Source organism: Equus caballus, chromosome 14 (assembly GCF_041296265.1).
Source record: "Equus caballus isolate H_3958 breed thoroughbred chromosome 14, TB-T2T, whole genome shotgun sequence".
NCBI classification, from domain to species: domain Eukaryota; kingdom Metazoa; phylum Chordata; class Mammalia; order Perissodactyla; family Equidae; genus Equus; species Equus caballus.
In genome coordinates, this window is record NC_091697.1 from 57066058 (window position 1) to 57349614 (window position 283557).

At 42.6% G+C, this 283557-nt stretch overlaps 6 protein-coding genes and 4 long non-coding RNA genes across 61 annotated transcripts; 5 read left to right on the forward strand and 5 right to left on the reverse strand.

Annotated features, from left to right (window-relative positions):
• Positions 1 to 11509: 11509 nt before the first annotated feature.
• LOC106781649 (uncharacterized) lies at positions 11510 to 47081 on the reverse strand. 4 transcript variants are annotated; one of them, XR_011425585.1, is made up of 6 exons: positions 46945 to 47081; positions 43240 to 43352; positions 40740 to 40785; positions 30872 to 31026; positions 28558 to 28839; positions 11510 to 12013 (listed from the first exon to the last, which is right to left on the reverse strand). It is a non-coding gene; the product is annotated as an uncharacterized lncRNA (long non-coding RNA). The 4 variants fall into 4 exon arrangements; XR_011425586.1 differs by lacking the exon at positions 11510 to 12013 and adding an exon at positions 24896 to 27160; XR_011425584.1 differs by lacking the exons at positions 11510 to 12013; positions 28558 to 28839 and adding an exon at positions 29938 to 30750.
• CDKN2AIPNL (CDKN2A interacting protein N-terminal like) lies at positions 46660 to 56696 on the forward strand. The gene is made up of 3 exons (XM_005599422.4): positions 46660 to 47427; positions 48974 to 49073; positions 56324 to 56696. Exons 1-3 carry the CDS (start codon positions 47189 to 47191, stop codon positions 56333 to 56335), a joined length of 351 nt encoding a protein of 116 aa, XP_005599479.1. The 5' UTR covers positions 46660 to 47188; the 3' UTR covers positions 56336 to 56696.
• On the reverse strand, positions 49903 to 55458 carry LOC111767811 (uncharacterized). The gene is made up of 3 exons (XR_002799647.2): positions 54348 to 55458; positions 52207 to 52358; positions 49903 to 51734 (listed from the first exon to the last, which is right to left on the reverse strand). It is a non-coding gene; the product is annotated as an uncharacterized lncRNA (long non-coding RNA).
• A 4577-nt stretch (positions 56697 to 61273) lies between the features above and the next one.
• UBE2B (ubiquitin conjugating enzyme E2 B) lies at positions 61274 to 78536 on the reverse strand. The gene is made up of 7 exons (XM_001504396.5): positions 78325 to 78536; positions 75184 to 75252; positions 73001 to 73081; positions 71684 to 71709; positions 67834 to 67923; positions 63932 to 64020; positions 61274 to 62597 (listed from the first exon to the last, which is right to left on the reverse strand). The coding sequence occupies exons 1-7, from the start codon at positions 78480 to 78482 to the stop codon at positions 62469 to 62471; spliced, it is 642 nt and encodes a 213-aa protein (XP_001504446.2). The 5' UTR covers positions 78483 to 78536; the 3' UTR covers positions 61274 to 62468.
• On the forward strand, positions 75387 to 177429 carry CDKL3 (cyclin dependent kinase like 3). 36 transcript variants are annotated; one of them, XM_070232761.1, is made up of 13 exons: positions 75387 to 75807; positions 79132 to 79314; positions 82918 to 83112; positions 91877 to 92055; positions 106578 to 106690; positions 108057 to 108196; positions 113308 to 113396; positions 115308 to 115461; positions 115569 to 115897; positions 117030 to 117123; positions 118409 to 118571; positions 119354 to 119451; positions 177132 to 177263. In XM_070232761.1, exons 2-13 carry the CDS (start codon positions 79150 to 79152, stop codon positions 177162 to 177164), a joined length of 1752 nt encoding a protein of 583 aa, XP_070088862.1. In that variant the 5' UTR covers positions 75387 to 75807; positions 79132 to 79149; the 3' UTR covers positions 177165 to 177263.
• A 105-nt stretch (positions 177430 to 177534) lies between these two features.
• LOC111767810 (uncharacterized) lies at positions 177535 to 183880 on the reverse strand. Its single transcript, XR_011425588.1, has 5 exons — positions 183750 to 183880; positions 181631 to 181676; positions 180562 to 180616; positions 179701 to 179816; positions 177535 to 179587 (listed from the first exon to the last, which is right to left on the reverse strand). It is a non-coding gene; the product is annotated as an uncharacterized lncRNA (long non-coding RNA).
• A 663-nt stretch (positions 183881 to 184543) lies between these two features.
• Positions 184544 to 207222, forward strand: PPP2CA (protein phosphatase 2 catalytic subunit alpha). Its single transcript, NM_001433581.1, is given in 7 exon segments — positions 184544 to 184851; positions 198657 to 198866; positions 201771 to 201944; positions 202722 to 202811; positions 203341 to 203502; positions 205385 to 205503; positions 206091 to 207222. Coding segments are annotated over 7 exon segments (930 nt in total). The 5' UTR covers positions 184544 to 184749; the 3' UTR covers positions 206164 to 207222.
• Positions 207223 to 211896: 4674 nt separating this feature from the next.
• On the forward strand, positions 211897 to 218510 carry LOC138917486 (uncharacterized). Its single transcript, XR_011425589.1, has 2 exons — positions 211897 to 217990; positions 218108 to 218510. It is a non-coding gene; the product is annotated as an uncharacterized lncRNA (long non-coding RNA).
• A 4030-nt stretch (positions 218511 to 222540) lies between these two features.
• Positions 222541 to 239318, forward strand: SKP1 (S-phase kinase associated protein 1). 2 transcript variants are annotated; one of them, XM_001504404.5, is made up of 6 exons: positions 222541 to 222849; positions 225884 to 225980; positions 231478 to 231551; positions 235667 to 235810; positions 237600 to 237740; positions 238432 to 239318. In XM_001504404.5, the coding sequence occupies exons 2-6, from the start codon at positions 225884 to 225886 to the stop codon at positions 238465 to 238467; spliced, it is 492 nt and encodes a 163-aa protein (XP_001504454.1). In that variant the 5' UTR covers positions 222541 to 222849; the 3' UTR covers positions 238468 to 239318. The 2 variants fall into 2 exon arrangements, with proteins under 2 accessions (XP_001504454.1, XP_023473456.1); XM_023617688.2 differs by having other exon boundaries at positions 222713 to 222900.
• Positions 239319 to 245726: 6408 nt separating this feature from the next.
• Positions 245727 to 279852, reverse strand: TCF7 (transcription factor 7). Of its 13 annotated transcripts, XM_023617691.2 has the most exons (12): positions 279369 to 279843; positions 279158 to 279224; positions 278526 to 278650; positions 256189 to 256300; positions 255256 to 255346; positions 253678 to 253770; positions 252309 to 252428; positions 251678 to 251840; positions 251459 to 251566; positions 250877 to 250925; positions 249611 to 249683; positions 248208 to 248345 (listed from the first exon to the last, which is right to left on the reverse strand). In XM_023617691.2, the coding sequence occupies exons 1-12, from the start codon at positions 279816 to 279818 to the stop codon at positions 248342 to 248344; spliced, it is 1455 nt and encodes a 484-aa protein (XP_023473459.2). In that variant the 5' UTR covers positions 279819 to 279843; the 3' UTR covers positions 248208 to 248341. The 13 variants fall into 13 exon arrangements, with proteins under 13 accessions (XP_023473460.2, XP_023473458.2, XP_070090425.1 ...); XM_023617692.2 differs by lacking the exon at positions 249611 to 249683 and having other exon boundaries at positions 245727 to 248345; positions 279369 to 279839; XM_023617690.2 differs by lacking the exon at positions 249611 to 249683 and having other exon boundaries at positions 245727 to 248322; positions 279369 to 279838.
• Positions 279853 to 283557: the final 3705 nt, after the last annotated feature.

Sequence of the window (283557 nt, forward strand, 5' to 3'; positions counted from 1 at the left end):
TGGAACAGTCCAGAAAGGTCTCATGCAGGGTTTGAAATCTTTTTCCTCTTCTGGTCACCTTCTGCCTCCCAGAGAGGATGCAGATCTTGCTGGTGTTGGTTACACTCTGTCAGAGGGGTCCCTGAGCTGCACAGCTTGGATGCCCCTGCATTACCAAAGCAGTGAGAAAGCCCATGTTTTAAGGACCAGTTTTGCTACTGTACTTTCTCTGGAGTCAGACATGAGGCCATATGACGCTCAGCTCAGGAGATGTCCTAGTGGAGAAACCGCACTGAACGCAGCCACAAGCTGCGATCCCTGCCACAGTCTATAACCTCCAATCAGTATGTTCTCTACATAGACCACGGGATTCCTTAACCGTGACCAGGTATCCCAGATTCACTGATGCTGAGCTGGGGACCCGGTTTGGAAAGTAGGAGATTGCCTGGACCTTGGGACCCAGAACCTTGAGTCTGCCAAGTTCATTCATAAAGCATTCTCTTATGACCGTGGCCCCCTGCCTGGACTTTTACAGGCTGGCCTCTAAGGAGATGGTTGTTGAATCTGGGTTTCTAGGAACGCCATGTTTTTCTTGGTGCCTACATGTGCCCACCCATTCCATCTGGGCCAGAGCCAGCAAGTAAGACATACTTATTAATTTTTGGGCTCCGATGTTTTCAGATGAGCACATTTCTCATGAGGCTGGGCTTAAGGTGAGAGCGGGCCTTCTGCATATACTGTCCCCCTCTTGGAGAACAAAGATGTTCATTAATTAGCATATGAAATAAAGGCTTTGACAAAGTCTGCAGTAAATGATGCTTAGCTTTTTTGCATATGTTTCCCAGACATATTTGTCTGTGGGACTCTTTTTTTGTCCACCCCACCCACTATCTTCCAGGAGCACACTGCCCCAACAATAAAATCCAGTACTGGTGACTGGCACTTGGGGTCCAGCCTCTAAGTCTCATTGGCCAACCTCTCTCCTCTCCTGCCACTAGGACTCCTCTCCATATTTTACATGTTCTCCTCCTCCAAGGCATAGCCCACAGCTGTCTCCACCTGCTAGGGTGGCAGTATCTCTGAGCCATCTGTTCCTTTAAACATCCATAGACCCCTTTCCCCACCTCAGAGCCATAGCTTGCTACTGCTTCAGACAAGGAGTATCCTTTAGTATCCCTGTTCTCTCCCATCCTCCCTTCCAGGTCATACCATGCTGCTCCTTGAGTTGCCCTTGTGAGGTCATGGGCATGGAATACCACTCTTGGCAACACGCCAAGGGGGCAGGACTGGGCTTTGAAGGTTCTCAGACCCTGAGCCCTGACTCTTGGCTTCCCTACCCAACCGGGATCTGCCTCAGGCATCAGAACAGCAGGGAATGGGATCGATCCGGGGTGGAGATGGAGTTGTGGGGATAGCCCAGTACCAGCTTCTGCCATGGGCAGGGACCAGAGGCTGTTCCCATGCCTGAGCCTGGCACTTGGTGAATGAACGATCAGTGACGGTTCTTAGAAGCCCCCACCCCCACTCCCCCTAGTCCTGGACACATTCCCCAGGAGGGAATTGGCTACTTCCCAAAACTCAAGACACATCCTGGCTGGAGCCGGCTGTGGGCCGGGCACCCCCGGGGCAGCCGGGCAGGGCGGGGTGTCCTGGAGAGCCACGGATGGGCCTCACACCCAGGCTGGGCCAGGACACCCAGTCCTTGGCTGAAGCCCAAACCAGCTCTGTTTACAGAATCTGTCAGCTCGGTTCCCCCCTCCCCCACCCACCACTTCCCCTAGAGTCCGGGGGGCTGGGAGAGGGGCAGGCGGGGCCTGAGGGAGCGAGGAGGCAGCCAAATCCCAGGCCGGCCCCTCAGACCCCCTCCCCTTCTTGGCTCCTGGAGTCCCTCCGCCCCATTCTCCAGTCTTCTGGTTTCCCCTTCAAAGGTTGGGTGGGAATGCGCATTTTAAAAGAGAAATCTGCAGAAGACAATGCTTACTCCCAGGGAAAGTTTAGTTAATGGTGGAAAGATAGGCGCCGTGCCAGGAGGCGCTGGGAGATTTTTCTAGGCAAGGGGCTTACTGAATACCTCCAGACAGCCCGGAAAGAGGCTCCCTCCTTCCTCGGGACCCCAAATCCATGGGCCCCTGGGAATTTTTCCAGAACTGCAGAAGGGATTTGGCGCAAATTAGATGTAGCCCTGCGGCCAGGCCGGGGGCTTTACGGGGTGGCGACTTCTTGAGATAAGGCCAACGGCTGGCCGAGCCGCAGTGACTCAGCGGCCGCCCGGGCAGGAAAGCTCCGCGGGCCCCCCAGGAGCAGGGCCGGGAGGCGGGGCCCGACGTGGGGCGCCCCGCCCCGCCCCGCCCCCTGGCTCCGGGAAGGCCAGCCCACCACCCCCAGCTTCCCAGAGGCGCCCGGATTTCCCACGGGTTTCCCCATCTGCTACAAATAGTAACAAAGGCTGGCGCTTTCGGAGCGCTCACTCTGTGCTAGGCACTTCTCAGGCATCGTGTCTTTTGTAACCTCCAACAAGGCTCTGAAGCAGGTGCCACTATTACTTCCATTCAGAGACAAGGAAACTGAAGCTCAGAGAGGCCAAGCCACTCGCTCAAGGTCACACAGCTACTGAGTGGTAGGGGCCACAGTTTCCAAACCCCTAGGCTCCTTTTGCCCCTTCCCAGCTCCCATGTCTTGCCCTTCCAGGTGTTAGTGGGTTCCCTGGTGGTACCTTCCTAGGCAAAACCAGGAACCTGGACATCCCCTGGCCTGGGGGCTAACTCGATACAAATATTTATCATTTTGAGGCAAATCTAGTGGTATTGATTACGTGTCTGCTGAACTCCCAGCCTGGTTTCAGGTGGTGGCAAATTCCCCAGCCCTGAGTTTCCTTCCCTTTGAGCTCTACTCAGGGAAACTCCTGGGCAAAGTGCTGGGCCCCCAGGGAACACTGCCCCGCCACACACAGCCCTGCCCTCTGGAGAGATGCAGTCTCCAGAAAGCCCCTGCTCACAGATGAGCCCCCAACACCTGGGACTTGCCAGGTGAGAAGCAGCAGGCATGCACCACCTCACTGCTGCTGGCTGGCCCCTGCCCATGTCCGGTCAGGGCCAGGACACTGCCACAGAAAGCTAAGTCTGAGGCTCAGAAGGGGTGGAGGAGCACAGAGCAACCTGCACCCTGGGGCTGCCCTGGGAGGTAGTGAACTCCCTGTTATCTGGGGTGGGCAACACCTGTGGAAGGAATGATTCAAAAAGAGGGTGGGATGAGATGACCTTTAAAAGCCCAAATTCCTCTATTCTATGAGTCAGGCAGTGTCCAAGTGAATGGCTGTTTCTGACAGCTGCTTAAATGGAAACTTTCCCAGACTCTCCCACTTCCTTCCCCTCTGACCTCTTTCTGCTGGGCCCGGTGATCTCCCTCCTGGAGACTCAGAGAATATTGGGAAGATCACTGCCACATGTCCCCGCCTCAGCTTGCCATTCTGTCTCAGGAGCTATTGTGTGGGCTCTGGGAGGCTCTGATTCATGGGAAGGAAAGAAGGAAGGAGGAAGGGAGGGAGAAATCTTGAGACGGGAGACTGCGTCTGTAGTAGAGTTGGTTTGACCTGGGCCCCAGTCCCAGCTCCAACATCTTCCTCCAGATATGTGACCTTGAGCAATGTCCCTTTACCTCCCAGGGGCCTCTGCAAAATGAGAGAACTCTAATGTCAACCGCCCTTCCTGTGAGGGTTGGTGACTACTATGGGTAAAGTCTTTCCAAACACAATCGTGTGACGGTGCCCAGTGGGCAACCCAGCTCTACAGGCAGACATCATTCTTCCTGGTTCTGTCTGAGGAGGTGAGTCCTGAAGCACAGGCAAGTGAGGGTGGGAGAAGAGGGAAAGAGAAACGGGCCCAAGTAGGGGCTGCACGGGATGGGTTTTCTGCAGTGGGAAGGGTTATGGTCTGGGGTCAGAGGGCCTGTGTCCTAAAGATACTACTAAGTACCCCCTCTGTGTACCAGGGCTGGTGCTAGTGCTTCACATACAGTGTCACTTTTAGTTCTATCTATAAGGCAGGTAGCATTATTGCCCCCATTTTACAGATAGCAAAATCAGGGCTTAGGTTATATGACTTGCCAGTGGAGGAGCCAGGATTCACAGCCAGGCAGGCTGACTCTGGAGCCCTGTCCTGCCCAAACCCTGACTCAGGTCCCTTGCTCCTGCCCCCACAGTTGTCTTGGAGGCTGGTAGCCAGTGGCCAGGCAGACTGTGCACAGTCCTCCAGATCCTCACCCTTGTCTGGCACCCTCCCTCTGCCAGCTGCCCTGTCCAGCCAGAGCAGCTTTGGCCAACCAGAGACAGTCTAGCATCATGGCTGTGTTGGACCTTGTGCAGAGAGACTGGGGTTGACAGGGGCTAGGATCAAAACCCCAAATTATACAAGCTAGATAGGCTGCGGAGGAGGGGTCTCGGCTGGTGCTGAATCTTGCACAGCAAAGAAAGAAAGGAAGACTGGGACGAAGGCAGCTCCCCCTCTCCCCCGCCCCCCTTGCACCTGGAACTAAGAAGTGACCGTAGGCATTTTGTTACGGAGAACTGCTCTGGTTCCATGAGGGTTGAGGAAGGTTTTAGACAGGTCTTCAGGGAAGCTGTGAGACTGAGGCAGCCCTAATTATGGGGGGATACTGGAGGACCCCAAGGCCTTTCCCAGTGCTCCCCCCATTCTCCTGTCAGAATCGTGGTCCGGCCTCAGGCATCCCCTGGTCAAAGCCCTGCACTGCAGTCCTCCTGGCCATCGTGGAGAACCTCTGTCCAGTGGCACTTTGTGCCCCCCCCCCCCCCCCCCCGCCTTTAGCTAGAAGAGCTCCCTCCTTGCCCTCTCACCTCCACTCCCAGTTGACTCTTCATCTTGCCTTGGAAACAAATTGCTCCCAACTTCAGAGCATCATAATTCCCCCCAAAGAGCAATCTCGAGAATGTCAAGGGGAAATTATTGAATTATCCTGGTTGGCAGAAAAATCTAATTTATAGCAAAGCATTTCTCCTGAAGTTTTAATAGATCTTTTTCCTCCGATGGATTTTAATGCACAATTGTTTCCCGGGCTTGGAAATTTAGTTTGAAGCTCTGACATCGCTTTTCAGTTCTTGATTTATTGCCAGCTCCCTGCCTTTGAGCCTGATAGCAAACCCAACATCCTATTTTCCCTTAAGCATGAGAGGGCTGTGCTCTCTGGTCAGCCTGCTGGACCAAACATCTGATGGCACTGCCATCTCATTAAGGGTGTGAGGAGGCCTGGAGCCCTGGCTGAACCCTCCCTGCCCTTCTCACCTGGCTCCCAGGGGCAAGTCCCCTCCTTGAGGATGTTGCTAGAGTGGAACCTCAATGCTACATCTGTGAGGATGCCACTTAGTCTGTGGGGACCAATGGGGACAGTGGCATGGCTGACCTTCCTCTCTGCCCACTCCCTGCCTCCAAGCCTATCAAGGTGCCTGGCACAAAAGAAGGCTCAGCCAACAGGTGTTGGTTGAAATAGAGGGTAGCGTGGCTGAGCGTCAGTCGTGCTTGGGCCATGACAGCTTAGGCTCCCATTACCAAAGGAATGTTGTGGTGACCTCTTTGCCCAGGTTCCAGTCCATCAGATTGGAATCATCTGGGCATTGCACAGGGAGCAGCAGGCAAGAATGCTGCCTATCGGTCTCAATTTTGGGCGTGTGGCCAGCTCTGGGGAAAGGGGCTGGAGGGCATAATGCTGTCAGAATAATGCATTCCCCCCGAAAGCTGGGAGGCTCATTGTGCCCCCAGCCACCTTTCAAGAGTATCTGACTAGGGCGATGCTTTACCAGAACTTGCTAAGGAGAGTGGGCTTTTGTAATGAATGACAGGCAGAGAAGGGGGATATTTGGGAATAAAATAGACTTCTTTTGAGCCCTTGGAATGATGACACCCATTTTACAGATGCAGAAACTGAGGCTCAGAGAGGGACAGAAGCTCATGAAGCTTTGGCAAGTGCCCAAAGTGACACTGAGACCCAGATGTTTGACTCCCTGAAGGTTCTTCTAACAGCAGTGTGGGAGGCTGTACCAGGCCCTTGCTAGCCCAACTCTGCAGGACCCAGCAAAGATCAGGCTTCTTTTGGAGGGTGGGGGTCCCTCAGGCCCCAAAGGGAGCTGCCCACTGTCCAGTTTTAGGGCAGGCTGACAGGCCCATGGGGTCTCCTTCCTAGGTCACAGCTGTTCTCTGGGGGCTTCTTATAGCAATCCTGCCTTCCCTGACTCCATCTGCCCAAATATCCAGAGCCCCTGGAGATTTCAGCCTCTTTCTCCCCAGAGATCCCTGCTGTGGTGCCAAGTGGGAGGATCACCTGGCCCAACACGGGTGGTGAACAAGGGGCACGGGGGAAGGATCTGTGCCCTTCCACTCACTCCTTCTCTCTGTAATGCGTCCTTCCCCATCTCTCCCTGGCTGCCTGACCCTCCATCCTCAGAGAATTTGGGTTTCCTATCACACGGCAGTACCGGGGACAGAGAGAGAAATGGCTGGTCCCTGGGAAGCCCTGAGGGACTCCCTGGGGGTGGAGGGCTCACCCTGGCCAGAGTCCCTGTCTGGACATGGAAGTAGGGGAGCACTACACCCCCAGGAGAGCCACAGGACACGATCTCCTGGGCAGGAGGGGCCTGGCAATGTGGGCTGCATTGTTTACCACACAGAGTAGGATGGCAAGCAGGGATGTGCACCTCTGCCCCATGCCCAGAACATGGGGCAGAAGGATGACAGGAAGGGAAGGGGCAGTCCTGACTTTGCTAGCTCACCTGCTGGCTCACCCTTGAGAGTCTACTGCTCTTGGCAATGGCTGAGAACAGAGATGAAGGTGACTGTGGGATTCGAGGGAGCCCTTGGAGAACTCCCTGTGGCTAGAAGGGAGGTGGCTGTTGGGGGAGCACACTGTGGCTGAATCTCCCCCAGATGGCCTAACCTGGTAAGCCATAACCCCCTCTCTCAGCACACTCGCTAGTCCCTGGGAAGCCTTACCCCCACAACCTGCCTTGACAAGCCTCAGCTTTCTGCACATGGCCAGGCCCAGTCCCTGCCTGAAGTGAACCCTGGACACCGTGAGGCCCCTCCCACCCCATCTAGCCCTCTGGAGCAAATCCAGGAGTCCAGCCAGGAGGGGTGGTTTGGGAGAGCTCACAGGGTTGTGGGGAGGGGAATCAGGAGCAGGTGTTGCTGTGTGACTTCAGGGCAGAACCAGGCCTTGGGCTGAAGGTCCTGGAGACTCGGCTCTGATAAGGAAGGTGTCCTGACCGCTCAAGCTGCAAAAGCACAGGACAGGAGGCACTGAAGCCGTTCCCCTCGGGGCCCGCCTCTCCAGGCCACACCAGACAAGTTTCTGCTCAGGAAAGAGGGGGAGCTACCACTCTGGTGAATCCACCCAGCCCCTCCAAAAATGCCACCTCTGCTGGGACAACTCCCTGGCTCTTCCCCAGCCAGCTGGAACTAGTCACCTGACTCCCTTCCCAGTGCTCGTCCGTTTACCCTCTGGCAGGCCTGTGACTGCACCACACATGGATGTGAGCAGGCCCAGGAGAGCTGAGCGGCGGGTGGGGGGACAGGAGAAGGAAACCTGAGCTGCCTGGTCATCTGATCCCAGCTCCTGGGGATGGGAAGCTCATGAGAGGCCAAGATTAGGACACTTTCCTGTGGGTGTCAGGGAGCAGGTGTCCAGTATGGGGGCCACTATGACATTGATTAACACTTTCCAGAGGGCAAGATGGGGATCAGGGATGAGGAAGCCGCTGATGGGACCCCAAATACATGACAAGTCAGTCTTGGGTGGGTCTGGGGGCTTTGAGGGTCCCAACTGGTCAGCTAGAGGAGCAGGCCCAAGGTGGGCTCAGCCCATGGTTCCCCAGTCCCCACCTGCAGTTTGGTAAGATGAGGTGTAGGGCAGCCCAGCACTGGAAGGAGCTGTCTGGGCAGGTCCCTGGCCCCACTCTTGAAAGCTCCCCAATGCCACAGTCCCTCCTGACCAGCCTTTCTGATCAGACCACAGGGCAAGGGGTTTCTGAAGCTTTGCCCCCTGCTGAGTAATTTCTGGGAGTTTGTGTCTGGCATCAAGATCAGAGGTTTTGCTCTCCACCTCCTACCTCTGAAGGAATCATGAAGAAGAGCCATTCTCGAGGGCCCTGGGGGATGCTTCTGATCTGAGAGAGGGCTCCAGAGGCAGGATAAGGGGCATGTGTGGACCTGAAGCACTTGGAGCAGGAGGCTCCTGTACTAGGTCCTCCAGCCCACACAGCCTGGCACAGGCTCACTGGGTCTGAGTCTGACGGGCAGCAGAGGTTGGCACGCTTGATAGTGATCATGCAAGAGGCATGCCTGCCATCCAAGCCCTTGGCCCCCAGCCCATACCTCAGTCCCACTGCCTCTCAACACTGAGCAGACTCACACCAAGGGCAGTGTGGGATGGCTGGAGCTCAAACTGCAGCTGGAAGGTCAGTGTTAGACTCAAGGAACTCTCTCAGTATAAGAGCTGGGATATGTAACCAGCAAAGGTAGGAGAAGGTGAACTGATCCCTCAACTCTCAACAATCAAGAACCAGCATTGTCCCTTCAACCTGTTCTCCCATTGGTCAGATCTCAGGAAATGGTATTACCATCTACCTATCCACCCAAGCCCCCTGGGCAGTGAGCCCCTCAGCCCCATGGCCAATTCAGCCACAGGCCTTGGCATCTCTTCCTCCAAAACACCTCCAGAATCTGTCCATAGCCCTCTACCTCCACTGCCGCCACCCAAGCCAAGCCACCACCACATCTCTCTGGATGCTTGCAGCAGCTTCTTACTGTCTGCCTGCTCCTACCCATGCCCCCTGCTGTCCATTCTCCACCCAACAGCCAGAGTGAGCTGCTCAAAATGTAAGTCAAAAGAGTCTCTCTCCTGCTGCAAACCCTTCTGGGGGCTATGATCCCCTTGGGTGAAGGTCCTGCCCAATCTGGCTCCAGCCCCATCTCTTGCTCCCTTGACCACAGCACTCAGCCACAGCGATCTCATTCTGTGTGCCCCTAGCTTCACTATGACTCTCCTCCCATCTCCTGGGCCTCTCATCTCTCACTTAGTCATCTTGTAAGACTAGCAAGACTTACCAATTTGCCAACCCCCTCTGAAGTTCTGAGAATCCCCAGTGAACCTGAATCCATCTCCCCAACATCTATTATCTCTTACTGTCACATTTCTTTATTCTTTTTTTTTTTTTTTTGACGATTAGCTCTGAGCTAACATCTGCTGCCAATCATCCTCTTTTTGTTTTGCTGAGGAAGACTGGCACTGAGCTAACATCCATGCCCCTGTTCCTCTACTTTATGTGTGGGACGCCTGCCACAGCATGGCTTGACTAGCAGTGCCTAGGTCTGCACCCAGGATCTGAACCGGTGAACCCCAGACTGCTGAAGTAGAACGTGGGAACTTAACTGCTGTGCCACTGGGCTGGCCCCACATTTCTTTATTCTTAAGTCTACCTACTTAAAAGTGACAGTCACCATCAAGACAACACACAGAGAACAGACATGTGAAATGATCGCAACCCATCATCACTGTCATCATTGTCATCACTGCTAACTCCTACTGAGCACATTTTATGTGCCTGGCACCATTCTAAGCATTTTACATGGATTAAGTCATTTAGTATTCATGACAATCCTGTGAGGTCAGATTTTTATTAAATTCCAAGATGCCCCATAGGGTGTCACTGAGCTTGAAGTGGACAAAAAGGCTTTGTGGTGGAAGTAAGAGTAGAGCTGGGGCTCAAGGGATGAGGAACAACTGGTAGATGGGCCCAGGGGAAGTATTCGAGGCCAGTATGAAGAATAATCAAAACAGTAATAACAAAAATATTTTGAGCACTTACCATGTACCCTTCACTGTGCTTAAGAGCTTTATATGTATTATCTTGTTGGATGCTCACAACAACCTTGAAAGGTAGATATCAGGAGCCCCGTTTTGCAGACAAGGACACTGAGCAACTACTGTGGGCCTCCCCCAGCCTGACGGGGGGAGAAGCAGACCCAGCCCTAGAGAGGCTCCAGCCCCTGAGGGAACAGCCTAGGACAAGGAGAGCAGGACTATTGGAGGAGGAGGGTGTGGACACTCAGTACGTACTCTGAGGGGGAGCAGTGAGGCCTGGAGGTCCCATCCCAGAGAAAGTAGGAGAGGACCAGAGCTGGGCTTTGTAGGATGGGCAGGAGTTAGAGAGGTAGACATAAGGGGAGGTTGGTGGTCAGCCCCTCTCCTCTGCCTCCCACCCCTCCCACTCTCTCCCAGGGCCCTGAGTAAGTTCCCAGAGGAAGACACTTATAGATTTAAGCGCCTCACTCCCATGCAACTTTTTCTTTTTTTATTGTGGTAAAATATACATAACATAAAATTTACCACTTTAACTATTTTTAATTGTACAGTTTAGTGGCATTAAGTACATACAAATTGTTGTTAAACCATCATCACCATTCATCTCCAGAACTTTTTCACCATCCCAAACTGAGACTCTGTACCCATTAAACAATAACTCCCCTTACCCTCTCCCCTCAGCCCACAATCACCATTCTACTTTGTCTCTATGAATTTGACTATTCTAGGTGCCTCATGCAAGTGGAATCATACAGTATTTGTCCTTTTATGTCTGGCTTATTTCATCTAGCATAATGTCTTCAAGGTTCATCCATGTTGTAGCATGTGTCAGAATTTCCTTCCTTTTTTTTTTTTAAAGATTGGCACCTGAGCTAACATCTGTTGCCAATCTTTTTCTTTTTCTTTTTCTTCTTCTCCCCAAAGTGCCCTAGTACATAGTTGTATATTCTAGTCGCAGGTCCTTCTAGTTGAGTCCTTCCTTTTTAAGGGCTGAATAATATTCCATTATACGCATATAGCTCATTTGCTTATCCATTCATCCACTGATCGACATTTAAGTTGTTACCACCTTTTGGCTACTGTGAATAACACTGAACATGAGTGTACCAACATCTGTTTAAGTCTGTGCTTTCAACTCTTTTAGGTGTATACCTGGAAATGGAATTGCTGGATCATAGGGTAATTCTATGTTTAATTTTTTGAGGAACTGCCATACTGTTGTCTACAGCAGCTGCACCATTTTAAATTCTCACTGGAAATGTGCAAGGGTTCCAGTTTTTCCACATCCTTGCCAATACATGTTGTTTCCTGTTTAGTTTTGGGTTTTTTTTCAATAATAGTCATCTAAATGGATGTGAAGCAGTATCTCATAGTGATTTTAATTTTCCTAATAATTTGTGATATTGAGCACTTTTTCCTGTGTTTATTGGTCATCTGTATACCTTCTTTAGAGAAATATCTGTTCAAGTCCTTTGCCCATTTTTAATTCCGGCTGTTTGTTTTTTTGTTGTTGAATTGTAGTTCTTTATATATTCCGGATATTAACCCTTTATCAGATATATGATTTGCAAATATTTCTCCCATTCCATGGGTTTCCTTTTCACACTGTTGGTATTGCCCTTTGATGCACAAAAATTTTTAATTTTGATAAAGCCCAATTTATGTATTTTTTCTTTTGTTGCCTGTGCTTTTGCTGTCATATCCAATAAATCATTGCCAAATTCACTGTCATGAAGCTTTTTACTTATGTTTTCTTCTAAGAGTTTTATAGATTAGCTGTTACATTTAGATTTTTGATCCATGTTGAGTTAACATTTGTATGTGGCATAAGGTAAGGATCCAACTTCATTCTTTTGCATGTAGATATTCAGTTTCCCCAGTACTATTTGTTGAAAAGACTGTCCTTTCCTCATTGAATTGTCTTGGGATCCTTGTCAAAAAGCATTTGACCATATATGTGAGGACTTATTTCTGGGCTCTTTGTTCTATTTCATTTGTCTATATGTCTGTCTTTATGCCAGTACCACACTGTTTTGATTACTATAGCTTTGAAGTAAGTTTTGAAATCAGGAGTCAAGAGACCTTCAACTTTATTCTCTTTCAAGATTGTTTTGGCTCTTTGGGATCCCTTGAGATTCCATATGAATTTTAGGATGGATTTTTTGTATATCTGAAAAAAAAACATTGTTGGGATTTTGGCAGTGATTGTATTGATCCTATGACTTTAAGGAGGGCCTGGGCCAGCTAGGGTACCCCAAGGTGATCAGGAACAAGCAGTACAGTAAGGATGAATGGTGGTCTGAGCAGAAGGGGAAGGCACAGACTTCACGCATCAGAGTGGGGGCAAGGGGCTAACCTTCTTTAGAATACTGAAAGCTTTGGCTCTTCCCAGGCCTCCGTCAGGGGCAGGTCCCCATGGGCAGGAGTTTACCCATCTGTATAATGGGCATTGCATTCCGAAGCCACTGAAAAGGCTCCTCCAGAATAAAATGGCTTCTCCTTTCCCTCATTTAGGTTTTTCAGCTCTTCCATGTCCCTTGTGGATTTATTAGGACCTGGTACTCCCGATCCTGGCTCTTAGGAGCATTAGCACTATTTTTGACATGGCTGGGGCTCTGTCTCACTGCAGCCAGCTATCCCTTCCACAAGAAGCATGCTTCCCAAGACTGGGGCGAGTGGGAACCAACAGTTCTGGGTCATCAGGGAGAGGGTGGCTGGGCAGAATCCCTTGGTGAAGATTATAGAGATGGTCTCCTCATCCTGGTGCATCTTAAAGCACCACCGTTAAGCATCATCTTAAAACACTACCTGCAGCAGCAAAAGCAAAGGTGGGCACAGGCAGCCTTCTTGTGGAGCCCAGACTCGGGAGATGACTCATTGGGCCCTAAGCCAGACCTCTAGCTCTGCCTCAGAAAAACTCCTGCACTCAGTCCATTGCTGAAGACAGACGATGGGCAGATGAGCAGAGTGCTCTGGGACCCTCATGGGGCATGATTCCAGTTCTGAGCTGTGACACTTACCTCCCCTCCCTGGCCGTGGGGGCACAGAATAACGTTTATTGCCCTATCTCTAGGAGGCACGGCTGGGGCTTCTGGAAATTCATCCTGCCCAGAAGTTGTCGTGTAACTCCAGCTCTGACAGAGGGGCCTGGATTTCTATCTTGAGGTTCACATATATGTGACCAGGTGTCAGAAAATAAAGTCCTTCAGCCAAATCAGAGTCTTTATCCAAGTTGTTTTTAAAGCCTCCCAAACTTTATCAGGCTGACTGGAGTCATTTTAGATACAGAAATAAAGCAGCAAGCAGGGAACATTCTTCTTATTTCAGAGATGAAAAGATAGAGGCCTAGAAGATTATATCAATGCTAGAAAGGCTCTCATCCAATTGAGCCTTTTGTTTTACCAAGTGAAATCTAGCCATCTGTCCATCTGTTCATTCATTCATTCGTTCATTCATTCATTCACTCAGTGTCTACTCCTAGACAGGTCCTGCCAGGGGCTGAGGATGCAGCAGTGAGTAAGACAGACAGAACCTCCCTCTCATGGAAGGCACAGTCTGCTGGGGGAGGCAGATGGCAGCAAACCACAAAAACCCCTAATGAAGGGAAAGAAGTAATGGAACATGGTCCATGGGAATATTTAACTAAGGAATCTGACCTGGACCAAGAGGTCAGTTAGTTCTTCCCTGAGAAAGCAGAGACCTGAAGGATGAGCCAAACAGACAAAGAAGAAGGGGAAGAGTATTCCAGTCAGATGGAACAGCATGTGCAAAACCTGGGGGCTGGAAGAGGGACAGGCCCAGAGACGAAAGGTCGCCAGGGAGCTGGAGACCAGACCGAGGCTTCGGGATTCCTACCTATATTCTTCCACCATACCCCACAGCCCAATGTCCCCAAGCTCATGGCCTCAGACAACATGTCCAGCTCCTGTTGGGCCATTCACTGCACCCCCAGGTGCTCAGGAGAGCTCAAAGACAAACCAGAGAGTGCAAAATATCAGAATTGTGCAAAGAACATATAGGGTGTGTCCCACTTTGTTGAAGCCCTTTCAGACTTCTGTGGCTGGTGGGAGCCTCTGGCTTGAGTTAAGACTAGAGACCAAAGATTGAGTGCTGAGCAGAAAAGATTTACTGCCAAACAGAGACATTCTTCCAGCAGAGAGTCTAGGCTCAGGGTGGGGAAAGGGGGAAAAATGGGGGTGGTCAGGCACTATCTCTATTCTGTATTCAAAAAGCAAAGTTTCAGAGTGTTGCTGATTGACGGAGGGTATCAGGCTTGTGGGTCAGGTGAGCGCCGGGTTGGCTGGAGGTGGTCAGCTGTGTACCTGGGGTGTCTGCTTCAGGATTATGGTATCCAGCAGCCTCTGTGTGTCTATGACATGCCTGAAGCAAGATTTGAGAGCCCAATCAGGTCTGTACTGATGTCAGCAGGCTAGATGGTCAGATTTGGGCTTATCACTTGCCACTGGCCTTCAATTCTTTATGTATGAAAGGGTCTAGAGAGCTGGAGGAGCTGGGGGTCCCCACACTCTGAGTCCAAACCAGTTAACAATTGTTTTCTAAATTCACCTATCGATCTGGAATCTATATCCTCAACACCTAAGCCAGGATCCCCTTCCTCTCTCTGACCCCTGCATGGTCTGTTGAAGTCTACCTATTCTCATGTTCCACTGTGTCTGCCCTAGTCCAGGCCACCATTATTGCTCACCCAAAGACATTCACTTCCTCCAAACTTATCACTTCCGGCTCATGGTCTATGTGGCCACCAGAGTCATCTGTCTGAAATGTTACTCCTCTTCTTAAAATCCTTCCTTGACTCCTCTTGGCCACTGGGACAAAGCCCAGGGGTTTGCACCCCCAGGCAGTCGACCTCTCCGACCACACCCCTGCACACCCCCTTCACACACTGGGCTCAGGCACAGAGAATTTTCAGTTTCTCCAAAGTCATCCTCCCTCTCACTTTCAGGCCTTTGCCCATGGGTTCCCTCGGCAAGGAATGTTGTTCTCACCTTCACTGGCCACCTCCTGCTTACTTTTCAAGTGTCAGTTTAGATGCCAATACCTTGGAGCCTTCCCTGTCATCCCTAAATTGGGATTAGATAGTCCCAAGTTGGTGTCCCCCAGTCCCTTCTCCCTGCTTAAATATGTATTTGAATTGGTGTGTGTTGGTGAGATGTGGTCCCTCAGGTGATTTGGGAAAGACATCTACCCCTGCCCTTCAAACTTCCTGGAAACATGGGCTGGAAGCCCTGGAGAAGGAAAAGCCAGTACAGCCCTAGCTCTTCCCCGAGCTCCTATTCCAGGAGGATGGGCCCATTTAGTCCTTAGGGTGGGTTCTGCTCTTGAGCCATGCTGTAAGGAGAGTCACTGCTTTGCTGGCAGGGTACACGGTGGGTAGAGGGGTTCCAGGCTGACCAGCCAGGACATTGAGCCCACAGGGGCCAGCCAATGGCCCAAACTGGAGAAGGCCAGGCTTCAAACTCTGCGTTTCTCCATCTGACTGAGTGACCACGCCATTAAGACTGCAAGACTTCCAGTTCCAAGACTCAGCCTGGGCTGTAGTGGCGGTTGTGCTAGGCCAAAAAGACTCTCCAGATGCCTGGCTGCCTTTTGAACTTGAGTTTCTGGCTCGTAGGTGAATAGAATGAATATTCCTAAACGAGCTAGAAATGCCTCCCTTTGAAAGAAATCAAGGAGTCCCACAGACTGACCTTGAAGATTTTCTTTCAAAGTCAACCATTCTCTGACATCTTCCACCAACTCTGCTGGTCCCCATGCCCACCTTGCCACCACCCTGTCAAGTGATTATGGCAGGTCCCCAAGGGCCTCTCTCCTGCTGAGTAAAATGGGTACCAATGTGCCTGCCTGACTGTTAACTGGGGTGAGTTCTAGGGAAAGGAGAGTGGGGATGACATACTCATTTTACTGTGTGCGCTTCTGTAATGTGGGAAGGTTTTTACAAGCATCTATCACTCCTCTAATTAAAGATGCAAATCTAGTAAAAAGCTCCATTCCTTTGGCCATAGGTTCAGTGGGCAGGGGGGTGACAAGGAAGACTTGATAGGTGAGACAGCACTGGACCTGGGCCTAGTCAGGAGGGCAGCAGTGATATGGGGGCATTTGGACCAGGTAAAGGCAAGATCTAGGGCCCAAAGATGGGAGAGCTTTACAGGCAGAGGATAAAAAGGATGAGCACACACTTGGCTGGAGGAGGAGTGTACGGAAGACCACCTGTCTTACCTGTGGTGAGAGGTGAGTTAGTACTGTAGCGGGTAGGGCCTCAAATGCCAGACTGAGGAGTTTGTAATTAAGAGGTTTCTGAGCCAGAGGGATGTGACCTGAGCTAGGCCTTGCAGTTGGAGCTGGCAAAGATGAGAGAGGCCAGGACTTCCAGGATGTGCTATTTGCACATCCCAGTGAGAAGAGGAACAATCGACGGAAAGGGGCTCCTGGGTGAATGAACTGGGCTGGTCAGCACCTCAACACCAAGGCAGGGCCCACCCTCCTCCTACATTGCAAATCCTCCCATGGCCTCGCTGGGCACTGGCAGCTCTATGCCTGAGGCTCCTGGTCCACCTGTAGCTGGAGACAGGGTGATATCCCTGCATGGCTCTGGTTCATTCTCACTTGCCCACCTTGACTCAGAGAGGAGAGGGTGCCCACTGGACATTTTGAGGCCTCCAGTTCCTTCTGCTTTCATAGAACAACTTCAGAGCAGTTGTTTGGTTTGGGGTCACCTGGTGGTTCATTTGCATATCACATTTTCCTGGGTCCTGGAGGAAAAGCAAGCTTGTATACCATAAAAAAAGTGACTAGGATGTGCAAGCATGATCCAGATTGTAGGGCCACCTGCAAGAGGCAGGATGGGTGCTTTGGCAATGCTGGGTGTTCCCAAGGTTTCAGAGAGACCCAGACACCTCAAGGGACTGGGTCTGACAGCAAGGAGGGCAGGCTAGAGTGCCCCAACAAGTGCACCTCCCAGCCCTGCCTCCTGCTCCATCAGAGGCAGTCATGCCTAAGGAGCCATCCAAGGTCACTTGAGGACCTACATAGAAAAGGAGTGGGCCTTGGGCAGGTTTTCCGAGATCAGAGAACCCCTCTTCCCTTCCTAATTATGGTACCTCCACTATCATGACCAGGTACCGAGGACTCAAAGATGAAAGAAAACCCAACGAACCCTGCAGAGAGAAAACATTTTCTCCCCTCTCTGACTCCTCTGAGTTGCTTAGTGGAAAAAGACAAGCCCACACTGTGCCCTGAAAGGGCTCAGAAACTTCAGAGTATAGTAAACACATCAAGAAGGAAATTCTCTTCCTCCACTGCAGGCAGCCTCACAGCTCAGAGCTCTGGGGCCTGCTGTTCCCACTGCCTGGATGCCCTTCCTCACCTGGCCCCACTGCCAGCTGAGGAAGTCCTGTCCTTTCTTGCAGGTATCACCTCTTCTGTGACGTTTTCCTTTACAGCTCTACTAGCATACTCCCCTCCTCCACTGTTTCTGTATCTCGTACTTAACCCATCACTGCATATTACACTCTCTGCTGGTTTACTTTATTTCTGTGTCTGGGGTGATGTCATATGAGCCTTCCTCTGCTCTGTGTCCCCAGGGGGTATCTTAGTGTCTGTCCCATTGACATGTGCTCACTAAGCATTGGTGCAACAGAGACATGAAGTACAGTCCCAGATTCCAGGCCACTTTGGGATGCTTAACTGCTCCTCACCACCCCCTTAACTGCTCCTTACCAGCCCACCCTTAGCCTCCAGAGACCTCCCCCTCTGCCCAAGGTTGAAGCCCAATTTCAGCCACACATGGAGGTGTGTCTCTTGAAAAGGTCTGCAAAATAGGAATCTGTAGAGGTCCCCCAAGTTTTTGGTGAAATTGAGACAGGCCAAGGCAGAGTGGAGAAGGCTGGGAGCTTTGGCGATCCCCGCACTGCTCTGGAAATTGACCCTTGTGCAGCAGCAACGTGGTGACAATTGACAACTCACATGCAATAAGGAGCACGGGCTGTGGCCCAAGTGAGTGAACATGCTGCCAGTCTAGGGTGTCCTGACAACCCCATCTTGAGATGGCCAGGTGGGAACTCAGGACCCAGGACATCATCCAGCTTGAGCCAGGGGCAGGGCATGTGAGACTAGCCAGACAGGTAGAGATCCCCAGCACGCCCATGAAGCAAGTACCCCTGAGTCCTTAGTCCACCTCTTCCACCCTCAAGATAAAGATCTGCCGTGCAGGCAGGCTGCGGCAGTGAGGAGAAAGCCAGCCCTTGCCACAAGGGCCTTGGCAGTACCAGCTGTCCCCTTGGGTGCCCTAGCCCCAGGAGCTTGCTCCAGACTTTGCATTCCTCTAGGCTGACAGCGCCACTTGACAGTGGCAACCCTGTCACTGGCCAGTGGGCCAAGCCAGAGCTTTGCCCTCTTTTTGCCAGGGCAGGTTTTCTGTGGACTTCTCAAGTCTTAGAATTGACTAGCTGGCTGATGGCCCATCTTCTGCTCAGTCAGGCTTCAATGCCAGACACTACCCTCACTACCCCTCACCGCCAGCTTGAGTCAGCACCCAGCTGGCTGCTCAAGCCCTGGCTCTGGTCTCTAAGAGGTCTTTGGGCAAATCTGCAGCTCAGCTCTAAACACTTCTGCATTTGGTCTCTTCGGTTCATTGATCAGGAATCATATGATCTTTTAAAAACACAGCTGGTAGAGTTGCCCATCTGTGCTTCTGCATTTGGATCAGTAAATCAGGCTGCCTAGAATTTATTTAAACCTGCAGGTCTGGGTACAGAATGAGGCTGCCCTCACGATATCTCCTGTGATGATTTTCTCACTTTCTTAATCATCTTAATTCTTGGGACCACGCTTGGCAGGGCTTCTAGGACTAGGTCTGTTTTTAATGCTCATTTGTGTCCTGAGCTCTTCTAAGGACTATTTTCTCTTTACACTGAGATTCACTAATTACAGGGTGAAGCACTAATCTGCACTCCTCCTCCGTCCCTGCAACACACACACATACACACACACAATTATTTCCCACATGAGATGGGTAATAAGTCCGTAGCCAAGTCAGTAACCCAAGGTAATGATATTCTCTATGGTCCCCTCCCCCACCCTCATTCTTTGAAATATACATGGGAACATTGCTGATGTGGCAAAGACTGTCAACTGCCTCCCAACATCTGGTCTAGGTGTGTGCATGGCCATCCTTTGGCCATAAATACTAAATTTCCCAGCATCCTTTCCAGCTATGTGACTAAATTTTGATCAATGAGATGTAAGTAGGATGATGTATCCAATTTTTGGAAAGTATCCTTAAAGGGAAAAGGCATGCCCGTCTTCCTTTCTTGCTTCTTCATGCTAGCTAGAAAGCACCTGTGATGTAATAGCTGGAGTTAGAGCAGTCATCTTGGAACATGAGGATGAAGCCACACTTTAAGGATGGCAGATGTGGCAGCCAACTTCTGAGATGGCCTCCAGTGATTCTCAACTTGTGGGATTCATGTCCTTGTTTAGTTCTCTGCCATATCAAATAGGGCTGACCTGTGTAATCGATGGGATATTGAAGAAATGATAGTGTGACTTCTGAGGCTACATCACCAGAGACATTGCAGCTTCTGCCTTACTCTCTTTTGGATCGCTTGCTCTAGGCTGGTGGAAGCCAGCTGCCATGTTATAAGCACAATTGAGCAACTCGACGGAGGATTCTAGGTGGTGAGGAACTGAGGCTTCCTGCCGACAGCCAGAACCAACTTGGCAGCGGCGTTGCAGTTCCAGTCAAGCCTTCAAGTGGCCATAGCTCTGTGTGACACCCTGACTGCAAGCTTATGAGAGAGCTCAAGCCAGAACCACCCAGCTAAGTTACTCCCAAATTCCTGACACACAGAAAGTGTGAGCTAATAAATGATTATTGTTGTTTTAAGCCACTAAGTTTTGAAGTAATTTTTTTTTAAAGATTGGCACCTGAGCTAACAACTGTTACCAACCTATTTTTTTCTGCTTTTTCTCCCCAAGTCCCCCCAGGGGTGCCATGTCCGCGCCCAGGATCCGAACCAGCGAAACCCTGGGCCACTGAAGCGGAGCACGCGAACGTAACCACTCCGCCACGGGGCTGGCCCCTAAGCCACTAAGTTTTGAAGTAATTTCTTATACAATCGAGGAGAGCGACAAAATAGAAGGAGCCTTGGCCCTCTGAAATTGTGAAGCAACCTTTGACATCTACCTCAGATTATTTTTTTAAAGAGAAATAAACTTCTCTTATTTTCACAACTATTATTTTGAGTTTTCTGTCACACCTAGACCTATTTCTGTTTTGGCACCATTCATTCAGAAACTCTTCTAAGAATCACTAGCTCGAAGTCCCCTCGGAGGCCATCTCAGTCATTCCTGCTGCCAACAGCATCTTATGGCCTAAATCTTCCCAAGATGATGGGCAGTTAATGTCTAAGAATGTCTGTAAAAGGAATTTTATAATGAGAACCACAGGCCAAGGATCAGGAGACCCTGGCTCCACCCCCTCCTGAGGGATCTCACTTAACACTTTGGTGACCTTACCTGGCACAGAGAGACACCATCTTCAGGTGGGTCCCCTTGGGACGTCCACAAGACTCAAGCAGATCTGTAAATAAGCGCTTTGGAGCGTGCCAAGTTGCTCTACCAACTGAAGATAGCACCCTTGCTGTGGGTCTGGCTGTTTCTGGATGGAGTTAGCCTACCTTGGCATTTACAGGTATTCCTTTCATGGACTTTCTGGTGTGCATCTCATGTGGCCAACTGAGCAAATCCTTAGCAGTAATGAGATGCCCTGCAGATCCACTCCACCAAGGCAGCTGACAGGACTGAATGATGGCAGTCCTGTTATTAGTCTATTCTTTTTACTAAAGCTCTCCTCCCGGTGCCCTGGCTGCCAAACAATGGCCAGCCCTCTGAGGCTTCCTCTCCACCCCATGTCCTGCTTCATCACAGACCACAACATCTGAGTGGACTAACCAGCCAACACAACTCCTGACCCCCAGGATCACAATTCCTGAACCTGCTTAATGTTCCCACTTGGCTCCTGCCAGACTGCGGGATAGCTTGTCTCTGAAATCTTACTCTCCTGAATTCTACCAGAAGCCTTGACCTCCTGCTTTCTAGATTTTTCCAGGCCTCTCTCCAATCCAGCTCTTGGACTTTAACAAAGACCTTCTGTCCCTAGAGGCCTCAACTGTTTCCCCAGCCTGGCCCCATCAGAATCATCTGAACAACAAACAATTTTCTTAAACCCTATATTAGGGTAATGCTAGATGCCATAATAAACAAATCCCAAAATGTATATTGGCTCAGACAATGTAGTTGATTTGCTCACAAAAAGCCCAGATGGGTGCTCCTGATCAGTGGTGTCTCTCCTCCAAGTGACGATTCAGGGTGCAGGATCCTTCTACCTTGTGGCTCCACCATCTCAAGCATGTGGTTTCCAAGGGGGCCTTGGACTGGAAGAAGGAGAAAGGAAGGGTGGAGAAGGGACATCTGCTTCTTAACTATCTTGGGCTGGAAATGACACGTCATCCCTGATCAACATTCCATTGTCATGAATAGTCACTGACACCTCTCACACGTAACAGATGTGAGGGGAGCAGTGTGTCCTGGGAAATGTAGTCTCTGCTGGGAAGCCCCTTCCTAGCCTCAGCTCTAGTCTATGGAAGGGCAGGGGATGACAATTTTTTTTGTGTGAACAGTTAGCTCTCTCTGCTACATACCCTTCACTTCCTTCTGCCACAACCTCCTAGCAAGACCAGGCACTATAGGCCAACCTGCCTTCCTGGCTTCTATGTCCTGGAGAAGACCTCGAGGGGACAGATCAGTGCCAATGCAGATTAATGGCCCCTAAAGCCAGCAGGGCCCCTGTATTGCTAGGCCTGGATCAGATTCTCTCTTATTTCCCATAACAAGGGTTCCAAACATCCTTTCCTTGCCCTTAGCCCCTCCACTCCCCCTCATTCTCAGCAAATGAGAATTTTAGGGCCAAAGGGCCTGATGCCCCTCCACTTCTTCCCCTGCTCTCTTCTCCCCAGCCATATTCATACAAACTTGTCCGTGTCCACATTCACTCTGGCTTCACAGCCCAAACCGCTCCCTAGGTTTCAGACTTGTGTATCCACCTACCTCCCCACCCCATGCTGCCACCTGAATGTGCATAGGTCTTCCATACTCACCAGGTCGGAAACTGACCTCATCACTGTCCAAACCAGCCCCCTCCCCCAAACCTGCATCTCCTCCTGTGGTTTCTTTCTCCTATGATGGCGACATCCTAACCACACTGAAAACCTCACTGAAAATCTGAGGGTCACTGCTCTCTCGTTTCTCAGGTTAAATCCTGGCCAAAACATTTCTTGAATCAGTTGCCTCCACTCCTGTCCTCAGTTCAGGTCATCACTTCTTGCTTGGATGCCTGTAGCCACTTCCTAATGGGTCTTTATGCCTCTAGTCTGTTCCCCTCCAACCTGTTCTCCAAGGGCAGCTGGTGTGACTGTTTTACAGTACAAATTTGACCACAGCACTCACTATCTTAGGTGAAGTATGGACTTCCCTCTGAGGTCCTCAAGACCCCACGTGTCTGGCTCCACTGCCCCCTTCAGCCAGCCCCTCACCTTCTCTGACACTCCAGCAACACCAGACTTTCCTCTGTACATGCCCTGAGGATCCTTGATGCCACACTGGGGTCATGAGTGGGTGCCCCTCCTTGGTGCTGCTAGCATACTCTTTGTTTCCCTCTGTCTGTGCTTATCATACTCCTTGGTAAAGCTCTTTTTGTATGTCTGCCTCCCAACACCACAAGGGTAGGAGCTAACTCTCTTTATCTCAGTATCTCAGTGTCTGGGACAGTGCTTATCACACACTAGGTGCTCAAGACATGCTCAGTGAATGAATGAAGACAGTGAGTAGGTATCTGTTGAAGGTATGGAAAATCTTGATTTAGATACACTTGCCTTTCACTGAATGAATATTTCCTTCTCAGGAGAGCTGAAGTATATGTATATGTTTATCTGTGAAATCTGATCCTTTGCCTGAGAGCCTCCCTATCAATTAATCATGACTGGCCGTTTGCACAAAACCTCTCCTCCCAAAGCACTTTGCACAGAGGGGCCGAGGCTCTCCTGCCCTGCCCGAGCTGTGGGCTCAGTTCCCACCACATGACTGACTGGGCTTGGCAGTAAACTCATGCCCATGCCTCTCACTGGACCCCCACAGTGACCGTAGGAGCCTCAGAAAGGAGCATTGTCCCCCATTTTTAAGATAAGAAAACCTGTTCATAGGAGATGTGGTGATTGTCAAAGGGTGTAGAGCAAGTCAGGCATTTGTTCTTCTCCACTGTGTCACAGATCACTCTGCCCTCTGCTCTCCGGGGCTGACACACGCCTTATGGTGCCAACACAGACCCTGGGCTCTGTGGGAAACTGCCTCAGATCAGAGGGCTGAGACTCTACCCCAGCCTTTTAGGTCATAATACATCTTGCATATCAGCTATTCTCTTAGGTAGGGAATTATTGGGACAGACACCCAGCCAAGGTGACATGAGCATAAAGGAGGACTCTCACAGAGTCCAAATGCATGAAGTCATCCCAGGAACTGGAAGCTCATTAGACAGACACTTTTTTTTTGTGCTGGACCACAAGTCTTTTCTCTCTGCATTTCTAATCTGTTCCCCTTTTTACAAATCCTTGACCATCTTTTACAAGGCCCAACATGACTGCCAGCCCTGAGTTGGCCTGACTCACAACTCCAGGGCCCACCCCATAGAAGCAGAGTGTCAGACCCTTGGGATCACCTGGCTGGCTCAGTCTGGGTGATGGTTTGTTCTCCCAGGTTAGGCTTCTAGCCGTAGCCCATCACCTGGAACACGGGCCAAGGGGTTGTGTCAGCTGGTACAAACAGGGCAGCAGGAGGTGGAGAAGGGGAAACCCCAGGAGGGATGTAGGTAGGGAGCCAATTATAAGTGCAGGGAAAAATTGTGAAAGATGTTGAACTTCCATCTTTAGAGTTGAGAAATGTCTAGTCAAAGACAACAAAAGGCAGAGATAACCTAGGTAAGTTATTCAGGACACCCACTAAATTTCAACATCTTTCACAGTTTTTCCCCGCACTTATAGATGGAAGGTGGAGTCGGCCCGGTGGTGCGGCGGTTAAGTGTGCACGTTCCGTTTCGGCGGCCCGGGGTTCACTGGTTCAGATCCCGGGTGCAGACATGGCACCTCTTGGCATGCCATGCTGTGGTAGGCGTCCCACATATAAAATAGAGGAAGATGGGCATGGAAGTTAGCTCAGGGCCAGTCTTCCTCAGCAAAAAGAGGAGGATTGGCAGCAGATGTTAGCTCAGGGCTAATCTTCCTCAAAAATAAATAAATAAAGATGGAAGTTAAGTTGTAAAAACTTTATAGCAATGAAAATAATTCCTGTTCACAGAAATGCAAATTGTGTCTGGTGGAATACAACTGACTATTGCCTTGTGGATATTGACCAGTTTTGCATCCATTTCTGAAATCAGCAGCCTTATCTAACTATCATGTGTGATACTTTGAGTTCTCCTTTGAATTGGTTGTAATACTTTAGTGGTTCTCTCATTAAGTAATTAGTTAAATTAAATCTTTGACACATTAATTTTATATCTTAGGAGAAGCATGATTACATCGTCTTTTAAAGTTTATCGTTAAATACAGACAAAGCTTGTATGATCACATACTCATTTAAAGAACATCATTGATGCAGAGAAAAAAATTTAGAAGGATACACAAGAAACTGTTAGTGGTTACTTGTGAGGAAAAGGGGAAGGAAGAGGCACTTACTTTTCATTTTATATCTTTTTGTACTATTTAAATTTTTTAACTGTGTTAAAAGAATTTCTTTCAGTGAAAGTTGTCCAGGTAAAGGTATAAGGGTCGTTTGTTTTCTTTTTTTATACTTTTCTATATAAAAAGAAATTGACTCACTTTATAGTTATTTGTTAAGCTGTACATGTGGTTGTTTGGAGTTTCCTGACTGTATATCATATTTTACAATAAAAATTTTAAGAAAGCAAAACTGGATACATGTTATAGTTAAATTTTGTAAATTTTAAAGGAAAAAGCAAACCAAATAAGTAAAACTACATACATCTTAGTCTATTGCTTCAAACCAGCCATGGGCAGCCAGGAGGTGGTTAAGACACGCTGCTGCCCTCAGGGAAGAGGATAAGGTTCAGGCCCCACTCAAAGGCCAAAGGGTTGCAGGCATTCACCACACCCACCTTGTGTCAGGAGCTGCCCAGGTGAGAGGCTTTCCTCACTGTTCAACGCCCCCGGCCTCTCCTCTCTCCCGCCCCCTGGCAGGCCAACTCAGGGAATGCTGATGGAAGATCTCGCCAGAATGGGATCATCCTTTCCTCCTGCCCCTCCTCCCCTGACAACCCGAGAGGCATCCTGCCCTCGCTGGCTTGCAGCTGAAAAGCGAGAATCACCACCAAACCACTGGTTGTACAATGAACTTCTGAGAAGGGCACACAAAGTTTTCGTCAGCTGAATCCTGCCTTTCTCCTGACTTACACGATGGTCCATATATGCTCTGGCTTCCGTGTTCATGGCTGGCTCACCCACTGGTAATGGTTCCCAACACTTTATATTCTCCGGTTTTCCTTAACCAACCTCTAAACTAGTATTTATTTAAGTACCTGAGGATAGAAGCCTCCTTCTAGGAATTCCTCCATCAACCAAGCCTGGATGTTTATCTCTACTGTTTTCTTAGTGTGTGTATATGTTGGAGGGAGACAACACCAACAGGAGTGGGGACATCTCTCAGCTCCAGGAGCTTCCCCCGACCTTTGGCATGAGTGCATGCCGCTCCTTGCATTTGGCACCTCTGCATGCAGGTGCTTCATTAATGAATTTTGGCCCAGGAGGATGGGGGAAGAAGGCAGGCATGAGCCTGGTGCCTCTTCTCATTCACTGCACACTCCCAGCTGGGCTGACTAGGGCCGGCCCCTTGCACACTTACACACTAAGCACAGAGTCATGGCCACCCCGAATTCTGGGGCTGGTGCTCCAGGTGTCGCAACCAATTTCTCCCAGGAACTCAAGGATGGATTTGGAAGCATTTAACTGTTTTCCCAAATTGTTCCTTTTCCTTTCGTTAAGGAGATGCAACCACCAACCTCCCCGATCCAGACCAAGTCTCACCTCGAGAGCTAGGACTATGACCTTTGCCTTATTTTTAATGCTAAGATCTCTCCAGGAGGAGCTTAGCCCTTATTACCGTGACCTGCATTGTATGTGGAAGCATGTTTTCCAACGGAGACTGCGCAAGAGAACACCCACCTCTCCCTTTTGAATATTCATTCCCTATCTGAAATAAACGTCCCTGCTTCCCTTTGTTCGGGGACGCCGTGACTTCGGAAATGATTCTGCTTGGTCTCCTATTTGCTGCAAATACACTTTACTTTGTGAGACAACTATTTCTGGTGGAGAGTCTGATTTAACTCACTAAGAGGGAACCCACTTTGGTTTCGGTAACACAGGTGCTCCAGAACACCTTCTCAAGCAGCACACTACTTCTCACTGACTGCTGCAGGGAGAGAGAGCCTTACCTTGAGTGCTGCTACTTGGGGATGTTTGAGCCCAGACCCCAAGGTTGTCCGATCATATCACTCTCTCGACTAGTACAATGGATCCCATTGTCTCCAGGATAAAGTCCAAGCTCCAAGGCATGGCCTTCAAGTCCCTCGCTTCCCAATCTGGCCACAGCTATATCTCTGGCACCATCTCCCTACACTGTGTACCCCTCTGTCTAACCACTCATTCACTCCATGCATGCTGGAGTTCAAGTAGTGCATAGGTCTAAAGGCTGTTTTCTAAGCCCTCACAGCTGCCCCAAATGATGTATTTCAACGGCAGCTTCTCTCTTATTAACTGATGTCATCAGAAGCGCATCACGATAAATGCAGACACAAGCATGCCAGTGCCTATTCTAACGCAGGGCCTTACCCTGGTGCTCACAGCACCCCGACAGTTGCACCTGGATGAACATCACAAAGACCACTTTCCAGATTGGCTGTCTCCTGGGAGCAGCTGCAAGATTCCTCCTGTCTCCCAAAAGCTCGCTGCCGTGGAGCAGAGGCAGTTGTATCAGGATACATCACAGCATATCGCTGCCAAAGTGACAGCTACAGTTATGTTTTGGCTGACAGCTGGAGATGAGAGAATGTACAAACAGCCAAGGCCTCATGAGCTTCCATGAATCAGTAGTTTGTGCTGCGTGTCCAGCTGGTAGGTGAGGTGCGCCCATCCTGCCAGTTGTCCAGGCCCTTCCTTGGTGGGCAGCCTGTTGGCTACAGACCTCAAGTTAGCACTGGGGACCCTCAGGTGAAGTCCTCCACCGGACAGTGATAGTGAATGCCCCCAAGGGCCATCCCAGGTCCCCAAGGAACAGAAGAGTAGGGTGGTAAAGCCCAGGCAAGGCCCAGTGCCCAGGGACAGGCACTTGATTCTTAGGCAAGGGCCGGGACAGGTAAAGCAAAGGGCCAAGATGCCCAGGGTGAAGTCCATTGTGCTGGTCAACCTGACACGGAGTGTGCCCGTGACAGGTAGAGCATCTCTATGGAAGCCCCAGGGCACCATCTCCATGAGGAGCCTCAGTACCACAAGCTGTGGGCAGAGGAGTGGGGTCAGTGTAGGAGCCAAGACACCATCGCAAAAACAACCACAGCAGCAGCACCTTCCATTTACTGAGCCCTTCCTTGGGCCAGGGACTGTGCTGACCACTTTCCATACCTTTCTTCTTTTCATCTTCACCACAAACCAGTGAGGTAGGTTCTGTTATTGTCCCCATTTTACCAGTGAGGAAACTGAGACTCAGAGAGGAATTTGAGGCAGACTGCACAGCTGGCAAGTGTGGAGATGGAATGTGAGCCCAGGCAATCTGGCTTCAGAGCTTGGTTGGCTTATACCTCATTATCCTGGTTTGGCCCTTTCAATCCAGTCTTGGATTACGAGACACTAAGAGATGACCCCAGCACATTCCTCACATAGGGGGAGTTGAGTTGGGACCTCCGAGTAGATGTTGGCCTGGAAGCCAAGATGTTACCAAGAAAAATAAACAATAGCTATTTCAGGTGACAGGTGCTAGGCTATGGAATTGCGGGAAAAAAACAAAAAAGCTACCAAGATTTCCTCATTGTACAGTTTTGCATGTTCAGCATAAGAAGTGTCATCAGGAAGCTGCTCCATGGCCAGCGTGGCCCCTGGAGACAGAGGGCAGAAGCAGGAACTGTCCTTTCTCTCTGACTCACAGGCCCTCTGAGGCCCCAGCACCCAAGATGGCCTACCCAAGCCTGGGGCTTGCCTCTTACTCAGCCCTGACCTGGGTTCTGACCAAGGCCTCTGGGAGGGGTGGGCCCAGACTCCTGGGGTTCTCCAAGGAGTGCTGCTGCCCTTCTCAGGCCCCTTATTGGAGCAGAACCTGCCTATCCTGCCACCCTATTCAAAGGCATGCAGACGAGGAGGCAGCAGGCTAGCAACTCTGTTCAACACACTTCTAAAGTGGGCATCTGCAAGGCCGGTGAGGCTGGGGTGCGGGAGTGTTTGTATTTCAAGTGGCTGCTGCCCATGAATCACTGATTTCATTTTGTGCTCTCAGCTCGGCAAAGGCATCGTTTCCACCCAGCCTCACAGGGGCTGGCGGCCAGAGCCTCTTAGTGGAGCTATAAACAGCAGATCATCAACTCACCTCTTCCGAGCTCATCACAGGCTCCTTGGTTTTCCGTGTGTCTTCCTGCTGCCTGCACGTCACTGTCACTCAGATTTCCCAGGTAAGGCCTGGCTGAGAGGCCCAGGGCATGCTCTAGGGGGCTGCAGCGTTTGGGTTCCCAGAGCTGTTCAGGGTGACAGCGAGGGCAATGGCAGACTTTTGAAGAGCTCGACATTTAAGGCATCATAATTATAATCTCAGGTCTCTGAGCTCCTCTCCAATTAAACGCAGCAGCAAGGGACTGTCATTTCTCTAGGAGTCCTAGAAATAAAAGGCAAAGGACTCACCAAACACACACCCAGAGAAAGCCACCCAGAGTGAGTAACACAAATGAAAGATTTCATGCCTTTCTTTGGACTTGTCTGCTAACACTGAATGAAATACTTTATGGCTCCCTGGCTTCAGAAGTGAGATAAACTGAATGAAATACTTTATGGCTCCCTGGCTTCAGAAGTGAGATCACATTTTTCAGTATTAGTCATAGCTACCATACACAGAGTGCTGCCTGCGTGCCAGGCTCTGTGCCCAGCCTTTACACGCAGCATCTCCTCAAGTCATCACAACAGCCATATTGAGTGAACTGCTAGCATCATTGGTGCTCTATAGTTGAGGAGGCTGTGATTCCCAGAGTCACATGGACAGCGCTGCTGGATTCCAGAGCCCAATCTCTGAGCCACCACACTTTCTGCTCCTGCAGAAGAGGACTGTGTATGTGTCCATGTGCCTCCACGCATGTGTCCATGGGCATGTGCTACCGGAGGGATCTGAACTGCAGTCTCCCTTCCCCAGATGCACTCCATGACTCTAACTAGCAGCCAGATGCTCACCAATTCACTTTCCCCCAAGTCCCAGGCCCTCCTGGCACCCTGAGTGTCCCCTGCCACTATCTTCTCTCAAATCTGATCTTCTAGTTTCTCCTGCAGGGAGGGTACCAGCCTCCACTTGGTTCTCCAGGCCCCGCTCAACGGTTTTCCTCATGCCTCCTTCCTCTAGGTCTTGAAACAGGCAGAGATCAGGTGGGACTACCCCCTACCCCTGGCAGCGTCTCTCCAATCTGTTTCTTCCTCTAACCTCCCAGAATGACAGCCCCATCTTTGAGGTCTAGTTCCCTTTGTTGGCTTGTCACGATAGCCTCCTGGCTCAGTGCTGTACCTGGGGAATGTCTTAAGAACACATTCATGGTCCCCTCCCCAGACCACTTGAAACAAAATCTCACAGGATAGAGGCCAGGGTCTGGATTTTTAAAAACCTCCCCCAGTGATCTATGTAGCCAGAGTTAGGAACCACTTTACCTAACTGGCCTCCTAGACTCCAGCCTCTCCCTGCCCTGAACCCTCCCACCCAAGCTATCAGCTTAATTTTCTTTTTCTTTTCTTTTCTTTTCTTTTCTTTTTTTTTTTGGTGAGGAAGATTGGCCCTGAGCTAACATCTGTGCCAATCTACCTCTATTTTGTACGTGGGATGCCACCACAGCATGGCTTGATGAGTGGTGTGTAGGTCTGCGCCTGGGATCCAAATCCATGAACCTTGGGCTGTTGAAGTGGAGTCCACGAACTTAACCACCATGCCACTGGGCCAGCCCCAGATTAATTTTCTTAAAGCATAGTTTACCTCATGTCACTCTCCTGCTCAAGATCTTTGGGTGGCTCCCCACTGCCTGCAGGAAAGTGCAAAGTCCTTAGTGTGGCATTCAAGGCCCTCTCTATCCTGGTCCACTCACTCTCCGGCTAACCCCTTGCCCCACCCCACAGAGCTACCTTGCCCTGTGACAGCCTGCCGGCCTTGTGTGGACTTTAGATGTCAGCTGGGCACAGTGGAGCACACTGAAACAGCAGCCAGCCTTCCCTAAGACTTCGAGCCTTCGATAAGAGGAGTGAGGAACTATTGCTACAATGCCCCCTCTTAACTCAGGAGCCACATGTGCAGCTTTAAATGAAGAGGGTTTTGTGTGGCCTGTAGATGAAAGGAGATCCGCCAGCAGACAGAACACAATAGCAGCAATGTGTAAACACAGGGTAGCAGGAGAGGTGGGGCTCATGATTAATCCAAAGGCGATGGGATTTTAGCATTCTCCTGGCTTTTTTTCAAGCCCAGAAGACAGAGCAGGTCTGGGAAGAATTGGGGCCGGGGCCACATTTCAAAGCAACTTTCATGATTTTCTGTCCCCCGTTCCTAGACAAAAGCAGAGAAACACATTTGGATCTTGCTCCAAAGGTCAAAGACTGTTTTGCTAATATGATTAAACAATGTGTGTGTTTGGACTTTGGTCCATTTCTCATCAAGAAACACCTACCCCATAATAAAATAAAAAGTGACTGTTGGGGCCGGCTGGTGACGCAGTGGTTAAGTTCGCACGTTCCGCTTCTCGGCGGCCCCGGGTTCGAGGGTTCGGATCCCGCGTGTGCACATGGCACTGCTTGGCACACCATGCTGTGGTAGGCATCCCACCTATAAAGTAGAGGAAGATGGGCACGATGTTAGCTCAGGGCAAGGCTTCTTCAGCAAAAAGAGGACGATTGGCAGTAGTTAGCTCAGGGCTAATCTTCCTCAAAAAAAAAAAAAAGTGACTGTGTTGACTGACAGCAGGAGTTATTTCAGAATGGGGCCTGGAAATTGTTCCCCTCAAGTGTTTCAGAGTGAAAATGGACCCTAAAGAACTCCTAGTTAAATGTGGTAGAAGAGCCTCTCATGAGTCTCCATCTGCTTCCTCCCAAAACCCTACTAAAAACAACTACAAAAGAGTAAAAAGAATTACAAATCCACCAGGTCTATGAGGATAGGGGAGGAGATGGCAGCAGACGAAGGATGTCTGTACATTTTTGGAAGGTGGGAAGCAGAGGAAGGAACGGCGAGTCACACGGCAGTGCGGGGGAGGCTGAAGGCCTGATGCCTGCAGAGGGTGCCGGGGAGAGGCAGGTCAAGCTGCCGGGACAGGGAGGGCAGTGCTGCAACTGGGACAACTGGTGGAATCTGGGAGAGAGCACAGTCCCAGCTGGGCAGTGGGGTTGTCACACCTCTCCCACCCTGCAGGAGACGTGAAGTGGGAATTTGGATCAGCACATCAGGCACTGTGGGGGGTAAGTATGAAGTGCAGCACTGAAAGTATGGAGAATAAATGGAAATCTAGACATTAAAAGGTTAACTCCCAGCCCCTCTTCCTCACCCTGCTTCTAGACAACCTGGCAGCCAGGCACACCCCTTACCCCCAGGATGGAGACTAAACAACCCTTTTCTGTAGCAACTGAGCAGGTTCAAGGGAAAGACCTACTGATACAGACATTTGGGATCCCCACTGGGAGAATCAGCTCATGACCAACCTCCCCCTACAGGGAAGGCCACCCACCGTTAGACAAGCTCCACCCCAGCATGCTGACCATGCAATCATCTCTTCAGCACATAATTGTTAAATATGATCAGAGAGCCGAGATTCCCCAGACTTTTAAGGCAAGCCTCAGACATGAGAGACAGGTGTGGGGGAGAGAGGAGGAGTGACAAGGGAGGAAGAATGCATAAGCTCAGGGAGGAGAAGAAAAGAAAGCTTTAAAAATGCTATAAAATCCTCAGGAAGGGAAAATAAGATTTATATCTCAAGGTTCATTATCATGAAATGTCAGAACACCAGGGATAAAGAAAAGACCCTAAAAAGACCCAGAAAGCAAAAACAGGTCCATTGAAAGGATCAGGGATCAGAATGGCACCAGACTTCCCAACAGCAACACTGGAAGCTGGAAGATAAAGGAGTGAGGCCCTCAGTGAGAGTGATTTATAGCTTAGAAATCTAAACTCAAACCATTAGTTAAGAGAAATGGTAAAATAAAAGATTCTTTCAGACACAAGAGATCACCAATAATTTGCCTCTCATGCTCCCTTCCTCAGGAAGCTCTTCGCCTGAACAAGAAAATAATCCAAGAATGAGGACCACATGTCCAGGAAAGGGCAAAGGGATGCCCAGGATGCTGGCAAAGGAGACCTTGGCTGACAGTGGGGCAGTGGGCCTAGGTATGGAGCCCGCCTCTGAGTCAGAGAATAGAGGACTTCAAGACAGAGACAGGCCAGATGGGTTACCTGACAGAGTGACTAGGTGGAAAATTATGTTGAGGGGTTATTAGAAGGTTGTGAGAATTAGTAATAAGTTTATGAAAAACTTAGTAAACAAAAAATATGTGGCAATTGCTACCTACAAATCCCACAACACATAAACTGTAAAAGAAAACAGACGCAACACAAAAAAAACGTAAATAGCCATAATAATGTAAACACAGATTACTGATTTAACCAAAGACTGTAATGAACAGTGTTGGGAAGCTGGGAGAAAGGGAAGGAGGAGGCAGGTGGCGGTGGGTAAAAGAATCAAATCTTCATCTTCTCATCATTTGCAAGAAAGTGGGCAATGTCTAAAACTGACAAATCAACAAAACAACACTATAAACATACTATTTAGAAAAATGGGAGAGGAGGTTAAAACTGGGAGAAATAGCTGAAAGAGTCCCACTGGGTGCCTCTGGGTATCAGATTGGGGGTGGGGTTGGGTATAGGGGACTGCTATTTTTCACCATATGCCTTTTAATACTATTTGACTTTTTAATTTTTATGTGTGTATACATTATTTTCATAAAAATAAAAAATAATTTTTAAAAGTAAAATTAATAGAAAATATTTTAAATTAACAAAATTTAAAAAGCATTATATATTCACTAATTGCATCTCTGTGACCTGTTTCTGTCCTGTTGATCTTCCTCTCCATTCATTCATTCATTCATTCATTTTCTTTCAAAGTATTAAATATTGATCAGAAAATGTGGTAGGGTTGCCAGAGAAAACACATTTGGAATATGCTTACAGTAAAAAAAGTATTCCTTGTTTATCTGAAATTCAAATTTAACCAGGCACCCAGTATTTTTATTTGCAAAATCTGGCACCTTAAAACGTGGGCTCTCCTTTCACTAGCCCCCTATGCTAAGCCTGTGGCTAAAGTGAGAGTGGGACCAGAAAGTGCATCTGCAATTCCATTCACAGCGTGGGAAACATGTATGGAAACTGAGAACTTCCTGGTCAGATGCCGCACAGTGATTTGGGGTCTGCGGAGACGTGCATGGCGCGGTGCCCGCCAGTCCGCGGCCAGTCTCTGTGAGCCCAGAGCATTAACAGAGTGCACTCCTTTTCTGTGACTGGCAGCAGGGTCCCTCAGGGCTCAGGAGCTGGCCCAGGGCTCCTGCGGGTCATCACCGTCCCTTTGCTGCATTTTCTTTCCTGAGAGGGGGCAGGGCAGGATGAGACGTGACCTCAGTTTAGCTAAATTCAGAAGTGGGACCACACCTATGTCACCCCTTCTTGCTTTTTACTGAAAAACGATCTCTTTAAGCAAATTTCTTACGCAGACGCCTAATCTTGTCTACAGCTGCTTTCTTAAGAGTTTCACTCTCAAAAGAGGACTTTGTTCTTGGACTGTAGGGAGATCCTCTCCCACCACTGACTATCGCTGTCTCCCTTTTGTGCTGGGGACGCTGTTCTTTGGGGTTAACAGAATTAATACTAAGGACATGTGGGTCCTCCCGAAAGCTAAAATCATCTCTGGAATATATAAATATATAATTTGGAAATACACAAACATAAAAGTATATAGAGAAAGAGAAACAGCTGAAATCTGGATATTTAAAAAGGAGGAAGAACACAAATATAAAGCATTTTTGTTGTTTTACTATTAATTATTCCTTATGTGAGTAGATGTCAACAGCAGCCAGGCAGGCAACAGGATTCCGGAACCCAAGTGGGATGAAGATGATTAGCCCCAGGGTCCTATTCTACAAAACTAGTGGTCATAATAACAAAAGTGTTTGCTTTGCTTAAACAATTTCAAGGCTTTCTAAAAACAAATAGCTGTGGCCATATTTTTTTTAATTGTAAAATATTTATTTATGTATCTAGTGCAATCATGCATTCATTATAGATGTGAGATGACTGGGAGCTCAGTTCAACCGAAGGAAGTATTTTGTATTTTTCAGAAAGCTCTAATTGTTTAAAGTTCTTCTATTTAAAGATGAAATCTAACTTTCTGTAGCTCTCTCTTTGGCCTTATGCCTGCCTTGAAAAGCAACGACAAATGAGCCATCTTCTACCAAGCAGCCCTTCAATGATCTGAAGTCAGTTATAGGGCCTCTCCAACTGTGTCCTCTGCTCCCATGCAAACTGGTCTCCGGCTCCTCTCCTCCATCTGCTTCCTGGTGAGCACTTTAGTTCATCAATGCTGTGCTTAAAATAAGGCACTCAGACTGAACTCCTGGTATGGCCCGAGGTGTACAGGACAGCGAAGGACTATAACTTCCTGTCATCTGAACACTGAACATCCATGCAGTTAGGTAAAAGCCACTCGACTGCTGTTATAAGAACTTCAATTTTAAGGTTTCTGGCAGAGAGAAGACTTGTCCGATACAATAGAAAAAAACTTAAACTTTCATTTACAACAGGTTAAAATTCATGCATTTTGATACAGAAATGCCTTTTTATAGGAATATAAATAATGGATTAACAGACAAACTTTTGCAAGACAGAAGCTAACCTGATTTTAATCGTTACTACCTTTGCAGTAAGGAGCAAGATAACTTCCTGCAGTAGGAAGCCTTTGGGGAATGTAATTTCCACTGCCTTGTGATGTTAATTTGAGGCAATTATCATAAGCAGACTGAAAAAAGTTTTGCATATCAGTTGCCCCTGTGAGAGCTGTGTGCTGTTGGTGAGTCCCAATCTTGGAAAAGCCCTAGAAGAGGAATATTCAGAATTCAGATGCTTCTTTAATAGCTGTGGATCCCAAGGTTTCATAGCTTTTAACGTCTCCCAGCCTTTGGCTGGGAAAACTTTCCTCTGCAAATGCTAGAAAGCCAGCTGGAAGAGCTCTCTCCACTTGATACTTTTAATGCATCTGCATTTTCAGCTTTTCCAAGGCAGGATGGGCAAGAATAAAACCGCTTCTCCAGTCCATTTGGCTATTTTAGAACAGTTTTGTAGTGTATGAAGGGAAAATAGGTATTTTTTCCCCTTGGTACTTCCATGACCACTATGAATTTAGGTTACTTGCTGAGCTTGTTTGTGGTGGGAAGAAAAGAAACCCTACAGTCTACGTTCAGTGCTCTCACCTGACTGCCCACCAGGAGGCCTCCTTGAGCCATTTCCAGGGACGTGTTCACCTGTCAGATTGGCCCCCCTTTTCAAGATCAAAATCAGAACAGAAGAGCTGAAAGTGCTGGGGAGTGATAAGGACTAGCTGCTTTTCCAGCTTGATGTCTCTGTACCAGGCCCTCTGGGCCCGGAGCTTCTACAGAGCATCAGGCACAAAGTGGGAGGCTGCACAAAGAGAAGGAAGGTTTTGCTCAAGAGATTCCAGAAATTCAAGAATATGAGAGCAGTGATTGCAGTAACTATTCACTATCTTTAAGAGGAAGCCTGGGGGGCCAGCCTGGGCAGCTCACTGGTTAAGTTCACATGATCCTGTAGGGGACTGATCTTGGCCACGCCAAGATATGTCTCTGTGGCATGAGAATTACTGGGCTGGTTGCTTTTGATAAACTGGGACAGGGAAGGAGGCTCTGAGGAGTGGAACTTGCTTGCCCTTTGTTAGGAGACATTTACATTGTAAAGGAAATCTCCATCTGTAAAGTTATCTCCCTCTCTGTACCAGGAAGAATGGGGATGACTTTATCTCTAGAAACTCTTAATCAATACCAAAGGCAAGGACTTAAATCTGCATAATGATCTCATTCCTGTTTCTGGTAACCTCCTGTAACTGACTCCCCCACCCCCAACATCCTCCTTTGTCGTTAGCTGGATATGATATTTAAGGTGGTGGCTTCAGCCATTTTGGCGAGTTGCTTAGCTTGCCTGACCTCTCCCATGTATACGTGTTATAAAGCTTTGTTTAATTTTTTCCTGCTATTCTGTCTCATGTGAATTTAATTTGTTCTCTGGCCAGACGAACCCAGAGAGCGTAGAGGAAATGTCTTCCTTCCCTACAATCCACTTTGGCAGGCTGGGTTCATATGTTCAGATCCCAGGTGCAGACCTACACTACTCATCAAGCCATGCTGTGGTGGCAACCCACACACACAAAATAGAGGAAGATGGGCACAGATGTTAGCTCAGGGCCACTCTTCCTCACAAATAAATAAATAAAAAATAAAGAGGAAGCCTGCAGTTAGTAGGTATGGAAACTTAGGTACAAACTTTCCAGGGGGTACTTTGGCAAAACACAGTAAAAGCTTTAAAAGTGGCCATGCTCTTTTGAACCAGGAATTCTACTTCTAGGAGTTTATCAGAAGGGAAAAAAACCTGGATGTTCATGGAAGTTTAGTTGAAAGGATAAGTCATAGTGGCATTGATTAAAATTTTTTATTATAATTTAAAAGTAGGAGAATGTTCCTTTTCAGAAGGAACACATGGCAGCGGTTTAATTCTGAATTGTCTCACACTCAACAAAGACAACAACAAACCTGCCAACTGCATATTTGGTGAAACAGGAGAAAAACGTACCCTCCAAAGTGTTGTCAAGAGCTGCCAAAGGTGAAAGAGAGCAGGAAACCTGGTGAAAAACTTTGAGTGAGGTGGGAATAGATTCAGAAATCTCTAGCAAGTGTTCCCTTCCAGAGGGGATCCTACTCTGAAAGGCGACTATGAGAACAAAGCAAGATTGCTGAGGACAATGGAAAGTCTTGGAAAGCACTGAAAAAAAAAAAAAACTTCCAAAAGTGAGTACATTTTCTTAGTAAAAGGCTGTAAAGAGATCTGGGAAACAGAGATGGACAGAGAAGCTCTCCTCAAGCAAGCTCTGAAATCCAGAGAAGAGATGACTTCTCAGAAGGGTCATGTTTGAGGTCCGTCTCTGTGGCCACAGAGAACGCTCCCCTGGTTCCACCTCTCCACCGCTTCCCCAGGGCAGCAATCTCTACCCAAACAGGGGAGCAACACCTACAAGACACTCAAAGGAAGAAAAGTATGGGCCAAGAATTCCATCCAGCCAAACTAACTGTCAAGACCTATAGACCGTGAAAACTGACTTAAGTGGAGCCATTTTTTTCATCTTTTTTTCTTTTTTTTTGAGGAAGATTAGCCCTGAGCTAACTGCTGCCAATCCTCCAATTTTTGTTGAGGAAGACTGGCCCTGAGCTAACATCCATGCCCATCTTTCTCTACTTTATATGTGGGGCGCCTCCACAGCATGGCATGCCAAGTGGTGCCATGTCCGCACCTGGAATCCAAACCAGCGAACCCCGGGCCACTGAGAAGCAGAATGTGCGCACTTAACCACTGCACCACCGGGCCGGCCCCAAGGAACCATTTTAAAAGAGCTGGAGCAGCCATTCCAGGGGAACTGGCTTGCTTGTTTTGTGCCTTAAACCTTGGACTGGACCAAACCTTTGGACTGGGCCAAAATGGCAATTGTTTTACAAGCAATTGTTTGAGAAGTCAGCAGGAAAACAGACCTCCTCATCACAAAGACTGATGATTGTAGACTTTCTGAAGATAGAATCAATAGCTGATCAATGTATAACCAAGAGTAGCCTAGCCTGTTAACACCAATAGAAAAACTCTTTTTTCTTCCTCTTCCAACTCATGCAATTATCCCTTTCCTTTTCTTATAAAAACTCTTTGCTTTCACCCTGTAATCAGGACACTATTTGGGTTTCTACCTGAATCTGTACTTTCTCGAATTGCAACTCTTTGATCTCAGATAAACGCTTTGCCTCTTAAACTAGTCTCTGTTTTTTAAGGTTGACAAAACAAACATTTAAAAATCTGTAAGAAATCAAGGAATGTTATTGTCATGAACCCTTTCTGAGGAATTTATAAGAACCATGGAACAGTACCAACTGTCTCAGCACCACTGAGCAAACCTGAGGAAATCAGGGTAAAAGGGCCTTCCCTGAGCACTGAATGCATTTAACTGTAGAAATAAGAGTAAAACGAATATAGACATTAGAGTGACAGATTGGAATGCAGATGTTACATCCCTTATACTGTAGAATTTTCTCACTAGTAAAAAACTGAAGAAGAGAGAGAGAAGATAGAAATAAAAAAAGCTCACTGAGTGCCTCAAAGTAATTGAGTCAAAGGATAGTATTTAAAGTTTCCAAATCAAGTAGAAGCTTAGGCACATTTAACACAAACACTGAGATTGATATTCTTTTGACTGGATAATGGAGGAGGGGTGAGGGAGAGAGGATGAGATTACGAGATAATTTTATTGCTGCTCATAGTAGGAACCAAAAGACACAGTCCCCAAAGAGAATGGATCAAAGGTATTTTACAAAGGTAACTTATAGAGCGAAAATATAAACCTCCTAAATATCAAAAGTACATTAAGAAAAAGGACAAATACAAAAATACATATTGAAAACACAACACAAAAAATGAGAGAAAATTGTGACCAAATATATCTGTAATCTCAATAAATATAAATGGGTTTAACTCATTTATTTTTAAAATGGCTTTTAAAATAGATCACAAAGTCCAATCCAAACCTAGGCTGTATAGATCTAAAACAAAATGATTCAGAAAGGTTGACGAAAGGATGGGCAAAGAAACACATACCAGAAAATACAAACACTAAAAATCTGAATATCTGACAACACAGAAATCAGGACAAAAAGCTTTAAACAGATAAAGAGAAGTACTTTTTAATGCTAAAAGCTACAATTCACCATGAAAATTTAAGTTATGAATATCTATGAACCAAATAATACAGTAGGGATCTTCATATAATAGAAAATATAAAGATGTAAGGAGATTTAGACAAAGACAAATAATAGGAGACTTTGATTCTCCTTTCCCAATCCAAAACAGATCAAGTGGTCAAAATTAAAACAGTATCTAGAAGCTCAAACAACATAATCAAAAAGGTAGATGTTATTGATATGCATCAAATATTGTTCCCTGAGAATAGAGAATATACTTTCTTTGCAAGTGATCTGGAATATTTGTACACAAATGTGCATGTGCACACACACACACATAAGGTTATATGTCAGGCCACTAACCAAACCTCATTAAATTCCCACAGTAAAAATAAATAGATAGCATTGTACAATAACAACACAATTATCATTGACCTTTATAACATATTCAGAATACAGAAAAAGTGCCCTTCTATTTGGGTGTGTATTTGGGGTCTATATTAAATAACTCCATAATCAAAGCAAAAACACAAATTCAGAACTGCAGAATTTCTAGAAAACAATACTAATGAACATACTATATAGAAGGATCTCCAAGTACAGCTAAAGTAGTACTTAATGGAAAATTCATAGTCTTAAAAAATTATGGCCACATAAATGAAAGAAAAATAAATGAACTAAACAGCTGGCTCAAAAAGCGAGAAAGAGAATTTAAAAATAAACCAAAGGAAAGCAAAAGGAAAAATTAATAAAGATAAATACAGAAATTAACCAGTTAATAAAAATAGAGAACTTATAAATAAATCAGCTTGTTCTTAGAAAAAAATTCAATAAATTAGATAATCCACAAACAAAGTTAATCACAAAGGAGAAGAAATGTGCAAATACTGAAAATAAGAAATTACAAGTGGCAAATAGTCACACAAACATTAGAGGTAAAAAATATAACAAAGCAAAACAAAAAAACCATAAGAGAATATCTTATATAATTTTATGCAAATAAAATTGAAAACCCATATGAAATGTACAATTTTACCAAGAAACAAAAATAGATGAATTTGCATAAAACAATTTGTCAAAATAATTTTAATTAAATAATATTATACATAAATAGAATATATACAGATATGACATATAAATTATAACAAATAATATTTTTTAATACTTTTTATTTTTTTAATTTTTCCTTTTTTCTCCCCAAAGCCCCCCAGTACATAGTTGTGTATTTTTAGTTGTGGGTCCTTCTAGTCACGGCATGTGGGACACATGGCCTGACAAGTGGTGCCATGTCCGTGCCCAGGATCCGAACCAGTGAAACCCTGGGCCACCGAAGCAGAGCATGTGAACTTAACCACTTGACCACAGGACCGGCCCCATGAATAATAATTTTAATAAATAATTTTGTCAAAAAAATTTGTCAAATTCTTATCCCTTCCTCCCCCAAAAAACAAGAAACACCAGGCCCATTGTTTTACAGGGGACTTCTATAAATCTACTAACCTTTAAAGAACAGATGATTCCAGTGATTTTTAAAATGTTTCATAGCCTAGAAAAAGAAGAAAAACTTACAAATTCTTTTCATAAAGCAAATATCAGGACATTGATGCAAAAAAAAAAAATGACTGCAAGAATAAAGAAAAAAATAGGTCAATATCATGTATAACCATCTATGCAAAAATCCTAAATAAAATTTTAGCAAACAGAATCCAAAAGCACACTGAAAGAATAACATATTGTGACCAAATGGAGTTTATTCTAGGAGTAGAAATAAGGTTCAATATTAGAAAATCTGCTAATATAAATCATCATAATAATAGTTCTAAATAGAAAATCATATGATTATCTTTATAAATGTTGAAAATTCATTTGATAAAATTAAATACTTATTCTTGATGAAAAACAAGACATTGAGTAAAATGGGAATCAATGGATACTCCCCCAAAATGGAAAAATGATTTTTTTTCAGCAGAAAAGCAACAGTTTACTTAAAAGAGAAATACTAGAGACACTAATATTTAGGATATGTTAGACTTAGTAACCAATTCAACGTAGACATGAGAAATAAATTAGCGGTAAAAGAATTGAAAGGAAATATTCTAGATTCTAGAGTATCTTCTGGAATTTCTCTTAAGGTTTTCAGGCCCATGATCAAAAGAATTTGTGAGGAATGTTCTAGAAGATAATCTTAGGAGGAGGAGGAAGAGGAAAAAAGGAGAAGAAAAGGAAAAAAGAAGAGAAGAGAAAAGAAAAAAAAAAAGAAAAGAAAGTGTGGTGGTTTAAAATAACATTCACAAATTCTTTGACAGTCCATTCAAAAGGTGGAGCCTAATTCTCTTGCCCTTGAATGTGTACTGGTCTTAGAGACTTCTAACGAACAGAGTACGTCGGAAATGATGGCATGTGACTTATGAGTCAATATCATAAAAGACATTGTGGCTTCTGCCTTGCTCTTTCTTGGTTCACTTACTCTGAAGGAAGGCTGCTGTCATGTGAGGACACTGAAGCAGCCCCGTGGAGCGGTCCATGTGGTGAGAAACTGAGACCTGCGGCAGACAGCCACGCGAATGAGCCATCTTGGGGGCGGCTCCTCTAGCCCTACGCAGCCTTCACGTAATGAAGCACCAGCCAACAGAGGTGCCGATAGCTCATGAGAGACCCTGAGCCAGAACCACCCAGCCAAGTCATCCCTGAATTCCTAATTCACAGAAACTGTAAGATAATAAATGTTTATTGTTTAAGTCACCAAGTTTTGCAATAATTTTTTTACGCAGCCATGCAATGAATACGGAAGGCAAAATAAAGTCTTTTCAAAGTGACAAAAAGTGAGCTTGCCACCAGCAGACCAGTACCAAAGGAAACGCTAACAAATTTTTCAGGTAGAAGAAAAATAAAACAGATGGAAGGTAAGAAACAGAGAAGGAATGAAGAACAAATAAAGCGGTAAATACGTGTATCAATTGTTTCCCTGGATTTTAAAATATACCACAACAATAAGAACTAAACAAACGGAGAGATATACCATGTTTATGGATTGGAAGATTGGATATTGTTAACATATTAATTCTCTTCCAATTGATCTAAAGATTCAAAACAATCTCAATTAAAATCCAAGCAGCCTGTTTTTCTATAAATTGACACATTAATGCTAAAATTTGCATTGAAAAGCAATAGACTACAAGTAGCCAAAACAATTTTGTGAAAGAACAGTTGGAGGACTCAAATGATCTGATCTTAAGACTTACTCTAATGCTACAGCAGGGGCTGGTAAACTATGGCCCCAGGGGCAAATCAAGCCTGTAGCCTGTTTTTGTAAGGCCCACAAGCTAAAAATGCTTTTTACATTTTTAAAAGGTTGAGAAAAGAAACAAAGAAAAGGATGCGACAGGAATTATAGGTAGCCCACCCTTTACAGAAAAAGTTTGCTAACTCCTGAGCTACAGTGATCAAGACAGTAGAGCATTGGTAAAAAGATGACATAGATCAATGGAACAGAATAGAGAGTCCAGAAATAGACTCACACGAATATGGTCAATTGATTTTTGACAAAGGTATCAAGGTGACTCAATGGAAAAAGGATAGTCTTTTCAACAAATTGTACTGGACCAATTAGACAACCATATGCAAAAAGGAATCTCATCCTATGTTGGGAGACAGTTCTCCACTGGTCCCTCATGTATCTTACGAGTTCAACACTAACAGCCCTTTTGTTCCAGACTGTCTTTTCAAGGATGTTTGCCCAAGTAATAGCCTAGAGATCATGTCTACCTTCAGCGCAAAAGACAAATTTGTTTACTGTCCAGATAAAAAAGATAATGTATTGCTCTGGGGCAAAGGTTGGGCAGGTTTGCTTGCAGTCCTTTATAAAAGATTAATGTTCCCTAAGCTTGGGGCTCCTCAGCTGTGATACAAACCCACTGTGTGGACCTGTTTATGCTTCATCCTCCTGGGCCCTTTGGCATAGCTCCTGTGGGACTCAGGGACAAGGGAAACCAATGCAAACCTGAGGCTCCTGCTGCTTGCTGTGCTGTGAGTCATGAGGTTCTCTGTTTCGTCTCAGGAGTCTTCTGTCTTTTGCCAGCATGCATTGAAACTGTGGCAGGGTAACTTGTTAGCCTGCAAGTACAGTAAAATCTTATATCCTTTATCACTCTTGACAATCCATACTTTGCATCATATACAAAAATTAACTTGACATGAATCATAGACCTAAATGTAAAACCTAAAACTATAAAACTTCCAGAAGAAAACAGAAAATCTTTATGTCATTGGGTTAGACAAAGATTTCTAAGATAGGACCAAAAAGCATCACTCACAAAAGAAAAAATTAATTGGATTTCATCAAAATTACAAACTTTTGCTCTTCAAAACACACTATTATGATTTTTAGGGCAGTAAAACTATACTGTATGTTACTCTAATGGTGAGTATACGTCTTACATTTGTCAAAAATCCATAGACTGTGCAACACCAAGAGTGAACTATAAGGAAAACTATGAACTTTGGATGATAATGATGTGTCAGTGTAACAAATGTACCACTCTAGTGCGAGATATTGATAGTGCAGGAGGCTGTGTATGTGTGTGGGGGGTGGTAAATGGAAACTCTGTACTTTCTGCTCAATTTTGCTGTCAACCTAAAACTGCTCTAAAAAATGAAGCTTATTTTTTTTAAAAAGGGTAAAGAATCTGAATAGACATTTCTTCAAAGAAGATATACAAATGGCCACTAAGCACTTGAAAGATGCTCGGCATCATTAGGCCTTACGAAAATACAAAACAAAACCACAGTGAGATACAACTTTATGCCTACTAAGATGGCTATAATGAAGAAAAGGGAAAATAATAAGTGTTGGCAAGGATGTGGAGAAATTGGAACACTCATACATTGCTGATGGGAATGCAGAATGCAGACACTGTGGAAGATAATCGTCAGTTCTTCAAAAAGTTAAACATAGACCCAGCAATCCACTATATACCCAAGAAAACTGAAAATGTATGTCCACACAAAAACTTGTACGTGAATGTTCAGAGCAGCATTATTCATAATAGCCAAAAGGTAGAGACAACCCAAATATCCAGCAACTGATGAATGGGTAACAAAATGAGGTATATCCATACAATGGCATGCTATTCAAGGTAAAAAGGAGTGAAGTACTGACACATGCTACTATAGGGATGAACCCTGAAAACTTCATATAAGTGAGTTAGTCACAAAAGACCACATATTGTACAATTCCATTTATGTTAAATGTCCAAAAGAGGAAATTCATAGAGATAAAAAGTAGATTAGTTGTTGCTAGGGGTTGGAGGGGATGGGGAACAATTGCTAATGGGTACGGGGTTTCTTTTTCTGGCGACAAAAATGTTCTATATTTAATTTGTGTTGATGGTTGCACAAATCTGTGAATATACCAAAACCATTGAATTATATACTTTATGGGTTTTTTGTTGTGTATTTTTTTTTTTTGAGTAAGATTAGCCCTGAGCTAACATCTGCCACCAATCCTCCTCTTTTTGCTGAGGAAGACTGGCCCTGAGCTAACATCCATGCCCAGCTTCCTCTACTTTGCAAGTGGGATGCTACCACGCATAGCGTGCCAAGTGGTGCCAAGTCCATACCCAGGATCCGAACCGGCAAACCCTGGGCCGCCAAAGTGGGATGTGCGCACTTAACTGCTGCGCCACTGGGCCGGCCCCGAATTATATACTTTAAATGGGTGAATTTTATGGTATGTGAATTATATCTCAATAAAGATGTTTAAAAAAAAGATGAGGTAGGAGAAATGATCCTTGTCTATATAAGTAAGTACTCTACTCTAAGAAGACCTGAATTATAAAAACAAGTTAGAAACAATAAACTGGGCAGTAACTGGACTTACCTCAAGATCCTGTAAAATGTTAATACTAACATTTTTAGACTACTTCTGTACTTTTGAAAGTATAATGTTAGCAACATCATATTGTAAAACAGGAATACTTGTTTGTGCACTTTCAGGTTTTTATAACCTGCTTGTAAGTCTGAAGACCTTTGTATGTAGGTACATATATGCATATGTCCCATCATTATCAAAGATGACTAAATAGGCTAGTTGCTGCATGACCCTTAGCTTTTTCACACCCCAGTGGCAGAGTTAGCTGTGTAGCTGCAGCTGCTGGTCACAAAGTCCAGGTTCCTACTTCTGGGCCAGACTCTCCACCATATAATCAGGTGACCAAGAATTTGGTTCAGAGAACCTTCATCAATATTTTTCAATGTTTGGTCAGCCTCAGGTAGAATCAATTACCTGGAGCCCTGATTCTAAGCATCCACTGATGGGCCTGGGAATCTGCTCTGTTAACAAGCCCCTCAGGAGATATGATCTGCACTCAGTTTTGGGAGCCCCAGCTCTGGGCACCTAATCCTGATTGCTGTGGAGAAGCTGAATCTGTCTTTGGTCTCACAGCCCTGTTCACATTCTCCTTGCTCACCAGGGTGACAGAAGTATGCCTCCCTATTGTTAACCATAATTGGATGTCACTGAGCCTGGTGCTGGGTCTGCAGGCACAGTTTACTCAAAAGTCTGCCTGGTATTTCCATTCTGTATGGGGTTTCTGCCTGCTGGCAGCCCTGACCTTCCATCAGAAGCTGTAGAAGCAGCAGACAGCACATACTTGGCTCTCCCCATGGATCCCACTCACAGTACAGGACCTACACTGGAGCCCTGGATTTGGATTCTAGGCCCAGCTCTGTACTCCACCCCACATCTGATGGAGGACGAATGGGAAACCTATTGGGTCAGTAATCTCTCAAGGCTGATGGAAGCTCAAGTGACTTTCCAGTTACTGTACTTGAATGCTTCCAGGGATAGGAAATTCACCACTTATAGAGAAGCTCTTCTGCCTCTCAGTGGGTCTGCTACCCAACCCTAGAACAGACAGCAGAGTCATGCCAGCTCACCTGCTCAACTCCTCTGGACACATCTACTCTGGCTCCTTCCAGTATCTTTTGGAAACACAAGTGTCACTGCTCTGGTTACAATCCTTCAGTGGCTCCCCATTCCTCTTATGATCTAGACCACAATCCCTACCATGGCCTACTCTCCTTGCTGATCTTTGCAGCCTCATCTCCTCCACTGTCCTCCACTCTAGGACTCTTGTCACACACATCTTTCAGCTCTCTTTCCAAGCCAAGCTCTCTCCTGCCCATGGCCTACGCCTCTTTAGGTAGTTAACTCCTGTTCATCCCTCAGCTCTCCAGCGTCATTTTCCTGACCCCAAGTCTGGATCAGGTCTCTTGGTTATTCATGCTCCTAGCACTCCAGACCTCTCTTTATTAAAATTCGTCAACGCTGAAATTTTTCATTTGAGCAATTATTTCACTAACTTCTGTCTCCCCCAGTAGACGGTAAAGTTCATTAGAGCAGGGCTCTGAGTTTGCTCTCATTGCATCCCCAGCACCTAGCAAAGGGCCTGGCAAGTATTCAATTGGATAGATGACTCGCTCGAGGAGGGCGGGCCACAACCTGAGCCGGGTGTCGAGACCTCTGGGAATCAAAGATGCACTCGGAGCAGCTACACGTGTAAGGTGCTCAGAACTGAGGGCATCCGTTTGCAGGCTGGGGGTCCGGGGGGTCCGGGCAAGGACACAGCACAGCTCTGGCTGGCATCCAGCTGCCGAATGGAGAGGGACGCCCCGACTCGGTGCTTGCGGGCCTCAGTTTCCCTACCGGTTTCCCGCGGGGTCGACCGAGAACCGCCCCTGCGGCCCCTGGGTAGACCCAAGCCAGACGCCGTCCGCTGCGGAGGTTCGTGAAGGCGGGTTGGGCTGGGCCGCCGCTCCAGGCGAGGGCGCTCCAGGCCGGTCTTCCGGAGCAGTCGCGCGCCGCCCGCGCCCCTCTAGCCGCCGGGAGATGGCGCAGTGCGAGTCGGGAAGGCGGCGGGCAGGTGCGGCCCTCGGCGGCTGAGGGCGCTATGGTAGGTGGCGAGGCGGCCGCCGCGGTGGAGGAGCTGGTTTCGGGAGTGCGGCGGGCGACCGACTTTGCGGAGCAGTTCCGCTCCTACTCGGAGAGCGAGAAGCAATGGAAGGCCCGCATGGAATTCATTCTGCGCCACCTGCCTGACTACCGCGACCCGCCCGATGGCGGCGGCCGCCTGGACCAGCTGCTGTCCCTCTCCATGGTCTGGGCCAACCACCTCTTCCTGGGTTGCAGGTGCGGACCCCTGCCGGCTGGCTGACCCTGTCCCCTGCCTTACGATCCGCAGCTCCTGCCCAGGGCTGACCCCGCCCCCAACCGCGCTGGCCAGGCCCACGGCCGATTCCCGCCCTAGCCAGCCTCTTGGAAAGATATTTAATCTCTCAGAGCCTCAGTTTCCTCATTTGGAAAATGAGTTGTGATGACTACAGTATTAAAGGGTGAAAAGCACTTAGCACAGGCAGCCATGTAGCAAGAGCTCAGTACACCGTGGGCACTATAGTTGCCACTGTTATTTGTAGTATTATTATTAGCTCAGACCATCACCTTTCAGTCCGATAGCTCCTTTCGCCCACGTGGTAACAACGTGCAGAGACAGAAACTGAGATTCCCTAGTTTACACGTGAAGAACTGAGAGAGGGGAAGTGATTCATGTAGGGCCATGCAGCTTCTGGCAGGATTGGTAGATTTTACCATCTACCACAGGATGTAATCTGTGCCCTTGGCTTTTTCTTCCCACGCCCCAGTCTGTGGACCCTGAGCAAGAGCCAGCCTTTACTTCTCTGCCTTTCTTTTTATGAAATAAGGGATGCCTTCAAGGGACTGTATTTGAAGTGCTTGATAAGGCATCCCCATACGCCACCATGAAGAAGGTGGCAAATCTTGAGGCTTCCACATCCTTTTATTTTAGCATTTCCTGAAATTTTGTTAGGATAATAAGATGACTGAGCTTGAGTCCTGGTTTCTGTGCCCCTTATGGCTGTCTGACTTTGGTCATATGGCCCCTCCAGCCCTAAGGCACCTGGTTTTGCTTCCAGGTGTTGGGGGTTATTAGAACAGGATTTGGGGAAACAGTGCCAGAAGTATCCATCTCTTTTCTCTGCCTTCCAGGTGCCCCTGGCAAATCCTGGTTAACAGGATCCAAGATTAGGCAAATGTCAGAAAATTGGACAAGTGAACAAATAACGTTATTTTAATTAGACTAACATTCCATGTGTTTAAAAAATAAACTTTTTTTGGTGAGGAAGATTGTCCCTGAGCTGACATCTGTTGCCAATCTTCCTCTTTTTTTTTTTTTCCTCCTCAAAGCCCCTCAGTACATAGGTGTATATCCTAGTTGTAGATTCTTCTAGTTCTATGTGGGATGCCACCTCAGTATGGCCTGATGAGCGGTGCATAGGTCCACGCCTGGGATCCGAACCAGGGAACCCCAGGCCATCGAAGTGGAGCGTGTGAACTTAACCACTTGGCCCCATAAAAAAAGTAAAAATGTTTTGATCCATGAATATATACTGCCAGATGTACAGTGCCTCTATTTTTGTCAATGTATTTTTTTTGTTTTGTAAATCTTGAAACACCTGCTCTATTGGCATTCCTAGAACCACCTGTGCATCCACAAGCAGGAAGAACTGTTTCCTGACCTGCTAGTGCACATGGACCGGTTTCCCCTGTAGTATCAAATCAGTCCTCTGAGAGTTGAGTTTACAGTCTGGCTACGTGCAGTTTATTAGCCCGCAGTGACAATTCTTCCCAGGTTTTTATCTTACTACTTTTTGTTATGCAGTTACAACAAAGACCTTTTAGACAAGGTGATGGAAATGGCTGATGGAATTGAAGTGGAAGACCTGCCACAGTTTACTACCAGAAGTGAATTAATGAAAAAGGTAAATAAGATTTCCAAATGCATGTGAAATGTTATAGAGTTAATGGCCCATGCCTTTATGATGAGGTATTAGAGTACACGTATATTGTTTTCTGAATGCTCTTGTTTACTACCCCAAAGATCTAAGCCCTTTCACTTTTATTTCTGTAATTGGTATAAGCCTTTTCATGACTAGATAACAACTCAGTATGATAAATTATGCGTTGTTGGAGTAACACATAATTATACTCAACCTCTTCAGTTGCTCTAGGAACATTCTGTTTTGAGCCTTTTGCTTGATTTTTAAGAAAATGTTGGCTACAGTGCTACAGTTTCTCACTTATTAAAAAATCTTGTTGGTAACTTTAACTCATCCTTACCAGACTTGTTTGGCCCTTCCAACTTGTTGATGGAAATGTAGATGGAGTAATGTCCACATATCATAGCTGTTCTCTATTCTGCAGGGCTTAGTCTGATCTGAGGTGTGGACTTTTTACACAGTGAGCTATTGCCAGTAGAGTCTTGTATCTGGATCTTGGGGCTGGTGCCATGGAGAGTGTGGCAGAAAGAGACTCAGAAGGTGGGGCTGGGCATTCCAGCTGCTTTTCAGAATCGCCCAAGACATGCTTTTTCTCATTTGCCCGGGTCTCTTCAGGCAGTGCAATTAATTGCTCCCTTATCTCCCAAAGTTTATTTCTTCGGCACTTTACTCAGGCCTCTTTTAGAGCAGATTGTAAACTTCTTGAGGGAAGAGATGGTGCCTAAAGTTTTAGTCCCTCTAACTCAAAACCTAGTATAGGCATACCCCAGAGAAGCTGCTCGGAAAATACGTACAAAATTGACCAAAGCAATCTAGGCACACCTTGTTTTATTGCACTTCCCTTTATTGCGCTTGGCAGATAGTGTTTTCTACAAATTGAAGGTTTGTGGTAACCTGCATTGAGCAAATCTATTGGCGCCATTTTTCCAACAGCATTTGCTTACATCATCTCTGGGTGTCACATTTTGGTAATTCTCGCAACATTTCAAACTTTTTCATTATTATATTTGTTATGGTGGTCTGTGATCAGTGATCTTTGATGTTACTATTGTGATTGTTTTGGAGCGCCACAAACTGTACCTATATAGGATGGTGAACTTAAGTGATAAATGCTGTTTATGTTCTGACTGCTCCACTGACCAGCCGTTCCGCGTTTCTCTCCCTCTCCTGGAGCCTCCCTATTCCCTGAGACACAATCATATTGAAATTAGGCCAGTTAATAACCCTACAATGACCTCTAGGTGCTGAAGTGAAAGGAAGAGTTGCTCTTTAAATCAGAAGCTAGAAATGATTAAGCTTAGTGAGGAAGGCAGGTCAAAAGCTGAGACAGGCTGAAAGCTAGGTCTCTTACAAAAGCTAGCCAAGTTGTGAATGCAAAGGAAAAGTTCTGGAAGCAATTTAAAAGTGCTATTCCAGTGAACACACAAATGATGAGAAAGCAAAACAGCCTTATTGCTGGTGTGGAGAAAGTTTTAGTGGTCTGGACGGAAGATCAGACCACCTACAACATTCCCTTAGGCCAAAGCTTAATCCGGAGCAAGGCCCTCACTCTCTTCAATTCTGTGAAGGCTGAGAGAGGTGAGGAATCTGCAGAAGAAAAGTTTGAAGCTAGCAGAGGTTGGTTCATGAGGTTTAAGGAAAGCAGCCATCTCCATAACATAAAGGTGCAGTGGGAAGCAGCAAGTGCTCGTGTAGAAGCTGCAGCAAGTTATCCAGAAGATCTAGCTAAGATAATTCATGCAGGCAGCTACACTAAACAGCAGATTTTCAGTGTAGACAAACCAGCCTTTCATTGGAAGAAGATGCTTTCTAGGACTTTAATAGCTAAAGAAGAGAAGTCACTGCCTGGCTTCCAAGCTTCAAAAGACAGACTCTCTTGTTAGGGGCTAATGCAGCTGGTGACTTTAAGTTGAAGCCAGTGCTCATTTACCATTCTGAAATCCTAGAGCCCTTAAGAATTAGTTAAATCTACTCTGCCTGTGCTCTATATATGGAACAACAAAGCCTGGATGACAGCACATCTGTTTACAACATGGCTTACTGAATATTTTAAGCCCACTGTTGAGACCTACAGTTCAGAAAAAAAGATCCCTTTCAAAATATTACTGCTTATTGACAATGCACCTGGTAACCCGAGAGCTCTCATGGAGATGTACAACGAGATCAATGTTGTTTTCATGTCTGCTAACACAGCGTCCATTCAGCAGCCCATGGATTGAGAATTTTGACTTTCAAGTCTTATTATTTAAGAAATACATTTCATAAGGCTATAGCTGCCATAGATAGTGATTCCTCTGATGGATCTGGGCAAAGTCAATTGAAAACCTTCTGGAAAGGATTCACTATGCTAGATGCCATTAAGAACATTCATGATTCATGGAAAGAGGTAAAAAAAAATCAACATTAACAGGAGTTTGGAAGAAGTTGATTCCAGTCCTTATGGATGACTTTGAGAGGTTCAAGCCTTCAGTGGAGGAAGTAAATGCAGATGTGGTGGAAATAGAAAGAGAACTAGAAGCCTGGAGCCTGAAGGTGTGACTGAATTACTGCAATCTCATAAAACTTTAATGGATGAGGAGTTGCTTCTTAGGGATGAGCAAAGAAAGTGGTTTCTTGAGATGGCATCTGCTCCTGGTGAAGATGCTGTGAAGATTGTTGAAATGACAACAAAGAATTTAGAATATGACATAAACTTAGTTGATAAAGCAGCAGCAGGGTTTTGAGAGGACTGACTCCAATTATGAAAGAAGTTCTACTGTGGGTAAAATGAACTATTGCATGCTACAGAGAAATCATTTGTGAAAGGAAGAGTCAATTGACATGGCAAACTTCACTGTTGTCTTATTTTAAGAAGTTGCCGCAGCCACCCCAGCCTTTAGCAACCACCACGCTGATCAGTCAGCAGCCATCAACATTGAGGCAAGACCCTCCACCAGCAAAAAGATGACTCACTGAAGGCTCAGATGATGGTTAGCATTTTTAGCAATAAAGTATTTTTCAATTAAGGTGTGTACATTGCTATTTTAGAGATGCTGTTGCATGCTTAATAGACTTCAGTGTAGTGTAAACATAACTTTTATATGCACTGAGAAACCAAAACATGAGTGTGACTTGCCTCACTTTATTGCGATGCTTGCTTTCTTGTGATGGTCTGGAATGGAACCCGCAGTATCTCCGAGGTATGCCTGTAGAGTAGAAGGCTGCTGGCCTCTTTCATTTCTATCTTCAGACACATAGGTAAAGCCCGTGCCTTACCCCAGTTGGGTCCTGTTTTGGGAGGCATGGCATATAAATAGGTTCCCTTCTGTGTGGGTATCAAGGAACTAATCAAATGTTCAGCTGCCCAGAAAGTACTTCAGTCCTAAATAGCACATCCCACTTGGTTTAGTTAGTTTTCCTAAAAAAAAGTATTTTTGTTTTAAAGATTTTATTTTTCCTTTTTCTCCCAAAGCCCCTTAGTACAAAGTTGTGTTTTTTTTTTTTTTTTTTAAGTTGTGGGTCCTTCTAGTTGTGGCATGTGGGACGCCACCTCAGCATGGCTTGATGAGAGTGCCATGTCTGTGCCCAGGATTTGAACCGGTGAAGCCCTGGGCCGCTGAAGCAGAGCGTGTGAACTTAACCACTCGGCCACAGGGCCAAAAAAAGTATTCTTTATTTTTATAATCTGAACATTGAATCAGAAGCTTCAGGTTGGTGGTCAAGGGGCGATTTTGTTTTTAAAATCAGCTGTTAACGGGGCTATTGTTTTTAGCCAGGGAGCCGTGTGAATTGGGAGTTTGTGACTTTCTGGATCCCCTCATGTAATACTTAAAAAAAGATCTCTGGGCAGACCTTCAGTGTCCCAGAGTGGTGAGGTTCCTGGGGCCCAGGCAGGGATGGCTAGATAGTTGCCAGCTGCCTGACACCTCATGGGGCAGGGGCCAGGAAGGGAATAGGGTAAGCCTTTGCTTCCTCTTTCTGGCAGATTGTTTCCTTGCTTTTTGCTCCTGAGAGGTATTCTGTCCCCCCTAAGATCGGTTTTTCACATCAATTTTCTACTATACTTCTCTGTCACATATGTAGCTGTACTCTTTCCAGTCATGCTGAGCTATTAGAGATCAGAACACTTCATGATATTTGAGCTACAGACCCCAGGAGAGACTGAGGTTTTGTAATTGATAGACATCCCTAACATCATTCATAGACCAGTGTGAAGAAGTGTATGTGTGTGTGTTGAGGGAGAAGGGTCTCTCTGTTAAACATTGCAAAGGGATCTTGAACCTCGAAAATGTAGGGAGTCCCTGCCCTGGGGTGTTTATTTTTGACACACATTGCAGTGTCAGCCTCCAGAGAAGAGTCCTCAGGTACGACCCTGGCATCCCTGAAAACAGCCCCATCGTCAGACTAGTCATTAGCACCTGGCTACCTGGAAGAAGACTGCAGGGAGCCTTTCCTTCTGTAGCACTTTTTTTTTTTTTTTTTTAAGATTTTATTTTTTCCTTTTTCTCCGCAAAGCCCCCCGGTACATAGTTGTGTATTCTTCGTTGTGGGTTCCTCTAGTTGTGGCATGTGGGACGCTGCCTCAGCGTGGTCTGACGAGCAGTGCCATGTCCGCGCCCAGGATTCGAACTAACGAAACACTGGGCCGCCTGCAGCGGAGTGCGCGAACTTAACCACTCGGCCATGGGGCCAGCCCCCTTCTGTAGCACTTTTGTATTACCTATATTTCATCTTCCTTCAAATACAACATGTTTTCTTAGTAACCCAGTTTAATTTTAGACTCTTGATGCCACTGAAAATGAATCTCAGGTGATCCTGAAAAGTGAGATACTTAGAGTTTTGCCAGTTGTTAAGACTCTTCTAGATAAGCCCATCCTGAGAACAGGTCATCTGATCTGTGTGCCATGACAGACTTGTGTGGTGTTGCAGGCTGTCCCCTCTCCATTGGAAGCCACTCTGAGAGCCCACTGGAAAGAGAGCCATGGGGACTTCGCAGCAGTTCTTCTCTCTCGCCTGAGGTTTTCACATTACCAGAGGCAGGAAACTTTAAGCCATATTGCCAGCCCAGAGACAAAAAGAAACCTTGATGTTGAGCCATGCACCTGAAAACGTCTGTTGTAGTTCTGCCCAGAACTGACCATTAGCTCTAAAATTAGAGTCTAGTTGGCTTTTAAAGCAGTTAGCAAGTGGAAATGAATTGCCTGGCATTGTTTGGTATCTCGAGACTGGACAGTGAACATGACTTAGGAACGTACACTCGTAAGATTTTAAAAATACCTTACGGCTCTTCTGCAGTTTTGAGGCAAGTACATCTCTGCAGTCTGTCCAACTCATTTTTTTGGTCTGAGGAAAGAAATGAGCATTGGTCTCACAGGTGGTATTTGTCAAACAGTTGCAGTGTATAATTTTTCTTTTGAAAGAGGGGGATTCAAATACAAATATATTAGCAAACAATCTCAACTTTCTAAGTCATCTCTAGGCACCTACTGGCAGCCTTTGTGGTTGAGCAGCTTACCCATTAATGAACAATAATTAACAAGGAGCAGCAGCTCACTCAGGAAGGGCGTCATTACTGTGACTGTCGAAGTTAATATTTTCAAGGCACTGTCTTAAGGAGAAAGTGGAGTGATTGACCAGGAAGCTATCATTATTGGCTCAAAGAAAGAACTTGTCAACTTAATTACTTGGTCCTTTTTTCCCAAGAACATTTTTATCCACAAAGTATGGAGTGACTATATCTAAATTCTGACACAGAAGTTAGAAAAACAAGTGTGCCTGCATTTCAAGAGGTTCTTTTTTGTGCATCATGTCCAGTCTTGGCAAGCTCTAAGGTAATGAAGCAGCCACTCCCTTGCTGGAAGGAGATGTGATCCTAAGGTGGCAAGTATTTAAAACAAAACAAAAACCAACCTGTCAGATTAGTTAAATTAGGTTTTGTCTTGTAACCCAAGATAAATGCTCAGTGGAGCTAACTTTCTTTTCCCGTTTATCACTAGAAATGGAAGCGGCCAGAAAAGCTCTCTAACCCCACAGGCCAGTTTGTTGCCTGGTCCCCAGAATGTGTGAATTGCCTGCCAACACCTTGTGTCAAAGACCATAGTTGCAGCAGCCAAAGCCAGTGGCAGCCATTGTGCTGCTGTAGTCTTGGTTTATCCTATTGGAAATTTGAGAGATGGCTTAGAGGAGTCTCTTCCCCTTTGGACTAAAGATGGTTTCTTCAGGTGATACTGCACTCTTCTGAAAGGAGAAAGACTTTTTTTTAAGACTGGCACCCGAGGTGACAACTCTTGCCAGTCCCCCCCCCCTTTTTCTCCCCAAGTCCCCCCAGTACATACTTGTATATTTTAGTTGTGGGTCCTTCTAATTGTGGTATGTGAGACGCCATCTCATCATGGCCTAATGAGCAGTGCCATGTCCATGTCCAGGATCTGAACTGGCAAAACCCTGGGCCACCAAAGCGGAGCGTGCAAACTTACCCACTCAGCCACGGAGCCGGCCCCGAGAAAGACTTCTTATATTCTGCTTTTGCTTAGGAATTTTGCTTTTTCATTTCTCAAAAAGACTGGAGTGACAGGCTTAGCTAGAAAATAGGTCATACCTTGAAAACTCTGATTACTAAAAAGATTTCAGATTAATTCACTTCTACTGCTAAATGTTAAGGAAATCCATTCACGTATAAGGTGACAGCCAAAATGATCTCTTTACACCCTATTTAAAAATTGTCTAAAGCCAAATTTAAATTTACCAAAGGTGCTAGAGAGTACCCAGAAAGAATATATCTGCTTCAGTTTGCCACTATTTGAAGCCATGCATTTGCAGTTTCTAATACTGTGAAATCCAGAAATACATAACCTTCACATCTCCTAAATCTCCTGACTCAATGTGAAATGTTTTGAGTTACTACCTGGATTCAGCTGATTTTAATTTAGAACAGTAAGTGTGTGATTCTGCTTTTAGAACCCTTCATTGCACAGCATGCCAGGAAAAAGTTATATTTTAAGTATTTGTTATCACTTTAAATTGTGAACATTTATAGATCACAGGTGACAAGACAAAAAAATTAGGTTCTGGCTTCCAAATGGGTGGTATGGTTAGTGTTTTGCTGAATTTTCTGTATGTAGTAAAATATTAATAATTTCTGAGTCTACTTACCATCTGGGTGGTATATAAATATTGTATCACTGCTGTATTTTAATTTATGAATTTGATTCACTAGACTACGTGGCTACATAACCTTTTCTTTTTTTCCCCAGCATCAAAGCTAAAAGAGAAGATTCATCACATTTTCATCATCAGCTACAGGCTTAGAAAGGAGGCTGGGATGAATGTGACACTGACCACAGCAGCTCTCTTTAAGACTGCTGATATTAACGTGCAGGAAAAGAGGCAGTTGGAATCAAAAGGAATCTTGTCTAGATTGGCATTTTAAAAGGTCTCATTCTTCCAGTAGGTATCATTGTAAAAGTAAGCATGGATATTTATGTATTTATAAATCATGGCTTTTTAAAATTATTTTCAGTTTTTGAATGTCATTCAAACTTTCTGTTAAAAATGCCTATGCCTGTTTTTTTTATGTTGATGTAATAATGGCAGGTAATGAATTTTACAACTTGGATTTTTCAACAATGTACGCTTACGTGTAATTCTGTTTTATGGTCTTTCCCCCCCCCCTCCACTGAGGCAAACCAGACTTATTTCTTTATTCCTTCCTGAAGTTTATGCTATCCATACATACCTCACTGCCACACACACTCTTCTTTTTTTAAGAGATGAGTGAGAATCAAATCATAGGCAGCAGGTACCCTCCAGCTCATGGGAAGAGGCAGCCTTCCCCCAAAAAATCTGGCCTTATTTTAAAACTGACACCAGATACCACAGCTTGGTCCAGGCAGCCAGTTGATTTGTAGATTCTGTCTTCCAGGCTGCTAAGCGCACATTCTGTTTTTCTGGAGGGAGCATGAGGATTCGGTGTTCTAGACTTGAGGAACTGCCTTGCATATACCCCTCAAGAAATCTCATTAAATGATCAGGGATCCAGGTGAATCCCTGAACCACCTGGATCTATGAATCTCGGGTGTGCACAGGCCGTGGGTATGCTCCTTTCTCCATGAACATAGCCTTTGCACTAGCACTGGCTGTGTGGCAGAAGGCTTGCCCTGGAGTCTCACCCTGTAAGCTGACTAGATTCCTTATTACTCTGAGTGTGAATTGTGGGCCCCTGCTGACTGGGAACAGTAGGCTTTGGCCTATCACCTACAGTCCCCACTTCCCCTTAAACCAGCTGTTTTCAGCTTCTCAGGTGGTTAGACAATGACTCATGCTTTCTTCTACTTTTGTGTTTACCAAATTATGACTATGTTCTACTTTTATAACAGAAAAACAGAAAACTGCTAATTAAAAAGTGTCCCCAGAGGACTGAGAGCTGGGACCCTGGAGGTCCTCTGCTGTCCTACTGGCCTCCTGCCCAGGTCTGTGCGTGTACTGCCAGAGGCTGTCTAGAGAGCAGCTCCCAGTGTTTAAGTTCTAATCTTTGGTACTTATATTGTTGCTCTTAACAGCCTGATCCCTCAGACCTGGTCTTCAGCGGGTGCTATGCTGACTGTGGTCTGTTCTCAAGCTGCTCTGTGCAAAGGAATACCCAGCCCCGGCCAAGGAACCAACACTTAAGGGTTAACAAAAGCCAGGGAGGGGAGCTTTCTCCCTAACAGATGGGTTCATCAGCCTCACCAGCACCAGGCCCCAGTAGTGCCCTTGCTGATCTTTCTGGCTTGCAAAAGATCCCTTGTACCCACCCCTGTGACTGACACTGTCTTCACTCTAAGGGCAACCTTCCAGCTGATGTTCCAGGGTGTCATCATCTGAAACCACAGCCTCATGTGCTCATGCAGGTACAGTCCTATAAGCAAAGCTCACTACCACACAGCAAGATTACTAATCTGTTTCTTCCTTGGAGGTCATATTCCAGGCTTTTAGCTGTAGGTGATGACATGGACTGCAGTCTCTGGAATTTTTCCTGTTCTCTGCCCAGGATAGTTATCAGGCCAAGAAGCTTCCTGTCCCTTGTAGTCTTTGAACTAACACCAACCCCAAAACATCAGTCTCCCAACTCAGTTTTGTAAAAACGACTTTATCCAGAGGCCAGCCAAAGAACTGCAAGCCTCTCTGCATTGACACTTTCCTGTTCAGCAGTGCTACTAGACCAATTCAGCTGGTGGGCTGCAGTGTTCTTGGCAAAAAAGCCTTGTTTGGAAAGGGGGAAGGGAAGAGGGTAACTGTATCCTTTGGGCTTCAGAAAGGAAGCAGTATTAAGAGGTCTGCCTTAAGTGCTCTTACGCTTGCATTTTGGCTGCCTTCAAGTCACCACAGAACTTCTTCCACATTTCAGAAAGAATGACAACTAAATGGTTCAGGTTGATGGAGCCTCAGAAGATTCTTTCAGAGACAGGCTCTGGTCCCCTCTAGACAAGTTCCCAACCCACTGGCACGTTAAGTTCCAGGTAAGACTTTAGATCAGCTAACTTCCCCCCAAAAGACTACAGAAACATCATACTTGTAACCAAGACCATCACCAATGCAAGGACCTCTCTAACCAGCTAAAAGATTAGTTGCTTTCTCTCAGCAGAGTACATTCTCTATATATTATTCTTCCCAAACATATTCCAAAAGTCATTGATGAATAAAAGCACCATGTGACCAAGCTTTAGTGCTCAGTCAATGGCAGAGTTCCTGAAAGCCGGTCCACACAGGCTTCTCCCCCAAGTCTGAATCCTCCATATGCCAGAGAGGAAGCTTGGAGCACTTCCTTCCAAGGTTCTTTATTTCAACCAGCAAGGAGCGAAAACTGCTGAGCTGAGAGAGTCATGTACCCAACAAGGTTTGTAATGACACATCTTGTGCATCTTTTTGGCCCAACTGAAGAAAAGCCCTAGCCCATGCTATGAACAAGAAATTTACAAACCTCAAGACATTACTGACAAAACTGTAGTGATGTGGGGAGACATTACTGAAAGAAGAATGGCACACACATTTAACTATGTATTCTTTTTCAAAGGATAGAGAAAAAAATTTGTCATATGCTAGAATAACTGAAGATGATTAGTCTGATCTTTCCCCTTATCTGACAACAGCTCAGTTTTTTCCTAACTAGGTGGGAACTGAAGTGACAAGGAATACCATCTTGGCACAAGGCCCCTGTCCTGAGGACAATTTCATTGTCCTTTAATAGCTTTCCAAATATTGACTTTCTATTTACATATGTAATCCCCACACAACTGAGATTCCTTTGAGACTTTGCATTGCTGAATGCATTAGAAAGGTATTGTAATAAATACCAAGACCTAAAACTTTGATCCCTATCTTTTAAAACTTGAGAGAATTGACAGATCAAAATACCTTATACATAACTCCAAACTGTGCTATGAGCCCCATAGTTCTCTCTTGAGAGTACTAAATGAGTAAGTAGACAAGTACCTTATTTACTGAGCACAAAACAGACTGTTACTAAATAAGGCACTTTTTAATAGATTACTTTTCCACTACCTTCCACCTACATGAACAAGAATTTTTAGATCAGTTCCAGAAGTTATTCATATTCATGGAACTTTTAACTTTTTTCCTGGGGGTATGTGTACAGACTGAAAGTTATTTCCAGGAAAGGAAAAAAATGTGGTAAGTAATAATCCTTTATATCAGAGACCAGAAAGTATTCCTACATCCAGACTTTACTTATTTACATAAAAAAAAAAGGTGGAAAGTGGTGGTCAAGAAAACCTCTTCATTGGATAGATAAGTCTATATATAACTCTAAAGCAACTAAAGTATTTTCACAAATTGGATGAATACTTAAATTCAGTGGAATTTCTAAAACTGAACTCAATCCATTAATCTCTCTTAAGGGTTAGTAAAGTTACTGGCTGAAAGACCAGACTGCCTAGGTTCAAATCCCAGGTCTATCACTTACTAGCTGGTCAACCTTGAGCAAGTCACTTAATCTCTCTATACCTAGTTTCTTTATCCGTAATAGCATAGTACCTACCCTCATAGCATTACTGTGAGTTTGAAATGTGATAATATATGTTAAAGTGCTTAGAACAGTGCCTTGTACAGTGTTGCATGTTAGAAGTAGTGTTACAGAGGAATTGCATCACAAATGTATTTAAACTTTAACATGAATCCAAAATAAATAAATAATTAACTTAGTTCTATAGCCTCTTGCCATACCATACATTTATAAATTTACCCAGAGTTTGAAAGTAAACATTTTTTTGGTATGACATAACCTTGTAAATCGAGGGTTTACAGCTGCTACTCAAGCAAAAAATAGGAATCTGTTCCAAGGCTGAAAAAAAACTGTCCAGAGTGAGAGATGGAATGTTCCTAAGAATTTTCTCCAATGGGAATGTGGACTAGGTATGAGTTTTATACATGTGTTGAATTTAGGAGTTAGAACTCACTGACTCCCTGCCCTTATAACTATCTATCAATACTTGAAATGTTTCAGTTTTAAATAGGGAAAGGAAAAGAGATTAAGGATAAAAATAGATTTTGAAGCAGTATCTAAACAGCATTTAATGAAATATAAGAGGAGACTCTCATAGCTACTGTGTTTAAGAGTCAGTCACTGGAGTAAATAAACGTCTATAGAAACTAATTTGTTTTAGAGCTAAATATAAAAGCATCACACATTTAATATGACCAGAAAGTACCTTTAAATAAAGTATCTTTTTTGGGGGCCATAATTCCAGTGAGTGAACTCTTATTTGTCTCACGCCAAAATCTGCCAAGTAATTTTTTGTTTTTTGCTTTGAGGAAGATTAACCCTGGGCTAACATCTGTGCCAATCCTCCTCTATTTCATATGTGGGCTGCTGCCACAGCATGGCTGACGGGTAGTGTAGGTCTGCACTAGGGATCTGAACCCGTGAATCTGGGCCGCCCAAGTGGAGCATGCAAACTTAACCACCAGGCCACTGGGCCGGCCCCCAAGTAATAACTTTTAAAGGGAAATATCAGCACTTATCTTTCCAGTGTTAAACTTTGCTTATTAATAAATAGAAACTGTAGATATGGCTATCCTACAGTCTTCCAACAGAGAAGAAATCAGTCTTCCAATGGAGAAGCTTATTAAACTAGTATGAAAATGACAAGAAACTCCTAGAGTTACTGAAATAACTGTTTTAACTATTAGAAAGACTACACAGGTGGTTCAACAGAATTTACTTGTATATTTTCCATTTTCTATACTATTTGAAGGCATAGGATAGCTTTGTATTAGCTTTCTACAATACTGTATTTTAAATTTATCCAGTAAACTAAGATGCAATACAACTTTTATACAACTTAGGAGATAAAAAAAAATCTCCACAAGAGAAAGCAACTCAGCAGGCCCTAGTATTAAAACATTTTTCCAGAATAAACAGATAGGCAATTGCATTAAAAGGCAGTTTTCAAATATTTAAATTACACCAAGACCCCTTTCAAGTATCTGCCTTGCTCAAAACAATGCAATCATTTCTTATTCATTGTTAATAGTGGGGCATGGATTTTTGGTAAATGTTTATGGTTTTACTTTCTTCATTATAACGAAAGTCTTTTAAGGTGCTATCAAGCAGCAAAGTAAGTTGCATCAGCTCTCTGCTCAAGGTAGAGGTGCCAATTCCTCATGATAGAGGTGCAAATTGTGAATCGCAAAAGGTACAGTTTAACAGTAAGTAGTGCATGAAGAAACAGTAACAAGTAGCCTAAATACAGAGTTGGACAGACTCAAACCAGTTATGTCTATAATTGCTCAACTGTAACTGATAGAGGTACATTCAAATTAAAGTTTGAGATTATAACTGGTGTTTAGAATCAAATTTGAAGAATTTCTTGATAAAATATAAATCTGTTCTTTTGATATTGAAAATGAAGCTATCAATTGATGGAGAGCTAGAGACTTATTAACCCCTCCTACACAGATATGGAAATAAGTGACAAAGTCTCTTGCACTGAAGTTATGTATTTTAACAGCTTTACATGTAATATTCATATATAAAAAACTTTAAGTGCTTTTCTCCAATTTAAAAATCTAAAGAATTCAAAAATAAGGCATTCAATATTTGAAAAAAGTACAGATTTACAAAATGTGTATATTCTGTCATGAAAACTTCACACCAACATTATACACTTGGAAAAAAATACAAACAGGATATATTACAAATTTATGTAAGCAATAACTTAGTTCACACCATGCAATAAAAAGTACATTAATCAAGATACACAAGCTGTTGTAGGTTCTAAACTGAAGGACTTTTTTCTGCAGAATCCTTAAAACCTGTGGCACTTAAAATTTGTTAGCCTTTCTACTGAGAGGTAAATTATACACAACAATGATGAAAAAGATTAACAGACCAGTTGTCTATTATGAATCATTCCAGCTTTGTTCAACAATGGCTGAAACTCTTTTCTCATATTCTCGTTTGTTTTCCTGATAAAGCTGTGCTGCCTGGCTATTGGCTGGACTGTTTGGATTTGGTTCATCCAGCAGAGACTAGAAGGAAAGAGGGGAAAAAAACAGATTTGGAGTTATTTTTTTATATCAACATGGCTCAGATATGGAGCACAGAAATTATACAGAACAACAGAAATTATTCAATGAAGAAATGGCAGAAATTAGTATGTTACATATATTTTGATCTAAATATTTTCAGAAATGGCTTGATAAATACAGTAAGAAGTTTCCTGCTGCTAGAGAACTTAAGCTTCCAAAACAGCTCTCAATTACCTTAAGACTTCTTTGTTTTTCAAAGAAATTGGAAAAGAACAACATTCTTCAGCATACTGACACATTAACGAGGAAATAAACAGCTTGATTTAGTTAATAAACAATACCTATACATAGATTAGCAACTAACATTTTACGCTTTAAATTCTTTAAACCAAAATTAAACTCTTTATTACTGTGGTTACTTTGCAAATGTCTGACAGTAAGTTGGGTAGTAAATCTCGTTTCCTTTAATCAACAAAACATATACATCTGGCAGGAAGGGAATGGAATAGAAAGGTTGAAAACAATGTTTAAAAGATGACCTGAATAAAAGTGGAAGTGTAATGGAAGAAAGCTTTAAAAAGGTCACAAACCAAAATGTTTCTTCTGCTTCTCTCAAATCCACAAAACTAAAACATGCCTCATTCTACCCCTCCCCAAACTGTCATTCAAGGTCAATTCTGAAAATTCTGCCAGAGTGCTTTAGCACATAGTAACACTACTTTCATATGTACATAGTTGTGGGTCCTTCTAGTTGTGGCATGTGGGATGCTGCCTGAGCATGGCTTGATGAGCTGTGCTAGGTCCATGCCCAGGATCCAAACTGGCAAAACCCTGGGCTGCCAAAGCAGAGCGTGCAAACAAAGCAGAGCACCACTCAGCCACGGGGCTGGCCCCACCACATTCTTTTTTAAAACAGCATTTCCTGGATGGGGCAGCACACTCAATGCTTCTCCACACTCGGCAGTTTCTTGACGTCCCTATGGTTTTCTAAGCAATTATCTTTCTCTCCCCATAAGAAAATTTTTCATTCTTCTCTACAACCTCTGGCTATGCCTCATGGGCATGACTAATACTTGACCTTGTGAGAACACTTAACTTACACATGATCAGAAAAATGACTGTGGATTTGATCCAATGTGGTCAGTAACAAAAAGGCAAACTAGCTGTCTGAAAATCATGGGTTTTTTCAGACAAAGCTCTGTCTGAGCTCTGGCATTTGTTAACTGGGTGCTAGGAAGGTTAGTTTGCTGACTTGGTCCTTCAGATTGCTCCTAAAGGAGCTGACTATCCCACAGAATCTTGAAAAATTATGATGCATCCTAACACACACTTACCTGAATTGATGTTAAAATAGAAGATACATCATATGTTGGACTCCATCGATTCTGAAGGATATCTAAACATATGCTACCATCAGCATACACTGCAAAGACAACACTAAAATTGGTTACATATTAACTTTGTCATATCTAACAGTTACAAGAAATCTTTACCACAAAAAGAATGCTTGGCCCAGTCAGAAGTTTTGAACATTAGTCACTAAACCCTTCTATCCCACAGGAAAACCAGTCTTAAAAACTAAGGTCTCTTATTTTGCAACTTTTCATCAGGAAGCTGAGAGTTAAAGTTTTTCAACACATGCCATATGGCAAATCTATTTAAATTCCATATTTCTAAATATTTTTACATAAAACTTAAAAAAAAAAGCTTATTTTTAAAGTTTTTTTGCTGAGGAAGATTAGCCCTGAGCTAACATCTGTGCCAATCCTCCCCTGCCTTATATGTGAGTCGCTGCCACAGAATAGCTGACAAGTGGTGTAGGTCCACGCCCAGGATCCAAACCCATGAACCTGGGCCGCTGAAGCAGAGCATGCCAAACTTAACCACTAGACCACTGGGCCTGCCCAAAAAAGCTCATGTTTTGACATAGCAATTCCACACCCAGAAATTACTCTAAAAGAAATAATTATGGATATGCACTTTTATTTACAGGATGTTCACTATAGTACTATTTATAAGAGAGAAAAATTAGAAACTACCTTGTGGTCCATAAAGAGGGGACTGACTAAATAACGGTACATTCACGTAACCATGAGAAATGATATACATCTACCTTATGTTGATTAATGTAGCAAGACATCCACAATGTCTTGCCTTAATAAGTTTCAAACTATTTATATAGGATAATTCTATTTTTGTAAAGAATTACATATAAATATTTTCATTGAAAGTATATGCAGTCACAAAAACATCTGTAAGACTAAATGCCAAAATTTAAGTAGTGGATATCTGTAGGTAGTGGAATTATAAAGGATCTTATTTGCTTTATCTTTTCTTATACTTTATATTTGTTCTTGCAATAAGTATGCATTCTTTTCACAGTCAAAAATAAAAATCAAGTGATTAATATGTTTTACAAGTTTTTAACATTTGGGAGGCTTTTTTTCTCTTTTGAACTGATTATGTGAAAACATAAACAACGAACATAAATTTTTATCCACTTGCAAGACTATGTATCTGTACAATAAATTTCCAAAGGTAGAATTGCTGTGTTGACAAAGGGCAAACGCATTTAAATGTTACAGATACTGCCCAATTGTGGAAAGCTTCATGGATCAAGCCACATCACTCTACATAAAATCAGGAATAAGTGAGGCTTTTGGGGGGAGAACAAGCAAACCACACTTAAACGCCGTCATTCCTCAGGGTTCTATCCTTGGTCCTCTTCCTTCTTACTTTTTAGACACCCTCTGGGCAATGTTATTCACTCCCATGGCCTCAGTTACTATCCCTGTGCTAGGTACTTCCAATTGTTAGCTTTAGACCAGATTTAAGCCTCAGTTTTAAAGCAGCATGGTCAACCGCTTACCATCTATCCCACAGGAACATCAAACTTAGCAAGCCCAAAGCAAAAATCATCACCTCTATGAAACTCATAAAAGTATAAAATGATTTTAAAGCTGTGACCTAGTAACTATTATTGAGAAATAATTCAAAAGTAAAGTAGAAACTAAACATCCATCAACTGATAAATGGATAAACAAAATACAGTATATCCATACAATGGAATATCATTTAGCAATAAAAGGAAATGAGGTACAGATATGTATTAAAACATGGATGAACCCTGAAAACTATGCTAGTTGAAAGAAGTTAGTTACAGGGGCTGGCCCCTTGGCCAAGTGGTTAGAGTTCTAGCGTTCCGCTTCGGTGGGCCAGGGTTTGTGGGCTCGGATCGTGGGTGTGGACCTATTCCACTCATCAGCCATGCTGTGGAGGCATCCCACGTACAGAGTGGGGGAGGACTGGCACAGATGTTGGCTCAAGGCTAATCTTCCTCAAGCAAAAAAAAGGAGGAGGATTGGCAATGGATGTTAGCTCAGGGCAAATCTTCCTCACACACACAAAAAAAAGTTAGTTACAAAGGACCACATATATTATTGATTTCATTTATATGAAATGTCCAACAGGCAAATCTATAGAGACAGAAAATAAGTCAGTGGTTGTCTAGGTTGGGGGGTGGGAGGTGGGCTGGGAAAATGAGCAGAGCTGCTGATAGACATGGGACTTTTTGGGAACGGTGATAAAAGGTTCTAAAATTGGGGCTGGCCCCGTGGCCAAGTGGTTAAGTTCTTATACTCTGCTTCGGCGGCCCAGGGTTTCGTCGGTTCGGATGGCACTGCTCATCGCCATGCTGAGGTGGCATCCCACATGCCACAACTAGAAGGACCCACAACTAAAAATATACAACTATGTACCTGGAGGGCTTTGGGGAGAAAAAGGAAAAAATCTCCAAAACAAAAAAAAGGGTTCTAAAATTGACTATGGTGATGGCTGCACAACTCAGTGAATATACTAAAAGCCACTGAATTATACAATTTAAATGAGTGTATAGTATGGTATGTGAATTGTATTTCAATAAAGATGTTTTAAAAAAAGTAAACCAGAAAGTTCCCTATGAATTCATTAAAGTTGAAAATCCTACACCTGTACAACACATATATCCTCCTGCACATTCTACAGTCCTTCTCACCTTTACACCTTTACAGAGTCCCCTTAGTACAATCTGGGTTGATTCAATTCCAAGTCTAAGCCAGACAAAGCTACAGTGGAATAAATGGTAAGTGACTTGGAAATTTCCTCAAAACAGAAACAGAAAATAAGATTGAACCTGTCTTGGTTTAGAAAAAAAAAAAAAAAGGCAGCTAAAAGGAAAAAGCAACTTCACAACAATAAGGCACCACAGGTTAAATCTATTATTGGGAAGTCACCTTGATTCCACATACACAAACACACCTCCCCTCTGAGTAGGGAGCTCTATCTGCCTGTAGCCCACTTCTGTAGTCTGCAGTGCTAGTCAATAGGACCTCTGAAAACGCACCTCCTGAAAGTGAGTTAACTGACAGGGAAGACCACATTTAAATGAGCAAAGGTTACACAAAGGAGAGCGAGCTTAAATATTTCGGAAAATAAGTCCTTCATATAGTAATTTATATCCAGGCATGTAAATGTAGTAGAAGTAAAGAGCAAGAAGTCAGGGAAGAGCAAATTTAATTACAAAAGAGTCACTCAGCAATCATTTATGGAAAATAGTAATGAAAAACTTCTAAAAGTGAAAATAGGAACGAGAGAGGAAAAAACGGAAAAATGTATTAAAAAAAGCCTTCAAAATATACAAACCTTTGACCCAGATCCTACTTCTAAAAACTTATTCTAAAGAAATATTCATGAGTATTTGAGATCTATTTTCAAGAATCTTCAAAGTGCTGCTTAAAATTGTAAACAACTGAAAATCACTAACAATTGGACACTGATTAAATTAGGTTAAACTCAAACAACAGAACATTTTGCAGCCACTGAGAATGAGGCAAAAGAATATTAAATAAGGGAAAATGTTCATAGTAAATAAAAAAATTACTTTAGATACAACACCATCTCAATTTCGTATGAGCATTTATTTGTATTTTTTAAAAGCTAAATTTTAAGTGACAAATTCTTTTTGGTATCTTTCACATTTCTACAAATAGACATTAAAATCAGAACTTACTACAACAACTTTACCTCCAATTTGGAACCTTGATAAGATTTCAGACTACAAAAATGTGGCTAATACTGATGTGGAAGCAACAAGTAGAAGTGGGCCCTAATAGTTAGAAGTATAGAGCAAGACCTAAAAGGAAGGAAACAACTCTTTTCTCCCCCTATCATTTGCAAAGTCTAATAAATTGCTACTTACCATTTGGATGAAACATTTTGGATAAAAACCTAACAGTTGGTGGTTTATTTGGATATTCTTCAGAAAATTCTATTACTAGTTTAAAAGTACCTAGATAGAAAACAAACCAAAATAACTGTAAAGACAAGCGTAACTTTTAAATCTCTTCATCAATAAATTCCCAACCCCATACTGGTTTTTGTGTAACCACACAAAAACTAATGTCAATTTTGGTTTAGCACATAAAACATACTGAATATACTTCTATTTATGTTAGACTGACGACACACAGCATTGGCAAGCACTTAGGGAACAAACACTTTCATATGCTATTGGTGGGAATGTTGACTGTCATATTTTTGGAAGAGAATTTGGCCCTAGCTATCAAAATTTAAAATGCACATTTGGGGAACTACAGATAGTTTATTACCGCTTAGAAGGGGGTGCCAAAGGATTCTGAGAGAGAATGACTACCATATGACAAAGGACTCAGATTACTGCATGGGCACTGATGTGAAAGGTCTGTTCTGTGCCCATACCAATCCCTTCAATATGCCAAGAATCAGTGAATATTAGTGAAATTGCCTACTGTTGGTTATAGACCAACATAGTACATTTTGGTCAGTCTAAATCAGTATTTTATGGTCAACCGAGACACAGGCATTTTTAAAAATTATGCATTTGTACCAAAGTCAATCTGTTTATAGTGTACAAAGAAGTTAAGAACTCTCAACTCCCATTCCAAACCTATTACGCAGAAATAACCACTATTAATGGTTTTGTGTTTGTGTTTCTAGACAACTTCTGTGTTCACTCACTCTCCAGAGTCCTTTTATTTTGAGGAAACCCACCTAAAGGTTGGAGAGGTCCTCTAACTACAACCCCTTGGACATACTCAAAAAACTGAGACATTCCTAATCAAGTCAGTAGAAGTTTAAATCATTGCAGATGTCTCTACAAGGTTCTGTCCTTATTTCATCAAAGCAGTTAAAAACACAAAGCAAAATCCTTTCTCAGTCTAAATTCTAAGCTCCTGGCTTCAGTCTACCAAGATTAGAGGTATGTATCTAGTAAAATATTTTATCTTCACTAATCATACAATCTGGTACACAACCTCTACCTCTTTATATTTTTTTTGTTGTTTGGAAATTTGAGATTAGGGAGGCCAAGGATACAAGCAAAATCAAAGATGATATCTATTTCACATTTTTATATATTAACAGAGATACTACGAAAAGTACAATTAGTGAAGATAGCCTTATACCTAATTATGTATTTTTAAAGTCTACCTTTTAATGTTCTTTAATTACAAAAATATGCAAAGTAAAAATTTTTGCAAATGCAAATATGAACCAGCTATTTTTAAGGCTTTTTTTTTCCTATTATGGGGTCTCAGGACCCTTTTACACTCTTACTTCCAACGACAGCCAAGTTTCCAATTCTGAATGTGAAGCTGGGAAGAGATGCATGCAATAGCGTACCATTTTATGGTATTTCCACCAAAACTGAAAAAGAATTTCATTTTAAAATATTGGGTCTTTAATGACCAGCTTGCAAAAATTCCCCAAATTTTTAACAATCTGTTCTCATGAATCAGTACAAGCTGCCTCTAGCACACCATTGACTAGAACTATCGCTATCTGTTGTATTAGAAATTTTAACTCAGAAAACCTTAAAATATTTATTCATGAATAACTATATACTCATTACCTATTAACCTAAGTAACGTTTAATGAAAAATAACTATACTCCTCCCTAAAGTTAGTGACAAGTATAGCACTGTTTTACATTTTTACAAATCTCTTTAATGACTGGCTTAATAGAAGAGACAGTTGGATTCTCTTAGCTGCTTCTGCAATCAATCTGTTACAATATGCTGTTCTGACTGAGGTACATCAAGAAAACCAGGCCTCATGCAAATATGTAAATGAAAAAGGATGGATTATTTTCATAGCCTTTTCAGATAATCATAGATATTCTTTTTTGATATTACACCAAATGACAGGTTTTTAAAAGTTAGCTTCAATGTAGAATCTGAAACTATATAAATAAACTTTTTGCATCAGTTACATTAAAATCTGTTGCACACTGCATAAATTTTTTATCTATCCATAATTTTCTAATATTATACATTGGTCATTTGGAAAATATTGGTTCACTGAGCTGCGTAAATCTTCTAAATTTCCCATAGTTCATTATATACCACCAAAAAAAGAAATCACAATAGGAAATACCACCTACTGATCTCATCAGAGAAGTCTTACAGTAGTGGGAAGCCATCATTTTATCAGTACGTGATAAATATTGTCACTTTCCTTGACCTAATAGCTCACTTAGGTCACTTTTGAGAATATGGCTGCCAAATACTCAAATCTAAATAACCACAGTTTGTCTGTCAGTCATTCTTTCAAGTAAAAATGTCCCATGAAAAAAAGCAATAATTCAAGTTGCAACTCAAACAACTGCAGAAGTGCTTTTCCCTCCAGACAATCATCATACTTTAGTATGCAAGAGAAGTGCTTTATTCATATTTCCCAGTTCATCACATACAATATTAAAAAGACATATACTCAAAGGTCAGAATTTAATAATATTAATAATTTCTACCTTTTCATCAAGACATTTTTAAAGGAAACTGGCCTCTTTTAAAATGCAAATAATACGGTGAATATTAGTACAGTTTGGTGCCACTGTCTAGGCTTGTGCCAAGATGCTAAACTGTTTAGATCCAGCTTTAGCCACTAGTGCTTTTGTACCATCAGCGTAAATGTTAATACAGTCAAAAAGGCAAATAATGTCTTACTATTAGTATGAAGACAGTTTTGATCACCTGGAACCCTTGAAAGGGTCTCAGGGATCTTAAAGGGTTTAAGACCCCCTTAAAAACCCTCTCGTATATGGTGAAAAAGCTGAAGCCCTTAAGTACTCCTCCCTTCAATTCCTCACCCCCACCTAGATATGTGGTACATAACCCTTTAACACACAAATATACATACTTGCATGTATGTATTTAGTAAAAGTGAAATACTACAACATACATTATTCTGCAACTTTTTTGTATCCTCAGACATGTCCACAACTACCTTATTCTTTAACAGGTACATAATATTCCAGAGTCTAGATATATCATAATTTGCTCAACCATTTATTTCCCTTACTGGACATTCACGTTACCTCTTTAAAAATAGTGCTGCAATCAATATCTCTGTACAAATATCCTTGATGGGTTAATTCTGGAGCCATTTTGATAATTAAAACAAACTTATTTAATAATTTTTAAAAAATCCATGCCGTGGTTAGGGAAAATCTCGGTACCTGGTTAAAATCAACCTGAGAAGCTCAATTATAAATACATATTAGAACTAGTTTCCCATTTTCCTGGCTTTTGGTGAAAATACTTAATTTAAGATGCAAAAGATTATGCAGAATGCTGACTATTTATGGCTGTTAAATGCTAGCTGTATATGAAGCTACTGGCAGCTTAGTATGTTTAAGAACAATTTCAGCTCAATACTCTATCAATATAGATAAAGTTAAAAACGCATGATTACCATGCTAGTGTTTACCTCAGGGACATCTTTAGCATGCTACAAGGCCTTCTAAATTTAAACTATTCTCAACACAGACTCTAGCCTCTAGGCTTACAGTTCTACAGCCAAATATCAAAGTAACAGAGGGCACTGGCAAGGGAAGTGATTAAGCTGATGTGGGAAGAAAGTCCTCTGTAAACTACAAATTCTCAGTGGCATTATTTAGTTTTAATTTGACTTATTCACAATAGAAAACAGCTTTAAGTAGATACATTGGTGTTACAATTTCCTACTTAAAAGCAGTCTCTTAATACTGTAAAAACAAAATGAAAATCACTTACCATCTTCAAAGGGTGTCCCTTCTGGTCTGAAAACAAGAAGATTTCTGATTAAAAGAAGTTTTTCATTCTGCTTTTCCCTGATTTTCAAGAGTGGAAAGGATAAACTCAAACAGAGAAAGAGGGGCTCATTCTAATGATGTGTGGAGTTTTTAAGATATTGTTAGTTTAATATCATCTTAGCCCTGGATTTTATAGATGTAGGCAATAAAAGGAACTTTCATTTTCTAAGTTTTCCTTTTAGGGTGGTTTCACAAAAAAACCTGTCATAATTTTAGCACAAAAAGAATTCAATTCAGTTCATAATTACCAACCAGTCATTTTGTAAATATGTTTACTCTTAAAAACTCCTATTTTCAATTTATATCAATAAGATGGAAATCAATATCCTTTAGTTTAAGATAATCATGACATCAAACTGAAGTGTCCTGCTTTTCAACAGAGCAGTATCTCTTGCTCAAATTGGCTGGACATAACTAATGTCACCAAGAAAGCCAGTTTCTTTTGCGCGAATCTTTTCCTTGCCTCCATATTCCAATTTCATCTTTCCTAAGCAGCAGCTTGAAGTTTAATTACTTGCAAGGCACATTCAAGATCTCAAAGAAGCACTCTAACAGTTTGAATCTAACATGATTGCTTTACTTTTAGAAGGGTGAAAACAATGCTCGTTTTTCTGAGTCTTTAATATAGATGTTTATTAACCGATTCAGTGGCAACTCAAAATTCTATTAAGGAAAATATTCCTTTAAAGTTTTAGTGCAAAAACTAGTTTTAAAAGAGTGAAAGAAAAAAAGATCAAGTCCAGGGAAACCAAAGAAAAGACATAAGGAAATTTTGAATTAACAAGTATACATGCAATATATTTAACATGTAAAACACAGCTGCTTCTCAAAAGGCTTCATTCAGTTATTTCATGCTGGGCTGTGAAACATTTTTATTTAAATTCTTGCCACAGTGCAAGTTTTCAGTATTTCTGGTTCCTAGCCTTTTTACAGCTCCAACAGAATGCAAGCAAAAACATCTGCTTGGTACATTTTGTACAAAATAATCTATCGTTTCTCCTTTAGTTTCAAATGGTATTTTTATCAAGTAAAACCCAAAGTGATTATAAAATCATACACAATTACATCAAAACGCAAATAAATTAAAAAAAAATTTTTTTGTAACTGCCAAAACACTTACCAGAATGTTTTTTTCTAACTTATCCTTGAAGTTTCTGTAAGATCCCTAATTCCACCTCAGCCTCTTTTCCTAATTGTTATACATCCACTTTTCTTGAAGAATCACCACACCTATCACTTGTTTTATCTTTCAACTCACCCAAATATAACTGCATTCCACTGCATGATGTTGTTTTCAGACGGTGCGCCACTGACACCGACAGGTGGGTCCTCTTGCAATCTAGAAATCCAGAGTAGTAATTTTAAAAGTTGAACATTAAGGCCACAAAGGCAGCCAAAAAGAACACCTACGGACTCTATACTATCTACTTTGAGAGAGAAACTAAATCCACTTTCTTGTTCTTGTGCTGAGCTGGAACAAACCAAATGCCTTATTTAGAAAAAAAATCGACCAGGTATATACTTATTAAATACCTCTCCAAATTATCTAAAATTGCAACAGGCTTGAGAATCATCCCTCTTCAAATATGTCTTCAAGAACTGATGTATATAGACTGCCCTCAACAAAAAAAAACCCCTCAAGGTGCAAAAATATTTTTACAGAACAATCAACTGTACTGCTGTAATCAGCAAAGATTGTGAGAGTCCTGACCACAGCTACTTGTACAACATGGCCACCAGAAACAACACCCCAGAACAAAAAAACTCTCAGTTTAAATACTAAACGACTGAAAACACTTATATTCAATTTAATTAAGGAAACTAGTTTTAGGCAGGAGAGTGACTTTACCCCACCAGCCTCAATTAGCAATGGCTTTTCAAGTAATCAAAGCTTCAGTTAGGTTTTCCATTAGCCCCTATTGTAAAGGCTCTACACTAACACTAAATTTACCTTTGCGATCAGAAGACAATACAAAGCTACCTTCAGACATTTGCCACAGTCAAATTCTTGTAACCCGAAGACCCTTGGAAAACTACCAGAGGTGCCATGTGTCCAACTCAGAATTAAACAGAGAAACCAAGTAAGAAACCAGGGTAAAAACAGACACAAACTGGATGTTTTAGTAGTTGAATTTCACTCATGGAAGCTGATCTGAAGTCTACTGATTTTAAGCTTTAGAACACGAGGTTTGCACCAAAAACCCATCTCCTTTAAAAGACTGTCATCTCAGGGAAAAATAAACACTACATTCTACATAGGGATATACACGTAGTGACTATCATGAAATCAGTCCACATAAAAATTGTTCTTGTAGTCAACCTCAACCAGATTAGGCCACGACGAACAGAGCCTTAAAGGAATCATGCTGCCTGATGCCCACCAAAGGCAAACGGCTAAGAGAAGTTACAAATATATTTAACGATAAATCGGCCAAAGCCCAAAAGAGTGGCTTCCAAACGCCTCACCTTCGGCTTTATAATGGCGAAGTTGAGAGGTTACTTCCTGAGCGGCTGATAGTAAGTTTTTACACCAGACATTTTGTCTCAATCAGGGCAGATCTCCCCAGAAACACACTTAAAATGTGCAAAGGATAGCACTGCTAAGTTTTCTCACTTTCTTCCATACTTCCAAGTATTCAGTCAAGGGTAAACAACCTAAAAAAACTCACTTCCTCCTCACTAACCCCACCACCTCCTAACAAAACCCTGTTTTACAAAAGCAGGCCCAGGGAGTATCAGTTAGCGCCGGTCTCAAGGAAGGCATTTTTCCAGACCGTGGAGGCTATAGTTAGGGCTTTATACAGCAGGCCACCGAGCTAAATTCCAGAAGGTACTGGCAGCCGGGTTGCCAGCCTGAGGCCCAGGTCTCTAAGCCAGTTCTCAAGGTCCTTTCCGGCGGGCGGGGGAGAGTCGGGTTTCGGAGGATGGGTTAACCACCTCCGGACCTAGCACTGCAGACCCCACCCTCACTGCGGCGGGGGGCGGGGGGGTCGTCCCAATCCTGCCCCTCAGAAGAGACCGCAAAGCCATCGAACAAAGCTGACTGGTGCGGCAAGCGGGCAAAACGCTTCTGCAAGAACTCGCTCCTACGGGACCGGGAGGGGGCACCGCAGGCGCACAGGCGGGGGATGAGGTTTGCGCTCTAGGGCGAGACGTCGAGCAGCTGGTCCAAATGAGCAGCAGGGAATCCTAGGACAGCCCAAAACCACCTTTTTACTTTCGGGGGGGCGGGGGAAATGGGGTCTCGAAATTTTTTACGTCGAAAGAGTGACCAAGTAAGGATGAGGGAGTGCGGCCAGGGGCCAGGACTGGGCTTCCGTCCGTCCCGCTGGGCCCACAGCCGGCGCTCTTAGGGTCAGGGGACGGTGTCCCGGATCCCCGCCCTGCTGTCCCGCAGCTTTGGGGAGGAGCCGTCATCCAGGCGAAGAAGAGGGCCCTTACCGCTTGAAATCCCGCATGAGCCTCCTCCGGGCCGGGGTCGACATGCTCCGCAGCTGCCCCGCGGTCAATCTGAAAGAAAAGAGTCCCGCGCAGCCCCCCCACCCCCCGGCGCGGCGGCCGAATCACTGTGGGTCACCGCCGCCGCCGAGGTTGCACAAACAACCCTGCAATGACGTCTCCCTCCGCCGCCTCCAGATCCCTCCGCCCTCCGCCGGTACCACAGAGTGAGGGGTGGGGGAAGAGGGGGTGGGCCGTATGAGAGCTCGTTATGGGAGCCTTTCAGCAGGACCCTATTCATTTTGTCTTCCTGAACTAATCAACAAATTAGTGTTCTCCGTGATCAGACTGGAGATTGTGGATTAAGAGACAGCGAAACCGAAATACCACTCTGTCTCTCCCCCTTTCAGTAGTTTAGACTCGACCGGGTGGAGAGAGAGGGACACATCCGGGGCCAGAGATTTCAGCGAAAGGAGGTGGGATGACGTAAGATCACGTGACCGACGGCGACGTTGTCAACAATCCACCCCTGAGGGGGAGGGGACGAAGTATCTAGAACCACGTGTCCCTATGACGCCATTAGAACGGATCACGTGAGAGCGTCGCTTGGGTCTGAGTCTCAGCCAGGTCTATGAAATGGGTAGTTAATTTTACTGGGCTGAGGGTGGGGATAAATCTTTATTAGTTTTCCCTCCAGTTTGTCCCATGAACATGGACGGCAATTGAAGAGGTGTGGCGGAAGCAAAAGCTTGTTTTCCTTGTCTTTAAAAGGAGCCCCAAATAATTTGGATTTAAAATCCTCTGATTGGTTCAATGGCTTATCAACCCTGGTACGTGGGAAAGGTAGCAGGAAGGGACCTCAACTTTTTCTAAGTGCAGTATTGAATGCTGAGGCCCACACAAAGTAAAATCTGAAATTCTTCCTTAGAGCCACCAAATAACCTGTATGTGCATTACCCTGGGGTTTCCAGGGTTGGAAATTCTGGGCAAAGATAGAAGAACAGTGTACAAATTGTCCAAGGTTTGTTCACAATCCCTACTGATTCACGGAATTTTGTTTTTCCTTTATGGGTCTGCTCTCATTTGACGGTTTGTGGAACAGGTCATGAATTTGGCTAGGATGATGTATCGCTGTATTTATCAAGAAATGTCGGGATGAGATCTCAAGAGAGCATGTGGATGGGTGGGTGGTTGTCAAAGAAACCTAAAAATGCGATTCAAATCTGTGGGGGAGATCAGGCAGACGGGTAGAGTTTATTTATCTAGCCTGCATAACTCATTTCAGGATTTCTACACTAGTAAGTAAGGTGCAAATGGGCATGAAATGCTCCCCACCAGGGGTCTCAGAGGTATTGACCCCTGGGGATTCTGACATTTCCTTCCCTCTGTTGCCTCCAATTCCTGGCTTCAGGTCTTGGTTGGTCAGTAGGACTCTGAGCTCTTTCATATCCCTTTGGGTAATTCTTCAGCCCAAGGTCGAATAGGAGGATGAAATAAGGACCTTAGCATTGCCCCAAGTTGCCCATAGTCCCATGGAACCAGAAAGGGCTAACTTTCCTCACACCTCCATTTCTTCAAACCCTGAGTTCTGTCTCTTGCTTTTAGTAGCTGCCTTGGTGATCAAGTTAGGCCTAACTCTTGATAAGTCTTGCTCTGCATTCACAAATGTGATTCTCTAAGGCAAAAGCTGAATGTTATTTTTTTGCCTTCCCGCCGTAGAAATCCTAATCCTCCCCATAGCTAAGGATGAAGACACACCAGTAGGGGTTACATGCAGTGAAATCCTAAAGAGAAACTTTTTTTCTTTAAATCCCTGTTATGTCATTTGACTAGCAATTTATACTTGTTTTGGAAACCCACAGTTTATGGTTTTCCAAAATGAAGTAACACTTTCAACAAAATCAGTGAAGGTGTTTCATTAAAGTCTTAGAGCAGTGTATAAGCAGAAATCATTGACTGTCCAGGTTAGCAGCCCTGCCGTAACCTATTTGTAGAAAGAATAGTTTTAAAGCTATAATTTTATACTCTAGTGATGCTGTAGCTCTGGATTGTGAGCTCACTGATGGCAGAGGCTGATTCATGCTTTGTCTCTTGCAAACATTTAGCCCACAAAAAATAATTAGTATGCTTATAGCAAGTCTGGGCCCACTATAAGATTTACCACGACATTCTTATTCACAGAAAGTATTTTGTAAGATGGTTGAATAACTTTTCAAAAGAAATGGCAATTTGGAATATTTTAGTGGTGATAAAAACCATGACCACCTCTCCTTCCTCTCCCAGTTCTTTCTCAGTATAAACCTTAGCAGCATAGAAACACTTGGGAAGCTTTTAAAATACCAATTCCTTTACCCTACCTCATTTAAATTAGGATCTTTGAAGGTGGGGCCTTTTTAAAAGTTCTCCAGGTGTGATCTTAATGTGAATGGTGGGGTGTGACCAACTGGACTAGAATTTATTGGATAATAATGATGCTTTCTCTTATTTAGGGGAATGAGAGTGAGATTTGGCCTTTTACATTTAACTTATTTTATAGGAAAGAGAAATGAAACCCCTAAGAAAGAGCACTCTTGGGCACTGCTCCATTGATATCCTTGTTATTCATTAGAGGCTGTCAGCCAGCAGAACCCCATGTCTAGTTCTTATGCAATTAGGTAACGGCCTTTTTTCTTTTTTTGGCCTTCTATGCCCTTGTATGTCAATCCGTGTGGTAGAACCCTTTGAATTATTTGCTTTCCCAAAGAGGGAGTTTTAGAGTTTTGACAGGTAATAAGGGAGTTTTTAAAAAGAAGGATTACCATAAATTTGAAAAAATTTAAAAGGACATAGCACGTATTCAAGGAATGTTCTTGATTTAAGAACCATCTTCTCCCCGTTTTAAGGATGAATGTCGAAAGCTGAGGTCGAACTCTATGGTCTATGGAATATTAACATAACTAGGTAGCTTAGAAAACTATAATTACACAAGACTTCCTCGGAAATCTCTTTTTTACAACTCTGCTTAATGACACCAGCCGTCCTTTTGGGATTTCCCCCTCCCCCCTCCCCAAGCGGCAGGTGTTCTCTGGCCTGGAAGCGTCCGCGACGCAGCTGGGACAAGCCGCTGCTCGGTTCCCCTACCCTAGAGAATAAGCAGTCACTCACGTTGCCGTCAAAACGCGGATCCTCCCCTGTCTCGGCTCAAGGCCAACCTTGTGAGGAGGCCTTAAGTTGATCGACAGCGCCCCGTACTCCTCCACCCCCCCCCCCCATGCCAGTTTCCCCCTAGCGCCCGCCGGGAACTCATTGTCGCAGCTTCTCATTTTCCCTTCCGGGTCGCCCGGCCGCGTCCATGTTCCGGTCTTGCGCTCTAGGCCCCAAGCGCAAGGCCCGCGGCCCCGTTGCCATGGTAGCGGGCTGCCGGCCGCTAGCCGGGACCACGGGCTTAATAGGATCTGCGTCCTGTTACCGGACTGGGACTGCGCGGAGCCGGGCCGCAGTGACTACAGCATGGGCTGAGGCGGCGGCGTCTGCCTAGACGAGGCCGACTGCGGGGCAAGGGGCGCGCCACTGGTCCGGGACACTAAGACGTGTGGTTTGAGGACGGGGGGACCGAGGTTTTCTTTGGTCCTGGGGCGTGGTCTGTGGGCAACCGCAGCATTGCGGGAACAGCATATTTGATGGGGACGTGACGGGAAGTGTGGGGACCCCACCCGTGAAGGATTGGTGACATGTAGTGAGGGAATCGTAAATCTTAGTGGTGATGGAATGACCGAGACAGCAGGGGGCTCCCCAAGTTTTGGTGCGGGCTGGACTCCACAAGAATTCCCAAAGACAGTCAGGGTCTGTGAAAAGATTCCTATTTTTTCTATGTGTCTATATTTTAAAGAAGGAATTTATTGTGGAAATGCATTATCCAGCTTGAATAAATAAGAGTATAAAATTTAACATTTTTTCTTTATTTCTATGAAGAAGAAGCTGGGCTTGAAAATGGAGATGTATGAAAGCCTTGGAAAAGTGGGAGAGGGAAGTTATGGAACAGTTATGAAGTGTAAACATAAGGAAACTGGGCAGATAGTGGCCATTAAGATATTTTATGAGAAACCGGAAAAATCTGTCAACAAAATTGCAACAAGAGAAATAAAGTTTCTGAAGGTTTGCTTCTTTTGCCTTAATTGCTCTCTGTAAGTCAAAAGAGAAATTGTTATGGAATAAAAGAATTACATAGGGAATATTTCAGTTAACACATGTATTAAGGCATGTAATTGAAAAACAAATGTGATATTCTACCTTACTGTCTACGTTTTGTAATTTTATAGTGAATAGAAGATATATGTGCTTATGGATAATGTAACAAGAGCTATGCTAAATACTGCAAAATAATTATTCAGAAATATCCACCTACGTATAATACTTAATATAAATGTCTGCTTTCTGCAAGGCATTATGCCCAATGCTGAGACTGTAATGGGGTAAAACACAGTACTTGCTCTTCATGACATTTATTATTTAATCAGAAAGACAGGAGGGCATATAAAAATAATACTGAATGAAAAGTGGCTCATAATCAATGCCAAGTGATTAACACAAAGTCCTGTTGGGTAGGGAAGGTTTCTTGGAGGAAATGGGACATGAATTTGGCCTTAAAGGATGTGTAGAATTTAGATAAGAGGGAAAAACTGTTGTGTTCTAGGTTAGGGGAACAGCATAAGCTCAGAGAGGCTAAAGCAGGACAAAGGACAGAGCAGAGACATTTGCCTGTAGAGTTTCTTTTCTTTTCTTTTTTTTTTGAGGAAGATTAGCCCTGAGCTAACATCTGCCACCAACGTTCCTCTTTTTGCTGAGGAAGACTGGCCCTGAGCTAACATCTATGCCTATCTTCCTCTATTTTATGTGGGACGCCTGCCACAGCATGGCTTGACCAGTGGTGCGTAGGTCCACACCCAGGATCCAAACCAGTAAACCCCGGGCTGCCAAAGTGAAACGTGCAAACTTAACCGCTGCACCACTGGGCCAGCCCTGCCTGTAGAGTTTCCTATACAGAAATAGAAAGAAGTCTGATTAGAGGAGTAAATTGTAGCTACGTTTTAAAGTCTTGTCTTTTAGGCTAAGGAGTCAAAACTTGATTTTGTAAAGGGTGGAAGGTTTTGAATTCAGAGTGCAGAAACTCTATAAATATTAATCTGGCTCTATTTTTTAGAATAGATTGGAGGACTGAGAGAGTAAAAAGATGTCTGTTATGAGTTTAATTCAAGAATCCTGGTAAATGTCATGAGGGCCCTTGCTGGAATGCAGCAATTTGAATGGAAAATAAGGTTAGAACATAATGTATTGCAAAACAAGACATGAAAGAGTGTAGAAAGAAATAGAAAGGGAGGAGTCAAAGGGATCTTTGAGGTTCAGAGACTGCTCTCATTGATGGAAACATGAGAGACCCAAAAGAGACGTGGTTTGGGAACCAGTTCAGTTTTAGAAATGTTGAACTTGAGGTGACAGGAGTACAGTTAAGTAAAGATGACCAGTAGGCTTTTAGAGATGGGGAACAATATCAGGAGAGATAGAATTTTGAGAGGGTATGACAGGTCAACCCAGGGGAAAGAACTCACAAGTGTGAAGAAAAGAGTGTTAACATTCCTTGAGGATTGGGTACAAAACAAGTGATTTAAAAAATACTTAAGTACCTATATGTCTTTTATTGGAATTTATCTAGATGCTTTAAGGTTTATGACTTTGACAGGGTAGTCTAGATGTTTTATGTGGTGAAGAAAGATACTCTTCTTGTTCATTTTTATCTGATACAAAAGTAATATTCTTTCTTTATAAGTCTATATTAGACATGATGGATCAATCTGCTTTCTAAATAGAGGAAATAGTAGGCATCTGTGGATTGTTGGAAATACTCTGTATCTACACAAAAGGAAAGTTGAAGGCAGTAAAGATGTTATGATTTTGTGAGAGATAACAGTCCTTATTCTGATCACCTAAAACATAATAATACTGTAAGGCAACTGTTGTGCACCGTAAGTGAAAATCTGATTAGAAGGAGACCTTTTCCCAGGCACTATCTTTTGCGTTTTCTTCAACTATGTTGTGTTTAAGCTGATTATTTTTTTCTACATAATCGTTTTGTAAAAATAAGCAATATGTGGCAAGAACACAGAAATGAATTTGAAAATGTACTTTACTATTACAACTATTATGCAGACTATTTTGAGACACCTTAACTATTTATTCTCATTGATTTATTTCTTATAGAATTTTTAGTTTGATCTAATCTGATTTCACAAGAGGCATTTCTTGGATTAGTTGATTCTTAGTCTAAAAAGATTGCCATAATGACTTGACTTGAACTAAATTTTTATCTGCTAGAATTTCATTAAATAAATTACAGTTAGAGTAATTAGTGAGAATATCTGTATAAAAATTGTCTAGTAATGAAGGAAAACAAAAGTAAACAACTTGAAAAGGAGTAATGAAGCATTTCTAGGGATTTCATGGTTTATCTGAGGAAGTACCTGGTTCCTTGCCCCTGCGTGGATCTTCCCTAATGCTTAGTAACTAATATAACTCTTCTCTGCTTTTGCCTTTAAAATAAAGATTGAACAGGAAACCAGTAATTTTCCTTAGTTGAAGGATTAATCTTGTAGTTTCCAAAAGCAATCAGCTCTTTGTACTACTGCCAGCATGTTGTCACTGCAGCACTCTGGCATCTTGCCAACCAGGGAAATTGGGAGCAAAAATAGGAAAGGAATCTGGCATTGTATTTTGGCATGTTTTTCTATTAGTCGTGTTTTAAGGATTTTGGTCTATGTATTAGTACAGATAAGTAGAAAAATTGATATTGTACCGTTGGAATAAAGGCAAATGTTTTTTCATAAAAGTATAGTTTTCTAATGAATCCAACATTGAAAATATACTCCTTAATTTTTAGCCAAATGAATAAGTATTTTTGATAATTTGAAAAAGTTAAATATTTGAGACTCAGTTGTAATTAAGTCACTGTGTTCAAAAATAGAATAAACAGCATAAAATTTTCAACCTCATTTGTTTTCTAAGCTGATACATGCCATTTGTGACATTTTGAAAGTATTTTAACAATGATTGTTACCACTCTAAAAATGTGTTTTGCTGCTTAATACAATATTACAGACAATGAAGAAAAAAGTACCCACAAATAATTGTATATTTATGTAAAGTTCCTATAGCTATAAACTGATATTTCACATATCTGAAAAGTTTCTAGATATTTTTATACTCTTTTGTTACAATGTAATGAATTTATAATGTCTGCCTGGAACTTATGTTTTACTCTCTAGAGTTTAGGACCAAACTCAGAGAATAAGTAATTTCTATAAATTCAGATCACATACTCAGTGGCGTTGAAATCCAGGCTCATTTGAAAATATAAGGACCTTTCAAATTTAGCCACAAACCAAGTTAAAGGATAGGAAGATATCTCTTAGCGGCATACCAAATTGTGTCATAGTACATTAATTCTAAATTATTTTAATAAGCAAACACATGCCAATTTGAAGTAAAGTAGTACATCTCCCTTTGTTCTATAAATATTAATTATGAAAGAGTAACATTTTATTAAAATAGGAATGTAAGCAAATTAGTTGAGAAATTTCTTTTGAAATGTATGGAGGAAAAGAAGCTGAGAATATTTCTGCTTTTTAAAAAAAATTATGTAGGTGTTACATGTACAAATATTGTGCATGAAATAATTTGTTAAAAATCCATTTCTTTTGTCAATAGCAATTTCGTCATGAAAACCTGGTCAATCTGATTGAAGTTTTTAGACAGAAAAAGAAAATTCATTTGGTGTTTGAATTTATTGACCACACAGTATTAGATGAGTTACAACATTATTGTCATGGACTAGAGAGTAAACGACTTAGAAAATACCTCTTCCAGATCCTCCGAGCGATTGAATATCTTCACGATAATAATGTAAGTGCTTCAGAGTAAGCCAAACTATAGGATGTATGTGATTTGTAAGTGCTACTTAAACAGTATTCTAAAATTATTTTTCTGTACAGTATTAATTGACATCCTGAAAATAGTGTCACTACCTTACAATTTAGTTGCAGAACCAAAAAACATATTGAGCACACAATAATTATAACTATAGGGCAGACCAAGTATGGGATGCTAAAGAAGAGATCAGAGATGTCAGTAATTTGGTATGTAGGAATCAACAGTCAACTGGGGCAGCTTTTATTAGAGACAGTACATTAAAATATTGACAGTCAGGCTAGCTGAAACGAAAGGAGATTTGGAGGTAGGAACTGGAAACTAGGCCAGGGGAATGGCAAGTGAATGTGGATGCCTTTAGGGAAAGAAAGGAGAAATAAAATGGCTGAGAGGTGTAGCGTCTTGTCATTTAACTTATGAAAAATCAAGAAAAGAAAGAAGATCGACTGTTCTGACACTAAACACTAAAAAGTGTTGCCTTCAGCATTGCTTAGGAAGTGTTTAGCTCAGCAGGTTTTTATGGAGATATTTTGTTCCCAGCATGAGCTCTACTTTCTAGAAAGTTAGGTATATATTCAGGAAATAACAGTAAAAGCCTCGAAAATAGTTTTATTAGTAATTTATATAGACATAACGTCTATATATCCCAGGCTTTCTCAGATATCTTAATTTCTAATCTTCTGTCTTGCTAATGGTGCATCTTATTTTGCAGCTTTGAAAAATGTGGTTGTAATAGCAACTGGAATTCAGATTGTGATTTCCTTGCCAGCTGGACCCATGGGGAGGCAGCATAATGTAACAGTTGAGAGCACGCAGTCTTTGAAATCAGACTATCCTGGGTTTTCACCCACCAGCTTATTTATGTATAACCACACAATTTGTGTAGTTTATAACTTGCACAATGAGAGATGGTAGCCCCATTACTCTGTGGCCCCAGGAAAGTTATCTAACCTCTCTGAGCCTTGTTTTTCTCATCTGTAAAGTGATACTATAGTACCTCACAGGTATTTTGTAAAGATCAAATTAGGAGTAGGTATAAAATATTTAGCACTGTGTCACACACATTTTAAGTGCTCAATAAATAGTCCTGGTAGGGAGTCAGGAATAGTTGTGTTAACTGTATCCTTATTGTGCCTTGTCTATAGTAGACTTTAAAAATGTTTTTGGAATAAAGAGAGACACTAGTATGGGCTAGACTGAGAGTAGAAGACTTCAAAGAGGAGGTGAAACTAAAGTAAGTAGAATTTTGAACTGTAGCTGGGATTTCATGGGAAGAGGAAATACATCCAGATGGGGTACCACTGTGAGAATAGAGGGAGCCCTGAGTAGGGGAGTTGAGAGTGGTGATAGTCATTTTACAGAGACCAGGCAAAGGGAGATCAGACTGCACAGGTGCCCCTGGGGAGAGGTTTTCCAGAGCCTTGAAATTCATCCTGAGGAGGTTGGACTTTTTCCTGAGGACGCTGGGAAACCATGGGAGGTTTTTGAGCTTTGCTATAACAGGATAAAAACAAAACCTAAGCTTAATTTTGGCAAGAGTAGGGAACAAGTATGGATAGAGACAGAGACATCAGGTGAGAGGCTGCTGTGACAGTCCAGATATGAAGTGATAAGGGCTTGCACTAGGATAGTGGCAATGGTAAGGAGGGAAGGATGGCAAGGGGAGAGGATGGAAAGACTGCAAAAGAGAAATGACAGGATTTGAGAAACAAGTAGATATGTGATGGATGCAAACAAGGAGAAATCAAAGATAATTACAAGATTTTAAATTTGAGAGCAGGATAATTATGGTGTCAGCAGTAACTTGAGTTTAGAAGAGGGAATTGCTTTTAGATATATTGATATATTTTAAGGGACAGTGGAAATTTTTAAGTAAAAATAGTGGTTAACCAATTACCTAACATGGTCTTAGGCAGTTGTCAGAACTGGATATACGGATTTTGAAACCTTCCTGGTAGACCATGGTTGAAGAGGTAAGGATGGATCACTCTCCAGGGGACAGAGAGAAAAGTAAAAGGTAGTTTGCAGCACCAAGTCTGGAAGAATATCCGTGGGGCTGTCAGGGGCAGCAGAGAAAGAGGCCTAGACAGGAGCACCTGCATTCTTTTATTCTCTTGGTCTTATCTGGGACCTGGAGTAAAATTATCCCCGTCCCTCACCCCAAAGAGTGTTTTAAAGTTAGTTACCTTGGAGAATTAAAGCAACTGTGAATGAAGTGGCTCATTAGAATCTTATTATACTTATTATCTGGGTATCTGGGTTCTGGCCTTGATGATTTAAGGTTATCTTCATGTTGCCAAAAATCAAGAAAGGAGAACTTTATTTTCCTAATATCTCCAAATTTCAGATGACTGGGTTTTTATACAACTGAAATGTCTGCGATACGGTCTACCGTGATATCCCATGTTCCTTTTAATAAGAATTCATGAAGTCAAATACAGTTCAGTACCAGAAAAAGCTTTTTATCTCCAGAAGTATTTGTTTACCTTCTTTTGTTTAATAATGAAAATATATTTACTTTTTTATATTGGCTTCTAGGCAGCTCAGATAAAAATTTAATGTTCACTAGCAGTAAGTAATTATAGGAATCTAGTTTATCTTTTCTTTCTGTTTTTTTTTTTAATTTTAAAATTTTGATCTGGTTAATATTATAAGCCTCTTCAAAACCATTTTGGAAGCAGTCAGAGTCTAAATGCAAATATTTGGCCACTTATGGGGGAGAAATGGTTATTCCCTCATTCATTTATTCAACAAATGTTTATTGAGCATCCTCCAGTAGCAAATATTGATTCTAGTAGGTGCTGAGGGTGCAGCCTTGAATAAAAGACTTGGTTCCTACCGTTATGGAGCTTGTTAAATTTTATCCAGTTTTCGGTAAACTTTATGAATTCTGAGTAATTCTGATTAATACCTAAGGACTGTCAATCTTCCTAGGCCCCAACCCCACCTCCTACTCCACAAAGCCTTGCTTCCCTAAATTTAGGCCACTTCTGCCTATTTTTTGCATATTTTGCATAACTCTACTTTTGGCTTTTAAATTCATAGTTTTCCAAACAAGGAATTATTTGAAATTCCTTGAATAATATTATTGTTAACATTTTAATGTTACTTAATATATTGTTAATTTTTTGCTATATGTGCTTCATCTGTTTTGTTTTCTGAAGTATTTTAAAGTAAATTATAAACCTGACATTTTATCTCTAAATACTATGTATGTCTTTAAGAAAGCACATTTTCCTATTTAACTTCAGAATCATTTCTACATCTGCACGATTAACAATTCCTTAATAACATCCAATACCAAATTTATATTAAAATTTACCCAGTTGTTCCTAATGTGTCTTTTCCAGTGATTTATTAAAATCAGAAAACAGTCAAGGACTGCACTTTCCATTTGGCTTCTAGGGCATATAGGAAATTCCCAGTCTTGCAGTCTACCTCAGACATCCTTATTCAGTCTCCTTCTGGAAGCTTTTGGCTCATTTTTTATATGCATTAGCAATTAATTGTATAAAATTTGACTGGAAAATTAATTAATCTGAAGCTCTGGGTGATTTAGAACTAAGCTCCCTGAGGCTGTTATAGAGGGTATGGAAATCGAACTGTCTTAGATGGGTGTTTAAATTCAAGCAAATAGGGCTATATAGAGCAGAGGTATTGTAAATCAGATTGTAATATGGAGTTTTACGTAGTTCTGAAGCATTCCACTATAAAGTAAAGGAGAATCAAACTCATTGTTTGAATCCAAAGTCTGATAGTTTACACTATATATAAAAATTATCTCAAAATGGATCAAAGACCTATATGTAAGAGCGAAAACTGTAAAACTCTTAGAAAAAAGCATAGGTGAAAACCTGTGTGACCATGTATTATGCAATAGTTCTTTAGGTATGGCACTACAAGCAAAACCAATCAAAGAAAATATAGACAAATTGGACTTCATCAAAATTAAAAAACTTTTGTGCATCAAAGGACACTAAAAGTAAAAAGACAATTCACAGAATGGGAGAAAATATTTGCAAATCATATCTGATAAGCATCAAGTATCTGGGATCTATAAAATACAAGCCAACAATAAAAAGACAATCCCATTTAAAAATGGGCAAAGGGCTTGAGTAGACATTTCTCCAAAGAAGATATACAAATGGCTGATAGTACATGAAATGATGCTCAATATCATCAGTCATTATGGAAATGTAAATCAAAATCACGATGAGATGCTGCTTCACACCCACTAGGCTGGCTGTAATTTTAAAAACAGACAATAATGAATGTTGGCGAGAAAATAGAGAAATGGAAAACCTCTCTGCTGGTGGTAATGTAAAATGGTGCAGCTGCTATGGAAAGCAGTTTGGCAGTTCCTCAAAAAGTTAAACATAGAATTACCATATGACCCAGCAATTCTACTCCTACATATCTATCCAAGAGAATTGGAAGCGTATGTTCACTTAAAAGCCTGCACAGGAATGTTCATAGCAGCATTATTCATGATAGCCAAAAAGTGGAAACAACTCAAATGGTATATCAGCTGATGAATGGATAAACAAAATGAGGTATATCCATATAATGGCATTTATTTAGCCACAAAATGGAGTGAAGTCCTGATACATGCTACAACATGGATGAACCTTGAAAACGTTAAGTGAAAAAAGACGCAAAAGACCGCTTAGTATAAGTTTCATTTAAATGAAATGTCCAGAACAGGCAAATTCATGTTTGTATATCTTATTAATATTTGTGTATCTTATTAAATATTTGCAAAAAAGTGTTTCTTTAGTTCTTTAGACATGGTTTCTGTTAGCTTTGAACATATTTAAAATAGCTGATTATAGTCTTTGTCTAGCAAGTTCAATGTTTCTCGTTGACTGCTTTTCTTTCCTGTGTATGAGCCATACTTGTTTGTTCACATATCTTTTTGTTTTGGAAATTTTTTGGAATTTGTAATTTTTTTGTTGAAAACTGCACATTTAAAATAACATAATTGGGCGACTCTGGAAATCAGAGTTTCCCATCTCTCAGGGTTTGTTGTTGTTGCTGTTTGTTGTCATGCCCATTTGTTTAGTTACTTTTCTCAACTAATTCTGTGAAGTCTGTATTCTTCATCATGTGTGACCACTGAAATCTCTGCTCGGTTAGTTTAGGGGTTCGCTAATGACTGGACAGAGATTTCCTTAAATGCCTGAAACTAATAAATCTCTCAGCCGTATTTACCGAGGAGCTCTCTCTGTGTGTTGGGACATGCCTTTGACGCTCAAGCAGGCAGTTTACAACTCTGCCTTAGCCTTACCTTCCTGCTTGTGCAGAGCCTCAAAGTCAGCCAGAAGTGAGAGCTTAGGATCATCTCAGGTCTTTCCTGGGCGTGTGCACAGCTCTGCATGTGGCCTTCTTGATTCTTAGGAATATGTTGGAGCTTTTCACACCCTTCATGGACATCTCACTCCCAGCCTTTCTTTTTAAGTATTTTGGTCAGCTTGTTGTTTGTGCAGTTATAGCTGCCTCAGGTGGCTATAATGTTATCCAGTAGCTGCTAATTATTTCTGACAAAGGCCCCAGGAGAAGGGCTGTTTGCATTGGGCCAGCTCTGAGTTAGGTCAAATAAAGACAAGCCTTCTAGTAGGATTTTCCAGTGACCTGCTGGACAGGTCAAATGATGACAGTTGTCTGGGAATGAGGCTTTGGAGAAGAAACAGCCCTGTTCTACTCCCTGCCTAGGCTGCTAGGCCACTGGTTTTCACCAAGATTTGGGGGGCTCTTGGTTTACAAAGCTACCAGGAGTGTGCCAAACTGTTTTACAAAGTGGCTATATCATTTTATTTACATTCCCACCAACAGTGTATTCCAGTTTTTCCACATCCTCCCCTGTTATTGTCTTTTTGATTGTAGCTATTCTAGTGAGTGTGAAGTGGATTTTTTTTTCGGTGAGGAGGATTGGCCCTGAGCTAACATCTGTTGCCAATCTTCCCCTTTGTTGCTTGAGGAAGATTGTCCCTGAGCTAACAACTGTGCCAGTCCTCCTCCATTTTGTATATATGGGATGCCACCACAGCCTGGTTTGATGAGCAGTGTATAAGTCCATGCCAGGGATCGAACCTGCGAACCCTGGGCAGCCAAAGCAGAGCGCACAAACTCAACCACTATGCCACCGGGACAGCCCCAGATTTTTTTTTTTCGGAGAAGTAAAACTGTTTTTATTCACAAATGGCAGGTCATCTATGTAGAAAATCTATGGAATCTATCACAAAGTGTGCAGAACTAATTTGCAAGTTTATCAGAGTTGCAGGATACAAGATCAACATACCAAAATTAACTGTATTTCTATATATTAGCAACAGGTAATCAGAAATTAAAATTAACAATAGCATTACAACAGCATCAAAAATTCTTAGGGAAAATCTGACAAAACATGTACAAGACCTATACACCAAAAACTACTAAACATTGATGAGAGACATTAAAGAAGGCCTAAACAAATAGAAATACTGTGTTTTTGGAGGTCTCAGTGTTATAGTAGAAGACCAAGGAGGGTGTTGTCAAAACAGAATTTTAAAAGGTGGGATTCAGAGAGTACTTTGTTCTCAAGGATAACAAAATTCCACATGTAGTCATGGGGTTATTCGTTGAAAAGAGTGAGAATATTAAGGTATCAACTGGGTGATCTTTCTGCCACGTGTTTAGAACACTGAGGAGGAGGGCAATAGATGTGTGGTGGGCAGAATGTGTGAAGTGGTACCTTAATGTGCTTTTCCATGTCAATTTTTGCTCATGTTAAATCCTCAGATCTAGGCATAATGTCTGGCATATACTAGTCACTCAATAAAAGTTGTGGAAGTAAAAAAGAACTAATACAGCTTTCTAGATGGTATCTTCAAGGTGGCTCATTACCCTAGGTTAATTTTTTGGCGATTTATGGAGAGAGACTGAGGCAAGAGCCAATCCCAAAGACTTATAACAGTAAGTTGTATAAACAAGGAAAGATCCCAGGTTTCTGTCACTGAGATATTTTCGCTGTACTATGATAATTTGCTGGTGATGAGAATATGCTTCATTCATTTGATAAAGTTTTTATATGCCTTCTTTGTTTTAGGCACTGTAGTGGGCACTGGGGGATGTAGCTTGAACAGGACATACATACATCTTGCCCTCATGGAGCTTACAGTCTGGTGGGAGTTACAGACTGTAACAGGCAATTAATAATATAGCATGACAAAAACTGGGGGGGGGAAGTGCAGAATGATGTGAGAACATATAGAAGGAACATCTAATGCAAACATCTAAGCTGAGAACTGAGGAAATAGTTGGCCAGGCAAAGTGTTCTAAGCAGTTGGAACAGCATCAGCAAATGCAGAGATGAGAAAAATCCCGAAAAATTGAAAGGAAGGGAGGTTGAGAAGGTGAGCAGGGGCCAAATCTTTCAAGGCCTTACAAGCCATTTTAAGGAGTTTCAAATTTGTCCTGTGGGATGGGGAATCCTTGAAGGATATTAAGCAGAGAAGTGACATGATCACACATGTAATTTTAAAATAGTACTGTGACTTCATTGCGGACAGTGGATTGGAGGGGATCAGAGTGAATTTAGGGAGACCAGTTGGTAGTATAGTAATTTAGTGGTGAACTGAGGGGACTTAAAGTAGAGAGAGAAGTAGATACGTTAAGAGAGTAAGGGACTAAGGGAGAAAAATGCCTTGGTTTCTGGCTTAAGCCATGGGGTCAATGTTAGTTCCACTCACTGAGCTAAAAGACTGTTGACAACAAATACGTTTCGGGGAGAAGATGATGCATTTAATTTTGGATATACTGGGTTTGAAGGGTGTGTGGGTCAGCCTTGTGGGAATTCTTCTGGGCTTCCACTCCTTCTGGAAACCAGGAGAGATATCTTGGTTAGATACAGAAATTTGGAAATCATCAGTATATGGATAGTTACTAAAGCTATTAGGATAGATGAGGTTGAGATGGAGCAGCCAATAGGTGGGAAGAAGCCCAAGAGAGTATGGTGTCCCCATAACTAAGTGAAGAACGTGGTCAAAAGGAAAAAAAAAGAGTAGATGAGATTGCCCGGGAAACATGATGTAGGAGAAGAGAAAGCATAAAACCAGAACCCTACATTTAAGGGACAGATAAAGAAGAACTGCCACAGAGATAGAAGGAGACTGGGAGAATTTTAGGTCCCAGAAGTCAGGAATGGGGCAGTGGTTGGCAACATTTTTACGCTAAGATATCAAGTAAGATATGTATTGAGGAGTGTCTATTGGATACAGCAACAACAAAGTTGTTGATGACCTTGGCTAGAGCAGTTTAATGGAACATGGAAAGAGAGGACAGATTACATTACCTTGATGGATGGTTGAGTGATCAGAACCTAAAGACTGCAAAAAGATAATGTCGTCAAGAGGTTTACCTGTGAAGGAAAAAGAGAAAAGGCAGAACCTGGCACGTGACAGGGAATTAGAGGAACGTTAAACGTTTTTCATTAAGTTCTTTTGATTACTTTTCCTTTTAGGAATGTGATCTACCTTTTTAGTTTTAAGTCTGTTTTCTTGACTTCATTTCGAGGTGACGGATGGCGTAAGAATTGAACATATATAACTATTTAGCTTTTGCATTGTGTAGTTAATCCTTTGCATGTAGTCAGAAAATAGCTTTATTGTCTTAATTAGCTAGATTTTCTCTGTATAATTTTTGAGACATTCTCTAGATAACAAAACCTTATTTTAATGTATTGCATCTTCTGTTTGTTTTTTAGATCATTCATCGAGATATAAAACCTGAGAATATTTTAGTATCCCAGTCAGGAATTACTAAACTCTGTGATTTTGGTTTTGCACGAACGCTAGCAGCTCCTGGAGACATTTATACAGACTATGTAGCCACACGCTGGTATAGAGCTCCAGAATTAGTATTAAAAGATACCTCTTACGGAAAGTATGTATATTTTGGGATCCTGCCTGGCCTTTCCTAGCTATTTCTTTTTCTCTTGGTGTGTCTGTTACCCGTACTACTGACACCCTCTGTCTTTTGTATCTGGGTTGGGGCTAAGAAAGGGACACCTCTAAATAGAACTGAGAGACCCTGTAGGCACCTGCCCTGCTGGCTATTGATGTTGCCCTAGCCCCAGGAGACCTGTGTAGACATCCCTCAGGCTGTATCCATGCTCACTTTAAGCTGTGCCCCACCCTTGGTAGAGTTGCCTCCTCTGCTTATCTTTAGCCTCTACATTTTGCAAAGATTTTAAAATCATTTACCTCACTGTGCCAGTCTTATCATAGGAACTGCCAAGTTTCCTAATTCTTGGAATATGGCACCCTCTTTGCAAAGATGGGCAATAATAATTTTCAAACTGTACTGTTCTAGATGCCTCAAAACATAGCATGATCTCGTTCTATTGTGGAATAGTAGAAACACTGTATGAAACAGCAATCTAATATATAAATAACAAACCCTGAAGAACACAAAGGGACCAAGTTGTACAACTTAATACAAGAAATGAGAGTTATTATCATCCCCATTTTAAATAAGTGGACACTCAGACACAGAAAGGTAAACTAATTTGCCCAGAGTCAATCCAGACTACCTTTTCCACTGTGCTTCCCACTGATGCCCTACGCAGACTGTCTGTGCCTCAGTTACTTTATCCGTATGATGGAAATAATAATAGGACCAGCTTTATAGGTTTGTTGTGAGGGTTAAATGATTTAATGAATGAAAAAGACGAAAATATATTAAGTGCTCAATGAATATAGCCTGCATAAGCTCTCTCTATGTCCCAGTTTTACTCTTTTCAGAGTGTAGCTTAAATTCCTTTTCTGATGCACCACCTAATCCCTGTCCTTTGCCCCCAAATCCCATATCCCCTTCTAAACCCTCTTGTACACTGTCTGTAAATTTTGTGCCAGTAAATATTTAATATGGCCTAGTCTACTCTAGCTCTTTTTTCATCCTTCTTGCTGAAAGATGAGTTCCTTGAGGACAGGTATAATCTCTTGTACTCCACAGAGCCAAAGTTGGTACTTTGTACATGCTAAGTTTGGATTCTATGAGGCTTTACATTGTGTTTGAAATATATTTGCTGGTGAGTCTTTTAGAAAAATCTTTTGATTATAAAACAGATACAAGAAAAGCTCACACAACAAATGTACAGCTCCACCACCAGATCAAAAAATAGAAGTTTGCCGGCCACTCTAGAAGACTGTCTGTGTGTCCTATTCCAATACAACACCTCCTTTCCCCCCAAAGTAACCGTGATATTCATTTTTATTATAGTAACCAGTTCCTTGCGTTTCTTTATAGTTTTATCACCCAAAAATACATCTACTTAATCTTGCCTTTTTTCATGACAGATTTTTTGAGAGATGATTCATGTACCGTACAATTCACTCAAAGTATACAATTCAGCGGTTTTTAGTATATTCACAGAGTTGTGCAGCCATCACGATAATCAACTTTAGAACATTTTTATCATCCCAAAAAGAAACCCTAATGCCCATTTGCCGTCACTCCCCATTTCCTCCCAACCCCTCTAGGCCTAGGTAACTACCAGTTTACTTTCATTCTCTATGAGTTTGCCTATTCTGGACTTTTCATATAATAGAATTATGAAATATCTTGTCCTTTGGGACTGACTTCTCTCACTTAACATGTTATTTTCAAGGTTCATCCATGTTGTAGCATATGTCAGTACTTCCTTTCTTTTTATGGCTTAGTAATTCCCATTTTATGCACATACCACATTTTATTTACCCATTCAGTAGTTGATGGACATTTTGATTGTTTCCACATTTTGGCTATTGTGAATAATACTGCTGGGAACATTTGTGTGCACGTTTTAGCGTGGACATGTGTCTTCATTTGTTTGGGGTGTATACCTAGGAATTGGAATTGTAGGCCATATGGCAACTCTATGTTTAATCTTATGAGGAACTGCCAGACCATTTTCCAAGGTGTCTGCATCATTTTACATTCCCACTAGCAGAATATGAGGGATACAATTTCTCCACGTCCTTGCCAACAATCATTATTACCATTTTTTATAGCATTCCTAGCCTTTCTTTTTTAAATAAATTTTTTATTTTAGAGTAATTTTAGAATTATAGAAAATTTGCAAAGATCGTACAGGATTCCCATATAGCCCTCACCCAATTTCTGCTTTCTTTAATGTTATAATCTTACGCTACTGGTATAGTTGTCAAAACTAGTCTTGCCTTTTTTGTTTAAATAAGGTTTGATATGTTTTTAAATTCTCTTTTAAACTACAGGAATTTCCTCTGTTCCTTTCTTTTTCTTACAACTTGCCTGTTGAAGAACTCAGACCCTTGCTAACAGCCTGAATTTTGTTGATTGCATACTCACAGTGGAGTTCAACATGTTTCTCTGTCCTTTATATTTTGTACAAATTGGCAGCTGGATCCAGAGGCTGGATTAGTCTGAGGTTCAATCCCTTTGGCAAAACTATAGGCAGTATTGTCTTCTTTCATCAGAAGACACATAAGTCTGAATGTCTCTCTTTTTGTGACGTTAGTAGCCATTGATGATTAATGACTAGATCTATCACTTCATTGGGGTTTGCAAAATGGTGGTATTTTAATTTTATCATCTCTGTTTTATTTATTACTTATAATACATTTATAAAAGGACATTTCCCCTTATCTACTATTTGGTTACCTGGGGATATAGTTCATATAGAGAACGTAGGATAAATGCTTGATTTATCAATTTTCAAGATGAATTGTCTCCCAAAGGTGACCCTCAAATGTGATCAATTAATTTTATTAAAATATCATTAGGAACGCATGGACTTAAACATATTTAGTGGGTTTCAATGCACTGCAATTATTATTTAAGTTCAGAATTTTCCATCTATGGCTATTGGGAGCCTTTTAAGTTGGCTCTTGAGTCCTTTTAACATGACCTAGTATATACACTTTGATAGTTTCCTTGTTACCTAACTGACAGGATGTTCCAGGCTCATCTTTCACATTTTTTTGCCCCAGACCTGGAGTCAGCCATTTAACCAAGAAGCCCTGGTATCTTTATGTGGAAAATGGTATTTTAACACCACAATATGTGATGGATGGCTATGGCTGTGCATATGAATATGTGTGTATATATATCATGGGACTATACTGATACTTCCAATTCAAATTTAGGGCTACAGGACTTTTACTTAACTTATGCATTACTTGTGTACAGTAGTCTCCCCTTATCTGTGGAGGATGTGTTCCAAGACCCCTAGTGGAAGCCTGAAACCTTGGAGTGTAGTGAACCTTATGCAGTTGTTTCTAGATATCGAAAGGGGATTGGTTCCAGGACTCCTCTCCTCCTTGGTTCTAAGATACCAAAATCTGTGGATGCTCAGGTCCCTTAGTCGGACTTCTGTATGTCACAGAGTATGACGGTTACAATCTCTCTGCATCCTCACCGACGCTTATTATCTGAATTTTGGATTCTAGTCATCCTAATGGATGTGAAGTGTCATCTCGTTGTGGACTTGGTTTGCATTTCCTAGATGACTAATGATTTTGAGCATCTTTTCATGTGTTTATTGGCCGTTCATATATCTTCCTTGCAGAAATGTCTGTTCAGATCCTTTGCTCATTTTTAAATTGGATTGGGTTTTTATTATTGAGTTGGAAGAATTCTCTGTATACTCAGATACAAATTCCTTATCAGATATATGTTTGCAAATATTTTCTCTCATTCTGTAGGTTGTCTCTTCATTTTCTTGATGGTGTGCTTTGAGACACAAAAGTTTTAAATTTTGATGAAGTCCAATTTATTTTTTTTCATTTGTTGCTTATGCTTTTGGTGTTATATTTAAGAATCCTTTGCCAAATCTAAGGTGATGAGGATTTATCCCTATGTTTTCTTCTAAGAGTTTTATAGTTTTAGTTCTTACATTTAAGTCTTTGATACATTTTGAGTTAATTTTTGTATGTGATGTGAGGTAAGGGTCTAACTTCATTTTTTTGCATGTAGTTATCCAGTTGTCCGAGTACCATTTGTTAAAGAGAATATTTTTCCCCACTGAATGATCTTGGCACCCTTGTTGAAAATCAGTTGACCACAGTTTAAGGATTTATTTCTGGACTTTAGGTCTGCTCCATTGATCTGTGTGTTTATCCTTGTTCCAGGACCACAGTCTTGATTACCATTGCTTTGTAGTAAGTTTGAAATCCGGAAGTGTGAGTCCTCCAACTTTGTTCTTTTTCAGGATTGTTTTGGCTATTCTGGGTCCCTTGCAATTCCATATGAATTTTAGGATCAGCTTGAAAATTTTTTTGCAAAATAGAGAGCTAGGATTCTGATAGGGATTGCATTGAATCTGTAGATCAGTTTGGAGAGTATTGGCATCTTAACAATGTTAAATCTGCTAATCTATGAACATAGGATGTTTTTCCATTTATTTACATCTTTAATTTCTTTCCACAATGTTTTGTAGTTTTCAGAGCATACATTTTGCACCTCTTTTGTTACATTTATTCCTAGGTATTTTATTCTTTTTGATCTTATTGTGAATGGAATTTTTTTAAATATCATTTTCATATTGTTTCAATATTTCATATTGAATTCTGCAACCTTTCAGAACTTATTAGTTCTAATAATTGTTTAGTGGATTCCTTAGGACTTATATACAAGATCATGTCATCTGTGAATAGGGACAATTTTACTTTTTCTTTTCTGGTCTGGATGCCTTCTATTTCCTTTATACCTCATTTCTCTGGCCAGAACCTACAGCATAATGTTGAACAGAGGTGGTGAGAGCAGATATCCTTGTCATGTTCCTAATCTTAGGGGAAAAGCATCCAATCTTTTACCATTAAGTATGATGTTAGCTGTGGGTTTTTCATAGATGCTCTTTCTCAGGTTGACCAAGTTTCCTTTTATTCCTAGTTTGTTGAGAGTTTTTATCATGAAGGGTTGTTGATCAAAGGCTTTTCCTGCAACTATTTAAATGATCATGTGAAGTTTGTTTTTTAATCTATTGATGTAATTTTTACATTAATTGATTTTTGCATGTTGAAGCAACCTGTGTTCCTGGGACAAGTCCCACTTTTGATGTTGGTGTATGTGTCTTTTTATATGTCCCTGGATTCAGTTTGCTGGTATTTTGTTGAGAATTTGTGTGTCCATTTTCATAAGAGATCTTAGGAAGAGATATTGGTCTTTAGTTTTCTTTTCTAGTGATGTTTTTGTCTGATTTTGGTATCAGGGTCATACTTGTCTCTAAAAGTGAGTTACAAAGGATTCCTTTCTCTTCTGTTTTTTGAAAGAGTTTATGAAGAATTGGTATTCTTTAAATGTTTGGTAGAATTCAGCAGTGATGCCGTCTGGGCCTGGGCTTTCTTATGTGTCTAGTTTTTTGATTACTAATTCAATTTTTTCACTTGATATAGGTTTATTTAGATCGTCTATTTCCTCTTTTTCCTTCTTCTTCTTCTTCTTTTTTTTTTTTTTTTTGAGGAAGATTAGCCCTTGGCTAACATCTGCTGCCAATCCTCCTCTTTTTTCTCAGGAAGACTGGCCCTGAGCTAACATCCGTGTCCATCTTCCTCTGCTTTATATGTGGGACGCCCGCTACAGCATGGTTTGACAAGTGGCACGTAGGTCCACACCCGGCATCCGAACTGGTGAACCCTGGGCCACCGATGTGAAATGTGCGAACTTAACCGCTGTGCCACCCGGCCAGCTCCCTATTTCCTCTTGAGCCAATTTCAGTAGTTTGTATTTTTCTAGGAAACTGTCCATTTAATCTAAGTTATCAGATTTGTTGGTGTACAATTGTTCATTGTATTCCTTTATAATTCTTTTTATTTTTGTAAGGTTGGTAGTGATGCTACCTCTTTCATTTTTGATTCTAATAATTTGAGTCTTCTCTCCTTTTTTCTTAATAATTCTAGCTAAATGTCAAATTTATTGATCTTTACAAAGAACCAGCTTTTGTTTTCATTGATTTTCTCTATTTTAAAAAATTCTCTATTTTGTTAATTTTCACTCTAATCTTTATTATTTTCTTTTTTCTGCTTGCTGTGGTTTTAGTGTCTTCTTTCTTTTTTACATTGTCTTAAGGTAGAAGGTTAGGTTATAGGCTTGATATCTTTCTTCTTTCTAAGTCTTCTTTCTTAATATAGGCATTTACAGTTATAAATTTTGCTCTAAGCACTGCTTTAGCTGTGTCCCATAAATTTTGTTATGTGTCTTTATTTTCATTTACCTCAAAGGATTTTCTATTTTCTCTTTTGATTTCTTCTTTGTCACAGTAGTTATTTAGTAGTGTGCTGTTTAATGTCCAGATATTTGTGAATTTCCCACAATTTTCCTGTTATTTATGTCTAATTTTATTCCATTGTGATAGGAGAATACATCTTGTAGCATTTCTATTCTTTTAAATTTATTGAGGTTTGTTTGTGGCCTAACATATGGTCTATCCTGGAGAACGTTCCATGTGACTTGACGGAATGTATATTCTGTTATTGGATGGAATATTCTATAGATGTCTATTAGGTCTAATTGGCTTATAGTGTTGTTTATGTCTTCTATTTCCTTGTTGATCTTCTGTCTAGTTGTTCTAGAATGTTTATAATTGTTACCGCTTTCTGATGAATTGTTCTTTTATCATTATAAAATGACCCTCTTCATGTCTATAACATTTTTTGCTTGAAGTCTATTTTGTCTGATATTGTTGTAGCCACTCCAGCTTTCTTTTAATTGTTGTTTGCATGATATATCTTTTTCATTCCTTCTACTTTCAATCTATTTGTATCTTTGAATATAAAGTGTGTCTCCTGTAAACAGCATATAGTTGAATCATGTTTTATTTATTTTTTTTTAAATTCCAGCTGACAATCTCTGCTTTTTGATTGGATTTTCAATCTATTCACATTTAATGTTATTATTGACGTAGTTGGATTTACGTCTACCATTTTACTTTATTTGTGTTTTCATGTATTTTTCCCCTCTGTTCCTACTTTACTGCTTTCTTTTTTCATTTCATGAATATTTTGTAATGTATCAATTTAATTTCTTTAATGACTTTTTTACTATAGTTTTTCAGGGGTTTTTTTAGTGGTTGCTCTCATGTTTAGTGTCTACACCTTAAATTATCAGAATCAGCTTCAGATTTATGCTAGCTTAATTCCAGTGATATATACATAGAAAAGTTATTCCTATATAGCTATATTCCCTTTTCTCTCTTTTTGTGGTATTTTTGCTGTACATATTACATCTATTAATTTTATAAACCCAACAATACAATGTTATAATTATTACTTTACAATCTGTAGTCATTTCCATAACCAAATACAATTTTGCTCCCTCCTACCTTCTTTTGCTGTTATTGGCAAATATGTTACACGTGTATTACATTTCTATATGTTATAGGCCTGACAATATATTATATGCACTTATTTTATCCAATTGCTTTTAAAATCAGTCAAAAAAATAAAGAAGAAAGATATGAATTTATACTGTCTTTTATAATAACAAAAGTACCTTTACCTGTGCTCGCTTTTCATGTGGATTTTAATTACTGTATGGTGTCACTTGTTTTCAGCCTGAAAAATTTCCTTTAGTATTTCCTGTTAGGTGGGAGTGCTAGCAACAAATTCTCTCAGTTTTTGTTTATCTGGGGAAGTCTTTATTTCTCCTTCATTTTTGAAAGATAACTGCTGGATATAGGATTTTGGGTTAATTTTTTCTTTGAGCATATTGATTATCACTGTCATTGTATCACTGTCTTCTGGCCTACATTGTTTCTATTGAGAAGTCAGCTGTTAATCTTATGGAGGTTTCTCTGTAACTGATGAGTTATTTTTCCTTTGTTTTTTTTTTTAAGATTTTCTCCTTGTCTTTGACTTTTGGCATTTTCTCTATGATGTATCTGTGGATCTCTTTGCATTTATCTTACTTAAAGTTTGTTGAGCTTTTTGGTTATTGTCTTTCAATAAATTTGGGCCATTTTCATCCATTATTTCTTCTAATATTTTTTCTTCTCCTTTCTGTCTCTCCTTTCCTTTTGGTAGTCCCATTTATGTGTGTTGGTGTGCTTAATGGTGTCCTTTGTTTCTCTGAGGCTCTGTTAAGATTTTTTTCATTCTTTTTTTCTCTTTATTCTTCGAGTTGAATAAATCTCTACTGATCTATCTTTAAGTTCACAAATTCTTTCTTCTTCCTGTTCAAATATTTTGAGCCTCTCTAATGAATTTTTAAATTTCAGTTACTGTACTTTTCAACTCCAGAATTTCCACTTGGGTCTTTTTAAAAAATAACTTCTACTTCTTTGTTGATGTTCTCTATTCCATGTGACATTGTCATCCTACCTTCCTTTATTATTTTAATCATGCTTTCCTTTAGTTCTGTGAATATATTTATAATGGTTATTTTGAAGTATTTTTCTGCTAAATCCAACATCTGTTTAGTCTCACAGGTGGTTTGTGCTGCCTACTTTTTTTCTGGTGCATGGGTCATACCTCATAGGTTTCTTGATGTGTCTCATAATTTTCTGTTGGAACCTGAACATTTTAGATAAAATATTTTAGCAACTCCTGATACAGGACCCCCTTCTCCCCAGACTTATTATTGTTATTTGTTTATATTATAGTGACTTGGATGGATTATTTTATGAAGTCTGTCATCCCCACCCCCCCTCCCCTGCCACACACAGAGTTAAGCCTCTGTAGTTGCTCTTCAGAGAGGCACAGCTATGAGTAGGCCCATAGTTACTCTGGGATGACAGTATTATTAGTAGGTGTATCTTTCTGTCTTTCTCTGACCATGATGGCTGATTGCTCTATTGTTTTCAACATTGCCTTAGGGCTTAAATCAAATTAAAGTTCTTTGAAGGAATAGTTTCTGTGGTCAGTATTTAATATTTGTTCTGACCCCAGAAGGGCTCCTCCCAATTGTTTTGTTCTCTGGTTCTTGCCTGCAAACTAGCTGGCCTATAGTCTAGGCTGTGTCCATGACTCTCTTCCCAATTGTCTTTTACCACATCCTCCACTGTTCTGGAGAGCACCCTTAAGTTTGAACTTCTCCACAGCCTATTGCAAATGAAGTCAATTGCTTTGGAAGAGATTAGGAGCTATCTGTTTTATGGTTTGCTTCTTCTCCCAGGCAAAATCTCTGAGCCAGGGTTCTGGACTTGGGGTGGAGTTAATGGCAATCTTCTCTCTAAGTGACATTCCTGCTCTAGGAGCTGAGTGCTTAGTTGGCTGTGAGGAGGCAGAAGCCTGAAGTCTTCTCAGCTAAACTTTCCTGGTGTGGAACTACCACCGGGACAGGGCAGGGGTAGTTAGGGCCCCAGTATTCTCACTGTGATACTCCCAAGGTAGAGCCATTGTTCTGTGAGTAGGGGCTGGTCAGAAGAAAGGACCTCACCTCTTGACTATGCTCATCCAGTACTTAGCCTCAGCAAAATGTAGCTGGGGCAGTATGAGAAATGCTGGAGTTCTGCTCCTCCTGGGAATAAAGCCCTTTGACTGGGAGCTAGGGGAAAAGGAAGCCCTGTTTTCTTGGCTGGAACTGTGTAAGGTAGAGTCTTTGCCTTACTGAGATGGAATGAAGGAGGGGGAGTAGTCTTGATTCATATACCACAGACTCACCTTTCTTAAAAAATTTTTATAGATTTTCTTGAATAGATATTTCTTTGCTTGCTGTTTGCCCTTAGGACTATTTCCAGAGGCTTTAATTGTTGTGGATTTTCTTTTCATAATTTTCACCTGTTTCACTGGAGAGTGGGTCAGCAGATCTCATTGCTCTATTGTGATAAAAGTTCATTCCCCTGTGCTTGTTTTTTTTGGAGGGGCATTTTTTTTTGCTGAGGAAGATTCTCCCTGAGCTACTCCCTGAGCTAACATCTGTTGCCTATCTTCTTCTTTTTGCTTGAGGAAGATTAACCCTGAGCTAACATTGGTGTCAATCTTCCTCTGTTTTGTACGTGGATGGCTGCTACAGCACGGCTGCTGACAAGCGGTGTAGGTTCACGCCTGAGAACTGAACCCATAAACCCAGGCTGCCAAAGCAGACCATGCCAAACTTAACAACTAGGCCATGGGGCTGGCCCCTAGGTTTCACCTTTTTTTGTAGATGAGTAGTATTCCATTGTGTGTATATACCACATCTTTGTCCATTCGTCCGTTGATGGGCACTTAAGTTGTTTCCAAGTCTTGGATATTGTGACTAATGCCACAGTAAATATAGGGGTGCATATATCTTTACACATTCGTGTTTTCATGTTCTTTGAATCAATACCCAGCAGTGGAATACCTGGATCATATGGTAATTCTATTTTTAATTTTTTGAGGAATCTCCATACTGTCTTCCATAGTGGCAGCACCAGTCTGCATTCCTACCAGCAGTGTGTAAGAGTTCCCTTTTCTCCACGTCCTCTCCAATGTTTATTTCTTGTCTTGTTAATTATAGCCATTCTGACAGGCATGAGGTGATATCTCATTGTAGTTTTGGTTTGTATTTCCCTAATAATGAGTGATGTTGAACATCTTTTCATGTGTCTGTTGGCCATCTGTATATCTTCTTTGGAAAAACATTTGTTCAGATCCTTTGCCCACTTTTTAATTGGGTTGTTTGTTTTTTGTTGTTGTTGAGTTGTCTGAATTCTTTATATATTTTGGATATTAATCTCTTATCAGATATATGATTTGCAAATATCTTTTCCCAATTATTAGGCTGTCTTTTTGTTTTGTTGGTGGTTTCCTTTGCTGTGCAGAAGGTTTTTAGTTTAGTGTAGTCCTGTTTGTTTATTTTTTCTTTTGTTTCTCTTGCCTGGGGAGACGTGGTAGTCAAAAAGATACTGCTAAGACTATTGTCAAAGAGCTCACTGCCTATGTTTTCTTCTAGGAGTTTTATGGTTTCAAGTCTTACGTACAAGTCTTTGATCCATTTTGAGTTAATTTTTGTGTATGGTGTAAGATAGTGTTCTACTTTCATTCTTTTGCACGTGGCTGTCCAATTTTCCCAACACCATTTATTGAAGTGACTTTCCTTTCTCCATTGTATGTTCTTGGCTCCCTTGTTGAAAATTAGCTGTCCATAGATGTGTGGGTTTGTTTCTAGGCTCTCGATTCTGTTCCATTGATCTATGTGTCTGTTTTTGTGCCAGTACCATGCTGTTTTGATTACTATAGCTTAGTAGTATATTTTGAAATCAGAGAGTGTGATACCTCCAGCTTTGTTCTTTTTTCTCAGGATTCCTTTGGCTATTTGGGGTCTTTTGTTGTGTCACATAAGTTTTAGTATTCTTTGTTCTATTTCTGTGAGAAATGTCATTGGAACTTTGCTAGGGATTGCATTGAATCTGTAGATTGCTTTAGGAAATATGGATGTTTCCATTTATTTGCTTTGTCTTTGATTTCTTTCAACAATGTTTTATAGTTTTCAGTATACAGGTCTTTCACCTCTTTAGTTAAATTTTTTTTGTTTTTTTGTTTGTTTGTTTGTTTTAGGAAGATTAGCCCTGAGCTAACTACTGCCAATCCTCCTCTTTTTGCTGAGGAAGACTGGCCCTGAGCTCACATCCATGCCCATCTTCTTCTATTTATATGTGGGACGCCTACCACAGCATGGCGTGCCAAGCAGTGCCATGTCCGTACCCGGGATCCAAACCAGCGAACCCCAGGCTGCCGAGAAGCAGAAAGTGCAAACTTAACCTCTGCGCCACCAGGCTGGCCCCTCTTTAGTTAAATTTATTAGTTAAATTTAGTTAAATTTATTCCTAGCTATTTTATTCTTTTTGTTGCAATTGTAAATGGGATTATATTTTTGATTTCTCTTTCTTCTATTTTGTTGTTAGTGTATAGAAATGCAACTGATTTTCGTATGTTGATTTTGTGCCCTGCAACTTTACCATATTCGTTTATTATTTCTAAGTTTTTTGTTGGGTTCTTTAGGGTTTTCTGTATATAAATCATGTCATCTGCAAATAGTGACAGTTTTACTTCTTCCTGTCCAATTTTTACCCCTTTAACTTCTTTTTCTTGCCTAATTACTCTGGCTAGGACTTCCAATACTGTGTTAAATAAGAGTGACAAAAGTGGGCATGCTTGTCTGGTTCCTGTTCTTAGAGGGATAGCTTTCAGTTTTTCACTGTTGAGTATCACATTGATTGAGTTGTGGATGTTGAACCATCCCTGCATCTTTGGAATAAACTCCATTTGATCATAGTGTATGATCTTTTTAGTGTATTGTTGTATTCAATTTGCTAATATTTTTTTGAGGCTTTTTCCATCTCTGTTCAGTAGTGATATTGGCCTATAATGTTCTTTTTCTGTGTTCTCCTCGTCTGGTTTTGATATCAGGGTAATATTGGCCTCATATAATGATTTAGGAAGCATCCCCTTCTCTTCAGTTTTTTGGAAGAGTTTGAGAAGGATAGGTATTAATTCTTCTTTGAATGTTTGGTAGAATTCACCAGGGAAGCTGTCTGATCCTGGACTTTTAGTTTTTTGGGAGGTTTTTGATGATTGTTTTGATCTCTTTACTAATGATTGGATTATTGAGTTTCTCTGTTTCTTCTTGATTCAGTTTTGGGAGATTGTATGAGTCTAAGAATTTATCCATTTCTTCTAGATTATCCAATTTGTTGGCATATAGCTTCTCATAGTATTCTCTTAAAATCCTTTGTATTTCTTTTTTAAGATTGGCGCTGAGCTAACATATGTTGCCAATCTTCCTCTTTTTTTTTTTTTTCCTTCTTCCCAAAGACCCTCAGTACATAGTTGTATATTCTAGTTGTAGGTCCTTCTAGTTCTGCTATGTGGGATGCTGCCCCAGCATGGCTTGATGAGTGGTGATAGGTCCTGTGCTGAGAATCCAAACTGATGAAACCCTGGGCCGCTGAAGTAGAGTGCACAAACTTAACCACTCGGCCACGGGCCTGACCCCTATCCTTTGTATTTCTGTGGTGTCTGTTGTAATTTCTCCTCCTTCATTTCTGATTTTATCTATTTCTCTCTACTTCTTGTGCCACCCAAACCCCAGGTGAACTCAAGCCTTCTCTCTTATTTTCTTGATCAGTCTGGCTAAGGGTTTGCCAATTTTTTTTGTCTTTTGAAAGAACCAGTTCTTAGTTTCATTGATCTTTTCTAGTGTCTTTTTCATCTGTATTTCATTTCTTTCTGCTCTGAGTTTTCTTCTTTTTTTTCATTGGAGTAACATTGGTTTATAACATTATATAAATTTCGGTGTACATCATTACATATTGATTTCTGTATAGATCACATCATGTTACCCAAAGGAGTGAAAGACCTGTACACTGAAAACTATAAAACATTGTTGAAAGAAACAGAAGAAGACACAAAATGGAAAGATATTCCATGCTCTTGGATTGGAAGAATTAACATAGTTAAAATGTCCATACTTCCTAAAGTAATCTACAGATTCAATGCAATCCCTAGCAAAGTTCCAAGGACATTTCTCACAGAAATAGAACAAAGAATCTTAAAATTTATGTGGAACAACAAAAGACCCCAAATAGCCAAAGGAATCCTGAGAAAAAAGAACAAAGCTGGAGGTATCATACTCCCTGATTTCAAAATATACTACTAAGCTATAGTAATCAAAACAGCATGGTACTGGCACAAAAACAGACACATAGATCAATGGAACAGAATCGAGAGCCTAGAAACAAACCCACACATCTATGGACAGCTAATTTTCAACAAGGGAGCCAAGAACATACAATGGAGAAAGGAAAGTCTCTTCAATAAACGGTGTTGGGAAAATTGGACAGACACGAGCAAAAGAATGAAAGTAGACCACTATCTTACACCATACACAAAATTTAACTCAAAATGGATTAACAACTTGAATGTAAGACCTGAAACCATGAAACTTCTAGAAGGAAACATAGGCAGTATGCTCTTCAGCGTTCTTCTTAGCAGCATATTTTCAATTACCATGTCTGACAGGGCAAGGGAAACAATCAAAAAAATAAACAAATGGGACTACATCTGCTCTGATTTTTATTATTTCCTTCCTTCTGCTAATTTTGGGCTTCATTTGTTCTTCTTTTTATAGTTCCTTTGGGTGTATTGTTTGATTGTTTATTTGAGATTTTTCTTGTCTTTTGAGGTTGGCCTGTATTGCTATAAACTTCCCTCTTAGTACTGCCTATGCTGTATTCCATAAATTTTGGTATGTCATATTTTCATTTTCATTTGTCTCCAGGTATTTTTTGATTTCTCCTTTTATTTATTCATTGACCCAATAGTTGTTCTCATATAATTTAAGTATAACCTATTTAATGTTATTAATAAAATGTGGTAATATTTAATATATATCCTAAAGTTGGTATATGATATTATAGTGAAAATTTGTAAGTAATACCACTTAACCATTCTTTTTTCTTTGCCGTTAACTTTATTTTGAAAGTTTTTTTAGAAAAGGTATTTTATGTATTTCCCCATGAAAAAGTGATTTATTCCTGTCTGTTTCAGACCTGTGGATATCTGGGCTTTGGGCTGTATGATCATTGAGATGGCCACTGGAAATCCCTATCTTCCTAGCAGCTCTGATTTGGATTTACTTCATAAAATTGTTTTAAAAGTAGGTAGGTATTACTGAAATATATTGTTAAATGCCTAAAATAAATATTGCCAGATCGATTCTGCTTGATTTTCAAATTTAGTTTTTTCTTTATAAGAACAAGGAAGCATATTGTTTTGGTAGATGGCAGCAGATGGATGCCTTGGGCTGATAAAGAAGGTAGAAAATTCTCCTCTGTTTTTGCAAATAATATTTTCTCTGCCAGGATGCAAATAGCTAAGCCATATGTTGGTGGTTGATAGTAAGAAAAATAATACAATAGGAACGTACTTCAATTTGTTTGAAAGTTATCTTAAAATTTTGGTTTGTACAAATATTTGCATGTCTCAAAGAGGACTTTTAAACAGTAGAGTTGATTTAAATGCTTTTTTAAAGCACTTGGAGATAGAAAATCAATTACCTACTGAGAAGACTTTTTTTTTAAAACCACAGTAGATAATCAGATAGCTAAATAACATATTCAGAAAATATGTGATGAGAGCTGAATTATTTGATATCTGCTTTGACTAAAACATTTTTATGGCTAGCCTTGTTCATGGAGTTTTAATGATTTGTTTTTTTAAAAAATGTATTTCTGAATGTGGAGCTTGAGGAGCCCGTTTTATGGTGGGGAAGCTATACATAAACATGTAATTACAGGATCATGAGGAAGGTACTGTGAATAGCTATAAAAACCGTGAAATCTGGATAAGTATTCATTATAGATGCAGTTCAGAACCTTAAAGCATCACATTTTTTTGTGTGTCATCTTTAAAGTTCTGGTTATAAGATTAATGTTAGAAGGAACCTTAGAGATGATGGCATCAATTCTGTCATTTTACAGATGAAGGAACAAAGGCATAGAAAAGGAAGAGATTTGCTCAAGGTCACGGAACTAGTTATAGCAAAACTGGCGCTAGAACTTAGCTCTCTCCTCTCCTATTTATAGTTCTTTCCATTCTGCTAATACTCTAGAGCCTTTTTTCTTCTTTGCAAATTTCTACTTCTAAAGTAATTTAATATTTTCGCTGTTTTGAGTAAGGCTTTGCTGATGAACGCTTGATAGTTAAACCATTTAGTTACCCATATGGAAATATATAAAAGTTTGAATGTGCTTTTCCTGGTAGCATTAAATATGATGTCTTATATTTGGAGAAAAGAAAATGAATCTGATGGTTTTATATTCTCTGCTGACTATGTGCTATCATTACTGGGGAAACTTCAATTTTTTATGCTATATTCAGAAAGTTTCTTGTTCAATTTAAAAAAATTAAAAGAAAATAATTATTTTCTCTTTTTACTAATTTAAGGCAGACCACATAGCAATTTGACTAGTTTGATTTTAGACTAATTTCCCTGCTTTCTTATATACACATTTTTTCTCTTTTCAGGCAATTTGACACCTCATTTGCAGAATATCTTTTCCAATAATCCCATTTTTGCTGGAGTGGTCCTTCCTCAAGTTCAACACCCCAAAAATGCAAGGAAAAAATATCCAAAGCTAAATGGATTGTTGGCAGATATAGTTCATGTATGTTAAGAGATTAAGGACTTATTTATGGGAAATTCACATAAATTACAATACAATTTTAGGATATTACTTGAATGAAATTCCAGAAGGATTTGTAAAGTAAAGTTATCAGTTGATAGTTACTATATTTCTCTGTCTTTATGTCTTTAGTTCAGAAAAATTAAAATTCATAGACTGTTAGAACTGAAAATCCCCCAGGATAATCTTGTTCATTATTTTTAGTTTGTCCCAATTTTAATGATAATTAGGGTTAAACTGGAAAAATTTTAAGGACTTACCATGTTTATCACCACCTTTTAATAGCCAGTCTACCCAAGTCAGGGATCTGTTCCTTGCACAGTGGATCCTAAGGTATCTACAGGGCATTGGCAGCTGCAGTTTTATTGTTGTTTGAAGATACACCAGTGCCACAATTCACCTTGAATTGGAGAAAATAAAAACATTATATGGTGCTTTTTAATTATTTTAAAATTTAAATTTCATTTCAAACTAGGTAATAAATATACCAACATACTTAGTACAAAATTCAAAACTTAAGAGAGTTTACTGTGAAAAGTAAATCTGCTTCTATTTATTTTCTCTATTCAGCCAATTTCCTTTCCCAGGGTTAACTAAGTTATCTAATTTCTAATGAGCAGCCCTTAAAGAAAAAAAAATGCCTACCTAAATTTCAAAGCAAGTATAGTGTTTATAAGAATGGGCTCTGGAATCACATAGGCTATGTTTAAAACCCAGCTCTGTCACTAATTACCTCTGTAACCTTGAGCAAGTCACATATTCTCTGTCCCTCAGTTTACTGGGCTAAGACGACATTAACAGTCTTTATTTTCTGGGGCTGCAGAATTAAATGAGGCAGTGGTAGAAATGTTCTTAGCACAGGGCCTTGAGTAAGCTGTCAGCAAATGTTGTTAATGTTAATTATTGTTGCTGTTATTTAGATAAACCTAATCATATGATATTTAACATCTATAGACTATTCTTGAAGGAAAAAAATTATTTCATTGGTACCTGGAGAGAACTAGAATTTATTAAGAATCAGATTTGTTTACTACATTTTCAGTTTAATTTCTTTTTTTATTTCATAGTTTTAATTATACAAAGAATACATAATGATTATAGAAAAAGTAGAAAATACATGACAAACAAAAAGGAGAAGTTAAGATTTTCCCAACTCCCACAATCCAGAAAAAAATTACTATTAACATTTTGGTTTATCCTTCTAGACTTTTCCTAACCAAATATGTGCATAAAAATTTATGTTGTTTAAAAAGTGTCATACTTTACACACTGTTGTGTAACCTGTTTATTTTCACTTAGTGCTATATTATACACATACTACCATGTCAATAAATATGAAACTACATCACTATTTTCAATAGTTGCATAGTATTTCACTGTATGATTATACTATAGTTTATTTAACTAATTTTGCAATTTTAGACATTTGCTTTCAGGTTTTTTTCCCTCACTATTGTTAATGATGCTACAGTGAAGATCTTTTATATATGTCTTTATGAACTTGTTTTAGTATTTGCTTAGGATAAATTCATAGAAGTGTGATTAGTGGGCCAAAATGTTTACACTTTTTACAAATTTCAATGTATTCTGCAATTTTTCCTCCAGAAAAGTTTCACAGATTTATACTCAAGAACTCTCAAGTAGCATAGCATTTAAATTCTCAATCTCAATCTAGCATTGAATATTATAATTTTAAAAATATTTGCCAATGTAATAAGCTAGAAATAGTATCTCTTTTTCTTTTTTCTTTTTTTTTAGTGCGGAAGATTGTCCTTGAACTAACACCCATTGCCAATCTTCCTCTTTTTGCTTGAGGAAGAATGGCCCTGAGCTAACATCTGTACCAATCCTCCTCTATTTTGTATGAGGGACACCTCCACAGCATGGCTTGATGAGTAGGAGTAGGTCCGCACCCAACATCTGAACCTGTGAACCCTGGGCCACCAAAGCAGAGTATGCAAACTTAACCACTACGCCACTGGGTTGGCCCCAATAGTATCTTTTTTAAAATTACACTTACATCATTACAGGAAAGGTTGTAAATTTTACTAATATTAATTGGTCATTTGTATTTTTTGAGTCCTTAACCTATTTGTCAGTTAAGTATTTTTTCATGTTGATTTGTAAAATAATAAGCATATTAGCCTTTTGTCTTATATGTTATAAATACTTTTTTTCAACTTGAATAATCCAATGGTTTGTAAAGCCACATTAATCATAAACAAAATCCTTTACTTGCTTGAGTCTGTTTATATTTCATTGATTTCTCTCTTTATTCTAGTATAAGTACCATTTTGATTGATTATTGTAACTTTAAAATACATCTTAATATCTAGGGTAGAGCATGTATTTTTTCCCTAGATTTAAATTTTCTAGGGGCTGGTCCCATGGCATAGTGGTTGAGTTCAGCACATTCCACTTTGGCATCCTGGGATGGCGGGTTAGGATTCCAGATGGGGACCTACAGCATTGTCAGCCATGCTGTGGTGGCAACCCATGTACAAAATAGAGGAAGATTGGTGCAGATGTTAGCTCAGGGTGAATCTTCCTCAGTAAAAAAAAAAAGTTCTTAGCAACTTTATCATGATTTATGTACAATAAACTACACATACTTAAAATGTGCAATTTGATGAGTTTTGATAGATGTATTCACCTGTGAAACCACCACCACAATCAGGATACCTAACATTTCCATCACTCCCCTGAATGTTCTCATGTCCTTTTGCAATCCCTCTTTCCTTCATTCCTGTCCCCAAACAACCACTGATTTGCTTTCTGTCACTGTAGATTAGTCTACATTTTCTAGAATTGTGTATAAGTGGAATCACACAGTATGTACTCTTTTATGTCTGGCTTCTTTAACTCAGCTTTATGGTTTAGAAATTGATTCATGTTTTTGCTGGTATCAGTAGTTTGTTCCTTTTTATTGCTGAGTATCCATTATATGGATATATCACAATTTTTTAAATCTATTCCCCTGTTTTGAGTTGTTTCCCTTTTATGGCTATTACATATAAATTGCTATGAACATTCATGTGCAAGTCTTTATATAGATGTATATTTTCATTTCTCTTGAGTAAAAATCTAAGAGTGGAATGGTGGGTTTAAGATGTGTGTATGTTTAATTTTTAAAGAAACTACCAGTCTCTTTCTCAAATATCATATTTTACATTTTCCAAACCAGGGCATGTATTTAAAGTTTCTGAATTATATTATTCACAGAAGGACTAATTTGTCTGCTTTGAATAGGCTATGACTTGTGCGGAACTTTTATCACTTTTCTTATTAAGTTTTATTGATGGATTACTATTATGTTCTAAGATAAGCACATATTTTTGGCTAGTTGCAGTTTTAAGGATCTGGGTATTCTTACATCATAAAGTAGATAATGGACTCAATTTCACTTTGTGAGTCATTTTATTTTTATTGTGGTAAAAAACGCATAACATGAAATCTATCCTCTTACCAAATTTTAAAATGTATAGTACAGTATTGTTAACTATATTCATATTGCTGTAAAGCAGAGCTCTACATCTTTTTCTGTGAATCAGTTTAAACATCTACATTTTGAAATAAACAAAAGTGTAATATTATATGCAATTACCTTGGATTTTCTGGACTTAAATTTTAGCTCTTCTATTTATGAGATCTTAGACAAATTATTTGACCTCTCTGGGCCTCAGTCTTCTCATCTGTACAATGGGGATAATAATAATACCTACCTTATAGGGTTGTTCTTGGGATCCAATAATAGGAAAAGGCTAGGGGCTGGCCCCATGGCTGAGTCGTTAAGTTCATGCGCTCCGCTTCGGCAGCCCAGGGTTTCCCCAGTTCAGATCCTGGGCACGGACATGGCACCACTCATCAGGCCAGGCTGATGCAGCATCCCACATGCCACAACCAGAAGGACCTACAACTAGAATGTACGTCTGTGTACTTGGGGGGGTTTGCGGAGAGGAAGAAGATTGGCAACAGATGTAGCTCAGGTGCCAATCTTTAAAAAAAAATAAATAAATAAATAGGAAAAGGCTAGAATAGAGTGTTGTGTGGCACACAGTAAGCGTCAATAAAAGTTACCTTTTATTACTATGTTTTGCCTTCTTTTTAGAGAAAGAAAGAGAGTTATATAGTAAATGGCTTTTATTCAGATTCTATCTTTCATATTTTGATTAAAGAAATGTTTTCTATTTATAATTGTAGTTATTTAATTACATATAGATTCATTATGTGCAACTTATTATCCAAAACTCTTTCTTCCATTGACTGTTTTTATTTTGTGGGTTTTTTTGTGTTGCTTCTCTACTCAGTTGAAGTACTCCTAAGGTAGGGAAACAGAAAAGAGGCATTCTTTTTTTTTTTTTTGAGGAAAATTAGCCCTGAGCTAACATCTTCTGCCAATCCTCCTCTTTTTGCTGGGGAAGACTGGCCCTGAGCTAACATCCATGCCCATCTTTCTCCACTTTATATGTGGGACGCCTACCACGGCATTACTTGACAAGCCCTACCAGTCTGCACCCGGGATCCGAACCAGCAAACCCTGGGCTGCCAAAGGGGAACGTGCAAACTTAACCACTGTGCTACCAGGCCAGCCCTGAAAGAGGCATTCTAATAATGGATTATTGAAAGATTTGGGGGCTTGAATATTTGTGAAATTGTATTATGCCATAGAAAGAGTGTTAGATTAGTAATCAGAATATGAGTTAAAATTCTATTTTGGCAAATCACTAATCATGCTTCTAGCTCTGTAAAATGGAAATGATAATCTATGAACTTTCTGCCCTACAGTGCTGATAAGAGGATCAAAATGAGCTAATTAATTTTTGCTAATTCCATCAGAAACAAATTGACTTCTGTTTTGGCTAGAATCATAGGACATTTAACCTGTCATAATGCTTTACAAGTACAAATTTCTTAGGGAAATAATTGCTCAGAATTCATTGTCAGAAATGCCTGAGGTCTAATTTAATCTTTTCAAGAAGTTTTTTAGTTCTGGGTACTTAATTACTTCTACATTTCTCGCATTGCTTTAATTTTTACTTTATGGAGCCCTGTTAAGAGCTTACTTAACATTAGAATCTTTTTTCATTGTCTAGGCTTGTTTACAAATTGATCCTGCTGAGAGGATATCGTCTACTGAACTTTTGCATCATGAGTATTTTACAAGAGATGGATTTGTTGAAAAGTAAGCATTTTCAGTGAGTGTGGAATTTCTAGTGTTTTGTATTAGGAAATTTTACTAGCATGAGAATTGCTACATAGGTTAATGTTACACAACAGAAAAATTCAATTTAACAAAAACATACTGATTTCCTGTATTGAGTAAGTATATGGTAGACTTACAGGTGTCATGATGAAAATTCTAATAATAAAAATAATTACTGTTAACATTTAGTACACAGTTACTATGTCCTAGGCAGTGTGCCAAGTTCTTTACACACATTTTCAATGGTCATTCTAGGTCAGAGATAACATTAAATAATCATTACTTTTTAGCTTTATTCCTATTTGGACCTCTAACTAATAATAGTCTGGTTTTTCCTTCTCTGATGGTATCTCAGATTTATATATTAAAATTAGCATTCATTTCCCAAATGATTTTTTCTCCGCTTTACTTATTCTCTGTTGCAATGCCTATTGTCTTATTCTCCCCACAAAATTGGAAGTTCCCTGAAGACAGGGACCATGCCTCTTAAAGCCTTTCTATGTTCCATATTGTATATATAATAAATAATGACAGTGTAGATTCATAAATCAGCCATACTTCTAAAAAAGCCACCATTTTCTATTTGGGCTTTGAAAGAAACAGGAAAAGTTTCTTATTAATGACAAAACCATTCACTTGGCCTTTGGATGTGAGGTCAGAAAGATGCACGTCAATTAAAAATGTGATGGAGTAAACTCAGTCATGGAAAAGTCCAGGAATACCATTGAAGATAGATAGACTAAAACAGAAAAAGGCAAAGAAAAGAGAATCCTTGTGAGTAACTAGAACTTCAGGCATTTGAGGAATTCTAATCTATAACAAAGAATGAGGAGAAGATGTATTGAGAGTGCCAATGATGAAAAGTGCCAGTTGTTGAATAAAAAAAGTTGCTTCCTATCATTTCTACATAGACCAAGTTGATTTCTATTGGGTATTTAGATATTAGAATTTTACTATTGTGGGGTGAAAGTTCTTGAGTTCCAATTATCATACCTTCAGAAAATGTTTGGGCAAGACCTTTTCCTTGGATAAGAGGCCTCTTCCTTGCATGGACCTTCTGCAGTGCAAGGGAGTTTTAGCACAAGTGTGACATGTTCTCATTTAGCCAAACTAACAGTTTGCCTGTATCTAAATAGCACTGGTTATTTTCTTCATCTCGTTGCACTACCCTTTACTAGACATGTACCCTACACAGCACTGGCAAGACTGGGCTGAACTAGGGAAGAATTTGTTCATGGACTGATACTTTAAAACTTCCCCAAACTGATAGCAGTGGTTGCTTCAAGAAGGGGAGCTGTGCAACTCAGGATCAGGGGTGGGAAGTAGACTTTTAAGTATAGCCTTTTGAATTTTGAGCCATGTGAATGGCTTTTCTATTGAAAAATAATTAGCGTTAAAAAAAATGTCAAACTAAAATCAGAACAATCTCCCTTTAATATTTGTGTTTTCCATTACATTTTGTACTGAAAATATTTCTCTAGAGAAAGATTAGAGAAACTAGTTAGTTCATCTTTTAAGTATCGTTACTTTAAAGAACCACAAAAAGGACAAAGTAGCCCGAGTCTTCCTTGGAAAGAATAGTATAGTCATCAAAATTAAAAGCAATTACTTTTATTGAGTAAAGTTTGCATCACACAAGGAAACTAATTCATGTTTGTCTGTTTTGTAAAAGTTTTATGTAGTAAATTCCCTTGGCAAAATTTTTGAAAGATGTATCTTTACCAGGAAGCAATTGATATTAGGTAAATATTGTGCTGTCTCTTGGTGTGCGTCATTGATGACTTATTTATGGTGTAGCTGAAATGTAAATTAATTGATTAAATGGTCAGTTAGAGATAAAATACTCTACATAAATAAAAGATCATTGGTTGATATTGCTTGTTTTATCAGATTCATACCGGAACTGAGAGCTAAATTACTACAAGAAGCAAAAGTCAATTCATTCATAAAGCCAAAAGAGAATTCTAAAGCAAATGAACTTATGAAAAATGAACGAAAAACAATTTATACCAATACATTGCTAAGTACTTCAGTTTTGGGAAAGGTAAAAACTGGTTTTCTTTTCAACCAGTATAACTATGTTGTAGTTAGCACTCTAATGATAAAAAATAACTGTTCTCCTGACTCAGATTTTGGGTATATCTATTCCAGGAAATGGAAAAAGAGAAAAAGCCCAAGGAGATCAAAGTCAGAGTTATTAAAGTCAAAGGAGGAAAAGGAGATATCTTAGAATCGAAAAAGATGGAGTGTGAAGGTAGACATTGTCAGCAGGAGGCAACTGAAAATGCTCATACCATGTCTCAAGATGCAAACCCTATAATCAATGAATCACCAAACCCTGTCAATCCCAGCACTAACTCTAACGGCATGAAAGACAGTCCACATGCTGGAGGTAGTATGATGATGCCACCCATCAATTTAACTAGCAGTAATTTGATGGCTTTAAATACCAATTCAAAACTTTCCCACTCCAATTCAAGGTGAGTTCTAACAGAAAAGAGACTTAAGGAAATGGACCTAAGTAATACAAGGTTACTATATAATGGTGTTTCAAAGAATCAAGTTCATAGTGTCTGTATATAAACTGAATTTGAAGATATATTAAAATTATAACATATAATGGGCCATTACTGAGCGCTTCTTATGAATGCTATAGAAGAAATGAACTTTTCTTAGCTATATATATATGCTTAATTTTTCACTAATACCTTTTGGAAAAACCTCATTAAAAAAAAAAAGATCCTCAGAAAAATTTCTTCCCATTTGAAGAGAAGAAAGGTGATATGACTTAAGTTCTGGTAATGATGTGCCTTGGTATAACAAAATAAGCTTTATTTCTGTATTGTAGCGAATTTTCTACGTGGAGAAAGGATAGTTGAAAATAATCTTTTATAATCAAATAGCCTTTCAAGGTCAAATATTTGGGGAGAAAAACAGTATATTGGGTCACTTTTAGATTTAGCTACTGATACAGATTGAGAGATTGGTACTATGAGTCTTGTTAATCAAGGGCAGTGTGATGGATGCCAAGGGTCTGTCTAGCAAGGCATCAGGACCAGTTCTAAATTTAGGGAAACCAGGAATGTAGATGAGGAGGGAGACTAGTTTCAATATCCCAAATTGATCCTAGCAGACTGGCTTGGGCTATAAGTTGTAAAGCTTGTGGTCTGCAGAGCTGGGCACATGGACATGTCTGTGTCAGTCCAAAGGTACAACAGGCTACAGACAGAAAGAGCCCAATAGTTCTTGAGGTGGCCCCAAAACCATAGTTACAATAACTGTGATTGTAAACCAGCCTTGGACAGCAAACTCAGAAATTCAGAAACCCAGTAGTTAAGAGATCCAGGATCAGAACAGAGAAAAGGGACCAAGTAGGTCAGCTGGAGTAATCCCAAACATGGTTGTCACCACTGATGTTAGCCATAAGTGCGTTGTTCTCTGCTCTGTTTTTACCTTTCTTCTTAGAGCAGTTGGCACGTAAGGACTGACAATTGCATTTTGGCACTCAGTGTTGGAACAGTAGGCTCCCCTGATATAATGTAGTCATTACTAAAGCTAAAAGAAGCACTTCTGGGGAGTTCTAATAACTTCTCATTCATTTTTAAATAATAGGTCAACTGAAAGAGCGAAAAAGAGACGCACGTCTTTACAGTCTATTGGACAAGTTGTGTCTAATAGCAGGCAAGAGGATACAGGTTCCACTCAAGTAAGGCAAGAAGCTAGTCATTAAAATATGCCCTCCTTCAACCTTATCCCCCCAAACCCTGGTCCTTTTCTCCATCTTTGGGCCTTGAACATTTTAAAAAGATGTGCCTTGGGGCCAGCCCGGTGGCACAGCCGTTAAGTGCGCACGTTCCGCTTCCGTGGCCTGGGATTCGCTGGTTCGGATCCCGGGTGTGGACATGGCACTGCTTGGCAAGCCATGCTGTGGTAAGCATCCCACATATATAATAGAGGAAGATGGTCACAGACTTTAGCTCAGGGCCAGTCTTTCTCAGCAAAAAGAGGAGGATTGGCAGCAGATGTTAGCTCAGGGCTAGTCTTCCTAAAAAAAAAAACGAATGCTTTTAGTTTCCTTTTTCTTTGGCTGAGATGAAAACAGGCCATCATTTCCTTAGTGCTTTCACAATTTTAGTTAACTTCTTGTGACTGGATTTGAATATTTAATAAGTTTGACTTAGGGGGGAAAATGTCAAGCTTTTCACCTTTAAAAGATACATGACTTTTTGGTTTTTCACTTCCAAAAAATGTTTTTAGTATCTTACTTTATAGATTAAAAGCAGTTGCCAAATAGATACATCTTCCTTTTCACTAGAAAAAATGATCAGTATAGTTCATTCTCTCATTTTTTACATAGGAAAGTAGCTTATTCAAAATTGAAGCACAGTGTTATTTATAATGAAAAATGAAAAACAACACAAATCCATCCAAGAGCAAGTGGCTGATCAAGTACATTAGAGTACATCCACACAGTGGGATCCCACACTGTGGGATTACACTGTGGAAAAGTGTTCATTAACCTAGGAAAGTTTTTATCATCTGTTATCAAATGAGCAAACAGGTAACACAAAAGGTTTTCCAGAATGCTGGACTCACAAATAATTTTTTTCCTTTAGGTTTTCCCAGTGTCCAGACCACATCATTTTGTAAATAAGAAAGTAAATTATTATTAAGATGAACTGAAGCAATTTGCCCAAAGCCAGAGCACAAGGAATAGGATTAAAATGAAAAGTTAAGGTTGTGGTTCTCATGATCAAGACGGTTATTCTCAGAATATTCAATATGCTAAAAAAAGTTTGCTTAATGAAACTTTTATCGGAGTTTGATCTGTTTACATGTTTAATGGTATTGTATTCTGCTTAATTATTAAAGTAATCTTGCAAAGATAGGCATTGTGATACCATCCAAATGGCTAGCAGTTCTAGGCTTGTCATTTAATAAATAGTTATACTTCTTTCTTTAAATTAACTCTTGTTTATTTGTTTGCTTAGAGCCAAATGGAGAAGGGCGTATTTAATGAGCAAATGGGTCAAAGTGACCAAATGGCAAATAGAAACAAAAGGAAGCTTAATTTTTCCAGATCTGACAGGAAAGAGTTCCATTTCCCAGAACTGCCTTTCACAATACATTCAAAGGAGATGAAAAGAATGGAAGGTACACATTTGTTGCATAGCTTTACAATCTCCAGATGTATGCTTTACAAGACCTTTTTTGGTAATTTAACATTTTATAATGTAATTTAGGTAGAAATAGTAAATTGCTACAAAAAATATTTTCAGCTGATGAGAATTTTTTTCCATAGCCAAATAAGGGTTGAAACTTGAAGGAGATAATTTTAAAGAAGGGTTAAGAAAACTTTAAAAGGTAAATTTTCATTAACTCAATATTGTTGAAATGTTAGAGCAGTATTTGGGGAATTTGGTTTGAGTTCAGTATATGACCTAGAGTAAATCAATTTCCTATGATTTCTCCATGATTCTTTGCCTGTATAGTACTTCAGGCATCCACGGAGTTAGTAGATTAAGATTTAGAACATGTATTGAGCTCTTAAAATGACTTTTCTTTTTTTTAACAGAGTAAATGTTATGTTACTTTGAAGAACAGCGACACCTTGTGAAAAGTTAATATAATAGCAAGATTATAGTACTTGCACAGCTCAAGAGGAATTATCTGATCCACTTAACAGTTATACTCAGAATTAAAAAAATAAATGTCTTCTTTTAATACCTGGTAGACTATTTATAAATTTATAAAAGAAATCATTTATGATTGGCACATTTTACCGTTACAACTCAGGATTTGTTCAGTTCCGTTATGATAAACTGAGGAACTGACTTTAATGCATTTCAGAATTTCCATTTGAAACTCTTGAAAAGGAAAGTAAAGCTTCAAGGCAGGAATAACAAGTTGTCATTATTGTATATATTTTTGAAAAGTTAAACAGATAAAAGTGCTGAAGAGGGAATCGAAGAAAACAGATTCATCTAAAATACCAACTTTACTTAATGTGGATCAAAATCAAGAGAAACAAGAGGTAAAACTTTTTTTGTTTATAGCTGTTACTAAGGAATGCTGTTTAGAACTCTTGACTTGGTATGTAAATTTAGTTATTACTATTAGAAAGTTATATAAAAATTCTGTAGTGTTCAAACTTGAGAAACAGATCTATATTTTCCTAGGATAATCAATTACTGAAAGTTTTTAAATGTTATTTTTTTGGGGTGGTGAATACCAGCCCTCATTTGAATGTTGAGTGATTAGAATATACGGTGCCCAAGGAAAATAGTATGTATGTTATGTGTATTGTCTGCTATCATGCAGGTAAACTATGCCAGAGGAAATGAACGATGGTATAAACATACGGTTATACTGGCCACAAGAACATATGTGTTTGTCTTTAGACTCTTCCTTCCTGTTTTTTCTCCAATTCTCCCATCTCTACTGTCCACCTATACTGTCCTATTTTCACAAGGATTTGCTCTCAACTAGCTATCAGATGATCTTGTTGAAATGTCCCAGTCCCTACCCACCAGGGAGTCTTGAATTTTCTTTGGAAATCTTGAAGCCCTCAATACCCGAATGAAGGTACTCTTTTAAGGGAAGGGGATTGTGCTGAGCACCCCCTGAGTTAAATCACATAGATGGCCTTCTATTCTGCACTCTTGTGAGGTCATCGACTTTATCATCTGTTTCTTGTTTTTAAAATAAAATTGATTACATTTTAATTCATGATAAAATTAGCACATGTGAAGAAATTAGAAAAATAGAGAAATTTTTATCTGAAACTGTGTAAGAAGACATTTTAACTAATTCTATTCAATCTCTGCAACATTCAGATAAAAGAGTTATCAGACACTGTTAGATATATTTCACAGTGACATTTATGCTTTATTCTTGGTCTAGAACTTGTTAAGAACTCCACAATCCACTTGGCAGAAAAGAGATATTTTCTAGATAGAAAAAGAAAGCCATTATTAGTCATCTTCTAGTTCATTATAAAAACTAATAAGGTGGCTTTAAACTTTTAAACTTGGGTAACTTACTGATGTCACAGTATGTTGCACAGCATACCATTTGCACATTTTTTGAGTGATTGAGTGAGTTAGGGCTCGAGTTTGGGAGACTGGTGATGTGCTATATGTGTTTATCCTAGTGTCCTATGAAAGCCCCCAGAACTAAAATTACATCCAATGCAGGAAGAAAGGAACTCTTGGACTGTCTGTCTTAAGGAAAAGAGGAACTCTTTAAGGAAATTTTACCTTCTGTCATTTTTAAAATACATAAGTAAATAGGAAGGGAAAAATCACTTCTTGCTCATATGGTGTAGAACTCCTGAAAAGATGACCTTTTCAAGAGTGACCTTGAAACATTTGTAGTTATTAGAAATAACAGGTGGTCATCAATAATGGTTATAGTTTATTTGTACTGCCCATTCAAATGCAGTTCTGACAAGTGACTGAAATTGCATATAAGGCTAGTCTAAACACTTTTAATAAATTCATGTCAGAAGTAAGAAAATTTCCTAAATTTTGAGTTGGTAGTTTATTTTAGAACACAAGAGAATATGACATGTTTTTAAAAACATAAGAGAGAGACTACAAACTTATTTGGCTCTGCCATTGACTTGTTTTTGAATTGCCTAATCAGATCCAGGTATTTCCCAGTTGCACATTAAAATTTCAGGCATCTTAAATGCATAGTGAAATAGTGTGCATTTAGTGTTCATGATAAGCATGAAACATGGGTTGGGTTCCACACTGAACAATGTGGAACACCATTTAAACATATCATGAAGATCGTTTATAAAAGGATGGAAATAGTGTGTACGTGCATTGAATAGACTCTATAACCTAGAAACTCTAAATTACTCTAATGAATGAGTTAGGAAAGAGAGAAGAGAATCTATACAGAAGCCACCTTCAATTCTACTTCATGATGATAATGAGGAAAACCTTGCTAAATACTATCCCTGTACCTTATAAACAACCCCCAGGTACAGAGTGCAAGGACTTGCCTCTGGGTCTGTGTCCTTACCAAAGACTCATTATTTCCTCAGTGAAGGTCCTGTTTCTATTTACTTTTTAGAATATAGGAAATGTACAAACTGAAAGGAAGAAGAACCTGACAGATGTAGAGTAGAAAATGCAACAACTGAAAATTCAGGGAATCCCAGAATTACTGGATGGTTAAGAAAAATATCCTTTTTATTAGTATTACGTATGCAAAAATGCTGACTAAAGAATTCTACAGATATATTGTAAATTCTGTGTAGTTATGTGTATATTCACCTAAGTTTATTTTTAAATTTACTATTCTTTAAGTTATTCATTTTCTCTTAATTTGAACATTTAATTTATAAAAACTGCCTGACTGGTACATCCTAATAAAATTGCAGCTTACGTTAAGTCATATAATTTTATTTGATGATCTGTTGTCTCAGTTATGTTTGATTAGTGGTCATTTGTAGCTTTGGTTCAGAACTTTATAATTGTAGAAGGAAAAGTTTCTAAATGTGTAATAAAGTGAGATCCCAGTGTCTGGGAGCACCAAACATTTCTGAACAAATATATTTGATAAGCATGAAACATGGGTTTGGTTCCACACTGAACATTCTGGAACAGCATTTAAACATATCATGAAGGTTGTTTATAAAAGGATGGAAACTGAGCAAAGCATTGAAGCAGAACTTTTGGCTTGACCAGCATGTTTATCATTTAGTAGTTTACACAGAATGTATTGTTGCATGTAATTTAACGTTAGTGACAGTCAAGGTTTTGGCAGCATGTATTTACAGTCTTATCCCTGGTTCTTACTGGCTTGGTTTCTAACTTAAGGGTGGAGATGGCTACTGTGAGGGGAAAAGTTTGAAGAGGAACAGATTTTTGACTTGTGGTGTCTTTTCTTTTAAATATTAAAAATACAAATCAGCATGTCTTCCCTTTTTATTTTATATACAGTAGAAATGTACTATGAACTGTTAAGACAGCCATTTGTCTGCATTAGCATCATCCAACTTTTTTTGTTAGCAGGCCATTCACTGTTTTCTTCTTTCTTTCTTCTAAAAATTCTGTTGACGTGATGCTTTGATTTGGAATTATAAAGTGATTTCCTTTCTGCCTGCTTCTTTTCTTTCCATGATTACTGAGTAGGTAGCCCATCCTGTCATAGGACGCCCATTGTACTTATACTGATCTCTGCCCTCTGCTAGTGACGTAATCTTAAGTGTCAATTATTTCCTAGAATGCTCAGGCTTCCTGCAGTGAGTTCTTAATGAAACATCTGACCCATTGTTTTAAAAGCTGCTCATTACATGGGGCTGGCCCCGTGGCCGAGCGGTTAACTTCGTGCGCTCCGCTGCAGGAGGCCCAGTGTTTCGTTGGTTCGAATCCTGGGTGTGGACATGGCACTGCTCATCAAACCACGCTGAGGCAGCATCCCACACGCCACAACTAGAAGGACCCACAACGAAGAATATACAACTATGTACTGGGGGGCTTCGGGGAGAAAAAGGAAAAAAAAAAAATCTGTTCATTACCGTTACATGATTAAAAACATGTTCTGTTAGTCAGCTGTAAAAGCATTTATAATATTTATAAAATATCTTAAAATTATATGGTATTCAAATGTTAATTCTTTTATCCTTTTAAACAACTATCAGCATTTTTCCAGTTCCTAGTTCCATCTAATAGTGCCTTTTATGTGGTACAGACTTTGCGATTTCATAAAATAAATTATGTACAACCCAGAAGAGATTATACTACCAAAATTCCTCATTGTCCTATTCTTCAAAAAACAGTAAAATGGGATTATCTGGTGTTTTACCAGGATTCTACCTGATTTTGTGTTTTCTAAATAGACATAGAAAGCAAAGGAAAACATAGTTTCTTTATTACAATGTTATAGTCTCTTTTCATCTCATTAAAAAGTTGATTAGAATTAATAGCTGAGGTTATTATATATGATGTACCTTTCTAACAGACTCCTTGTTAGCTTTAGCAACTAATCTCCTGCAAGGAAGTCAAGAGTTGTTCCCTCTGGTGGGTTTCACAGGTATAAGTCTGCCCACTGCTTGTTGCATTTATATATTTGTTGATCCTTACATCAATATCAAAGGATTGTCAATTCCTTTTCAATTTCTATAAAAATACCTACTGGGATTTTGATTGGGGTTGTGTTAAATTTATACATCAATTGGAGGAGAATGGATATCCTAATATTTTTATTTATTTTTATTTTTTATTTTTCCTTTTTCTCCCCAAAGCCCCCCAGTACATAGTTGTGTATTTCAGTTGTGGGTCCTTCTAGTGGTGGCGTGTGGGATGCCGCTTCAGCATGGCCTGATGAGTGGTGCCATGTCCACGCCCAGGATCCGAACCAGCAAAACCCTGGGCCACTGAAACAAAGCTGGAGAGCTTAACCACTCGGCCATGGGGCGGGCCCCCTGGCTATCCTAATACTGAGTGTTCCGATCTACAAGCGTGGATAAACTCTCCATTTATTTAGATCTTCTTTAATTTCTTTCTGTAATATTTTATAGGAATCATATATCTTTTATTAAAATTATTCCTATGTGTTTTGTTTTATGATGCTGTTATAAATGGTATTGTTTTTCAGTATTATCTTCTAGTTGGTTGTTGCTAGTATACATAGGTACAATTTGGTTTTCTATATTGATCTTGTATTCTGAGACCTTGCTAAATTCACTTGTTAGTTCCAACAGGTTTCCTTCCTTCATTCCTTCGTTTATTCGTTCATTCATTTGTTCCTTACTCCCTTCTTCTTTTTTTGTATATTCCTTGGGATTTCATATTAGGCAATCATAACATCTACACATAAAGGTAGTTTTACTACTTCTTTTCCAATGTTTATGTCTTTTATTACTTTTTCTTGCCTTTTTGTACTGACTGGGGTATGTGATAATGTTGAACAGAAGCAGTGAGAGTGGACATCCTCAACTTTTTTCCTATACCAGAGGGAAAACATTCAGCCTTTTCCCATTAAGTATGATGTTAGTTGTAGGTTTTATGTAGATGACCTTTATTAAATTGAAGAAAATTCCTTCTGTTTTTCTTCCTGAGTGTCCTTACCATGAACAGGTGTTAAATTTTATTAAATGCTTTTCCTGCATCTACTGAGATGTTCTTATTATTTTCCTCCTTTATTCTGTTAATGTGAATTAGATGAAGTGATATTTGATTGTTAAATCAACCCTGTATTCCTAGAATTAAACTCCACTTGATCTTTTTTACATATTGTATTATGTTTGATTGATTAATATTTTATTAAGGATTTTGGCCTCTATGTTAATGAGGGATTTTAGTCCCTTTTTTTTCTTATATTGTCCTTTTCTGGTTTTGGTATGTTATGTGTTATTTGCTTCACAAAATGAATTGAGAAGTGTTTCTCCTCCTCTGTTTTTTGAAAGAATTTGTGTAGGATTGATTTTATTTCTTCCTTAGATGTTTGTTAGAAACCACTAGTGAAGCCACCAGGGCCTGGAGTTTTCTTTGTGGAAAGTTTTTTGTTTTTGTTTTTGCTGAGGAAGATTCGCCCGGAGCTAACATCTGTGCCAGTCTTCCTTTACTTTGTATGTGGGTCACTGCCATAGTGTGGCCGTTGACCAGAGGTGTAGTTCTGTGCCCGGGGAACTGCACCAGGCCAACAAAGCAGATGCATGCTGAACTTAACCACTAGGCCAGGGGGCCAGCCCCCTCTTTGTGGAAAGATTTTTATAAGCAAATTCAATTTTCTTAAATTTTTAAAATAAATATAGAGATATCTAGATTTGCTCCTTCTTCTTGTATCAGTTTTGGTAATTTGCCTCTTTCGAGGAATTTTTTATCCATTCCATTAAAAGTTCCTGATTTTATTGGCTTAACATTGTTTATCATTTTCCCTTTTATCATTTAAAATTTGGTAAGATCTATGGTCATGTTCCCTTTGTCATTTCTTGTATTGGGAATTTATGTTTTCTCTCTTTTTTTTCTTGGAAAGTCTAGCTAGACGTTTATCAATTTTACTAATTTTTTCAGAAAAACATTTTTTGGTTTTATTCATTATTTCTGTTGTTTATTTCCTATTTTATTGATTTATGCTCTTATCTTTATTGTTTCTTTCATCTATTTATTTTGAGTTTAATTTGTGTTATAATAAGAAATATATATATTTGGTCTTCATTCCCCTCTTCCTGGCACAGAGCTCCAAAAACCCTTATAATTTCCCAATTGATAGGGATGAGAGGAGCATCTTTTGTTATTCATAGTAAGTCCCTTTCAATCATACCTGAGTTTATGCTAATAAAATGACTCTTAGAGGAAGGGGGCTGGTTACCAGAGGAACCAATCATGTGATTAGAGGGTTGGAATTTTCAGCCCTATGCTCTGACCTCTGGGGAGACAAGAAGGGCTGGAGATGGAGTCCATCAACAGCCAATGATTTAGTCAATCACGCCTATGTAATGGAACCTCCATAAAAACCCTAAACGAACGGATTTGGAGAGCTTCCGAGTCAGCGAACACCTCGAGGTCCTGGGAGAGTGGTGCACCCAGAGAAGGCATGGAAGCTCTGCACCCCTTCCCACACACCTTGGCCTATGCAGCTCTTCCTTCCATTTGGCTGTTGCTGAGTTTTATCCTTTATAATGAACTGATGATAGTAAGTACAGCACTTTCCTGAGTTCTGTGAGCCATTCCAGCAAATTATCAAACCTGACAAGGGGGTGTCGGAACATTCAGTTGATAGCCAGTTGGTTAGAAGGACAAGAGGCCCAGACTTGCTATTGGAGTCTGAAGTGGGGGGCAGTCTTGTGGGACTGAGCCCTTAACCTGTGGGGTCTGTACTAACTCCAGGTAGTTAGTGTCAGACATGTTATGAATAGAGGAATCGGTTTTTCCATTTACTCTTCTTTTTCTACCTTCTGAAGGTAGAGCTGAGGTCATTGACTTGAGACTTTTCTTCTTTTCTAATATAAACATTCAATTTTCCTTTTAGTTGCATCCACAAATTTCAGTGGTATTATATCATTTAAAAACATTTCCCAATTTTCCTTTGGATTTCTTATTTAATCCATTTATTTAGAAATGTGTTGTTCAATTATTGACTGTTTAGAGTTATCCCCAATATCTTACTGTTATAGATTTTTAATTTCATTTCATTGTGGTCAGACAATATACTCTGTGTTAGTGCAGTCCTTCTAAATCCTTTGAGACTTGTCTTGTGTCCCAGCATATGGTCTCTTCATGAATGTTGTATTTACACTTGAAAGAATGTGTATTTTGCTGAAGTTGAGTGTAGTGTTCTGTAAATGGCGGTTAGGTCAAGTTGGTTGATAATGTATTTAGGTCTCATATCTTTGCTGATTTTCATGATCAATTGCTGAGGGAGGAATATTGAAATCTTCAACTGTAACTGTGGATTTGTCTCTTTCTCTTTTCAGTTCTATTAGTAGTTGCTTTGTGCATTTTGAAGCTTTGTTATTAGGTGCACGTATATTTAGGGCTATTATATTTCTTTTTTTTTATTGAGTTAATGATAGGTTACAATCTTGTGAAATTTCAGTTGTACATTAATGTTTGTCATTCATGTTGTAGGTGCACCACTTCACCCTTTGTGCTCACCCCCCACCCCACCTTTCCCCTGGTATCCACTAAACTGTTCTTAGTCCACATTTTTAAATTCCTCATATGAGTGGAGTCATACACAGATTATCCTTCTCCAGCTGGCATATTTCACTTAACATAATTCCCTCAAGGTCCATCCATGTTATTGCAAATGTAATGATTTTGTTCTGTTTTGCAGCTGAGTAGTATTCCATTGTATATATGTACCACATCTTGTTTACGCATTCGTCTGTTGATGGGCACTTAGGTTGCTTCCATGTCTTGGCTATTGTAAATAATGCTGCAATGAACATTGGGGTACACAGGACTTTTGGGATTGCTGACTTCAAGCTCTTTGGATAAATACCCAGTAGTGGGATGGCTGGATCGTATGGTAGTTCTATTTTTAATTTTTTGAGGAATCTCCATACTGTTTTCCATAGTGGCTGCACCAGTTTGCATTCCCACCAGCAGTGTATGAGGGTTCCTTTTTCTCCACAACCTCTCCAACATTTATTACTATTAGTTTTAGATATTTTTGTCATTCTAACGGGTGTAAGGTGATATTTTAGTGTAGTTTTGATTTGCGTTTCCCTGATGATCAGCGATGATGAGCATCTTTTCATGTGCCTATTGGCCATCCGTATATCTTCTTTGGAGAAATGTCTGTTCATGTCTCCAGCCCATTTTTTGATTGGGTTGTTTGATTTTTTGTTGTTGAGTTGTGAGAGTTCTTTATATATTATGAATATTAAGCCTTTGTCAGATATATGACTTGAAAATATTTTTTCCCAGTTAGTGGGTTGTTTTTTTGTTTCAATCCTGTTTTCATTTGCCTTGAAGAAGCTCTTTAGTCTGATGAAGTCCCATTTGTTTATTCTTTCTATTGTTTCCCTTCTCTGAGAAGGCATGGTGTCAGAAAAGATCCTTTTAATACTGATGTCAAAGAGTGTACTGCCTACGTTTTCTTCTAGAAGCCTTATGGTTTCAGGTCTCACCTTTAGGTCTTTGATCCATTTTGAGTTTATTTTGGTGAATGGTGAAAAAGAATGGTCAATTTTCATTCTTTTACATGTGGCTTTCCAGTGTTCCCAGCACCATTTGTTGAAAAGACTTTCTTTTCTCCATTGTATGCCCTCAGCTCCTTTGTCGAAGATAAGCTGTCCATAGATGTGTGGTTTTATTTCTGGGCTTTCAATTCTGTTCCATTAATCTGTGCACCTGGTTTTGTACCAGTACCATGCTGTTTTGATTACTGTAGCTTTGTAGTATGTTTTGAAGTCAGGGGTTGTGATGCCTCCCGTTTTGTTCTTTTTTCTCAGGATTGCTTTAGCAATTCGGGGTCTTTTGTTGCCCCATATGAATTTTAGGATTCTTTGTTCTAATTCTGTGAAGAATGTCATTGGGATTCTGATTGGGATGGCATTGAATCTGTAGATTGCTTTAGGTAGAACGGACATTTTAACTATGTTTATTCTTTCAATCCATGTACATGGAATGTCTTTCCATCTCCTTATGTCGTCATCCAATTCTCTCAGAAAGGCCTTGTAATTTTCATTATATAGGTCCTTCACTTCCTTAGTTAAATTTACCCCAAGGTATTTTATTCTTTTTGTTGCGATTGTGAATGGTATTGTGTTCTTGAGTTCTTTTTCTGTTAGTTCGTTATTGGAGTATAGAAATGCTACTGATTTATGCAAATTGATTTTGTACCCTGCAACTTTGCTGTAGTTGTTGATTACTTCTAAGAGTTTTCCAATGGATTCTTTGGGGTTTTCTATATATAAGATCATGTCGTCTGCAAACAGCGAGAGTTTCACTTCTTCCCTCCCTGTTTGGATTCCTTTTATTCCTTTTTCTTGCCTGATTGCTCTGGCCAGGACCTCCAGTACTATGTTGAATAAGAGTGGTGATAGAGGGCATCCTTGTCTCGTTCCTGTTTTCAGGGGGATGGCATTCAGTTTTTGCCCATTGAGTATGATGTTGGTTATGGGTTTGTCATATATGGCCTTTAGTATGTTGAGGTAGTTTCCTTCTATGCCCATTTTGTTCAGAGTTTTTATCATAAATGGCTGTTGGATTTTGTCAAATGCCTTCTCTGCATCTATTGAGATGATCATGTGGTTTTTATTCCTCAGTTTGTTGATGTGGTGTATCACATTGATTGATTTGTATCACGTTGATTGATTTGCAGATGTTGAACCATCCCTGTGTCCCTGGTATGAATCCCACCTTATCATGATGTATGATCCTTTTGATGAATTGCTGAATTCTGGTTGCCAAAATTTTGTTTAGAATTTTTGAATCTATGTTCATCAGTGATATTGGCCTGTAGTTCTCTTTTTTCGTGGTGTCCTTGTCAGGTTTTGGTATCAGTGTGATGTTGGCCTCATAGAATGTGTTAGGAAGTGTTCCATCTTTCTGAACTTTTTGGAATAGCTTGAAAAGGATAGGTATTAAATCCTCTCTGAAAGTTTGTTAGAATTCCCCAGGAAAGCCATCTGCTCCTGAGGTTTTATTCTTTGGGATGTTTTTGATTGGTGTTTCAATCTCTTTCCTTGTGATTGGTCTGTTCAAATTGTCTGCCTCTTCTTGAGTGAGCTTTGGGAGGTTGTATGAGTCCAAGAATTTATCCATTTCCTCTAGGTTATCCATTCTGGTGGCATATAGTTTTTCGTAGTATTCTCTTATAATCCGTTGTATTTCTGCAGAGTCTGTTGTTATTTCTCCTCTTTCATTTCTGATTTTGTTATTTGAGCTTTCTCCCTTTTTGTCTTTGTAAGTCTGGCTAGGGGTCTGTCAATTTTATTTATCTTCTCAAAAAACCAGCTCTTTGTTTCATTGATCCTTTCTACTGCCTTTTTCATTTCAATAGTATTTATTTCTGCTCTGATTTTTATTATTTCTCTCCTTCTGCTGACTTTGGGCTTTATTTGTTCTTTTTTCTCTAGTTCAGTTAGGTGTAGTTTAAGATTGCTTATTTGGGATTTTTCTTGTTTGTTAAGATGTGCCTGTATTGCGATGAATTTTCCTCTTAATACAGCTTTTGCTGTATCCCATATGAGTTGGTATGGCATGCTATCATTTTCATTTGTTTCCAGGTATTTTTTGATTTCTTCTTTAATTTCTTCAATGATCCATTGCTTGTTCAGTAGTGTGTTGTTTAGTCTCCACATCTTTGTGCCTTTCTCAGCTTTTTTCTTGTAATTACTTTCTAGCCTTATAGCATTATGATTGGAGAAGATGCTTGTTATTATTTCAATTTTTTAAAATTTGTAGAGGCTTGCCTTGTTTCCCAACATATGGTCTATCCTTGAGAATGTTCCATGTGCACTTGAGAAGAATGTGTATTCAGCTCTTTTAGGGTGAAGTGATCTATATATGTCTATTAAGTCCAATTGTTTTAGTTTTTCATTTAGCTCCACTATTTCCTTGTTGATTTTCTGTCTGGATGATCTGTCAATTGATGTGAGTCGGGTGTTGAGGTCCCCTTCTATTATTGTGTTGTTTTTAACATCTTCCTTTAGGTCTGTTAATAGTTGCTTTATGAATCTTGGTGCTCCTGTGTTGGGTGCATAGATATTTATAAGCGTTATTTCTTCTTGATGAAGTGTCCCTTTGATCATTATATATTGTCCCTCTGTGTCTCTCTTTACCGTTCTTATTTTGAAATCCACTTTGTCTGATATAAGAATTGCAGCACATGCCTTTTTTTTCTTGCTGTTAGCTTGAAGTATTGTCCTCCACCCCTTCACCCTGAGCCTGTGTTTGTCCTTGGGGCTGAGGTGTGTTTCTTGGAGGCAACAAATTGTTGGATCTTGTTCTTTAATCCATTTTGCCACTCTGTGTCTTTTTATTGGAGCGTTCAATCCGTTTATATTGAGAGTGATTATTGATGCATGTGGACTTAATGCTGTCAATCTGTCGCTCATTATCTTGTTTTCCTGCGTTTCTTTTCCTGTGTGCTTTAGACTACCCATTTAATACTGCAATTTCTTATGCTGGGTTTCTTAGATTTTTCCTTATTTATGATTTGTGACTCTGTTCTGTATTTTATTTTAGTGTCTACCCTGAAGTTTGTATTTAGAATCTCGTGTATAATATAGTCTAATCTCTGGTCGTCTGTTACTTACTTGGCCAATACTGATTTAGACCCTTTGCTCTTCCCCTCCTAAATAATTATTTTCATTTCTTATTCCAACTCATGTTATGAATTTGTAGTTAGAGTGATAAGATCGTCCTTGTTTTGGTAGTTTCCTTATTTTTCCCCTAATGCTATAGTTGAATATTTGCTATCCTGTTCTGGTTCTATCCATCGGTCTCCCTAGTCTGTGGATTGTGACCCCTTTCTCCCTTTTTTCTTTTTTCAGGTATGAGAGTCTTCTTGAGGATTTCTTGTAGTGGAGGGCTTTTAGTTACAAATTCCCTTAACTTTTGTTTGTCTGGAAAAGATTTAATTTCTCCCTCATATCTGAAGGAAATTCTTGCTGGATAGAGTTTTCTTGGCTGAAGATTTTTATCTTTTAAAGCTTTGAATATGTCACTCCATTCTCTCCTAGCTTGCAAGGTTTCTGTAGAGAAATCCGCTGGAAGTCTGATAGGGGCTCCTTTATAGGTTATTCTCTTCTTTTTTCTTACTTCTCTGAGTATTCTTTCTTTATCTTTCCTTCTTGCCAATTGTACTACTATGTGCCTTGCAGTAGGTCTTTTTACATTGACAAATCTAGGAGATGTGAAAACTTCCTCCACACACATTTCTCCGTCAATCCCTAGATTTGGGAATTTCTCTTCAATAATTTCGTTAAGCACACTTTCTGCTCCATTTTCCGTTTCCACGTTCTCGGGAATTCCTATGATCCTTAATTCCTCATTGAATCCACTATCTCTCGGAGATTTTCCTCGTTTTTTTAAATTCTTAGTTCTCTTTCTTCCTGTCTGGAGCCATTAAGCCTGTCTATCTTCAATTATGTTAATTTGCTCTTCTATAGTGTCTACATGGGCATTCAGGGAATCCGTATTCTGTTTCATCTGGTCCATTGTATTTTTCATCTCTAGTAATTCTGTTTGATTCTTCTTTATGGTTGCAATCTCTTTTGTGAAGTAACTCCAGAACTCATTGGCTTGTTTCTCTATCTTTCTCTCTACCTCATTGAGTTTTTTGGTTATAGCTGCTCTGAACTCATTATCACTTAGTTTACCTAATTCCAAGTCCTCAGGACTTAATTCTATGTTTTTATTGTTTTCCTTCTGATCTGGGGCTTTTATAAATTACTGGATGGTAGAGGAGCGGTTTTTTCGCATCGTGGTAGAATTCGGTTGCAGTTACAGCCTGTCGCCACTAGATGGGGGTCGAGAGCCACGTGTTCTGAGCTCTCCGCCTTCTGGCAAGATGGCAGCACCCAGTGGCTTTGCTGGGAGGGAGGGGCTGCTATTCTGGCCCACCCGATCTGGATTCAGATCAGTTCTGTTCTCTGGTCTCCTGAGGCCCTGGGTTTATGGGTTCCCCACACATGGAAGCTTTCCCCCGTCAGCGGGTTCCCATTGAACCAGCGACAGGAGTCCTGGATGATCCCCCGTGCGGCCCCTCCCCCGCTCCTTCCCGACCCACGCAGCAGCGATTGCAGACTCTAGGGGAGGGAGCAACATTCTCTCCTACCCGTTCCAGTGCCTCCGAGGCCGTCAGCAAGGTTTATGATCACCGCCTTCTTGGTATTGTAGGTCTCTAACGTGTTGGCATTAGATTTATTCTCTGAAATTCAGTTTTTCCAATCCTTTGTTGTATTTTGGAGGGGAGAGAATCCTGGGTCAGCTCACCCTGCCATTTTGCTCTGCCCGTTAGGGCTATCATATTTCTGATGAAATTGATCCTTATCTGCTATTCAGTATCTGAAAACAGTTGTGTTATATGTTTTGTCCAGTTTTATCATTGTTTAAGCTAAAACCAAGACCAATACTTGTTACTCCATCATTGTTGGAACTAGAAGTTCAGTTAAAGAGTTCTGGAAATGGAGACTTAGTCACTATTTTGAATAAGGAAAATCTACTGAATAACATACTGACATTTGTCTTAAGAATTTTAAAGAACTGTTGGAGTCACTACTAAAAGTTACAGCTCTTTCTCATATAAAATGTCCCTGAGTGATTGTCTGCTGTTTTAGTTTAAGACCACCCCTAAGGATATGGATATGTGAACAGGAATTTGTCTCCTTATTTTATAAGTAGGGACTTGCCCATACTTTTGCTGTTATTGTTTTTATTCTGGTTATTGTAATGATCATTACATTCTGTGAATTCTTTGCCAACAGTATGAAAGTTTGGATTACGAAAGTATGAAGTTTGCCAATGAAACTTCAGCAATGGACATAGTTGGTAGGAAGGATAGTTTATTGGCAGATAATACTTCTCAAAAGGTATTAGTCAGGCAAGTGTGTTTGAGTTGTATTTCTGGTCTGTTTTCATTTTCTGCATATGACTCTGTCTTGTTAGTATTTGTTACAAAGCACTTTATTTCTTTGAGCAAGTAGTTGAAGTAATGAGTTACATCAAGACTGAAAATGTCCCATGGTGGCTAGAACATGATGACATTAGGAGGATAAAGTTCAGAGAATCTTTGAAAGAAGCTATAGTACTGGTATCTGTGTTTAAATTTTTTTCATTCCCTTCCTGGAGCACTTTCATCATGCCCAAGGAGGTGGATTTCCAGGGCCTAAGTTACAGTAGTGTACAGTGTAGTTTCAGTGCCTACTAAGGCCACAAATGTGATAGACTCCTGCTGCAGAGTCAACATTTTCATCAAATTCAAGGTTAAGAAAGTCAGACTTTTTAAACACATAGTTCTATAAACAGGAACAAACTATATCAGTACATAGGAATGCCAAGAAGAGGACAAATTAGCTAAATACAGAATCATATAGCTGTCCAAAGTGTAAATTAAAGGGCCCTAAATAGAAATTGGGCCAGGTTGCTAAAACAGGTAGCGGAATTGCATAGGGAAATGATCAAGAAATCTTAGGTGATGTGGAAGCCATAAGTTACAAGATGATACAAGACAACAAGAAAGTTTTCTTTTCTCTTTAATAAGAGGCAAAAATATAGAAACAAATAAAATATTTTACTAACTTCCTATCTGCCTACCATCTCCTCCCACAGGGCTGGGGAAAGCTGATAACTGATGACCCTGTAAAAGTAGAGAATTATAATGATTTTTCTTCTTTTCTGAAAAAGTGATCCTGAGGTCAGACACCCAGAAGTGGCACTTATGATGGGTGGGATGGAAGTCAAACTGAAGGAGAAGGGGACAAAACTAGTTAAAGAGTTCTTAAAGCTGCGGTCTAGTCAAAGTTGTCTAATATATTGTCACTCATTCTCAGATTGCTAAGAAATAGTTGTTCTTGATTAGTTATGAGTTGTTGTTTGGGAAACCTCTCAGGGGGCAGACAAACATAGCACTTTTCTTTAAAACATCATTGGCAAAAAAGAACAGATTTGTTTGCCTCGATTTTGAAACCTGAAGACCAGAAAGAATCACCAGACAGGTGATTTACAATCATCTGGAGGAACAGTAGATAGTAATCATTATGAATTTATTTTATCTGGTTAGTTTCGCTTAGTAATAGCTTAATGAGCTCTGTAAACAAAGGGAAAGCAAGAGATATAATGGTTTTGTAGTTCAAGTAATCAGCAAGATTTGGGCTGGGTTCTTAGACTCTTCTCTTTTCCATTTACACTTCCTTGGCGAGCTCATCCAGATTCATAGCCTTAACTACCATTTATGTACTAATGACTCTCAGTTCTCTCTCTCCAGCCTAGACTTGACCCCTAAACTCCAGAATCAGATTTCCAGTTGCCCATTCAAGAGCTCTGCTGAAACATATAATAGGTATCTCAAACTTAACATATCCAAAATTAAGGTCCTGATCTTTTCCACCCTTCCTCCTGCTCCTCCATCTTTTCCTCATCTTGGTTAAGGGCAACTGCATTCTTCCACTTGCCCAGGAGAAAGATCTGGGAGTAATCCTTTACTTCTCTTTTTCTCTCATACCCTACATCCTTTCAACTCTACCTTCAAAATATTTCCAGAATTAGACTATTTTTTACCCCTCTACTGCTGTTCACAGCACTCCTTGCTGGATTTTGTAGTCTCTTAGCTGATCTCCCTGCTTGCACCCTTGTTCACCCTTCAGTCTCTTATCCACTCACTGCCTGGGTGTTCTCAATAAAAGTGAAGTCAGATGATGTCACTGCTCTCCTCAAAACCCCTGATGCTTCTCACTTCACGCAGAGTAAAAGCCACAGATATCATGGTAACCTACACAGCCCTACACAGGTATGCCTCAGCCCCCTCTTTGACCCTATTTGCTACTTTTCTCCCTATTGCTCATTCTGTCTGGGCCCACTGACCTTCTTGCTGTACCTTGCTGTGCTTCTGCCTCAGCACCTTTGTTTTTGCTGTTTTCTCTGCTTAGAAATATCTTTCCCCAGGTGACTGCATGATTCCCTCCTTTACCTCATTCCTATTGTTCAGGACAGCCTCCTTACTGGTTTTTACTCATATATGAAGCTTACTCTACCACTTTACTTAAAATTACAACTTTTTCCATACCTATTCCCCTTTTCTGTTTTACTCTTTCATATAGCACTTCCCTATCTGACAAGCTATATATTTTACTTATTTATTTTGTTTATTAATGGTCTCCTTCCACTAAAATATGAACTAAATGAGGACAGGAATTTAGAGTTTTGTTCGTTGCTGTATTCTCAATACCTAGAACAGTGCCTAGTATATCTTGGCACTCAATAATATTTGCTTTGTGAGTGAATAAATGAATTTATTAGACACCCTACATAGTAATAACTTGAAAAAAAGGAGAATAAAATATGGGGCAATTTTATTAGTGGGGTAGAATGTTCTCTCTATAGCATTCCGACAATTGTTCAAGTGGCTGAACAAGGAGTGAGTGGCAGTGATTCATTAGGGAGTTTAAAGGTGAAGGAGATCAGGTGAACTTAGTATTTTTATGAAGGAATTGAAACTTAATTACTTATAGAGATAACACGGAAGGATGCATGTTAGGAACGGAATTCGGAGGAACCTCAGATAAGTTATAAAAATTGTTTCTCAAAAATTAGAAAGAGAAAAGAGACAAGGAAATTCAGATAAGGCAAGTGAAAGGGTAAAACAAAATAACGCTCTGCAAAGTGAGCTACAGTATATAGGTCAGATTTTCAGATTCTCTACCTCAAGTCACCACATTTCTGTTTCTTTCACCACTGTGTGTCAGGAGACCAGGGAAGTCATAAATTAGTAGAAATTGTAGAGTGAGAAATTGTGTGAGTACTGTCTCAATGTTATACAGGTCTCTTTCTCAATAGGTCTCTTGGCTTAGAATAAGTGAAATGATTTCTTTGCTTAATTGGATGGATATGTATGGTATTGAAAGAATAAACGATCCTGTGAAATGTGTAGCTCAAAGAAGCAAACAAAATGAAGTTTGCCTCAGATTGACTTTCAAACAGAGTGTGGGTTAAGATTCTTGCTCTTCACAATTAGCTTTCATTTAATGGATAGTGGTATATAGATTGCGGGTATCCAGTGGCTATTACATAGTCTATCTGCCCCTCTTTCCAAAGAGTGAAGATGACCCTGAAGTTCTTTGAAGTCAGATAGTCCTAACCTCCTCCAGAGGGAGCTCAGCCTCCAGCATTTTCAGGGCCTGGAGCCAGTCTCTGCCCTGGTCTAACAGAGGACAAGACATTTTGTCCCCTGTTGGACTGAGCTAGTATGAAGATGAGGTACTAATACAGCAATGCTTTTTGCTCTAAATCAATAGTTTTTGCTCCACTAGATGAGAGATGCAATAAAAGTGCATGCTAGGAACTGGGTTTCCTCAGAAGAATGATTCCAAAGTCTTAGGATATTTCAAACCAAGTCCTAGGTTATTTATATACATTTCAGGCAGCATATCTTGGGCATCACTAAGTAATTTCTTTGTGGCTACTAATTATTACATGGAACAGTATTATTACAGTGTTTAAAGCATCTGATGCCTCATGAGAAACTTTAAAAACAAGATTTATTATGGAATAATTCTGCCATCAGTAGTCTTCCTTGGATTGTAGTTTGATAGATTTGAGTTTGGAAAATTGGTTCTTTAGTTTCTATCCTCCAGACAGAATATCTGGTAATATCAGAATATTTATTGAAACTATACCAGAAACTCCTGGGGCTTCTTTCTTTTTAAAAATATTTATTGAATGAACATTCAATTTTTATTAAAAGCCATATAGTGTAGTAGAGTCCAGATTAGTGTCAGCTTTCCTGAATTAGATTCATGGCCTTTACCACTTGTTCACTGGGGAGTATGTGTGTGGTATTTTGTTGCCTCAGTTCTCCCAGCTTGAAAATGTGGACAAGAAGAGCTTATCTCTTAGAGATAGTGTGAGGACTTATTGAGGTAAGGTTTAATACACACAGGGCATAGTGGGTTTACAGTGATGAAATTTAGTTGTTTACGGGGCTTTTGGAATCTCCTTCAAAGGTGCAGAATTATGGCTTTTAATTTTAGTTCTGTTGTCCACGTTGTGCGAATTTATTCTGACTTCATTCCCTTCGGCAATAAATTAGGTCTAGAAGGGCCCTCTACTCATTGCATACTGCCTGTGAAATTGAGGGTATCTGTGCCTTGGTCTCCCTTTGTTTGGATATGAAGTTGGCTTGGGTGACAAATACCTCAAATGTCTGCTATACGTGTATAAAATTGTCCACTAGATACAAGAATAAATATGGCAGAGTTTTCAAAGAGAACTGTACAACATGTATCTCCTTTTGTGGTTAGGAAGAAAATTAATCTCTGCAGACTCAGTAGCACTTTTTGGACTTGTGCCATGTCAAAGGAAGATACCAGTACTGTAGTTCTCTTCCATCCTGGGAAAACCAACTCTAGACTAGCAGTTCCCAACTCTTTTCCTTTGAGGCTACATTAGATTTTCTCAGAGTCTTTGTGCATTAGTGGAGCAGGTAAGGTGATGTTACAAACATGGCTGTGTTAGGGTGTTGAGAGGGTGAGTTACTGGGAGATCCAGGTTTTATGGAGCCTGAACCTTTTATATGTGAGGGCCTTTTTTGAGAAAAAGAATACAAAATTGCAATTACAAAATTGCTAGGGCTGTTCTCATGGCCTTGGAAGGAACCTATACAAGGGAGGGATCTACACTGGCTTCTTGGCAAATATGCCCCTGGTGATTAGATTGCCGTTACTTGGTTCTTGGTGACCACCAGAAGTCTTGCAGAGAAGTGGGTTATGGTAGAGGCAGTGGCAGCTGAATTGGCTATCAAACAGGTCAACTTTTGAAATCTATTGGGTAGACATTCAGGAGATAATTGGGAGTCCTGTCTCCACTCCTTTGACCAGGTGGAGTTGTTGTTATAAGTGGAAGGAGTTACAACTGGTAGGTCAGTGGGTTGCTGCTGTGGCACTCATTTCCTTTTATTTGGAAGAAGGAACATAGAATATAGTCATAGTGATAGGAAGCACTCTGCTGCATTTAACACCTTGAAGAATAAAATTCAAATTTGATCCATTAAATATTGAGTCTGGCTTCTGTTTTCACCACAGTAATAAAACCTTGCTTTTTATGGGCACCAGTTATCTCCTAATTGTCAAATTCAGTGACTTTCTTTAATTCCTTACGTTCCCTGATTTTCCGTTACACTTGACGCCATGAATCATCTTTTCCTTCTTGAAACACTCTCATCTTTTTTGTCACGTCATCATTTTCTTCTCACCTCCAAACAGTTTTCCACTCTACTGATAATTTATCTTCCCATCTGTTTCCCTGTCAGCATTCTGTGAAGTTTCATTCTTAAGCCCTGCACTCTACCCTGCCTCCTTGAAAGAAGTGCTGTTCTTACAGCTTGACTGCCACCTCTGAGGGTGTTTGGGGGTATTACTCCAAGATCTATAGTTCTGACACTGACATTTATCTGAAGCCCCAGTCTCCACATGTTTGCTAATAGTTCGACTTTATCACTTTGCTGTTTCTTCAAACTTACCATATCTAAACTGGGTTAATTTCTCCCCAAACTATCTTTCCCTTCCCTCCTAGATTTTCTTTTTAAAAGTGTTACCACAGTTTTCCCTGGCTTGAAACTTGGCATCAGCTTGATTTCTCAGTTTATATATCTGATAGCCCATTCAGGCATCAGGTCTACTTGATTCATTCTTTCTAACACATTTTGATCCTCCCATTTTGTAGTAATTCTTCATGCTTAAGCTCATGTAGCCTCTCTTGTGTAGTTGGGACTCTTCCCATGCAAGGTGATCTATTTTTCCTCCAGACTCCCATTTTTTATTGTTCATATTATATTTATTATGTATAAACAAATATTATATGTTTCACATCCTGCTTTGTGATGCTGGTTACCTTTTAATTTATGTCTTTGTACCTTTACCACCCCACTCCAAGTGCCTTTATATAGTTATGTACCTTAATATGTGTGGAACAAATAATTTAAATTCAGAATGACCTTGGTAGTCTGGAGACTTGCTGAAGAATCAATGAATGGTGTTAGAAGTGACCAGTAAGAATCTGAGGCATGGATGTCACTGAGCAAGCTTGTCAGAAGAAATCTTGGGATGGGAGTTAGTGGTGCCGTGCTGCACTTCCTATTTAAAACTTCAGAGCACTCACAATTCTGTTTGCCTTTAGGAAGGTGTAGTTGAAGTGTTTTTTTTTTTTTTTTTTTTTTTTTTTTTTAAGTTTCAGCCTTCTTAGATCAAAAGCAAATCTACTTTTTCATTTCTGGCAGTATATGTACTAGAGATCTTCAGTTATATATCTGGTAGCCATTCAGGCATCAGTTCTACTTGATTCATTCTTTCTAACACATTTTGATCCTCTCACTTTGTATTAATTTTTCATGCTTAAGCTTATGTAGCCTCTCTTGTGTGATTGGGACTCACAATATATGTGCTAGATACCCTGAAAAATTCTAATTATAAAACTTCTCATCAAAGGCCGAACTTTACTGGTGCTTTAAAGAATTGATTTCAGGAGGTCACTCAGGTGAAAGGAGATAAAGTCTCAGGCCTAAGCAAAGTGGGAAGCTGTATTGGAAACTACATGTAAAGTTGCGTCCTTCAAAATTGTTGCCCTTAGTTAAGAGTGAATTCATCGAAATCTACTCCTCAAAGAGAGATTGCAGAGAAAATTGTCTGTCTTGTCCTTGGCTCTGGATGGAAAAAAACCCACAACAACCTTTCTCCTGAGAATTCATAACCATCCTTCATGTAAGCTTGGTGTCAGAATTCACACTACATGTGTGAACCCCCAGACCCAAGATTAGATTGTAGTTTAAAGTGTTATTGGATAAGTAATGAAACCACATGTCTGGCAGAAGCAAACATAGATCCTCTTTGGAGGAATGCACTTTAAACTGGAGTCTTAAAGAATTTCCACAGATAAATTTCCTGTGAACATGAGCTCACTACTAAAAGTTACAAAAACACAAAGAAATAAGCCAGCATAAATGAGAGTTCACAGAAACAGCAAACACAATCAAACCTGCAAAGACTTTATAAATTAAAGTTGCTGGATACATAATATACCAAGCTTTATTTACTATATATAAAGAAATAAATAGAATATTGACTGTATAATTAAAAAATAAGAGACTATCAAAAATAATCAGGTAGGTTTGGAAAAAGAACTAAATAGAACATCTAGAAAATGAAAATGTAACAATTAAATTAGAATCCTAGTGGATTGGTCAAATAGTAAATTAGACAGAGCTGAAGAGAAAATTAGTGAACTGAAAAATAGAGGTGAAGAAACTACCCAGATTATAGCCTAGGGAGACAAAGAGGTGGAAAAGGTAAAATAGAAATTGAGACTTGGATGAAGTTTGAGAAAGTCTAACATATGACTAATTAGGATTCCAAAAGAAAGAAATAGAAAGAATGAGGAAGGGCAATATTCAAAGAAATAATAGCTGATAATTTTCTAGAATTGATAAAAAACAGGATTCCTCAGCTTCAGGAATCCCTGTGAATCCTAAGAAAAACTAAAATGAAACCTACTCTCAGATACGTTATCATGAAAGAACAGAACACCAAAGAAGTAAAAAAATTAAGAACAGTTAGAGAAAAAGCCTGATCACTATAAATGAATGACAGGTAGAATAATAGCTGACTTCTGAACAGCACAATGAAAGTCAGAAGACAGTTGGGAAATCTCTTCCAAAGACAAAGAGAAAATAGCTGCAAATCTGTAATACCGAGGCAGATTAGTAGTCATCTCCTAATGTCTGTTCTCTCTTGCTTCTTTTGTAATAAAGTCCCTGATTTTTAACTGAGCACATGAATACCTGGAATAAAAACTACTTTTCCTAGTCTTCCTTACAGGCAGCATTATCAGAGAGATAGTGAAAGTAGCAATTTGTATTAAACTCTAACATGTCAAACGTTTTGCTTTATTGTAGTCAATTGCTAAGATAATAAAAAACAACATATGAAACAACTGTCTTAGACATTGGGCAGCCAGGACTGTAATCCCTGATAGAAGGAAAATGAGCAAAGAAATCACTATGATCACACAGGCTTTCTACAATTTCTGGATCACAACACAGGGTCGTGATGACCCAAGGGGAGCCTGGCAGTTTGGGTGAGTTGGTGAGGTATGGATATAAGCTTGGGGAGGCCAAGCTGGCTAGAATTTGCAAGGCACAGTACTAGAGAAGAGAAAGCTGTGTGGAAAAGGGGCTTAGAAATGTGCTTGGGTTCCCCTCCAACCTTTGGCTGAATACTTATCTGTGCATGTGTGGCAGCCATGAAAATGCACCTCCTAGAGCTCCAACTGCAGGGTGTGTAATTGACCTCACACCAAAAGAATTGCATGAATTAGCTGGCTTGCCAGCAGGAGCCAAGCAGATACCCCTGGAAATATATGTTTAGGGTGTTAGATCAGAGGGACTGGAATGTAAGCCTAAATAAGCAAGAATTCATTGACTTGAGGACACCTTCTCAGGACATGAGATTTAACACACTAGCAAGGACCTTAGGGGATGTGGCATATTCATTGCTGAGGTGGTTCTTAGAAGCCTGGAAAAAGCTATGGCCAGCGCTCAGGGAAACAGAAATACCTGAGTTCCCCTTAAAGATGGCAGAGGAAGGAATAAGAGTCTGAGGGGAGTGGGCATGCTAGAATAAATGTATTATATGAGACCAGAAGACCAACTGGAGAGTAATGTTCCATGGGAGGACCTAGGGGACATATCATTCACCAAGGCCATTAAGAATGCCCTGGTGAAAAGAAGTGCAAAACTTGTAGACCGAGAACTACAGCAACAGAGATTAATGCTAAGCCCCTGACATGACATTATTCCTTGAGAAGATCAACCAGATACTTGGTGGCAAGTCAAGTATATCAAGCTCTTTCCATCCTTGAAGGGCTAGGGTTTCATCCTCACAGAGATATATACCTATTCTGAATATGGCTATTCTTTCCTACCTGCAAATTCTCAGTAGCCTGGGGCTTACAGAATACCTGATACAGAATACCTGATACACACAGCATAACATCCACCCCCTTCACATTGAAGGAGGTGTGGGAATGGTCCCATAACCACGGGATTCACTGGTAGCATCAAATGCAGTACCGTCCTAAAGCAGCCAGCCTCATAGAACACTGGACCAACCTTTATAAGGTGCAGCTGAAGTGACAACTCAGAGGCAATCTTATAAAAGGATGACGTGCTGTTCTTTAGGATACAGAATACGCATTAAATCAGAGACATTTATAGAGTGCTATATCCACAAAAGGGATAACAGGGTGCTATATCCCCATAGATCTGGGAATCAAGGCATGGAAAGAAGAGTAGCTCCATTTATCATCACTTCCAATGACCTACTTTGGAATTTTGTACTTCCCATCCTTGCAACCTTGGGCTTTGGCAGAACTGAAGTTCCTGGTCTCCACACGGGGCACACTGTTGCTAGAGGCCACAACAAGAGTCCCAAGGAACTAAAAATTACAATTGCCACCATAGAACTTTGGCTTCCTTGTACCCAGGGACTAGTGGGCAAGCAGAGGAGTCACCATATTGATAGGGGTAATTGATCAGCAGGAAGAGGTAGGACTGCTGTTAAATGAAGGGGGCAGGGTGGGATATGTGTTAAACCCAGGTTATCCATTTGAGTGCTCTTGGTACTCCCTTACACTACTGTAACTGTGAATGGACATGTAGCAACTTCTGACTGAGAAGGGTATGATTACCAAGGGTTCAGACTGCCCAGGAATATAGGTTTGGGTCACACTACTTGGTAAGCCACCAAGACGTGCCAAAATGATAGCTGTGGGTGACGAAAATTCAGAATAAATCACAGAAGAGGATGAGTGCCAGTTGCAGCCCTGAGATCAACTGCAGGGATGAGGGCTGTAGTTATGTCATTGTTTTCATTCTGAGTTTCCTCTCTGGAAGAAAGGATAACAAGAATCATGGAGTAGCCTCTCTCCAAATTGTGAGGAGAACTAGATCTATGTGGTGCAATGGGTGAATCTCTGTGGCCTCAGAAATGTGCCTCTTAGATCTCTGACTGTGAAGAGCATAATTGACTAGCGGCCCCAGCTGCTGCACTCTGAAATCCAGCACCATATTTGCACTAAAGCCACACTTCCCACGTGTTAATTGTAGCTAGTGACTGAGTTCATCGGGGATATGAGGCAGGCCCAATCCTGAGAAATGCAGAACTTTGCTCATGGGAAACTTAGGGTCGAGAATTCCCTGTTAGCTCCCCAAACTTCCTTAGAGCTGCAGTGCAGTCTGATTGTCTTCCACTCAATCTTATTTTCATTCCTCTCTCCTTTGTAAGGGTCAGACTTGTATTGCAATCTTATGACTCTCTTAGCTACCCCTGGCTCCCTTCCCATTTTTCCTTACAGGCACTTACTTCAATTCAGTAAATCTCTTATGTGTCAAGTCCCCTTCTTCCTTGGCATTTGTTCCTTGGAGTACCCAGACGACAAGGCACACATAGGGTGAAGTTTACAAGGCCATTCAAAGAATATCTGCCAGGGAGCTATGAGCTGGATAATTTTTAGAGGTCACACAAGCCTAGGAGAGACTCAAGTTTCTGACAGCCAATGTGGAAAGATCTTGCTGAACAGCCAGCACATTCAGTAGATATCCAAGAAGGATCATACCTTAGTAGAAGGGCTAAACTAGCCTTAGAATAAAGGCCGATTTAGATTTACTTTTACAAGCTTACAAACAGGCTCTACCAGACCAAGCTGCGAGTAACTCACTTGCCTGTCAAAACAAACTTCAACCTCTTTAAAGTAAAATTAAAAAAAAAAAAATCCTGACAGCCATGTAATGGTCATAATGCCTGCTGTTCAAACTAAAATTACTAGACTTGAAAACAACCCAGAAAAATGTGACCATAAAGAAAATAAAAAATAAGTCAGTAGAAAGAGATTAAAAAATGATGATGGGGGGCCGGCCCGGTGGTGCAGTGGTTAAGTCCACACGTTCCGCTTCTTGGCAGCCCGGGGTTCACCGGTTTGGATCCTGGGTGCGGACATGGCACCGTTTGGCAAAGGCCATGCTGTGGTAGGCGTCCCACGTATAACGTAGAGGAAGATGGGCATGGATGTTAGCTCAGGGCCAGTATTCCTCAGCAAAAAGAGGAGGATTAGCAGTAGTTAGCTCAGGGCTAATCTTCCTCCAAAAAAAAAAGAAGAAGAAATGATGATGGATTAACATACATGGACTTTTGAACAGCTATTATAAAATGCTCAAGTTTTTAAAGGAAAACATGAACATAATGAGGAAAAAAATGGAATATAAAAAAAGATCCAAATGGAACTTCTGGAGCTAAAAAATACGATATCTAAAGTGAAACGGAAATTCACTGAATTGAGTCCAGAGCAGATTAGATACTGTAGAATATATCAGTGTCCTTAAGACATAGCAATAGAAACCATCCAAACCGAAGCATAGAGGAAGATTGAAATAAGATGAAACAATACTGAAATAAAAACAAAATCACTGTGGGACAGTATTAATCAGTCTAACATACATGTAACTGTATTCCCAGAAATAGAGGAGAGAGAATAAGGGGCAGAAACAATATTTGAAAAAATAATGGCTGAAATGTTTCAAATGCGATGAAAACTATCAGTCCTCAGACCCAGGAAGGTCAATGAACCCCAAGCAGGATAAGTACAAAGGAAATTCCACCAAGGCACGTAATAATCAAATTGCTAAAAACCAGGGTGTATTATTCAGGAATGGTCAGGCCAACAGATCAGGAGACAACTGTCATTGAAAATATAGTTTGTTATACTCGCAGATCTCAAGAGAAGGGGGTACTCCATGCTCCAGGAGGCCACATGGGGAAGCACCAGGATTGGTCAGGAGGCAGAGGCAGTGAGGGGTAAACCTGGGAGAGATCCTTTTTGTGATTTCCACAGGAAGAAGTGTGTGCAGCCAAGTAAGCAGTCTTAGGATTGACTAGTTTGAATAATTTCAGCAGGCCCTGGGGTCTAGGGGCTGTTCTTAGTTGTCTCATACCTGACCTTGGAGTGATTAGGGCAGGGGAATAGTGGCCTAGAGTGTAAGACCCTGATAAAGGAGATAGTTGAGGCATGGACTCAGGATTTATTGTTTAGGTATGAAAAGCATGTTTACAGGTGAGTTCTTTACTATATCTAGGAACTGGCTAGCCCTAGGAGGGGCAGTCCCTCCAGGGTCAGCAAGACCTGAAGATGCCAGAGCATCAAAAATACAGAATAAAAAGATATGATTAATATGTAGGGCTATGGAGGAAGTTTAAAAGTAGAGGAAAACAAGCCACAGAATGGGAAAAAATATTTGCAAATCGTATATGTTGTAAGGTACTAGTATCTGGAATATATAAAGAACTCTTACAACTCAATAATACAAAGACAAATAACCAAATTTTTTTAGTGGGCAAAGGATCTGCTATAGAATGACTTATGTCACCCCTAGAATTCGTATGCTGAAGTCTTAACCCCCAATGTGACTATATTGGAGATAAGGCCTTAATGGAAGTAATTAAGGTTAAATGAGCTAGTAAAGTTAGGACCATGATCCATGATCCAATAAGATTAGTGTCCTTTTTTTTTTTTTTTTTTTTTGCTGAGGAAGATTAGCCCTGAGCTAACATCCATTGCCAGTCTTCCTCCACTTTGTCAGTGGGTTGCCGCCACAGCATGGCTGATGAGTGGTATAGGTCCACGCCCAGGATCCAAACCTGCGAACCTGGGCTGCCAAAGTGGAGCATGCCCAAACTTATCCACTACACCATGGGGCCAGCCCTGGATTAGTGTCCTTTTAAGAAGAGACACCAGAGGTATACCAGAAAAGAGATACCAGAAAAGAGAGATCTTTCTCTCTCCTCCCATGTACGTGAACTGAAGAAAGGCCATGTAAGGGCACGGTGAGAAGGTGGCTGTCTGTGGGCTAGGAAGAGAGTCCTCATCACAACACAACCATGCTGAATTCCTCATCTTGGGTTTCCAGCCTCCAGAACTTTACGAAAATAAATTTCTGTCATTTAAGCCACCTAGTCTTTGGTATTTTGTTACAGCAGTCCAGGCTGACTAAGACAGGACCTGAACAGATATTTCTCCAAGGAAGATATAAAATGGCCAATAGGCACTTTAAAATATGCTCAACATCATTAGTCATCAGGGAAATGCAAGTCAAACCCCCAATGAGATACCATTCCACACCCATTAAGATGACTAGAATCCAAAAGTCAGATAATAACAAGTGTTGGTGAGGATTTGGAGAAATTTAACGGTCATACTCTGCTGGTGGGAATGTAAAATGTTGCAAGTACTTTGGAAAACAGTCTGGCAGTTCCTCAAATGAATAAACATAGTGTTGCCACTTGACCCAGCACTTCTACTTGTAGGTATATACACAAGAGAAGAGAAAACATATTTATACACACAGAAGTTTGTACAAAATGTTTATAGCAGCATTATTAATAGTAGTCAAAAAGTGGAAACAACCCAAATGTCTGTCAAGTGATGCATGGATAAACAAAATTTGGCATATCCATACAATGGAATATTACATGGCCATAAAAAGGAATAAAGTACGGATGCATGCTACAATATGAATGAATCTTGAAAATACTTTTCTAAGTGAAATAAGCTGGCCATGAAAGACCAGATATTATATGATTCTATTCATATGAAATGTCTAGAACAGGGAAACCTATAGAGACAGAAAGTAGATTAATTGTTGCTTAGGGCTGGGCATGGGTATGGAGTAGAGGGTTGATAGCCAAGTGTACAAGGTTTCTTTGTGAAGTGATGAAAATGTTTTAAAATGGAGTGTGGTGATAGTTGAACATGTCTGTGAATATCCTAAACCATTGAATTTTACATTTTAAATGAGTGAATTGTATGGCATGTGAATTATATCGTAAGAGTGTTAAAAAAAAAGATTTACAAGTTTATATTGGAAAAAAAAAGCAGGGGGAAAAGGACCCATTCCATAAAGAGGAACAGAGATAAATTCAACAGCCTTCTTGTCAGAAACCATTCAAGCCAGAAAACAATGGAACTACATCTTTAAAGTTTTAGGAAAAAAAAATAACTGTCAATCCAGAAGTCTATATCTAGGGAAAATATCTTTAAAAAACAAAAGTGAAATAAATACATTTCAAACAGAAAAAGCTGAAAGAATTCATTACCTGTATATCTGTACTAGAAAAAAATGGGAAAGAAAATTCTTCATGCAGAAGAAACATGATACCGGATGGTAACTTGGATCTACACAAAGGAATGAAGAACACTAGAATTTGTAAATACATGGGTTAAGATAAAAGAAATTTTTCTCATTTTAAAATATTCTAAGAAGTTTAAGTAAAAACTAATTATATAATTTGGGTTATATAACATATGTAGAGGTAAAAGATGTAACAAGAATGACACACAAAAAAAACAGGGAAAATTGATCTACATTGTTGTCAGACCTTTATATTATACATTTAGTGGTTAATGCTATCTGAAGGTAGACTGTGATAAATTAAAGATGCATATTGGAAACCCTAGAGCAAGCACTTAAAAAACATAAAGAAGTATAGCTAATAAGCCAACAGTAGAGATAAAATGGTAAATATTTATTCCATAGGGAGGCAACATATGAAGAAAAAAGCAAGAACTGATAGGATAAATAGAAAAAACATAAGATGGTAGGCTTAATCCCAACCACACAGAAATAATTACATTAAATGTAAATGGTTCAAATACTCCAATTAGAAGGATAAAGATTGTCCAGTTGGGGGGAAAATGCAATATCTCACTCTATGCTAAAAGAAACGCTCTTTTTTTTTTTTTTTTTTAAAGATTGGCACCTGAGCTAACATCTGTTGCCAATCGTCTTTTCTTCTTCTCCTCCTCTTCCTTCTCCTCCTCCTCTTCCCCTTCCCCCAAAGCCCCCCAGTACATAGTTGTATATTCTAGTTGTGAGTGCCTCTGGTTGTGCTATGTGGGATGCCACCTCAGTATGGCCTGATGAGTGGTGCCACATCCATACCCAGGATCCAAACTGGCAATACCCTGGGCCACTGAAGCAGAGCACATGAACTTAACCACTCAGTCATGGGGCTGGCCCCAAGAAACACTCTTTAAATATGAAGACACAGATAGGTTAAAAATGAAAGGATAACCCTGGGGAAGGGGGAAATTTATGATTTCCAGAGTTACCACATTATTAGGGAAATACAAGACTACAATGAAATATCACTTCATACCCATTAGGGTAGCTATTACCAAAAACCCAGAAAACAGCAAATATTGGTGAAGATGTGGAGAAATTAGAACCCTTGTGTACTGTTGTCTAGAATGTAAAATGGTACAGCTGCTGTGGAAACAGTATGGCAGTCCCTGAAAAAGTTAAAAATAGAATTACTATATGATCCAGCAATTCTACTTCTGGATATATTCCCACAAATATTGAAAGCAGGGTGTTGAAGAGATATTTGTACACCCATGTTCATAGCAGCATTACTCACAATAGCTAAAATGTGGAAGCAACCCAAGTGTCCATCTTCAGATAATCGGATAAGCAAAATGTGGTATATACCTACAATGGAATATCATTCAGCCTTAAAAAGGAAGGAAATTCTGCAATATGCTACAACATGGATGAGTCTTGAGGACATTATGCTAAGTGAAATAAGCCAGTCACAAAAAGACAAATACTGTATGATTCCACTTAGATAAAATACTTAGAGCAATCAAAATCATAAAAACAAAAGTATAATGATGGTTATCAGGGGCTAGGAGGAGGGGAGAATGGGGAGTTATTCTTTAATGAGTATAGAGTTTGAGTTTTACAAGATGAAAAGAGTTATGGGGATGAATGGGAGTGATGGTTGCACAACCATGTGAATGTATTTAATACCACTGAACCATGCACTTAAAAATGGTTAAGATGGTAAATTTTATGTTATATGTGTTTTATCACAATAGAAAAGAAGTAAAAAGATAGAAAAAGTTATACCATGCTGACAATTAATCATAAGAAAGCTGGAGTGGCTGTATTATTAGATAAAGTTGATTTTTGGACAAGGAATATCAGGGATAAACAGGGATTTTATAATAATAAGAAGGGCAGCTCATCAAGAAAATATAACAATTTTAAACATGTATGTATGTAATAACAGAGGTTTAAAATACATAAAGCAAAACTGATGGACAAATCCAAAACTATAGTTGGAGATTTCAATGCTTTTCTCAATAATTGATAGAACAAGTAAACAGAAAATTAGTAAAGATAGGTGATCTGAACAACACTATCAACCAACTTAACTGACATTTATAGAAGACTATTACCTACAGTGGCAGGGTACACACTCTTTTCAAGTGCAAATGTAACGCTCACTAAGATAGACCATATGCTGAGCCATTAAACAAGTCTCAATAAATTTACAAGGATTGAAATCACACAGAATATGCTCTCTGACCACAGTGGAATCAAATCAGAATTTAATATCAATAAGATGTTTATAAAATTCCCAAATTTTGGAAATTAAACAACCAACTCCAGACAATCCATGCATTAAAGAAAAAAAAATCACAAGGGAAATTAGAAAATATTTTTAACTTGAATGATAATGAAAACACAAAATACTAAAATTTGTAGAATGCAGCCAAAACAGTGGTTACAGGAAAATTTATAGCTTTAAATGCTTATATTGGAAAAGAAGTGTCCAAAATAAATGATCTAAGCTTTACTCCTTAAGGAGCTAAAAAAGAACAAATGAAACCCACAGTAAGTAGAAGGAAGGAAATAATAAAGAACAGAATTCAGTGAAATAGAAAACACTAACTAGAGGGGCTGGCCCCGTGGCCGAGTGGTTAAGTTCGCGTGCTCTGCTGCAAGCGGCCCAGTGTTTCGTTGGTTCGAATCCTGGGCGCGGACATGGCACTGCTCATCAGACCACGCTGAGGCAGCGTCCCGCATGCCACAACTAGAAGAACCCACAACGAAGAATACACAACTATGTACTGGGGGGCTTTGGGGAGAAAAAGGAAAAAATAAAATCTTTAAAAAAAAATAAAAATAAAAAAAAAATAAAGAAAACACTAACTAGAGAAAAATCAATAAAACCAAAAGCTGGTTCTTTGAAAAGAGTGAAAATATTCATAAACCTGCTACACTAGTCAAGAAATAAAGAAACACAAATTACCAATATCAGGATTGAGAAACATAACCACATAGCCTACAGATGTTGAAGGGAGAATATGAACAACTTTATGATAATAAACTTGTCAACTTAGATGAAATGGATAAATTCCTTGAAAGACACAAATTACCAAGACATATATATGAACAACTGGAAAAATAGAATAACCATACATCTGTATTAAAGGTATTGAATTCTTAATTTAAAACCTTGCCAGAAAGAAAACTTCAAGCCAAGATGATTTCACTAATGAATTCTATCAAACAAACTCTCAGAAAATATAAGAGGAGTGAAGACTTCCCAACTTATATCATGAGGCCAACTTTACACTATACCAAAACCAGACAAAGATATTACAAGAAACTACAGACCAATATCCTTCATGATTATACACACAAAACCCTTAAGAAAATATTATCAGCAAGGTACAATTGAGAAAATCAACAAAGCCAAAAGCTTTTTTTCTAAGATTAATAAAATCGTTTAATTCCTGATAAGAGTGATCAAGAAAAAGAAAACTCAATTACCAGTATCACGTATGAAAAATTAAAGACTTTCTCATGCTTTTACATATTGCCAAAATCAATTTGCTAGTATTTTGTTTAGAATTTTTACATCTATATCATGAGTGAGACTGAACTGTAATTTTCCTTTCTTATAATGTCGTTGGCCAGATTTTCGATCAAAGTCAACCTTAGTAAAACTGGTAGGGAAGTGTATTTATTGATATTCAAATATTCATTCCCTTTTTCTCTAAAAAGATTATGTATCATTGCCTATTACCATGTGATTTGCAGTGCTGCCTGTGAAAGAAGTGTATTATCCCTGACCCATTGAGTTGAGATTAAAAATGTGACTTGCTCTGGCCAATGACATATGAATGGACAGACCTTACACCATGTCTGAACAGAAAGCATTAAGAGCCATATGTCTTTCTGCCAGCTCTCTTGTTCTTTGTCTTCCAACATTAGAGCATGAGAACAGTAAGTCCCAAATGGGGATTGTTCCTTCAGCTTGGATCCTGAATGAAGAAGACACAGGGATGAGAGACACAGCATACGTACAACCTGGAGAAGAGCTGAAGCTAATTTACATCTGACATATAACATGGGAAAGAAATCTCTGTTGTTTTGAGTCACTGACACTTGGGGATTGTTTGTTTCCACAGCATAATATAGCAAAATTTGACTATTCTCTGAAAGATTTTGTGTAACATTGGATTTATTTATTTTTATTTACATGATAAAATTTACCGGTGAAACCATCTGGGCCTGGAGTTTTCTTTGTGGGAATTTCTTCTTTCCCTTTTCTTTCTTTCTTTTAGTTTTCATGGTTTGGTTTTATAGTGAAGAATTCATACATCTGAACAAATTAGTACTGGGCTGTGAATTATCTACTTCACCTCTTTTGGTTATTAAAGAAACTTCTCAGTAGATTTTTTAAAAGTCCATTGTGTGTTCTTTCTGAAGCTTATGCTGGTACCACACAAACTTCTGTCAGATAAAAAGTAGAATCCAGATATAATGTATGACTCCTCAGTGGCAACAGCATCACTGTTACAACAACCCTACTTACACATGCATGATTTTTGGAGTATCTAGGGGACTTGTATCAGGAAGAGGAAGGAGGAGGAAATAGTATGGTCATGTGGATGGGAGAAGATCAGCTGAAATCGTAGAGGACAAACCGGAATGTGTGACTGGTGCAAAGCTAAGAATCAGTAATACATTTAAATAAAAAGATGGGGTTTACATTGGCCCTAAGCTGAGAATGCAACTATTTGATATGCGGTAGTTGTCCTGTGCTATGGTGCCATACTATATTTTCTGAAATGAAAATCTGGAAAACCTCCATGAGATCAGGATTCCCCTGGAACTGCTGTCCTACTCAGAATGGCAAAATGCATCAAGATATTTTGCATCTAGATGGGGTTGTTGTTACCAAATACCTGGTAGTGAGTCCAGAAGAGGCTGGATCCAAACTTCCCTCAAATTGGCTTGTCACTCATTCTAGAGCATTACCTGACTCCATTAGACTCCAAGGGGCTGGTATGATGTTGGCAGCAGTGGCAGTGTGTGGGCAAATTTTAAATTATCACTCATTTTATTTGAAAGTTAGAATCTATTAAGACTTTTTTTGCTGCTTATGTCAATTTTGTAAGTTATATTTTTCTAGGAATTTGTCCATTTCGGCTAAGTTTTCAAATTTGTCAGTATAAAGTTGTTCATGATATCCTCTTATTATCTTACAAAAGTCTGTAGGATTTGTAGTGAAGTCCCCTTCTTTATTATTGACATGAGTAATTTGTATTTTCTCTCATTTTTTCTTAAGTTTTGACAGCAATTTATCAGTTTCAAAGCCTTTCCAGTGAAGTTGATCCTCTCTATTGTGTGTTTGTCTTCTATGTCATTAATGTCTGCTTCTATCTTTATTATTTTTTTCTTCTAATTTCCTTAGGTTAAATTTTGTGTTCATTTTCTAACTTAAATCATTGATTATCAGCCACTGTTCTTTTTTATAATAAACATTTTAAGCTATAAATTTACCTCTAAGCTTTAACTGTATCACACAAGTTTCTGTATGCAGCATTTTCATTATTATTCAGTAAAAGATATTTTTAATTTCCCTTGTGATATCTGCTTTGACCCATGAGTTATCCAGATAGATTTCTCAATTTCCAAACACACGAGAATCTTTGAAATCTAAGCTTAGTATTTAGCTTAATTAGAGTGTGGTTGGAGAATACACTCTGTATTACTTCAGTCCTTTGAAATTTATTGACTTGTTTTATGTACCAGCATTTGGTAAATTTTTGAACTTGAAAATCATGCATATTCTAGTTGTTGGGTACAGTGTTCTATAAGTGTCACTTAGGTCAAGAGTGTTAATTGTCTTGTTCAAATCTTTATACCATTTCTGATTTTTCAGCATGTGCCTATTCTAACAGCTATTGAGGGGTGTATGTTAAAGTCTCCAACTATGATTGTGGATTTGTCTAATTCTTTTAATTCTATCAATTTTTTCTTTGTATACATTTAAGGCTGTGTTTTTAGGTGCATAAAATTTAGGTTTGTTACATTTTCCTGGTGAATTGTACCTTTGGCACTGTGAAATATCTCCCATCTCTAGTAATGCTTCATCTGTTATCAATACGGCTACACTAGTTTTTTTGTTCAGAGTTTGTAGAGCCAGGCCTGATGGCCTAGTGGTTAAAATTCGGTGCTCTCACTGCTTCGGCAGCCCTAGTTTGGTTCCTGGTCGCAGAACCACGCCACTCATCTGTCAGTTGCCATGCTGTGGGGGTGGCTCACGTAGAAGAACTAGAATGACTTACGACTAGAATATACAACTATGTACTGGGACTTTAAGGAGGGAAAAACAAAAGAGGAAGATCGGCAACAGATGTTAGCTCAGGGTGAATCTTTCCTAGCAAAAAAAAAAAGTTTGTATGGCACATATTTTTATTTTCTTTTACTTTCCATATTCCTATATATTTATATTTCATATAAATAGTTCTTTCATAAGCAGCATATGGTTGGGTTTAAGTTATTTTAATCTAGTCTGACAATTTATATCTTTTATTTGGAGCATTTTATTTGGAGCCATTTATATTTAATGTAGTTATTGATATGTTTGATTTTAAATCTGCCAGCTTACTATTTACTTTACATTTGTTCTATTTATTCTATTTTCCTTTTTCTCTCCTTTATTTCTTTCTTTTGTATTTGAGTATTTTCTTACTCAATATTTCCCTTTTCTTAGTTTGTTAATTACATATTCTTTTGCAGTTCTCTCCAGATTATCACATGCATCTTTGACTTACCAGAGTTTAATAAAATTAGTTCTTTTAGTTTATTTTTGACAATGAAAGGATCTTAGAATACTTTAACTTCTTTTACTTTTCTCCCAACTTATGTGCTATTTTTGTCATATATTTTAATTATATAATGTTAACTCTACAATACATTGTTATTGTTTTAGACAGTTAATACTTACCTTTTTTGTTGCTATTTATTCCTTCCTGAATCTCCAAGCTTACATCTGGGATCATTTTTCTTTGCCTGAAAAATAACCGTTAGTATTTTCCTTAGTGTAGACTGGCTGGTGACAAATCCACACATTTATGTTTTTCTGAAAATATCTTTATTTCATCTTCATTTTGAGGGCTTTTTGAATTTATCCTAAGTCTTCAGCTGAATGAATTTTCACAATTGTATTCACCCAGGTAACACCACCTGAAACAAGGTATAGAACATTTCCATTATCCCAGTCCCTTTTCCAATCAATTTTTTACTCACCCTCTGTGCAAAAGCTTTCTGATTTCTCACATGATAGATTAGTTTTCCTGGTTTTAAACTGCATGAAATTTGAATCATACAAATAGAATACAGTATGTATATTTTAGTGTAGTGTTTTGAGATTGATCTATGGTTTGCATTTATCAGTCATTTTTTACTTTTTATGGCTATATAGTGTTCCATTGTATGAATAGAAAACAACTTCTTTATTCATTCCTCAGTTGATGCACATTTGGGTTGTTTTAATTATTATGATTAAGGATGGTATGAACTTTCTTGTACAACTCTTTTTGTGAATATATGCCTTCATTTTTCTTGGGAAAATACTTAGAAGTGGAATTACTAGCTTATAGGGTCGATGTATGTTTAAATTTATAAGAAACTGCCAAACAATTCTCTAAAATGAGAGAACTGTTTACACTCCCACCACAATGGTTGGGAGTTCCAGTTGCTCCACATCTTTACAAATATTTGATATTATCTTTTTCATTTTACCCATCTTAATGGATGTATAATAGTGTCTCATTGATGTTTTAATTTGCATTTTTTTGATGAGTAATAATGTGGAGCATCTTTTCACATGCTTATTGTCCATCCTTATATCTTTTTTGTTAAGCATTTGTTCAAATATTTTGCACATTTTGAGTTGGAATATTTGCTTTTTTATTGCTAGTTTTTAGAGGCTCTTGATATATTCTGGACATAAGTCTTATGTCACACATATGCATTGTAAATATTATCTCCCAATGTGGGTTTGTCTATTCATTTAATGATATCTTCCTTTTAAGGTGTGGTTTACATAACATAAAATGCACAGGTCCTAACTGTTTAGCTTCATGAGTTGTGACAAATATACTCATATAATCAACCATGCAAAGCAAAATATAGAACAATTACATCATCCCTTACCTTCTTTCATTCAATGCCTCCTACCAGAAGCAACCACAATCTGACTTCTGTTATCACAGATTAGTTTTATTTGTGTTTGAACACTATGTAATGGAATCATATAGTCTATATGTAAATGAACCATATAGTATATATTCTTTTGTACCTGGCTTCTTTCGTTTGACAATGTTTTTGAGATTTATCAGTGTATTTACATGTATTTTCAATTCATTCCTTTCTTTATAGCCTTATTGAGATATATCTAACCTACCATGAAATCCATCCATTTAAAGTAGCTCATGAATTGCTACTAGTCCATGGTATGAGTATGCCACAATTTCTTTATCTGTTCTCCAGTTGATACAGTTTGGGCTGTTGACAGATTTCAATACTTCTGTGAACATTTCTGTACAAATATTTTTGTGGACATATGTTTTCATTTTTCTCAGGTAAATACCTGCAAGTGGTATTGCTGGGTCACAGAATTGATGTTTGTTTAACTTTATAGAAAAAGCTGTCAGTTTTCCAAAGTAATAGTTGAAAGTTTCAGTTGTTACATGTTCTCACCAACGTTGCGTTTGTCGTCTCTTTTATTTTAGCCATTCTGGAGGGTGTATGGTAGTTTTTAGCTTTCATTTCCCTGATGAATAATGACTGGGCACCTTTTTTGACCATTTGTATATCTTCTTTAGTTGCCTGTTCAAAACTTCTGTTCACTTTTAATGGTTTGTTTATCTTTTTATTGTTGATTTATAGTGGTTCTTTTTGTCTTCTGAATACAAGTCCTTTATTGATAGATGTACTGAGAATATTTTTCCAGTACATAAGTCTGTAGCTTACCTATTCATTTTCTTAATGGTATCTTTTGATGAGCAGAAATATTTAATTTAGATGAAGTTCAACTTATCAATGTTTTCTTATATGGCTAGTGCTTTCTATGAGCTAAGAAATTTTTGCCTACCCCAAGGTTGAAAAGATGTTCTTCTATGTATTTTTCTAGAAGTTTTACAGTAGTAGTGTTTGGTTAATTTAGATCTAATCTCAAATAAATGTTTTACATATGGAGTGGAATATAGATTGAGGCTCATTGTTTCTCCAATCAGTTATCTTGTTATTCTATCACCATTCATTAAAAATACTTTCCTTTCCCCATCGAACTGATTTGACAAGGGGCATGTGTGTGTGTTTGTGTGTGTGTGTGTGTGTGTGTGTGTGTGTGGTGGGGGTAGAACCCAAAATTGAATACCAATAATAACAAATGAACCTAATTATATTACAAATAAATAAAATAACCACTCTGGAGAGGGTAGGAAAGAATAGAACGAACCTAGATAACTTTGGAAAAGAAGACCTTGCCTATTTACTGTGGGGCTAAAAACAAAAAGAACAGTACACAAGTATTGTCCTCTAGTTAGTAAATTTATGTTTCACAGGAGCATGTGTTAATAATTCTGAAACTTTGTGTATTTTATGTGTATTATAGGGCTGAGCAAATAAGTATATTGTGGAATGAACTCATGGGTTTTATTAGATGTAGATGTATATATGTGTGTATTTCCTAGTTCTGTCTGCTGAGACACCCCAGTAGCAATGAGTGCACCTAGTGCTCAGATCTTGACTTATAAATACTACAATAAAAGATGACAGAGCTCCTTGGAGGAATGGCTGATTCCAGGGCTGGGGCAGGGAAAGTAGATGATGAGCCTGGAACATCGTCTTGTGCCAGAAATTAAGGAAGTCCTTTAAAAAAATGTTGAAAGGACACAGACGCCAGCTAGAAGGAGCTCCTAATGGTCAAATCCCAGAAAATAGGAGCAACAAAACAAATAATGATAGTAGTGGAGGATAATGTATAAATAAAAATGAGTCTCAGGCCGGTCCTGTGGCCAAGTAGTTAAGTTTGCACGCTCCACTTTGGCAGCCAGGGGTTTCGCCGGTTCAGATCCTGGGCGTGGACATGGCACCGCTCATCAGGCAACACTGAGGCGGCATCCTACATTAGCCCAACCAGAGGCACTCACAACTAGAATATACAACTATGTACTGGGGAGCTTTGGGAAGAAGAAGAAGGAAAGAAAAAGAAAAAGATTGGCAACAGATGTTAGCTCAGGTGCCAATCAAAAAAAAGTCTCTATGAGTCTATATACATATAAATAAATAATTGAAAAAAATAAGTAAATGGGGGAGAAGACACAGCTCTTCCTTAAAGTAGTATTCCATTTGATGAATATAGAAGGAATGATGGAGGGGAAAATCATCATTTGCCATCACACTAATAATTGATGCAGATAGGAATCAGTGATGAATGCTAAAACTAAATAGGACTTTTGCGTAGTGTGAAAGTATCTCCCCACAAGATACTTATTACTTACAATGGGAAAAAAGTAACTTTACAGAGGAGAAACCTGTTAGAAAATACCTTGGTAAATTGGTCAAAGTGAATATTCTCAGTAATAGGACAAATTGACATAATTTACCACCTGACACAATGCAATGAGGAAAACAACATTATTTCTCTGATATTACTGCCAAAAATACATGCCCTCAATCTAAACATGAGGAAATATCATAAAAACTAAAATATGGGGCACTATACAAAACAACTGGCCTGTAATATTCAGAAAGGTCAAGGTCAAGGCTGTAGAAAGTTACAAGGCTGTAACGAAAGTTAAATAAAACATGTGATCCTGGACTGGAGTGTTTTGCTGTGAAAGAAATACTGGGACAATTGGAAGAACTTGAACGAGGTCTGTGGGTTAGATGGTTGTAATATACTAATATTAATTTCCTGCTTTTTATTATTTTATTGGGGTTAAGTAAGAAAATACCATTATTTGTAGGAATTATGTATAAATTCTAAGTTATTTGGGGCATCATACCAGCAACTTAGTCTCAAATGGTTCAGGGAAAAAAGTGTTCTTTGTACTATTCTTGTAATTTTTCTACAAGTTTGAAATTATTTCAAAATAAAGGAAGACAATATTCACATCAGCATTATTTGCAATAGCCCCAGACTGGAAACCATACAAATGTTTATCAACAGTAAAATGGATAAATGAATTCTGGACTATTTGTGTAATGAAATGTTATATAGCAATAAAAATGAACAAACTATAGCCACATGCAACAACTTAGATGTGTCTCACAAATAAAGTATTGAATACATGAAGCCAAAAACAAAAGAATACATGCTACATTATTGTATTTTCATAAAGTTCAAAAACAGGTAAAACTCATCTGTGGTGATAGAGGTCATGATAGTGGTTACCTGTGGGGAAAACAGTGATGGTGACTGGGAGAGGCATGAGGAGGGCCTCAGGTGTGCTAGCGATGTTCTGTTTCTTGACCTGCCTAGGAGTTAACACGTGTTATGTTCACTTTGTAATAATTCATTGAACTCTTATGATTTGCGCATTTTTGTATATTTGTGTTATAATTTTTGGAAAAGTTTTAGACAGACTTGTGATAAATAGAAGGAAATGTGTAACTTTGAATGTTTCTATCAAAAGATAATAACTGAAAATTAATGAACTAAACACCAACTGAAAACATTTTAAAAAGAACAGAATAAAACCAAAATAGAAGGAAATAATAACTATAAGAACAGAAATTAATGAAATGAAAAATTGAGTTATAATAGAGAATATAATACAATAGAGAGCAAAGCCACATGTTGATTTTTCTATAAGACTAGTAAAATTGACAAGCCTATGGTGAAATTGACCAAGACAAAAAAGGGAGGAGCTGGCCCCATGGCCTAGTGGTTAAGTTCCATGTACTTCACTTTGGCGGCTGGGTTCAGTTCCCTGGCGCAGACCTATACCACTTGTCAGCAGCCATGCTGTGGTGGCAACCCACATACAAAATAGAGGAAGATTTGCACAGCTGTTAGCTCAGGGCAGATCTTCCTCAGAGAAATGAAAAAAAGAAGAAGAAATGAAAAGGGAAAGGACAAATAAACAAGGTAACGAATGAGAATGGGGCCATAAGTACAGATGCAGTGGAAATAAAAACAAAAACAAAACAGTAAGAGAACATTGCCAGCAACTTTAGGCCAAGAAATTTGAAAATTTAGGTGAAATGGAAAAATTCCTATGAAATATTAGTTAAAACTGACTCAAAAATAGAAAACCTGAATGATCCTATAACCAATAAAGAAAAAGAATCAATCGTTAAAACCCCAGGGCCAGGGGCTGGGCCAGTGGCATAGTGATTAAGTTCACACACTCCACTTCAGCGGCCCAGGGTTTGCAAGTTTGGATCCTGGGAGTGCACATAGTACCACTCATCAAGCCATACTGTGGCAGCATCCCACATAAAATAGAGGAAGATTGGTACAGATGTTAGCTCAGTGACAGTCTTCCTCACAAAAAAATAAAAATAAAAACCACCAAAAAACAACACACCCAGGGTCAGAGAGTTTAACAAATATGTTCTTCAAACATTTAAGGAAGAGATAATTCCTGAGTCATACAGCTCTTCCAGAGAACAGAAAAAGGGGAACATACCTCAACTCATTTTATGAGGCTAGAATGTAATCTCCATCAGGATAGGGGTATTTTTCTTTTGTTCATAATATTTCCAAGTGCCTAGAATACTGCCTTGTGCAGAGTGGGCACTCAAAAAAATTTTTGTCCAATGAATAAGTAACACATGGAATAGTCTTGAAACCAAAACCAGGTAAGGTCAGTAAAACAAGGAAAGTAACAGCCCAATCTCACTTATAAACGGCTACAAAAATCCTAAACACAGTATTAGCAAGCAAAATCTGGAATATATAAAAATTATAATATGTAACAACTAAATTGGGTTTATCCCAGAATATAAGGTTGATTAAGAAATCTGTTATTATGGTCTACTGCTCTAACAGATTAAGGGGGGGTAGTAAATGTTTATTTTAGTTTCCGCAGAAAAAAAGTATTTGATATAATTTGAGTATAGAGATATTTCTTGACATAAAAATCAAAAGAAAACAAAGAAAATTAGGATCGTATTTAACTATATTAAAATTTAGGGCTACTCTTCATCACAGAACACCTTTTAAAAAGTGAAAAGGCAAGGCACAACTGGGAACTTACATAATTTCATTATTATATCTAGAATGTATAGAAAATTTCTAAAAAAAAAAATCAATAAGGAAAAAGAAAACATATCCCCCCAAAATGAGTAAAGGACAGAATCAGATATTTCAGAAAAGCAGGAAGATGAATGGCCAATAAGATAAGAGCCTCAGCTTCATTAGTAAGCAGAGAAATGGAAATAAAAACCACAGATTCCAGTTCTCATTCTCACCTAATTGGCAAAAACTAATTGTCAACAGAGTGTTGGTGGGGATATGGAGCATTGGATCTCTTATACACTGCTGATGGGAGTGTACATTAGGACAACTAGTTTGGAAAATCTGGCATTATCTAGTAAAGTTATAGATGGGCACACCCTGTGCCCAACTGTTCCACTCCTTGCTGGTTGCCCTAGAGAAAGTCTTGCTCGTGGACTTGTTGACCTTAAAAAATAGACAGCGAGTTATGCCTCCAACAAAAATAGGTTTATTTGGGATCAACAAAGAATTGTAATTTGAGGTCTGCAACCAGGGTGAGCCACATGCAAGTCTCAGCAGCAAAGGGGAGGAACTCTTTTATAGAGGGGAAGAGGAAGTTGGGAGGGCTATTGTAAACCAAGAGTTGAGATGTAGTGGCTTTTCATTGGCTAAGTTAGGACAGTCTCTCGTTGGCTGAGCTTCTTGCAGGTCAAGAAGAGGAAGTTTTTCTCTTCCTGTTGGGCTCTGCTATTGACATAGGGCATGAGAGCTTTCCCTTCTGGCCTTCTGACTCCAGTTTAAAGAGGTTTCTACTTATTTCCACAGTTTTCCCCTTTTGGTTGGGATCTTTCCCTGAAAGCATGGCTGATCAAGAGTCAGGTTTTTCAGGTTTTAGCAGCTTTTGTCCCTCAATGCCAGGAAAGATCTTTCCTGGGTGACCATGTCCCACATGGAAGGGAAAATGCACCAATTAGAAACCTGTTGTGGCCAGATTTGAGTGACAAGGAGGGGTAGAAGGGTGAACTCTCAGGCACTTTTTATCTAAAGTCTATATGTTATCAAGATCATAGACATTGGAGATCATCTAAAGCATTATGTCATCATAAAGATTTGGCAGACAAACTTCCAACAGGCCTGGTCCAGATGTCTTGGAAAAGCTGTCTCATCAGATGTTGTCTGCTTCAATTCTGGGAAATCTTTACTTTTAAGTCACCAGCTGATGTGCAGGTCCAGTCAGGGTTTGGTGCTTTCTTTTGCTGTGTCATGTGAACCCAAGAGTCTATTCCCTGGAGTTTTGTGGCACAAGGGTTAGTAAACAGTACCTGATAGGGGCCTTTCCAGTGAGGTTGAAGAGAATCCTTCTAGAGGTATCTTTTCTGAGATGAAATCTCTAGGTTGCAAGGAGTGATGCTTAAGGTCTTTGTCTTCCTAGAGCACAATGTGAAAAGACTGCTCTACCAAAAGCTGGTTTTTTAAATAGAAGCAATTAAGTCTTTGCAATATTGCAATTTGCACTCCTTTTATCAGCTGTGGGTCAAAAGAGGCAAGAACCAAATGCATTGGGTGTCCTGTGACTATCTCAAAGGGTGATGGTTTATGAGTTACAAAGGGGGTGGATCTGAGATTTAGAAGGACCAATGGCAATTCTTTTGGCCAAGGTATTTGGAGAGTCTCTACAAATTTTGCCAATTGAGTCTTAATGTCATTAGCATGTTTGATTGAACCTGAGGATTGAGGGTGGTAAGCACAGTGAAAGTGTTGTAAAACCAGGCAAAGAGCATAGACTTGAAGTGGGTTCCTTGATCACTATGAAGTTTGAGAGGAGTTCCCCAGGGAGGGATAATCTTTTCCAAAAGGACTTTAGCCACAGAAGAGGCAGTAGCCTCTCTGTAAGAGAAGGCTTTAGTCTGGTGAGAAAACATACAGACCATGACTGAAGCATATTTACATCCACGAGATGGGAGCAACTGTATGAAATCCACTTGCCAAACCTCAAATGGTCCATTAGGCAGTTAAAAATGTCCAGGAGCAGTACAAACAGGCTTCCCTGGGTTGTGTTTTGGACAAGAGGGACAAGTGAGGTAGGCAGTTTTTGTGGCCTTGTTAATTTCCCCCACCAATATCGATACGTGAATGCTATCATTTTGTCAGTAGACCAATGGTTTAAAGCATGTGTAATGGTTAGAAGTGGGAATTTTAGAGTCTCTGGTAGGACTGTGTTGTTATTCAGTCCTAACCAGAGCTTTCTCTTTTTATCAAACCAACAATTGTTGAATTTTTTAATCTTGTTTTTCCTTTTCTGAGGCCAATTGTTGGGCTTCTCTAGTCTTTTTTCCTAAGTTATCATTTGAGGAAATATCCCTTTGAACCATGACAGAGGTTTGGCTCTTGTTGGTTCTTTTAGGTGCTGAATTTCTTGCAGAAATATCAGCCCTCATTTCCTCCCCTCTTCTATTATTTTGGAGCAAATCCCAGACATCATATAATTCTTCCCTAAATATTTCAATATGTATCTCTAAAAGCTAAGGCCGCTTTTTACAAAGGTATAATTACATATCTTTATAATAGTTACCAATATTTTCTTAGTATCTTCAAATATGTAATCAGTATTCAAACTTCCATACAGTCTCATATTTTTAAATTCTGTTTCAATCAAGCCTCCGTTTCAATTTTTTTTTTTTTTAATTGCTGATGGGCTACCCTGTGCAAGGCATTGAGTGAAGCTCTGTTGAACATGTTGGGGCTGAGGATCTCACTCTGAGTGAAGGGTAACTTGCTCACTCCATTGATGGGCTGAGAATCTAAACTTCTGTAGGTGGCTTGTGGAAACCAGCAGCCATTTCCACAGATGCCTGGTTTGTAAATCACTGATAACCATTTAACTCTGTAATAATGTTGTTTTTTGTCCTTTTTATAGACCTTGTGTAAAGAACTCCTGTAACATATCTTTCTTCTTAATACCCCACTCGATGGTTATATGCAGTTACTCAATATTTAGGCTTTGGCAGCCTAGAGCAATTATTTTATGAGGAGCCACCTTGATGACATGTGCCCAGTTCACATGGTCAAAATATGCTGTCCAGCTGCATTGTTTCCTGTGGTAGTAGGCATTGTAGGTGTCCTCTTCTGGTATTTGGGTGAGGCAGGAACCTGAGTAGTCTCACTTGAAGTCTTGTTGACACTGAGAACATGGCACTGCCTTAAATTATCATTTAGTACAAGACAGAGGACTCCTTCACCAGGTAGGACTGCTGGCTTCCTGCAGCTGAAACCCGGTGGTAGTCACTGACCTCATTGTCTTGACTATCGATAGGCAGGGTTAAAGGATGCAGCATGGGCATGCAGCTTTCACCATCTGTTCTGCCCTTGAATTACAAATACATAAAGAATATGCATCACAACTGTATCATCAGGAAAAGGAGGTTAGAACTGCTTCTAGACCTGTACCATATTTTAGGTCCAACACTGTGTATGTTTATTTTGGCAAAAGTTTTGGGAGCAGAGGAAGTCATTGTTTGATCATTTCATTTGAATCTGACAATGTCACTGATATTACATATTTTTCCCTCGATGGTGCATAAGCTCAGCTATGTTCAATTATATTTCACTGTATTTGCTCTCAAGATGTAAATTCTGTTTAGTAGTATGGGAAATGGTCCCTGGGTTAAAATCTAGCTCATACTTTCAGTAACATCCTAATGCTATGGTGGGCGTTATGGGTTGAATTTTGTCCCCTAAAAATGTATGTGTTGAAGTTCTAACTCCCAGTACCTCAGAATGTGACCTCATGTGGAAATAGGGTCTTTACAGAAGTAATCAACTTAAGATGAGGTCATGAGGGTGGGCCCTAGTCCAATATGAATGGTGTCCTTGTAAAAAGGGGAAATTTGGCCTCAGACAGACATGCATGGAGGGAAGATGATGTAAAGAAACAGGGAGAACAACTTTTGAAGATGGAGGCAGAGCTTGGAATCATGCTGCCGCAATCCAGGGGACTTCTGGGGCTACCAGTGCTGGAAGAGGCAAGGATGATCCTTCCCCTGCAGGTTTCAGAGGGAGCTTGGCCCCACGGACACCTTGATTTGGAATCCTAGCCTCCAAAACTGTGAGACAATAAATTTCTGTTGTTCTAAGCCACCCAGCCTGTTGCGCTTTGTTGCAACAGGCACAGGAGACTAATACAGTGGGTAAAGTCCAACCTCTTAGGCATCTCACATAGTAACTTTCACACAGTGGTTGGCTGCCCTCAACATCCTCCTCACTGCCTTCCCTATGAACACCCTACCCTTATCTGCACATTTGCTAGTTGATGTGGCTGGAGAATATGTGGAGAGTGGAGAGCAGGGGGAAATAAGGTTGTTCCAGTAAGTTAGGGACAAAGCTCAGAGAACTTGGAATGCCATACTGAGGAACTGGGGATTTTTGGAAGGTGAAGGAAGCATTAAGTGCCTGTTAGTGAAGTGGCAGGACTAGATATGTGCTTTAGGAAGACAACTCAGTGTGAAGGTGCAGGATGAGAGGCACAAAAACCAGTTAGGTGGCTATTGCAGTAGTGGTGATGGAGTGAAAAGGCATGCATAGCCCTGAGAATGTGTGATTTCCTCCTGCAAGCCTAGCTGGGATTGTTTCATCTTAAGAAAAGCAAAACATGTTCAAAACTCTAGATTCACAAAGAACGTAAATTAGGGAATAATTATTAGCTTTACAAAATGTGCTATGTTTGAAAGCTTTTAAAATAGAATTTGGTTTAGAGAATTTTTTGCACATAAATCTTTGGGAACTGCATAAACCAGCCTCTGTTTATGTAACATTCTTTTTTTTTTTTTTTGCTTGAGGAAGATTGTCCCTGAGCTAATATCTGTGCCAGTCTTCCTCTATTTTGTATATGGGACACCACCACAGCAAGGCTTGATGAGCGGTGTGTAGGTCTGCACCTAGGATCCAAACCCAGGGACCCCAGGCGGCAGCAGGGGAGCACACAAACTTAACCACTATGCCACCGGGCTGGCCCCTATGTAACATTCTTAAAGGAACATTTGTCAATCAATCATTACAAAGGAATATGTATATATCCCTTAAAACGAAAACCCTTTTTTTACATGACTCTACTTTCTCTTCTTACCCTTATGAATGCCACTAAATGATACTATGTACATGTCCAATAAATTCCTAACATATTTCCAAAGAAACAGAAACCAACAGAATTAAGCACTGGAACTCGCATAGACTATTGCTTCTGGACTGTGCTCTGAATCTATAAGTAATTCCCTCGCCCACGGTGCTCGCTCTCATTCCTGAGCTGTGAGTGTAGCTCTGAGGCAATGAGTGATACCATGGCATTGGCTAATTACATGGAGTCTCCGCTTGTCCAAAGAGAGTCATTCATGAGGAGGCAGGCTCTCTAATTTTCCTTTCAGGGGGATTTCACCCCATGATTCCCCAACCTGAAGTTTCAAATAAACAAATAATAAGAATTAGGTTGACAGTTCTCACCACCTAGTTTCTGAGGTCTTATCAGAAACATGTCCTGTTGAGCCACAGAACCATGGGAATGCCAGGATTTCACATTTCTCCACTGGTCAATATCTTTCATTTGCTGCCTAAAACATGATCACCCAGATACTATGGAGTTATTATTTTCAAGTGCAGGAGTGATTATGTTAAAAATGAGTTCTTAACTTTTAGAGATACATATTGAATATTTATAGATGAAATTATATGATACCTAGGATTTGCTTCAAAATAGCACAGGATGGGGGAGGTAAGTGGGGGTGCAGGTAGAATAATAATGGCCATGAGTTGAAGATTTTTGAAGCTAGATAATGAGTGAGTGCATGGGGGATCATTTTACTATTCACTATATAAATTAATTAATAATTATCAGCTTTTTGAAAGGTCTACTTTTGTGTATGTTTGAAATTATATGTAATTTTTAAATGATCTTTTTGTTTTTAAGATTGGCCTTGAGCTGGCATCTGTTGCCAATCTTTTTTTTTTCCTTCTCCCCAAAGCCCCCCAGTACATAGTTGTATATTCTAGTTGTAGGTCCTTCTACTTCTTCTATATGGGACACCGCCTCAGTATGGCTTGATGACTGGTGCTAGGTCCGTGCCCAGGATCCGAACCAGTGAAACCCTGGGCTGCCAAAGCGGAGTGTGTGAACTTAACCACTTGGCCATGGGCCCAGCCCCCAAAATGATCATTTTTAAGGTAGAGGGCAGAATTAGCAATGTTTAGATTTTAAGTTGAGTATTGCAGTGAAAAAGGAGAAATACTGATGGATTGTTTCTTGAAAAATGTGCATGTCTGATAATTTCTCTTCTTAATGTGCAGAACACTGTCCAGTCCATCACTGTCTCCAAGCCTACACTAACTTTGTAGAACTGTGGTTAGTTTCCTGTGCATTTGCCCGGGCCTTTTATCTGTTTTCCTAGAGCTTTCTCACCTCTGGCTTGTCTCTTCCATTAGATTAGGAATCTCATCATGGCAGGACTTCCCATGTAACCAGCTCTTCATTCCAGGGCCCTGAGGACTATGGTTTCTCAAGAATGATAAAATGTTAACAATAAGATAGGAGCTCAAACAGTATAAGCCAATATTTTTCAAAAGGCTTGCAAAGGGATGCTGATTATCATCTGAGTTCAATTCAATCACCAACAGTGATTCCCTCTGAAGCTAGGGGGAATACATCATACTTTTTCTTCCTGTAAAACAGAAATGATCTAGTCTCAGTGTGGAGGGAGAAGGGAGAGGAGGAAAAAAGGAGGGAAACAGGGATGAGAATGGTAGCCATGTTCTCCAGTGACCCAGTGGTTGTTCCAAAATTTGTTCCCAAGTAGTAGGGACTGTGGACCTGTCCTCAGGGGGCTATGCCCACAACCCTAGGTCTGAGTCTTAGCAGTGTGGCTCCAACACAGCTCTAATTCTTCTGAGTAGGTGAAATTGCTGCCAGAAGTCTTCTGTGGCAACTGCAGGCCCTTTTCCTCTTTTAGCTTAGAGTTCTAGAAAATGTCATTGCTGAGAAAGGTCATAGCATCATTTTAAAGGTTATCCAAAGGCCCTGAATGTGCAGGGACTCGCTCCAGGTCATACAGTTATGCAGTAGGGCTCATACTAAAAGCCAGGTCTCAGTACTACAGGCCAATTCCCCACCTCCACCAATGTCCTAGAGATGTACTTTGGAGGTTTGTTTTGAAAATTTTAGTCTGATAGGAATCAAGGGATATGCTGAGTGCCCTGTTTAAGAACTGTAACATCTAGTTTTGGCTTTCAAAAGGAAGTTTGGGGGGGGGGGTGGTTTACCTGTTAAGCAACCTGCTAAGATGGCTAAGTGACCCACTGTGGGGAGGAGGTGATGTCGTCAACCCTTTCTGGCCTCCACACTGAAACTGGAACTATGCTCTTGGTTAGGAAATAGAGGAGGAAGTCAAGCAGATTTATCATTGCCTAAGGAGCCTGGTATGCAGAGCTAGGATTCCCTAACTGTTGGTTGAGGGAACAGAAGGAAACTTTCTCATGCATGTGCTGGGCCCCAGCTAAGAAGGGCTGGGGAGCTGCTAGTTGTTGGGATGGACTGTACACTTATGTTCTCTGAGGAGCTCCCCAAGAACCACAGTGATCACCTGTCTTCTCTGCCTGGCATTGTTCAAAACCTTTGGGAAGTTTTCTTTGGGAGAAACCTTTTTCTTTTTTTTCCCAAAGATTGGCACCTGGGCTAACAACTGTTGCCAATCTTTTTTTTTTTTTTTCTGCTTTATCTCCCCAACCCCCCCCGTACACAGTTGTATATCTTAGTTGCACGTCCTTCTAGTTGTGGGATGTGGGATGCCGCCTCAACGTGGCCTGACGAGCGGTGCCATGTCCACGCCCAGGATCCGAACCTTGGGCCGCGGCAGCAGAGCGCGTGAACTTAACCACTCGGCCACGGAGCTGGCCCCGGGAGAAACCTTTTATAGCACTTCTGCATAGATAATTAGCCAAAGTGGCTTTGATACAACAGGTAAGATTCATCTACTTGAAAGGTTCTTCCACTAAATGGATATTAGCATTTAAGATTCCTCTTCCCTTAGCCACTTAAAAGTGGTTAAGAAAATGAGTAGTGAACAGGCTCACGCTCCAGGGGCTCAGGAGGGCAGCCAGGGCAGGTAATCTGAGCTCTTGGAATCCTAGACAGGCTTTCAACCCTCCTTTTCCCTCTAGGAAGAACTTGTTCAGTTGTTAAAAATAAAAATTCAGAGGGCTGGCCCCATGGCCGAGTGGTTAAGTTCGTGCGGGCGGCCCAGTGTTTCGTTGCTTCAAATCCTGGGCGTGGACATGGCACTGCTCATCAAACCATGCTGAGGCAGCGTCCCACATGCCACAACTAGAAGGACCCACAACGAAGAATATACAGGGGCTGGCCCCATGGCCGAGTGGTTAAGTTCACGTGCTCTGCTGCAGGCGGCCCAGTGTTTCGTTGGTTCGAATCCTGGGTGCAGATATGGCACTGCTCATCAAACCACGCTGAGGCAGCGTCCCACATGCCACAACTAGAAGGACCCACAACGAGGAATATGTAACTGTGTACTGGGGGGCTTTGGGAAAAAAAAGGAAACAAATAAATCTTTAAAAAAAAAAAAAAGAAGAAGAATATACACTATGTACTGGGGGGCTTTGGGGAGAAAAAGGAAAAAATAAAAATCTTTAAAAAAAAAGAATAAAAATTCAGGGCCGGCCCCGCAGCCGAGTGGTTAAGATTGCGTGCTCTGCTTCAGCGGTCCAGGGTTTCACCGGTTTGGATCCTGGGTGCGGGCATGGTGCCGCTCATCAAGCCATGCTGAGGCGGTATCCCACATGCCACAGCTAGAAGGCCCCACAACTAAAAACATACAACTATGTACCAGGGGCACTTTGGGGAGAAAAAGGAAAAATAAAAAAATCTTTAAAAAAAAAAAAAGACGAAAACTTCAGCTTGCTAGAGCATTTAGCTACTCTTCTGAAGTGTTACCAGATCTAAAAGGAACCTTGGCCTTTCCCTCCTTGCAGGCAAGTATGCCCCAAGGTCAGACTCTGCAAGGTCATCTGCTCTGTGCTCCTTGAAGGGCTCTGGACTGAGAAGTTCCCATCCTCCTGCCCATGGCCTAGTCCAGTCTGTTTCCTCTTTTGTCAAATACTTCATTAGGAGCCAACTCAAATCTTCCTTGCCTTAATTTGGGCCCATTTCTTGATTATTCATCTGGTGACACAACAACTTCTTGATCATTATTAAGTAGCTCCCCCTTGAAATTTTTTTATGAGCTTTGATCCTCTCAGAAGAAAGATACTTTTAAATCCAATAAACAAATACATAAATATGCAAACATGGCATACCTTAGACTTGGAATAAAGTAGGGAAGAGAGTAGGAAGAGTAGCCTGAGAATCCAAATCCAACCTGAGACCTTGCAGTGAGCCACAGGAGCCAATTCTGGTCTTTAGCATTCTTTTTTCCCACCCAGCTTTATTGATATACAATTGACATATAACATTGTATAAGTTTAAGGTGTACAATGTGTCAATTTGTTATACTTAAATATTGCAAAAATGATGACCACCATAGAGTTAGCTAACCACCTGCATCATGTCACATAATTACCATTTCTTTTTTGTGGTGAGAACATTTAAAATCTTCTCTTGGTCTCTATCATCTTAATGATAAATGAACAGGAGCCTGAGCTGCCACAGCAGGCAGAGCTGCTGACTCCGGATTCACATGGAGTAGAAGCCACCTCAGACCTTTTTAAAGGGAACATCAACAAGCCAATGATGTGAGTTAGTGATGTCTAGGATATAGGAATGAGGATCTAACAAGAGACACTGTGGGAACAGGCAGGCTTGAGGACCCTGAAGGGACGATGAATTTCTGGTGCAAGGGATGGAAGGAGGTGAAGCCATGATGGAGCCAACTGAGAAGAATAAGTCAGGCCCCACTGGATGGTGGATTCCTCGTTCTGGGTGAACAAGCCAGGCTGTTTGTGAATCTCTGGATCCTTCTTATCATCTCCAGGTTTTAACTTGTAATCCTCTTTCTGAATGCTAAGCTTATGTTATGGTTTTTATGTCACAGGCCCACTAATGGTCAATATTCTCCAGACCCTGATGTTTGTTAATGCACACGACTGATTTGTACTTTTGTTCCTCTGCATTGTTTCAAAGCCCACCTCCTTGCTTACTGACAATTGCACACAATAATGATAACAACTATGGTATTCAGTGTGGCTCACATTGTTGCATGATTGGCTATTATCCACCCTTATTATAAGTACTGAAGCTTAGTTCTAACTTCACGAGTACAATCCAGAAACATAGTAATAGTTTGACTTCTGGGATCATCTTTCTTCCAGAAATCTCGTGAAAATGCCATTGATTTTTTTCCTAAAAAATAAAATTGTCTTCTGTCTCCTTATAGAAGTTCTTGTGATTATCCTCATTTGACAGCTGAGAAAACAGCATGAAAATAGCGCTTTCTTTATACCTTAGGTGTTTCACTTAGCTCCACATTCAGTTATTTTAGGAGGGTTTAGATGTATCTGAATGGTCACTAAGAATTTCTGATGGATTTTAAACCTGACCTGTTTAAAGGAGTTGTCCTAGATGGTTGAATCCAAGCCTGTCCAGGTGACCTTGAATGAGGATTGTCAGTTCTTCTATTTGTCTATCACAGGATGCTCACCAAGGGGCAAAGGGAGGATGGTTCAGTGCCAGATGTCCACCATTTGTGGCAAAGCCGCTCAGAGCTGCTGCCTTGTGGATATGAGGCCAGTCACTTTACCTGTGTCCTGTGACAGCAACGTAAAGGGAAAAGATGTTTCTCTGTCATCTCCACAACGATGTGAGCGAGTGAAATGCCTAGGCCCTTTGCCTTGCTGAAGAGGTGCCTTTTCTAATGTGCATAAAGACACCATATGGGCGAGAAGTTGTCTAAAGAGATTGCCACGCAAGTCCAAAATAGGTCACGCATGAGGCTGCTCATGGCAGCATTGTTTTGGGTAGTAGAAAGTTGGAAGCACAAGGGGTGCCCATTACTGGGGAACAGAGAGGCCAAATGTGTTGGGTGCACATAGTGGGGTACTCTGCAGCAGTCAGCAATGATGGACTGGATGAGCACGTAGCAACATGGATAGGTCTTAAAAACAAAGTATGGAGTGGAAAAGTAAGACAGAATGAGATCTATAACACAATGCTGTTGATGCAAACCAGACAACAACATACACTCCACATGAATATATACAAGCCAAAAAATATAATTAAACACATTAGAATGGTTGCTTGTGGTGGCGGAAGGACAGGAGTGAGGAGTGGGAATAGGAGGAAATACATGCACCCATGCATAAAACAAAGGAGCAGCCTTGTATGGACCAACTATAGTATAATGTGCCAGGAACTGAAAAGTGTGATTAATTTAACACTCCACACCTGAGGCCTAATAAGAACTATATGTATATATTAAGTGCCCTGAGCCTTGCCAATTCAGGCTTTCCTCAGTCCAGCTGTTGACCACCAGTATGGCTTGATCAGCATGATCACAGCTTTTTAATAATCTCATTGACAGAGATTTATATCTAGACTTGAGTGAACTGCCCTGTAATATGCCTGCCTTTATCAAACTCAAGGATGTCTGATGCTATCCTGGTCCTTAAAATCCTTGGAAATTATCTTGCTTTATCTATATTATTTTCTTGATAGCCATAAACAGACACAAAAGCATTTACTTCCCTGGGGATTTGATCAAAGTATAAAAGCTATGTTAATGAAAAGTAGGGACTGCAAAGAAGGAAAGAAAACCCTCAATTCATCCCATCCCACATGCTCTTCTGAGACTTTGTCCCTGCCCCTGTAAAGGTGGAGTCGGATTCCACTCTCCTTGAGTCTGAGTGAGCTTGTGAATTGCTTGCAACCAACAGAACACAGCAAAAGCGATAATGTAATTTCTGAAGTTAGGACATAAAACGTGATACAGCATCCACCTTGTAAGCTGGAACACTTGCACTTGGAGCCCTAAGCTGCCATGTAAGAAGTCTGACTATCCTGAGCCCACCATGCTGTGAGGAAGCCATGGAGAGGCCATGTGTAGTGCTCTGTTCTGCTGTCCTAGTTTTTGAGTGCTCCAGACACCAGACATCAGATATGTGATTAAACAAGTCTTAGTTGCGTGTAGCTCCCAGTCGTGAACTTATCACGAGACTTTGAATCTTCCCAGCTGAGGCCCCAGACAGGTTGGAGCAGAGAGAAGCCAGCCCCACTGTGTACTTTTTGAATTCCTGCCACATAGAATCCATGAGCACAATAAACTGGAGCTTGTTTTATGCCACTAAGTCTGGGATGGTTTGTTATACAGCAATGGTAACTAAAAGACCCATTATCCACACCACCACCAAAAAGGAGGGCTATAAAAAAGGGAGAAACTGTTATAAATAAAATTTTTTTTAAATTATAAACTAAAAGAGATAGAAAAGATATATCAACAAATACAAATGACATTGTTTGGCTCCTGATTAGAATAAACCATTACAGAAAGACACTTAAGAAAATCAGGGCAATTTGACTTCTGACTGGATACTAGATGATATTAAGGAATTGTTAATTTTTAAGATGTGATACAGTGGTTATTGATAAAAGAGTCCTTAATTATTACAGATACATAGAGAATATTTAAATATGAAAGTATCTGTGATTTGTTCTAAATTGGCTGTAAAATGGAGATGAGAGAAGGGTGGAGTACAGATAAAACAAGATTGCCATGTGTTGATAATTGTTGAAACCAGGTGATAGGTACGTGGAGGTTTATTATATTATTATCTCTACTTTTGTGCATATTTGAAACTCTCTATAAGAAAAAATTTGACAGAAGAGAGAGTAGAGTGACTTACTTGTCCTCCGTCCCATTCTTTCAAGTCATAGGTATGTGCTAACAGGTGCCAATGGTTTAAATAGATTGCTCCTTTTATAAACATGACCTCTATGTACTCTTGCAGGCTTCTTGAGACCCAGGACCCTGCACCAATGTGGGGATTTCAGGCAAAGAAACGGACTAGCAGAGGAAAGCATACTCTTAGGCAAATGTTTTAGGCACTCCTCAAATCAGTATAATTCTTAGTGGCTAGAATTCCCCTTCAAGGTAGAATTCTGCTCCCTGACAATACCTAGTCCAGCACTAGGTACACACAGGGGCATCCATAAATTTCTGGAGAATTGATTTGAATTAAGAAACCTGATTGTTCAGGATTAATTCTTCAGCTTCCTCTGAAGCTCAGGTAGTGTTCAGTTTTGAACCTTGAACTATATTTGTCAGCAGAAAGATAGGCAAATAGGCTGCATGTTGCTATGCAGACAGTGTATTTTGGAAGGTCCTCTGTTTGGTTGTGGGTTCTCTCCCTTGAAGAAAGACTGTTAACTCATGCTGCAGCCTGCTGCTCTCTTCTTGGTTTTGTCTATGTCACTAAGCCCAAAATAGAAAGTTCTTTTACTGCAGAGCAGGGAAAGAGGTTTAAATTTATCAAGTCAAATAACAAAGGGTAGCCTTATACTGGCTTTTCCCGGGTAGGGGAGAAATAATGCCTGCTTCATCAAGGAGAAGGAGTGATCTGACACTGGCAGGGGCTGGGACCAGGAGACAAGCTTACACTGTGATGAGTTGGGCTTGTTTCCCATCCTGCATCCCCCAACCCCCCCCCCCCCCGCCTCCTTCCAAACATATCACCTCTTTTAGGACATGGGAAAGCAGCTCAGCCCCTAGGGAATCAACCAGAAATGTCACTGAAGTTAGACTGAGAACAATTCTCTGAGCCAAACTCCTTCTCTCTCAGCTTTTAGAGAAGTCAGTACCTTGCCACAAAGTTAAACAGCAGGGAGATATTATCTTTTCCTATCAAATGGTCAAAAATTTTAAATGATCCCTAGGGTTGGAAAGAGTTTGGAGAAATTGGCATTCTCATACATTGCTGGAGGGAAATAGACTGATCCAGTCAGATGGAGAGCAGCCTACAATGTGGATCCATGGTTTACTAGAGGATGTGGATCCGGAGGATCTCTCATCTACAGCTGGTGGGAGTGTAAAGTGGTTCCTTAGACAAACTCTAGCACGTGTACAACAGGGGAAGTAATGTGCATAGCAGCAGTGTGAGCAAGAGCTAAATCCTAGAAACAATGCACTTGCCCATCAGTGGGAGAGTGCATAATAAACCACGGTGTATTTATATTGGGGTATTTTACACCAGTTAAAATGACTACAGTGAAATGCAATGATATTGATGAATTTTAGGAAAGTAATATTAAGTAAAAAAGACAAGTCCTGAAAGATTACATACAGCAAGATATCCTTTTTACAAAGCTAAGAACAGATTTTAAACATGAGTCCTTAGGAAAATATACAGATACATATAAAAAGAAAAGCACGGAAATGATGTACGATTCAGGATGCTTCCCTTGGGTGGGGAGCACAGGGAGCTGGGGTGGAAGGCTTTATGGTTAAATACCGGTTATTGTTGAGGTCCTAGCTTTTGTTTCAGGTTGTGGATTCACAGGTACTGATTATGTTATTAAAACTACTGAATTACCACCTAAATTAACAAAATCTGGTCATCCAGTACCAATTATGAGAGTGACTCATGAACCAAGGATTATGGTTAATCCAATTCTGTGTACCTGACATTAAAACAAAACAAAACAAAAAACAAAAACAGAAGTGGTGTTCTTCACCACCAACAGTGGTGAAGTCTTTCCACTTCTAAGCGTTTATCTTAAGGGATAAACAGAGATCCATAAAAAAACTGTGAACAAGGACATTTATCATGGTATTTATACACATAGAAATAGGAAATAATCTAAGTACCAAACTAAGGGGTGTGTTACATAAATTGAGTTACATCAATATGCTTGAAAACTAGGTAGTCTTTTAAAAATATTATTTTCTAAGAGTATTTAAGTTTATGGGAAAATACTCATGATATATCAGTTGAATAAAACAGGCTATAGAATAGACATACACAATATAAACCCAGTTTTTATTTCCCGTAAGTATATATATGCACACACACAAAAAGCTGGGAAGACTGTACATCAAAATGATGATAGCACTCATCCCTGGATGTTATGATTGTTTCTCCCGTAAACTTGTCAGTAGCTTGCAAATTTTCTATAGTGATCATTAATTCTTTTATAATCAGAAATAATTTTATTATAAAAATATGTTAATAATAATAGCTAATGTAGATGGAATACTTGTTATGTGCTAAGAGCTTTGTATGGATTAATTTATTTAAAGTCTAAAATAACCCTATGAGGATGGTACTATTATGATTCCCATCTTACAGATGAAGATACTGAGGTTTAGGGGGTTAAATAACTTACATGAGGACACAGGTCATGAGAAGTAGCGCCTTGAATCGAGCTTCCAGAGGGCTCTTCAAAGGGTGGGCCCGATAGTAGGGTCTTGTTCTCCCTAATGTAGGGATGGCTGCCCCAGAGAGAAGGATCTCCCTGAGAACAGTACTGGGAACTGAACAGCAGCCTGATGTGGAACCTCCAATCCACACAGAGAAAAGAGGCCACCAAGGGGGGTCAGAGCCAGAGCCCACACAAGGTGGTTCAATGGTTCAAGCCAACCATTGAACATGGGGAGGGCAGACATGGGCGGGCCAGTGCGCCCAGCCTCTGAGGGTTCCTGATGAGTCCTTATGGAAAAGGAGATCCTGGTGATTAGAGAACTGATTGGAGAGCAGAGATGTTTTACTTATGGCTCTGGCCAGCTCTGACTCCACCACCACTGTAGGATTGGCATCCAGAGCTTCAGTGGAGAGGAGGAGGATGCCCTAGGGATGGGACAGAGCCAGGGACTTAGCTGCGGTTTCTTCTCATCACTCATGCTTTAAATATAAGCTCTGATGTGATCAAGGTGCCAGAGATAAAATGCCTTTCTCAAGCTAAACAGGCAGGATCTGGTATCCAATTTGGACCAGACAGTGGAAAGTAGACTCAGGAGGAAAAAATCCCTTGGCCTAAACACCAACACACGGGAGTTGGAGAATTCGACACCTTAACATTGTAGAATAAACAAATGTAGGCAGGGTTTGCCATGTTTTCTTCAAAACATCTAGAATAGATATAATTTAAGAAGGAATGACTTAACAGTTACTTGTTCTCTTCTCAGCTGAAGAATTCTGGATTATCCTTCAAGATGTAGCTCAAGCATCAGCTTCTGTGGAAATACTTCCCGAGCTGTCCCAAGCAACAGGGCCACCCCTCTTCTGTACATGTTTAATAAATGATGTGTTTACCTGTCGGACTGTCTGTCTTCCCCTGCTGGAGCATAAGCTCACTGGACTGTGTTTTATATACCTTTAGGTTTTTGCTGCTTTGCCTGCATTTCTTCTCATCACCTCTCTCCCACATGCATCCCTATGCCTGCCTTATGGTAAGTGCTAATTAAATGTTGCTATTGGAACAGAGAGCTATAGAGGTTTGGTGTGTGGTCTTCTAGAATTCCCAGAGCTGGTGATCAAACCCCTTTTTGCTTCTCTGATACTTGAGAGAATCTGATGAAAGCTAAGAACCTTTCCCCAGAAAAAAAGCACATTCAAAATAAAATTCCCATCTGTACAGCCGTAAATACACCCCCCCACACACAACACTTACGAATGAGTGCATGTAAAACTGGAGAAATCTGAATAAGATAGGTGGACGGTATCAATATCAATATCCTAGTTGTGATATTGTACTATAGTTTTGCAAGATGTTACCATTGGGAAACTGGAATCTCTCTGTATTATTTCTTACAGCTGCATGTGAATCTAAAATTATCTCAATAAAAATTTCAATAAAAAAAAGAAAATTCCTATACATTATCCTTTGGGTGTTGATGGATCCCCCTGAATCTACCCATGAATCCTAATTTGAGAACTCCCCAATATAGTCCAATCTCTACATTGCTGGATGGGGAAACTGATGGGAAAGGATGTGCTCAAAATCATACAGATTGTTGGTGGCAGAAGTGGGGATGAGCCCAGCTCTTTTTTCTTTACACTAAAACTGGTTGCTGGGAGGAAGAGCGTGCTATCCACATTGTGTTGTTTACTTGATTTAAAGGCAAGACAAACCAATCAGAGAAACTGATATTCCCTGATGTGGGGGGAGGGCAGGGCAATTCATTTTCAGAATTGTTTGGTCTTTTTTTCTTCTCACTGCTTCCTAGGCTGCATGTGCTCAGCCTATGGATTGGGAAAGATCTCATTTCCAAGGAAGGTGGATTGGGAAGGTGTAGCTCAGGGACCAGCAACCTTTTTGATTCTGAGTGCCAAAAGAGGAGCCAAACCATGCCTATGGGTTATCCCAGCAGGCTGGACAAATGGAGGATTAGGAGAGAAAGAAAGAGAAGAAAAAGAAAGAGGTTACATCCAGAGAAAGAGAGCAGAGGGGCATGGTACAAGGTGAAGACAGTGGAGGGGATGGGATGGATGCATTTAGGGAGTAGGATGATGAGTTGGGCTGGACCACAGGCTGCTTACTAAGCTGCAAACTTTAAGGACACCAGTTATTGCTCTATCCTTGGAGACTGCTGGCATTGAAAGCATCAGATGGTCCAATGGTCAAGATCTTCCTTTCATGAAAATCACTTGTCATCTGATGCTAAATGCTCTCCAGTAGTTAACAGTTTGGGCCTGAAGCCAGACTGTCTAAGTTTGAATCCCAGCTCCTCTACTTACTAGTTATTTTACCTTAGACAAGTTACTTAATCCCTTTGTGCCTCAGTTTCATCATCTGTAAAATGAGGATAATAATAGTACCTGCCTCATAAGTTGTGAGGAATGATGTAATATATGTAAGGCACTTAGAAGAGTACCTGACACATAGTAAGTGCTTAATAAATGCAGGCCTTGGGGCTGGCCCAGTGGCGCAGCAGTTAAGTACGCATGTTCCGCTTCGGTGGCCCAGGGCTCGCCGGTTCAGATCCCGGGTGCGGACATGGCAGCATTTGGCACGCCATGCTGTGGTAGGCGTCCCACATATAAAGTAGAGGAAGATGGGCATGGATGTTAGCTCAGGGCCAGCCTTCCTCAGCAAAAAGAGCAGGATTGGCAGCAGTTAGCTCAGGGCAAATCTTCCTCAAAAAAAAAAAGAAATGCAGGCCTTATAATCGTTACTACTTGACAGAACCTCATTTCCTCTTGCTTGTTCTTCCAAAGATGGAGAAAACTGATTAGCGTCCTTCCTCTAAGAACCAACCACCAAGCTGTAGGCACTAAATTACCCATCAGTTTTCTCTTTTCTGCACACACTCTTTGTTCCTTCTTTTGTTTGTGGACTCAACTCCATTACCATCCACAACAATCAGAATTTAAAGATGAGCACATAAGTACCTGGTATTCAAGGGGTCTCCCTGCCTGGTATTCCCTCTAACTGCTTAGGGAACAAACACTCCTGTGGGAGAGAGTCTGTTTCTTTCCATAAGACAGGAGAGCAGAATGGCCCTATCTTTCTATGTTTGCAAATGAATTTCAAAGCACTAAACTTAGATCCCTCTGTGCTTACAAATTCACTTGCTTTGGGGAATCTGATTTCTAAATCTTGCCTGGAGTCACAAGCTAGAAGGTTGGTGAACTGGTTGCTCTGGAAAATAAAGAACAAAACATAAACAGATTTTCCGTCTGGCTCCCTGCAAAATGCCCCCCTCCTCCGCAGCGTTTCTGGGAGTCTCTAGGGAACACCTCACATGAGCTCACCAACAAGTCCTCCAATTCACACCCCTCTGCTCTGACAGGTGCGTGTTCTCTGTGCTGATCCATCAGACTCTGGGGGGCTCCTGCTAGTCTTCTGGGCACTCCCAATCAAGAGAGACCTAGAGTCATCAGAGAAGACTCTTCAGAGGGTGTGGGGCTTGAACTGGTCTTGCATGACAAGTAGGGTTCACATAAATACAAGGGGCTATCTGGGGAGCAGTGACAGGCTGAGCAAGGAAGTGAAAGTAGGAATGGAATGGATGAGCATGGCATTGGTCTGCGAGAGTGAGAGGGCCTGCTGAGCTGAGGGGAGGAGCTTTTACCGAGATGGAAGGCAGGAGAACAGGCCATATTGAAATGCTGGGTGAGGAGGCCAGATGAGAAGGCCACAGGAGAGGTGAGACTTCTTTTCACAGGAAAGTGGGGGCCCTTGAGTAATATTCCAGGGCATAGTGGAATATTAAGTAGAAGTATTGGCTACATGTTCTTTGAGCCTGTGATTCCTCTAAGAAGTGCCTTGTCATGTTTACTCAGATATTATAAAGATTTTCTTTTCACAATTATAAAAGCAATATGTTTTCATTACAGAAAAATCAATAAGTAAAAAGAAGAAAATAAAAAACAATCTCACTCACCAGGTGCAATTGCTGTTAAGACCTCACTGTGAATCTTTCTGAAGTCTCTTATAAGCATGTATTTATAGTGTATATTGAATAAAATTAGGGTTATATCATACTTGCTGTTTTATAAGGTACTTTTTTCACTTAATAATATATTGAGAATAGTGTCCTATGTCAATAAACGTACTTCTATGATAAGATTTTTAACAGCTGCAAAGTTGGTGACAGTATTCTTAAGGTTTACCTGGTGTTCTGGAGTGATGAACTTTGCCTTCCATTTCAGAGATTTTTTTTTTTTTCTGTAACAGAGAAAAACATTTCTACTGTAACTGAGAATGGTATCTGGATGGCACTGACATTACCAAGGGATGTGGCCATCTCTCTCTTTTTTTCTTTAGCCAAACTGCAATAGCTGGGTGAAGAAGCTGTATTATATCTGTGGCAAAGTTCCTAGCCACAAAATCTTGGCCACATCTATAAAATTCTAATTCCAGGTGAAAGGGCAATGTAAGTTTAATTTTTCTGACAGCCACAAAGGAGAGGAACAGGGATAGATACCAATGAGTTGCAAGCATCATTGCATTTCCTGGGTGCAGAAATCTTCTGGTGTTGGGCAGGCCCAGTTGGCCAGAGCCTGGCAGGCTTCTCATGGGTAGAACCACTAAGATGTTGACTAATCAGGTCTTTGTTTGGGGGCTTCAAGGGCTTAAAAGGCCTTGGTGCAAAGAGCATGTTATCAGATAAGGCATCCTTTTCAGATATAAGGTCCTGAGCCAATAGGAGCATAAGACTGACCAACTGTATAAATTCTTGGACTTATTCCTAAGTGACTTTCTCTCTACACAAGCCTTCTGAATATTTGCTTGATGGCAAGGGAAGAGGACAGGTGTCTTTTTGTTCCCTCTTTCCCTCTCTTTCCTTGAATTTCCTCCTCCATCCCCACTTCATCAAATGGCTTTGTGTCTATATGATGTTTTAGATACCGTTATATTCTGTTTCCAAAGACTATTATGTTATTGAGAGGCTCCAAATGGCATTAGAGACCACTTAGGATCAGAGACCACTTAGAAATAATAATAATTGTAATATCTATTACTTACTGGAAGTTTATTATATACTGTTTGATGTTTTATATTCATAATTTCATTTAATTCTCAGAAGAACCTTATTATTTGGCTATTAAAATTATCCCCATTTTATAGATGTGAAAACTGAGACTCAGAAGTTAGGTAATTTGCCATACTTCACACAACTAGGCAGTTGCAGAACCAGAATTCAAACCAGGTCCATCTGACTCTAGAGTCATTTCTTACCTGCATGGCTCTGCTTCCCATCTCCGTAAGTTTAGAAGTCAGGGAACTAGAAGGAACAACAACAACAAAATAAACCCAACACAAGGCCAAGAGAATTGTTGACAAGACACATCTCATTCCTTCTCCATGTTTAATGTCAATTTTTATACCTTGGCCGAGAGTGCCTATTATAAAGCTATTTGCTCAAGGTTGCCTTCCTCCTACCCCGCCCCCATCATCAGATGATTTTTATTTATAGCTATGTTTGAACATCATAGGCAACACTCAGACTCACTGTATACTGAATTTGCCATCTGAGCAAAGATTCTTCCTCAAAGCCTACTTGCTGTATTCACTCTCTGGTATTTGCCAAGAAATTAAAAGGACAGTTCTTTTGGTTTGCTTTTAACTTTTTGTTCCAAGTATTAGAATTGAGACAGTCAGGTCCAATTAGTTTAGACTAGATTAATCAAACCGATTTTTCAGATCCATTGGCTATTTTGAGTTCTAGAGAGTAAGGAAACATTTTAGATTTCATCTAAAGGAAAAGACATTCTGATTTAGTTCTGTATTATTTATAATCATGTATGCTTTACTTCACTGCTTGAATGCTAATAAGCACTTCCTAGAACTCATTCCTTAAGAAGTCATGGCATCTAATTATTTAGCAGGATGGCTTAAGTATATATAATTATATCTTCCCTCCATTTTGTAGTGGTGGTGAGCCAAGTAATCTGCATCAAGAGAAAATAAATAATACCTACATTAATGCCACCAACAAGGAGCTCACAGCACTTTGGAAAAACCCGCTCATTATAATCTTAGCATTATATTATATAATGCAATATATACGTGGTGCATATATATATATGGCATTATATATAGTGCTCAATATTTTTAATATACCAAACTAACATCATCCCCACCTTTCTAGATAAGAGAATTGAGGCAAAGGGAAATTATATTGACCATCTTCCATATTTGAGTCCTTGGAGGTCAGTTGTGTGAATGTGACTGACACCTTGCACTGGGAAGTTTGAAGTTTTAAATCCTGACCACTACCTTGGGCAAGTCGCTCTCTCTTCTAAGTGTCTGAGTGCTTCTTGCCCTATGAGACAGGACCAGTTCTCACACAGGTACAGGGCAACAGTGAAGAACAAGACAAGAAAGCACACTGGACATGGCTTTATAGTCACCGCACTGAGTGATGATTTTTTTCCTCATTCATTCTACATGATCTCAACTCTTACTCCTTTATTACTTGGGGATGTCAACCACAAAACATGGCCAGAATTTGGGCTAAAAGAACTTTTTCCCAGCCCGGTAAATTAGGTATAATCCTTTTGGGGATTAGATCTGAGGTGCTTTCTTGTGGGCACGCCACTGATAAGGACGAAGGGAAGGCAAAATTGCAACTTCCAGCTGGGGAAGGCCAAGCCAGTCGGCCTCGCCAAGCTGGTTGTCTTGAATAAGACAATTTTCAGTTCCGCCACTGGCTGATCTGGACCTGCAGGGCCTTCTCCAGCCTGTTGGTCGGGATAACGCCCTGAGAGCTGCAGCGAGCACTCTTCTCCTGTACATCGCTGAGTGCTTGCGTGTGGAAGGGTCGCCTGCTTTCCGGGTAGGGAGTCTAGAAGACGGGACCAGGTTCGGCTCTCGCCTTGTTCTTTAAGGTTAAATGTCATTTGGAAAGCTTCTATCTCTCAGGTCCTGCAGACATCATAATCTCTCTTCTGCCTATCTATCCCCAGACCGTTTTTAAGCAATACTGTTGGCAGAATACAAGCTCCACCAGGGCAGGGAACCTTGGCTGGATGATCTCTCTCCCGGGCATGGGCTTTAGCACATAGTCGGCGCTCAAAGGAGCCAAATATTTCTGTGAATGCAGAGACAGTGGAATGTGAAAACATTTCGCAAACTCCAAACAGATTCATAGCCAGACCGAGGGCCGATCCTAGGGTATCCGAGCGTTCTTTAAAGCGCTGATCGTAGCCGATTCGAACACCACCTGGTCGCGGTCAGGACGGGTGCGACCATCTCCTTGCGGCCTTTCCTCCAGGAAGTAGGCCAGGGAGGGCAGGGGTTGGGGGTCGGGGTCTCTCATTCCCAGGAGGAACCGGAGTGGGAGGAAGGCGCACACCTTAGTCGGAAGGCAACAACGGGCGAGGCTGCGCGGGGCGTGTAGAAGCCAGGCGAGGTCCGAGGCCCAGAGAAAAGCCCAAGGTTCAGCCATCGCGCCCGACCAGACACCTAGGCCCGGGGACAGGTGTGTGCCGGGGGAGTCAGGTGCACTGCGCGGCACTCCCGGGGCAGGTACACCCTCCTCCGCCTACGAGTGACCTAATTACAAGGCGCGGGCCGCGCCCAGAGGCGGAGGTGGCCGCTCCAACCACTCGGCGCCGGTTCCTGCCCCCAAAGATGCGGGAATCCCACGCAATTCCAGCGCTGTTGCATCACGGAGGGTTCATGGGGTCGCAATCCCCGCTTCCGTGACCTGGCTGCAATCGCCGGATGAAGAACCGACGCCTACAACCTTAGGGGAAAAGTCTCCGGCTGCGAGGAGATCCCTCCCACCCGGGCCGCGCCTGCGCCAGGCCCGCGCCCGCGCCCGCGCCAAGCAGGACGTAGTGCCCTGGAATCAGCCGGCTTCCTGGGTGCGAGCACCGCGTTTGCTCGGGCTCGGTCTTCCCTTCCCCCTCGACCCCTCCCTTCTGGGGGACCACGCCCTAAAAGCGACCGTGCCTGTTACCAGCCGGCTCCGTTGCGCCTGCGCCTTGGCCCCTAGTTCCCGCCCCCTCTCGGGTCTGGCGGACGACCAGGGTTGGCTCCGCAGTTGCGCAGCCGGTGTCTCGGCCCTTCTGCCGCTCCGCGCCCCGCCGCCTCCTGACGCCGGGCGTGACGTCACCACGCCGGCGGCCGCCATTACAGAGATCGAGCTCTGGGGCTAGAGCGAGCCGAGGAGGGCAGCGGCCGGTGGCCGAGCACTGCGGGGGGAGCCAGTGGGCCAGCGCTAGCGCCGAGCAGCCGCCAGCAACCACTCAAGTACCCCGGGACCCGGCGGCGGCGTGTGCGTGTGGCCCGTGTGCGGGCGGCGGCGCGGGAATAGCGCGGAGCGGCAGCCGGTTCGGGTGGGTGGCATCATGGACGAGAAGGTGTTCACCAAGGAGCTGGACCAGTGGATCGAGCAGCTGAACGAGTGCAAGCAGCTGTCCGAGTCCCAGGTCAAGAGCCTCTGCGAGAAGGTGAGCTGCGCTCCGGCTGCGGGCGCCCCGCGGCCGAGCCCGCCGAGGAGGAGGAGGAGGAGGCGGCGGCCGTGGGGCGGTGCAACATGGCGGAGGCGCCGGCCCGGGCCCCCCAGCCGCCCAGACCGGCGCCCGGCGCGGCTCCCGGGCCACCCGGCGCCCCCTGCCTCCCGCGCAGGGATTGGTTGTCGCCGCCACCGCCGCCTAAAATGGCGCCGCTCCCCCGATTCCGGGGCTTCGGAGCCTCCCGGCCTTGGCGCCGGGTGAGGTGGCGGGGGAGCGGGGACCCTGCGTGTCAGGGTTGGGGACGGTTATGAGGTCCGGTAAGGGTGCTTGGGTTCCACGGCCTGGGAATCGGGCCTGGGACTCTCCTGTGAGATGGATGAGAGGCTTTCTACTTGTGCTCAGGCCTGATTTTTAGGTCCGAAGCTGTCGTCCAGTGGGTCCCCCAAAGGCGGGCTTGTAGGCCGGATCCCAGGACCTAGCTAAAGGTCACACAGGTTTAGCACTGTCCTGGGTGGTTTGTGTTAAGTTCACCGACCAGTCTTTTCGAGAGACTTATTTAAAACGTGTTTTTTAAAGAATTTAAAAATAAATCTCTAACCTGATTTCTACGAGGGTCATGGTGGTAGTTGTAGAGGAAGAGTATAACTTATTTTTCGTAGTTGGAAGAAATGGAGAATTTGGTGAGTCATACTTCATAAGGAGCTTTGGGATTGGAAATCAAGTGCCGGTTTAATCTATGCTGACTCAAATTGGATAGTGTGAAACCCTTCTCTAAGCTTAACGTATTTGGCATTTTGCCATTTATTTGTAAATGAGCAACATAAACTAAGAGCAGTAAATTTTGTATCCTGGCTCTGTGTTGGAAAAGTTACTTGTTTGTATTTTTGTGGCTCGCAGTAGTAGTAGTAATAATAGCTGTCTATTGACCTTTACTGTATTCCAGACGTTGTGCTTAGTGTTTAAATAACTTTAACTCACAGATATTGAAAATGGAATGTTGTCCATTTAATAAGTCCATTTTAAGTTATCTTAATTCCGTTCTGTTTTTCCCTAGGAGTGGGGCAAACAGGTAGTGTATTTAGCTATTAGCTATGAAATCATAACTCAGTTTTCTAAAGTATAGAATGTGCCATCTCCACTATGAATATTTTGACTTCCCTTTTCAAAAATTAACTTTGCAACATTTCTTCCTAGTACAGAATTGTGGGATATCAGCATTTCGTATTAGTGAAGAGAGTTATTAGCGATTCTGCTGACTCGTTTGTGGTTTGATGTGAAAATTACGTTCACGAGTTTGATGTATATGCTCCTGAAACAGGCTTTTTCAGAAACTATGCTGTGAATAATTGCAACTTAAGTGAGTCAAATTCAGATTTATTTATCCCAAGCCTGAATAAAACTCTCCTACTAGTGGATGAGGTGGCACATCATCTCCTGAGCTGAATTTTAGTGGTAGCATGTACTGTGTCTGTTGCTTCTTGACCCTTAATTCTTTTGCATCAAATGAGGATGGTATTTGTTTTAAAGGTTTAGAAATAGTCTTTTAAAAATTGTTTAATGTATATTGTCGGGTCTTAATTTCTAGGTATTGTAAGTGAGTTTAGCACTTTATATAAAGACACTGAGCCAGCAGTTGGCTGGATGACGAATCATTTGTGTAGGAAAAAGAAGAGAGGTAATGATGTAATTGGAAGACCACTGAACTTCACGTTAGACCTGGACACTAGTTCTTTTTCTGCTGTAGAGTGAGTAATTGTGACTGACCTTCAGGCAACCACTTCACTTGCTCCACATTTTCTTGTCTGTAAAATAGTTAAAACGGATGATGTTCTAGGGTCTTTTCTAATCTTCTGAGATTATGCAGTTCCATTTTAAATTAGTACTTTGTGTATAAATATTGAACATCTATTGACTATCCAAGATTGCTTACTCTTAGGAATGAAAAGCAATGAAGAATAATCATACTTAGTCTCAAGATGACCGAATCTAGTTGGAAATCAATAGTAGATGGACCACAGAAGTAGAGGGTTTGTGTTGGAGACTATAGAAGATAATTTTGGATGTTAAGGTGGGGTGGCTGAAGCTTGATGCTTCTGGTAAATGTTCATTCTTTTCCACGTCTTTGTAAAATTAAGGTGTAGTGAGATTAATCAGTTTATGCTTAGATCTCCGTTGCTCATCCAGTGTGTCCAGATTTTAGTTTTTAGAGCCAAAAAGATGGAAATAGTATTTGAAGTTAGGTTTCCAAGAAGTGGCTCCTTTGGGGAGGATATCACACTGTTTCCATACTGTTTTTAACTTGTAAGTATTTCAACTTTTGGAACTATATTAAACCTGCTCAACTAAATTACTGTGAAGGCAGCTTTTTAGGTATGTGGGATGAATTTAGGATGCATGACTTGAAATGATCTTTTGTCCAAGTTTTTCTAGTAAAATAAAACTTCTCTTTTCCCTGTTAATGTTTGTGTGGTCAATAGCACATCTGGTGAAAGCTACTACATACTCTGAAAATCTTGAGGGAAAACTTTTTTTCATTAGTATAATAGTAGTTTTTTCTTTCTTCTTTTTAAAGAAAAGATACTTGTTAGGGATAGCTATTTGGTAAAAGTTGGCCATTTCTTTGATTATAAGAAGGAATAATATAAAAACCTTCCCTCTATCCACCTGAAGATGCCGAATCTGAATGAAATATTTAAAGTTAAATAGTAAAGATAGAAATATACCCTAAGAGGTCATTGTGATTAAAAAATTCAGAGGTCATTAATTTGGGATCCCATCAACAATTAACAGTGGTAGGGGTTCAAAATGCAGAGAATCCAAGTGTGTATTTATAGACAGGGGTGAATATGGTTTTTATGTTATTAACTACTTAAGCTTTTTTTCCCCCCAAGATGTAATTAAGGTTTATATCCAAACCGAGGTTATTGTGTGTGCAGTATACCTTATCATTTTGGGGATCATAATTTCTTGATTGTTGAAAAATTTGCTATGAGCGAATGCAGTTTTTGTCTCAGGCACAGTTCTATAGTCAGTAGCGTTGCCACATCTATGTTTCCATCTACAGATTGAAAGAAGTAAATAGTATCAATTTGGTTTTGCATTAACTACAGTAAACAGTCTTTTATTATGTGATTTCAGCAGTGGTTTGATTTAGGTATGGTTTTTGGCTTTGTGCTTTCAGGTCTTACCAAACTTGTGGAGAATGTTGTTTGATAGCCAGGTTTTTTTTCAAAGCAGTTCTTTACGTAGGTATGCTGCTGTTTTCCATTGCTCTACAAGCACTATAAATAAAATGCAGTCATTAAGGCTTCACTTAGTTTGAACATTTGTTACATGACTATGGAAAAAACAAACCTTTTTTCTAATTGGATGAGCTGCAAGATATTTGACCAAGGTTAACTTCCTATATGAAGTGGATAATACATTTAGTGAGTCTGTCTGTGTGTTTGATTTAAAAGATTGTTTGGCTCTTTTCCATAAAACTAGTTTGAATATTGAGAATAAACAGTTGGAGGGAAATCATGATGCAGAATATTATTTTCATCATACTTTCGCATACACAGTTGCCTTAACAAGTTTATGAGACAGTTACTGTTCTCAGTTATAGATATAAACCAGAGACTCAGAAAGGTAAAATGACGTGACTACAGGGGCTAAACTGAGATTACCTAGGTTTATGGATTCTAAACCCAATGTTCTAGTCTTGCTTCAGAGCCCCCCCTTTCTCTTTTCTGAGGTAGTGTTAATAATGAAGGATGTAGGTGAGTTGGGGCCAAACTTAATTGTAGAATCAACAGTTCTGTAAAATAAAGCTTTATTTTTATTCTGATTGCTTGAAAGTTTTCTATTCATGTCACATATGGTTGTCTCATTTTGTCCTAGAGGGGGAAACAATAATTATTCCATAATTTTGGATATGGCTAACTGCATTTGCCACTCAGATCGGTGAGATGAAAACTTTGAGAATACATAGAAAATGAACTAGATAGTGTAAATCATGATCCAGAGACTGAGCTCTAAAATATTCTAGTAAAGAATAACTGGCATTTATATTGTTTATTACAGCTTGTAAAATGCCTTTCTTTTTATCCTCATAGCTTTCACAGTTAAACCTATTTGTGCCTATGTGTGTTTCATGATCTCCCAAGTATGAAGCAGTAATGCGTTTGGTTTTGGGTTGACTTAATGAGGAAATACTGAGAAGGTGCACAGTCCTACTATTCAGACACACAGGTCCCCGACTCTCCCTTTATTTTCTCCGTCAGAGCCTAGAGTTCTGTGTCTGCAAAGATTGGCAATAAGGCTAAGGTGAAACTCATGCTGTAGAAAGAATGATGGGCCATGGAGGAGTGCATGGGAACACATTAATATCACCAGTATGGTGTTCCCCCTTTTAACTTCCCATATCTCATGTGAGTCAAGTTTTTCAGTTACCTGTGAAGTATTCTTTGTTTAGTTTGGAGGAGATAAGCTAGGAAAACCAGGAGACATTCGGTTAGGGTTGAGGTAGTGGTGGGGAGGGGGTCTTTACTGAGGGTGCTGAGAACATGTGTGGCAGATAAACCTCCTTCTTTTTTTTTTTTTTTTTTTTTTGAGGAAGATTAGCCCTGAGCTAACATCCACCACCAATCCTCCTCTTTTTGCTGAGGAAGCCTGGCCCTGAGCTCACATCTGTGCCCAACTTCCTCTACTTTATATGTGGGGCGCCTACCACAGCATGGCTTGCCAAGCAGTGTGTAGGTCTGCACCCGGGATCTGAACTGGCAAACCCTAGGCCACCAAAGCGTAGTGTACTAACTTAACCACTGCGCCATCAGGCTGGCCCCTAAACCTTTTTTCCACTCTCTTCTGCTTTGACTCTTTTATTTCCACTTTTCTTCTTTACTCATTTCTCATTGCCATCTTTGTCTAAAAAAACCCTCAACCTACATTCTCCTATACATGTGAGGTCTGAATTGGACTAGAACTAGGAAGGGGAAAGATTTTATTTTTTGTTGTTTTAAATAGCTGTTTCCCCCATTTTTTCCGGAGCAAAAGTGATAGAAGAGGCTGAAGTAGAGGTCTGGCTGCCAATAAATGGCTGGGGGATTGGGTCTAAAAGAAGTGTAAAGAACAATCTGGGATTAACTGCGTAAATTCTTCACAATGCCAAGTTGTTATTGCCTGTTTGTTTATTGGTATTGTGGTTTGGAATGGGTGAACAAAGCAGTGACAGAGACTTGTGTATGTGAATCTGAGTATTTTCTAATCTATACATGACCGGCTGGCCAGTCATTCTGGCACTCTGTCCTCACCTCTGCCTTAGTCATTTAGTTACTACTACAGATGAGAATTTTTAACCCTTCTGTCGTTGAGGGGGCTGGAAGAAGGTTGAGAACCTTTCTTTTAGAATGCCGCTGGGAGACAGTTTGTTTACCTAGCTGGAGTCGTATGCAAAGTGTAGTTCACAAAGGTCAGAGTGTCCGTGATGGTATTAAGTATGTGGCAGTGTACACGTGTTTTTGGAATTCATTCAACCAAAATTTATTAAGCTCCCATTATATGCATTATTAGTTTTCACTGTTTAGTTTTGTCTAAATAACATTATCATAGGGACTTGTTTGTTTTCTGCTCTAATAACAGGGCTTCAGATTAGTCAGGAGGTTGGCCTTGTAGTAGACTCTAGATAGGAAAGGTTGTAGAATGTTTATGCTAGTGGTGATCAAGTGAATTTTATTTCTCTGCAACCCATCATCTGTAAAATAGCAGTAAGGCGCACTATCTGTTTCTCTTGGGTGGCTCTGACTTTTAATAAGAAGGCTTAAGAAGTGCTTTAGGATGGAGTAGAATTTTAGTGATGGAAGGAACCTTAAAGACCATTTAGGCTAAGTCGCTCTTTACAGATGAGAGAGGAAACTGTGACCCAGAGTGGTTGAATCTCATTCATGGTGGATTGTTGTGGTGAGATTTTTTAAACTATGTATATAGCAACATTTCTCAGTTTAGTAGATTAACATTTTTTTTCCTATTCAGGAATGATTGGAAATGTTTAATTCATGCACATGTGTAGGTTGATTGGTAAAGATTGAGGCCAGTCTGTTGCATGAGAGACATATGGCTTTAAAGAAAATGGGCATTCGTTTTGGTCAGAGGTGAGGATGATTATTTGACAGAAACAGATGGAAAGACATCAAATTATGTATTTTACTTTAATATATTTTAGAATTGTCCTTCATCACTGACCTTTTTCTTTCAGTTAGACCCTAAAGTATAATCATACAGGTTTTAAAGAAGACTAAAATGTTTTCTAAAATATTAGAGGCATCTATTAATTATAATTAATGAAAGACAAGTAGAATGAAGAAAGGTTTGATGCTTGAAGATAATTAGCTCGAGATTCATTTGCTTTTGGGGCTAGTAATACGCCAGATGCATATGTGTACATATGTCCTATGATACATATGTCCTACCTTATCTATCACCAAAATAAAAATCTAGCCATATAGACTAATATATCATGAACCTTAATTTTTTTTTGCAGTTATGAAAGTCAAAGGAACCTACCTTTTATCTTTCATAAAAGCAGTATGAATTCAGTGTCTCTTAGGATATTGAAGAAAAATTATCCTTGCTTGCAAATTTATTATGCTTTTGAAAAAACTTCAGATGTCTTCAGTTCTGCTTAAAATGAAAAGTAAAATTCAAAAATTAATTATTGCATTTTTCAGCCTTTTATGTCTTTTTTGGCTATATTAGTAGAAAATGTATTCAACTATGGTTAGAGTATGAAATGTTAAATTTACTTGAACTAGAGTTCCTGTGAACATTAGAATTAATAATCACCTGATTTTTAGGATTGGCACCTGAGCTAACAACTGTTGCCAATCCTTTTTTTCCCCCCTGCTTTTTCTCCCCAAATCCCCCCAGTACATAGTTGTATATTTTAGTTGTGGGTCCTTCTAGTTGTGGCATGTGGGACACCGCCCCAGCATGGCTTGATGAGCAGTGCCACGTCCACGCCCAGGATCCGAACCAGCAAAACCCTGGGCCGCCTAAGTGGAGCCCGCGAACTTAACCACTCGGCCATGGGGCCAGCCCTTCACCTGATTTTTAATAGAAAACATTTAAGAACATGAGCTGTCTATGAATAGATGTTCAAAGAACATGTGTGGACAATTTGTATAAGAGGAGAAATAACTGATAGTAAAGAAGCATAGAATAAAAACTTCAAAATAAAAAGTGCGAGTTAAATCAGGACATAACATTTTATATCTGAAATAGCTGAGAATGGGTACCTTCTTCCACTTATTATTGCATAACAAGTTGGCATAATCCAGTTTAATAGTATGTAGGAAACCAAAAAAAATGTTCATACTGTTTTTGCTCTGTAATCCCACAATTGAAAATTTCTTGAAAGGGGATAATTCAAATAAACGATAATATGTGTATAGATCTGTTCAAGAGGATACTATACAGCAGTTTAAAATGATTACTATAATGCTCTAGGAAATTGGGTTAGTGAATATGAAATGTTAGGACATAAAATGGGACGTTGACCAATTTTAAACATGAGGGGTCTGTACGTATGTAGATAAAAACTGAAAGGGAATACAAACAAATGTGAGAGTAGTTTTTGTTGGGTGGTAGGATTAAGACAGCCATATTCCTACAGTTTCACTGCTGAAATAAACCATCTTTTAACATTTTAATGCTTTCCAGTCTTTTTATACAAAGAATTTTTACATGGTTGTAATCATTTGGTGTTTTAGGTGTTGCTTGATTTAATAATAAAAATGTATGAATGTGTTGCATGGCTTTTTCTACAGCACAGGTTACGTAGAAATGATACTGCTGTTGTGTGCCCTTAAGGAAATTAATAGATAAGTAGTTGGTGAATCTGTTGTTGGTTCATGTTTTTTTGTCTTCCTTGAAAACTATTGGCTTGGATGCTGTATGAGGTCTAATGTAAGTCTGCCCTGTTTGTAATTTCATGTTATTACGGTGGTTAGGGATGGCCCATATCTATCAAACAAATCATTCACTTTATATCTGATTGTTTTATAGTAGGTTGAAAAATAAAATTGTGAGATTTCTGAGTTAGAACTCAGAATGCTGTGATCACATTGATAATAAATTAATGTCCCTAAAGGTTGCTTTCCTTCAAGTAGGATCACCAAATTGTTTAGATTTTAGGATGGTATGAAATTTTAACTTTCCATTGTTACTTGTGATAAGCTCTTATTAATGGAATAGCCTATTTCAGTTTTAACCTTGTTCTCTGAAGTTTTATATCAAATCTTTTTTCCTCGAATTCATTCATGTCAGTTTGTACGATTTGACTGAATTTCAGTAGGGTCCTAATAAATAAAAAATAAATGTACTAATTACACTGTTTTTAAAAACTTGATCTTAATTTTTTTTCAAATGTTAAATATATTAGCTGAGACATCTGAAGGTGTGGAAAAATGTTTTAGGGTAAGCTGAAAAAATTTGGGGTTTGTGTGTTTTGCTTTTGTGCATAATTCAGGTAACATAAGGCCTTAAATTATAGGAGTAGAATACCATAGAGGAAAAGGTAGTTATTAAAATTTTTAAAATCTCTAGGGGCTGGCCCCGTGGCACAGTGGTTAAGTTTGCACATTCCGCTTGGTGGCCCGGGGTTCGCCGGTTCGGATCCCAGGTGTGGACATGGCACCGCTTGGCAAAAAGCCATGCTGTGGTAGGCGTCCCACATATAAAGTAGAGGAAGATGGGCACGGATGTTAGCTCAGGACCAGTCTTCCTCAGCAAAAAGAGGAGGATTGGCAGTAGTTAGCTCAGGGCTAATCTCCCCTCCCCCCCCCCAAAAAAATTTAAAATCTCTGTCAATTAAATTACTTTGAAAGTCAGGTTTTACCATTTATTTTTAAACTAGAGAGTTGAGGTTGTATAGCTCTCCTTGAGACTGGTGGTTGATGAAGGTCTGGAGGTTCTTGGGTGACCCATTAGCTGACCCATAGAGGTGTTCTGTTAGGTGCTTTGGGAACTTAGAAGGCCTGACTTCTTGTGACAGTACAGCTTCTCTCAGACTTCTCTTTTTCTATGATTAGTTTTCCTGATGGTAAAAGAATCTTTAGTAAGGACATCTACTGGCTTATTATTCTGGTGTTCTGGGGTAGTGTATTTTCGTATAGTGATCACCTGAGAGCTAGTAAGTTGAGACAAAGAAACAAAAATTATGTTTAAAATATCGATCCTTTGTAAGCTTGAATTTTTGTTGTTGAAATATACTTAATAGTTGGGTTGATTGCATCTGATACATGTTACTGTTTTCTCTAGGATTTAACTACAGCTGTTCTGATCTGAAATTTGGCGGGAAGGGAAGAAAGAGCTTTGTCTTTCCCAGGTTTCGAAGTTAAAAATGTTCTGTTTATATATACAGTGTCCTTTCCCTTTTGGAGGACAGTTTGATAGTGTTGACATAAAAAAATGCAAACTACTGCTTATACCAATAGGTCCACTTCAAAGTATCTTCTTTCAGGAAATGTGCCTGTGTGTGTATATGAGGGAGCAAATACTAGGATATGCATTCCAGTGTTTTTACCCCCTAAAGTATTGTCAGCCCTCAAGGAATACTGTACATCCACTATGAGAAATTAACCGCAGGTCTATATGTATGTTTTGAACTCCAAGATATATTGTTAGAAAAGCAGACTGCTGAACAATATTGTTTCTAGTTTAAAAATGCAAAGGAAAACTGTTATGTTTCTGTGGGCATATTATAATGTATGTAAAATTTGTAAACAAGGTTCTGAAAGGATATGCATCAGAACGCTATTGGCAGTTACTTTGCCCAGGGGGAGTGGGATTGTGGAGAATGGTCAAAAGAGATATTTAGTTTTATCTGCTGCTAAAATTCTTTTTACAAGAATGTATTACTTTCACTAATATAGTTTTTTTTTTTTAAGATTTTTTTTTCCTTTTTCTCCCCGAAGCCCCCCAGTACATAGTTGTATATTTTTCGTTGTGGGTCCTTTTAGTTGTGGCATGTGGGACGCTGCCTCAGCGTGGTTTGATGAGCAGTGCCATGTCCGCGCCCAGGATTCGAACCAACGAAACACTGGGCCGCCTGCAGCAGAGCGCGCGAACTTAACCACTCGGCCACGGGGCCAGCCCCTAACTAGTATAGTTTTAAAAATAAAACTAAAGATAGATACTGTGTTTATCATTATGATTTGTGTAAATCAAAATAAAGGGAACAAATAGCATTTAGCCTTAATTTTCCCTTCCATGATGTTAATAGAAATTGTGTGCAGATTGTAATAAGGAACTTCAGGCAGTCATGAATGGCAACCTTTTATCACTTACAGAGAATAGCCTTGCAGGTAAGGAAATTTAGCTTCTGATAGAATTAGATGTGGTAATAACATCATGGCAAGATTTGCATGGTATGTGACCATCTGTTTTCTTATATCGTTGTCCTTTGAAAACTTCTGAATAACTTTTGCAAATTTCTTTGAAGTAGGACCTATATTTCATTTACAGCTATTTTCATTAGTATGTACTAGGTGCTAAAAACACTAGACATGGTATTAATGCCAAAAAGACTGAGTAGTGGAATATGCCTAATGAACTTGTGCTTTTTAGTAATAATAAATCAGAAGAGATTGGAATTACTCTGCAGAGATGGCTTATATTTCTTAAGAAATTGCTCTTTTTGAGACACGGTGGAAATTTTTTCGTAACTTAAAAATGTTAGGTCAAATTAATAATTAATTTTGGGATGTCAGTGATTGATGAGTGTCCTGAAATAGGCTGCCCAAAATGTTGGCCAACTTGAAATAGTGGTTCTTAAACTTGGCTGTACCCAAGAAAGCACCAGTGTGAGGTGGGGAAGGGAAACTTTAAATAAATTGTTGATGCTTGGATCCCACCCCTGAAGATTCTGACTTAATTGGGAGAGGAGTAGCCTAGGCATCTGGATTTTTTCTTAAAGGACGTCCCAAGTGATTTTTTTTTTTTTTTTTTTTGAGGAAGATTAACCCTGATCTAACATCTCCTGCCAGTCCTCCTCTTTTTGTTGAGGAAGACTGGTCCTGAACTAACATCCGTGCCCATCTTCTTCTACTTTATATCTGGGACACCTGCCACAGCATGGCCTGCCAAGCGGTGCCATGTTGGCACCCAGGATCCGAACCAGCAAACCCCGGGCTGCCAAAGCGGAACGTGTGAACCCAACCGCTGTGCCACTGGGCCAGCCCCCCAAGTGATTTTTAACGTGCAGCTAAGATTGCATTCCACTGCCTTAAAACTAGTGCTTGACATCTTGGTTGTCGCTCAAAATGTAATGAACAATGGCTCATTAGCAATAATTCTCTATGATAGTTTCACCCTCATGTTGCAATGTGTTGCCTTCTCCTGACCCAGCCTTTCTCTGTACATTCTGGAACACCATTCTGGTCGCACATTGGAGATGCTCAATAAAGTTGATAGAGTATGTGAAGTAAATACCTTTAACCCATTCTCAGAAGTGTCTTTTACCTTGGCTTAACTGAAATCTGGCTATCCTAAGGATGTCATGTACCTTCTCTAATAGTCCTCCCAGCTGCTTCCCTCTACTGAAGGATAAAATTCCCTGTGTTTTTCAGGCTTCTGTCCTTTACCTAGATTCCTAGGCATCTTTCTTTACCGCTGCTACCTATTGTTTCTTCATTCTCCAGAGAACTCGGTACCAGTTTCTAGGCCTGTACTTCTGCTGTTGTCCTGGGTGATATCCATGGCTTTCTCTGAAGATGACCTAGTCAGTATTTCAGTTTAAGTTCTTGACTCACTCAACAAATCTGTGTTAAGTGCCTTCTGCGTCTCAGGCATTATTCTGGTGAGATGCTGTATACGCAGTGCTAAATAAAATGAATCTGGTGAATCTTTTTTAAAGTGTCACTTTGTTGCATGAAGATTGAAGGCAGGAAGCATGGAAATGGAGTTCAATGTGGAGGCTAGCACAGAAATCCAGGTGAAATGATCATGGTGGTCCAGGGTAGTGGCAAAAAAGATAGAAGCAGATGGATTTGAGCTATGTTTTAGAAGGAGACTAGGCAAGACTTGTTGATGGATTGGTCACTGAATACTAGTAGCCTTTAAGCTCTGCTCCATCTCAGAAATCCACATCCATAGTCCTACCTCTGAAATCCTAAATTCACTTATATTTTCTGCCAGTGGATCTCTATTCTAATACTACTTTGATTGGACTTGTTCTTCAGTTCATAACCATGCCCCTTTCTCCCCCTGCATTTCCTGCCTGGGGTGACCAACTATCATGGTTTGTCTGGGCACACCTGAGGCCTTTCCTAGCATGTGGGATTTTCAGTGCTAAAATCAGAGTAGTCAGTCACCCTATTCCCACCCCAGTCTACCCTCTTCTCTACTCTTTTTGGGGCTTTGTTTGTTTTTTGTTTGTTTGTTTTTGCTGAGGAAGATTAGCCCTGAGCTAACATCTGTGCTAGTCTTCCTCCACTTTGTTTGTGGGTCGCTGCCACAGCATGGCTGATGAGTGGTGTAGGTCTGTGCCTGGGATCCAAACCCATGAACCTGGGCTGTTGAAGCAGAGCATGCCAAACTTAACCACTACACCACTGGGCAGGTCCCCCCCTATTCTCCACTCTTGTATGCTGTGCTTCAGCCATGTTAGCCTTTTCCTCTTAACTACTGGGACTTTTTACATATAATTGCATCTGTCTGTATTAGACCTTCTCCCATTTCCCGTCTTGCCCATTCTTTGGATCTCAAGCAGTTTTCCTGGCCGTTCCACTGTTTGTGATCCTGGAACACTGCTGCTTACTCTAGCGTGTCTTAGCAGTTGGCCCTTCTTTCGTAATGATCGTTTTATTGTCTGGCTCTCCTGCTCCATTGTGCTTTTATGAACTGTCTTCTTTGTTGTGATATCTTATTTAAAGTGGTCTCCACCAGTTACTCTCTCCCTTTCTCTCGTGGCACTTAACACAGTCTGTACTTGGTTACTTGTAAATCTCCCCACCTGCATGGGAATTACCTATCCTGTTCTCTCTACCTCCAGTGCCTAACACAGGGCCTGGCACACACACCACTTGGATGGTTGAGCACATGAATGATTATCTCCCAGTGCACTTTACAGTATCTGGCACACAGTAAATGATCAATAAGTGTATATTGAATGAATGATATGGTTTCTACTGAGTGAACTGTTATATTACCCTTAAAAGTATCTTTGGATTTGTGATTACATGGGGGAATGCATATGCTGCCAAGCAATTTTCTAAAAGCAACATAAAACCCAACCATATAGCCACAATTGTAAAACAAGAAATTTGCATTTAGGGATAGAGTGTAAAAAATACATCAAAATACAGATAAAATTTTAATGTTTTCCAAAAATTAAAAGTCAAGCAAAACTAAGAAAGCTTTCCTCATAGCCTGGAATCCTGGAGTACCTGCATTATAGAACTCTAAAGCTAAGAAACTAGGTACCTGAATGTCTTGTTCTATTTTCATTGATCTTATATGGCTGCTAATAATAATCTCTTTAGCATTTAGTTATTAGATGGCAGCTGATAGGGCTAAAACCTCCTGATACTGAAGAGAGAAATGGGGTTATGCATTTTGATACACTTTTTTCTAGGTATCAGGGGTTAAGATAGCCAGTGGCTAGAACCCAGCCATATCTTGCCCTCTTGTTTAGTGGGATCATAATTTCCTGCAATTTCATCTTATACTGAGTCTGCTCCTTAAGCTACATTAAGTGTGAGTCAACATATCTTTGTCAATGTTGTTTAACGCCAAATGTATTGGTTTTTCTCCATCCGTAGGCTAAAGAAATCCTGACAAAGGAATCCAACGTGCAAGAAGTTCGATGTCCAGTCACCGTCTGTGGAGATGTGCATGGGCAATTTCATGATCTCATGGAACTGTTTAGAATTGGTGGCAAATCACCAGATACAAATTACTTGTTTATGGGAGATTATGTTGACAGAGGATATTATTCAGTTGAAACAGTTACACTGCTTGTAGCTCTTAAGGTAATTTTAATTTTATGTTTGGGCATTTTGAACTGGGTAAGACAGACCTCTTGAATGTTCTTTCTTCCCACTGATTTGTGATTTTCTCCATCTGAGTGTTAGGTTTTTAGAATAAAACTCCACGTTTAGGAATGCAGATATTCAGGGCTGGGACTTATAAATGTCTGCCTTCATTCTCAGTGAGAGGATGGAATAGAATAAAAACAAAAAGGTTATTTTCTAAGGAAGAGAATGCCTCAGTCAGATTATTTGAAAAACGTTAGAGGCTGGTCAAATAGAAGTTTTAGTTCAATAAATGGGGTGTGGAGAGGTAATATAATTACCTTTCTAGATACTTTTGAGTATTATAAAGGAACAAAACATAGCAAATGTCAGAATATTTATATCCTTTGACATAGTAATCATATACTTAAAATTTTACTGAGGAAGAAAGTCAAGAGGAAAAGGACTTTATATAAAAACATGAATTGCAGCATTATCTTTAATATCAGAAAAAGAATTGGTCTAAATATTGAACAGTAAGTGAATATCAAATTATGATTTATCTTGATGGACTAGTTTGCAGCCATTAAACATTACACGATAATGTAAAACAATAGAAATGATAAAGAAAGCAAGTTGTTTTTTATACCAGTTGTAGCTTTGGGAAGTATAGAAAGATCTGAAGGTGAAACAAAAAAAGGTAAACAGCTTTTAGGATGGCAGGCTTCTGCCTTTCCCTTAAAAGAAATTGCTTGACTTTACATTTTGGGGAGAAGATTTTACTAAAGAATATGCAGAATGATAAAATGGCTGCCAGAGACTTCTAAGATTGGAGAAGCAGTGAGATGTGGTTTTGGCAAGAGCTAAATTTTAGGCAGTTAATGTTTTAGGCAATATAATGTATGTGCTCATGAAGCTACTAGTCTGAATCATGCAAAGTGCTACAAAATACTTTCGCAGGTTAGTATGTTCTGCATCTGTAAAATGAAGGAGTTGGATTAAATGATGGAATGTTTCTGCTGTGACTCTAGATACAGTGAAAGCAGCTTTGCAGGCTAACCTGTACTTAAAGTCCAGTAAGCATCCCAGTGCTCAGAGGAGGAATGAATATGCTACCTTTAAGAATTCATGTTTGAAGGTGTTAATAGGCTGAATTGTGCGCCCCCCCCCCCCCCCCCCCCCCGCCAATAAGTTGAAGTCCTAATCCCCAATACCTCAGAATGTGACTGTATTTGGAGATAGGGCCTTTAAAGGGTAATTAAGGTAAAATGAGATCATAGAGGTGAGCCCTAACGCAGTATGACTGGTGTCCTTATAAGAGACTAGGACACAGATGAAGAGGGAAGATGATGAGAAGACTCATGAAGAAGATGGCCATTTACTAGCCAAGGAGAGAGGCCTTGAGAAGAAACCAACCCTACTGACACCTTGATCTTGGACTTCTAGCCTCTAGAACTGTGAGGAAATAAATTTCTGTTGTTTAAGCCACCCAGTTGGTGGTACTTTGTTCTGGCAGCCTCAGCAGACTAATACAGTCGGGGGAGGAAACTTCAGCAGATAGTACTGAAACAGTTAGATATCTACATGTAAAAAATGAGCTTAGATCCTTCATACCATACAAATGGTCAAAATGGATCATAGACCTAAATGTAAGAGCTAAAGCTATGAAACTTCTAGAATAAAGCATAGGAGAAAATCTTTGTAACCTTGGGTTAGGCAAAGATTTCTTAGATACCCTAGCTACCACAAGCATGATCCATTAAAAAATTGATAAGTTGAACTTCATCAAAATTAAGATTTGTTTGTTCTTCAAAAGACATCACTAAGAAAGAAGTATTCATATATTTTTTAAAACCTATTATAACTCAGTAAGACAATAAATAATTTTAAAAGCGACAAAATATTTGATTAGATATTTCACCCAAGAAGATATATGAATGGTTAGTGAGCACACAAAAAGATGCTCAAAATCATTAATCATCAAGGGAATGCAAATTAAAGTCACACACCCATTAGAATGGCTATCATCAATAAGGCTGATAATACCAAGTGTTAGTGAGTTTATGGAGAGATTAGAACCTTCATACATTGTTGGTGGGAATGTAAAATGGTCCAGCCACTTTGAAGAAGTTTGGCAGTTTCTCAAAAAGTTAAACCTGTTCCTACCATATGACCAGCAATTATCCTTCCCTAGGACTCTACCCAAGAGAAATGAAAACATATATCCATATAAAAACTTACCATGCAAATGATATAGCAACATTATGCTTAATAGCCAGAAACTGCAAACAGTCCAAATGTTCATACTACTGGTGAGTAAAGAATCAAAATGTGATATAGCCTTACAGTGGAGTACTGTGCAGCAAGAAAAGGAACAGACTGCTCATCTATACATGAATGAGTCTCAAAAGTGTTCTGCTAAGTGAAAGAAGCCATACACAAAAGACTACATATTGTATGATTCCATTTATATGAAATTTCTAGAAAAAGCAAATTTCAAGAGACAGAAACAATTCATCAGTTGCTGGGAGTGGGAGTCAGGGGTGACTGCAGACAGGCACGAGAGGTCTTTTTTGGGGTAATGGAAAGGTTCTAAAACTGGATTGTGATGGTTGTTGCATAACTAAGAATCTACCAAAAATCATTGAAATCTAAAAAAAAAAGTCATAGATGGAGTTTTACATTTGATGATTATGCTTATAAAGGTGGTAGCAAGAGTTTGATTTTAGTTGAGATGGGGTTGGCAGATACTCCATGGACAAATGTTTGTAGATGCATGGTTTCAGTTTGGTATGATGTGGGAGTGTAGGATGTTTTTTCCAACAAAATTGGAACTGTGGATTTCCCTATAGAATGTTTGCTGGATTGTCATTTGGTTTTTGAAGGAGCCAGCTGTTCATGTTGTTTTCTGTTTTTTTTCAGGTTCGTTACCGTGAACGCATCACCATTCTTCGAGGAAATCATGAGAGCAGACAGATCACACAAGTGTATGGTTTCTATGATGAGTGTTTAAGGAAATATGGAAATGCAAATGTTTGGAAATATTTTACAGATCTTTTTGACTATCTTCCTCTCACTGCCTTGGTGGATGGGCAGGTATGTAGGTCTTCTTAAAACTTATATTACTAATTATTTTCAAGAATCTGCTTTCTTTTTCTTTCTTTTTTTTTTGGTGAGGAAATTCACTCTGAGCTAACATCCGTTGCTAGTCTTCCTCTGTTTTTAGTATGTGGGTCACTGCCATAGCATGGCTTGATGACTGATGTAGGTCTGCCCCTGGGATCCAAACCCACAAACCCAGGCTGCCGAAGCAGAGTGCGCCAGACTTGGCGACTGTGCCACGGGGCTGACCCTCAAGAATCTGCTTTCTTAATGTTTAGGTGCCAGTAACTTATTTTTTCACCCTCACATCCCATTTGGGCCTTTTTGAAGTGCCTTCTTTTTATCAGGCACTGAACAAACTGTGTGTTGGGCCCACCGCCCATCCAATCTCTCAGGCTGTTTCTGGACAAGTCTGAGAGATGTAATTAGTTATCCACTGGTCCAGGTAGAGGAGTGCACAGAAGAAATTGCAGGAAGATTCTATGAGAAGGAAGATAATAGTCTGTGGTGAGGGTAATGTCAGAGAAACATTTTCCTGGAGGAGCTGTTTGAAGTGGAATCTGGATGCAGTAGTGATGGTTTATCAGGAAGAAAGGGAGTGAGTTAGATAGTTTAGGGTGGGCTGGAAGAAAGAAAGACCTTGCAGAGGCAACATTGGTTCTGGCTAAAACACCACTGGGGCCACGTGATTTGGGCTACTGCCTGCAGCTTGTTCCTGAATGTTTAAAGTTTGTTTTAGGTGAGGTTAACATTATAAACCATTCTTTTCAGATCTTCTGTCTACATGGTGGCCTCTCACCATCCATAGATACACTGGATCACATCAGAGCACTTGATCGCCTACAGGAAGTTCCCCATGAGGTATTGACTTTTATTTGGTAATAAAATCTTTTCAGGAAACATTTTAGAGAGAGGGAAAATGTGATCGTAACTTAACTTCATTGTATTTATCCTTCTGTTTAGTTCTCAAAAATGGTATGAGCACTCTTGTCGACTCTATTCTTTAGAAAAAGCTAACATTAAGAAACCTGCCAAGATCACAGCAGCTGTGGGATTCGGCTTGTAGGACCTAGGTCGTAGTTTTCTTCAGAGCCTCTGCCTTAATTACTAGGCTATACTGTCTGACGTGAAGTATGCATACTATAGGCAGATTAATTAGAGCTTGTTGCTGTTGGGGCTCATTGATGTAGGCTGAACCTCTTAAAGACATCTGGAAATAGTTTCCTATTTATTTGATACAGAAAAATGACTTTAACTGCAAAATGTTTCACTATTTTTAGCAACCACCACTCAAAGTGTGGCTTAGTAGGGTCCTGCTTCTGGAGAATTACTAAAATCATGTATTAATTATTTTTACAAGAGGCAGTTCAAAACTTAACTTGCTTTTTAGGGTCCAATGTGTGACTTGCTGTGGTCAGATCCAGATGACCGTGGCGGATGGGGTATATCTCCTCGAGGAGCTGGTTACACCTTTGGGCAAGATATTTCTGAGACATTTAATCATGCCAATGGCCTCACGTTGGTGTCTAGAGCTCACCAGCTGGTGATGGAGGTACGTTCTGTTCTTTCAAAACTGATTTGCTTTCTAAGTAAACTTAATGAAGGAAGATATTAGGGAGTTTTAAATTAAATGATATTAATGAGAACATTCCATATATTCCTTTTGATGAATTTGCCATACGGCCTGAGCATTTTTAGTAGGTGCATTCTAGAATTAAAATCTCAAGCTTTTGATCACAATGAAATGCATAGTTAACATGTTTTCAGAGAATTCTTTTTGGTGGGGGGGGGTGGAGATTAGCCCTGAGCTAACTACTGCCAATCCTCCTCTTTTTGCTGAGGAAGCCTGGCCCTGAGCTAACATCCATGCCTATCTTCCTCTACTTTATATGTGGGATGCCTACCACAGCATGGCTTTTTGCCAAGCGGTGCCATGTCCACACCCGGGATCCTAACCAGCGAACCCTGGGCCGCTGAGAAGCAGAATGTGCGAATTTAACTGCTGCGCCACCGGGCAGGCCCCCATGTTTTCAGAGGAGTCTTTTTTTTTTTTTTTTTTTTTTTGAGGAGGATTAGCCCTGAGCTAACTACCGCCAATCCTCCTCTTTTTGCTGAGGAAGCCTGGCCCTGAGCTAAGATTGTGTCCATCTTCCTCTGCTTCCTATGTGGGACGCCTACCACAGCATGGCGTGCCAAGCGGTGCCATGTCTGCACCCGGGATCCAAACCGGCGAACCCTGGGCCACCAAGAAGCGGAACGTGCGAACTTAACCGCTGCGCCACTGGGCCGGCCCCAAGAGAATTCTTAATGACTAGATAGTTCTTGGGATTTAAGGGTGGGGAAAGTAACGTGCAGGGAAGAGGAGAATGTAACATTTTATGATCTCAGTTTTGTTTGTTTCGTATATTTAATGTGTGTATGTATGGAGGAGAGATTGGGAAGAAATACACCAAAATATTTAAGTGGTCCTTTGGATTGTAGGATTACAGGTGATTTGAAAGAAGAAACTAAAGCGGAAATAGAGTAAATACTTAGTAGAGAACATTGATTAGCATACTTGTAAAAGTAGGGTCCTCTTTAGATTAGTACTAATACAACTCTGATTGTTATCAATAAAGTCTGACTTTGCTAAAGATACAGGGAAAGAAATTTGTGAACAGTACTTAAAAAGTAACTCATGCATTCAGATGGAGTTTGAGGCAATGAGGCTGGAGATCCTAGAGGCATCTCTCCTTTGTACCTGGGCATTGACCAACTTGAGGACCTTGACCCACAGGTCACTCCCACTCCCACTGATAGAATTAATAAGGTTCTGGTCTTCTAGGAGTAAGTACCTGTCTTGTCTACAAGGAATGGCCATATGCTCATTCTTGAATCATGTTTAGGGCCACTGCAATAAGAGAGGCTAATGATACACTGCTATTTTCAGAAGGCCAGATACATAAGAAGCAGTTTATTCTTTGGTGATTGGTGCTATCTTTTAGGGCTTTTCTTTTTAGAGTACACTAGTTTTGTAATTTGGGGAAAAATAAATACATGTTTGTTTTGGGTTTTTTTTTTTTTTTTGAGGAAGATTGACTCTGAGCTAATGTCTGTGCCCATCTTCCTCTGTTTTATATGTGGGATGCCACCACAGCATGGCTTGATAAACGGTGCGTAGGTCTGTGCCCGGGATCTGAACCTGTTAACCCTGGGCTGCTGAAGTGGAGTGTACGAACTTAACCACTGTACCACTGGGCCAGCCCTATACATATGTATTTTTAAAGTTGTGCAGAGTACAGAAAATTATTAAATCTTCCAGAAACAAAGCATTACTATTTTTTAAGCCTTTTGAGGGGAAGAGGAGATCTTTTGTTCTTTCTTGAGTGGAGTTGCATTTAGTTGTGTAAATAGAGAAGTAAAATAGATTTTTATCTCTTTGGTTTTCCTTGTAGGGATATAACTGGTGCCATGACCGGAATGTAGTAACAATTTTCAGTGCTCCAAACTATTGTTATCGCTGTGGTAACCAAGCTGCAATCATGGAACTTGATGATACTCTAAAATACTCTTTGTAAGTATTTACACCTGAGTCGTTGGTTGCCATTACTTGAATGTATAGTTTTAATGGGAGGTTTAAGAGTTCAAGAGCTCATGCTAAATCCAGATTCCGTTTTGACTTTTAAGTTTCCTTTGGAACAGTTCTATGATACATTGAGACACATCAACAGAAACTCGTCGTGTATGGACCCTAATGTGAATTATTAGGGTTTTAACTTTTAAACCCATGTTTTTATTGTGGAATTAATAAGATAATAAATCCTGAAGATGAGATTAGAGATACAGTACATTAGGCTCTTTAAATTTTTAAAATATATTTAGTGGAACCCTTCTTTCAGATGATCTTAGAAGGAATCCCCAATGTATAAAAGGATATCCTCTCTAGCAGAAGTTGTCTTGGCTGTTTGAGGAGGCATGCATTTAGAAGACCCTTGTCATTAAATGCGTAGTTAGGTTGCAGTTAGAGTTCTATTACATTAAGGCAAGCTGAGATTTGATAGGAATAAAATGTGGAAAGTTTGAAAGACTAATGTTCTTGATTTCGATGGTCAGTACGTTGATGTCTTAGAGTATAAACAACAAATATGTCTTGTTTTTCAGCTTGCAGTTTGACCCAGCACCTCGCAGAGGCGAGCCACATGTTACTCGTCGTACCCCAGACTACTTCCTGTAATGAAATTTTAAACTTGTACAGTATTGCCATGAACCATATATTGACCTAATGGAAATGGGAAGAGCAACAGTAACTCCAGAGTGTCAGAGAATAGTTAACATTCAAAAAACTTGTTTTCACACGGACCAAAAGATGTGCCATATAAAAATACAAAGCCTCTTGTCATCAACAGCCGTGACCACTTTAGAATGAACCAGTTCATTGCATGCTGAAGCGACATTGTTGGTCAAGAAACCAGTTTCTGGCATAGCGCTATTTGTAGTTACTTTTGCTTTCTCTGAGAGACTGCAGATAATAAGATGTAAACATTAACACCTCGTGAATACAATTTAACTTCCATTTAGCTATAGCTTTACTCAGCATGACTGTAGATAAGGATAGCAGCAAACAATCATTGGAGCTTAATGAACATTTTTAAAAATAAGTACCAAGGCCTCCCCTCTACTTGTGAGTTTGAAATCGTTTTGTTTATTTTCAGGGATACCGTTTAATTTAATTGTATGATTTGTCTGCACTCAGTTTATTTCCCTTCTCAATCTCAGCCTCATGTTGTTCTTTGTTGTCAGAACCTGGTGAGTTGTTTTGAACAGAACTGTTTTTTTTTTCCCTCCTGTAAGACGATGTTACTGCACAAGAGCATTGCAGTGTTTTTCATAATAAACTTGTGAACTAAGAACTGAGAAAGTCACATTTTAATTGTATCAATGGGCAAGACTGGTGCTGTTTATTTAAAAGATATATCAATTGATAAATTTTAGAATTTGTAGAATTCTAGGTAAAGAAAAATAAAAATCAAGGCCACTACATAATCTCTCTGTTAACTCCTTGACATTTTTCAAATGAATTTCAGGACTTATTTGTAGTCTAGATAGTCCAATTTGTGCGATTGTCAGTGTGCTCTTTGTGGGTTCTTCCTGCCTGTTAACTTGTCTGCAAGAAAGGTAGTCGGTGTGCTACTTCATAAGACCTGACTGTAAAACCATGTAACTTGAGATTTAATCTAAGATTTTTGGTTTTTGATTTAATAAAACAGCATGTTTTCAGATAGAGCTTAACAAACTAATGTGTCTATCAGTCAGTGCAGTTTCTGGTTATAAATAATATATTGCTATGTATGTTACATGGACTCTTTAAAATGATTGACAGATTGGTAATTTCTTAACATATTTGTGTATTACTTGTCATGTGATCTTAAATTTGTCTCAGATGAGAAAGCTGTTAAAGCGTTATTTTGTATTAAGCTGTTTAAGTGATACTAGTTAAACCAAATAGAAGACTATTGCTGAGTCATAGTTTAGTGTTATATACATTCACCCAAGGACAAAAATGGCATTTGAAATGAAGTGACAGTGCTAAGCACTTAATTATTAGTCCTTATCTGTCTGTCCTTACCTCCCGCCCCCCCATCCTTTGAATAGGATTAGGAAGTTAAAACAGCTCTACTGCGGAAACTAATATTTGATCATTTTAAGCTACCAGGGTAAACGTCAGGACACTTAACCATTACTTGTGTGAGTGTAGTAATAAAAGTTTCTTTGCTTTGTACTGTGTTGAATTTGGAACTGACAAGGCAGTTTGCACATTTCTCTTTTCCAAGATTCTCAAAGAAAGTACACACATAGACACTATTTTTTAAATGGTCCACTTTTTATCTCTTCTCTGATCTAATTGACAGTATTTTTGGTAGCTTGTGAAGTTGCCAAAGCGAAAAGCCTAGTTTTTCTACCTGTCTCCATTTCATTTTATCCTTTTATGCTTTCACAAGAAATCTCTCCCTCTCTCTCTTTTTCCCTTTATCACTTCATTCCCTTTCTCTCTGACTGAACCAATAGTTTATCAATGTGTGGTAGTTTTAATCCAGTTTCTAATTTTAAGTGATCTAGATATCAGGCAGCTGTTTTTCAGATCCTGTGATACCAGAATTGACTCTAAAGGGATGTGTATCTTGTAACTGACGTGGTACTGTCATCCAGGTACAGATTCTCTAAAGTAAATCTTGTTGGCAGTAAAGGGCTTTTGGACAGAATGGCTTGGGTTTGGAATGATTACCAGGGTTTAAACTTACTAATTGTGGAGAGTGACTGGGCTTTGGCCATCTAAACTAGAAGATGTTAGTAACCTACCTGAGTATGAAGTGGGTAGAGAAAATGCACTGGTAAGTATAGTAATTTCCTTTAAAAATATGTAATTGTTGTTGCTGATTTCTCAATTAGTAACAGATTAAAATAGAATTTTCATAATAAGCTTTTAAAAAGCTTCTTGTTCAAAAAAAAAGATCAAAGCCGTGTCAACTAAAAATGAGTATTTTGAGTATTCTATACTGAGGACTTGGAGAAGTTTGCTTTGGAACTTACTTTGTAAGGGTAAAATAAATTAGTAAAATGATGTGCTCTTTCTTGGGTTGAATATCCTAAGGAAACGTAGGTGACTTTTTCTTGGTTGTAGTAGGTGTGTTTTTAATGGAAGTATAGCATGTCAGTAGTAGCTTATTTTTCAGAAAGACTTAGCTTTAGCTTAGTAGAAAAAGGATGGTTATTTCTGTGGTTCTCAACCTTGATGCCCACAGAGATTCTGATTTAAATTGTTTGGAGGAGAGCCCTGGCATAGGTATTTTTGTTTCCCAAGTAATCTTAATTTACATCTAGATTTAAGAACCATTGCTCAGTTTGCCAACTACAAATGTAAGAAAATTGGGTTTTGTGATGGTTGATGGTGATTGTGGGTTTTTGGTAAGTAATTAAAATATACCATGTGACTCTTTATTTTGTTTCAGTAGTGACTTTTACCTGTTCTGTATAATAAGCAGTCCCTTACTTTTGTCCATAATTATGTTCCTAGAAATGGGCCTTAAAATTTAGTAATAGGCTTGTTTATTTTGAGGTGGATTTTATTCCCGTGAGCTAAAACTTTTTTTCATTAAGGCCTTAATCTATTCTCACACATTGTTTGGCATATTTCTAGCTTTTATAAACTTTTTAAATTTAGTTTTTTTCCCTTCACAGTTGTACATTTATTCTATTGAGTAACGTTATGAAGGTTGTGGATGTGTTATTTTGGGCATACCTGATCCCCTATTTGTTTCAGTTATAGTTTAAGCCTTATGTCTTAGGACTATAAGTACATTGTATTTCTGCTTTTTATTATATATGTATTTAATTAATTGCACAGGTACTGCCATGTAGACAAAAATGGGGTGTTGCTGAAATGGCAGTGTTGGCTTGCAGTCCTGGTACTGTCCTGTAAATAGGTCACAGTGTTCATTTATCAGCTGGTGTATAAATTTGAGGGAAGGAAAATGTGGATTACGGATATTTATAATGTACAAATTTGTTTAAAAACTGAACATATGAAGATCAGTGATAACTAAGAGTAAATGGACTGGGCGACAAACCTCAGAGTTGTGTCTCATGCCATGCCTGGCCCAGAATTCCTCTCCCAAGAGGTGAAAGAGGAGATAATTATAGCTAGTGATTGAATGCTGGAAAAAAGCCATCTCTTTTCTTTTTAAAGGCAAAACACAGATTCTCAATGCTGAAGTTTAATTGTAAGTAGTTTGTATCCTCAGCAGGTTTGAGATAAGTAGCCGGGCTGTTAATTTTTTTCTACCTAAAATGCTCTAATGCAACAAACCACTTCATGTGGCTCATTTTGCTACTTAGGCTCCTTGGGAATCTCTCTTGAGATAGCCTCAGCCGTCCAGAGTAGGTCATTGGGAAAGTCCATTTAGGCTTTAATAGACAGTACCAGATGTGTTTGTCCAAGAGAAGATTTAGCAGACCTTTCTTAGTGCAGTGGTAGGCTACAGCCACCATCAAGTCAGTGCCCATTGGTGGAAGTCAAAGACCAGAATTGAGATAGAAAAGGAAGTTACAAGTGCTTTCTCTGCAGACACTAGGAAGCCCAAAGTGAAAGGTCTGATTAAAGCTGTTGAAAATGCCAAAGGCTGTTGAGTGCCTCTACCTCAAGGCTTAGCATACTTTCTGAGCTGTAAGGAGACTCAGTTGTCTTACTTGGTTTAGGCTTCAGTGTGGCAGTGGTACCTAGGGGGCTGGGGCAAGGGCTAGTAGTTAGGTTTTGTAAACCTGGTCAGGGTGGGCCTCCTGACTTCAAGGTCACATATCTCCAAGCGTGTCTCAAGAAAAAGCTGGATTATAAGGTTTGGTGAAATACTCCAGATGTAAAATGTGTAAAATATGCCCTTGCTCTTGGGTCCAGCTTTCCTCTTAAGCTAAGTCCCTTGCCAGCAGCAGTGAGTGTCTCTGGTGTGTGTTGAATGCAACAGGCAGAGGAGTGAGAGGAGAAGCTATATAATGTATTTGGTCTTGAGCGTTCTTTGTTTCTCAGAACTACATGCAAAAGAAGGGTAACTAATCTGCCTTGGTCCAACTATAAAACTACCATTCTTATTTTAACCCTTTCAGTGATCTGTGACTAAATGTAGACCACAAAGACAGATCTAAGCCCTGGCTCACTGCCACCCCCACCCCCCAGCTGCACGAACTGGTTGTATAGTAAAGGGCTGAGGAGATAGGATGTTCAAATACACATCGAAATCTTTGGAATGGCAGCGCAGTAGCTCTCCTGACCTCTGAAAGCATCAAGGTGATAGGAGATCTGATTATGGCCTCTTTGGTGCCACTGCAGCATATTTTGTCCTTGGCTCTGGAGTTTTTAATAACAGAATCTTAGTGATTGTCTTGTAGGCCTTTGGGTTTTTCCAACTTCATCTCAGATCCTAGGAAAAATAACCCTACTCTAGAAATCAGAAGCCAGGATTTTTAAAGTAGGACTAAGAATGTGGATAGATGACTTTTGAGTTTTCATAATGACAGTATTTGTTTAAGCCACCTCTTGGAAACAGACATTTCTGCTATCAGCCTGAGTGGCAGGTGGCCTATATTGTTAGGTGTGTTAAAAGTGCAGAGTGATTTGTGACTTGTGAAATACATAATTTTGATGTTGCAATCCTAAAAGCACTGGCTGACATTCTTTCCCAGGTTCGGGTTCTGGTGCTCTCAGCATTTGTGAATGAGGAGAGTAGAGTGCTGAAATGACTATTACTGTAAAGGGTTTAGTTGAATTCAGACTGACCAGGAGAGCAGTAGATATTGGACATTGAGTCCTTGAAATGGCAGAAATAGCTAATAGTGAATAATTTCTAACATTGAGCATTTCTTAGGTGCCAGGAATTTTACATTGATTATTTTATCGAGTTGTCTGAACAGTTTACAAGGACAAGCAAGGTAAAGCTATTCAGGCAGTCTGACCCCTAGAGTCCCTGATTTTCAGAGCATTAGAGCTCTCTTTCCTTTGCTGAAATTTGTAGTCAGTGGCCTTTGAAGAGTGGGTGAAAACCTACACAGCTTTGGGGTCTACAGAAAGTGACTTTGTGTGCCTGACCCCTGCTTCAGGAAGCCAAGGATGTGGTAGGCCCTTTGGGAAGCATGGTGAGAGAGGTTTGCACACTGGCCTTCTTGAGCGTTGTCCCAAGTCAGGTGTCCTGGTTACTGCATTCCGGAGCTCATGGAATGGCTTGACGCTGTCTCAAGGACATTTATATGAACCAGATTTTGAAAGAGAGTTGAGGCCAATCAAGAAAATGATGTTCAACGAAGCACCTGCCACCACAGCCTATTGTTCCTGAGGATAAAGGAGCTTTCACAGTGGACTTGGATTAACAAATATATGGAAAAGGAAAAGCCATGGTTTCTTTTAAGGAGGTATATATGGAGTGGGATACCCTATCCGCAGCTTTTTTTTTTTTTTTTTAACACTTGAAGAGAATTTTGAGTTCACAACAAAATTGAGAAGAAGGTGCAGAGATTTCCCATGAGCCTCATACCCCCACATATGTATAACCCTCCCCCATCATCAATATCCCCTACCAGAATGGTACATTTGTTAAAATTAATGAACCTACCTTCACATAATCACCCAGCGTCCATGGTTTATATTAATTAGCGGTCACTTTTGGTGTACGTTCTATGGATTTGGACACACACATACATGTATCCACCATTATAGTATACGGAGTGTCTTCACTGCCCTGAAAATCCTCTGTGCTCGTGCCTATTCCCCCCTCACTGTCCTCGTCTGTTACATCTAAGTGAAATAATTCCTCCTTTACTCCCTGAAAGCCCACTTCATTTTGGAGTAGTAGTATAGCTGAGGACCAGCCTCACTTTTTTAGACTCTTTAATAAGCTGGTATTCTGTACAAGACTGTTGGAAACTAGTCAGCTGTTTAGGCTTTAACAAGGATAGTAGATGGAATCTTGCTGGCCCTTCATCACCTGACCATTTCCCCTCCTTGCTGAGGGCCCTTACCTTGTCATCTTTGAGAGGAGCCAGGAGCCAAGACCAAATTACTTTCTTGTCTGGTCTCCTGGTACCCAGTTAAACATCCACAAATTCTGGTAGGGAGGACTTGACCCCACAAACAGTGCCCCCCCTTGATCTGTATGGGTGCCCAGTCTTCTTTTTTTAAATTGATCTTTTCTAACTTTTATTATAAGTACTTGTAGTAATTTCAAGCAATAGAGATGTATAGAAGAAAAAGTCTCTCCAACCTTACTGCTTTGAGGTTATTGCTGTTAGTGGTTCGTGGATACCTTCACAGTCGTACATACTGGCACATATAAACATGCTTGTGCGTGGTCATGCTCTGTCATACTTAACCTCATGATCATTGTGTAAAGTAAATTGCTGCCCTGGAAACAGCTTAATTTTGCATGTGTCAGTGCATATGTTGTGTGTGTGTTAACTCCTTGCCCTTTTAAGCAAATGGTAGCAGACACTGTTCTGTACGCTGCTTTTTTAAGTTTTAACATCTTGGGTATTGTGCCAACCAGCATGAGCTTTTAATTATTGTACAAGTAGTAGTGAGTTGGTGAAAGTATACTGGGTCCCTGAAGTAGTTAAATGTTGAACAGAGAGGCAAAACTAAGTTAACTTACCAGGTTGGTCATATGTAGTCATGGTTGGGCACAGCTCCAATGTAGGGTGACCAGTCACCTGGGACTTAAGGGTTTCCCAAGAAGCAGAGCTTTCATTTCTCAAACTGAGACAGTTGGTCACCCCAATATGGGGAGCTGTGCCTACATCTTGTCACAGAAAGCCGTTCCCACCCTCACCAACTTGTCAGAATCCAGACTGCGCTTTGGCTCTCATCTGGGTTCCTGGTGGGGGAGTGTGGGAGGTGGTAGCAGGATGAATTGACTCAGACCTGAGTCCTAAGTCCATCTGTTGCTTGGCCTGGTGTCTTAGGTCAGCAGGAACCAGTCTTTGCATTTAAAAGCCTGTGACTTGGACCTGCTGACTCCCAACTTTCCAAGCCTTGTGCTATATTGATGATCTTGCTTTTGAGAGAATTTCAAGGCTTTCCATGTCTTGAGGCAAAGGACAGAGATACCTGTCTAAGGGGGAGATCAGAGGCAAAAATAGGAGGAAAGGGGGAAAGCAAGTGTTGGGGGTGGGGCGGGGTATGTGATTCTAGCAAGAAGGCTTAACTCTCTACCATAGTGTATTAAGGGGCTGCTGCCATCTAGGGGGGCATAGCAAATGAGTCGAGCAAGAAGAGGTGTTGCCATGGTGTTTGAGTAATGTCCATGGGGTAAGTGAGCCACTGCCAGGCGCCAGCTGAGCTGAGTGGTTTGGTAGAGTGTGGGTGGTGGCTGGTTCAGGTGATGTATCACAGGTACCTTGAGTCAGACAAGTGAGTGGGTGGCCTGGGTGGCTTGGGAGCCATTTTGGCTTCATCACAGCACAAGACTGTGTCCTGTCCTCATAAGACAGCACTGTATGGTGTGTACAAAAGAAGCAGAAGGGTATAGTGAGGCCCCAGAGGTGTGTTGTCCTGGTAATTGCAGCTTTGAAGTTTGAAAGGGCAAACAAGGAAATGGATTTAAACACTCATTCAACACCTACTTACTAAGCGCCTGTTATGTGTCAGGTGTTGTTAGGCGTTGGGAGTAAATACAGTAGTGTACACCACCAGGTGTCTGCCCTTGTGGAGCTTATACTTCTGAGAGACAAATATGAAAGATAGGAATAATGTGCTATGAAGAGAAATAGAGCGGGCAGGAGGCAAGAGGGTGAAGAGAGAGAGCCTTTTAGCCAGAGCCTGCACATACTGTTGTACAGGTTGTCCACTGCACAACTCAACAAGTTTGTGAATTATGACAGTTTTCTGCCTAGTGGCAAGAATACATTTTGATATAGTGACTTTTTAATTTAGGTTAATTTAAATTTAACAGTGCACTGATTGGGCTAGTAATGAAGCTGGTGGTTTCTGAGGAGGTGACATTGAGCTGAGACCTAAAGGATGAAAAGGAGCTATCCCTTCTCACCAGTCTGTATTAGACACTATTTATCACAAGATGACACTTATTTTAAAAGAGAAAACTGTAGTTTGTAGAGCAGCCCTGACCATGACCTGACAACATCCCCAGAGATTTCTGCCTTCAGCTGCTGGGGGCAGCAGGAGGGAAGTGGCTGGATGGGAACCTGTTGTAGTCCAGGCTGAGATTTTCTGACCAGAGCCTCATGCCTCCACCCGAGCAGCAGGACATGGCTAGAGAAATTGACACAACTGTACTAATAGGGACTCGTTCATGCAAACGTCAAATCGACCATAGTTACTGCCAGACACTCCCTTCTGCTTCTTGAGGTTCTTTCTCTGGCTTCAAAAGGACTGATTCACATGGTCTCTTCTCACATTGCCAGCACCTCCCCTCCAGAACTCTAGCATTCTGATGACCTTGCCTAGTAATACTTCCGAGTGCAATCAGACAAGATCAGATCTTTCTTCCTGCCACCACGTCCACTAACCTTTCTGCAGCTGTATCTATGTCAACCTCTGCAGTTAGATTATTCCCAGTAGCATAGAAACATGGCTCCAGTATCTTCAATCCTAAAAACAAACTCCTTTGAGCTCACAGCCCCCTTAAGTGTCTGCCTCTTTTCTGTGTTCCTCTTAGCAAAACTCCTTCAAAAAACTGTTATCTGTTCTCCGTCCATCTTCTCATATTACACTCTTCTCACACCATTCTACTGAAATAATTGGCTTTATCAAAGTTTTTATGTTGCCAAACATAGTAGATCTTTTTTACTTTATTAAATTCCAGTTTTTAGCATTTGAAGCAATTGGCCAAAACAATTTTCTGGAAATAATTTCTTTCCTTTTGTACCATTACACTAGATTTGCTTGTTTTCTTCCTCTCCTTTTGACTGCTACTTCCTAAATCCCTTTGCTAATTCTTCCTGTCCTTTAAATGTTAGAGCGGCTCAGTGCTTAGGTCTTTCTCTACCTAGGTGATCTCATCTAGTCTCATCTACATGCTGAAGAGTCCCCAGTTTATATCCTTAGCCCAACTTCTCCCCTAAGCTCCAAAATTATTTATCCAACTGCCTCCTTGACGTGACTCACGTGTCTAACATGCGTCTCAAACTGAATTCCTGATCTCCTCCCACCCGAACTCCTGGTGTTCTCTATTTCGGTAAATAGTACCACCGTTCACACGGTTAGCCTCCACATGTAGCCCATTAGCTAGACCTCCAAATACATCTTTCCCCTCATTTCCACTGCCCTTGCCCTAGTTCGAGCCTCCTAAAAGATTTTACTACTTCCCTCCCCCTCCAATCCATTCTCCACAGAGTGATCTTTCTAAACCGTACATCAGATAATGCCACTTGCGGCTTACCCTCCATCCCCTGAGGTTGCTTAATGCAAATAGAATAAAATCCAGCGTTCTTAAGATGCCCCCCAAAAAGCTCTTCATGATTTGGTCCTTACCTTCATCTCTTTTCACTCTCCCCCCATTCGTTAAGCTCTAACGATGCTGGCCTTGCTCTTCCTGGAAGATTCCAAGTTCATTCTTACCTTAGAGCCTTTGCATGTGCTCTACTCGAACACTTCTCCCACTTTCCATGGCGGGTACTTCTTCAGCAGGTTTCTGCTTAAATGTATGGCTGCCCCTCGCCCCCGCTCCCTCCTTCACTTTCTAGATCAACTCTTATTTTCTTCACAGTACCTATCTACCTAAAATTCTCTCATTTGTGCTTATCACATTTAACCCACTAGCAGACAAACTCCCTGAGGGCAGAAGTCCTTTTTCTGTCTTGTTTACCACTTCCTACAACTAAGGAGGGCAGAGAGGGTACCAGATACATATTCATTGACTGCCTGGCGCTGTCCACACTGGCAGCTTTCTGGGCCTGTTAGTGAGTCATTGGCTGGGCCTGGACTCGAGATTCTCCTGGGGAAATCCTTGCCACTCAGTGGCCCCTTGGCAGACAGGCCTTCCTGACTGGGCATTAAGCAGTCACAAACTGGCACTTGGCTTGTAGGACATACTCAAGTCATATTTGCACTCCACTCACTCAGGTCTCCCTGAGTCTGGCTCCTGTAATGCTCAGCATCTCAGGGCCTATCCTGGAGCTCCATAGGCAGCCAGCTGGCAGGCCCAGCTGCGCTCTTCCAGACAGATTGCCCTCTCTGGTGATCTTTAACCCAGTGTGCTGGCTCCAGATGCCACGTTGGTACTGGGGTCCTCTGGAATCGCACAGGGGCAGATGGGTGGGAGGACATACCGGGAGATGGTAGGTCATGCCTGTCATGGCTTTGTTATCTGCAAAAGAGCCCTTGATGCACTGCACTGTCCTGCTCCTGACTGAGTCTACCCAGCCCCTGTTGCCAGGGCTTGCTGTGTGTGAACTCAATTTCACAGAAGGACATTGTGGCCCACGGGGCTGGAGGCTACTTCCAGGGTCACACTGTGGGTGTGTGATCAAGCTGCACTGGCATTCAGCCTTTGATGGCTAGACCAGGGATCTGGACAGGAGAGAGGGCAGCTTCTGGAGGCATCTCAGTGAGGGGGCAGGCCCACTGAAGATGCTCTCTTTGGATGGCCGTCTGGCTGTTTGGCACCATCTGCTGGCTGGAGCCGATCAGTGCTGGTAGTTCTTGGGGATTGGCCGGGACCAGACTGTAGCGCAACCCCATTCCTGTGCCTTCCTTTGCTGGGCCCACTGTGGCCACTCTGAGACCACAGAGGGCACCCACATATCCCCACAGACTTTCCCTCTGGGGAAGAGGGTGGAACAAAAGCTTTGACTCATCTGTGGTGAGTCAGCCAGACCTAGGTTCAAATTCCACCTCCCCATTTCCCTGCTGTGTGGCCCGGGGTAGGTTACATAACCTATCTCAGCCTCATGGCCAGGCCCTCTCTGACAACTCTCCACTCCAGCCTGGCGTCCTGGTTCTCTGATGGTGCTGGGTGCAGAATGGGTCAGGAAGTTTTCTCCTCTACCATTTGGGTGGGGATGCCACTTCTGCCTAAAGCTTCCATGGCAGCTTCCTGGGGAGGCACTGCACTGGCTGGCTGAGGTAGAAGCAAGGAAGCTGACAAGTGGCCCTTTCTGCAGCTTTGTCCAAGGCCTCATTTGGACTCTTGGGCCCCAGGCAGATAAGTCCTCCCTGGGCACAGGGGCCTTGCAACAATCCCCCACGTTTCCTCCCAACATCTTCCATTACTCCTCCAGGCTTGGCTGTGAAGGGTTGGGCAGCCATGTGAAGGAGAGGTACAGGGGCTCAAAGTTCCTTCAGGAATTGACACTGGCACCATGCTAAACATGCAACATACATTATCAAATTTTTCACCCCCCCCTTTTTAAAATTGAATTATAACTGGCATGCAGTACACATGTATAATTATAGCTCAGTGAATTTTTATATATGCATACACCGATGAAACTACCACCTGGATCAAGATAGAGAATTTCTGGCACCCTAGAAGCTTCCCTCATCAATACCTGCCTCCCTGCCAAAGGTAACTATTATTCTATCTTCTCTAATCGAGGTTAGTTTTTGCCTGTTTTTGGTCTTCATTTCAACAGACTTGTACAATTAAGTACTCTTGTTTTTCTTCTTCTTTTTCTCCCCAAAGCCTCCCCACCCCCCTGGTACAGAGTTGTATATTCTAGTTGTGAGTGCCTCGGTTGTGCTATGTGGGACGCTGCCTCAGCATGGCCTGACGAGCAGTACCACGTCGACACCCGCAATCCGAACCAGTGAAACCCTGGGCCGCTGAAGCGGAGCATGCAAACTTAACCACTCAGCCATGGGGCTGGCCCCACAATAAGTACTCTTGTGTCTAGCTTCTTTTGTTCAACATTATGCCTGTGAGATTCATCCATGTTATCCTTATGTCAGTAGTTTCTTTTTCATTGCTGTTTAGTATTCTACTGTATGAATACTATACGACAGTTTTATTTTGTTCACTTTACAGTTGATGGCTTTGTTATTTCTAGTTTAGTCTCATGAATAAAGTTGCTGTGAACATCCTTAAACATATCTTTTGGTGGACATAAGGATTTATTCCTGTTGGGTGTTTGTCCAGAATTGGAATTACTGAGCCATTGGGTATAGGTATGTTTAGGTTTAGTAGATTTTAGCCAATTTTCTGAAGTGTGCCAGTTTGAACTCCCACCAGCAATGTGCGAGAGTTCCAATTGTTCCACAGTCTTGTCAACACTTGATATTGTCATTCTCTTTTTTTTGTTTGTTTTTGGGTGGGGGGTGGTTTGAGGAAGATTAGCCCTGAGCTAACTACTGCCAAACCTCCTCTTTTTGCTGAGGAAGACTGGTCCTGAGCTCACATCCATGCCCATCTTCCTCTACTTTATATGTGGGACGCCTGCCACAGCATGGCTTGCCAAGCAGTGTCATGTCCGCACCCGGGATCCAAACTGGCGAACCCTGGGCCGCCGAAGCGGAACGTGCACACTTAACTGCTGCACCACCGGGCGGGCCCCTCTCATTCTCTTAAGTTTAGCCTTTCTGGTGACTAAAAAACTGATTTTCACAAAAATCCTGTGAGGTCACAACTAGAAGGACCTGCAACTAAGATATGCAACTATGTACAGGGGGAATTTGGGGAGATAAAGCAGAAAAAAATAAAATCCTGTGAGGTAGGTACTGCTATAAGCACCATTCTAAAGACAAGGAGACTGAGGCTAGACAGAGGAAGTCATATATCCCACCCAGATCACACAGGATGTGAGGAGCAGCAAGTGGGCAGTTCTGCATGATTCCCATGCACCTGTGGCCATATGAAACTTTAAAGTTAGAAAACTTAGGTATGCCAAAATGATAGCTCACTTATTTTCTTAATTACTTTGTATAGTACCTATTTCCATTTGATAGCAGAAATATAATCTGGTCACTTCCTGGCAAATTCAGTCAAGTGACTGTATGATCACTCAGTCATTCCAGTCAAGTTGAGGGTTCTGTCCCTCTTCTGATATCCAGGGTCACAGCTACATTCTGCAGAGTTTATGTGGTCATGGCCTGGAGCGGGAGGTGAAGGGGCTCGAGGTTGTCTGGTCCTTAGTCATCATCCATCTTCCTCTACTGCTCAGGGAGGCAGGCAGACCTCACCCCTACCAGTTGTGAGCTGCCATCCTTGGTTTCTGCTGTGCCAAAAGATGTCTGCATTTGTGCCATGGTCTCTGGTTTGGACTGTCTAGGTTTATCTGCTTTAGTTCTCCCTTTATTACATCCCAGAAGCCTCTTTCTGGTCATCTGCCTCCCCTTTGAGCAAGATCCATTCTGTTTTAGGGCCTCAGAACATATTTTGATGCTCCTTGGGATCCTCACACATTAGGCACAAGCCCGAGATGCTCCCAGACCCACTACCCTAGGCCCCCTCAGCTGCTATTTCTACTACCACTGCTATAACTTCTCACCACGAGACTTTAGACCTTACTCTCAGACCAAGGCAGATTCTCTCCACTCTCAGAGACCCCATATCTTTCTGGGGGTCCTAATCTTTCCATATCCCTGGGTTGAGGGGATAGGCGGAGGGAGTGGGAGAGAGTTCCCTTCAGAGACCCGCCCCAGTAGCTAACTACAATGCTGTCTTCTCTGCCTCGATTTCATCCCCACTCCCAGACTTTTGTAAAAGTGGCTCTGGCATCATCATACCTCTTCTTCCCAACTCTGCTGTTGCTGCTATAGATTTGAGTCCTTCAGCCTCTTGAGCTCTCAGTGCTTCACAAAACCTTCTTGTCTAAAAAGCTGTGGGTTTTAAGGGTCCATTTTGCAAGTCAAGATCCAAGAATTTGACTCTTTTTCCTTTGCATTCAGCACCCTCTCCTCTGGAGTAATATGGTGGTCTGATGTTAGGTGGAAGGCTTAGAGTTTGGCAAAAAGGAAGGAGGAGAGGCTAAGCAGAGGAAGGTGAGGTTCAGAGAGGTGAAATAACTTGCCCAAGATCACATAACAGAGCCGCTGTGCTTACCACTCTATCAGGGGAGCAAGAGAGCAGCGGAGTGAGCCAGATCTCTGGCCACGGGACTGGATTACTTCTTAGCTTACATGCTGTCCTATGGGTTGGAACACACATTCAGAGTCCAGAGTCTGTCCCATGGGTAGGGTCCTGAGAAAGCTAGTGTGAACTGAATTCTGGGCTCCCAACTCTGTGGGAGCCAGTCCTTTCTGACCTGGACTGGTGACTATGGATAAATAAGTGGGGATGAGTGACCCCAGCCTGCACCCCACCGTCCTGCAACTGCCTCGTCCCTCCTGAGTGGAGGGTTTGAGGAGGGTAGGGTTGATTCAGAAAGTGTAGAGCTAAACCAGTCACCTTTGACAGACACTGCCAGTCCCTTCTTAGCAGTGCTTCCTCACCGAGTCCCCACGACAGAGGTTTCTCAACTTTCCCTGGGCTTAAGCAGCTCTTGGAGAACTTGCTTAAAAGGCAGATTCCCCAGGAACTCTGATTCATTAGATCAAGAGTGGACCCTGGAATCTTCATTTTTCTTGACCTGAGGCCAAATTTATTTTTGAAGTAAAAAAATTTTGAATATGTAATACATTTATATGGACCGAAATCCAAAAGGTAGAAAAGGATATAAAGCGAAAAATCACCCAAACCTCTGTCCCCTAGTCATCTAATTTCCCCTCCCCTGAGGCAAATACAATACACAATTTCTTGTGTATCTTTCCTTAGATAACATGCATATAATAGCACATATGAGTAAATGAAATACACATTTTAAAAACAAGCATCTCTAGGTGATTCCAATATTGTGGGTCCCCAGACGTACTTGGAAAAACATACCCCTCCTTTATGACAGGCCCTGTGCTGGGTCCCCAGGCAAGATGTGCAACCTGGCACTGCCCAGTTCTGCTTAGGATGCTCAACAAGAGTTTACTGAGGTGCCACGCTGCATGCCGCAGGCAGGGGAGCAAAGGGGCTCCAGGGGGCCTTGCCTGGGAGACCTGAAGCTCGAGCTGCTGAGGGCAAGGCTGTGTTGTGGAGGAAAAGTATGAGACCTGTAGGTCCTTTCATCTTCCCGTCGTCGGCTGTGGCACCGGGCAGACACTGGATACCACAGCTCGTAGACAAAGCCCTGGTAACCCAAGGAGCTGCTTGGCCTCCCTGCCCAGTCTCATCCCAGAAGAGCTGTAGGCCTCTGATTTCTTTCTGTGGCCCTTTGTGGACGGGTCTTTTGTCTCCCTGGCGTCAAGAATACCATCCCGTGCCTGCTGGTTAGGTGAGCCTGGCGCCTTAGCCTCCTAGGGAGGGGTGGCAACGTTCCCCACTCAGAGCAGGGGAGGGCGGGCAAAGTCCCTGCCTGGGGGGTGGGGACGGGGGTTTCAGACTAGCCCTTTCCCTTTAGAGCTGACTTCTTCCAGGGGCACCTATCCCAGCCTTCAGGGAGCATCCCCTACAGGAGTTTGGTCCAGGCCGGCCCCTGGCTGCCTGGGTCACTGCCGAACCCCCAGCACTGTGACACACGCACACACACGGGCTCAATACACCTGCTAAACGAGTGGATATTCACTGCCAGAGAGAGGCCTCCTCTCAAGTCTTGGGGTTTCCCTGCAACAGCGGTTACTACTGGCCTGGAGGCCTCTTCAGAAATAACCGGTAGGAAATAAGGGTTAAGAGCACCAAACTGCGGCATAAGGTTCAAATCCCGGCTCTGCCACTCAACCGTTCTGAATCTGGTCCCTCACATACAAAGGAGAAAAAGGGGGGCAATATTTCACCTCCCGGGTTATGGTGGAGGGTGAGCTAACTCTTGCTGGCTTCAGGGGACACTGAGGCCCTGAGCAGAACCTCAGAACAGTGACGGTAAAGCCCATCCGCCCTCCTCCGAGCCCCCATTTTCCCAACATGAAGCGGGGAGCCGCCACCCTGCTCAAACACCACCCTCCCAGCTCCACACACGCTGACAGCTTCTAGGCTTTTCAGGACTGGGGTCTTTAGCTCGGCTCAGCACAGCCGCTGCCTGAAGGACCCTTGCAGGCCGCGGAGCGCTCCATCCAGCCCCTCATTCCCACTTTGAGGCGGGCGAGTCGCGCCTTCGAGGGTGGGGGTGAGAATGAAGCCCCGCCCCGTCCCGCCGCGCCCGCTCGCCGCCGCAGCTGCCGCCGCCACCTCTCCGCCCGGCCCGGCCCCGCCGTCCTCCGCCTGCCGTCAGGCGATCTCGGCGGCCAGCCCCGTTGGCTCTGTGACGCCGCGGACCGCGGGGTCCTCGGCGCCTGCGCCCGCCGTATAAAGGCCGACGCCGCGCCGCGCCGCTGTAGTGGCCTTGTTGTCCGCCTTTCTGTGGTGTGTGCTGACGCCGCCCAGCCCCCGTCAGCCTCCGGCCCGCCGTCTCCTTGAGACCTGACACCGTGAGTAGCCGCCGACCGATCTGGAAGGGGCGGTGGCGCCGCGGATTGCAGGTTGGGCGGCCGCACCGAGGCGGGAGGCAGCTGGGCCTGGCCTTCCCTTAGGCCCGGTGGGACCCGTTATCGACCCCGTTCTCCCGGAGGTGCCGGCGAGCCCCTTCTCCCGCCCCGCCCCTCCGCTCGGCGAGGCCTTGTCTGCTCGCGCGTCCTCACGACCCCGGGTGGGCGCCCGGGCGAGCGGGCGGGAGGCAGGAGGTGCGAGCCGAGCCCGGGATTGGGCCTTTTCTGCACCGAGCGAGCGTCCGCCGGCGCTGAGCTCGGCTGCAAGGCCCAGGCTGCGGCCTGGGGCCTCCCTTTGCGTTGAGCCTACCGGCCCCGGTGACCCCGGGCGGAGCTGGCAGCGAGGCTTTTAGTGGAGGTCCCTTGGCTGCCGTGAGTGTGGGCCCGTGTGTGGTTTTGGTGTCCAGGGGGAGCGTGGCGGCGGTAGTCCGGGAGCGGTGGATTCTCGGCTCTCATCCTTTCTGCCCCTTGGGTCTGGCGTCACTAGTCGCCGGTCCTGGCTACCTGTGCTGGGGCCGAATCTTTGCAGATAACCGCCTGCTTCTCCTGAATAGTTCTCTCCATTATTTTGCCAAAGCTTGGAGTTGCTGAAACGACTATGGTAGTAGCAGATACTATCGTCATAGTGGTGTGACTTTTAGGAGCCCTAACTCTGTAAAACTTAAGGTGTCTGGCTTTTAAAGGGATGGGACGTTCGCCTGCTTTGGTTCACTTTTTAGTGGAGACTTCAGGTTTGGGTTTTTGGGTCATGAAGTTTTCACTAGAGCGTCACAATATAAAGTCATAGAGTGTCGTAGAGTAATGCAGACTTTTCCACCCTTCCCTCTAAAAAGCGGTGTCAGGATTTCGGGTCACTTGAAACACAAGTTTTTTTCTTTATGATATTGATAGAACCCACTTCATGCCAGCCATGGAGGATGATTTAATTTCCAAGTACAGGAGCCTGAGGAATTGAAGAAATGGTCTTGAAAGCGTGTCACGTCAGAATTTCATCCGTTATGATCTGAAATTTTTGCACTGAATTCCAGCTGGATAACACTCAAAAAAGTTCTCTTTGAGTATTAAGTCTAGGATTGCAAAGTGCGTTGAATTACAGATTAACCGATTGCCTCCGTGCTATTTAATAAGATCTCACCTCCTTTAAGAGTAACCTAATACACGAATTTGACTATGACTAAGCATATCTTGCTATTTATTGAGAGTTATTTGAAACAAATATGAAATGGTCGTCTTGCTTAAAAGTAATTTTATCAGCTGCATTGCTAGACTCATGTTCCTGTAATGTTTATTCTGATGCTGTGGACTATAAAAAGAACATAGAATGTTTTGTAATTAGAAATTGGGCTCTATTGGGGATACCTTTTGTTGTTCCTTGTCACAGGGAAGGTCCTCTGCTCTGGGCCCTTCTCCATTGAGCAGGACAACTGCATTATTGGCAAGCACTAAACAACATGGAGAAGCAGACATATTAGTGAACTGAAAAGTGAAATCTGACTCTCTCCAACCATAGTGTAGTGAGAGCAGGATATTTCAATGGCTGGTTTGAAAACATAGCTTTACCGTTTTGCTTCCTTTCCTTACCAGCTTGTCTGTTGGGGGATGAAAACAATTGTCTGGGAAAAACTGAATGATTTTTTTGTCAGGTTTAATGGGTCTTAAGCCTTTGAACCTAAAATGGGTGCAATTCATATTTTAAATGCCACATTCTACCCTCTCAAGTTAATAGTGACATCACAGGATTATGAATACCTCAAAAGCATGGGTCTTCAAATGCTATGCTTAAAATTTGAAGAGGTCTTGAATTAATCTTTACGGTCAGATATTGCTGCCATTTCTCCCCTACCAAAGAATCTGAAGATGGTAAGAAGTTGCTGGCTTAGAATTCTTAATTTTAGAGATTTTGTTGTTTTTCTGGAACTGAAATTCTTTGAAGGTAGTTGCTTAGTTAACTTTTATGTAAGAAGTGTCTTTTTCCTAATGACTCATAATTAATTCGAGTTAATAAATACATTTTTGGAGCAAGTAATAGGTTATTACTATGAGGATTTTGGCAGAAGATCTCAAACTTGAATACCTTGGTCAGTAATGAAAGATAAGGACTCTGAAATTTTTGTTTGTTTTTTAAAGATTGGCTCTGAGCTAACATGTGTTGCCAATCTTTTTTTTTCTTCTTCTTCCCTCCAAAGCCCCCCAGTACACAGTTGTATATTCTAGTTGTAGGTCCTTCTAATTCTACGATGTGGGACACTGTCTCAGCATGGCTTGATGAGTGTTGCTAGGTCCACGCCCAGGATCCAAAGAGGTGAAACCCTGGGCCACTGAAGAGGAGCATGCAAGCTTGACTACTGGGCCACAGGACGGCCCAGGACTCTGAAATTTAAGTTTCTTATTTGATTTAGGGAATCAGATCAACATATGCTTATCCTTAAATCTTTTATTCTCTTATATATGGCCTTGCATTGATCCAGACATAAATAAGTATATCCTGATCTACTCTTTGGATCTGAATGCATTTTTCACTGGAAGGGCTCACAATGGGAAATTACTGTCTTTTTTGGTGGCTTTGTTTATTTTGGACTGACCTTCCTCAGGTTTGCAGGTGGTTAATTCTGATAGTTAACTATTCAAATGGGAGTAGTCAGTATTCAGTGAGAGCAGAAAGTAAACAAGTCCATTTTAGATCTATTTTGCATCAAAAGTGTAGAACTTAACCCTTAAATTGATACCAGTAATGAGTTTGGTAGGGCAGGCCTTAAGCTTCTGTTCCTAGCAGTTATTCTTTGAAAAAATTTTATAGAAACACTTGCATGCTAGCCTATGAATTACCACTTACAGTGTTTTACAGGATTCTGTACTACAGATCCTTAGGATTTTATACTTAATAAGTTAGAGGCCTTCTAACAGACTAAAGTTGATGAAATGTTGTATCGAACTAATATCTCTTAACTTTCAAATTCAATATAATACCTTTTTTTAGATGCCTTCAATTAAGTTGCAGAGTTCTGATGGAGAGATATTTGAAGTTGATGTAGAAATTGCCAAACAATCTGTGACTATCAAGACCATGTTGGAAGGTAAGTTTATTAGAACACCTGGGTCAGGGGAAAGGGGAAGAAATATGTAGTTTGAGATAACCTGTGAACATCAAATTTACATGAGTAACAATCTGTCGTAACGTGCCAAAGAGTATGAAGTGGTGAAGTTTCCCTTTTTTTCTTTAAAGTATTAACTGCATTTTTCTGATATAGGTCATCCTTTCTGCATTGTCTGAACTAATGAGGTTTTTTTATTTTTTAAGTAGATAAGACCATAAGGTAATATTGAAACGATTTCCAACCTCAGACAATGGCCCATTTCTATTTTAGGTAAATTTGGATTCACAATTTCTAATGACAAAAATTAAAGTCTTTGGAAAAGGGATACTTTCCTATATGGTAGTTAAATAGAGCACCTTGTTTCAGCAGAGGGAGTAAGCTGAGTAGATTGTAAACTGAGTAGATGTCTCTTGGCTTTTTTAAACCAAGTTTTCCCTTTTGTCTATTTTGGTCATTCTTCTGAAACTGCTACAAAGCATATATGCAGCATAGCCAAGTAGTAAGGCAGGAAGATGGGTCCTGAAACATTTTGAAACTTTTGCTAGTTAATGTAGGATCTCTTAGCATTACCTAAAATGGACTGGTGGACATTAATAGTATATGGAGACATACAAATCAGCATCTAGAATTGGTGAAAAAAACAACTTAGTAGTAATAAGAATGTTCTTAGTACTCAAATATAAAAGGTTTTTTATGTAGGGAAGATCTGTAGCTTATAGATACTTAAGAGTATGGGCCAAGCACTAGCTATCTGCTGATGAAAAGGAGGTGAGAAATGGTCTTTGTTTTTGGAAGAATTTATAAACTAGGAAGGGAGACAGACATCAAAAAAAGGCAAACTGTCATGTGGTATAATTAGTGGATTAATAAAGTTGTGTGCCAAGTGTTGCCTTGGGAACATCTTGGCTAATCTTATTCTTCAGGCTCGTGGAGAGACTTCAATGTGTAGTACTAGTGAGGTGATGTTTCAAGTCTAGTAGAATTAGCATGTTTTGGGAGATCATTCTGAGTTTAGACAGAATTAGAGAAAAGTAAAATTGAGGTTTTTGGTTGGGGTTTATTGGAGTGGGATGAGATTGTGATACTTAGTTGGTAGAGCTGAAGAACGAGTTTGAGAGGAGTGGACAAGAAAATGGCTTAGAATTTGAGCATGTTATGGATGTTTGTGATTCCTTCAAAAGGTCTTTGTAACAATCTAGTAGGCAGTTCTATGTGTAGATTTTGGTCTCTGAGTTGTAGATTGCTGAAGATAAATAGACTTACTTTGTGTAGTGGGTTATGGGAGTATCTGTCTATGGGAGTAAATAAGATAGGCAGGCAGGCAGCCATGTTGGGGCTGTTGGGGCGGCAGGGTGGCTGTTAAGATTTTAGAAGTCAGAAGTGGAGAATCAGTGGAGTAGGATTTGTGGAAGCCAAGGGAAAAAGGGGGGCGTTTTGACCAGAATGATTATTAAATTGGTGTACTGTAGACTGGTCAGTTAGGATTTCACTGTTACTGAGTTCTAACTTCTAGTAGCAGATATTAGGTGTGGTAGAGGCAGAAACTGAATTGCAGAGGATGTCTCTTCTGTTTTCTAAGCAGGACTTCTGTTTGCTGATAAAAGCTGAACATACAGGATTTTTTTGTAATTGATACCAATCATGTGGCACTTAGAGTCCTGTATCCTGGTAACTTACATACAAAGATCACTTCTATTAAGTTGTGAACCCCTTGGTACATCCCACAGTCACTGTTCATCAAGTACCTATTGAATGAAGAACTTTGGTATGGTCACTAATAAAGAGTGAAAGCAATCCAAGGGTCCCTAAAGGCAGGTGAGTAAGGCTTTATCTAGAAGATTTAGAAAATGATACCAAAATTGCTGCCTGAATACTTGCTTTGGCAATGAAAGTGTTCTTTATTTCATCTCAGTTGGTGCCTGGCACACTAATCTGACCTGTGTTGCTTCAAAGAAGCATTTGCTGCTGTAAGAACATAGGCCTCCTTGAAGGTTTTCTGTGCCAACTTTGGTCACTGAAGCAAGTGGACTGAAAGCCAGCAACAGTTAAATGATTCTTTCCCTCTCTAGCCTTTGGGCATCAGAGGTGAATGGCTTTATCTCAGTATCAGTGGTTTATGTAGAATTCTAGCCTCTTGAGGACTAGAGTCCATTGAATTCAGCAACTTAACTGCTTTCCTTATTTTGCATCTGCATTATCTCTGGTTATGGGTTTTTGTGACTTGGAAAACAAAAATAAAACCTAATCATAGGACAATCAAAGTGAAAATCTTGGCATGTGTACATGTGGATTGACTGATTTGTTCAGGTCTGGAGTGTGGTATCAGAATGCAGGTTTCTTTCAGAAGTCCTTGAAACTAAATAGCTTAAAGGAATGACTGTTGCTACTTGTGCATTCAGTTTAAAAAGCAAAAGCATTTCAAATCCTTAGTTTAAATGCTAGAGAAGTAATCCTTTACAACCATAAGGCCCTTATTTTTTATTTTTATTTTTCTTGAGGAAGATTAGCCCTGAGCTAACATCTGCTGCCAATCCTCCTCTTTTTGCTGAGAAAGACTGGCCCTGAGCTAGCATCTGTGCCCATCTTCCTCTACTTTACATATGGGGTGCCTGCCACAGCATGGCTTGCCAAGCAGTGGCATGTCTGCACCTGGGATCCGAACCGGTGAACCCCAAGCCGCCAGAGCGGAACATGCGCACTTCACTGCTGCACCACCGGCCTGGTCCCAAGGCTCTTATTTTTAATGTGACTTAAGTCTTCTTCCAAATAATGTTTGGATCTAAACAAGCTGTTCTTCTGTATTATGTTTCCTCTAATATCTTAATTCCCCAAATACAAATATGTTACATAGTGTAATTTCTTTCTCTCCCCTCTGATTAATAATATTTCACATTAATTTAGGAAAAGCATAAGTGACTTGATCCAAATGAGACCTGATCACTTTATAGTTTTACTCTATGCTGAGATGGAATCAGAGAAAGGCATTGGTGGGAAGGAGGAGAGGGGAGATAAGCAAATCCATCCATATAGGATAAGATACTATTCTTTTTGAATCTACTCTCATCTTTACCACCCCACTGGAACTACTTGTTAAGCTCAGTGACCTGCATGTCGTCAGGTGCCTTGTCTGTTTCATTTCTCATCTAGACCTATTAACAGCATTTGACAGTTGATCATTCCCTTTTACATTTGGCTTCCAGGCTGCTTGACTTACTAGTTACCTCACTCACAGCCTTCTGTCTCCCCATCTTTAAAGCCTGCAGTTCCCCAGGGCTTAATCATTAAATCTCTTCACTATATTTATACTCATTCATTCCCTCGGTCATCTCATCTAGTCTCATACACCAATTCCCAAATTTACCTACAGTTCTGATCTCTTCTCTTGATATTTAGACTTGCATATTCAACTGCTTGGTCTACCCTTGCATATCTTTTTGACAGCCTTCCCCATATCAATTAACGGCAACTCCATCCCTCTAGTTCCTCATGTGTCATAACCTTAGTCTTCCCCGACTCCTTTCACATCCTCCTTCCCATCTATTGGCAAATCCTATTGGCTTTACCTTCAAAATGCGTCCAGAATTGGAGCATTTCTTACTTCTTCATAGCTATAAACCTTGTACAAGCCACCATCTTGTGCCTAGATTATTGCCAGCTCCATAATTGGTTTCCCTCTTACCCACCTGCTCTCCATCATCTCTTCCAACACAGTATCCAAAATACACAAGGCCCTATTAATATCAGGCCCCTTATTGATATCCTCTACTCCTTTCACCCTTGCTAATCCTGCGCTAGTAACACTAGATTCCTTAGTGTTTTTATTTTTTTATTTTTATTTTTTATTTTCTTCTGAGGAAGACTGGCCCTGAGCTAACATCTGTGCCCATCTTCCTCTACTTTATATGCGAGACACCTGCCACAGCATGGCTTGCGAAGCGGTGCCATGTCCACATCTGGGATCTGAACCGGCGAACCCTGGGCCACTGAAGTGGAACGTGTGAACTTAACTGCTGCGCCACCGGGCCGGCACCTCCTTAGTGTTTTTAGAACATGCCAGACACTCCTATCAGAAGGCATTTGCATTTGCCATTTCCTTTGCTTAGGTGTTCTCTCCTCCCTTAGGATTTTACTAAAATGTCAGCTTCTCAGTGAGGCATCCTGAGCAACTCTATCTAAAATTACAACAATTCCTCCCTCCTCCTGTTTTCATTGCTGACTCTCCACTGCCTCGGACAGCACCTGGTATATATCAGGGACTGAAATGTTTGACTCACCACTGGCCATGTCAACACTGCTGATCCTCTGCTACAATCAATGTAGTACTGTAGTAACTTTTGGTCTCTAATCTTGGTACTTGCTAACTGTTAAGTAACTTTCTTTGGCAGCTCTTTTTTAGTCATGTAGAAACTGAAGGACAGACCCATTTGGTTTGAAAAATATTCTTAGTTAAAATCTTTAAGTAACATGGATTTTAATTTTAAGTTTTTTCTTTGGAGTTCACCAACCACTTTGAGAATCTTGAAAGTTAGACCTTTTTTATCAGAGAAACATGTAGATTCAAAATTATAGGTAATATGTATGTGATAAAGAACACTAAAGGGTATACACTGGAATTAAGTCTTTCAACCCAGATACTTGTTAACTTCCCTAGACATAATATTGTTAACAATTCCTTATGTATCTTTCTGGAGGAGATATTTTAAATATAAGTACACAAGTATATTCCCACTTGTATTCAGATAACATTTATCTTTTTTCTGGTGAGGAAGATTGGCCCTGAGCTAACATCTATGCCAGTCTTCCTCTATTTTGTTTGTGGGATGCCACCACAGTGTGGCTTGACGAGTGATGTGTAGGTCTGCTCCTGGGATCCAAACCTGCCAACCCTGGGCCACCAAAGCAGAGCGTGCACACTTAACCACTGGGCCAGCCCAACATTTATCTTTTTATACCTAGCTTTTAAAAACTTTAATCTTGAATTCATACCACCATGTATGGAGCTGCCTGCCTTATTTTTGTCAGTGGCTGCCTGACCTGTTGTGTGTGTGTTTATACATCTTTGGGCTTCAGATTTTTATAGATTGAGATTGTTGTTTGCAGTACTTTTCTTTGTTTTATTTTTCTAAATGCAGTCTGAGAGTTTGGTATAAAAGACTAAGGATAAGAGTCTGGCTTTAATTTTTATCCAAATGAGTGCCCAGTCATCTCAACCCTACTTATTAAATCACTTTTCTTCCTAATTAAGAAATCTATAATATTCCTGTATTTGTCTACTCATACAACTTTATGCATTTTCGGGTGGTTCATGGGCTTCTTGTTAGGAACTGACAATTTTAAATGCTCTTAAGAGAACTATTCTTAGTAAGTCTTTTCAGACAATGTGTCTTGCAAGTTACTTGTTTTAGACATAGCTTGATTGGTGTAAATGTTATAATGGAATTAGGAAATACTGGCAACTCTCTTCTGGTTTTCTTAGATTTGGGAATGGATGATGAAGGAGATGATGACCCAGTTCCTCTACCAAATGTTAATGCAGCAATATTAAAAAAGGTAAGGTAGCAAATGGTACACTTTGTTACGTACTTTTCTTTTTTCATTTAACAGTATCCTGGTGATCTTTCAATAATGATAAATAGATAGCTTCCCTTTTTTAAAAAAAAAACAAAACTCTACATAGTGTGATTATGACTGTAAATATTTGTTGCAGTTTATTTAACCAGGCCCTGTGAATATTTGAGTTGTCTAGTCTTTTTCACTAACACATTTAAATTACTGAACTACAACAGTATGTGCTTAGCAGAAAGGAAAATTTTTGTATTGTTTGTCCACTGAATGGGTATACCTCAAAGGAAGCTTGAGAACAAGAGATATGCTTTTGTTTTTGTTTCTTTGTTTTCAGTTGATCACCTTACCTTGTGTCTAAGCATAAGCAGCTCTTCACGTTGACTAGGATTTTAGTGTTTCAGGCAACATGGCTCTTTAGAAGAGCCAGCCATTTACTTGGATCCTTATCTAAAGAAACAGCAACCAGTTTCCACATTGCAGGGAAAACTGGCTAGGCTTAGAGATGGGAATAGTCCACACCGGTTGGCCCCATCCTAAGGGATTTTCAGAGGTTGTTGATCATATGCAATTTCATCTTATGCTTTCTCTTGACCCAGGCATGAGATGTAGCTGGACTGCATATTTTTCCATATTCTTACCATGATTGGCTATTACCTGTCTTTTTTTGTTGTTTTTTAAATTAATTAATTTTTTTTTTTGAGGAAGATTAGCCCTGAGCTAACATCTGCTGCCAATCCTCCTCTTTTTGCTGAGGAAGACTAGCCCTGAGCTAACATCTGTGTCTGTCTTCCTCTACTTTATGTGGGACACCTGCCACAGCATGGCTTGACAAGTGGTGCGCAGGTCTGCACATGGGATCCAAACTGGCAAACCCCAGGCTGCCGAAGCGGAATGTGCAAACCTAACTGCTGTGCCACCAGGCTGGCCCCTACCAGTCTTTTTTTTTTTTTTTTGCTCTAGCATGTCATTTAATTTTAAGTTTCAAAAGGATTAGTTTGGAGGCTGGCCCCATGGCCAAGTGATTTGGTTCGCGCACTCTGCTTTTGTGGCCTGGGGTTTTGCCAGTTCAGGTCCTAGGCACGGACCTAGCACCACTCATCAAGCCATGCTGAGGCGGCGTCCCACATGCCACAACTAGAAGGACCCACAACTAAAATACACAACTATGTACTGGGGGGCTTTGGGGAGAAGAAGGAAAAATAAAGTAAATAAAATCTTACAAAACCTACCAGTCTTTTTAATTGCCCTAGACTAGGTAAAAAGTGATTCTCTAAAGCTGAACATTTTTTACAGATGTTATTGGCCATTTGTGTTTTCTGCATTGTCTGTTTTCCTTTGCCCATCTTCTTAGTGGGCTTTTTAAAAAAATTGTGGTAAAATATACATAACGTAAACTTTACCATTTTAGCTTTTTTAAGTGTATAATTCAGTGGCATTAAGTATGTTTACATTGTTGTGCAATCATCACTACTAACCATCTCCAAAACCTTTTCATCGTCCCAAACTGAAACTGTACCCATTAAACAATAACTCCCCATTACCCTCTCTCTCCAGCCCCTTGTAACCACTATTCTGTTTTCTGTTTCTATGAATTTGACTCTTCCGGGTACCTCATATAAATAGGATCTTACAATATTTGTCCTTTTGTGTCTGGCTTATTTCACTTAGCATAGTATTTTCAAGGTTCATCCATTTTTAGTCTAATGGACTTTTTATAGGTGTTCTTTATGTAAAGTTTCTACTGGTTTGCTTGTCTTATGTCAATTCATAGTGTTTTATGATTTTAGTAGTTTTATATTTTGTCTGGTTAGATCTCCAGTTTCTGACTTCTGGGTTTTGTCCTTCAGTTAACATTCTATTTTATACTAATGTAAAATGCTTCTAAAAAGGCTTTTGATTGCATTAATACAAATGCCAGGCATTTTTTAGATGTTGGAGGTACAGCAGTGAACCAAAGAGACAAAATCTCTGCCCTCTTGGAGTTTACATTCTAAAGGTGTGGGGAGAAATGTACAACATAGGAAATATGTCAGATGGAAAAGCTGTGGAGTATAAACAGGTTGGTAGGTGGAGAGTTAGCTATTTTTAAAATAAAGACGGTCAGGAAATGCCTTATTGAGAAGGTGATCTTCGAACAAAGAGCTGAATGTGTGGAGGAAGAGAATTTTGGGCAATGGGAACAAGTACAGTGACCCTAAGACAAGAGCATGCCCTACCTTTTGAGGAAAGGCAAGGAGTCTTAGTGTGGTGACTAGAGCATAGTGAACAAGCAAGGTGGTAGCAGAGAAGGTCAGAGTTGATGGGCTGGGTGATAAAGGGCCACTTCTGAGAAAAAGTTTTTTTTAAACCTATTTGCATTATTGCTTAGGAATATTTAAACTTAACTATATTGAGTAATAATCACATAATCCAAAAACTGTAAAAGTAGACAATAAAATCTCCCATCTTTGTCTGTCATCTGACCAGGAATCCACATAAGTAACAATCAGCATTAATTTCTTACATATCCTTTTAAGACTTTTAAAATAATTAATTAATTAATTTTTTGTGGAAGATTAACCCTGAGCTAACATCTGCCACCAACATCTGCCATCTTCCTCCTCTTTGCTGAGGAAGACTGACCCTGAGCTAACATCCATGCCTACCTTCTACTTGATATGTGGGACACCTGCCACAGCATGGCTTGAGCAGTGGTGCATAGGTCCGCACCTGGGATCTGAACCAGCAAACCCTGGGCTGCTGAAGTGGAACGTGCAAACTTAACTGCTGTGCCACTGGGCCAGCCCCTAAGACTTTTAAAAAATACCTTTATAAGTTAATACAAATCGATTTTTTCTTGTACAACTGGAATACTGTTAAGCTTTTCTTTATTTCTGTAAAGCCCCTTATGCTTAGTATGGTTGGCTTTTCTTTCTAGAAATAGTTCTTTCCTTTTTTTGTATCCTGGCAGTATAATTTCTCAGCTTTGCAGTTTTCTCTCAGTGTTGTTCATTTCCCCAGTGTTATACTATGAAAAAATTTTAATCATATAGAAAAATTGAAATATACGGCAAAAACCCATTTACCCACCACCTAGATTCTACAGCTTAACACTTTCAGTGTTGATTTTGGTCTTGATGATGGTGTGCATGGTCTAGCTAATCACCTTCCTGCAACCCTAACTATAATGTGTTCATTCCCCTACTAAGGGAACATTTGGGCTTTCCCTACTTTGTTCTTAGACTGAGTAGTCTTGTGCACATGTCTTGCGTATTTAGAATTGCTTGGTGGTGATATGTGCACATATTCAGCTTCACTAGGTAGTACTAGGTTACTTTTCAAAGGGGTTATACCAGTTTACACTCTCAGAAGAAGAGCTCGTGTTTCCCTCACACTGTTGCCAATGATTAGTATCAAAATCTTGAGTGTTTTTTTTTGGTCGGAGGGCAGTCTAACGTAGTATCTGACTGTAGTGTTAATTTTGCCTCTAACGAGGCTGAGTGTTTCCTTCTGTTTGACTGTTCAGATTTCTTTTGTAAATTGCCTGTTCATATCTTTAGCCCATTTCTTAGTGGCGATTTTTAAGATTTTATATTCTGTAGGGTAATCCATTGCTGGTTGTACATGTTGCAGGTTGTTTTCTCGTCATTGTCTTATCTGACTTTATGCATCTTTTTGCATAGGAGCTTTTTATTTTTATTCTTATTTTTTTTTGAGGAAGATTGGCCCTGAGCTAACATCCGTGCCCATCTTCCTGTATTTTATCTGTGGGACGCCTGCCACAGTATGGCGTGATAAGCAGTGCATAGGTCTGCACCCAGGATTTGAACCGGTGAACCCCAGGCCACCAAAGCGGAACATGTGAGCTTAGCCACTGAGCCTCTGGGCTGGCCCCTACAGGAGCTTGTTAATGTGGTCAAGTATAGTAACCTCTCTGTGTTGTTCATGGTTATCTAACATCTTCCACTGTCTAAGGTTGTGAAGATTTCTCAAGCTTCATTTTTGCTTCCAAGTCAGCTTCTAGTTAGTTCTTGACCTAGTATAGGAATAACTTTTGCCCCAGAGTGAAATGAGTACCATGTGACAAAATGCCACAGAAGAATGACCTTTTGTTGTTGTAGGTCATTCAGTGGTGTACCCACCACAAGGATGACCCTCCTCCTCCTGAGGATGATGAGAACAAGGAAAAGCGGACAGATGATATCCCTGTTTGGGACCAAGAATTCCTGAAAGTTGACCAAGGAACACTTTTTGAACTTATTCTGGTATGTTTTTAAATACATACTGTAAGATATCTCTAGTTCAGAATCTTTAGCACTTATTATAGAGTTAAATTTGTTAAATTCATTGATACTAAGTTTTAACACTCTGAACTTAAATGCAATGCTATATTTAAATCCACATATCAATAATCACATTAAATGTAAATGGTCTAAACACCACAAGCAAAGGGTAGAGGTTGTCACATTGGATAAATAAAGCAAGACGTAGCTATGCTGTCTACAAAATATCACTTTAAATATAAAGACATAATTAAAGGATGGAAAAGGATATATTATGCTAACATTAATAAAAAAAAACTGAATTGACTATATTAAAGTAGATTTCAGAGGAAAGAATATTACCAGGATTAAAGAGGGTCATTGCATAATGATGATAGGATCAGTTCATTATTAAGAGGACATAACAATCCAAAATGTTTATCTACCTAAAAGCAGAATTTCCAAAAAGTGAAAGAAAAACCAATAGAACTCAAAGGATAAATAGACAAATCCATTATCATAGTTAGAGATGTCAACACCTGTCTCTAAATACTTGAAAAAACAAGCAGACAGAAAGTAAGGATGTATAAGACTTGAATAACACACCATCAACCAGCTTGTCTTTTTTTGTGTGTGTGAGGAAGATTTGCTGACCTAACATCCATTGCCAATCCTCCTCTTTGTTTTTGCTTGAGGAAGGTTAGCCCTGAGCTAACATCTGTGCCAGTCTTCCTCCGCTTTGTATGTGGGATGCCTATACAGCATGGCTGAAGAATGGAGTAGGTCTACGCCTGGGATCCGAAGCTGTGAACCTGGGCCACCAAAGTGGAGCACGCGGAACTTCAGCCACTTGGCAACGGCGCCAGCCCCACCAACTTGTCTTAATTGACATTTATAGAACATTACATCTAATGACAGCAAAATACGTTTTCTTTTTTAAGGTGTATACTACCAAGACAGACATGTTCTGGACCATAAATCAAGTCTCAAATTTAAAAGGATTCAAGTCATACAAATTGTATTTGTTTTCTGATCACAGTAGAGTGAAATTAGAAATGAGTAACAGAAAACTATTGAAAAATTCACAAATACTTGAAAACTAACACACTTCTCAGTCACCCATGATTCAAAGAAAAAAATCAAAAATTGCAAAGTATTTTGAACTGAATGGAAATAAAAGACGACACATGAAAATCTGTGACATGCAGCTAAAGTAGTATTTAGAGGGAAATTGATAGCACTAAACACCTATATTGGAAAAGAAGAAAAGTCTCAAATCAGTTATCTAAGCTTTTACCTTAAAAAACTAGTGAAAGATGAAATTAAACCCAAAGAAAAGGAGCAATCAAAAAAATAGAAAACAGGAAAACAGTAGAGAAAAATCAAAGAAAGCAAAAGCTGATTCTTTCAGAAGATTGATAATATGTAGTGCTATAACTGCTTACGTTTGAATTCTTTGAGTATTTCTGTCAAGATTTGACGTGCTTGTGCACATGCACAATTCCCCGCCCCCCGACACACACACACACGTGTGTGCCACTAGTGGCTATTCTTTCATATTTGAGGTAGTATAGTTTACTGAAGGCAGCACAAGGACTCACTATTTTAGAGGTATAACAAAGAAGGGGACCTACAAACATCTTTGACAGAAGAATTTGATTTCTTCTTCTCCCTCGAATTTCTTAAAATCACTAGCATTTTAAGGTTAATTAAATATGGGTTGTCAGCCACTAACTTTGGGTTTAGTTTAACCATCAAGTATACTTTAATGAAAACAACAATCACTTTACAGGCTGCAAACTACTTAGACATCAAAGGTTTGCTTGATGTTACATGCAAGACTGTTGCCAATATGATCAAGGGGAAAACTCCTGAGGAAATTCGCAAGACCTTCAATATAAAAAATGACTTCACTGAAGAAGAGGAAGCCCAGGTAGGTAGCTCACAGCTTGTTCTTGATCACATGCTTTTTGAAAGAGACTAAAACTCATAATATGCCAGGAAAAGAGTTGCCTGTATCAAGGAATTTGACTTTACTTGAAGGATTATAGATACCTTCTGTGTCCTAAAAATATTCTTGTTTAGAGATTGATCTGTCTCTGTGAATCTAAACACTTAGATGATACAGCTCTTTTATAAACAGAACAGTTAGTTTTCAGCCAAAAGTGCTCTTTGATATTTATTCCTTAACAGTTACTAGTTTTGGTAACTGGAACCTTACCCGTTACCAATATTTGACTTCAGAAAAGCAGGCCCTTATGGATGGTTGTATGCTAGGGTACTCCAGAGAAACTTAGTGAATGGGGAAGAAATGAATGAATAGATCAGAGTGATTTCGTTGACACAGCTACAAACTGAAATGATTTGAATTATCCAAATTTGCTTTGTCAACTCTGGTGTAGTTGCCCATTGCCTTTGCTTTTTTGAAATTTCAGCAGGGCAGAATAAAAACCTGGGGAGGCAAAGAAGGGTAACCAGGAAGTGTACTCTTAACCTGGTGTTTTTCCAGTTTTCCATCTGTCCCTTTCTGACCTACTTCACAGGCTACTGATGAATCAATAGGTAGTGGTCTTAGGAAAGACTGCCTAAGTTAAGGTACTTCTTTTATCTATCTCTTTTTCTAGGTACGCAAAGAGAACCAGTGGTGTGAAGAGAAGTGAAATGTTGTGCCTGACACTGTAACACTGTAAGGATTGTTCCAAATACTAGTTGCACTGCTCTGTTTATAATTGTTAATATTAGACAAACAGTAGACAAATGCAGCAGCAGATCAATTGTATTAGCAGAATATTGTCCTCATTGCATGTGTAGTTTGAGTACAGATTCCAAACTTATGGCTGAGTTTCTTCTAGTATGATCAGAAGTTTCTTTTTTCTTTGCTCTGAATAAAACTAAACTGTGGGTTCTCTATGGAACATGGCATTTTGGGCTTTCCTCTTTTTGTAAAGTGATTTCTGCCTAGTTTATTGTCCAGTTAACTTTAGTGATCTTTTAAATACAAGTTGGCATTGTAAATAAAACAGCTTGCAAAAAGTTTTCTGAAATAGAATAACAACGTATTATCTTTATTCATGAGTTGGAAACTGGAAAAAGGCTACTTGAGGTAAATGTTCTGAGTGGGGTTATTAGGATGTCTTCCAGCTTCCTGGAGTCGAGGAGTGCTACTGGTATTGATCAGCCTTTATGGAGCAGAGCTCCCTTAATTGGGTCTGAGGACTTGTTTTTGCATTTTTAATCCTCTCAGCTTTGAATATTTTGGCTAGAGACTCAGTTACTACTCACTTTGTGGTTTTGGGGGGAATATAAATAGACATTTGTTAGCTTTGCAATTAAAAAAGACAACCCATATGGTACGTCATCTTTTTATAATCAGTGATCCCATGTGGGGAAAACTATTCACACTACTTGCATGTAAAAAATAATTTAACCTTTAGTATTAAAATGTGTGGCAAAACCTAGAAAACATCAGTCAAATGCAAGCTATTTTCAATAAAAAGTAAGTTACATGGTAGGTGGTAGATGGTTTGCTTTTGTGTATTTAAATGTGTCCCTTCACTTAATATTAAATGTTTATGTGCGGTTGTTTAGCTGGAGAAGACCTGTAGGTAGTTCACGTTCTAGCTCACTGGAGGCTACAACATAACAATAGGGTTTTGCTAGACTTCTGTCTCTTCTAATTGTCATTGATATATTTCGCTAGAGCCAGTGCCTCAGTTCTTAGCTGGTGTACTTAGGCACACAAAACTGCACTGCTGTTGCTTCTCGCCTCCCCCTACAGTAGAATGAAGTTTTCTTGATGGTTTGAGATGGCTCAAAATTTTTTTTTTTTTTCTTTCCTCCTTAGGCTCCCTTTTCTTTCTTTCCCAGCTAGCGTCATCTGTATTCATATGCTTACTGTGTTCTCTTCATGTTTATTGTGAGCTATTGTGGCTCAGATTGTTACTTGACAGTAGTTTGCCTTTACTCCTTCATCTCTTATTTGTCCTAAATCTACCTTATTTAATGAAGTCCCATATGCTATCTTATATGAATTCCCATTTGTTGTCTGTACCAGAGATAGCAAACTACAACCTGTGCGGGGTGAAGTCCAGCCCACAGCCTGTTTTTGCAGTCTGTGAGTTAAAAATTGTTTTTACATAATTTTAAAGGATTGCTGAAAAATATACACACAGAGACTATTTGAACAAAAAGCCCCAAATATTTATTCTCTGGCCCTTTACAGAAAAAGTTTGCCAACCCCTGACTACTGCTGGATCCCTGATGCCCTTTACTTTCAGAAAGTGAACTTGTTTTCTATTTGTCCTGGTTTTAGTGGAGAAGGTAGCAGAGTTCAGTCCTACCTGGAGTGTCTCATCTGCTAATTCCAGCTATAATGGTCAACTCTTGGAAAAACTTATCCACCCCAAGTATATCCCTAGCAATATCATGACGAACACAAATCTTTACTGAAAGTCCAGGATTATTAGCATATGCTGTGTTTAGTTTGGATAAGAAATAGCACCTTCTAGGAAACAGGACCCTATTACTATTAGCTCTCAATCTGTATAACGCCCAAGAATTGTTAGAATTACAGGACTAAATAACGTCGCCACTGATACTTAAAGGATACTGGGATCTTTCTTGATAGGTAAGATTGCGTGGACAGACAATATAGTAGTTTAAATTTTTGTTTCCTTCCTGACTTTCTGTAGACTATGGCTCTAGTCTTTAAACAAACAAAACGTCCTGATAATCTTAAACTCTCATCTTTAATAGAGATCTGACAGCTTATCCAAGAGAAAATAGGACATTTCTGGACATTATATACCCAAATAAATCATAGGCATGGTGTTAAGAGGCCCTTCAAGCTGGCTACAGCACTTTTTTCTCTCTTCTTTGCTATATGCTCACTATTTCTTTAATATGTCTACAGAGAATTTCCCAGGTTCTCATCTTATCCAGGGAAAGTGAGTGGCCCTTTCCCATTTTCATAGTAGCCAACCTGTCTTCAAAGATACACTCACCCCTGCCTACTCTCTCACTTCCCAATTATTCTAAATTTATACTGCGGCATGAGGTCATACTGTAAGGCTGGAGTCTTGCCTCTGCCCCTCAGTGCCTACATGGCCTTGGGCAAGATGGAAATAGTAGCTACTGTGGTTCACAGGTCTGGTACAGTCTGCTTTGTATTAAGTGTTCCAGTACTTAGAGGGCACTTGATGGCAGCACTTAACCTGTATTTAGCAGCACTGCTATATGAACTCTTGTATCAAGAACATAAGATCCTTGTAAAATGCATAGGACATAATGAAAACAATAGCTATTTTAATGCATAGGAGGGGGAAACTGGTGATAACCTTGTTTTGGAAAGTGGTTACCGATGATGAATGATGAAGGCTCTCTCTAAGTACCGGCATAACTTAGGAGAGGGAAGGAAATCTTTGCTGATTAACCTCAGGGCTCAATTAGGAAAAGCCCTTTATATCTCTAGGAAAGAGAAGAGGAGGAAGGTGTTTCACAGGTTTGGGTGATTGCTGGCTAAGACTGAAGAATGTTTGTCACTTTCCTCTCTATACACAGAAAATGCATACCTGCTACCTGCAGTGTGATGCTGTTGGTGACGAAGATTCCTCTCTGACAGTTCTTTGGCTTCTCAGCTTTTCATTGACTATATCACTTGTGATTGAAAAGTAAACCAAACTTCATTTGAATGTTAGCTTATTACTTTCCCTCACATTATCATAGACTAAGGATGTGCCCCCTCAAACAAATTCTGATAATTCTTACATTGTAGAAGCAAGTTACCTCTTTTGAAGTGCTGTTGCATTTTATTTGCTCGCCTTTATAAGTCTACTTTAAGACACAAAGTAGGTTTTGCTTTACAATTTTTATGTTTTTCCAAAGATTGACAAGGGCATCCCTTTAAGTTACAGATCTCTGAGTGGCATAATAGCTGTGATTTGTTTGTTCTACAACTGTTGGAACATACCAGCTGTTGGAATTAAGCAAGATCTATATTGTAATTTGGTGGGCTGCTAGGATTTCAGCCCTCTAACATGATGTCATGGTTATGCTGAGCTTAGCCTGGAACTAGCTCAAGAGGGAGGAGAGTAACAGTGAGTCACTATGGGCATGTGACTCAGGGCAGGCAGATATTCCAAACCACATGATCTCTTAATTTACCTAAAAATTGGCTAATCCTCTGGTCTGTTTTCTGATCCAAGGTAAATTAAGAAGAAATTAGATAGGTTGCCCAGGCTCTTAATAGGGCATTTTGAACAGGGATAGAAAGTGGCTTCCACCAGGAGAGAGCAGCAGACCTCTTGCTCTGAGCATTATTTACCTTATCCACAGCCATCAGAATCCAGTTACCTTTTGAAGCTTAACTTATGCTTGCCACCACTTCCATTTGAAGATCTTTCTGATTTTCTTTTTCTAAAGCTCAGTATACATTCAGGTGGGAAGGAATCAAACAAATAAATGTTCTCCCTACAAAGTTGCTTGAGCTTTAAAAAGATGATAATCTGTATCTGGATTTGTGTGAAAACTGATTTCCAGCTTGGAAAGCAGTAGAGAACAAGGGAGAAGATTGCAAGTAAAAGGAAAGCATATGAATGGTTGAATTCCCTAAAGTGTAGCTCCTGACTTCTTTGTAGGAAATGTAAGACATGGTGGCCCTCTTGGCACCTTTTTGTGTAGTTAAGGAGGCAAGGCATAACGCTGCTGGGAGGGGATGAATAACTCTAATAAAAATGCTCCTGAACAGAACAAGATTAATGAGCAGATGGGGGCTACAGGGCTGGAAGGGTCTAGGAAAGGTTCCATGAAAAGAAACTAATGTGGTTTCAAAAGTCAAGTTGATTTGGTTGGGGGTGGAGGGATGCCCAAGGTGAGGGGGAAAGCAGTGCCCAGTCTGGAACTAGCAGCAGGAGCTTGGGTGTCAGTAGGTCTGCTTGGGACTATAGGCTGGCAAGAGACATTAGAGCCAGATTGGTTACAAAATTTTTGTGACACTCTAGGAAGAGTATTCATCAGACCCATGTTAGGCAGTGCAGTTTTTGAGTATTTGAACTAAAATTTTTTTTAATATTGAACTAAAGTATTCTGAAAATGGGGGGTTTTACAGCTAGAGTCCGGATAACTTTTTCTTGTTACTGTTATTTAAAATGACTACCTTGAAAAAGCAGAATGAGTAAGACAACTGGATGTGCATATTAAGACAAAGAATGGTGTTAGAAGTAGTTTAGAACATGTCCCTTGCCCCAAGATTGAGCCATTTGGATACCTAAGCAAGGTAGACTGAATGTCCATCCTGTTGAGCCGTCAGTGGAACCGAGCATTGTTGGTGGCATAAAGATGTTGGTGAAGGTGCCCTTGTTTGACAGATTTCCAATGTGGAACACTGTTTGAGTGATAGTCTCTTAACTTGTGGATGACATACTTGCTGCCTTGCAGTATTGTGCACTGTTGGCTACATCTGGTCTTTGTGCCAATACCAAGAGGCATTTTGTGGGAGGAATATAGTTGCTCACAACAACATCTGCTTCCACATCTCTAGTTCTCATTACCTTCCGACACCACTCAACTTAAAATTTTCAGCAAGTATTTACTGAGCACCTAACCTGCTATATGCCAACCTCTTCTTGCACACTCAGGATCGGCCTGCTTCATAAAAGTGCTCACTTTCAGTACTTCTCACCTGTATGGTACAAGTTCATATTTGTCCTTTCTGTGCTGAATGTGCCATTTCACAGTCTTTGACTCTTATCTGCTTTAGATGTTTTGCAGATATTTCTGTCCCAGGACGCTTATAATAAGGAGGGGTGAGAATACAGAGGGCTACACTCAGAAAACTATATTGAAAGGAGTTTCCAGAGTGGCTTTTTGTGTGTGTGTGTGACTTAATTCCTCCTCTTCCATATCCCCCCAACACTGACTGCACATGCCTGAAAATACAAGACTTCAGATAAAGGAATGAGAGAACACCTGGAATGACAGAGGAAGACCTGGTCCAGAGCCCCTGGTGAACGTGAAAGAAATGTCAGCCTGAACTAGTAACTATCTCCCATATAATTCATAGCAGCTAAAATATACCTTTCTTTGTATTGCTAGTGACCTAACTCATGAGGACTGCTAGAGATAGGATAGTTCCTACCCCTGGGCAGAATTTGCCCTTTCCAGTTAACTCTATGCCCAGTCCCATACTGTCCTTAACAACTTTAAAATCTCTCCTGACCTGAACTAGGCTTTTATTCTAGGGAACTGACTTAGGGAACATCCCCATCTGTGTTCACTGTTTTAAAACTCCCTGCTGGGGGCCGGCCTGGTGGCACAGTGATTCACATATTCTGCTTCGGCGGCCCAGAGTTCACCGGTTTGGATCCTGGGTGTGGACCTATGCACCGCTTGTCAAGCCATGCTGTGGCAGGCGTTCCACATATAAAATAGAGGAAGATGGGCACAGATGTTAGCTCAGGGCTAATCTTCCACCAAAAAACCCCAAAAAACTCCCTGCTGTGTGACTACATGAAGTTAGGGCTCCTCTCTGACCCCCACTGCCCACTGTGGACAGATAGACCAGTGGAAGTCTTAGCTGCTCCAGACCAGTAGAAAGCCCAGGAGCCTAAGGTAAAAAGAGGCCCGTGGTGATTTGAGATCTGAAACAGGTGGTGATTGGAATAGTTGGGATTGGGGAAGTTGACACAATCTAGGAACCAGGGTCTGCTTGGATGGCCAGCTCTGTTTCAAAGGACCCTTGGTGAACTCTTAAGGCTCTGAAGAGATCTGAAAAACAGTCATGCTAGGGCAGCCTTTCTAACCTCAAAGAAAAGCCAGTTTAGCCTTTTTTTTTTTTTGAGGAAGATTAGCCCTGAGCTAACTACTGCCAGTCCTCCTCTTTTTGCTGAGGAAGCCTGGCCCTGAGCTAAGATCTGTGCCCATCTTCCTCTACTTTGTACGTGGGACGCCTACCATAGCATGGCGTGCCAAGCGGTGCCATGTCCACACCCAGGATCTGAACCGGCGAACCCTGGGCCGCCGAGAAGCGGAATGTGCACACTTAATTGCTGCGCCACCGGGCTGGCCCCCAATTTAGCTTTTTTATGTAATGAATTAGTTTTGGGTCTCAAATCTTCTACTTTGATACATAGGCCTGGAAAGTCCTCGTTACCGTTGACCCTTCTGCACTTTTTTCTGCTTCTCTGCACTTGTGGCCTTCATAGCCAGGCTTCTTGTACACCGAATAGAGCTGGGCAGCAGTGCTTTTGAGCCATTCAAAAGATATTTACAGCTCAGAAGAGTCTAGCTGTGGGCTTCCTGTAAAAGGGGGGAAACACCTTCAAATTGGGAGACTTGGGAAGGCCCTGCTAGCGTGCTGTGCTGAGCCCTCACCAGTATCCTCTGAGCACAGGAGGGCAGGGGGAACAGCTGCAACAAAGGGTCAAGGTCTATATTTCAAGCACATCTGCCAGTTGTCTAAGAATGTGTAAGGGAGGTTGGGGTATCTTGTCTCAGAAAACAGGGCTGGTTCTTGGCTGCACTGAGGTAGTACTGGTGTGGTATTTGAAGTTGAATTTGGGGCTGCACCCCTAAGTCACCCTGTGGCCTCACAGGAATGTGCTGGTATAATCTGGGAGGATTTGAGTTTCTTCTTTGAAGTCATTTTTTTTCCAAAAGGCTGGTTTGATTTTAACAAAGTTGCCAAAGCCCCCCCTCTGCCCTCACATACACAAAGAGTACATTGTTCATGTACCCAGTGTACTCTAAATAAGACACCAAATCAGATGCAGCAACCCAGTCTTGCATAAGCCTTGGTTAGAATGTAGTTTTTTGAAACAACTAGGCCAGCAGCCAGAGAAGGATTCTTTCTTTAAAATGGGACAGATGTCCAGAGAATAGCTGTTCTCCTCTAGCACCCTTCCAGAAAAAAGCAAGTCTAGGATTACAGCTTCCAGTGGCCTACTTTAAATAGACACTACTCTGGAAGATGACTTTATTTATAAATATTTTTAAACATAAAATCCAAAAAATATAACTCAGTGAAGTGAAAATTACAATGCATGATGGTGGCCCAGTGGCTGGCTGTTGAGATACACTTCTCGCCCGACATTTGTATCTAATGGTTGATTCACCTATTGAGGTGGCTTTATGACACCTTTTACATTCATGATGGCTTTCAGGAAGTTAACAGTATATTTTAACATGATGGAAACTGCTATGTAAAAAGGAGGTTGCAGATTTATCAAACTTCAGAGATTTTGTATAAAAATATGAAGACACTTTAAGCACCTTAAAAGACAGACAGTCTTTGGGAGGGAAGGGTGGTATTCAAATACCTTCTTGTGGGTTTTATGATGATACCAGGTTATAAAAGACCCTTGTTTGCTCTTGTTTTCCTCAAAACAGGATATGTACTTGTGGGTGTTTTCTCTCTCTGCCCTCAGAGGAAAATGGAGCCTGGTGGTCATGTGCACCTGTTCCTGGTTGGATTGTTCTAGGGTCTGTGGGTGGCAGTTTCCAACCCATTCTCATATGAGTACTAGGGGGCAGACTGGCCAGCACCTGCACCAGTTGTGAGGTCAGGATTGAGGGGTTAAGGGCAAGGCTTGGAATGGGAGTTTATACCCAGCATGAGCCCAGCTCTCAGGGTTGGGGCAGGGCTCAAGCCCCTTAAGGGGAGATGACAATAATAATCTCTGGCTTCTATAGGTTGAAAATCTTGAGAACATGTGTACCATAATAGAGAATAAACCCCAAGTTTCATGGCTTTGGAGAAGAAAAGGAAAGGGTGTCATGCTGTTACTAAAACAGCTTATTCCTCAGGGTGAAGCTTTTGAAAAAGAAACCCAGTAAAAAGTATCTTTATTCTCATGTTAAAAAAGTTTCTATGATGATGCATTAACAATACAAAAATATTTTGAACACTACAATGGTCCTTTTTTCTCTCTTGACTTCCTGCAACACTATACTAGAATATGTGATCTTTGGATTCTGAGAAACCAGTGGCTGAAGTAGCAACTTAAAGGCTTTTGTTGAGGGGTGTGTGTGGGTACAGGGACGGCCCTTTTTCTTTGGATTCAGGCTATGTACAGTGAGGAGGAGGCAAAAAACAAAGTTAAATTAAAAAAAGATTTGTTTTTTAAGGCTCAGGATTGAAGCTTGGCTCAGAAATGGGTTAAAGTAGGCTGTGGTGGAAACTCACTCTTCACCACTAGAGGTTTTCTGGGCTCCTTGCTTTGGTTGTAATGGTCCTCCTTCCTGCAGCCCCATAGGGAAACTGAGTTGGCCTGGTTTCATGCTGGAAGATAGGCACTGGCTGTCATGAGGTTTGGTTTGCCCTCTCTTACAACTGCCCAAGAGCTGGCTAGACTGACGTGAGTAAGCTGGAAGTGGAGCTGTGAAAAAGGCTCTCAGAATGGGCAAGGATATACACTGGATTTTGGGCCATGACTTTGAACTGTTGACCGCAGCCACTAGTGACTGGCCTGGGACTTTGGTATCAAGGCTTCTTAGGTGGTTGAATTTCTCAGGAAACATTTCCAAGTAATTTGAACTAAAGCCAGATACCCCACCACCACCCACACTTGCCTGATCAGGTAGTGTCAGGTTATTCATGTTGCCTAGGGTGATAGGCCTAAACTTAATCTACTCCATTCCCGCCTCTTCTTGCAAGCTGAGAATGTGGCAAGAGGCTTTGTCTTGTCCAGCTTATGAATAGCAGCTGGTTTTCTGTAAACAGGGCTTCTCCAGGCCCTTAAGAGAGAAGCACTGTCATCTTGAGTTTTGTGGTTGTGACCATGCTCGCATGTTGTTTGATAAACCAGCTCATTCTTGGTCCATGAAGTGTCTGGTGTGGGGAGGGCACGGCAGTGGTGGGGAAGCAGAGTAGGGAAAGCAGGTGGGCTCAGTCCAGCCCATCTCTGCCCTAAAACGGAAAAGCAAGAGAGGCAGGGGCATGTGGCTAGCAAGACAGATGGTGAAAAGAATGGACACAGCTGCCAGGGGCACAAAAGGTGCCCTTAATCAGATGGCACAACACAGATCTCATTCCCACCACTCAGAGCAGTTTGAATTGATGGCCCCAGGTTCAGGCAGAAGTTGTGCAGCCTCTGAAATCTCCAGGGCCTGGACCCTCAGAAGAAGTTAGCAGGGCCCCTGATCGGTTTCCTCTCGCTTTGGGGCTCTGTCGCCTCCTTTCAGAGGGTGGGTCCCTGGAGGAGCTCAGGTGTCCTGTGCATGCTAGGCTGCCTGTCTCTGAGATTCCTGTTGTTGTACCTGTGTACTCTGCGGGGTGCTGTGGGAGGCCTGTGGGGGCCCAGGGAGTTGGGAGGCTGAGAGTGGCTGAGAGACCTGGTGATGTAGGTGCTGGCTCTGCGGGACTAGCAAGCAGTTCTGTGGGGAAGCCGGGCAGCAGGAGGTATGAGGGCGAGTCCTGGGGGGCTGGGGACTCGGGGCAGCCTAGAGCACTGTCATCGGAAGGAACGGGGCTGGGGCAGCGGCCTTCTCCGGGTAAGTACCGAATGCATTTCTTTTTCCTCCTAGGAATAGTGAAGAGAGTTATCTGTAAATAGAGGGTGAATTCATAGTCATACACCACAACCAAAAAATACCGTCCTTGCACAGGCCTAGTTGCCCTTCTTGTCCCCTCTCCCCATGACTTGCATTATTTGCCCATACCTTCAGACCTGAATTTCAGCACTGCAACTCTGCAGGGCCTGGCCCAGACCTGGACCAGGTGCAGTTCCCAGCACAGCCACAAGGTGGCACAGAGACCTTTTGTAGCTAGGTCTGTGGGCTGCCTCCTGTTTTCCAGGGGAGCCATCTCCTAATCTGGGCCTTTGAGCCTCTGCTTCGTGTTAGTGGGGCTCACCTATTCTTACCATCTTAGAGTTCTCTGAACCACAATTTGTCTCTGAGGAGTGTAGAATGGATGGAAGAGGACCTCCTCCGAGGACAGGGTTGCCTCCCATCATGTGTATATACACATACATACTCCCTGAATTCCTCTTTGCCCTTGGACTGGGAGCATGGTAGGCATTCTGAGGGGCTGGAAGAGTATTCGTTAGAGTCAGTGAACTTAAACTGGAGTAGCCTCAGCCTTAGCCCTACCAGGTCTGGCCTGAACTAAGCTAGGCAACTTTAGCTACTTGGTAGGTATACCACCTTTTTTTCACATACACAGGTATTTCTCTGTTGTATGGTAAAACACACAGGTTTAGTGCCACAGGGCCTTATGATAGCCCAGGAGTATTCCTGCTCCTCTCTCCCTACCTCTTCAGCCCTGGAGTCTCAGTAGGCAGAAGATAATGAGTCACATGGCCACCTGGCATCCACATTATTCAGGTTATCTCTAATCACCTTGTTTTTCTTAGATTTAAGGGTTCAGGATGAAATAGGCAGGGATCCCAACTTGAAGAGGTGAGTGGGAGCTGGTGGGCCATGATCACATTTAGGCCTTGGAACAGGGGTTCAGGCCACCTGAATGGTGTGTGTGAGATTTGTCTGCTGAGGACCTGTTAGCCCTAAATAGCACCCGACCATCATTACCAGAAGACCCTAGGCACCAGAACTATCTTCTTGAGACTGCCTTTCCCTTCCCTTCTAAAACATTCTGTCTTTCCCCTTCCTTCCACCTAGACCCAACTGATCTTCCCCAAAAGCTGTGTTCAGTGTTCACTCCCATTTTTAGGAGGCATGGCCTCCCCAATCTGTGGGTATGCCTGGGTGCTGAGGGGCCAAAGGAGGGCTGCAGGCCCAGCAGAACTTGTACAGGGAAGTCAGGGAAGCAGCTTGAAGCAGAGAGGATAGTGGTGGGGACAAACCCACCTGCACGGACCACACCAATCCGTCTGCTGGTTGAGGCCAAAGCGAGCACGGCATTTCTTAGGCGAGCCAGGGTCTACTCACAGCCATGCCAGAGGAGCAGAGCAGGGCAGAGGGTGAGCAGGCAGGCAGGCAGCAGGGCAGAGCAGGGCCCAGAAAGAAGAGGTAACATCAGTGTTAGCCAGTCACAGATACCCCGCAGCCCCCACAGGCAGAGTGAGCCTCTCCGTGGCACAGCCAGCCCCCGTGGGAGCCCTAGGGCCCAGAGCCAAGGTATCCGGAAAGGTGGGCACCCAGCTGGGCAGGAGAGGCAGTGGGAAGAATGGTGGGGTTGGGAAGGGAGGAGACCCTATCAGGCTGCTCTTCTCTGTGGCTTATGGGGCCGCTTGCAGCATGAGAGCTGCAGGAGAGGAGCCCAGGGAGGCCCATGGGGATCCAGCGTCTTCTGCCTTAGGGCTACCCAACCCCCTGCCCATTTTATCCAGTTTTTAAAAATTATTGCCAGTGCCCAATCTGCCTGACCCATATCTTCTCATGCTGTAGTTTAAGCCTGTTCTACACATAAGATAAAGGCCATTCTTCAATCTCAGAAAAAATGGCTGAGGACTCTGCCTTGCCCTAGTCCTAGCCTCTAGCTTCTGTGTGTGGTGGCAGCACACCTGAGAAAGTGCTTCATGGATGTGAAGTCTGAATTACCAGAGTTGGAGCAGGAATTCACCCACAGGAAGGAGACCTGTGGCAGGGTGTGGGCTCTCTGGATTCTTATGCAGAGCACTTTGCACTGAAAAACGGTTGGGGTGGTGGGGCAGTGACAGAGAAATTGCCGGGCATTAGCCATCAGGCTGTGAGACTACTGGGCCTAGGCATGGAGCCTGGCTCAGCCTTCAACTGGACAGCCTGCTGCCCACCTCAGCAGAACTAACCAGGATGCGGTGTTTGAGTTTAGTATTAAATCATATGCTCAGTTCCTCACTAGTTTCTCTGGCAAAGGCTAGCTATGAGCAGGGCTAGCAAAGGTGGCGGGGGTGCTGTGGGTCAACATACCACTGCTACATGAATTGGCTTCTGCTGGTCTTCCCTGGGACCTAGTATAGCTGTTCCTCACATGGGGGTTTGACTTGTGAGATGCAGGCCTTGTTTCTAGAGGGCCCAGGCCCTCAAGGTTTGTGGCTGAGTACTCTGCCCCTCCTCCCTCTTGGTCAGAGCAGGGCTGCTTGTCAAGTGGAGGCCTGGAAAGGAGTCTCCATCACTGCTGAGGGAAGGCCTCACCTGTGTTGGATTCTTGGTGCTTTTCCCTTGACCGCCTCTTCTTCTTCCCCTGCGGGGAACAAAAGGAGGGATGATCAGATCTGGGAGGCAGATGCCATAAACCTAGTAAGCGAGTGGCTAGGACACCTGCAGGCTTATCCCTAGCTTGGCTGCCACTGGGATTCCAAGCACGCAGTCCCCCACTACCTGGGGGCCTGGTGTTTCTTGATTGCAATTCTTGCTAGGTTACCATGGGGCAGTTAGGGGCTCCTCTCCTCCCTTTGCCATGCTGGTCTCCATTTTGAATGGAGATGGTGACTTCCAGGCCCCTTTCTCCCCTTCTGCTCATGTGGCCCAAATACTGGGTAACAGCCCTGAGTAGGGTTAGAAAACTGGACGTTGGCCTACTTTTAGGAGCAGCTCCCCTTGCTTGGCTCTCTTCTCCCAGCCATGGGAGGCCTTGGACTCTCCACTCCACCACCTTCGCTCCTTAACTGTGCCTTCAGAACAGTAGTCCTGCCTTCCCTGCTGAAACTGTGGCCTGGGGCATGACATCTTGAAGGTTCCCCTACTGGCCCCTACTGTATGTTGTTGGTCACTTACGTAGTTGTCCCGCGCTGACCAGCCTGGGTAAAGCTGCATGTGCAGCTGCCTCTCCTTGCGGGCCAGCTCATAATACTTGGCCTGCTCTTCCCGCGACAGCGCGTGCCACTGCAACGGGGAAGTGGGGGGCAGGTGTGGTGCATCAGGGAGTCAACAGGCTGCACCAGGGTCAAGATGGTCAGGAGCTGCCCCTGCCAGCCCACCTGCCTGTGGCCTTACCCTGCGGCCCAGAATCTGGTTGATAGCAGCGCTCTCCTTGAGTGTGCACTCTGCAATGACCTTGGCTCTCATCTCCTTCATGTACAGCATGAAGGCATTGAGTGGCTTCTTGATGGTTGGCTTCTTAGCCTCCTTCTCTGCCTTGGATTCGGCCTGTGTCTTCCTGAGAAACACATGTTCAGGTCACTCGGGAGCCCCCACAGTGTCCACCTAATGCTACCACCCTCCTCTAGTGTATGTGTAAGTGCATGGATACTAGGGTTTTGTAAATGGAATCCTTTTTTCTGAGCTGCCCCAAAATGGATGAGCAGAGCTAAGTAACTTCATTACAGAAATACTGCAGCTAAGTAAGAAAAGTACGTGTGAAGATTTCTCTGCCCTTCCCTTGCCTCGAACTAAATCCTTGTTCCCCACCCTACCCACTCCCTCTTGCTTCTGAGAATCAAAAAACAGTGGTCATTGGCAAGAGCCACGGACAACCTGACCAGAGGCCGCCTCTGGCAGTCCCTGGAGCTTCTAGGCAGCAGGCTTTGGGCCTGGTGGGAGGAATCCCAGCTGATGAATGAAGAGGAACCTGAGATCTGCTCACCTATTCCCCACCCTCCTCCCCACTGTGTGCCTTTTCACTCACAGGGTTCGGTCATAGGGCTGCAGCTCCTGCTTCCCTGAGGGGGGCACAATGGCTGGGTGGGGAATGGCTGCGGGGTGACCAGGTACGCCGGAGCCTAGCATCAGGGATGGGTGGGTGAACCTAGAAGCAGGAGGGGAGTTAACACTGAGCCAAGGTAGGTACAGGCCAGATGTTTGGACACAAGGAGGCCCCTCCACAGTACACGAAGACAAGTGAACAGATACCCCACCCCCATTAACCTGCACACAAGTACACAGAGATACGTACAAATACCTGCTCCCAACACGTTACACAGACACATTGTGAAATCTACACATACGTCATTCAGGTGGTTACTAAGTCCTAAATACCTTTTGAATCTGTCTCCTCACCTCTTGCCCTAACCAGTTCAGCTTCATGAGCCTGTGGCTGCCCTGGGGGCTTCCTCACTCTTCTGCTTGACCCCTCCAGGACTCCCTCCACACAACAGCCAGAGTGACCTTTTAAAAACACCTGAGTACTCCTGCTGAAATTCCTCCATTGACCACAGAATAAAACCCAGCCTCCTCCCTGGGGCCTGCACAGCCTTGCATTACCATCCCTGCTGACATTTCTAGCCCCATCTCTTCCCCTCTGTTTCCCATCACTCCCACCCCCAGCCATCCCCAACTACTGCTGTTCCCTTTGTCCCCCTCGCTCAGAAAATGTTACCCTTTTCACGAAGCTCTTCCTGACCCATCAAACCTGGCTGGGGTCTCCCTGGAGATTCCCCATCACCCAGATAGCTTATTCAACTGCTGGTGCTGTGTCACTACCTCCTGTCCTGGGCTGTGAGCTCTGGTACAGCTGGAAATGTCAGCTGAATTCTTTGTTCCATACTTGGCATGGGTGTGTCACTGAGAGAATGACCTAAGTGAAGGGATACACATACACACACACCTCCCACTTCACTTTCTCGCTGTTCTCTAAATACCATTCTGCCCCTTGCTGCTTGCAAGGTGTGGTGTCCCTGAGCAGGCAGCCCCTAAGGGCCAGAGGTTGGAGACACATGTAAAAGGTGCTCCCTCAGCAGGGATGCAAAAGAGAGGTGAGTGCACATACATCTGCACACAGGCTGACTCACATACGCACAGAGGCAGGAGCACAAGCACATGTGTGCACGCACTGGCTGCTCTGTGGTGCTCTGCTGCACAGTATGGACTGGGTATAGGCCTCTTGCACTCCCACTGGCTTTATTCTCAGGCACAGGGCAGCAGGGGGCTGCAGAATGACAGACAAACGGATGGACAAGCAACTAGCACAGGGCAAGCAATGGCCTGGGCATGGCCTCGTGGGCACTGAAGCCTGGGCAACAGGAAGCAGGAGCCCGGCTGCAGGATAGGGGACTCACCTGGGGTAGGGGGTGCCAGGGGCTGCAGTGGGGGCAGGGAAGTGCTGTCTATATCCGCAGGAAGGGGACAGGGGGTAGAGAGGAGGGCTGGGCCTGTGGTTGGGAAAGACAGCTGTTAGCAGTGTGGCTACTGGCCAGATGTGGGGAAGGACTTCCCCACCTTTCTTGGGCCTGACCCATAGTGTGAAGACCACTCCACCTTTGGGTTTTAAGCATCTGCCACCAGAGGGCACTGTGCTGCACCAGTTTCCTTCTACAGGCTTGTACTGGTGCTTAAGGTGTAAATGGCAGCATTTTCCTGGGACCCAGCTTGGCAGGACCCCAGGTCCCCTCCAGCCTTGCCTCCTGCAATTTCCTTGTCAATACAGGGTTGATACCTACACTAGGGCCTTTGCATCCACTGTTGACACTGCCAGGATTGTTCTTCTACCCCACTTTGCCTGCTTCAACTCCTGATCATCCTTCAGGTCTTGCTTGGCTAAATGACGCTTTCTCCTGAAAGCCCTTGAGATCCCAAGCTGAATGAGGCACACTTCTGGGCTCCTACAGTTTCCAGTCAAAGTACTGCTAACATTGCCATGTAACTGGCCTCTTGCCTGGGTTGCGCACTAGGTGGACTGAGTTCTGAGAGGACAGGGACCTGAGGATCAGCCAACTTCAGCAGTGCTTCTCTGGTGCCCAGAAGCCTGCCTGGCACACCTGAATCCTGTAGCTACTGGTGGGGGTAGTCCTGATTTGTATTCAGAGTGGAGCTTTGTTCAAGGAGAATCTGGAAATGCAGGAGTGATCTGAACATGGATAAAGGGCAAGTGGAAAGGGGCACGCAGGCCCCAAGCTGGGCCTCTGGCCTGCCCTGCCTTCCTGGGAAGCCAGGCTTTCCTGCTGTTTGGTGACTGCCCCAGCCCAAAGGCTAAAGACCTGCTCAGGTCAAACTGCAGTTGATGAGCAGAGAGCCAAGTAGCCTGCTGAGGCCCAGCTCCAGTTGAAGACAGGCCCTTTGACCCACATTGGGCCCAGTGACTTGAGATCCAGGCTGGCTTTTCTTGGCCCAGCCGTAATAGACTCTCCAAGCAGGCTGGCCAGGGGCTTGGGCTCAGATGGTCACCAGAGGGGCAAGGAGGGACCCTGCCCCTCAAGCAGCTCAGCCAAGAAAGGGACCAGCCAGCAGCAGGCATTAGGGCAAGTGGAAAGTATCCCCCTGCCCACCAGGAGGCTGAGAAGCAACAGCCTCTCTTGTGGCCAAATCACGCTGTCACCTCCTTGCTCAGGCCTACCTTTTCTTCCTCACATACTCATATAGCCCTGAGCAGCCCAGGGTTCCCCCATTCAAGTCTCTTAGACACTGAGGCAGAGTTCAAGTGTGACAGGGCTGGGACCAGGAGCCAGGTCTCCTGAGGCTTCCCAAAGGGAGTATGTCAGGCTACCTGGGGAATGAATAGAGCTGCCGGCCAGCCCCTCGGTACCTATATAGAGCTGGCAGCAGGGTGCTCAGCACAGAAGGATGGAGGAGGAAAATGGAAGGTTAGGTATGGGTCCAACCAGCACAAGATACCCCTTTCCCACTGGGCCCACACTCACCAGCTCACAGTGTGGGGGAGCTGTCCCATGCTGCCTGAGGTCAGGGAGTAGAAGCCAGAGAGGTCAGGAGTCTGTAGAGGTCTGTGAACTCCTACAGTGGAGAGAGGCTGAGTAAGTAAGCCAGCCTGACCCGGAGGTCCACTTCAGCTAGTTACTGCCTTCTAGAGCCTCCAGTGGGGCTTCTAAGAACCTACTCCCCTTTGCTAGAGGACCAGACACACTGGTTTGTTCAGGACTATCCCAATGTGATAATAGCACCCCTTTACAGGCTAGGGAACCAAGGGCAGAGGGGTTGGGTGACTTGCCTAAGGGCACTGGCTGGGCCATCGGCAAAGTTGAAGTCATTCAGGATTGGGAGGCCAAGCCTTGCCACGCCCTGGTCCACTGTTGGTCTGCAATTGGAGCCTTTCTGCTGGTGGCTCTGGCCTGGCTTTCTGAGCAGGAGGCAGGCCCCCTGGGCTGGGGGAACCTGGCCTCTGGGGAACCAGGACCTACCCCTCCCCCCAAGGTTGAGTCAGCAGGTTTCCCATAGCCCACAATGGCTGATTTCAGAATGACTTTGCCTGAGGCTGAAGTGAATCAGCCATCACAACCACCACTTTCCATTTTCTCACTGTGGGGAGGGAAAGGCTACAAGTTTTATAGTTATCAACTTTACACAAATGCCTGCTTCCATAATGGCGGTGGGGGGGTGGTCACTCAGGATTTAGGCTCCTACTTCAACTGGAAGCCTTCAAATTTTGACCTGACACCACCTCCCCCAGCCCTCTGGCGCCCTCAATCCATCTTCCTGGCAGTTTCTTTGGGCCCTGAGTTTACACAGCCCCAGGTACTCCAGGTGTAAAAAGGGGCCAGCCACCCGGTCTCAGAAGCTGGGGACTTGGCCCCCAGTCTCTGCATCTTGTTAGGCCCCTCCCCATCCCAGGCCCATACCTTGCTTCTGGCTGATGTCGGCTGGTGCAGGTGTGGGGTGTGGGCTGCTGAAATGTTCATAGAGAGGAGAGAGTTGGGGGACACCGTGGGCGGGCTGACTGGCCTTGTTGTGCTGAAAAATGAGAAGGAGGATGGGTGAAAGTGGGGAGACCTGAGGGATGAAGGCACAGGGCTGGAGGCAAACATATAGGCAGAGCCTCATTTAGCTGTGTACACGCAGCCCAACTGTCAAAGGAAAGTGTGGTGGTCAAAACCACAGGCCTCATGGGAGGGGGCTAGCCCTCAATCAACCCTGTGTCCAGTGGCCCTGCCCTCCTGCCCACCACCCCCTAGACTTTGCCCAAGCAGTCTCATCTCCTAGAGAGCTTCTCAGTCTTTCTGTGCATTTTCTGAGGTACATCTCCCCTGTCCAGGAAATTCTTCCTTCCTCCTGGTCTCATAGATACCCCAGTTTCTCTGAGGCAGTATGGCTTGTCTGGGGGGCTGCTCACAGCCTCTGGCCCCAGACATCAGGGCATGGTCTGAGGACCTGGTGTACCTCAGGACAGCCTGAAGCTTTCTTTCCTTCTCCTCCAGCCCCCAGACTGGGGGTCCTAAGTCTGACCCTTTGTCCCATCTCAAGCTTAACAGGATTTGCTGACACAGGGAAGCGCCCCCCCCCAGCCCTCTAACTCAGGGGAGGTGGGGCCAGGTGGGGCCTGGCTCTCTCCAGGGCCAACTTACCCAGCCCCCACACTTCCTGTTTCCTCAACACCGCAGGACTCTTACTTTTCACACTAGTCACATGGATCTGTCATGAGATGACTCAGTCAGGCTGGGAAGGGGGCTCCCCATGCAACCAAGCCACAGGGAGTTGCTGCTCAGGGCCAAGGCCCAGCTCTGCATATCCTCAGTGTTCACCTGCTCAGACAACTGGAGACATCACCTACAACTGAGGCTCAGCTTCCACTCAGAAAAGTCCATCTGTGGGGATGCTACAGGTTGGGAGCACAGATGAGTGACTTCTGACACGTGACAGAAGAAACAGAGGACATCTTTGGAGTAAGACAGTAATGAGAGGCTGTGGCCTGGGCTCCTTCTCACCCTGTGGGTGAAATTTCCCACTGGGTGAATTTAGTTAGACTCTTTAATATCTCTGCACTTCAGTTTCCTCTCCTGTGTAATGGATGGGGTTCGTGATCCCTTCATTGCCAGGTCTGGGGAAGGTTAGGGTAGCTCAAGGTGAGGAGGCCTGGCACAGTTCCCTTGGCACTGGCTGTGGGGGATCCAGGGTGAAGCCAGAAGGAAGGCCCAGTATGAGCCACATCGTAGCCAAGGCGTGAGGCTCCCAGGTGGGCACAGGCTCCCACAGCTCCCAGCACCAGACAGCCCTGGCCACCATCTTCCCCCATTGCTGCCTCCAGAGGAGCTTGAGGCAGGTGCTCACACTGCCAACTGTCAGTCCCCTGCCATCTGCCTTCCATGAGGAGCCTTACACTCCAGGGCTAATCAGCCTTCCTTTTGTCCTCAGGCAGACAGGGGTTGATGTCTCAGTAGTGGTAGCTCCTTTGCAGCTGCATGGATTTGGCACCACAGCCCCTTCCTCAGCCTGATGCCTCACCTCTAACCAGAGCCCACCACAACCACCACCCGCCGCCGCCCCGACCCTGCCCGGCCTCCTCGGGCGGGCAGGAGAGCCTCCTCCTGTCAGCCCCAGGGAGGGCGCTCCACTGTGAGCTTGAGGAAGAGTCGGCTGAACACGTTCAGATCCTGGCTCTAATGTGTAGCCTTCCAGAACTTAACTACGATATCTGAGCATCCGTTTCCTTGTCAAATGGAGATGGAGATGATCATAGGGTTATTGTGAGGATAAAGCCAGACAATACCTAAGAGCTCAATTACTCAGGTGTCAGGTAATGAGGAAGGGACATGTAGGAAACCCCTCATTCACCTTGAAGAGCCTTCACAGGTGCAAAGGAAATGCTACTCACAGTGCTTCCCTAGCCCTCTGGTGCTGGACCTCACATGGGCCAGATGCTTGGCTCTGATTATGCCAAAGGGGGTTTGCCTGGAGATGGCAAGCATGACTGGAAGCCCACTAGTAGCATCACCTGGGCAGGGCGCTGATGGGGCCATGCTGTCCCCAGGCCTTGAACACTGTGACTTTCCTGTGCTGTTCTAAGCCAGGCTTCCTGAGTAAGCTGGGGGAGGCTCATGCCACTCTCAGGCTTTCTTTTATCCCCAGCACTTACTCTAGACACACCTGTGACAGGTTGAGGGGTGTGTGAGAATGGAAGTTGGAATGTAGGATCCTCAGGCCTGCAGGTGGCTGGCAAGAAAAAGAGGAATGAGCCAGGACAGCTGCTAGGTGTGTGGATCCATGTGAAATCCTTCATGTACTGAGTATGTGCTACATGCCAGGTACTGTGCCAAGCACTTTGCAAGCCCAGTCTCATTCCCACCAGGGTACCAACAGACTTCCATTTCTCCCATCTGTAAATCCTCCCCCAGCTACCACCTCATGTCTCCCTCTCCTTTCCTACAAACCTCATCAGAGCCATTCGCTGCCTCTAGTTCTCAGCTCTTGTTCTCTCTTCAACCTAGCCATTGTGTTGCCTCATCACTTCACCAGATGACTCTTGTCAAAGTCACCATTGACTTCCATGCTGCAGAACTCAGTGGTCAATTCAAAGTCTTCATTTTACCTAACCTCCCGGCAGCACTGGACACAACTGATTTCTCCCCCCGACTTGAAATAGTTTCTTCACTTGGCTTCTAGAATGCCACACTCACTTGATTTTCCTCCAGCCTCACAGGCCACTCTTTCTCAGCCTTGTTTCTGGCTCCTCATTCTCCTCCTGACTTGACCTGAGATTGGTCCTCAGCTCTCTATCTACCTTCACTCCCAGGGTGCTCTCATTCAGTCTCACAGCTTTAAAGGTCTTCATCTGATGACTCCACAATTCTATCTCTAGCCCCCACTTCTCCTAGGAACTCCACCTCCAAATGCCTACTCATTAGTTCTACTCAGAGGTCTAAAATGCTACCCAAACTCAACATGTCCAATTCAGAACCTTTGACTTCCTGCCCCAAACACTCCTCCCCATCTTAATGGCAATCCATTCTTCTAGGTATTCACATTGAAACACCTTGGAGTCATCCTTGACTCTTCTTGTTCTCTCACATCCCACATCCAATTTGTCAGCAAATCATAATGGCTCTACTTTCAAAATATATCTAGAATCCAACCACTCCTTCCTTCCTCCCTGTCTCCACCCAGTCCAAGCCACAGTCACTTCTCACCTGGATGACTGCAGCAGCCTCATGCCCCCTCAGCCAGTCCTGCGTCCAACAGCCACATGGATAACATCACTCTTCTGCCTAGAGCCTCCAATAGCCTTACCCAGGCCTACAAAACTGTACATGATCAGGCCCCTACTCTCTCTCTGACCTCACCATTACCTTCCTCTCTCCTCCTTGCTCACTATGCCCAGGACTTCCCATGGGTGCTTCAGCCTCTGGCCTCCTTCTCTAGTTATTCCAGTGATAATTTTTAAGTGTGCCATGATGCGAAGTAGGTTAGGAAGCCCAGCTCTAGGCTCACTGACCTTTTCACAAGGCCAGTTTGCCCCTTGTAAAATGAGGATGGAATATCAGCCCTGCCTACCTCGTTGGTCAGATATGAAAATCTTGCTTTATTCCAGAATTTTTTGGAGCAGAAGCCAAGGGCCTATGAAGTTGGGAAGCGTCCTGGAAACCTCTGGGGCCTTTTTATCCTGATGCGTTGCCAGGATAGTGGTAGCTAGACAACATCAGCCCTCATGGCAGGCAGGGAGACCGAGCCTCAGGGCCCATTCCCTCAGGAACCTGGGGCCTTGGTGAAGGCATCCCACCATTCACTGCCTAAGGGTACAAATGCCTGGAGTGATGGCCCAGCAGGTAGAGGGACCCACAAGTCCCTCCAAACCAGGGGGCTTTCGAGTCTAAGCTTCTCTTTCAGAGAAGGCCCTGCCATCCAGCCCTGGCTCTGGCTCTTTGGCCCTCAGGTTTGTAAGCCTGGCTGGTGGAGTGGGCAGCTCCGACCCTGGGAAGTCTTAGGAACAGAGCCTGGGGTCCAAGGTGCCACTCTAGGAAGACAGTCCTGGAGTCCCACCCTGCCAGGGGTGGGGTGGGGTGGGTCTCTGCTTCAAGGCAGGAGGGAGAAGGTGGTTCCACAGCAGGTTTCTCAGCAAACCACCCTCCCTGGGGAGGGCTAGCTTTGGCCAGGAAGCCCTGGAGAGCCCTCTCGCCTGAGGGAGAGCTAGAGCTGACAATCCTTGGCCAGGCTGGTTAAGTCCCAGATTGCACCACAGCTCAGGCTAGGCCTGGGAAACCTCAGAATTCAGCTCAGCCTACAGCCTCTGGCCTGGTACGTATGTGCGTTGACAAGGGTAGTTGGGGGGCAGGGGGCGGGGGTTGCCTGGTGGGCAGAGGGCTCATCTTGTCAGCCAGCCTTCCCTTGGAATGGGGAAAAGCCTCATTAAACAGGAGTCTGAAGCCAACCACAGAAGAGGTGCCAGGTGGGCAGGGGTGGGGCAGAGAACCTGTTGGCAGCTAGAGGCCCTCAGGTGGCCAGGGCTCCAGGGCAGGGCATTGAGGGCCTGGCCAGTCCTTCCCACGTTCATGCAGGCTGCCTCTGAGCCTCACTTCCCAGCCGCCCTCCATGTGTGGTATTGGTAGGCAGGGGGAACCGTCTGGCACAAGGCCCTGGTGCCCCATGCCCCCTCAGCTGGTGGAACGTCCCGCTCCAGAGCCTCAGCACAAGGCTGTCCCAGGGCCAGGCTGCCCAGACAACAGGGTGGGATCGCCTGGGGCCTGGTGTTTGTATGGGGAGCCTAGTGACTGGAGTTCCCCTCCTCTCCTCCCGCTGATGGTGACTGTACCCAGCCTCTAGTGAAGGGAGACAGGCCTGGGTTGATTGTCCCTACCAGGCCCTGAGCATCTCCATGGCACAACCTCATCTCTCTTACCTCTGAGGGCAGTGCCAAGCACAGAGCTGGGCACTCAGTAAGTGCTCACAGCATGGTGGAATGTATAAGTGAGGGATAGACGCAACAGCAGTCCACACTCCTTGATCAGGACCGCTGTTCTTTGCCTTTGCTGCAGCCCCCTCCCCCGTCCTCTCTCCAGACCACAGCACTCCAGGATGAGTCCAGGATTTTTGTGTGTGTGTGAGAGGAAGATTGGCCCTGAGCTAACATCTGTTGCCAATCTTCCTCTTTTCTGCTTGAAGAAGATTGTCGCTGAGCTAACATCTATGGCATCTTCTTCCATTTTATGTGGGATGCCACCACAGCTGGCTTGATGAGCAGTGCTGGGTCTGTGCCTGGGATCCAAACCTGCAAAGCCCAGGCCACCAAAGCAGAGTGCATGAACTTAACCGTGCCACCGAGCTGGCCCCAAGTCCAGGATTCTGAGACCTTTGGGCTGGGAGGCCATGCCTGCTATAGTTTAGGCAGAGGTGCTCCCTTCTGCTACTGCATTGCCCTGACTGCTCTTCCCCACGCCAAAGTCTGTTGGCCCAAAGGTCGTCCTCATCCTTCTGAGATGTTTTTGTTAGCCCACGGCTGGAAATCCTCACTCTGGTACCCCAGTGTGCCCTCCTCTTGTTGAGCAGACTGGAGCCAGGAAGGGGCCCAAGGGCAGGGCCAGGCAGAAGGAGGTGGAAATGGGGGACTCCTGAGGTAGGTCTCCTCTGCTCTGAAGTCGAGCTTGGGCCTGGCTGGGCTGCCCCCGCCTCCCCTCCCCCTTCCCCCCTCCCACTTCCTGCAGGCTCAGGTGAAAAATAAACACAGTCGGCATTTTCCCTGCAGACCGCAGCAGCGGTCCGCTCACAGGCTGTGTGCACCTTGAGAGCTCTTGCCACCGCCAGCAGAGAAACTCCCTCGCCTCTGACGGTTGACTCTGAAAACCCCCAAACGCTTGAGCCCCACAACACTTTCCCAGCGAAGAAAGTTGCCGCTTCCTCTGGCCTCAAACCTGGGGGTGGGGGAGCCTGTGAGGCCTGACCAGGCCCTCCCAAAAAGGCCTCCCCATGGCAGGGTACTGTGCCAGGAGAAGGAACTCCCCCACCCCAAGTATCCCACCTCCAAATACACCAGGATTCTCAGTTGATCACTATCAGCAGACACATTCAATCAGGATGTATTTACTGATCTCCTACCAGGCAAAGGAGTGTTTCAGGCTGAGAGAACAGCATCTGCTAATGACAGCTGAGTGTTTACCATGTGGTAGGCATAGTTCTGAGTGCCTTACAGAGATTAACTCATATACTCCTAAAATAAACCTACGATATAGGTATGATTATTATCCCCATTTGATAGATGAGGAAACTGAGGCACAGAGAGGTTATATAGCTTGCCCAAGGTCACACAGCTAGTAAGCAGCAGAGCTGGGACTCTACCCACTGTACTGCAAAGGCCTTATGGTTATCATGTACAGAACAAGGTAAGCAGGGGAGGGAGTCCCAGACCTAAATCCAGTCTGTCCCTTCTCCAACGTAGTTGTTTAGAGTTACCCAAGCCTGTGCTTCCCTGACTCTAACAATGCTCCAGCAGGTTCTGGGACTCTGGGGATTGGGGTTCTGGCCACACTCCTTGCCTGCCTACCTGCCAGGGCTGCTGGCGCCAGGAGCCTGCCTGATGGCGATAGTTGGACATGGCCCCAGGGCCCTAGCCCACATCTCCCCTGCTCACCATCGCACAGCCACACCCCAGCCATGCCCAGCAACGCAGGCCTGCTCCTCTCCTGCCCGGGCAACCAGCTCTTCTCTGCTTCACTGCCTTTACCTACCCCTTCCTCCCTTTCCATACATCCTCCTGCTTCCTCCATACTTTCACGACTTTCCATACTTCCTCCTGCTCTTTGCCAGCCTGGTTCCTTCTCATCCTGACCTCAGTCCAAGGGTCACTTCCTTGAAAAGGACTATGACCAGGGTGGGGTTCCACGAGCCCAGTAAGCAGAGATGCCCACTTGGTGCAGAGGTCAGCCTGGGGGTCCTGGAGGGCAGAACTGGCTTCTTAGCCATCTCTGCCTTTCCAGGTTCTGTACTTGGCATGCTCACTAAGCCTTGTTGAATGAAGGCCTCTAGAATCTCCAGTGCCTCAGAACTTCTGCATGCCCTACCCACTCATCTGCTATGAGCTGACTTCAGTCTTTCAGCTCCTGGCTCCTGAGGGGTTGTTCCTGATACCTGCTCTAGAGCTGGGGAGAGGCCCTAGGGCAGAGGCTAACTAGATAGAAAGGTGGGTTATTGATACAGTTACTGTTCTCTCTGCCAAGTGCACAGAGGTGAAATTGAGTATTATAAGTGGCACATGTGACAGCCCATTCGAGGCAGGCATTATCCTTCCCATTTTACACATGAGGGAAGTGAGGTTCACAGAGGTTGAGAAAGTTGCCTATAGTTAAACAGCCCTCTATCAAGTCAGTGCCAAGGCCCCCTTTATGGGCTCTCAGGGTCTTCAGTGATGCCAGACAGCCACACTCTCATTTCTCCCCTCCTCTCTGTGCTCCAGCCACTGAGGGCTGCTCGTCCCCAGGACCATGCTGTTCCCTCTGCCTGGAGAACTCTTCCCCCAGCTTGGTTTGGCCAATTCCCATCCATTTTTCAAGCCTCATCATAAATGAAACTTCCTCCTGGAAGCCGTTCCTACCCTCCCCGTCTGAGTAAGGGTCCCCGGCTATGGCCTGCCAATTGCAGCACTGACCCCAGTACACCATAAGTGTCTGCTCACTTGTCCATCTTCATGCCCTCCCTGAGGTCTGAGATTGTGCCCTGCACTGTTTCCATTACATGAATTAAAGCTGGATCTCAAAGTTGGGTCTCTAGCAGTACAGGTGGGTGGGGCCCAGTGTGAACCAGTGTTTAGGGACAATTTGGGAGCACTGGACAAAGTATCCTGGCTGGGGCTAAGCACAAAGTCGCAGCAGCATATAAGAGGCTGGGAGGAGCTGGGGCCACTGCTTAGAGTCAGGGTCATCCTGCCAGTCCCAATACCCTGCACCTCCTCCTACCCCCGTTTCCTCCTGCCTGTGAAACTTTGGGAGTAGAATGACCAGACAGTCAAAGCCAAGGCCGCCACTAGTTCATATGGAGCCTTTGTGCTAATTAGAAAAGGTACCCCTTCCTCTGGACAGATACTCAGGCCCACACCAGGGCACATGGCTTGGGGAGTGTAGTGCAGGCTGGGCTGCAGGTTTCAGCTCCTTGGCCCAGTTCCCTGGCACAAGCCTACACAGTGGCCCTGCTCAAAAGGCCTTCTCCACTTCTCACTTCTCTTCCCCATATTGCCAGGAGCCAGGCTTGGCAGCGTCCAGCTAGGCTCCATCCAGCACCTGGCCCTGAGGAACTCTGGTCAGGCTCCTCTCCCAGATCCAGGGCCTATCAAGCAGCTCCACAGCTCTCCAGACCTCTTTGTCTAGAGCTGGGGATCCAGTGTTTAGTACCAATGGTGCTTAAGTGCCAAGGAGTCTGACCAGTTGCTGTGTGGTAACCATAAGAATGAACTTGCCAGAAGGAAGCAAGGCCCCCAGACCTTCCAAAGAGGACTTGACTGCATTATCAACCAGACCTCAATTTGTGGGCTCCTGCAGACCCCACCTCTGCAGATATACCCCAGCTAGGCTCATGCCCTTTTATGCCCAGCCCCCGCTCTAGGCCCTGCTGCCCAGGACATGGTGCTCTCCGCCTACAGCGTGCTGGACGCCTTGTGCCAGACACCCACCGCAGAGCATGGAGCCGTGGCCATGTGGCCAGCTGAGCTGGAGGACAGGGGGATGGCTGGGCCACACCCTTGTGGACCAGGAGCCTTCAATCCTGCCTTCCAGCACAGGGCTATTGCCATGGTTGCACAGAGCCCTGCCAGGTATGTTTGCCCAGTCCACCAGCTGCCTGGCCTCGACATCAGATAACAGGGCTCTGCCACAGCAGAAGTGAGGACTGAAGTCCCTGTATGCAGCCTTGGCAAACCACAGGCCTGCTCTAGACCCAGCCCAGCCCTGGGCACCCTTGGAGCTAGCTGAACCTCCCTGAGCTGAGTGGCCTCACCCACCACCTCCAGTGGTTTCTATGCATTCGTTTACTTGTGTTTTCCTTCTTCCTCTTTGAGGTAAACGCCCCTCAGGACAGGATGTTTTTAGAGGAAAAAAAAGCTTCCGGGAGCTGCTGCAGCTGAGCTGCTAGTTGATGCTACTGACACACTGTTTGAGGACTATGCAGCGGCCCTGGGGCTGGGCATCCCCCCGGCCCAGGCAGTCACTCACCCAGCTCGTCCTCATTGCCCAGCCATCCAGGAGCCTACCGTGGGCTGAAGCAGGCCAGGGCACAAGCTGCAAACTCAGCCTGTCTTTGATAGTAGGTAAAGCAAGGCTCTGGGGAAGGAGGCATTTGAGGAGTTCAGAGTTTTGTTCCCCTAGGAGCAAAGCCAAAAGGCTTTGCAGAAAAGGCAGGAAGAAAATGGCAGAGGTGCAGATTCAGAGATGGAAGTCCCCTCGAGTAACAGCCTTTTGTGTGCTCAATATCCTGCAGAGTTCTGCCCTTCATCAGAATCCCTACCAGTCTTCCCAACTACTCTGTGATGTGTGCACAGATAAGGAAAGGGAAGTCTGGGGAGGTTAAACAACTTGCCCAAGGTCTCACAGCAAGTAGTGGCAGATCTGGATTTGAATCCAGCCCCTTGGGATTCCTGGCCAGAGATCTTTATCACTCAGCTACAGGCCTCACAGGCCAGCTGGTAGCATGCCTGTGGAGACCACACATGGAGGCCCAGGAGCCAGGTGGTTCCCAGATTCCCTCCTCCCCGACGCTAGGTCTCCCCACCTTCAGCCGACTGAGGACCTGGGATCACTGATTTTGCCAGCAACACCCTGCCAAGAACCGTTCTTGGAACAAACTGACCGGCATTGTAGCTCTGATCTCCACCTAGGCCTATGTGAAGGGTGCCTCATAGGAGGTGATTTCAGTTCTCAGTCGTAAATGACTAAAGGAAACAGGAGAGGTCATCCCTACCCCAGGGTCTGGCTTGTGCTCTCCCCCCACCCCTCCACGTTCGAAAAGGACAGATGAGATAGCCACTGGCAGTGGGGGTGGCTCTCCCCAAGGCTTGTCTAGAAGAATAAGCATGCTGCCTAAGAGAGAGAGCTGGGAGAGCTCCGGGAGGGCCCAGAAAGGCGGAAGCTGATGGTCAGCAATGGCTCAAGAGTGGGAGGAAGAAGAGACTTGGAGATCTCAGCCTTAGCACTGCATTCCTGCCCCGATTAATTCCAGCAGATTCTGAGAAGCAAAGACCAGACAGGGGTCTCTGAGTTCTGGTCTGTTCAGCTGCCTGCCCACCCTCAGGAGGACAGTTCTGCCCTGGGAACAGTCAGGAAGCTCACTCTGACTGTGAGGGTCTAACCCTTACAGCTCCTGCCAGCTAAGGCCCTTGGGGCTCTGCCAGGACTCAGTCCGGTAGTTCATCCAAAGGGAAACAAGGCAAGGAGTGGAAAGGAGCTGCTGGAGGCTTCAGGCCCCTTCACGCTCCCACCCAGGCCCCTCACACTCAGTGTAAGCAGAGGGAGGAGGTCAGGGCTGCTCCAACTGCCACGGGGGCCCTCTTGAGGCAGAGCTCCCAAATGAGGTTGAGGTAGGGGGTTTCAAAAACCACACCAAACAGCTCTTACAGGTCCCCCCCCCCCCCCCCCCGCTCTAACAGTATAAAAATGTAGGGAAGAGGGCAAAATACCAAATTCCTTGGGGTGAGGAGTAGTAGGAAAGGATGGGACAGGGGGAGCCAAGGGGACCCAGCTGAGCTATAAAACCCATTTTTTCAAAAATGAGTGGATAGATATGTTGCCTAAGAGGCAAGGCAGTGTGGTGGTAAGGACAAGCAACAGAAGCAGACGCCTGGGTTCAAATCCCCACTCCAGCACTTGCAAGGTGCATGTCTCCACGCCTCAGGTTCTCTATCTGTACGATGTTTGTAGCTCATGGGTTAATGTCAGGATTAAATGGGTTAATATTTGTTTCTGCTAGTATTTTTTAAATTAATGAAGAACAAAATAAAAGAAAAAAAATAAGACAAAAACAAGCCTGTCCCTAGACCATGGCTTTTCAGGAAAGCCGGCCTTTGTGCCAGGCTGGGGCTGCTGGCCCTCAATTTCCTTTGGACTGCTGCCTGATTGCTGCCTGATTGCTCACTGCTGGGCTCCCGACTGGCCTTCGATGACCAGAACCAGGGGGCAGGAGGCAGAGGAGGGCAGCAATAGAGGAAGAAACTGCGCTCAAAATGCCCTAGCAGGATTAGCAGGCAGCTCTGGTTCCCAAGCAGCTTTCCCATGGCGGGGTGGGTGAGGCACACCCATGCCCAGGGACACTCTCGGCCTCCGCAGTCCAGCCATTCCCAGAGACTCAGGGCCTAGGAAACCCTCTAGCCCAACCCGCGACCACACAGAGGAGGGCACCTGGCACAGAGAGGTCAAACAGTGAGCGCTGAGCTAAGCCAGGACCAAAAGTTAGAAAGAGGAAGGAATTCACTTACAGATCATTCTTAACTATCCTTGAGTCATGCATCAAACCTGATTCAATCTTAAATGTCATTTATAAACACTTTTCCAGGTAACATTTATTCTGGAAGCCCTAGGCTCTTGCCTCCAACCAAGAAACACAACCCTTTCAGCCCTGGGAGCCCTGACCTTGCCAGGTGTCCAGGGAGGAAAGGGTCCAGCCCTGATCCAAGCCCAGAGCTATGAGGCCACACTCAGGAGGGGCAGTGAGGGCCAAGTCTGTCCTTGGGGAGAGACTAATCCAGCTGGATCCAGCTTGTGAACCCAACAGGAGTAGGGGTAATGCTCAGCTTCAAGACCTGCAATGCCCCCATCTCCTCACATCTGAGAGCAAAGGAGCACAGCAGCAAGGAGCAAGGAGGTAAAAGAGACTGAGTTCAGTCCTGTCTCTGCCAGGTACTAGCACGTTCTTAACCTCTGAGCCTTAGTTTCCCCATCTGTAAAATGAGAGCAATAATAATATCTACTTTCTCGGTTTCTTGTAAGGATCTTGATATTGGGATTAAAAGTCCCTGGCACGGGCCTCGCACTGGGGGAGTTCTCGACACACAGTATTGTTGTGGTGGCTGTTATTCTCTCCACAGCTGTTTACTGAGCACTCACTGTGTTTCATGCCCTGTGCTGGGCACTAAGATTCCAGCAGGGAAGAGGACAGATGTGGCCCAGGCCCAGCCCTTTTTGATCCAAACCATCATTCCTGAAACCCCCACCTCAACATGGTCATCAAGCCTTGTGGCCTTGGCAGTCCCAGCTCCATCTGTCCCCACACCCTACGGACTGTGGTCACCCCCCTGCCCCACCCATGGGGTTGCCCACCACAGCTGGGCGGCTCCCAAGCTGCACCCTGCTTCAAAGCCTGCCAGCAAGCTCTGGGGTGGCTGCCGCAGCCCGGCATACACTTGGGGCCGCCCCGCCTGGACTCCGGCTGTACCCAGCAGAGACCTCACTGCTGCTGCCGCAGAGCTCTCCACAGGCTGCCTCTCAGCGTCCCCGAGGGCCCACCCACCCTCTGCCTGCCTGGCCACCAGGCCAGCCACAGAGCCATCTGATTTGAATGAAACTTCAAACTTAATGACTTTCATGCTGGTTATTTAAAACGCAATGTAATTTTCTTAAACACCCTATTATTTCCTTTGATAGCTACAAAGCTTCCCCCAATCCTATAAGCATGTTTATTTTTAGGGAAAAGAGTGGTTTGCAGTTGGTCATAGAGACCATAGGGAGAGGGAACCCACAGAAAGCAGGGCAAAGAGTCAACCCTAGCAGCCTGGAGCCCCACAGCCACCCTGCCTTCTGCTGGGGCAGGCTCTCCACCAACACCAAGGAGTCCTACGCAGGCCCCTGCCCTGCTCACACAGCACATCAACCAGTGGCCCTCCTGTCCACCATCTGACAGTGGCCAGGTCCCCCTTCCTGTGCTCTCTCTCCACAGGGCCCCAGTGTCCTCATCTGTATGATGGCTCCCCATGGACATTCCAGGCATGTAAGGGGCTGGGGAAAGTGTCGTGGGGCCGTTGACCCCTAGCTGCCTCCTCTTGGCTCTTCCAGACCTTCTGCCCTGGGTAAGGCCTTGGGGTCCAAAGCTCTGACCAGCTGGATGAGATCTATGCCCAGATAAAGTGGCCCCAGGCAGTGGCTGCCCACACTGGGAGGGTGGGAAGGTGTGGCCCTGCCAGTTGGGCCTCCCTAGCAAGGGAGGTGGCCTGGTGGTGGGCGTGTGTGCAGAGGTCAGCTGAGCCCCGCCAATGCGGGGCGTCCTCTAGGAGTCGCTATTTTTAGATTCCAGGCTTTCATGTGGCCAAATGATGTGGAGTTTACAAAGCATTGGTAATGCGTTTCAGATGGAGGCCCAGCAGACTGGGAGGCTGGGCCTGCTGCCACCAGAGCCAGGTCAGAGTTAGTCAGAATACCCTCAGCCTGGACTCCCATCACCTGTCCCTCCCTCCCCACGATCTCTTCTTGCCTGATGGGGAGGCTGGCCCTGGAGCAGTCCTTGCATTGCCCAGTAAGCCCCACCTGAGGCCCACTGGAGCCACAGGCCTCTCCAACCAATACCTATGTGAATCTCAGAAATCCTCTATGGCCAGAGATCCCCACTCCCATTTTAGAAGAGGAAACAGATCTAGAAAGGTTAACATATTTACTTGAGGTCACACAGCCAGGGGAGGAGTGGCTCTGGTCCCCTGGTTTCCTTCCCCATCACAGCCCCTGCCCTCATGGGCAAACTGGGCTTTCTGAGAAGGGGCAATTTGCCAGCCTAGACGTTGTGGGGTGGGGCAGCCCTAACCACGCAAACCCCTAAAGCCCACTGTTCCCTAGGAACATCCCACATCCTGCCCACCCATGCCTGCAGCCTCAGTCGCATGCTTGTCATTTGGAAGCAGATAGTGTGTTCCCATCCCTGGAGAGAAAAGAAGTTGGTTGTTTTAATGGGAGGGGTGAGAGGGGTAGTGGGAGCTTATTTGGCAGAGTGTCTGCTTCCTCTGATCTCCAGAGAGCTCTGGCTGTGGAGTTAGCTCAAGTATGAAGGCTATGTGTCACCAGTCTCCCTCTGGGCTCTAAAGCTGTGTCTGCTGGCACAGCCCAGGCAGGCAGACTCCATGGGTGGGACAGACTACATGGGCAGGCACCCACAGGAGACAGCCAGACTCATGCCCATCTTGGCCCCACCCCAGGCCAGGGCCCCTATCCAGCAAGGGACAGTGCCTCCACCCACCAGGGGACTGAGCCAAGGGGAGTCCCATGTTCCAACAGGACCAGAAGAGGCCAAACCCTCTGACCAGGACAAACCCACCTGGGTTGCAGCTCGGAGACTACACATGCCAAGGCTGATGCGGGCCACACCTTTTTAAGGGAGGGAGGTGACACCCAGGTCCAAACTCCAAGCATCACAGGTCTGCGAGCTGAGGCAGCAAACTGCCTGAAGGAAAGAGCTAACAGTGTCCTGGGTTCTGAGAGACCTTCCCCAGACTCCTGGGGCCCTGGAGTCCTGCTAGAGACAGTGCTGGGGAGAGGCGCTCTCCAAACCCCAGCTGAATCACCAATGGGCCTCTGGGGTTCAGTTCCCCTCAGTAAACAAGGAGCCAAGACCCTGACTCATGACCCTGGAGAGAGACTGAGAGTCAATGAAACAACATGACTATGGAACTCTCCACCTCTGAGGCACTCCTGTCTTGCATGTGCCAGCACGCTTGGGTCACCCCTGCCCAAAGCCCACCCTCTCCCTTGACCCTGCTCACACTCCTCTAATCACCCCTGTGCCTCCCAGTGTCCACCCTGCCCCAGCTGCCAGCTCTGCCTCCTTCGCCCTCCATGTCCAACTCAAACCACCTGCCGGTGGACACCCCCCTGCCCTTCTTGCTGCCAACGTGCTGCATGTGCCCACCAGCCACTCCTAGGCTCAGGAACCAGTGCTGCCTGGACATCAAGGTCACACACCAGGGCCTCAGTGCCAGCCCTCCTCCAGCTTCCCCTCATGCCCCTCGCAGACCTTGGGCTTCGGGTCACCCTTCCAGTGACTAAGAACATACTAACTTCTGCCTCTCCTCCTCTGCTCATGCTGTCCCCGTGCCCTAGAACGTTCTCCCACTCTCACTTGCACAGGTTCTGGACCAGCTGGAACCCTCCTCTTTCAGGAAGCATTCTTGGCTGCCCCCACTGGCCTCTCTCTCTCCTCAGTACCCTTTATCCAACTCGGGCAGAACCTCAAAGCCGACTTGGAGCCCCTTTGTCTTGCCAGGACTGAGCTCTGGGAGGGCAGGGGCAGCCGCCTTCTCTGTGCTGAGCCAAGGCCAAGTATACGCGGGTGTGGGGGAGGCTCAGTAAATGCCAGGAGGGGTCTGGACCCAGGATTCTAGATAGAGCAGGCACTATGTCACCCACCAGCTGAGGGCCAGGTGGGCTGACTATCCTCTTTGTACTGCCCCAGGGGAGCTGGCTGCTGAGCTGAGGAAGGGAGAGCGTCACAGACTCCAGTCCAGCCTCAGCTTCAGGAGTACTCCACCTGCTTGGCCCAGCATCCTTTATAAGGGCCATTCACACACAGTGTGAACAGTCCCTCCTACAGTGGCTTCCACTCGTAAAGCACTTACTATGTGCCGGGGACTTCACATACACCATCTCATTCCATCCTACAGTAACCCAAGGAGGTAGTAATCCTCATTATCCTTGTTTTTAGATGAGGAAACTAAGGCCCAGAGGGGTTAAGTAACTTATGCAGGGCCACTCAACCAAGGAGTGGCAGACGTGGTATTTGAGAGTGGATCTTCCAGACTCAATGCCTTCCCTTTCCACTCCTCTAAGGGGCCTTGGACAAGTCCCTTCCTTGACCTGGCCTTCCTGTCCCCACCTGCAGAAGGAGGGTTGTTACCCGAGGATCTGTGCACGGTACCGTTGGGGGAGGGGGAGCCCCTGTGACCTGATAAAACACCTGTTTCCTCCAACGGAGTCTTGTTTGTACACAGTGGCAGGAAGCAGCCAGTCACAAGGTAGGAGGGAGTGTGACTGCAGGGCTTCGGGACCGCAGCTGCCCAAGGGGCTCGGGGGGGAGGCTGTGGCTCCACTTGCCCTTCCATGCGGCTCTGTGCCCACCCTGATTCAACCTGACCTCAGCAGTTATGCGACTTGAAAGCAGTGCCCCTGGAGCCCATTCTTACAGCTCAGCTAAACCTCCCTTCCTACAGGTGGGGTGTGGTCTCAGGAGACCATGGGCTGCTGGCAGCCTCAGGAGGGGATCACAAGCCCTCTCCACCTTCACCCCTACTCACACCTGAGTCTCAGGGTACCTGGGGAGGTAGGCAGTGCTGGTATGAATATCCCCATTTGCTGGCTGTGGAAACTGGCTCTGTGACACCCCAGTAGGGCCAGGGGAAGAATATTGGGGTCCTGGTGACCAACCCAGGGCTCCCTGTCAGCCCCTCCACCCTGCTGAGCTAGAGGAGTTGGCAGACAGCCCTAAAACTGCAGCCTTAGGGGACAGGGTGGGGCTTGGGTCTGCAGAATAGGCCTCCTTCATGGTGCTTTCCTGAAAGCCGTCCAAGGGGCACCTCGAAAGCAAAGTTCCACCCTGGGGGCAGCAGAGGAGGGCTGCAGACTTCCCAAATACTGCAGCCAGGACCACACAGCCCTCCAAGTCGGGAAAGAACGCAGGTCCAAATAACCTTTAAGTCCTACTGCCCACCACGAACCTATTACATGAACAACAAAAAGAGAAAACTCCGTGTTAGCCGTGCTTGGGCCCTGCAAGGAACCGTAGGGAACTGGGGCCGCAGGGAAGCAGAACACCGGGATTCTCCCCACTTCTTCCCCCAACAATTCCCTTTGGATATACGCTCCAGGGAAATAATCAAAATGGAAACTAGGAGTGATTTGTATAGAACATCGTTCCCGCTGGCAAAGAAGGCAACCTGTGAACAAACTAGAAGCCACCTAGGGATAAACAAACAAGAAACATACAAAGATCTGACATGGGCACTGTCTGGGGGCCTGCGGACACGCACCCCCACACCAGGGGAAGCATCAGGGCAAGAACGAGGGGGTGCATGCAGGGGGTGACCATGTGAGAAAAGGTCTGAGAGTGGTTCAGGGGCTAATACCCATGTGAGTCTTTTCCCTTTTTTTCTTACAAAATAGCATAAGCCCCTAACATCTTGTGTAAAGGGCTTCTATATGGCTGGGGAAGGGGGGTCCCTTTCAGACAAATCTTTGGGGTGGTGAGAGAGGATTCTCAGGATGGAGTGAATGGCTATGGCCCCCATCCTGGCCCCAGGAATAGCACTTCCCCTCCCAAAAGTCCCTAGGTGAGGTAGGCCATCGAGGAGGGGGTCTGTACACCTGAGTCCTGCCCCCAGGGTTCAGACCTCCAGACCCCTGTGGCCCAAAGTGGAGATATAGCCTTCCAGTTGGGAGTTCATGTGGGGCCGGCCTACCACTGAGCCACCACTGGCCCCAGAGGAGCCAGGACAACAAGGGAGGACAACAGGGGGCTAACCCACCACCCCCTGAGCCCAGGCACCCAGCACCTGGCACCTCCATTGCACTGCAGCCTCCAGTCCCCACTCCAAATCTGGGAGGAGGGCTCCCCACTCTCTTTGTGCAGATGAGGAAACTAAGGCTCAGAGATACTTCTGACAGGTGGGCTGTCTTTGGTCTAAGCATGGCAAGTGCCTCATAAACAAGCCAACCACCTTGGCCTGCAGAGCTGCCAGGGCGGACAAGGCAGCAGCGGCCCAGGGGGATGATGAAGGGTCCCACTTGGATGGCTAGAGGTCTCTCGAGGAGGTGACATTTGACTGATGACCAGAATGAGGAATAAGAAGGCAGCAGCTATGTGAAGAGCTGGGGAAGAGAATTCCAAGCTGAGGGAACAAGTGCAGATGTCCTGGGGTGGGAAAGAACCTGATGGTTGTAAAACATATCAAGACACTGAGGCGGCTGCTATTTGGAGAGAGAGAAAAAGCATGGTGCAGACGAGGAGGGGCAGGCAGCAGGGGCCAGCCACCCAGGCACTCAGGCTGTGGTAAGGTGTTCCGAGTTTACTCCAAGAGCAATGGGAAGCCACTGCAGGGTTAATCAGCCAAGAGATGGGATTGACTTATGTTTGGCTGCTTTGTGGAGCCTGGATTGGGGGTTAGGTTGGGAGCCGGGGTCGGGGCAGAAGGATCCTGGAGGAGGTAGTTATTGCCATCTGAGTGCTGGATGGCGAGGGCTTGGGCTTGGGGGTGGTGACTGAGATGGAGACGTGGAAGATGTTTGGAGGGGAGCCCAGGTGCCTGCCAGTCCCCTCTTTGTCTTCATCTGTCAGACAACTCTGCACCTTCAGGAAGCTGCTCAGCAGACCCTCCTCCACAGCCTAGGCAGGGCCAGCTCTGCCCATGGTGCCCCCAGGAGGGCCTTTTGTGACGGTACTCCTCCAGCCAGGGCCTGGTTCGGGTCTATTCATCTGTCTCCTCTGCTCAGCTAGGCACTCCCAGAGGCAGAGGCTGGTTCTGATCCATCTGGCGCACAAAACCTGGTGCCCAGCCTGGTGCCAGACTCCCTCCTAACAGGCTTCCCTCCAACCAGAGCTGGTGATCGATCATCACTAACCTCCCCAGCAAGGCCTTGCTGCTCGCTCTCTGATGGGTGTGGAGGGCTGGGTGGGTGCATCTCCGCAGAGCTCCCCCAGACAGGCTGGCCATGTGTTAGCAGCACTTCCTTCCTTTGCTCAGGTCTTGTTCATACCCTCACCTCCCGCTCCTCCAAGGCTCGTTCGCACAGCCCTCACCTGGACCTCAGACCTTGGAGTCAGGGAAGAGAAGCCCAATGGCCAGGAGCCCACGCATGAGTCCACTGCCTCAACTGGGCTGCTCCACACTGGAGCTGATGCCTGGCCTCCTGGCTTAGGGCACACCCAGGCACCAGGGTGGCTGTGGAGGTCAGGCACAGGGAAAGAGCCCCAAATCCCTTCAAGAGCTGAAAGACTCAGCTTTCTTTTGGATTGAGATGTGATTCACATACCATAAAATTCACCATTTTAAAATGTACAATTTAATGGCTTTTATACATTCACAAAGTTCTGCAACCACTCCCACTATCTAATTCCAGAATATACTCATCACCCCAAAAAGAAACCCCATACCCATTAGCAGTCACTCCGCGTTCCCCTCTTCCCTCTGCCCCTGGCAACCACTCTACTTTCTGTCTCTATGGATTTGCCTATTCTGGACGTTTTATCTACACAGCAAAAGGCTAAGCAGCCTTCCAGGCTATAGGCTCCAAGTGGAGCCCATAGAAAGGGCCATGTGAGCGACACAGCCTCACATCCTTTTTGAGATGAGGATTTGCACCAGACTGTCGGTCCCCCGCACATCCAAGAGTCTAAGTTTCCCTAAGGAGTGATGCCTTACTCATCCCAGAATCCCCTCAAAGTCTGGCCCAGGACCAGCTCACTGGCCCTCCACTCCCCTCTGAATCTCAGAGCAGAGCAAAGAAAACAAAGCAAAAACAAGCAGTGGCTACTAGCCTAGGCTGCTAAGTGTCTGCAAGCCTACATGAGATGCCGGACAAACATCAGCCATGAAGTAAGCTTGACCTAATTCCCCCTTCCCCAAACTGTTTACAAGAATACCAAATACCAAATACCAAAAAGAAGCAAACTTTTTGGAAAAAAACCTCCCTGTCCCCTTGCAGTTGGCTGTGAGATGGTCATTCGGCCCATTGCTCCTGGCAAAGTTTGAGCTCCCTGCTCTAAGGTGTCCAACATGGTGGCCACATGGGCATTCCATCCACACATGGGCAGAGGGGGTCCCTGGCATGGGTTTTCCCTGTCTGCGGAGGACAAGTGATTGGCCTTGAGCTCCTCAGCACAACTGCTAACCACCTGCATTCTCTCAGAGAGGGCTGGGCAAAGGGTGAGGGGGCCTAGTTCTAAGGCCCATGGGCAGGGCTGGCCAGCGTGTCATCTGTCCCCTGAACATGGGTTCAAGAAAGCATGGCTTTGGAAAAAGTCTCCAAAGGCAGTTTCTCCTCAGGGTCCCTAGAAGGGGCTCCTGACCCACTTTAAGAGCATCTTTTCTGATTCCAGACACATGAACCTTCAATGATGTGATAAATACGCTCCCAAACCAGGGCTCAGTCAATTTTGCTTTTTAAAACCCAACCATATTTTAAATGTCTACATAACTCTTCGCGTAACACAAGCTAACTACTTGTACTTGCTATTTGTTTGTTAAATATCAAGTTTGCTTAAAAGAGGCTCTCCTACATTCACCGACATCTTCCTTACCAAGTGTCACCCCAACGTAGGCCCTCGCCTCTGTCCTTGTCCCCAGCCCCATGGAGCAGCTGTTGCCAGGGCAGAGAAAGTCAGTGCCTGAGCCATCCTCCTCCTCCTGTGTTCCCAGAAGCCAGGCAGTGGGAGGCTGCAGCTGAGTAGGGAGGAGTATAAGGGAATTTGCCTCTCCTATAGGAGAGGGTGTGACACACAGAAATGCATCTTCTGTACCTTGAGAAAGATCCTGAAGTTGAAAAAAATAAATGATCCAGGCTGGGGAAGTGGTGGTGTGCCTGCCCCCACCCCTGCTCCTCCCTATCCTGACTGCTGGAGTCGGCCGCCTGCCCGCCTACTCTTTGACCAGTGTAAGCTAAAGGACACCAAATGGTCCCATCACCACACCCTCACAGAGAACGAGGCCCTCCCACTCCAGGCACTCTCCCACCACTTGCCCACTCTGTGAAAGGAACTCAGAAACACTGCCTTTTCCCTGCTCCGCTGTGGAATCACAAGAAGCTGGAGGGGAGCCTGCCCTGCTAGGACCATCTTGGGGGCTAGGCCTTTGTCCAGTCATGGTTATCACAGTGACCCCTGCCCTCATCCAAGCAACTCACCTGCTGGTGGTTTGGCAGCGGTGGGTTATGTCAACTTGGCCCAAAATGTAAGGGTGTACACCTTATAGGAGGCCCAAAAAGCATCCTTATTAAGCATCTGCTTGTGCAGGGCTATATCAGGTAGCAAGGTCAGAGGGCGAGCCCCTCTCCAACAGACTTGGGAGGAAGCAAACACCTCATGGACTGAGCCACTCCAGAACAGAGAGTCAGACAGACAGACCACTCAACCAACATGCTCATTTTACAGATGAGGAAATGGGGGTCCAAAAGGCAAGGAGCTCATTTCTCGAGTCAACCATCTACCAGGTTTTCCATCCTGGGTTTCTGGAGTGAAGCCTCAATCTGCCTTCTCATCTCCCACCAGCTTCAGCATGAAACAGCTCTCAGAACCAACCCTCCTCACTCTTGATTTTAAACAGCCCAGCAATCACCCTCCTCCCTCTGGGTGACCTCCACCACTAGCCACATGAGCCTCCCACCGGCACTGGGCCCTATGTGCACCCAACACCTGCCCATCAGAGTCCCCCAAACCTTGCACGTACTCTAGGAGCTCTGACCTCACCCCTGACTCGAGCCAACTGAGGACAACCTGAAACACTAATCTGATTTTTTTTCTAAGTGTAGCTTTACTGCTCCAAAGCATTCAGAACGGGTTCTTCACACTTTAGGTCATCTGCACCAATGGGCAGAAAAGCATGGTTTGTAAAGATCATGAAATCTTTGCAAAGCACTGGGTACTTAAACCCAGTACTCCTGTGTATTTGCAAATTCATTAAACAGGCCCTTTACCAACACTACTGATTTGAAACACCCTTGCAAACCCTTCCTGGTGCGTTTGAGACCAAGCCAGCTTCATAAAAACCCACTTTCCACACATCGTTTTCAGGGTCTTTCTCTGGCAAGGGTGCACTCGTACCAATAAGGAAAGAGTGAGGAGAGCGTGTTTCTCCTGCACAAACAGGAGATCTGAAGCAGACCAGCTTGTCTGCCCATTCCTCCAAGCAGAGAAGCTCGTGGGAGAGCTCCAAACGGCAGAGCTCACAGCTCAGACCACACTGCGAACACCACCCTCAGAAGGAGCGGCGGTGGTCTTGGCTGAAAAGCTCTCAGTAGACTCCACCCCAGCATCACCTAGCACCAGGTCAGGGCCTGCACATGCTTGTGAGCAAGCTAGGAAGACAACAGCCAACAGCTAGAGGGAAGGGGGCTGCCCAGAGCCGTCCCTTCTTCGTTCTGCAAAGTTCTCCTTCTGGTTCAGATCCCGCTGGGTGGATACGGGAAAAGAGACCAGAACAGAGTTCTCATGTATCTACTTTGTTGTAGGCAAAAGTCACTTCTCGCCCATGCCTCACATACGCGGTCAAGGAAGACACAGGCATAAGGCAGGCTGGGCTGCTGGGGCCACTTACCAGCGGGGGCTGCGGCTGGGGGTGCTGCCCTGCTCCGGAGGGGGGTGGGTAGTGCATGAGCAGATTGAAGGCGGAGTAGACGGTGTCTTTGTACATGCCGCTGGCGCACTCCGGGGCCTTCAGGCCTGGAAAAACCACAGCTGGGTCAGCCGCGCCAGCCCGGGCAGCTCGGGCTGAAGGCTGTCTGCTCTCCAGAGAAAAAATAAGAATTTCCAAGGGGTCGCCTTCAAGTTGGTGACTTGAGAAGGAACCGGCTGTGGGTGCCTGAAGTGCCAAGTTTTGACGAAGGACCCCTGGTCCAGGCCTCCCCTAGGCGGCCCCTACTTGACCCCCACCGGCCCTCGGGCCAAGGAACCTTGGCCACCGCTCCCTCCTCCAGACGAGGGGATTAGTCAGTCACCTGGGCAGGAGGGGAGGCGGAGATGGCGGGGGTCTGTTTACTCCTATAAAGGTCAGGGCACCGGAAGTGACTCGAGCCTGGCAGCGCCCGGGAAACCCGCCCCCCACTCCTCCCACCCCCTGGTTTTACCGCCTCCGGGAGCTGCAGCAGGGGGGAGGCACCCCCTCGGCGGCCCCTCTCCCCCGCGAAGGCCTTGGCGGGAGGAGGGGAGCCGGGCCGTGCAGAAACTCACCGTCCTCCAGAGACTCTGCAAGTTTGTCGGGGAAAAGTCTCTGCGAAGTGTGTTGCCGCCCGAGAGCCTGCGGGGAGATCCAGAGGGGCCGTGAGGGGCGCTGGGGCTCGGGGCCTGGGACGGGGGGGCTCTGAGGGATGGGGACCCCGAGGGCCACAGGAAGGAGCGGCGGGTCTGCACCAGCCGAGCCGAGCGCAGGGGCGGCACTCACCTCGGCCCCGACCTCGGCCTCGCCGCCGGCCCCGGCGCCGGCCCCCGGGACCCCCGCGCCGCCCGCCGCGACCTCGGACTCATTGACGAGCGACGACTTGAGCTCGGCCAGGTCGCGCTCGGGGCCCGCGGCGCTGTCGCGGCTCTTGTCGTCCTGCTCCTCGCCCTCGTCCTGGAAGGCCAGCAGCTCGTCGGGCGCGCCGAGGTCGTCGCCGCCGCCCGCGCCGCCCCCGCTCGAGTCCAGCTGCGGCATGATGCGCTCCGCCCGCGGGTGCGCGGGGCGCGGGAGTGCGGGGCGCGGAGCCGGCCCGGGAGGCGGCGAGCCCGGAGTCCGGACCTCCGAGCCCGGAGCGCGGCGGGCGGAGCGCGGGCTGACTCCGCCTGGGCGGGCTGCGGGCGCGGGGCGCGGGCGCCAGGCTGAGCCGCTTCGGGAGCTGGCGGGTCCGAACATCAAAGGCGCCGCCGGCGGGGACGCCGGGGGCGGGCCCGGCCGAGGGGCGGGGCCAACGCGCCAGCCCCGCCCCTCTCCCGGGAGAGGCAGAGACGCGCCCAGTGGGCACAGTCTTAAAGGGCTCGCTCTCCGGGCGTGACGGGAGTGAGGCGTCAGACGAGCCTGGAAAGCATCACCCTTCTCCTGAAATGCGGGGACTCTAAAAGAGACTCCAGACCCCCGCTTCCTCACCTACAACGGGAGATTCCCACCCCGCGCCCAGGTTTCTCGCCCAGCTGCCAGGCCTTTAGAGAAACTCGAGCCAAGGTGTGAACTCAGTCGTGTGCCCTGGGCCCAGAATGTCCTGGGCTTGGACCTGGGGGTTCCTAGATCTTGGGGGCTGCTCGAGGCTGTGCTTGAACTCCAAGCCGGCAGGGTTAGAAGTCCAATTCTCTGCTGCGTCCTCCAGGCATAGGACAATCTGGGACCTCCTTCCAGGTCGCCCGCACACAGCGCAAACACGAGTATAAACCACGAGTGTATACCCCTTACACATTTATTGAGCTGCTGTTGCATACGGGGCTCATACATCACACATCTGTGATGGACCCCTTGGCCATGTGGCGGCTCCGAGGCACGAACACAGTCAGGAGGACAAGGAGGAAGTATCCCGCCTCCCGCATGCCGCCTCCCGCGTGCCGATGCTCCAGCAGACCCCCTACCCCCCACGACTCTCCCAACTCTATTCTACGCCTGGAACCTGGGGCCCGAGCATGCGAGGCTTTGGGTAGACACGTGGGCCGCGGGATTCTCACAAGGGCTTGTTGTCCGAAGCGACTCAACCCAGGAAGTCGCGTTCCCGCAAAGCCCATTGACTCCGAGACTGGCGCGGGCGGGCCCTGGCAAGATCCAAGCTGCAGGGACAATATAGCCTGCGGAGCCCGGGAACCGGCGCCAGCTCCCACCACATCTACAAAGCACCCGGGGGCATGTCCACGCGGGCCTGCCCAGCACGCTTGGCCTCGGTTCAGCCACGGCATCGAGGAAAGATACCGGTCCTTTTGGATGGCGGTGCAGTAAGCCGTAGCCCTCAGCAGGTTTCTGTGCTGGATGCCGTGTAGACATTCCTACTTCTTCCGAAAGCAACGGAGGCAGAGGATATTTGGGAAGGGAAGGTGTCTTGGATCCCTCTGCGGCCCAGAGCCCCACAGGACCCCTGGCAGCGGCGCAAAGCCGGGCGGAAGAGGGCCGCGCCGCCCCTCCGGGGCCAGGCCCAGCCTGGCTGGCTGCGGATCAAAGAGCCAGGGCCGTCCTTCTCCGCGTTCAGATCCTATCTGCGCCCGCCCAGCGGGGCGCCTCGGCCCCCGCCCCTCAGGGCTGGCGTGCCCGCTTTTCCTCCCTGCCAGGGGCTTGGGGGTGGGGTGGGCACTACTGTCAGCTTGGCGATGGAGATGTGGGGAGGACCCTGCCCCCGTTAGGTCTCCCCAGACTCCTTTCCTGAGTGTGAGCTTGCTGCCCAGCTTCGCCTCGTCGCCTCTGGAGATGCGGGGAAGGGCTCCTGCCTGAGGCAACCCGGTCCCGAGCTGGAGCGAGGAGAGGCCCTTGGCCTCCCCCACCTCAGCCCCTGAGGTTGTCGGGTCTGTCTCTGGGATGAGCCTCCTCTGGGAGAGCTGAATGGGAATAGGGATCTGCCTAACCCAAAGGCTTTGGGGGTCCTCCTGCATTTGGGGGTGACCCTAGCTTAGCAGGAGCCTCCTCCAGGACAAAGGTCCCCAGATCCATCAGGTCCTAGTGCACAGAGGCCAGTGGGGGTTGAAGTTTTCTCCAGGCGGTGGAGAAAGGAGAGAAGTCAGGGCAACGGTGAGGTGGTTGGTTTGTTTTTCTCAAAAAGGTTAAATTTTTTTCAGCTTTGAGTATTAGCCTTTAATCAGAGATTATGAACTTTCTGCTTTAGCGGCATGAAAACAGCCTTTCTTTACTAAAATGATGGTGAGAAATGATTTTTTTTTTAATGTCCTTATTTGACAACGAAAAACTTGGCTACTCTCTGTTCACTCTCCCACCTCCAAATTTCTCTGGATGTTTTATAGGGCTGTGAATCCCAAAGTCTGGGGACCACTGCCCTATGGGGTCATGGCTCCAACCTCTTGCCCTGCTGGCTGGAACGAGGGGCGGGGGCGGGTGAGTAGGGAGAATAAGGGTGTGAGGAGGGGTGAGGAATGGAGAGACCGTTGAGTCACAGACATCCAGAGCCATGCTAACATCAGCCTGAAGGCCTCCTGAGGGAGCGCTGCTGTGTACCTTACCCTGGGCTCAGGCCATGGAGAGGAAAGGGACCAGGGCAGGGTGGTGGGCGCTCCTGCTTTCTAGGAGGCGTTGGCTGCTTGAGAAGCTGAGAAATGATTAGAGCTGAGTTTGTTGCTGCGTTAGTCTTTGCAGATCTTGGCCAGAAGGGGCTCAGATATGTTGAGATCAATGTGGCTGTAGTTGTCAGATTGGCTTCCTGGAGGAAGCGGACTTCATCTGGGCCTGGAAGTCTCTATAGGGCTTGAAGAGGTAGAGAGGAAAAGGAGCTCAGGCTTGCCCCCAAAAGGCAGGTGCAGCCCTGCAGCAGGCCCTTGTCTGGTCAGCACTGATTCCACCACCATCATCATCTGTGCAATGACTTCATATTCCTGAGTTATTGCTATGTACCAGACATCATGTCAAGAGCTTCACTCACATTATCTCATTTAATCATCATACCAATCCTATGACCTAGGGACCATTATCCCCATTTATGAATGAGGAAACTGAAGCTCAGAGAGGTTGAATAAGTCAACCAAGTTCTCACAGCTTGGAAATGAGCGTCAGAATTCCAAACCCAGGCAGTCTGACTCCTGAGCCCACACCCTAACTACCACACTCCAGTGTTCCATTATGACCTCTAAAATTCAGAGGGGATCCTTGTCTGCTCTGTGGTCTTTGCAGACAAATGTTAATGAATGAGCTGTCGCTAATAGACTTTCTGGGTGGCTCATGTTGCATGGAGAGGCCACCAGGAGGACTGGCGACTCTCCCTGGCTAGTCTATAGGGTGACTCAAGCCCTTTGCTGGGTGAGAGGACCCAGAGGGTCTCTCTTGAGTCAGACAGACCTCAGTCTGTACCATCTCTCCCCTGGGCCCACCCTAGACTGCCGCTCCGGACACTGACTCAGATCCATACAGAGACAATAGGCCCTGGGGTTCTTCCATGGGCTGGTTAGGGGATCTGCTGTCGCTGCCCTCCTTGAGGTGACCAGGGAGTTTTGGAATCAGGGCCAGCTTCAAGGAGGCCCCAGAGTCTTCTGGACTCATGCAGCCCAGCTCAGAGCTGGAGATTTAATGAGCCTTCGTCTTCATGCAAATGAACCAGGTGGACACGTGCTGTCCTTAGATGCTGGATCCAGGACAACGTCAGAGCTCATGAGGGTTGAGGGTCAGAGCAAAAGAGCTCCAGCTTTGGATTTAGGCAGACCTGAGTCTCCGTCCTGGTCCTACCATTTACCAGCTGGGGAAACCCAGACAAATCATTGACCCTCTCTGAGCCTCAGCTTCCTCATGGGTAAAATGGATGTCACACCGAGCCTGCCTCACCCTGCGGGAGCGAGGTTAAGATGAATTATAACTCCTAAGAAAGAGCTTAACACAACGCCTGGCACATCCCAAGCACTCTAATAAGTGGGTGCTCTTGAGCTAGATATTTTTCGGAAGTTGTTAGGCTAATTGGCTCTTCATGTAA

Bases quoted from the DNA above. Each gene is read 5' to 3' on its own strand.
- CDKL3 (XM_070232752.1), top strand. From the start codon at position 79,126: ATGAAGAAGAAGCTGGGCTTGAAAATGGAGATGTATGAAAGCCTTGGA. The intron at 83,113-91,876 runs GTAAGTGCTTCA...TTTGTTTTTTAG, and splicing joins AATATCTTCACGATAATAAT to ATCATTCATCGAGATATAAA. The intron at 115,898-117,029 runs GTGAGTTCTAAC...TTTAAATAATAG, and splicing joins CTTTCCCACTCCAATTCAAG to GTCAACTGAAAGAGCGAAAA.
- UBE2B (XM_001504396.5), bottom strand. From the start codon at position 78,482: ATGAGAAGCTGCGACAATGAGTTCCCGGCGGGCGCTAGGGGGAAACTG. The intron at 64,021-67,833 runs GTAAGTAGCAAT...TTGTCTTTGCAG, and splicing joins CAAAATGTTTCATCCAAATG to TGTATGCTGATGGTAGCATA. The intron at 62,598-63,931 runs GTAAGTGTGTGT...CTTTCCTTCTAG, and splicing joins CTATTTTAACATCAATTCAG to TCTCTGCTGGATGAACCAAA.
- TCF7 (XM_070234328.1), bottom strand. From the start codon at position 279,818: ATGTTCGGACCCGCCAGCTCCCGAAGCGGCTCAGCCTGGCGCCCGCGC. The intron at 250,926-251,458 runs GTAAGTGACCAA...TGTTCCCCGCAG, and splicing joins GGTCAGCGCGGGACAACTAC to GGGAAGAAGAAGAGGCGGTC. The intron at 249,684-250,876 runs GTGAGGCCTTCC...GGCTGTGAGTAG, and splicing joins GCACCAAGAATCCAACACAG to ACCCTGGCTCGCCTAAGAAA.
- SKP1 (XM_001504404.5), top strand. From the start codon at position 225,884: ATGCCTTCAATTAAGTTGCAGAGTTCTGATGGAGAGATATTTGAAGTT. The intron at 235,811-237,599 runs GTATGTTTTTAA...ATCACTTTACAG, and splicing joins CACTTTTTGAACTTATTCTG to GCTGCAAACTACTTAGACAT. The intron at 237,741-238,431 runs GTAGGTAGCTCA...CTCTTTTTCTAG, and splicing joins CTGAAGAAGAGGAAGCCCAG to GTACGCAAAGAGAACCAGTG.
- CDKN2AIPNL (XM_005599422.4), top strand. From the start codon at position 47,189: ATGGTAGGTGGCGAGGCGGCCGCCGCGGTGGAGGAGCTGGTTTCGGGA. The intron at 47,428-48,973 runs GTGCGGACCCCT...TTTGTTATGCAG, and splicing joins CACCTCTTCCTGGGTTGCAG to TTACAACAAAGACCTTTTAG.